This window comes from Prunus mume, linkage group LG1 (genome assembly GCF_029339155.1).
Source record: "Prunus mume cultivar Tortuosa linkage group LG1, ASM2933915v1, whole genome shotgun sequence".
Lineage (NCBI taxonomy): Eukaryota > Viridiplantae > Streptophyta > Magnoliopsida > Rosales > Rosaceae > Prunus > Prunus mume.
Genome location: NC_142698.1, coordinates 20309733 through 20546268, shown reverse-complemented (window position 1 = coordinate 20546268; position 236536 = coordinate 20309733). Strand labels below are relative to the sequence as shown.

The window sequence follows — 236536 nt, the reverse complement described above, 5'->3', positions numbered from 1 at the left end:
TTTTTATTTTTTATTTTTTATTTTTGCTTTAAAAAATAAACTACTGACTTGAAGACTTGGTCGTCTTCTACTTGTAGGCTTGTACTGATATTTAGAAAGAAAAATAATAATAATAAAAAGCTTGTAGAAATAACAAATCCAAAAAGAAAAAGAAAAAACCTTAAAGTTGTTGAAGTAGTAGCAGCATTACAAGAGGATGATTAGCATATAGCATTTCACTTTCACCCACCACCGTCCTCCTAGAGCCTAGAGGTTAATTATGTTAACAAAATACAAAGGGAGGGAGGGAGGGAGGGAGGGCATCTTTCTCTTTCTCTGTACAAAAGTGGATATTACAAGAGGATGAATTGGCAATGCCATACTCTCTAGTCTCTACATACGATGCCCTATTGCCTTGCGCTTTTTGTTTGTTTAAACTTAAAGACTAGAGGGACGGCAGGCCATGGGCACAAACGGCAAGCAAGCAAGTTTTGTAGCTTGTGCCTCAATTTAGTATATAATTTAAGTGAAGAAAGAGAAAAGCATAATAGTAGTTGTAGCCTCCATCTACCGCACCGCTATAATCTATTAATGAAAACAAGAATATAACGCATATAAAAATAATGTAATAAGGGTGTCAAGTAAAACAAGCATCACCAGCCTTCAAATCTTAACAATAATAATAGGAGTCAAATTTAATGGCATTTGATTTGGATTGGAGGAAGGAGGAGAAGAGTAAAAGAATATTGAATTTAATACGTGGACATGGCCAAAAGATTTGTGACTTTCTAGTTAGACTTGGAACGGTGGGGTGGCGGGCCGTTCGGATCCTCCTCAACTGTTCACTGTTTGTTTGTTTGTTTGTTGCAACTTGACTCGTACCGCTAATTCTATTTACTATTTACACCCTTCCATAACGTCTTCAATATTCATGAAGTAATTATTTCTCTCATAAACTCTAAGTATAAAAAGGGAAGCAATAAAATAAAATGGGTAATTCAGCCAAAAACTCTGTTGGTTGGTTCTGATGAGTCCTGACCTCTTCAACTTCTTCAACCGCGGATTCCAAGTGGAGCGCCCTGCCACGCTCCATTGTTATGCGATGGTTGCGAGCTGCAATCCCAAACTATACATCTTCTCTATTACAATTTACATGCACCATAATACATACCTACATATTCGCATTAAAGTAGCTTGCATGTTTCTTGAATTCAAGTTCCATCCTTCGTATCATACATTAGAATAATTTAGAATATTATTTTTTTCTTTTGAAAAAACAAACAAACAAACCAAAAAAAAACAGGGTTAGAATACCTAGCAGATTGAAAATCCTCTTCGTTTCGGTTGCAGAAATAAAAGCATTTCCAAAACCAATTTACATTGCACATCCAAGTCCAAAAGTCCAAACGCATTTGCATTACTATTATTTTCCACATCCGATATTTATAGCTTTTCCTTTTCGAGGCCACTGGAGGAAGCAACGCGAGCGAGCACACAGACTATAACTTTATGACACCACACAACTCTCACATATAAAAACACGCATAAACTCTGGATTGCTCACCTAATCACCATATATATTTATAAACATTCAATGCAGCATCGTAATCTCATCACCAACCCCTGTTTTCTGGTTTCAACATTTGCAATTCCACCATGTGCTCATCAAGAATTCAAACACCGGGTTTCAAGTTTCATAAATAAACCAAACAAAACCAAAGTCCAAAAGAATTCAAACACACACAGAGCACGAAAATCTCTTCCATTTAAATTATATTTGCAGTGATTGGAATCGTACACTTAACTGAACTACTACTGCAATTCAACATCTGCCGCACTCCCGGTAAGCTAGTCTCACCGGAATCTTTTATGTATAAAAAAAATGGCTCCAACTACTATCTTCATTCTTATAACTTGTTGCCACTCATCCAGGTTGACCCTGTTCACTCCTCTTCACCACATCCTAGTTATTCTCGATCAACTCTAGTACCCGTAGCCTGTCACAGTTGGAGCAAATAGTTGGACAATTGCATTTTGAGCCAGAGAAAAGCTGAGAACAGGCAGCAACAGAGAATTTGGGCTATTTTAGATGAACTACAAACCTGAATTGTCCATGGGGTTGCCAGCAGGCACTGCTGCTTCTGGCTCTTTAATCTCAACAACTACACAGTCTGACATTAAGAAAGTTTTTGCAACAGATGATGCGTGTTCTAGGCAACATCTCACCACCTGAACATTGAAAAACAAAATTCAAAAATCAGTTCAAATCACTGCAAATCTAGCTGCAATACATGAAGTAGAGCCTCAGTTTCCAGGCACACACAAATCCAATACAGCTACACGCTAGAGTACCCCATGCATCAAGTAAAATTATCTAGAAACAACCTATCAGGCATCTGGAACCACCTATGAAGATAGCACTAACTCCCAACCTACCACTTCCAGTTAAATTACTTGAGAATTCAGCTAAACCAACAAAACTAAGTCTTTCACTAGCACTCAGGATCAGTTACACAGTTCATTCATCACCATTCAAATAGCCAAGAGCATAAACGCTGCCAAATCCGTATACGCGATGTACATGACAGCTCCAGAACAGAAACTCACCTTGGTTGGATCAATAATTCCAGCAGCCATTAAATCTTCATAGTTTCCGGTAGCAGCATTGTATCCGTACTTAGGATTGTCACTGGAAAGCACCTGAAAAAGGAGATTTCAACTTATTAAACATACATAGAAATCAGATAGTAACATAGTACATAAAGCTAAACGAAAGAATACCTTCTCACTGACAACACTTCCATTTACACCAGCATTCTTGGCAATTAACTTCAGGGGGTAACTAAGAGCTCTTTTAACTATATCTGCTCCAACCTGTAATTCACCATATGGTTTGAACCTTGAGCAGACCAAATAAATCTAAAGAGAAAAAAAAAATTCTATCCTGCATATCCAATAATCAATTCAATTTCTGCCATTGTCAGAATCTTCTGTTGACCAAACTCAAAAGATTGAGGGAGTTCAATAAGCAACAGATAAGTTACCTTTTCTTCATCATTATCAAGAGTATCCTTGATTGCATCAACCTTTGATGCCAACCTCAGAAGGGTGCATCCACCTCCAACAACAATACCTTCCTCAACGGCTGCCTGGACAATTACAAAATTTTAAATTTCTGCTGGTTTCTTTAATGTGCAAAAGACCAGATGTAACAAAACTTAACAGGGATATAATTTACAAAGATTTAGTGTTGTGAATTATTTTACCTTTGTTGCATTCAGAGCATCTTCGACTCTCAGTTTCTTTTCTTTCAGCTCTGTCTCAGTTTGTGCTCCAACCTTCGAATATTCAAGAAAAAGTTAATACAAATGAATTCCCATTGCTACTACATTGTAATCCAAATTATGTACAAGTATTTAGAAACCAACCTGAATTACAGCAACACCACCAGAGAGTTTTGCAATCCTTTCATTAAGTTTTTCTCTTTCATAGTCCTGCTCTGCCGCCTGCATATATAGTTTAACTTATTAAGGCTATTAGACTATGATAACAAAGAATTACAAACAACTTCTGTAAGCAATCGTGGATGAGAAGGTGAGAAAGAGGGCTTCACCTCAATAAGGTTCTTAATTTGGGCAACTCGCTTGTTAACTGCTTCCTGGGTACTTCCATCACCAACAATCGTGGAGGTATCCTTTGTAAGCACCACTTTCGAAGCATGGCCAAGGACCTCCTTTCCAACATTTTCTAATGTGAGCCCTACCTCCTCTCTGATGACGGTTCCTATATGCAAATTAACAGCATCTCAATATCACATTACAATCCGAAAACAAGAACAGAGACTCATATGTTATACCACCCTCCCATTCAAACAGGAAAGAAAAACTATACTATCAGCACAGCACAAGACACCTTGGGCAAGATGAAACAAAAATGAATGATAGATGTAAAAATACCTCCAGTCAGAATAGCAATATCGTCAAGGTACTGGCTCTTGCGCTCACCGAACCCGGGAGCTTTAAGGGCAGCAATCTTTAGAGCTCCCCTAAGCTTGTTTACAACAAGAGTTGCAAGAGCTTCTTGTTCAATGTCTTCTGCAATGATTATAACTGGGTATCCTCCTCTTATAGCTTCCTCCAAAATGTTAATGAGGTCCCTTGCATTTGTTATTTTTTTATCAACAAGAAGCAACTGCACAAATAACATGTTCAAAAGTTACTTCCATCGTCCAGTAAAAAGAAGGGAAAAAAAAACTTGTGATAGCAATTGAACACATTACCTTGCAGTTCTCATATTCAACAGCCATTTTCTCACTGTCAGTGACGAAATAAGGTGAGATATAACCACGATCGAATTGCATTCCTTCTACAACATAGAGGCTGTTCTCAGCACTTTTTCCCTCTTCAAGGGTCACCACACCCTTCCTACCCACCTTGCTCAAAGCTTCAGCAATCATGTTTCCTACTTCATAGTTGTTTCCTGCACTAACAGCTGCCACATCTGCCAGCTCACTGTCTTCAACCTGCAATGAGTTGTAAATTGATCTTGTTCTGGAGAAACTTAAGGAATATGAAGCAATGAAAAGAAGCGACAAAACCATGACGATACCACCACAAAGTAAATGATTGAGAAACAATCAACTTGGAGATCACAATTCACACTACCTCTTTGGACATTGACTTAAGCTCGTGTACCAGAGCTTTGGTGGTCTTCTCAATGCCACGTGTGATTAAAACGGGGTTAGCCCCAGCTGCAACCACCTGAACAATTGAACTCGGTTAACAGAAGTGGCCTTGAGGCTTGACAGAATCGCTCTTAACAGAATGAAATTAGAGAGATCATGGTACAAACCTTGACACCTTCAGCAATAAGACCTTGTGCAAGAACAACAGATGTTGTTGTCCCGTCACCAGCTAGGTCATTAGTCTTGGCTGCCGCCTGTCTCACTAGCTTAGCTCCAATGTTCTCAACAGGGTCCTCCAACTCAACCTTTAAAGGCAGAAACGAACAAAGTGAATAATCCAAAATTGCAATGCCTAAATGACCCATGAAAACTGGGATAAACTCAAAATTGCAATATCATATAAAGTGAAAAGGCATCATTTCAATTTTTTATTTAAGGGGAAAGGACAGCATTTAGCTCATAAGCTTCGCCAAACTCAAAACATACTGCTATAATCTCAGAGTAAATGCAAAAGGAAAAGGAAAAAAAAAAAAGCGTTGATGCTCAAGATGTAAAACAATTTTAAGCTCATACGCTAAGAACTATACTACAGAGCAAAGCAAAAATGAGAACAGTCGTTAGCTTTAAACTAGTTCTATCAGAAAATGTGACTGTAAACAAAGAAAGGGCTCACATACCTCTTTTGCGACAGTCACACCATCATTAACAATTTTGGGGGAGCCATACTTGCTCTCTAGAACGACATTCCTACCCTTTGGACCAAGTGTAACCCCAACAAGGTCGGCAAGCTTGTTGACACCAGTCTGTAGAACAAACAGAATGAATGTTAGAACGTATACATAAGACGCACCAATGCATTAAAACAAAATAGCATCCTTCCTGTTCAGAAGACTCACTTGTAGTTTCTTAATGGCTGAACCATCCTTGTTGAAATGCAACTCCTTGGCCATGGCAGAGATCCTAGGAGATTGTGTCCTCCTTAGAACTACATTGTGCCTCCTAGAGAATGAGAATGGAGAAATGGAAGCGCGAGATGACAAGTTGTCGAATTTCCTATCAATCACACGGCTACTAGGAGCAGCCAAGGAGCCAACTGAAGTCATGGCTGCAAAAGTGGATGCCATCTACCCCTGTAAAAATTGAGAACATCAGAAATTGTATAACTCAATAGTTGTTGACCGTGTAGAAATTGATAACATCAAAAAGTAAAAGATAAAGACCAAACAACAGTATATAAAATATGAGATGAAATTGATTGCTAGTAAGCTATAGACAAAAGGCAGCTAGACAAATTTCTCGTAGCATATCTAATTAAACGCAAATGGGGTCCTCTTTTTTCTTTCATTTCATTTAATTTTAACTGTATTATCAAGATGAATTCATTAAAACGAGGAAACACAACGCAGAGAACAAACACAAGCTGCAAAAATAAATTGAAAAAGTCAAGATTAAACACACAATCCTAAGCTTCAGTTGGCCGGAAGCTTCAGCCCAGAGGGGTATGGCAAGCCACCTCTCAAAAGCGCCATAACGAGAGGATAAAGACTTGCGTAGTTATATCAGCAAAATAGGCAACAGAGCTTAGAGAGAGAGAGAGATTGAAGAGGACTTACCTTACAACCAAACAGTAGAGTGGATGAAGAGTGGGTAGATTTAGGTTGAGAAGAAGCAGCAGCTCTGGTTTGGGTTTAGTGGGGTTTTTGGATAAGAAACGCCGAAGGAGAGAGACGAGAGAGTGAGGGTGTGAAATGCAACTTTATACGGTTATAGTATGTTGGCGACTGATGGATGGATGGATAGATGGAGTTAGGTTTACCTCTAGGGATTCATAAGAATAGAGTTGATACCCACTCCACTGCCCGCCCTTGAGCTCTTGAAGCTTCCAGACTCAAACTCAATCTGGACCGTTGGACCCTTTCCTTTGTCCTACTTCCGAACACTCCAGAACCTTTTTTCCTTTTTTCTCATAGGCATTTTCTCTCCTACGATTTCCGAATTACTTGGGAATTGGGATTGGGCTCAAATCATTGCACATTTGCAATTTAGAGTTGGGCACTGGCCCATTTGGGTTTGGTTTTCTTTGGTTGGGAAATTGATAGGGTTGTTTTGATGTCTTTCCAACTTCTTCGGGCTCGTATTTAGAATGATGATAGATTACGCCGGATGTCGGCCCGATTTGGTTGGTGGGCTCCTTCTAACCCATAGACTTTGGTTGTAACAAAAAAAATCAACATCAATTTACAAGAAAGAGAATGAGCACGGTTCTTAAAGGTTTTTAACTTGACTTTAGAAGCAACGAGTGTTAATAAAGAACAGACTTACCTATTTTAACCCCCAACACACCTTTAACATTCCAAAGTTGTTAAAGAGGCTGTTGGAAATGTTTTTATTATTTATCACAAATGAAGAAGTGAGACGGGGCTCAATCACCATCCAGGAAGGGCTGGAAGGAAATCTAACAGCCAAGCCCATTCATCAAATGCTCTTTCTGTGGACTTGTCGTCTGTATTGAAGATGATAGACATAAATATCTTCTCTAAAGACTGATCTGATTCTATGCATCCAATGAGAATCAGAATAATTAATGACATTACTAGCCTTGTAGATCAAACTCCATACATGTCTGAAAAGGAGAGAAGTACCAATCACAGTATATATCATCAACAAGAGAATATTGCCTTTATATTGATATTTACGCCAAGTTACAATTACAATAATCCAGTTACAAGTTATCATCACAAAACCATGTTTAACCAATGATTAAAAAGGAAAGAAAGAAATACAAGAAAAAGGAAGCTGTATCTCTTCTCAGATACACACAAAAGAAGCTATTAATGCAACAACAACAAAAAACTCTCTTTCTAAACAAACCAAAGACACATTACAGTGAATCTTCTTTCGTTTTAGTTTCAGCATTCGGAAACTGGCTAACCTCTATTATAGTTTTTTCAGCAGAAACTTCCTCAGGGACCTGCAGAGGTTCCAAAGAGTCTACAATGTCTCGCATTAGAGGCCTTGCTTTTGGGTTTCGGTTCAAGCAATGATAAACTAGCATGGCTGCCTTATGAACTCCTTTAATAGGATAATCTCCTTCTAGTCTCGGATCAATGATGTTGAGCAATTTCTTCTTCTCTTTGAGCATGGGGAGAGCCCAATCAGTAAGGTTTTGTTCCCGGGCTGGTCGTGACTTGTCTAAAGATTTTCTTCCAGTCAGCAGTTCGAGAAGAACAACACCAAAGCTATAAACATCACTTCTGGGAGTTAGATGGCCTGCACACAGAGATAGATAGTAAACTATGTCAGTCCAAAAGTCACTTAAAGAGAATATGAGGCCATCAAATGATCTTTAGTTCCCAACACGAGTTCAAATGCCATGTTTAACAGTGAAACACTGACGTTGGATGTTATGGGGAACAAAATGGAATGATTTTGTCTCTATCTGGTTCGCAAAGACCTTCCGAATGCCAAAAGAAAAAAAGTGCCTTAATTTGTGATAGGACTTACCTGTCAAGATATACTCAGGTGCGGCATATCCATATGTCCCCATTATGCGTGTAGAAACATGAGATTTGTCTCCCACAGGTCCATCTTTCGCAAGGCCAAAGTCAGAGAGCTTTGCATTGTAGTCCTGTTTTGCATATGCAAAGAAAGTGCAACTGTAAGAATTAGCAAGCGAATTGCAATTACTCAGAAGAGCAATGATACCTACGCTGCAGTAATTCAAATTAGCTCATCCCACCAATCCACGATAATTTTTCTGACCACTCGAATAATAATAAAACTCATACAATTGCAACTGATATAGTAATTGGTATTTGGTACTCTAGGACATGATCATTGTGAACTTAAGTAGTAGCTGAGTGTAAAAAAGAGTTGAATCTGACATCGTTCTCAGCTGGAGATTGTTCTCCATCCATGACTAGCTAACCCTTGGTAATTTTGTTCTTCATGCATTTTTTCATATGATCATATAATAGCATTACCATCTAAACCATCAAATTTCACAAGCCTCATAGTACTGAACATTCTCAAATTATCAATATAAGTTCAATTAATTTTGTTTTCTTTCAAAGAAAAGGTGAAGTATACCAACCAGATCCAACAGAATATTAGATGTCTTAAAATCACGATAGATGACAGGTTTCTCAGCTTCATGGAGAAAGGCAAGTCCTTTAGCTGCACCAAATGCAATCTTCATCCGTATGGACCAAGGCATAGGAAGCAGCACTCCTGATAAAAGGCAAACATGCATGTGAGATAGTCTTAAGTTAATAATAGGCCCACAAAATTCACCAATTAATGTTTAACAGCTTCACTTTTAACAGATTTCACAATATATAAGGTTTGTCTTAAAACAGGTCCCTTTCCTTTATTTCTTTTACTTTTCATTTTCATATTTTGATCGTCTCATAACAACTTAAATCACTCAATCTTTGGCATAACAATTGGAAATTGGACGAAGTCCTGTAATTCCCGTTTGGGATAGGTCATCTTTTTTAGGGGCCATTTCTAGCTGAAAGCAACTTTCACGGATCATAGTGAGATACCAATAAATTGTGGCACCTTATGTATTGTCATTCCAGAATTTATCTTTCCATTTTATGGTCATTCTTTCTTTTAATTGCCTTTGCATCCTATGACAAAAAGAATTAATGTCCTAAGATGTTCATTCCACACCCTGCAGTGTCATCAGGCAAATAATGATATCATCCAGCAGCTTGGGTAGAATTATGTGCAAAGGTTCATCGAGAGAAGACAGACGCAAGGAGAATAAATAAAATGAAAAAGGCATTTTCTTAAATCTTTGTGCCTGGTCAATCATATTGCTGTTCCATTGTTATTTTTTGTCATCCCATTCAATTTTCCCTTCAGGTGAAAAGAAAAAAATCTATCTTTTGTCCCTAATTCTCTCTGCATTTACATATAAATCAGATAACTCTTTTTAGGGATATAAAATGCTTGGTTACTTACTTGAAAATAAATTGTTTTCCACACTTCCCCGATCCATATACTCATATATCAGCACCCGCTGTTCATCCTCGCAGCAATATCCAATGAGTTTTACCAAATTTGGATGAGAAAGCTGCCCCAAAAATATGACTTCTGCCTAGAAATGCACAAACCGCTTAATGAAACTGATGTTTGTATCTTTCATTTGATATTCTTAATGGGCTAAAAGATAGAACACAAAGCTTACCAGCCATTCTCTGTGTCCTTGATAACTGTTATCACCGTCATGAACTTTAACAGCTACAGCAAGGGGGGAAATCCCCTCTCTTAAATCCTCAGTGATGAACCCTTTATACACACTTCCAAATCCTCCACCACCCAACATGCGATCTTGCCTAAAATTTCCAGTGATTATCTTTAGCTCACTGAATGTGAATGCAATCAAAGGATTTGCAGCTGAATCACGGCGTAGGATCTCAACCTCTTCAGGATTCGATGGTAACTTACTATCATCTTCCCTAGGATTCACTGAGGGGCTCTGGTCTTTTGGGGACTCTGAAAAGAAAGTTAAGAGTATAACATCACACATCCAACCATCCAATCCAACAAGCAGCAAAAGTCAAAGCTTTTTTTCCCGGATGAACTTGAAAATGCATCATACATAAAGAACTAAGTAAAAGAACAAGAACAAAAATTCTTTGCAGATTCGAGTGAGCACTTTCAGCTTTTTGAAGGTAACATGAAATTCTTTTTACATACCAAAATCAATTCTCTACAGCAATAAAGGTAGAAAATTCCATTACAGTCATGAAGAGATTACAAAATACTGATACATAATATTTGATAGCAACAAAATGTGAAATATTTAATCTGCTATGCAAGTTAGTAACTCTAGTCACAATTTATACAAGAGAGAAAAGAAAATCTTTGAGAGTCGTCATATGGACCGGGAAGAAGCTTAAAGATTACTAATTTCATAAAGTAAAGAGCATATAACTAAAAGTATAAGGAAAGGGAAAATTTTAATTTCGAGCCAAAAAGAATATACTTTCAGAAACTCATTAGAGTGAACTTCTACTATCAAGATAAGAATCAAGGCATGAGGAGTATTCACTTCCAACAAGAAAGGTAAATCTATTACCTTTTTAAGCGGCCATAGAGAAAAAGTGAAAGGGTATATTCTGTTCATTTGTTTTTTCCTCTAAACATATAGGATTACAAAACAAATCCAACAAAAACATGTTGCCTACATAAATAACAGCAAAAACTAATGAAAAATACAGAAGCACAGAGTTTTGTATTTTGACCAGTCGATATATCTCAGTCCGAAAAGGTAAAAGGATCTTTTTGCATATCGCTATGTAAATACTCTTAAAATGAAACTTTTCGTAAGATAGTCAAAATCAATTTGATTAATGACTTATGTATTGAGTTTCTTGTACGAGGAAGAACAGCACACAAATCCACAAATTATACATGAGGATCCAAAGCAGAGAGAAACAGAGCATGATTATTTGAACTAAGGTTCTACTCCAATCTCTCACTAATCTAATGAGAAAAGCAACAGAAGCATACTGACAAACCCATTTAGAGAAACATACAGAAAGAAAGAAAGAAAAAAAGATGTATGAGGACCAACCTGACTTTGCATTGGAAGAGACTCTGTAAACTGAAGGCTCCCACCTGAACCAACAGTTACCCATTATAGCAAAACCAGAAACAGCCGAAGTCCAGTTCCTCACCAGCCACCCATCACCATAACTAAGGTTAAGTCAGGCTTTCAGAGGATGAATTAGACCCAAATGAAAAGCAAAAGAAGAAAAGAAAATTCCAAAAACAAAGATACAGGAGTAAGAGAATGGGTAATTGTTTTCTTGTGACTTTGTGTGGATGGTACAATTGTTGATGAATGAGAGAAAGAGTAAGAGAGAATTCTCGATGGTAATGATGGGGTGAGGGGTTGAGGTGGGTGCTGGTTCTTGGCCATGGCAGAAATGGGCCCACATAGTCGGAGGGTTTTATTTTTGTTTTGATTCAAAAATATATATGGTGCTTTCTTCTCAGTGCGCAATGCGCATATATAAGGTGGATTTCAATTCCCACCAATCTTTTTCCATCATTCTCCAATACATTTTCTCTTTCTTCTCTTTTCCTTTAAGCCCATATGCCTTCTTTTTCGGCCCCTTGTTCACACCCTTCTTTGGTATCACACTAGCAGGAAGGCTGCTAGTCAGTTGCTTGCTACTATAACTTACCTAACATTCATTCTTATTAAAATTCTAATGAGTTATTTATCTGAACATATATTAATATATAGACCAACCCACTTTTGAAGTATATAGTGGATAATCAGCTTCTCCCATGAGCATAAATAAACTATATTTTGTTATATAAATATATCTTCCACTCATTTCATTTGGCTTTTAACCATAACTTGCTCAAACAAGTACTAATAGACTTCAAGAAAAACCGCGAACTATCATGGGAAAAAGATTTTTAGGTCAAAAGATAAGTACATAGTGGTTTGCTTCTTTGCAAAATAAAAGAAGAAGAAATATTCATATAAAAAATCATCTAGTCTGATATCTTTTTACCTTGCTATTCATGGCAAATTATTCCTTTCTCCTCATTATCAGGAAAAAAGATAAAACAAAATGATTTCTTTGTCCTCTAATCTTGGCTCACAAGACTGACCAAAATAAATTCTTCACTGACACCATTTGAGATATAAAGACAAGATGTGCATTTATATCTCAATCTATATCTATTCCTTTTGGTGATAATCTATTGCTCTGTTTTGTCTTCCTCTTATAGAAGACGTAGGAATTATGAGAGGTGTGTAACACTGTCACCAAATTTTATGCACATTCTCTAAAAAGATGTCACTTTTAAATCAATTTATCTTCAGAATATAAAAGGGTAATAGTTTCATGACAGTTTCGTATCAAAGTTTGAAAGCAATTTATCATAAGCTTGACTTTTGTATCACAGTTTGTTTGTTTTAGGTAGACAGTAGAGCATTGAATCTGGAGTTGATGGAAGGAATTTTATGTCTCTGCAGTGCAGCACTGTGCAGGTACATGTAAGTACAAAAAGGCTGCTGTAAATAAAGGCGTGTTGTCGAAGTTGCATGTTTACTTTCAAGTCACTGGTCCTGCTGCTGAGCAACACAACAGCTTTCAACCGTATACTTTTCTTGCTGAAAGATTTGGTTTTCTGGTGGATTCTTCTCTTTTAAAATTTCCCAAGTTAATTAGCCAGCTAGTACAATACATGTTAGGCTGGCTGATATTGATGCACGCCTAAACTACATCGCTTTGCAACTTTTGTGTGTGTGTGACATGACAGTGAGAAAGCTTGATATTTAACTCTTCTTCTGAGGATGGTTCTTCTTCAGTAGCTTGTACTAGTTTGCCAAGGAGAGAAGTCAAAGTGAAAAGGAAGGTGTTAGTCAAAGGTGGGGTCCAATCCAACCTCATCCTCATGCTCTACAATATAAAATCTATAGGATCTTATATATCTCATATACGGTGCATATAATATTGCCCCTTCTTGTTCTGTTTTGGAGTCTGGAGGAGATGAAGATGGTGACCACAGATTGACATGGATGGAAGAAAGCAAGCTAACCACCGCTTTCTCCCGCATGCTCATGCTCTACATCTACCAACACGTGCAGTCAATGTCAATGTCTTTATCTATTCATAATAATGTGTTTATATATCTAATAATCATAATCTAATTAACATATATCCATTAATTATAATGAACTCAGAGAATGATAGCTGTAAATTTAGATTTACTATCTTGCTTCTAAACCAAAATTACAATTACAAAGAACTTTTCACTAATACTGTGACTATTTCAAAATCAATCATTGCACACTACTTCCATCTATCTGCTCCTGTTGCCTAATTGAATGCTTTGATTACAAATTGGTCCCGTCTCTGCAAAACACAACAGCTTGCTAATTTGTTTAGTTTGGATGGTTATCAAGCTTGAGCTGGGGTAAATGAGTCATTTTCTGATATTTTAGATCATCATCATTAATTTTCAGGATTGTTTGTTCAATCCTTAAAAGCCATGCAGCTAATTAAAGCACACCAGCCTCTTTGTGCTAGCAAGCTATACCAGACGTCCAGAGCTGGTTGGGAACTTCAACTCCTTAGTTTTGTTTTGCAGGATTTAAAACTCAAAAGACTCATCTGCACTTGCCTTTGATTAATTCTATACCTGCCTGAGTTCAGACAAACACAGAGGTTGGAGTCTGGAGAGACTTCAAAGTTGTGTTTATACAATGAAAATGTATAAAAGAACTGCTAGGTTAAGTGGCTCTAGAGAGAACATCTCAAACCTAACCTTGATAGAACTCTACATATCAACTTCTCTCTATCTGGAAAGAAGATGATATCTCTTTTCCATTATTGAATCACTTTCATGCTTATCTACAAGCTTATTTGCACTGTGAGCCACATTCATATATATGCTTCTGTACAAAACGATGAATAACCAAAATTTCTTTCTATTTTTGCTTTGGAACACAAAAGCATATTTACATGTGAAAATGTGAAATGCTAATTTTGCAGCAATGTCTTCTTCAGTTTTTTTTTTCTATCACATCAAACATTATAGTTCTGGAAGGTGAACTGATCTTAATTAACCATAGAATTTAAGCAACTTTTTATTGCCACAAGAAACATATTTATGTAGCACTTGAAATTCCTGCTAATCAAAGCAAACTAGATGTATGCTTTATATCAATCATATTATGACGCCATGAAGATGCAATAATAGGTTGCTAAGGATGAGGATGCCTATCAATAAAGCAAGTTCTTAACATTTATATGGAAGCAGACTTAATGATGTGAACTTGGAAGGTTAAATCGTGCTTCGAAAGTCTTATTTTCTTGATTATAAACCTTCGATCACGCAAGAGAATTAGAACCGATTCACGCAATGTGTTAGGAAAACATTTTCAATTGCAATGATTTTGATTAACCATAACTTTGCTTCTTCTAGTCAGATTAGTATATCTCCATTGAATAATGTCAGATCATTGTATAGATCGCATGCATGCTCTATGAAGTTTGATCCTCTAGATATAGATGTATATCCTAGGGCATTATAATAGTATGAATACTATGTTTGTCTATACAGATTTCCATTAGAAAATATGGAAAAGAGTGAATTACAACAAACCCCTAAGTTAGTCTACTTAAAGAGAAGCGTATCTTGGGGCAACACTAGCAATCAATATGCAAGTCTATAAGGTTTGATTGATCCATACTCATACACTCTATGCACCTTTAAAAGCTAGAAAGCTGGATAAATGAGTAATCTACAGGGGCTACAGACAGTAGCATAGAAAGACAAGAACCCGAAAAATAAGGGTTGCAACCTTCAAAAAGAAGTTAAACACAAAAGCAATATGGTATTAATCTTGGTGGTGTCTAGTCCTGTAAAACTATTTTCTTATCAGCTATACTATAACTCTAGATTTTAATTTTCTGTCAGGGATTTCTAATTCAGATTTATTTTTTTCGACAAGTTGGAAAAAAGAAAATTATATTATGCAGTGATAGTTAGCTAGGAAGAGAATATAGCTAGAGCTTATGTACGCTTTCTTTTCTCGAGGATTGTTGAAAGTAAAGTAATGCTGCAGTTATCATATTTTTACTAATTTGTTACAAGGAAAAGGAGACTGCATGAAAAAATATTTATAGCTAGTATGATGAAGGGCACATGCATTTTGCTGAACAGCATTCATGGTAACTATGATGGAGGTTTGCAATCCCTCCTAAGGTGTTGATAGGTACAGTACTACGTATAGATGCATGTGAAAATACATTGGGGCCAGAGGTAGAGACTCAGAGAGAGAGAGAGAGAGAGTAGAAAGGGGCATATGCCCTCATCTTAATTTGGAAAATATGATATATAGATAGCTTGGAAGAGAAAAAATCATCATGGTTCATGGATGAGGAGATGTCAGTGTTCTTGCAGCTTTAAAAGCCTTGGAACGCACGCTCTATAAGCATTGTTTGGAAGGCCACTATTTAATCCCCAACCAGCCATGTGATTCTTCCACAGGAGACAATGGCTACTAATTCTCAGTGTTTTTGGGGCCTATACCTTGCACTTTCACTTTATTTTATTCACTCAAGTTCCACACCTCATGTAACTTTTCTTCACAAAATTGTTTCACCACTTTTTCTTGTCACCTTTCTCATAATTATAACCCTCTTTACTCTAATTTCCTTGGTTTATGCAGGTGTATATAGTTTATTTGGGGAACAGCCATAATGTTCATGATCCTCATCTCGCTTCCAAACATCATCTTCAACTCCTTTCCAAAGTTTTTGCAAGGTTCTCTCTCTCTCTCTCTCTCTCTCTCTCTCTCTCTCTCTCTCTCTTATATATACATCACTTAGCTAGGTCTTATATATTTTTCTCTGTGCATTCAATTATCTTTAGTGAAGAAGATGTTCGGCAATCCATGCTTTATAGCTACAAGCACAGTTTCTCAGGGTTTTCAGCAAAGCTCAATTCATCTCAAGCAACCACCTTGGCTAGTAAGCTAATGATTAACTTTTTCTTTTTCTCTGCTTTTTATGCTGTTTTGTTAAAGAAATTAGTGGTTAAGAAACATGAATTAATATTGTAAGATGAAAAATACTGCAGAGATGGAAGAAGTGATATCAGTTTTTAGAAGCAAGACACTGAGGTTGCACACAACAAGAAGTTGGGACTTCTTGGGACTTACCTTAAGCAGCAGTAGCAGTACTAGTGCTGCAGGGACTCCATTGCAACTAGCCTATGGTGAAGACATTATTGTTGGGATATTTGACACAGGTCTTTTAATTTCATTACTAGATATGACTCCACATGTCGTATATCTTTGACAACCTAGCTAGCTATTTTGTGTATTATATATGTGTTTTGGGTGATCTATTTAGGTATATGGCCCGAATCAGATAGCTTCCGAGAAGAGCCCCGGATGAGGCCTATCCCCTCAACTTGGAAGGGAAGGTGTGTTAAAGGAGAAATGTTTGAGCCAGCAAAAGCATGCAACAGGAAGCTAATTGGTGCTCGTTACTACCTCAGAGGTTTTGAAGAAGAATACGGGCCACTAAACACGAGTGGCAATCCAGAATATCGATCAGCTAGAGATTTTCTAGGTCATGGGACACACACAGCCTCAACAGCAGTGGGTTCAATAGTGAAAAACAATGCAAGTTTCTTTGGTTTGGCGCAGGGAACTGCCAGGGGAGGAGCACCAAGGGCTCGTCTAGCAGTGTACAAAGTTTGTTGGGGAAGGAATTATGATGGGAAGTGCTCTGAAGCAGACATCCTTGCAGGTTTTGATGATGCTTTGTATGATAGAGTTCATGTAATCTCCGCATCGTTTGGATCAAAACCGCCATTGTTACCTCTATTTGTATCAGAAGCTGCAATTGGTTCATTCCATGCAATGCAATTAGGTGTTACTGTGGTGTTCTCTGCAGGTAATGAAGGGCCAGATCCATCACAGGTCACAAATGTTGCTCCATGGGGAATTTGTGTAGCTGCTTCCTCTGTTGATAGAATGTTTCCAACCCGGATAACCTTGGATAATAAGCTCTATGTCATGGTAATTCATGCATGCATTTTAATTAATTATTAGCTCTAAGTCTCTTCCAAATTGACTAATTATTATTTTTATATGTGTTTCTCTAATTGGACATCACAACATGTTAATTATGCCCCAATAATTAAGAAGTGAAAGTTTTTGTACGGCAATATATGGTTGAGAGTTTTGTGGTGATAGAATAATTAGCAGTGGGTCACAAACATAATCATTTCCTTACCAAACCTCTGATCTGAGTGGTAGTTAATATTTTGACAAGGCTGACAGAGCTTGTATAAATTTGTATATTTCTTAAAATCATTCAGTAGATTCCATTTGTACAGGGAGAAAGCTTTATCATCACACCTATTAAGGGAAAATTGGCAGATGCGACCACATATTTTGTTAATGGGTAACTCTCTCTCTCTCTCTCTCTCTCTCTCTCTCTCTCTCTCTCAACGTTTATATATTTCTTAGTTGAGTTGAGAGTGACAGAGTTTTGTACTTATAGTAAACAAAAAAAGTGCAGGGTTTGCAGGCCAGAAAATTGGATACAATCAAAATTTGCTGTGGGGAGAGTAATTCTGTGCTTCTCTAGCATTGGACCCTATGAAATTGATGAGGCAGAAGCAGCTGCCAAGAAAGCTAATGCATCAGCTTTGATCTTTGTGGAAGCTATGACAAGGCAGGTTGCTGTGGACATCATCCCCTCAGTCCATGTCAACCTTGAGCAGGGGACTAAAATCAAGCACTATCTTGCTCAATCTCCCACGTAAGTTGTTTACGGCGAAATCATACTTACTTATATCCTAATTATATTCCTTGTAAACTTAATGAACCCTAATACTGTGATTCTGTGAAATACACACCACCACACAGGAAACCTGTTGTGCAGATAGAATCAAGTAAAACTGTTATTGGCAAGTCACCAGCCCCTAGAGTTGCATACTTCTCTTCAAGAGGCCCAAGCTCAATCACACCTGATATTCTCAAGGTATTTTATGTTCAATAACCGATATATACGTACATATGTACAATATTTTCATGATCCCTTCCATCCATCTCCATGTCATATTATGAACAGCCAGACATAAGTGCTCCAGGGGTAAATATATTGGCAGCATGGCCTCCTCAAACATCTCCCACTTTGACGCTTGACGATAAGCGTTCTGTTAGCTGGAATTTTCAGTCAGGAACATCAATGTCATGCCCTCATGTCTCAGGGTCGTTGCCCTTATCAAATCTGCACATCCAACTTGGTCTCCTGCAGCCATTCGATCTGCTATCGTCACCACAGGTAAGTACTTATTAGTTGTTATCACCACTATAATCAAGGTAAAATTAAATTTACTTTAATATACGTGGTACATGTTTGAAATTAACTTGTCACATGCAGCATACACAAGGGACACATCCTTTGACAGCATTGTAGCAGATGGATCTATGAAAGCCTCTGATCCCTTAGACTCTGGCGCTGGCCACATTGACCCCATCAAAGCAATGGATCCAGGGCTCGTTTACGACATGAAAACCAGCGATTACATTCTGTTCCTCTGCAATATTGGCTACACTGAAGACCAAATCAGCCAGATTGTTCTTTGCCCTTCAGGAACTGACATAAGCTGTCCACAAGTACTCCAATCAAATGTCAACTTAAATTACCCTTCCATCACATTTTCTAATCTCCAATCTACTGTGACAATCAAACGAAATGTGCGTAATGTTGGGAAAAACAAGAATGTCATTTATTTTTGTACCATTTCTGAGCCTGATGGAGTTGAGGTGGTGATATGGCCTAGAGTTTTAATCTTCTCATGGTTCAAAGTGGAAAGCACATATTATGTGACCCTCAAACCAAAGAAGGAGTCTCAAGGGAGATATGATTTTGGAGAAATAGTGTGGTCTGATGGCCTCCACAAGGTCAGGAGCCCCTTGGTTGTATCTATCAATACCCCTTGGACTCCTTGTATTCCATCACCCAGAAAATCACAAAACGCAATAACCACCTAATGTGACACACAAAAAACAAATGTGCATTACACTCCTGTGTTTTTTTACTGACATATGTTCTTTCATTCTGTTGACTTTATAAAAAAAAAATCAAAGTGATAAATAAAACTTTATGCCATGTCTTTGTCGAAAATCACAAAACGCAGTCTCCTATAAAGGTTACATGAGCCATTTACATTAATGCCCTGCCAAAATCAAGTTAACACTGAGGAATTCAACACACAACATTTTTTTCTTTTTAAACCTAGAAAGAAACTAATCAGACTAATGATCAGTAACGCTAAATTTTCATATTATAAGTTCAAATCTTTCAACAACAGTCTTAGGTATCGTGTTTACCTGTGTTTGTAATATCAACATAATCTCTTGGCACTAAGGGCTCGTTTGAAATTATTTTTTTAGGAATCTTAGATTCTAAACGTTTCTAGCAAAATCGCTTTTATTATAAAGATGTTGAATTTTCATAAGAAATCTAATTGCTTACTGGAAAAACATTTAGGAGTGCTTCATGAAGAAACACATAGCAAGTGCTTCTCTAGAAAGCACTTCTAAACTTTTTTAGCAAATGATATTAGAAACGTTTTTGGTTACCATAAAATGGTTTAGCTATTCCATAAATCTTATCAACCTATTAAGCAATCGAAAGTGGGACTAACACATACTTGTGCAACCAACACGCAAAAGGAATTAGCATCACATTAATGATCTAAAAGTGTGTCATAATGTATAAAAGGTGATTATGATGCCCCCATATTCGAATAACTAGGGGTGTGTTTGGGACTACTTATCTAGCAAAAATACTTCTAAATTTTTGTGCTGAACATAATCAAAAATGCTTTTAGCTCTTTCAGAAACACTCCCAAATGTACTTGAAATAATATTTAATTTATGTTACTTAGACTAAAATTCACTTTCGTCTCTTTAGTTCCAATAAATAAATTAAAATTCACTACAAATTTATATGTTTGTGGTACTAATTGACATAAATGATCAAAAGGTAAACAAATTTAGTCTTCACTGCGATTTGATTTCACAAAAATTTAATTGACATTCATGTTCTTTCATTCTCTGTATTTTCTAAAAAAAAAAAATTAAAAAGTGTTATTGATGTTTATATTCTATGATGGTGTTTGGGCTCTGAGTCTCCTTAAGGTTTGACCTAATATGCCATTAATTTGGGACCATTGGGTATTTGGTTGATTGTTGTCAAGTTTTACCTTAACGCTGAGGAATTCAAGCTATGTGACGAAGATTATAACATTTTTTCTTTTTAAACTTAGAAGACGGAGCTAACTAGGGTGGTACTAATGATCAGTAAGGTATAAGTTCAAATCTTACATGACCAGTTGTTGAATATAAAATATATATAGGTATCTCGTTTATCCTAATATAATTTAATCTCTTTTAAGCACTAGGCCTCGTTTGAAATTATTTTTTTAGGAATACTTAATTCATAAACGTTTCTAGCAAAATCGCCATAGACTAATGCTTACTGGAAAAACATTTAGGAGTGTTTATGAAAAAACTAGCAAGTACTTACTATTTAAACTTTTTTAGAAACGATATTAGAAGCGTTTTTGGTTGCCACTATTCCATAAATCTTATCAACCTATTAAGCAATCAAAGTGGGACTAACACAACTTTGCAACCAACACGCAAAAGGAATTAGGGTGTGTTTATAAATAGGTTTTGAGTGTGTGTCAAAAGTGCTTTTAGCTCTTTGATGGCTTGAAATAATTTTGATTTATGTTACTTAGTGTGTAAATTAAAATTTGCTATTTATAGTGGTTGACATAAATGGGTAGTCACTGCGGTTTTTAATTATTCTTCCATGGTATTTTCTCATATTCTGACCTAATACAAATTTTGAGGGTGATTAAAATTAGTGATATTACATGACCCCTATTTTAATTTCACAACTCATAATATAGAGTACAAGAATGGGCGTTAGTATCTACTTCAGTAAAAATCACAGTGGTTATTTATTCTTTCATTGATGCAAATTACAATCCTTGGAAAATTCGGTTGTTTACAGTGAAAGCCCCAAAATGCCCACAAACACGAAAAGTCATCCCCAAGTAAAAAGCATAGAGCCCAAAGCACTGTTACCACATGCCCGGGTGGGATGGGGACATCGATGTCCTTTTGTAATTAGGGTTTCCAAACTCCTCATAATGGGTACAACCAGCAATGTAAAAGGAGTGTCACCGGGCCAATCAGAATTCACATTGACCGAAAAGACCAAAAAGAATATCCTTAAGCCCATTTAGTTTCCGCCACGTGGAATTATGGCCCAATAGGAGAGGCTCGATGAGCTCACAAAGTGACCCGCAGGTGATTAAATGAGAGTATTGAAGAAGAGCCGTGGTGCTATTTGAATCACCGCTTTTGGATGAACAAAACCCTCTCTTTCCAAAACCCAAACCCTTGGCGGCTGTGAGACCCGTTGTTCCCTCTTCTCCCACTCGGTCTATCTCTCTCTTTTAGCCTCAGGATTTCTCTCTCCGTTGGCTAAAACCCCAATTACCTTTCTCTGAGATTTAGGGTGTTTTAGTAATACTTCGGATAAGTAGAAGATCTAGCTATCAATTCACGGCCATGGCCACCGTTGCTCCTCCTGCGGATCGTATCCTTATAATTTTAACCATCTGGGTATTCTTTGTTTTTGGTTTTCCTTATTAAGATCTGTTCTTCTTTGATTTGTTTTGGATCAAACTGGATCTTCTCTGTCTTTGTTGTTATTGGTTTATGCTTAACATGTAGATCGCAGTAAGCCTCTTTTATGATGTTTGCTTAGCTCTTTGTTTGTGACGCTTTCTTTTGGTGTTAAGGTGTTTTAGGCTTGATTTGTGGTCCGCGTCTGGAAATTCATGGTTCTGTGTGTAGAAATAGAAGTCCCTGTTATTTTAAAAATTCGTATGCCTGGACTTTGACAATTTCTTTTTGGTTTGTTTCATGAGTATAGTTTGTTTAGGCCTGGTTGAATTGACAGTTTCATATTAGACGATTTTCATGAATTGGTTATAACTTGTGTTGGAGTGATTTCATTAATGGAGTTTTTACCCTCATGTCAAATTCAAACTATGCTCACTGGATTCACGTGTTGTTTTTGTTTGTTGATTGTATATGTCTATTACAAAAGTATGTATTTCCTTCACCGTTTGCTTTCTTTAGAAGCAGCAGATTTGCTACAGAAGTTGTCATTAGATTCTCAAACCAAGACCCTGGAAATTCCTGAGCCAACCAAGAAGGTACCATACATTTCGAACTGCTAATTTTCTGGGAATCAAAGAAAATATGGTTATTTGCTGAATTTAAGTGGAACTTGAAAAAGCATTCTCAAACTGCATACTGAAACATTCAATTATTTAATCTGATATGTGATTCTAAGGTTAGTTGCTTTCTCAATGCAGCCTTCTGTTAATCAATATGGGTCTATTGATTCTGGAAATGCTGCGAATGGTCAGATCCAATCAGAGCGCTCCGTGACTCCATTGTTACCTGATTTCATGGATCCATCTCTATGCTATCTCCCGAATGCTTATCCGTCTGCCTATTACTATGGAGGTAAATTGACGTAGAACCCTCAACTGGAGATTGGTTTAGTGGTGGATTGTTAAATTCCCCGTGAAATTTTATGTATATGATATGGATGGTTCTGTGAATTTCTTATAGGCTATGATGGGACTGGCAACGAGTGGGATGACTACTCGAGATATGTAAATCCTGAGGGAGTTGAGATGACTTCTGTAAGTTTTTTTTTTCTTCTTTCACTTTTTGGGTAATAATTCATGATTTGGTTTTATTTTGTGTCTCACATGACTAAATCTCATTGTTTTAACTTTATGTTAAATCTGCTTGTTTGTTTTAGGGAGTTTATGGGGATAATGGGTCTCTTTTATACCACCATGGGTATGGGTATGCACCATATGGTCCATATTCACCGGCAGGTTCCCCAGTTCCAACTATGGGAAATGATGGTCAGTTATATGGGCCTCAGCACTACCAATATCCTCCCTATTTCCAGCCTCTGACTCCAACCAGTGGACCATATACCCCCAGCCCTGCTGCCCCGCAAAGTGAGGTATCCACCTCTGTAGCTGCTGACCATAAGCCTCTGCCTGTGGAAACAGCTAATGGGATTTCTAACGGCATTGCAAATGGTGGAAGTGTGAAAGGAAATAATGTTTCAGCTCCCTTATCAACATATCAAAACTCATCTTTCAACTCCAATGGTTCATATGGAAGGGGTGCTATGCCAGGACGTGTTCCTACTCCTGGATACCAGGACCCGAGATATGGGTTTGACGGGTTACGTTCTCCCCTTCCGTGGTTGGATGCCCCACTTTTTTCGGATGGGCAGCCTAGACCTGTTACAAGTACAACAATTACTTCTTCAATCTCAAATGGCAATAACATTCCATCTGCAAGGAATCAGAATTACCGTCCAAATTCTCACTTCATGGTATGTTTATTTTTTCCTGATTTGTTTTTGTAAATTTCAATGTGTGGAAGTTTACATGTAGACGGTCACCTCATATGGAGACTGCCCTATTTCCGGCCACCAGTGGATATGTGGAAATGTCAACTGTGTTGTATGACATGATTGTTCAATTATGGCCTTGTCCATATATCAAACCTCTAACCTTTTGGTGTGAAAACATCTAAGGCAGGGGAGAATCAGTGGGCTCAACCTGTAGGTTGGGCCTATCCTTGTTTTATACAATTGGAATCTTGTTATTGGTTGGAAGACTTGACTTGGATTTCCTTTAACTGGTGATTTTGATATTTAATTTAAATGTTTCAACTGCGAATGTTATTTTAGATATGTCCACCCTCATGAATTTTATTTCATTGATTTCACAGGGTTTGCACCACCCAAGGCCATTGTCTGGAATGGGTACAGCTCAAGGGTTTATAAATAGGATGTACCCCAACAAACTTTATGGTCAGTATGGAAACACAGTTAGATCTGGTATGGGCTTTGGATCTCATGGTTATGATTCACGAACCAGTGGACGCACATGGCTGGCTGTTGACAGCAAGTACAAACCCAGGGGAAGAAATGGCGGATACTATGGATATGGTAATGAGAATATGGATGGTTTGAATGAACTCAACAGGGGACCTCGGGCAAAGAGCTCCAAGAATCAAAAAGGTTTTGTGCCTAATGCATTAGCGATCAAGGGGCAGGTGCCAACAAATCTTAATAATGATGAGGAAAAGGATAAAACAAGTGTCCCAGACCGAGAACAATACAATAAAGCTGATTTTCCCGAGGATTATATTGATGCCAAATTCTTCATCATTAAGTCATACAGTGAGGATGATGTTCATAAGAGCATTAAGTATAATGTTTGGGCCAGCACGCCAAATGGCAACAAGAAGCTTCATGCTGCATACCAGGAGGCTCAGGAGAAATCTGGTGGCTGTCCTGTATTTCTTTTATTCTCGGTGAGTCTTTTGTTTCTAGGCATTGAGAGGGTTATAGTTCAAAAGTACTTTTGGATGTGTTGTAATTTTTTTGTTTTCCTTGCAGGTCAATACCAGTGGACAATTTGTAGGCCTTGCAGAGATGTTGGGACCTGTTGATTTTAACAAGAATCTAGAGTACTGGCAGCAAGACAAGTGGAATGGCTGTTTCCCTGTCAAGTGGCATATTGTTAAAGATGTTCCCAACAGTTTGTTGAAGCACATTACTCTTGAGAATAATGAGAACAAACCTGTGACCAACAGCAGGGACACTCAGGAGGTAATTTTACATCCTACAGATTTTTTGCCTTGATCTTCTTTGTTCTTCCCCTTTGAATATTAATCTTATGGGTTTGTGTAGGTCAAATTGGAGCCGGGCCTTAAAATGATTAAAATTTTCAAGGAACATTTAAGCAAAACATGCATCTTGGATGACTTTGGGTTTTATGAGTCTCGCCAGAAGACAATTCAGGAGAAGAAGGCTAAGCAACAGCAGTTTCAGAAACAGGTCAAGACTCTGCCTTTTCTATCGATCTGAAACAGTTTTAAAGTTGTTAATCTATTTTCTATATATTGTGACAAATGTTTAACAGTTCTAAATACCTGACATTTGTCCTTATTTTTGAAAATACCAAAGCAGGTATGGGAAGGAAAAGCCATTGATGAGAAGAAAGAGGTAGCAAATGGGCAACTGAAAACTCAAAATTCATCAGAGGTTCCCTCTGATTTGACCAAAGAATCTATTCCAGCAGTGCATGCAATTGAAGAGGCGAAACTTGCAGAAAATGGATTGATTGCAGCTGGAGATGCCCCAAAGGGTGCTAAGCCAGTTGTGTCAGAGAAGAGGGTTGTAGCTAATGGGGTTGCGAACGGTTGCTAGCCTTTGCCTTGCATAATGGCGGTCCAGGTTGCATTGGAAGTTTGTTGCTGTGGATGAATATATGAGAGCTACTAGAAACTACTTGCCAATTGTGCCTACTTCTTGGACCGCCGCTCTGATGACTGTTGACTTGCTTTGCTAGAGAATAGTCAATAATTCGTTGAGTGGCAAGTCAAATCTCTAGAATTTCATGTATCTTGAGGCAGGCTAGGGTTCTGAGTAATCTATGTTCCGCCCCAACCACCCCCTCCACAGTTTTCTTTTGGGTCTATTTACAGCTGTTCTGCAGAAGCTCCTAACAGGTTTTGGTTGCCTAGGATTTTGGGTTTAGGGTTTCTCTTTCAGTGGTGCTTAATATCAGATATGTTTTTTTTTTTGGGTTTTAATTTTCTTTACCATTGCCTTTTACTTGTTTTGTTATTTCCCGTCTTGTAAATCTAGATCACATCTCCATTGCGGAGCAGGTTTGCTTTTGTATTTGTATGTGAGCTAGAAGCAAGGTGGGAAAATATTGCAATATAGTCAGTTTAAGAATTTACTTTTTCCATTTTTATTGTCTGTTGTTGGTTGTGCTTATAAAATTATGTTTTGTTTAGACTTTAGTGGTAAAAAACAAAGGAGATGCCTTGTTATAAACGTTCCTTTTCTTTTGGCTGAATCCTTTTTTTTATATAAAGTTAATATCTTGTTTTTCTTTTCCAAGCCATTTAATCTAACCCTAGACTAGACAAACAACTGGTCGAAAAGTGCAGCGGCTGCTGCTATAATGCTACTTGTCCTTTTGGTCATTGTCCATTAAAGTAGGGCGTAAATTAATGGACCAGTATGGCTGGCCAAGTTGGCTGTTTCCTTGGCCATACCTCGTGTGAGCTCTGCTGTACAAAGGATGCCAATAGCATTGGCAAGAAAGAAGCCTATAAAATACTAGGGTTGACTGGGACGCCCATAAAGTAATTAATTCAGTTTGGTAGCAATTCATTATACAACTCTCTCTCTCTCTCTCTCTCTCTCCCTCCCTCTCCTACACCCTAGTCTTACCATAATACAAAACCTCTTATGGTCAATTGTAAGTTGCATGATATTTAGGAGCAATGTTTACCAATATTTGTCTACTACCATTAATGGGTTCTAATAAAAAACATGTGAAATAAATCCATTGCATTACGTTTCTAATTGTTCATTCGACAAAAAAAAAAAAAAAAATTTAATTAATTACATTACTTATATGGAATGTGTATCAAAATTAATTTGATTCTTTTACTTTCTGCTGAGTATTACAAATTGTGCGACTTCGATGTCAAAATCTGTATAACTTGAGAAACACTGCCCGAGTTGTTGGCGGTAGCTGAATTTTATCATGACCATGCCCCATAGCATGGAACATGGAAACGCAATGTGAATATATATATATATATATATATATATATAGTCTCCTATCGAGGATCCCTCAAAATAATTTTATTTGAGGGATGCCCATTAGGGTACCCTACAATTTTTTTCCCAATGACCCAAACCATCCATTTTTTAGGTCTAAATTCATAGATCATCCTTATAAAAAAATTAGACAAATCGAAAACCGTTTTGACATCCAATTGTGTCTTACAAAATCAATAAACACGATGCTTGAGTAGTCAGTTTAGCTAACCATATATACATCATTTTTCAGATTCTTCTTTGAGAACCGTCCTAGCAAACAATGTTGAAAATATATAAGCATGAAGCCACCTACTCAACATTTGGTAAACTATGAGAAAATCACTTATTGTTAAAAATTGTTATGAGAGAAAGTTATAAGGGAAAATAGTTAATGATGTGCTTTCATTTTTTGATTATACATGGATCAGTTTCCAAGAGGAGCTAAGTTTAATGATTATGCTGGAATCATTTTCTGGTTATGTAGGAATCAGTATCAACAATACTTTTAACAAAAAGTTTATCAAATACCAAACTACTTTCTCTCACAGCAAATCTGACAACGATTATTTTCACAGCACAGCAATGTTAAATTGGCCCTAAGTATTTAAGTTAATGATTAGTTACATATGTTTAATCTCGATCGTTGGATTGCATCTAAAACACTACTAACATATTTAATGAATGCAATTCAACGGCCAAATAAGAATTTGAACGTGACTCAACACATGTAGCACTAGTAGTAGTAATGCATGTAGCATTATTGTATTATTATCTATATATATAAAGTAAAAGGTAGATAATAGTAAAACATTCAAAATAACAGAAAATGTCATTAGTTAATGTAAACATTAAGAATTTAATTATTAATTAAATAAGAATAATATAATAAATTTATATTTTTTTATATTTAAAAAATTAAAATTAAAAGAAAAATCAAATAATTGATCTTATTTTATGGAAGACAACTATTTATTATCTTTTTTAATTCTAAAATAAATTTAAATTTCTTTTAAAAAAATCTTCTGCATGCATAAAGCGCGTGCGGATATGCTAGTTATAAAATAATAAGAAAGGATACCAAATCTGAACAATGACATGATGATGGTTAAATGACAAATCAAGAGATAAGATCAACACTTTCTCTCTCTCTTTAGAGGAAACTAGTAGGATTGGCATTACATCAAGTGTAAGTACATATGCTCACTTCTCATATCTGAGAGAGAGGGAGAGAGAGTTCTCTGTTTGTTTGTTATTTTTTGAGTGATTGTTTAAAACTCGAAACGAAATGGGCCTGAGGAGGTTTGGAAGATTGGTCAAATGGGTTGGTGGTAATGGTAGGAGGCCATTTTCAACCTCCTCCTCCTCCTCTTGTGATGAAATGATGGTTCAGCAAATTGCGAGTGGGAAATCATTGAACCTCTACTCTGCCATCAACCAAGCGCTCCACATCGCCTTGGAAACTGATCCACGGTACCGCATATCATAATCATATGCCTTTCTTCCATTCATCTTTCTATTTCTTTATTTATTGTTTTTCACTTTCTGGGAACACTCGCATCATATTTTCTTCAAAAGTTTTAATTTTTCCGTTCTACTTCATAGTTTAGAGCGAATATATGCAGTGTTCTGTTTGTTTCCCGAATAGGGTTTGTTTTGCACTCAACTATTGGTGCCATTTAGTCAGTCAAGGCTATTCTTTTTGCTTTTCTTCTTCCTTCTTCTCAGATGATGATTTCGTCTCTCTATCACCTGTAACAATTATACAATTCACAAGGGAAATACACACACACACACACACATACATATATATTTCTGTAGGCAAGACAGATACTATAACAAGAGTTGTAAAACTGTCAGTGAACTTTGCTTACGTGTCTTGCATTGTTCTAAATCTTTGCACTGTAAAATTCACAGCTGTAAAGTAGAGAAAAAAGAAAAAACGCATTTAGCTTACCTTTATGCTTTAATTTGACTGAGTGCCTCACAATTTCACAAACCCTCTTACACAAACCTCCGGCAGAATGAGCTTTGTGAAATTGTGACTAAGAAATTAACTGAGATAATGAGTCATTGTTTATGTTGGTCTTTTGTTGCTACAGAACAAACTATTCAACTCAGTTAATTGTAATGGTTCTTAAATTGGCTTGAATACAGCTTTTCTCTTTTTCAGTACCAAATATTTAATTCAAACTCAGAACAAGTTCTAGTGTTTTGCTAATGCCATTTAAAAGTAACTCATTCTAGTGAGTTAGTTTGTAATCACGTACGTGCATGCTAGATTTTGACACGCTAGTGTTATTGTATCTGAAGCTAATGTTGGACCCTGCAATATGTATGACTTGATTTGTAGTAAGATCTAACGACGATGTGCTTTTACTAAAGTGATTTACCAGTTACCGTGGTATGCTTATGTTCCTATGGATTAACCAAATAATTCTTTTCATTTTCACACAGTGCTTATGTATTTGGAGAAGATGTGAGCTTTGGTGGGGTCTTTCGTTGCACAACAGGCTTAGCTGATCGATTTGGTAAACAAAGGGTTTTTAATACCCCTCTCTGTGAACAGGTATCTTTCTGTCACAGCCTGGCTACTGCTTTCATTGGAATAAACATACACCTCTAAGTCATAAGAGAAACTTAGAAATCCTTACCATTTGTAATGAAATAAGCTAAAAAGCACATTTGATAACCCCCATTGTTACTTGTCTTTATACTCAGGGCATTGTGGGATTTGGCATTGGTCTAGCTGCTATGGTAAGTTTGAGGATTTAAGTCTTATGCATGAGCTTTAAAATCATACTCAGTTCAATTTATATTTTTATCTAATAGCCATGAGCCTCACTACATTTGGTTTCATCTTACATGATAGGGTAATCGAGCTGTAGCAGAAATCCAGTTCGCAGATTATATTTTTCCTGCTTTTGATCAGGCATGCATCCCTTCCAGTGCTGAGTTCTGTCATAGCTTCACGAATGATAATTAATTGGATAACTCTTAACTTTGTAGATTGTCAATGAAGCTGCGAAGTTCAGATACCGAAGTGGAAATCAATTTAATTGTGGAGGTGAAACTTCACTTCTTTTTTCAATTATGTGGGAAGCATACTTTTCTTCTTCCCCCCAACCCAACATATTATTGTGCATGATGAGGTTTCTTTCCAGTAGAGTGCAGCTGATGTTTTTAATTACTCCCTAGGTTTAACAATACGATCCCCCTATGGAGCTGTGGGCCATGGTGGACATTATCATTCACAATCTCCTGAAGCTTTCTTCTGTCATGCCCCTGGTATCAAAGTATGTCTTCTTGCTTTCAAATGTTTTGGGGCCTGGGGGTTAAACTTTCCGTTGCAAACTTGAAAGCAAAAAATTGAAACCCATCTTTCAGATATCCTACTACATGAATCATTCGTGTCCGGCATTTCCTCCAATATTGGTTTAAATAGTCGCATTACAAGGAGACGACTGGAACAAAAACTTCAAAATGGTCTCAATCAAGTCAGAAATGTGATATCATTCATCAAGTTGGAAAGTTCTATCACACTCTTGAAAGTTTGTTCTGCTTAGCGGCTTGTAACTTGAGATAGTAGCTGCATACATCCATTTTTGGAAGTGATTTTCCGTGTTTAGTCTCACAATAGTCAGTGCTGTGAGGTTCTCTAGAGGAAATAGGATTATCGTTCTCACTTTTTTTCTAGCTGCCCGGGAAAGGCCAGTTAGATAATCTAAAGAGTACTAACTTTTTATATAGGTGGTCATCCCTCGAAGCCCACGGCAAGCAAAAGGCTTATTGCTTTCCTGCATACGCGATCCAAACCCTGTTGTGTTTTTTGAACCAAAGGTAGTTTAGTTTTAGTTTTTGAATAAATTAATTTATCCATTAGCAAAAATTGTATTTGACAAGAAATTTTGATTTGGGATTGTACAAAAACCCTGGTTTTCAGTGGCTATACAGATTATCAGTAGAAGAGGTTCCTGAGCATGATTACATGTTGCCTTTATCAGAGGCAGAGGTACACTAGCTTCATTGTAGTCCAAGTTTTGAATGTTTAATAAAAGAATGATGATTGCAGTCATGGTTTTAATATAATCAAAGGAACTTCATACTTGAAAATTGGAACTGCGGTACTCAGATAATTCGAGAGGGCAACGATATAACACTTGTTGGTTGGGGAGCTCAGTTATCTATAATGGAACAGGCCTGTAAGGATTCTGAAAAAGTAAGTTTTCCTCACTGCTAGAAAATAGTATTCCACTTCTGCTCTGTAAAATCACTATATTTGATTTGGTATGGTCCATTTTATGTGGGAATGGTTCATATAATGGTACAAGAGTAGACGACAGTGTAAATGCCATTTGACTAGTGAAAATTTTCAGGACGGAATTTCTTGTGAACTGATAGACCTGCGAACTCTTTTACCTTGGGATAAGGACACAGTGGAGGCCTCTGTCAGAAAGACTGGAAGGCTTCTTGTAAGTATGATATGTGTATACAGAACACACTTCCTGAAAATCGGTTGGTGCACTCTTAGTGATGAATCCAATGTCCTTTTTTCAGATTAGTCATGAAGCTCCAGTTACTGGAGGATTTGGTGCTGAAATATCTGCTTCAATTGTCGAACGTTGCTTCCTAAGGGCAAGCACCAGTCTTCGCCGCTCTTTTCTATTTAGATATTTCAGTGGTTTGCTCTTAAGCTCTTAGAGGATAACTTGATCTTTTGAACTTTTGTGTAGTTGGAAGCACCTGTTGCGAGAGTGTGTGGTCTGGATACCCCATTTCCTCTTGTATTTGAGCCCTTCTATATGCCCAACAAGAACAAGGTTAGTTATCTACAATCTTTGCTACTACGATGTTTTCTTTTGATACCGGCCAACTCTGCTTATACTGGTTTTTGTTTTCTTCGTTGAATGCAGATATTGGATGCAATCAAATCAACTGTAAATTACTAGTGTAAAAGCAAGTCTGCTTCTATCTTCTCTCTCTAGTTTGCTTTCCTAGTGTAGGTGCCATCTGCCTCCATTATCACCTTGCACCCGTATGATGGAGTATGGAAATAATGTATTACGATGTCTTCACTCCTTCACTCAATCCATTCCGATATTTAAAAGAAACCAGCAATAATATATTTTTCATCGTTAAAAAGCTATAATGATTCCTCAATAACGTACTTGCTTTCCCAAACCCTTTAATTACCAGTCCTTATGATCAATCAGTGAAGTGAACACATTATTAATGTGAAAATTACATAGAAAATAAAAAAAGTTCCTTTCAGGCTTGGCTCTGCGAATAGAGATGCTGACTCTGACAACGTTGATGGCAGCAAATAGCGGCCGGATATTGGAGCCTCCGAAAACAAGCAGCATCATCCTCGCAGAGGAAGCTGATGGTTGTTTTTCACCAAAGATTGTAGACTATTACACGGTCCACCAAAGATTGTATGAATCTCTATTGGCCTGCCTGTGGACCAATTTACAATCATAACTTTCAACCCTCACACTTATTAATGGTCTTGAAATTGTCAATATAGTCATTGGTTCTAATCAAGCAAATCCCAATCCCTTGTGGACAGTTTTTTCAAAAACAAAAACGATAGAGACATTGTTTCATTGCTTCCAATTGTGTTAAAACGTACATTTTTACTTTGTATTTTGTTCAAGACCATGTGTTACTCTGATATTAGTAAACAAAACAAAGAAAGCAGAATTACACGCGTCTCTTATGTAACCCAAAAATAAGTCTTAAATATAATCATCCACCAGTCAAGCCATGCCCAATCCCCTTATTTACAATTCAATCCAGGCCCAACTGTCCTAGTGCCAAGTATTCCGCCCCACGGATACAACTGCTGTGTGCTTCCCACAAATAATCTGAAAAGTCAATTTTAAGATAAATTGACATGAGTTGTAATAATCAGGCCAGAAAAGTTCAAAATGAATCGCTAACCGTATAAAACGATGCCTATAAAACATGATTGGTGTTTGTACCAGAACTTTAATTGGAAAAAAATAACTTAACACAAGGCAATGAAATATCTTAACATAATTAAACAGTTTAGTGCCATACCATTGCTGATTTTTCCTGAATTCTGTAAGAACTGGGTAAATGTTCTCAAAGGCTTCATATGTCTCACCTCTTACCTGAAGCATTGAAATGGTAATGCTCTTCAGATGATGTTCCAAGATAATATCATATAAAACCGAAAAAAAATTGAAAATTCAAAAGAATCGTCGCTAATTATCACCTTCGCCCCTGTAAGAACTATTTTTCCAGACACAAAAATCAGAAGCACAATCTTCGGTTGTTTCATCCGATAAATCAAGCCAGGGAACAGTTCTGGTTCATACTGACCCCACAACAATTGAAAACAATCAGTATAACTGATTTTGTGGAATTCTTCTGGATAAACAGCACATACACTTTTCCCAGACAAAATATGAATATTTAAGATGCATGTCTCTATACAATGAGAGAAATGCATAGACAGAAGTAAACTCTAAAGATAACGCTTTCGTAAATGGAGTTTTTAGCCTGTTGCCAGCACAAAACACTCCCTGCAACCTTGGACGATAAACAGGGAAAAACTTTGTCCAAAGGCATTCAGTTTTTACATGATTACAAAAACAGAGAGAGGTGCAGCCAGAAAACTCACACTTGAGAAGGCACCATGGGAATACGCCAGGCCTTCAAGTCTTATGGGAAATTTCACGTCACAAGAACCAACTATATTTTGGATTTTGAAATCCTGTTTGCACCACAAAATTGAAACTGGATTTAAGTAAATAAAGTGACAGCATGTAGCAGAGAGCATGCATGTGAGAGAGAGAGAGAGAGAGAGAGAGAGTACCTTGAACTGAGCTGGAAAACCGAGTTTCTGGATGATTCGAGCATACTGAAGAACAAAGAGGTTCATGTAAGATTGTATAAATATTATGTTTCCATGACATCGCTACTAACATGGTCATGATGCCAGCATATTTCAAATATATTAAAGGGCTATTTGCATGTGTTAAGAGCTGTATAGCTTAAACAGAAACACCAATATGGCAATGTTCTGGACAAAATTTCAAACAGATGCCAGAAAAATGGATATGGGACAAACTGTCCCTACATAAAACACACACGCTGAATGTGGATAGTAATAAAAATACCTTTCGTGCTGCCAATTTTGATTGTTGTTCACTCTTAGCTCCTGTACAAACCTATACGACACAGTGCCGGCATTCACATTAGCATGGATTACCAATTAGATAGAAAGAGTGAGACACACCATAACAAGACATTTAAAAAAACCCATCTATCCATCATGTGAAATGAAGCACTTGATGCAGAATCGATGAAAAGGGAACGGAACAAGATGTTTGGTTTTAAACTGAGACTTACCATCTTACCAGATGCAAATATCAATGCAGTCGTCTTCGGTTCTCTTATTCTCATAATCACAGCTGCAAAACGCTGCAAGGGTACACCACAATTAATTTGCAATCTAACAGGTAATTTAGAACAAGAAAATTCTCTTTAGTGTATATGGATATTATAGCAACTCTAGCATCTAAACTTATAAAATCCCAACTAGTGAAGCTCCATACTAACAGGCAAAGATGCTCTACCAAGGAGCTACAAAAATACCCGAACTTTATTGTACTTGACAAACAAAGGCACATGCCTTGGGGTTGTATTCAGCGTTACGAGCTTGCAGTGCAATGGCCTTGAGATCCAATTTGCAGTCTAAATTTACTGTGGAGACAATATTCCTGAGAGAACAGACAACACCTTTATTGTTTTCCAGGTAACGCATAAAATAATTAAGCCAAAAACACAGTCAACTTATTAAATGCATGAAGCAATTTGAGCAAACCGCTCATAGTTACACGAAATAAATAATCAGAGAGAGCTTGACCCAAAAATTTGGCATACAGCACACATAATCATGTAATTTAAATTCAACGGTTCCATGGATGAACATTTATATTGGCACATAAGCACAACAAACAATCTAACGCGAGATGAACACACAACAAGTGTAGAGACAGAAAAAGGAGGAAACACAAAAGACTGGTTTGTTGGAGAAACAAGGAAAAAGTGTAACCGTAGTAAAGACAACGTTACGAGGGATGCATTCACACGCAGCATAGACGCAAACTAGAGAGCATGTTAATTCCAAGTACAGAATTAGAGAAAATTACAATCACTTTTCGTGGGTAGCACAAAGTCCTCAACTTTTCACGGATAAACTCTATAAATCATAAAACATTGGTAACTACAAGAAAGGGCATTAAAAGAAATACTAGTTTTGAATGGTTATGAAAATCGAATCATATCTTAACTAGGCATGACAACCCATAACATGAATTAGAAAGCAGGTTGTGAACAAGGAATTGGGACTCACTGGAGAGTAGGGACAATTCCAGAAGGGTGCTTCTTGAGATCTACTGGTTGGCTTCCTTCTAACCCTTGTTCTGCCATTCCCTTGTTCTATTTTTTGTATTGAGTGAGACCTTGCGCTTCCACTGTATATAAACCATAACACAATTACACACAATCACATCAACGAATTTGACATATCCTACATACTCACATCTCATATGTCATTTTAAATAAGGGGTAAACTAAACATAATTTCTTTTTTCACATATAAATAATAATAATAATAATCTATCAATTTTTTCGTTTCAAGAAGACAAAGGAGAAGATCGAACAAAAATACGCACACAACAAATGAAAACACGCAAAAAAGAGGAGTTGTGATTCTTGTGAAAGGGTAAATCTTTCATGTTTGAGAAAATCAGATCAACCTTATTTAGGGATGATTGTTTAATTATCATTAGTAATATAAAATGGGTTTAAATAGTTACGATCTTCCAGATTTATTTGAGGAGAAGATAAAGCATGAAAGATCAAATCAGGAACGAGGGTTGTGTTGTTTACAAGTTTCAAGTTTGAAAAGAAATCGGACCTTTTGGGTAGCACAGATCTGCGGTGATTTCAGGGGAAATCGATCGAGCGAGAAAGGGTGGTGTTGGGTTAAGAGAAGCGGGAAGATTTTAAATTGAGGTGTGTTTTTATATAAGAAATTTGTATTGTGAAGCTTAAAAGGATGAGGAGAGAATGAGGAGGAGGGGATTTTTAGAGAGGAAGAGAGAGAGCTTGTGTCGGTGTGGGTAGGAAGGATCTGGGAGCTTATGAGGCCAGGTTGCGTTCGGATATCTTCTTACCCTCGTTTTCTATATATACTTCCCCGTAATAACCCTCGCCCCTCCGCTTAATTCCACCAGCCTAAAGGGTCATTATTGGAATCTTAGCTGGCGTTGCTTCGTTGACGAGCTACTTTCATCAAGGCCCTATAATAGGCTGCCACGTTTCAGATCCCTTTCAATCAAGCACCTCACTCTCACAATTCACATTGCATTGCACATTGCAAATTTCTATAATAAAGTTACTATTCAAATGAATCATATGGGTAATATGAAAGTCCACATTTATAATACATATATGACATCCTCACTATAGAATGACCTTAGCTTGATCTGTACCAAGGCCATGAATTGTAACTCATCAATCTGGCCTAAGCACCAAGGCCATGATGAGTTTAGGCTTTAGCCCAATCACATGAGAGTTCAATTTTTCTGTTACCAAATCCCTTGTGCCCTCATGTTTCCTCCTTAATTTTATGACATCTAGGACACAACTTCACAATAATTTAACTCTGTTAACTCTCTTCAAGCTTCAGCCTTTTTTTGAAAAAAATAATTAAAGTACATATTTGACTGATAATGTTGAAGTAAAAAAATAAAATCCTCGCACTCACCTTTGAACTTCAACAACCACCCAGCACACGACCACCACCTAACCCCAGTGGCGTCAACCTCTTATCCTCCACAACCCAATCCCAATTTTCCTGATTCACATCGCATCCAGGTAACCAAACATTCACAAGTAAAAAAAACATATAATCATACACAGATAACAAATCCAACCCTATTTTTCCGATTCAATTTTGACTTTCATGACCAGAAAAGATAACACATTGAATGGAAATCCAAAACCCAAAATGTCAAAGAAAAAACAAAGAAAGAGAAGAAACCTAGAGAGAACAAAATGAACCCAAATTCCCAATCCCATCAAGTGATGCTGACATGCATGTCCCTCATCAGACGAGGAGACTGACGATATCGTTTGGGGTGAAGAATGAGGAGAAGGAGGAGGAAGAAGGGTAGTGAGGACAATGATTGCTGAGATTGACTGAGCGAGAGGCGAAGAGCATGAGGGGTTGGTCGTGGGCCTCTTTTGGGTTCATTTCGTGGTCATCGGAGGTGGAGAGGTTGATGCTGGGGTTGGGTTGTGGAGGATAAGGGGTTGCCGCCGCTGGGGTCGTGTGCTGTTATTTTATTTCTTTACTTCATGTATTTTAGCCATAATCTTTACATGTATTTTAATATAGCAACAAACACCACGGTCAAACATGTATTTTAATATATTTTAATTATTTTTTTAAGAAAGGGCTGAAGCTTGAAGAGAGTTAACATAGTTAAATTATTGTTAAGTTGTGTGCCACACGTCACAATAATAAGGAGGAAATAGAGAGACACAAGGGATTTGGTAACAAGAAAATTGGACTCATCACATGACCAACTTATGTTAGTCCTAAAACTCACATATTTGCTAAATAATGTCATATTTTATCCAATTAGAGTTTTACATTTAGGGTCCATCAATGACAGCACACGCATAGCCTCGTTGAGAAAAATATGAAAGCTTTACTTTGTGTCATGAATGGATATGTTGTAAGTATAAGTTGATTAGGTGACCAATTTTGAGAAAGATTTGACAAAATGCGATGAGATAACTAAACTTAGGACTAGTTTAACATTGATGCGCTGTGAAAATAATCATTGTTAGATTTGTTGAGAGAAATCAACTGTGAAAGAAAGCAGTTTGACATTTGATAATAATCATTTTCTTAGTGTTTGGTAACTTTTTATGTAAAAGTGATGTGAGTTATGTATAATGACTAAAAAATGTATTATGTTCAAATGACTTTTATATTCAAGTATTTGGTAAAAAGAAAAGTATTTTCATTTTCACTTAAATATGTTTCTTAACCATTGCATCTAATAATTATTTTAAACATAAAATAAATTAAGTAACATGTTTAAATTGTTAAATCATTTCTATCAAGAATAAATAGTGCATAAAATTTCATCTCTTATCAATAATGTTAGACATATAAGGCTTCATAAACTCAATACATATATAATGTCTCATTTGTCCTTACAAAATACTAATGCTTGGACCTGATGGTAACAAACAGAAGTCAACTAATTTGCTAGTTATCCTAAAAAACCATTAATTAAAATCCATTAGCTGACCAACACAATCTGAGATTCAAAGTTTGGCCTCTTGGTTTGAGCCTGACCAATTATAACCTTCCTCTGCACACATGAACATATTGATTAGAAAGAAGACAACATATTGCATTGGTTATGTACTTCAGAAATTCACAAACATTATTTTTGGTACTACTTTCAATGAACAGTTGACAAATTTTGTGTATGATCCATCATCTCTAAGTTCAATCCATCATGACACTAATCTAGCCAACTCCTACAAGCAAAAGCCTTGGAATTTCTAGTAAAGATCACAAATCCTCCTTTAACATGCCAATCATTCAAATTCAAATACATGGTTACCAGACACTCATAGAGAGGCGCATTACAGTACTTGTATGCTTTTAGCCGGAATCTTTACATCACAAAATTGGAACTGAAAAATGTGGACAGAAATCTAGCAAGATCAACTAAATACTATACTTGGTAAAAGAATTTCTTATCAAGATCACAAATCATGATGCCATGCCAATCATCCATATTTGAATGCATTGTATTGAAAATTGAAACTAGACCAAAATCTAGCAAGCTCAACTATAGGAGTCAAAAAGGGAAGGTGAGATGAGAATACTTGCTCATACCTAAACTGTTATTACTATTGTTACAGCTGTGCTAAACAAAGAAGCAACTACTATAACATATTCTCAGTAACCAAAAACTTAATTGTTTGCTTTCTCAATAAACAAACACCAAATACAAGCACCAAATTAATCGAAATCCAATCCCTTGTATAGGCTAAGTAAGAATAACACAATGTAAAGAAACAAATAGCTACACAGAACTCCAAATGCTACACAACGCAAATGTTTGAATTCCTAATTGAAAAGTGTTTGGGAGTGTTTATGGAATAGTTAAAAGCGCTTTTTGACAACCAAAAACGTTTCTAACAACGTTTGGTAGAAAAATTTAGTCTTTATAATAAAACCACTTTTGATAGAAGCACTTATAAGTAGAAGTGTTTCTTAGAGAAACAGTCCCAAACGGGCCCTAAGTTGCTATAGATAAAATTTGAGACGGTGATCTTAGAGTTTCTTTATAATTTTTTATTATTTTATTATTTGGTTTAGTATGAATATATAACCCTCTTTTAATTCACGACACCGCTAACAAACACCACAGTGCATATAATCAAGCCGATATCATGCAGTTCTACCACCGACAGTCCACAGTACTAGTAATACACAAACTTCATTATCGTTTAGATTTACAAAAACTCAATATTGGACAAATTTGTAAAAGATTATTTTACGGAGGATATCTTTATTAGTTTCTGTTCTGCTTGGGACATTATTTTTCATGCTGAGCTTTTCAGCATGCCCTCAGCATAGGTCTCTATGCCATTTGCAATTCTACTCCTGTCCAGCCCTACCTGTATCGCACGTCGTATGTTCATTGTTGGGAGCATATCAGTCACACATACATTACCTGACCTCGAATCAGTCTCTTGATAAATTGATTGCCAATTAGGATCGGGATAAGAAATAACAAAAGTGAAAACAACTCCTTACACGCATCATCTCTCTCAATCGTATCCTAACCCCGTTGTCACAAAAAATGAAAACTAAAAACTAAAATTGAAATGGTTATCAAACTGAACTACAAATTTATGAAAAGAGACGTTCGAGAATATTGAAAGCAACAAAAAGGTAGGCCTCAGAGATCTTGGTGGATAAGAATCATCAGATGGGATCATCGAGGATCCCATCAAGAGTAGCAAATATTGATCTACATCAGCGGCCCAAAACTATTCAATCTCCAAGATTTAGTCTTGAAGATATTCGGAAGAAGTAATAATAATGAGATGTTAAAAGTAAAAACAAGAAAATTTTGGAGGACGCGAGAGGGAGGTAAGGATGTAGTCAGAAGTAGCTGGTTTAATATCATACAATAATGTTATCATTGGGAATCCGTCCGATTTTTTTCATCATCCAACATCACACCTCCCTCGCTGCACCCAGAAAATAAATCTAAATTTGAAGAAAAAAATAAAAATAAATGTATCAACCTTGTCACCGATAATATCCTATATGGAAAAAAGGAAAATCGGAGCTAAAGGTTGAATACATACATATATATATATATGATAAAATACGAATGTAGGGGATTCACTATAGCCTAAGGATAGATTCCTTGATCCACAAAGATCAAACAATTGCAATTTTAGGCCTCAGATCCATACATAGATGATATATAGACAGAATCACTAGGGTTTGGGGAAGAAGAAGACTCTAGCACCGAAACAACAAGAGTATGATGAGGTTCGGTGAAGACGACGAATCCAGCACCGAAGCAACAAGAAGCATAAGGTTCGGTTTGCGAGTTGAGTTGTATGAGGGAAAGAGCTTTCGTGCTCCTTTTATAGGGCCAATTACAACTGAAACCCTAGACGCCAGAGGCACAGGCTTGAACTCAAGTGAGAAGCCCAAGCCCATCCTAGCCCATATATGCAAATCTTTGGGCCTCCAATTGCTCCAAATTTTAACCCTTTTTTTTCTGGTCCAAACTTTTTTTTTCCCTTATTCTTCGAGATTTCGAGATATAGCCGCTCGAGTCCTCTCAACATCCCTCGAGTAATGCTCAGATTCTTTGGAGAGTTTCTCTCACACACTACTAAGGTATCATGTGGGTTCAAACCTGAGAACACTAAGTCTGCAAATTAAGATCATTTTTCAAATGAGGGTGCCAAATGTTATTAACATTTCTATAATTTCGGCTGTTTTCAAAATTTCCGAATACCATAGTCTTCAAGCCTGGATGAGACCATTTAAATTTCACTCGTCACTCGTATTGTTCTTCATGCAATGCAATGCATGGAATATGAATTATGAGCCTACTGCCTATCAGGAAGACTGGAAGATACATCAACTTCTTTCAGGAACGTGAGTGAGCTTCAAATACTTATTTAGTGGGTACCTTCATCAATTTCCTTCCTCCGTTAATAATTAATTTATTGCAAAGCCAACCTTTTATATAAAAGTCTCCAATCTGTGAGACTGACTAAATGATCATTTCGGTTCTCTTCTTCGGAATACTGTAACTAAGTTGAAACGATAAACATAGCTACTTAGCCATTACTTGAAGGTGTGCAAGATCGATTCAGCAACAAAGAAAAGGGAAAGAGCACAAGATCAAAAGCTTTAAAAACATAGATACTGTTACTTGAGTGAACAATTTAACTTACTACTCATGACATTATCTGAATATCAACATTTATCATGTACATAATAATTCTTAAATTTTCAGCTATTACAACACTGGTTGGCTGCCTCCATGGCCTCCATTTCTCATTGTAGATTAGATTCCACTTCAATGGAAACAGAAAAGTAATTTCCTCCATTGTTTTCCAAAACCTACAAAGTTACTAAAGCATTACTCCCAAATTGAGACTGTTCAGCCTACCAAACAACCATCAGAATTTCCAATTACAAAACAACAAAACTTCCAAACAAGATCACTTCATACATCATGTGACCACTTTCTGTTTATACCCCAAGGCCGTTGTTAAACCACCAGTTTCTTCAATACCTTTCACGAATGTTCTAAGACAACCATTGATAACACGGGGTGCAGATCCATCACAGAACCGTTTAGCAAGATCTACAGCCTTCACAATCAGCCATGTTTAATTAAATGAAGCACATTTGGCAAGGGAATAATACAGTTAGATTTTCCTTTTTTCTTTTTTGTTAAGAATAAAACAAATATACCTACAAGTTATGAAAGTATAGAAGATTGTACCTCGTTAATGACAATCGGGTGTCGTGTTTCTAGCACTGTTATTTCTGACATTGCCAAGTGAAGGATGCAAAGTTCCAAGATTCTGCCTGCTGGCTCATCCTGAACGTTAGGGATAGATATGGTGTAAAATTTTTGTAAGCAGTGGTACAATGGGAAGTAAATATCAAGAAATCTGTAACATTATATTTTTTGAATTAAACTGAACTAGATTTGTCCCAGGAAAAAAAATTGAACTCGATTTGATGCCTCATTTAGGAAATGAGCAATTTATGAACCAGCTGCAATTTTTCCAATGTTGTATTGTTATGCTAGCAACTTCTAAAGCAGTATATATGATAAGTAAATCCTAATGGAAGCTTTAAGCCAAACAGCCCTAACATGAGCGGAGAATACAACTCACTTGATTGAAACACAATAGCTTCATAGAGATGCAAGGACAATGCAGAATGGTTAATATAGAAAATAAGCCAGCTATGCTGATATTTACCTTTAAGTTCAGAGTTAGTATGTTTTTCATACACACTTTGAGCCGATTAAGAACAAGTGTAAACATTAATTATGGAAGTGAACCCCAAGCAAGCAGGTGACAAAGAAAAAAGACCCATCAAGGTTAAAGCAAATAAAAAACTGGACAGTCAATGCACAACCATACCCAATGTACCACAACAAGCACAAATATGTATCTGACCTTCCAATTTGGAGGGGCAACCTTGTCAATGACAAGCACATGACTGTCCCATTTATCCATGACTGCAACCAGAAGTTTCCTAGTAAATCTGTAACAAAAAGAAAGACATAGTTAGTTGCTCTCTAACCCCTATCACCCTCAACACACACGTATATGCAATAATGGGAAGGAAAACTGAAAATGACATGCTCCACCACTTGCTACATAACAGTTACAGTTACACACTGAAATTTAGATCAATACAGTTAGAAGGTTTACCGCAAAATCAGTTTGCTGTATACCAATTTTGGAGGAGCAGCAAGAACTTCTGCTTCTGAGAAGAAAAAAGTAAACAGACTTTATTCCTCTGGAAATAATAGTGGCATGGAAAACTAAGCAGCAAAAAAAAAACCATCAACTAAATTTTGGTAAAGCTACAACACAGGAGAAGTTCCTTAGAGCATGGAAGGAACACAAGTTGAAGGAAGTTAGAGCTCATGAGACCTAACAACTTTGTGAAGTAAGTTATGGAACTATTCATCACAAGTTCTTGAAAATGCATATAGATTTCAGGTAAGTAACCCCCTCCATGCAAAAGGAAAGAAGAGAAAAACTATTTGAATGAAAAAATTAGCATTATCACATATTGCCTCCCATTATAAATCATCCCAAGTCCAGTTGTATAACATATAAGCTATTGTTCAAATTTTAGCCTGAGTTGCAAATTGCTGTTATTTGATCAGATGAAAGGAAAAAGGTATATTTCATTGTAAGAAAATGATGTGAGTGAACTGATCATCAAATCACATAAAGATTTTTTTACAAGCTACTACGAGAAAAGAAACTCCAAAATGTATACTTTTGATAGGGTCTCTAAGTTTTTTGTAACAAGCTATATGGAACTTGAGAGTAAAGCATATGCAATTTACTTCTCTCAAGTCGCCATCAACTTATTTCAAAATAGTTTCTAGCACAGAGATGAAGTATTAGCAAAGGACCATGTGATATTTGAAAAACGAAAAAGAGATAAAAATATAATTAGAGAGCATGTGAAGTCTAAATTGTCAGATGTCTACCAATTGCAGATTCCTTTTCATCATTCCGCAGAAGCTCATCTGCTTCTTCGACAGTTTCAACTGTGACAGGGGGTCCTCCGAAGCTCATTGGATTATATTCAAGCAACGAAGCCCTGTCGAATTCATACCCAGGTTCTGGAAATATAAATTGTGTGATAAGTGATTCACAACATAAGCATATATTCACAACATAAGCATATTCGAGTGATGGAAGGATTCATCCAGAAAAGATTACAAGCAACAACAAGAGAGATGGACAAAGCAAAATTCCATAAGGCAGGGAGAGGTACCTCGACGGACATTCATTCGCTTTTCGAATAACCGTACTGGGTCAGAACCTTCTAAACAAGCAGCATAAACAATCGACCTGCGTTGAAGTAAACTGGGTTAATCATGGTTAAGGCTGGAAATGAAACAATAATTCTCATAATTACTATTTCTGTAAGCATTTTCCTCACCTTCGCCTTCACCGTGTCCCCAAGAAACAAACACGGTCCCAGTTTACAGTAAATGAAGAATATGAATAAGTAATACAATAGGATAAGACTTACAGAGCGAGCTCTCTGGCGGCTCTGGGGCTGCAAAATCTGCCACTCTTATCAATCTTGGGCAACATCTCTCTTGAATCACTGTTGGGCTTTTCCAGAGCTTCGTCGAGAGTGAAGGTCGAAGTGCGGAGAGAGGTTCGAGGGGAGGATAGCGATACTGTGGCCAACAATGGTCTTTGGATTAAACCCAGAAGATGGGATTTTCCGAAGAGCAAAGAAGAAGACGAAGAAGAGGAGAGAGTGAAACTTAATGAGAAAGATAGATGGGGCTTTAAAGTGGGAGAAGAGCAGCAGCTGTGACTGAGAAGCGAGCTTCCCTCCATTGTTCAGCCCCGGAGATTCAGATAATGCGTCTGTCTCTGGCTATGTATGTAATTATGTATATTTCCAGTCAGCGATTTTTGTGGGGTTTTAGGGATATATGTGGCGCATGCCCTGGCCAAAAAAATAAAGAAAAAGAAAAAAAAGTCAGAAACTTCTTCTGTGGGTTTTAAAAATAACAAAATATTGTGTTTTAGATCATTTTGTGAGTTTTCTTTTATAGAATATTACGTGATACATATCGATACTACTTACTTAGAGGAGAAAATAAATAATATCATCCATAGATATTATAACGTGTATAAAATGTATTACGTGACTATACTACTATAGTATTCTATAATTTGTAACTTAAACCAAAGAAGAATTCTTGCTAAGTAGAGATGGTAATTTTTTCCCAACAAGTCATTCATTGGACTTCATCCATAATGAGTCGGCCGAGTTTATAAGAGTTAGTGTATGCATTTATAAAAAAAATTGATAGTTCATGTATGAATTTGACTCTAAATATTATTAGATTAATAATTAATTTATAAATTTAATCGCCACATATATGACTTTGATTGGGCTCAAAACATGTTGCCTAATATAATTGCATTACGATGTTCCTATAGTTTTTGTTTTTATGGAAGATGTTCCTATGGTTTGCAAGTAAGAAACAATAGCAACCATTAGAGAAACGTCATGACCTTAGGTCCCGTTTGGTAGGGTTAGGTCGAATTGGACTGGTTAAGTAATTACAAGAGTATCTCATTCAACTTTTAGGCATGCATAAATGGGTTATATTGACCTAACTTTTTTTATCCCTTAAATTACTTATTAAAAAAAGCTTATAATTCAAGTAATTAAGAGTAATTATGCACATACTTGAAGTCGTGTACTCAAATTTTTATCTTCCAATATTATTAAAACCAACTAGCTCTTATGATAACGGTACTTCTCTTGGCAACATCAAAATCGCCCAACTACACAAACCCCATTGATAAAAGAAGACATAGTCGCAGTTAAATTTTCGAGTTGTCACAGTAGCAGTTCATATCAACTCATGGTAAAACTCCCGTTAACTTCTGGTAAAAGAAAAGTAAAAGAAAGGGGTTAAAAAAGAAAAAGAAAAAAAGGTAACTCCCGTTAACTTGGTGCTGGTTCAATGGAAAGTCTATCATATTCGTGAAGCCGGCGTCGTTTTACAGCTCGAAACGCCATACGACGAGTACTCGTCGAAGTCCTCTGCCTAAGCCCATTTATTTCTCTCCCCTCTCTATTTCTGGTCTCGTTTGTCTGAGGACTGAGAAAGAAACGCAATTACAGCTAATAGTCCGAATCATCGATTAATAACAACAAAGTGAAGACGAAGGTAAAGATGCGCTTCATTGCCGTGGTGCTGTGCGTTTTGTGTCTACTCTCAGAATCAATTGTTAGATCAGCATCTTCTTCTCCCAAGAACCAATTTCTCGGAATTTCTCCCGAAGGTCCACCAAGTGCTGCAATCTCTTTCTCATTATTATGATTTCATATATTTTTTTTAATACATATATACAGATATTTTAAGTCTCTAAAAATATAAAAAATAGTAGTAATCTGAGTGCGGTGGGTACTGACTGTTGGGTTTTGTTTGAATGCCCAGATGAGAAATACTACAAATCATCGGAGGTGATAAAATGCAAAGATGGATCCAAGAAATTCAGCAGAGCTCAGCTCAACGATGACTTCTGCGATTGCCCTGATGGCACTGACGAGCCTGGTCCTCATTCCTTCTTTCTCAATTTATTTATATTAGTTTCTCTAATATCACATTTTTCTTGAGCTGCTTGCCCCTGTGTATTTGTAATCTAAATTAGTAACCACACCATAATTTCTACCAGTTGCCGTTTGCAATTGCATATTGTTTCGTTCACTTGTTTGCTTTTAGATTTGGTTGTTCTTTCATTACATTCTCTTAGCAAAATGGGCCTCTCTAAATGTATATATCATTTCATAGTAATGGATTTGCCTTTAGCTCTTGCTATATTTTGGCGTGATTTTTATATGTCTGGTTCATTAGATATTTCCTGATATATGGTTTCGTTGATGGTTAAACTTGGATTTGATTTACTTGTTGATATATACAACATTTTCTTGTTGACGAAAATGCATATTGTTTTTTTATGGATTGTAGGTACATCTGCATGCCCAGGTGGAAAATTCTATTGTCGGAATGTGGGACACACACCTCTCCTGGTATTTTCATCTAGAGTGAATGATGGAATTTGTGGTAAGTTTTCTGACAGTACAAATAGCATTAGAAGTTATATGTTATGTGTACCATCACAGACTTGCTGCACTTTTGTGTTTTATTTTGATTTTCGTTTTTGCAAGGCTAGTGGGCAACATTAAAAATATTTAATGGGAGGCTGTTAATTCTTGCAATGCTGTTTCTAAATTAATGGGAAAGAGATGTGTATAGAAAAAGCATCATTATCACGATTGAAACTTAAGAAAACCAGTTCTCAATTCCTTAATAACTGAACCATATAACTCTTTTTACCTGGCTGATTGATTTCATCTCTTACGCATCTTTACCTGTCTGCAATCTGGAGACTGCTGTGATGGGAGTGATGAGTATGATGGTAAAGTAAAGTGCCCAAATACATGTTGGGAGGCTGGGAAAGTGGCCAGAGATAAGCTGAAAAAGAAGATTGCTACTTACCACGAGGGGGTTGCTGTACGGAAGCAGGAAGTTGAACAAGCCAGAGTAGCTATGGCCAAAGACGAGGCAGAACTATCAAAGTTGCAAAATGAAGAAAAAATACTGAAAAGGCTTGTTGAACAGCTGAAAGGTATAGTTCTGTCATGTCATGTCTTATTTTTACGACATCATCATCATCATCCCCAGGTTTTTAGGCTTGCAGGTTATTTATTTGTGGTTTTATTTAGTCAAAACTCGCTGTGTTGTACTTATAAAATCAATAGGTATATTATGTATATTTTAAAGACTATATTTTCTATTAAGGGAATTTAAGAATTTGATAATTTACCAGAAAGTGACACCACATCTTATGTAACAGTTTGTTTTTGTTTCACCCCTCTCACCCTCTCTATGCATTTTCTAGGTAGTTGACCACCTGTCCATGCCGAATTGATAAACATAGATAATTTAACATCTCTATGATTATCTGGTAATATAATGGTTAAATGTCTTAAAAGTTCTTTTGTCTCACCTATTGTGTAGAGCGTAAAGAACAAATAGAGAAGGCAGAAGAGAAGGAACGGTTACAGAAGGAAAAAGAAGAGCAGGAGAGAAAAGAAGCCGAAGAGAAAGCTAACCCGGAGAAAACCAAAGTTGAAGAGGAAGTTAAGCACGACAGAAGTGAGGTTGTGGAGAACTCTGACGGTGAACATAAACCTATAGAAAGTACATATGAAGATAAAATTGGGATTTTGGAGGATTCTCATTCATATCAGGTTAGGTTAATTACTCACATGGGCTGCTTTGTTCTATACTTTAAGTGCTATTTGGAGAACTTTGAAAATATATATGTAGACTGTAGATATCTCACACTTAAGGTATATATTCTTCCTTCAGCTGCATTGAAAACGTCTTTCTGCTGATTGAAGTTGTGACTTATCTGTCACGTACATGATTTTTTTTCACATAGGAGACTCTTCCTGCATGCAACTGAAATCAAGACTGATTATGACATTATAAAATAAGTTCTGTCACTTGAAATTACTCTTTGACCATAATCACTATTTACTGGTAGTGTAGATAGTTTATTTTCTTCTAGTTCTCACATTGACAGTGTTGTCATAGGATACAGCAGAGAACCATGATGACTTAGCTGCCAAAGATGATCATATTGATACTCCTGAACATAAAGGACCTTTGGTTGAGGGTGTAGAACAGGTAAACCAAGTCTTTGAACTAGTTTTCTTTAACAAAAATCTGTTGAATTGGAGCTTTCAGTTCTTACATTACATGTTAGATTAAGGGTTTATTTCAAAATTATCTCAATGCAGCATGCAGTAAAGCAGAAGGAAGAGTCTGTTGCTATATCTGAAACTGACTCTGATTCTGGGAGCAAGGTGCCTCCTGATGAGGTATTGAATTATGGTTGCACAATATTTGATTGATTTATTAATTGATTGGCGGCTGAAAGGTATCCTTCACCAAAATATTTTAATATGAACATCATTTCATATATTAAGTTCAAAACTGAAAAAAAAAAAAAGGATCTACCATGGGGACGTGTATGGTACTACATCAAGGTTTAGACTGCTGATGGTATGGCACACATTGTGGAAATTCCATGGTGTGAAGAGTGTAGTATCAATGCCAAAATAAGTAGAATTTTCCTTCTTGCATCTGCCACCAAATAGCCGTCTCCTGTTGTAGTTAACATTTTTCTATATGTAGGAGAAATGAAGTCAACTAGAAATAGTCGTATGACAGATTTCAGTTGTTGATAACTTTTTATTCATGAAAAGAATATAATAATGAACTTCAAGGCTTATATGTTTTGCTTATGAAGAGCTGTTGATAATATATACACTTTGTTAGGTGAGACCATGATTGAACTTTGATTATAGGTATCGAATACAGTAGTGTGTTAACATAAAAAGCATTAAATTTGTCTGATATTATTTTTTAGGGTTTTCACTTGGAATATTCAATCTTGACTAGCCAAAATTTTCCAAGTGTTCTGACAGTTTCTAGCTGGTATCTTTTACTAGGAGCTAATGGGTCTTGTATCTGCAGGGCAAGGATGCATCAGAAAAGACTGAGTCATTATCAAGGGAAGAGTTAGGCCGCCTAGTTGCTTCTCGTTGGACTGGGGAAGATGCCTCAAAGGAAGGAGGGGACGTTGGTAATGCAAAAGATAATGATCATGAAGATCATGAAGAGGCGCCAAAGGACACCCATGAGGGGGAGTATGATGGCTATGCTTCAGAAACTGATGATGACAACCAACGATATGATGATGAAGATGTAGATGTAGAGGCAGATGATGATTTTGGAGAGGTGGATCATGGCGATTCTGATTCTTCATACAAATATGAGTCAGACACTGATTCAGACTTGTCAGGTATGCAGCGGCTCAGATGACTTGTGTTCATTAATTTGCAACTCAAACTTTTTAGATGGACTATTATGCTCCTTATAATTTTATTGCATGACCGTACTTTAGATGTAACAACCTCAACATCTTGGTTGGAGAAGATACAAAAAACTGTGCTGAACCTCCTACAGGCTGTTAATGTATTTCAGACTCCAGTGAACCGATCAGGTAGTAGGTCAAAATTTTGGACGTTACTTAGGTGCTTGATCATGTATAAGAACATATGAATGTCTCATCACATTGTATTTATCTGTTCTTCAGAAGCTGCTAGTGTACGGAAGGAGTATGATGAATCCAGTGCCAAGTTGTCTAAAATACATTCAAGAATATCAAGTTTGACACAAAAGCTAAAACATGATTTTGGTTAGTGTGTCTTGAGCTGCATCTATATATATGCTGGGTCAATAATTTTTAATGGCATAGTTGGTTAGTTTCTGGGCCTCCATAAGCTGAACTCAAATTTGATATTACAGGGCCAAATAAGGAGTTCTATTCATTCTATGATCGTTGTTTTGAAAGCAAGCAGAATAAGTTACGGACTTTTGTCTTATTTTAATAGCTTTAAAATGTCATAATAATACAGTTTTGATTTTTAAGGAAATTTCATGTTTGATCTGACCTTTGGGCACCCAAAATTCTTTGTTCAGGTATGTTTACAAAGTATGCCCATATAAACAAGCTTCCCAGGTGGAGGGCCACTCCACAACTCGTTTAGGGTACGAGGCTACTTTCCCCCCTATATATTGATAGCTTCCCATATATCTTTTACAATAAAAAGGGGAAAATATGGGAACAAACAGGTGTCATTTTGGGTGGACAAAAATGAAGATCAAGTTATGCATCTATCATGTTCTTAGCCTTAGGCATTTGCTCAAGTTGTCAAAAGTTTGGTTTGGTTCGGTTCAGAATTAGACTATGTCTTGTATTCATGTTTCACTAATGATAGAATTATGAAACAACCGGAGACCGTATATTTACTCTTTCTAGGCGTGGAGCAGCTATTTTATTCTTCTTCCACCTAAGAGATCCTTGTCAGAGGTCAAGCACTACATCTTAGCTGTTGATAAGCCAATTTGAAATTCGTTTCTAGTTTGTTGTCCTTGAATTCAATTCAAAAGAAGGCAAGTCATTTTGGAAGTGGTTGGATCATTAGATTTTGAATCCAATTACTTGAGCATGTCTGGCTGCGTGCATATGTACCCCCATATGTAGCAGCAGCTTGCTGTAGATACTGGTGCAAGCATTATAGATTCAGTTATGTTCTGGCAATCTGTTAGGAAATATCAAGCATACGACATGAATGATGTCGCCATCTGAGTTACCTCTGTGTGCTTTTGTGTGTGTGCTGTTGCATATGTTTCTTTCATTTCGATTAGCTTACATACTACCTTTTTGTTTTTATGTAATATTGGGGAAAATAGGAGCTGGGAAAAATTTGAGGACTCATATAAAGTCATGGTCTTTGCAAATGGTGATAAGTGCTGGAATGGGCCCGATAGAAGTTTGAAGGTAGTTATCATCATGCTTTTACATATTATTCTCCGATTGTTGTTATTTAATGAAACTCGTATCTCCTGAATTGTTTGTTTTCAGTTGAAGTTATTTTTTGGAGTGGGTTTTAACATTTAAAATCTCAATGGAGAACTTAAAATGTGATTATTGAACGGGTATATTGTAAGACAATGGTGGGTCATGGGTTTGCTAGACACCACAAATGACTAGTTTAAATATCCATTAAAATTGGAATTGAAGATTAGAAAAGCATAACAGAAGTTTTGGTTTGATTTTCATTTTGACATGCGTTCTTACACATCTTGTTTAATATGCAGGTCAGACTTAAGTGTGGATTGAAAAATGAGGTTGCTGATGTTGATGAACCAAGCCGTTGCGAGTAAGAATTGCTCTCTCTCTCTCTCTCTCACACACACACACACACACTATCGCGGCGCGCAAAGGGCTTTTTGTTTATCATGGTAGATATGTAGTAGTGGTATTACCTGGATCTAACTTTCAGTTTCCTATGACAGGTATGTAGCATTGTTATCTACTCCAGCCCTTTGCTTGGAGGAAAAACTTAAGGTATTGTTGTATTGTTCCTTCAAGAATTATCTTTTTCTTATTTTTTTTGGTGGGGGGGAAGGTTTGCTGCTGTTCTCTTGCGTTGAATTATCTAATGGGATAAAATGTGACAGGAACTGCAACACAAATTAGAGTTGTTGAACAAAGAACAACCGCAAGGCCACGATGAACTTTAAATTGTGGTGATGGGTTTACACAGCAAGGTGCAGCTGGCTGGAGTGATCTTATGTTATGTTTATCTTAAATGATAAATGGATGCTGCACGTTGCCTTTCAGAGAGGTGGTTTGAAGGATATCAAGCAAGTTTTCGAGTGGGGGCGTCATCCCATCCCCTGAAATGGAAGAGTCCTTTGTTTTCTGGATGGAGGAGAGCCCTTAAAATGCAAAATGTGACTTGGCAAAAACTGATATTGAAATGAATGATATGATCCTCTCTCCTCTTCCGTCTGATACATTTTTTGAAATGAGCTTAGAGTAGTAATTCGAAATATGATAATATAAGATACAAAGTAGTCGTCTCTGAATTTCCCGCACTATCTGAATATTTTTACCGAGTCCCTCCCAGGGATTTTATTTACAGCTGGATATGATAAAACTGTGGATGATAATGTTGTAGTTGTTGTTGACGATAAAAAAAGGTATTGGGGTGGGGGGATTGTGTTGGTAATCTCTAACATAAAGGGTCCCTGTTGTTTTGTGGTGTTTCCTCTTGCCTGAGCAAACAAGTGTTTTAACTCTTCGTTTTACTATGTGCTGGTTAACTTAGGGGAGAGAGAGAGAGAGAGAGAGGGGCAATTGGTTTTGGTTGGTATGTGGTATTGAAAAGTGCGATACCACGGCGCATCCAAAAAAGGAAAATTTCTTGCCCTTCTGGTTTCTGCCCATCGAACGGACTGAAATGAGACGAACCAAACCAATGCATGATGAGAAAAAGGTTGCAGGCAGTGACCCACCCACCGGTCAGTCAAAGTCAGAGATAGCTCAAAGGACACGTGTAAAGCGTGAGTAAACCGTTCCCACTTGTATTGTTATTGTAGTGCAGGTACATACAATACAGGCAGCACAAACAAATGGTTTCTCTCGCTTTCTCAGCTTCGAACAAGCCAAGGCCCCACCACAGAGCCCGCTGCTGTTGCTGCCTGCCTGCCTGCATACCTACCTACCTTTTGCTATGCCAAATTGCCAGTGAACATGAAATTAAAAAAGAGTATAAAAACGTGGAGTTTTTTTGTTGTCTGAAAAAGAAGAGATCGTGGAGTTGGTTGCGTTGCGTCCAATTATAAACCCTAAAAATAATAAGCATGACAATAATATCAATGGCTGTGACGCCATTGTGGACTTGGCATGAGTAGGACTCAAGGCTTTGGCGCCTAGTTTTCTCGTTTTACCTTAGTCGTCTCTCTCAGTCGGTCCTCATCCTTCCTCTTTTTTTTTTTCTTTTCCCCAAAGGTCCTCTTCCTTCTTTAGAGGGAGGAATTGTTGCTAATTTGCGCCCGCCTACTTAGAAAGAAGGAATTGTCTTGTTTTACCTAAAGTATTTTTTTCACTCAATGCGTAATTTGAACCCGCCTACTTAAAAAGAAGGAAGAAAAGAAAGAAAGAAAAAAAGTTAATGAAATAGAATTTGATTCCAAATATAAAAAAAACTTGTTATTTTAATTTGTGAGGAGCTTGGCTGATAAAATAAGCTACCTTGTTGCCCAAGAAGCAAGGGAATATGCTTATGCTGCTTGCTTGCTTCTATTGTTCTGTTTTGTTTTGTTTTGTTTATAAAAAGGAAACAAAATATTAAAAGAGAAGAAAGAAGAAAGAGAGAAAAACAGAGTGGCATCGGCGAACACGCTTCTCGCTCTTCTATTTTACAATTTTCTCTCATATAATCTCACAGACCACGGATCACACACAGGAGTCTCCACACACAGACCATAGATCGCAAAACCTATTAGCCTATAGCCCACCTTTTTTATTTTTTATTTTATTTTTCTATTATTTTTCTTTCTTTTTTCATTGAGATTGAGATTGATATTGAGATTGAGATTGAGTTGGCTCTTTCATTGACAAAACACACAACTCTCAAACTCTCCCCCAACTCTCCTCCAAATCGTCAACTCTCAAACTCTCAAAAAAGAAGAGGAAGAAGAAGATTCCAAGGCGGAAATACAAGGAGAATAGGAAAATGGATCAGAGGCCCAAGACGAAGATCGTGTGCACGCTAGGACCTGCATCGCGTTCGGTGCCCATGGTCGAGAAGCTGCTCAGGGCCGGAATGAACGTTGCGCGCTTCAACTTCTCCCATGGCTCCCACGAATACCATCAGGAGACCCTCAACAATCTCAGGGCCGCCATGGAATCCACCGGTATTCTATGCGCCGTCATGCTCGACACCAAGGTCTATTCTCTCTCTACCCCTCCCCATTCATTTCTTCCTCCCGATCCCATCTGATCCGAATTTCTCGGATTCACTCACAAGTCATGCATTGCCTTCTTTAATTCTCTGTTTCTTTCTTTGTTTTCTTTTCTTGTGTTTGCTTGCTTGTTTGTTTCCTCATGTTTGGGTTTAGGGTTCACACACAAGAGCCCTATTAAATTTGTGTTTGATTTTGTTTTTTCCATTTCTTTTTTTTTAATAAAAAAATTTCCTACTGGGTGTACGATTTTGATTCGCTAAATGCTAATGGCTTAATATTAATCCTACCCATTTCTAAATTGATGGAAAACATTGTGAACCAAACCTGATTGGTTGATTGATTGATTGATTGATTGTTTGTTTGTTTGTTTCCCACATTTACTGCCACACAGGGTCCAGAGATTCGAACCGGATTTCTCAAGGATGCCAAACCAGTCCAGCTCAAACAGGGCCAAGAGATCACCATATCCACTGACTATACCATCAAGGGTGATGAAACTACCATTTGCATGAGCTACAAGAAGTTGGCTGAGGATGTCAAGCCAGGGAGCATGATACTCTGCGCTGATGGCACTATTTCATTTTTGGTTTTATCTTGTGACAAGCAAAAGGGTTTGGTTCAATGCCGCTGTGAGAACTCTGCTGTTCTCGGTGAGAGAAAGAACGTTAATCTTCCAGGGGTCGTAGTGGATCTCCCGACCTTAACAGAGAAGGACAAAGAAGATATTCTTAAGTGGGGAGTTCCAAATAAGATTGACATGATTGCTCTGTCTTTTGTTCGGAAAGGTTCCGACCTTGTGGAGGTTAGGAAGCTCCTTGGAAAGCATTCTAAGAATATCCTTCTCATGTCAAAGGTATGCTTATTTTCATGAACCATAAATTGACTCATTTTGGATTCTGCTTCTTTTTTTCTGCTTTCGACTTCAGACAGAATTGTTGGTGCCATTTGGTTAGCAAAATATTATGCATCGATTCATTTGAGAGTAAAAGCATGTATGGAAAGAGGGTTACTGATCATGTGGCATTATTCGGATAGTATTTGAGACATTCACTAAAACTATGTGACTCTTTGCAATGTATCTATTTTCTTATCCATTAACAGGTGAGTTTCGATTACTTCTTTGGTTCTTACTTCAAAATTTGATTTGGTAGGTTGAGAATCAGGAAGGGGTGGCGAACTTTGATGACATCCTTGCAAATTCAGATGCATTCATGGTGGCACGAGGTGATCTTGGAATGGAAATTCCAATTGAAAAGATCTTCCTTGCCCAGAAAGTGATGATCTATAAGTGCAACATCCAAGGAAAACCCGTTGTCACGGCAACACAGATGTTGGAGTCAATGATCAAATCTCCACGTCCAACTAGGGCTGAAGCTACTGATGTTGCCAATGCGGTTCTAGATGGCACAGATTGTGTGATGTTAAGTGGTGAGACTGCTGCAGGAGCTTATCCTGAACTTGCAGTTCGGACTATGGCAAAAATATGTGTAGAAGCAGAAAGTACCCTTCATTATGGAGATGTCTTCAAAAGGATTATGGATCATTCTCCCGTGCCCATGAGCCCATTAGAGAGCCTGGCTTCTTCTGCCGTTAAAACAGCCAACTCGTCCAAAGCAGCTCTTATTTTGGTCCTAACCAGAGGAGGAAGTACCGCAAAACTGGTGGCTAAGTACAGACCAGGCATGCCTATACTATCTGTTGTTGTCCCTGAGATCAAGACCGATTGCTTTGACTGGTCATGCAGTGATGAAGCTCCAGCAAGGCATAGTCTAATTTTCCGTGGCTTGGTTCCAGTTTTAAGTGCAGGATCTTCCAGGGCCTCTCATGCAGAGACGACTGACGAAGCACTGGACTTTGCCATTCAACATGCTAAGACGAAGGGGCTCTGCAAGAATGGAGATGCTGTTGTGGCTCTGCACCGTGATGGAACTGCATCTGTGATCAAGATCTTGACTGTGAAGTGATGATCATCCCGATAACTTTTTGCTGCCCTTTTTGGCGTTCTCAGAATTAGCCAATGACAATGCTTATGATTTTGCCTCATTTAATATGTTTTTGGATGCAAAAACATCTACCTACTGCCATCCATCTTTGTGATGAGCTGGCTTTGATAGCTACATAATTGCTGAGTGCGATATGGAACTTTATGCAATACTAATAGGATTATTTGCTATATTCTCTTTAAGGGAATACATTTTCCTACTTTGCTGAATTTCGTGTTCATTATTCTTGATTGATGTGCTTTTTCATCGTAATATAATCCTGTTTGGAATTGCTGCATATGCCAGAGCTTGATTCTGTTTCTGTAATCTGCAGGGAACCAAATGCGTGGAACTGGTAAATTCATTACCACATGAAACTTGGAATGTTCTTTAATTCACAGCATTCATGCCACTTGAATTTGTGCAACAAAATGTATAGTTTGAATATGCTCCATCCCATGATCCAACATAAAACAATTCAATCAAACAAAATATATTCTTGAGTGCATACAATTCAGTTCACACGGCTGGCTTTCTTTCGCGTATAATTGTCGGGGATATAATAATAATCAAGGGTTATCTTCCTGAATCACTTCTCAAGTAAGAGGATCCCGAGATAATTTTTTTTAAATTTGTTAAATTTCGTCAAATTTCAAAATTGGCATGTTGCAGTTTGTTACTCATGCAATGAGAAATGAGCAATAGGAGGACTAGCAGCTACACCTTCAAAGTCTTGTCTATAATCATCAATTCATTTGTCAATTCAAACAAGCCAAAAGTCCAAGGATGCTGAAACTTTCAAATTAAGCAGCTAGCGTGCTAGAGGAAAGCAATACATGAGCAAGAGCAAGTAAATATAGCAACAGTAGAAGTTCTTATAGGTGTGTAGGAGGCCAAAACATCTACAAAACAAAAGACCACCCCTCTTTTTAAACACATAAACGCACAATTTGAACTTCCCAGATTCACATTCAAGTAAGATACTATGTACACAAGCAGACCATTGAAGCAACATAATGGACAAGAACTTGATATAGCCACTCAACTCAACTAATGGAAAATATACTCAATTCTCATCTGTTTGAGAAGCGCTTCCACTTCCAGTTGCATTTGCTGCTGAGGAAGAATTACCCCCACTGCCACTAGATTGAGATCCTGAGTTAGAAAACAGACCATTGAAAGGCCATGGAATTGAAAACCTTCTTCCGCTTCCGTTTCTCCCATCCCCATCTCCCTCCACCCCACCACCATCACCACCTATGTTTTCACTCTCCCTTTGGTCACTGCTGTTCCGAGAATTATCAGAATCGCGTTTGGATTCATCAGCAGGCAACTGAAACCTGCATACTGGACAGGAACTATGAAGCTCCAGCCATGGCAGAATACACCCGCTATGAAATTTATGCTTACATGGCATCTCTTTTGCTTCTACACCAGCCTCAAAATCATCCAAGCACACTGAACACTGCAGATTCTCCTTGATTGTCACAGTGGGCAGAGCTTCCACTGCCTCCTTTTGCGCTGGCGGAGTCCCATATCTGTTAGGATCATTCTCTGCCAAATGTTGCAGCAATAAATCTAAACCAGGCCCAATAAAATAATCGCCTAATGAACCCATAGGGGTGTGATTGTTGTTTTGGCCATGATTCGAATCGTAAGAACCCTGAACAATGATGGTTTGACTGAAAGGATTGATCAGAATTACTCGTTCCCTTTCCCTTTCCCTTTCTCTCTCTCTATCCCTATCCCTATCCCTATCACTCTCAGAATTCTCAGACTCAGATGCCGAGCCAGCCCGAATGCCTTGAAGCAGCTGTAGAATAGTAGCCGAGTTTCTCCTCCTCCTTCGGATGATTGATTCAAGTTCCCTGTCCAATTCAGTGTCTCCGCCATGGCGGGCCTCGCCATCATCATTATCATCATCCTCATCCTCATCAAAGTCTAGTCGTCTTAATCTTCGGCGTCGATGGGGATTGTTCATCATTCCCAGCAAGATTGGTGCCCAGAGGGAGAGGGCTCGATCTGATCCAAAATCAGAGTCAGCTTCATGATTGTCCCTCGTGTTGCTATTCATTTCTTCAATAAATCCGCTTTGGCAAATTGGGCATTTCATTTCTACTTCCATGATGGGATCCACCATTTGAGAACACGCGTGACACCAATACCTTACTTCCTCCATTTCTCTTTTTCTCTTCGGTCACTGTCACAAGACCATAGCAAAAAGATCAAGATTTTAGCATGACTTCCCAGATCTAAGCCATCCAACAATTTAAATATTGTTCTTCAAAACCCAAAGAAATTCCATGAGACTATTTAAAATATAAATACTCCAAACCAGAACAGAAAAAATATATATATATCAAATTTTGACAGGAACTTGAAGAGCACCTCCGATCAACCAAAGAAACAAATAATTTTGAAAATAAAGATGGTGAAACTTCTTCTAATCCAGAAGACGCACAACAAGAACAACAAAAGAAAAAGGGAAGACCGTGAATTATTTTGATTCTTACCACAAACCAACAAAATCGGAGAGCAGACGACCAGAGAGGAACAAGAGCACCAGCAAGTCAGAGCTTGGGATATCAAATCGCGTAAGGAAATGAGGATTTTTATGAAGAAAGAAGAGGTGTAGGTGAAAAGATTTAAAGCCAAATGTAAAATTGGTAAGTAAAGAAGAGAAGGATCTGGAAGCATCGCTCTCATTCTTATTCAAGTCCTGGTGTTATTTCGGGACCAGGCTCGGATAATTAATATTAGAGATCAGAATTCAGAATTGAAGAAGAAGAAGTACATCTTTGACACGCAAACTAAACAAACCTAATTAATTAGTTATTTACCCCATGATCTATGCATACATACAGATACAGCAAGTCAAATGAAGAAGAGGAAGAAGAACATGAATTCAGAAAGAAATAGCAGAATTGTAAACTGTGTACCCAAGCAACAGCAAGCAGTCAGTTTTTTGTGAATTTCTTTCTTTTCTGTTTGCTCTGACGCTGCAAAAGAGAAAACTGAGGGAAAGAAGAAGATTCCACCCACCCCTTTCCTCCCCCTCTCTCTCTCTCTCTCTCTCTCTCTATCCCATTCCCTTTGCAAGTTGCTACTTTCTTTCTTTTTCTTTTATTTTCTTGTAATTACAATTACTGGTCCACCGTTTATTTTCTTCTTCTTTGGTTTTTTTGTTTGTTTTGTGCCTTTGAATTGGATGTGTGTAATTTACTTACTTTTTTTCCTTACTAAACGCGTTATGTATTATGCGCTGCTGGCAGTCTCTCATTCATTCTTTTTCAAAACCAAATGTTGCTCTCAGGCCAATCATTCTATTCGGTTCTTATTTTCTTTTTTCCTTTTTCTATATTAAGAACCCTTCATATCCAATTTTAGTCGATTTCTAATTTCTTTTCTACAAAAGTTAAATACTAGTGATTTTTTGTTGGACAAAAACATTGTGATTATTTAACAACTTCCCCATTGTTTTTGGTTAAAATTGTCATTTTCACAACTATTGATACCCATCCCCCCCCCCAAAAAAAAAAGACTTAAGTTTTTATATATTTTAAAAGTAATATACTGTTATGTATTTCTATATATATACTATTTCAAATACTTTACGTTTTGATATGTGCACGTGTGTTGCATGGCGGATCTATTAAGCACAATGAGATGCTTTAAATTGCCCATTTGCTCAGTTTGTGGTAGTGCACTGTGTCAGATTACCTTATTTCCATTTTCAGCATTTAAGTAAATGTTTTTGTCCTTTTACTTTCATTTATTTTTATATTACTCCATTTACTTAAGTTTATAATGTAAATAAGAAAGTAATTTGGATTCAAATAAAAATACTAGAAAATCAAATTCCCACCAAATCAAAATATGAAAAATTGGTTTTAGTGCAAAATACGATTTAGGCTAAAAATGATGGCTCATTAAGTCAATATATACTTTATACTAAAATCTCATAAAATCAAGTTTTCTTATTTGATGTGTAAGGAATAAAAGCCGCCAAAAATTATCTTGAGAAAATGATTATTTCGAAAAACCATTTTTTATACTTAGTCAATATTTTTACATAAACCATTTTTTCATATATGATATGAATGTATAAAGGGACCTAAGGTTTTTTTTAGTTTGTGAAATTTTGATTTTTTCTTTCTATTTTAATGGGGGAAAAAGCTTTAAAGATATTTGCTAAATCGCTACTCTTTGTCTATCTCTTACAATTTTTCTTGCTTAAAATGTATTTGTCTATCCCTTTGTCGAGGACAATTATGATTGCAACCAATAAGCAATATAATTTTTGACATATGTGATATATATATATATATATACTATTTTTCATATGTATTATGAGTTCAAATTTTTGATTCTTTATAATTTGTAAGAGACCCCAACACACATGAAATCCTGGTTTCGCCACTGCTGATAGACAAATCAATACCCTTTTCCACTCCATCTTTATCATATAGATAAGTAAATATATGCATTAATTATAAAAAGTAATTTTGTTAATACAAGTATACTCTTTTTTTTTTGGGGTAATACGGGTATACTTAGAAAACAAGTTGTGTTGTATGAAGTTTCTTCGACCCAAAAAAAAGGTTGTATGAAGTTTCTAAGGTTTCACATGTAATTACATAATACCTAATTTTTAGGAGCAATAGCAACGACATTAATCTTTGAACACCAACTGATGTGATAAATTCTATTTATGAACTTTTTTTTTCTTTTCAGCATAAGCGATATTTTAAATTAGTATTTCTCATACACACACAACTATGATGCCTTACTCTCCGTTTGGATGAGTAAATTGGACTCAAAATTTAGTTAAAAGTCGTGAATTTAAGAGAAGAAATTGACAATTATCTTGTTTGGCAACTTAAGCGCGGAATTTATTAAATGATGCGCGAAAAAAGTTGTGAAAATTGAGGCATCAAATTTATGAGTTTAATTTCCATCAAAATAGGCGTTATTTCGCAATTTCCACACTGTCATTTACAAAATTCGACACATAAATTCAAATACTGAAATTTTAAATTACTAAAAATTGAAATGATAGAAATCTAAATTCCGTTATTTTAAAATTCGATATAATTTTCAATTCCTTCATCCAAATAGATGGTTAGAGATTCAAACTTGCAACCTTTAGTATGCAAACCAAAACCATTTTTCACTGAATTAAGAGCCATTAGCTCATTGGTATCCAAAGATTAATGCTTTAAAAATAGTGGGAAGGTTGACATTGACAATAATTCATATGGCCGACACGTCATTTCATAAACAATTAAAGCTTGCGGCTCATGGCCCCATTGACGTTTCAATTGAAAGCTTAGTTACACTTAACCAGTCTTATTAACCCAAGGGTGTACTATTTTATTCTAATATTTCTGTACCTCATGTTTATGTATTGCTGTTTACAATGTTAAAATACATAACAAATTTGAATCCGCATCTCCTATGGTCTCAAGTTGTTGATGGGTTTAATTAATATCAAAGATGATTTAATGTAGCATAGCAAGTAGCGAAGGGAATCTAAGGTGAAGGTCTCTTTCTCCGTTGATCAATATCCTGCTGGCTGCTGTCTGTGCTGCTGCATCTCGATTACTCCCTCGATGATTTGTTTTTTCCTTTTCATTCAGTCGGATCTCTTTCCTTTCGTCGTTTTTTCACGGATCCTCCTTTTCTTCCAAAAAAAAAAAAAAAAAAAGGGGACCAATCCTCTTCTTTGGTAGATCCCTCTTGTTCATGTTTAGTCTCTTTCGTTTTGGAAGCTGTTTTTGTTTACATCTGTTGCTTCCTTACTTTCCTCTAACCCAGTGAAAAATAACCTTGACTTGCAGGTCAGTGGTCTCAAATTCGAATCCACATGAAACCTTGGTAGTGTACACATTGAACACCAGCTTTTTTCTTAGCAACAACTAACAAGTCCACCAAAAACTCATCCTATCATTCAATCCTATTCCTATCCCTAGACTAACAACACACTCAAATTACATGGTCGTTTAAAAAAATTTAAATAATAAAACTGATCAGACGGCCTTTACCTACTCTTCAGTCCGCATGTTTCTTATTTACGCTGTCCATGGTTCTCATGGTGAACGTGAGAAGAATTATACGTTTAGGCATACGATTATCCAAAAATAAAGAGTCGTATATCTACCATACACCTGCTTAAGAAAACAAAATTTTGCAATTAAATAGTTAACAATAACATAGTAAGGGAGTGTCTTCATCTGCAAGGTATATTTGATCAGAAGATATCATAGTAAGGAGTGTCTAATCCCATAAAAAACAAAGCTCCATCGAAAGGGTCAAGCAATGCTATGCTATTAAGGGGGAACAAACGAGAGGCAATTGCCTCGGTTCCTTAACGACGATGCTATTGTCGACTTAACTAACACCCAGCCCGCACAATTCGAGGCAATTGCATTTCTGACTGTGTGCTGCACAGTGCAGCGAGCATGCTAATGCGCATAGTTCATCCACATGGACCACTGGTCTTGGATCTTGATCCAAGCTTTTGGCATACCAAACCACAGGGACCATCCATGTGGTTCTCCTTTTAATACTTTGATAGGTAGCTTCCATCCGGGCAAAAAAAATCCAAGAATATGTGATCCGACTGTACAAGGCTCTCTCCAAAAACACAATCTGCCCGCAGTGACTACATCATATGAAATATCCTCTAAACAACTAGGGGAGTGGTTCCCAAAAGAAAAGACAGATGGCACACCAAAAATTAAACGGAATTAGGCTGGTCTGCTGCCTTCTCCTCCTGCAAGGACTCAAATCTAGTTAGAAGCGGCAAAAATGACAATTCAAATGGATGAAATAATACTTATCAGAGATCTATATAAGAAAAACTCGTATAAAACTCAAGCAGGAAAAAGTCCCAATCCCTAAATGAACAGTCTAATATATTGTCCCGAAATGCATAGAACTATCTGATGACAATCTTCCCTGTCAATGACTAATACTTAAATGGCATAGGTAGCAAACTGTAGTGGCTGAAAAAAATGCACGAGTCAATCACATTTTGGATGTAATAAGAAAGCAGCACAAGAGAAATAACTCCTGATAAGGGGGCCATTCCAAGCTGGATGGCTAAAATCATTTTACACAACAATTCTAATGCTTGCACATAATCAGAGCACAAATACAGTTAGATAACAACCGCAAATCATCATCCCATCAAATTATGGGAAGAGAAGTGCACAAATGTATTATCCAAAGTCCAACTGAGAACTCCATGTCAGTTCAAATCCAAGAAAATGGCCTCAAAGTGCCACCCAACCAAAAACTCGATGTAGATAAGCATGTGAATGAAATATTTGGCCAGTTGGCATTGCTGGGAGATAACACAGAAGGGTGAGGAAGAAACAATGCTATCTACTGAATCCAAAATATTAACCCCATGAAAGAATAGTGGGGAACACAACCCGCATCATCAGACACATTATGTTTCTAAATTTCATAAAAATGATCAAAAACATATTTCATGGATACTTACATCTACAAACTGAAAAGATCTGACTACAGATGGTTTCACCTTAGAAGCTTCAGCAGCAGAAGTAGATCCATTGCCACTGTAACATTTTCCCTAAAAACAAATAACAGTGGTTTCAATTTGGTAACAGTTGAGAAACAGTCATTACTACCTTCTAATACACAAGAGCAATATTACGAAAATCTGAAGAAACAAAAGATATCAGATGTTTCCAAACTTCAAACACCAACACATATCTCAGTGGTTCAAATCATAGCAAAATGTAAATCTGCAAATTAGATGTTGCACATAGTACACCATATATTCCAATTCAATTTTTTCCCCTGGTGGAATACTGTTAAAACCATCATGCAGAGAACCAGAACACGATTACGAACACATCACTTTTAATTTTTCTTTTAATTTGTTTTTATTATCACATGACTTCATAAACACTTCAACCTAAGGCCCTGAGCATACTCATCCCCTCGAGTGTTGACCCCCAAAGAACTTTTTAGAAAATGAAATCCTTTACACTTTTCTAATGACCTTTCTATGTATCCTTTTCCCAAAAGGAAAAAGCACAAGTAGAAACTGTGACAATGGGAGAAAAACAATTCTCACATCCCAAACAAGGGTCCCAATGAAAATTCCTTACGTGTACTAACCAATATATGTCTACAACAAACACTTTTGTTGATCACATGGTTCATTCATTGGCCAGAAAAGGAAGGAAAAGTATTTGCAGAGCTCGTGCCTTTGATTCCTTGGAGACTTCAATATTCTCAAGTCTGCATCTAGGTGATTGCTCAACATCATCGATGAAGTCAGATCAAAGTGGATGAGTGTAACAAACTGCATAGATCCCCTCTCCTTCAATCGCCACAAAACATATCCACAAAAGGCCCCATCTAATGGATGCCATAATGACTCAATGATCGAAACCAATTTTAGCAAAAACTTTGGGGCTAGAATGGCAAGAACATCAACATTCTCTACTGTTGCCTGGCCTACCATCCAACGATGATCCAAGTCCAAGTAAATCCTACAGGATTCCTCTGATGTAAAGGGCCTTTTCAAGTCCAAAGAACAAGGTTGACCACACCCACTTAGAACAGTTGAAGTCAAACCTTTTAGCTCCCACTCCTAGAATGCAAATGTTACCAGAGCAGCAAACTTGTCCAGAGTGGACATCTGTCCAGAACAGACATATCACGTCTTTTTCAAGGAAGCCTAATTAGAATTACATCCTTAACCAAGTTGGATACAAAGAATTGAGAATAGCGTCATTGTTCATGGTATCCAACCCCCCTGTCCTTTATAAAGATTCTTGCCTCAAAGAGGACTTTGATGGTCTCATAGGGAATGGTACATACATTGCATCACTAGAATTCTACGTATTCCTGCTACCTTTCTCCTCGAACATTTTCGAATCTATATATTTTCTAGTTGTCTGTGGAAGGCATCATGCTGGTGAGACCCCTAATCTTCAATAGATACTTTCCTGTTGTCTTGTGGGGATATATTCACAGAATCTTGTCTGCGGTGAATTTTGACAACCACAAGTGGGGCACTGTCTACATTCCTTCATTATGCTCTTTCTCCCTCATGTCTCTCCTTCACTGATATTATGATAATCAAAATTTAGGGTTTTAAAATTGTAGACTCTATCTTCTCGTTTCTTGTATAAAAGACTAAAAGAATTGTGGACTCGTTAACTTTTTCTATCTATAGACAGTAGCGTTTAGAATAGATTAAAAAAACAAATAAATATTGGTAGTGGAAAACTTCAGTTAGATTTGCAGCGGCATTGACTTCTAACCCAAGTTTCCAAGAATCCAAAGTAAATTAAAATGAAGTTTTAGAGCAATATGTAAACGGAAAGAGGTGATGACATATTTCATTGATGTCTTTCTTTGAACAAGTAAACTTTAAGGAATCATGGATTGTATGAGATTCTAAACAAATATACAGGGCGAAGGTATACAACTTTGTTTCTTTAGGAAAAAAAAATTACAAAAGTCGAAAAACAAGATGCTCCATGGTAAGTTTGTTAACGTATTATTGGATAAACTTGAGGGTAATAGGCGAACAAAGAAAATGAGGCGATGACATAGAGTGTATATACAAGAGAAAAGCAAAGAGAAATGAAAGGTTGAGTAGGTATGTAATGTAAGAGGATGCAATGCGAGTGACAGATAAGTGGGTAGAAAGATAGATAGAGAGAGAGGACAAACCTGACCATCTTCAAAGAGTGATGAGTAATAAGCTGGATCATAAATAGAGCCTCCTAAAGCATCACTAGAATCTGAAGTTTGTCGAGGTACAACAGGAGTAGTTGGACTCAAGAAACTATTTCTCAAATCAAAATCGGCTTCTCTAGGAAGTGCACTAGTTTCTACGTAGGAAAGGCCCAACCTGTATATCTGAATCCACAAGAAGGAGGAGGATAATCTCACAGAAAAGCCAACAATTTGCATGGCGAGAGTGAGTTTCACTGAGAAGATGTACCAAATTGTATAACTCCCAGGAGAAAGGTTCCTGCACAACAAGTGCACAGACAAGAAGAATCAAACATACACATTACATACTTCACCAAAAAGGAAACATACTTGCTATGATATTACAGATAAAGACTCATATAGAGATGGGAAATGAATGTGATAAATACATGGTTTGGTTTGAAAGATAAATTGGAAGGAAACAAGATTTACCATATTTCGTGGGAAAAGAAAATGAACCAAAAGACATCGAGGAAGACGGTGCAGACGAGAAGGACGGCATATGTACGGCCAAGGCTCTGACTGCTGCTCTCGATTGCTACCAGAGCGAACAATGCAATCGCCAGATTTATCAGCAACACCCCGTTGTACAGTGCTCCCAGCGATCCCACCAATGCGCACCCAACCTATGCATATTGAACAATCAGTGATTGATATTGATTGAAACCCTTGTTTTTGTGGTTTCGATGAATTTGAAAGACACGAAACGTACCTGAATGTAGAGGAGGATGACGGCCAATGATTGAAGCCTGTCGTAATCACGAAGCCATGGCTGTATTCGATCACGCAATGATTCACAAAGCATTATAGACTCCTACCCCCTACCCCGTACCCCCTCCCCTGCCCCACCCTCCGCCTCTCTCGCTAATCTTCTTCTTCTTCTTATTTCACTGCTCGTTGTTGTTGCCTTTTCTCCAAACCCACCTATTATATGGCAATGAAAAATTCAAATGAGCATTACGTGAATTTAAGGTCTATTTTCCCTAATGCCTCTTGAGGCCAACTCATTCTTCCAAAGGTTCTTGATTCTTCCTCCTTTCTTTCTTCTTCTTGTTAAACCAACTCTTCCTTTTCTCAGTTTCTTTTCTGTTTCTCCCCCTTTCTCTTTTTTCTTTTTCTCTTCCTTTTTTTTCCCTCTTGGCAAATTGGCTGCTAGTACAACTCATGGTAATTACCAATTGACAAGTAATGTTGAGTCATTTGACCATTAGGTAGGTGCATCATCATCATGTGCATGACCAAATTAGCAGTGATGGGGGATGAGCTGAACCCTGGCTACTATGCAACTTAGCAACTAGGCTACTATTATATGCCATTTAAAAATTTGGAAAACTCTCGTTCTTTTTTCCCTAGCACATTAAAGACTTTTTATCATTTTTTAAGATCTATAAATATAGTTACTTGAGAAGACGTGGGTTAGATTAGTTGGAGAGGACAGTGAGTTCGGCTTTCGGTCTTCTTGTACCTATGTTTGAATCACAATTTCTATAGATGATATTAATTTAGAGTAATTTAAATTATCACTTATATTAATATGTATATATATAGTTAATTTTATTCAATATGTTAAATTATTATTCAATTTAATAAGTTTAATTCCAACACACCAAACAACGATCCAAATTCTCATTCATTTTAATTAAAATAATCCAGCCCAATCTAGTCGCACTCACCAAACATTAAAGCTCTCCTCGAGCAATGCTGAAACCCCTCATAAAATATTGGTGGAAGAATAAATTAAGCTCCTAACTAAGCTAAGAAGATAAAATTCATTATGTTATAAAAAAAACAGTTGGGCCTAAAAGTCTTTAGCATGTCCACAATTTTGCTACTTTTCGAAATGGGCTCCTTGATGAGTGAGAATGAAAGCCCAAACTGATACATATATTGTTGGCGAAAAAAGGCCAAGAGGCGCAAAGCAAGCAAATAATTGATCTGAGAAAAAAAATTTAGAAAAGAAAGAAAGAAGGAAAATGGCGGAGACGACGCCGTCGCCGTCATCGTCATCGTCAACGTGGGAACAAGGGGAACAGGTGAATGTGAATAGTAGTAATATGAGTTTAGGAAAGGGTGATGATGATGAAAAGAATGGGCAAGAGGCAGCAGCATCAGCTTCTTCAGTGGCAATGGCAGCATCGATGGCGGAGGATCTGCAGCGTACGGTCATGCAATCCACGGACTCTGCCATTCGTTCAGCTCGCTCTCTCCAACACCACTTGCCCCAATATGTCGAAAAAGCCGTCTCCGACTACAGGACCTACGAAAATGCTTTCTTCACCAAGATCAAAGGTAGGCTCAAAATTCTTTCATTTCTTAATTAGTTAATGGTACAGATTTATTTTTATATCATAGCGAAAATGGCTGGCCAATCACTAATTAGTAATCAGTAAACAATCATTAATTGAATTGAAAATACACAAATTGATCAATCATGAGCTTGTGTGTGTGTGAATTTTCTATTTTGTAATTGAACTGAATTGAACTACATGCTGTGAATACAGAAGGGTTGATGAGTGCAAGAGAGCACCCAGCCTCAACTCTTGGAATTGGTCTTACTGCTGCCTTCCTTCTTTTGCCAGGTCTTCCTTTTACTTTGCTTCAATACTCACTCTTTTATTTATTTGTTTGTTTGTTTTCTTCTTACACATGATTTCACCAACCTATGCATAGCCCATAACACAGAACACATGCATCGTTCGCACTTTCATTTTTATGCCTGTACACACACACATATATATATTCTAAAAATATTAGGCTCTTGGTTGCAGGACCAAGAAGGTTCTTCATCCGCCAGACATTTAGTCGACTTCAGAGTGAGGAGGTATGTATATGTACCCTCCCTCACACCTGAAACTCAAAACCTTTACCTCTAGTTTCTTTTTCTTCTGATATTAATTACAACTAATGTATGTGCAGGCACAATTTGTTAGAGCTGAGAAGAATGTAAAGGAGCTAAATCTTTCAGTTGATTTGATGAAGAAGGAGAGCAAGAAACTTCTTGAAAGGGCACTTCTTGCTGAAAAGGATATGAAATATGGCCAGACTGATCTCATGTACCCACCCTCTCATCCAACTGCTCTTGTATTGATTACCGTATATTTTCATTACCTGTCTGTCTGTGTCTTGATTCCTCCAAGTAATTTATGCAGGGATGTGGGAAGTCAAATTCAATCTCTATCTAAATCTGTTCACAAGGTTGAATCCCAAGCTGCAGGTTTGAGCTCATGAATGCTCTCCCCTTTTCATTTTATTATAAAGTTAATTGGAGAGGCTTTAACTTGGTCTTGGGAGTTTTAATGTTTGACTTGGGTCTTGGTTCTCAATGTCATGCACTTTTGATGAACTTGGATTCAGAAAACGTTTATTGAATATCAGACTGGAATTATGTCCCCATTTTGTATTACATTTTTGTGTAGATTTAATGGATGGGCTGCGAGAAATTCCTAATAGGGAGGCCTTGAAGCTTAGAGCAGAGGCAAGTTCAAACAAAACACCACCTTCATTCATACTTTTTGTTTTAATTCCTTGTGCATTTGTTTGAATATGTTGTTTACATCATGGTAAAACTGTCTCTTTCTCTATCTCTCTCTCTCTCTGCCCCTCATGTTTATATTAGGTTGCTTCAATGGCATCAGTTTTGAAAAGGCAGAGGTCTGTGCTGGACAAACGGATAATGAAGATCTCGGAACTAGGACTTCCAGTGTAACAGCTAGGAGAGATTGAAGGGCGATTGAGCCAGGAATTTTGCTATCTGACATAGGGTGGTGCTTTACACACCCCCTTTTTCTTTTTGTTGATTCTCAATTGGCATGCAACCATTAGTTCTGCTTTATAAGCATGCAACCAGTAGTTCTGTTTTGTAATAAAATAACTCCAGGAGTGGCAATCAATTTTCACTTCTATTCATTTGTGAATATCTTATCTGACTTCCCTTTGTTATCGTTAATGATTTTGTTTTAATTGCCGAGAGAGACAGAAGTTGGAGATGTAAGAGGAAAAAAATCGATATGGGAGAAATAAGAACTTGTTTTGCAATATAAAAGCTATGAAAGGTTTTAAGTGATTATTCAGTTTAATTAATCATCGTATGACAGTTGGAAATAATTAAAGATTCTACTCTATGTAGCATGGGTATGACGGGCTATAATTCAATTGACGAAGAGTATCAATCTTACAAGGCTTATTATTACAAAACGTCCTTTAGGTTTACGAAATTATCAGATTGCATTCTTAATGTTTTTTTGTGTCACTTATGGTCTTCAAAGTTAGTATGTGCAATCACAAATGGTTCATGCCATTAGATTATGTCAAAAACTATGTTAGTTTGCTGACGTGCATACATATATATCACAAAACATTCCTGAGGTTTACACACTTATCACAAATGGTCTTTTTGAATTTTTTTTTATTTTTTGATTTAAAATTCATAAAATTTTGGTTTTCTTTTTAAAATTATTTATAAATGAACAAACCATTTCTAGAAGGATTTTAATCTTAAGGACCATTTATGAACCCTAAACTTTTAGTTTTTTTCATTTTTAAATTTTATGAATTTTAAATTATTTTTAAAAAACTTCATTAGTTTATTGATGTGACATATATATGGAGCCCACAACTACAATAATATAGTGTCACATGTATTTAAAATTTAATATATATTTTAAAATAATTATAATTCATAAAATTTTAAAAAGAAAACAAATTTTATGAATTTTAAATTTAAAAAATTAAAAAATTTCGTAAGAACCATTTGTGATAGGTGTGTGAACCTCAAGGATGTTTTGTGATATACATATATGCCACGTCAAGAACCGAGTTTTTGACGAATCTAACAGAATGACCATTTGTGATCATGCATACTAACCTTGAGGACCACAAATGATAAAAAAATAATTAAGGATGCAATCTGACAGTTTCGTAAACCTTAGGGATGTTTTGTGATAATAAGCCATCTTACAAAGGAAAATAATGTTGAGCACCGTACTGCCATCGCATAACCATAGATGCCATGTAATGTTGAACATTAGAAATAAAAGCAGTGGATGCATTCCGCCCGCTTAAATTGCCCAAGCATCCACTTACAATTGGTATCGTTGCAATAGAGTATGACAAGGAAATACGAACCACACAACGGGAAGCTGGCGTAACCCATAACCCAAAACAAGTTTCTCAATTAAAGTTCATATGATTTTCAACATGTAGCCCTTCATCAAGTTCAATTTTTATCAACAAAATACATCAGTCTCAGATTTTGTCCAGACTTTCTAATGGTTACTTCCTCATCTGTGTGAACAACTCCAGAGGCTTTCCAGTTCCTCCTGCACTACCAAAACCAGAGAAACCACCAGATCCTTGTTGACCACCGAATGCCGCAAATCCAGCACCTGAGCATATTTATCCATGACACAAGTCAGCTCAACAGCTTTCTAAAAGATAAGGATTTTACATCAGCATCAATGAAAAAAGAAAAGAAAAAAGATTACCAGCCGCAGGAAGTCCACCACTAGAAGCAGCTCCTGTAAAACCACTACCAGCTGAAGCTGCACCAACAAAACCCCCTCCACCTGAACCTGCACCAGCAAACCCACCACCACCTGAACCTGCAAACCCACCACCACCACCGGCAAACCCACCACCACCTGAAGCCAAACTGGCAAACCCGCCACCCGCAGAAGCAGCACCAGCAAACCCTCCAGTAGCAGCACTTGAGAAGCCACCAGTGGGATTAGTTCCCGCAATGCCACCACCAAAACCACCGGGTGATCCAAAACTGGTTCCTGGTAGACTAGTACCAAGCTGTCTCGACTGTCCAAAAGTACCAAGAACTGACCCTAATGCTTGCTGCCCTGGTCCAACCTGTACTGGCTGGCCAAACTTACTCGGACTGGGAGCTTGGGCAGTAGTACCAGTGCCAAAGCCACCAGCAAACCCACCGGAATTTGCTGGCTGAGATGATTGAGAAGGCTGTAGAGATTGGATGTTAAAAGATGCAGGCCGAAACAGCTCTCCACTAGCTCCACTAGGGACAGTCATGGAGAAAGGAGAAGTCACATTTGTTCCTGCATTGCCAAATGATCCACCAAATGGATTAGGTTTAGGAGCTGTTGGGTTAGGGGCAGAGCCAAGCCCAAACCCACCAAGGCTTCCCAAACTAAGTTCAGTTGTGCTGCTTGTGTCTGGAGCCTCCTCATCCATGTCATCCTCCTGTGCATTTTGTACATCAAACCCATCAGTCCTTCCACCAGTAACACTCCCTGAAGTTGGGAGTGTTGGGAATGGAGAATGTCCGGCAGACGGCTGTTCTTGCTGAGCATTCATTCTCACATTATTTGTAGGACCTGCAGTATTGTTTGAACTGGCCGGGCTCCCAGATGCCAGTCCTGTTGAAGTTTCAATTGTGAGGGGAGATGATACTGAAGGTTTAAGCTTCAAATTAGTTTCAATTGTGGAAGGCCCACATTCCTGAGGTGGCAATATAGTATTAGCATTCTTGTCTGTTTTTAAAGAAGGTTGGATCTCTGTTTTAGAAGATTCTGATGTTGAATTTGTCACAGGTGATGGGGAAGATGAGGACACCAGTTGTTTTGAAGCATCAAAAGAGAAAAAACTAGGAGAAGAAACAATTGGAGAGGGAAAAGACAATGACGATGTTGATACAGGCTTACTCACATCTGCAGTAGTGTTAGAACTATCCAAAGATCTGTTTGAAGGCATCATGACTGATGGTGAAATTGATAACGGAGATAGAGGTGCTGATGATGAACTAAATACTGGAGATGAGGGTGTCAAAACTGACATTGAGAATGTGGGAGAAGGTAAAATTTTACCAGGCTGGCTTTTGCTTGTTGCAGCATCAGGCTGGTCAACCTTTCCAGGCTGGCTAGTGGCCACAGGAACAGCAAACGAGGAAGACAATGAAAAATTCAGTTTTTTCCCAGCTTCAATAGATGGAACTGTTGCGGTCAAAGGCCTATCCTTCACACTCTCTTGTTTTGGAAGCGTACCTTTGGCAAATGAATTTAGCATATCATTTGGTTTCTTCAGCAATGATGGTGTCTGTGTAGGAACCAAAGAAACGGATGGTTTCTGACTAGCGTCTGATTGCATGACAGACTTTTCTTTCACTGAATCTGACTCGGACTTCTCAATATATGGAATGCCATTGCCAAATTTTTCTGCTGTCATATTAGGTTCCCTTGCAAAACTTTGCCAACCTGCAGGCAACAATTGGGATGCTGATGACATTTTGTGTTCTTGCATTATAGGAGACGTCAGCCCAGTAGGTTGTAATGGTCCCTGAAGTTCCTTAGCCCGAACAAATGGAGTTTCTGAGCTCTGAAAAGGCTGCTTCAGATGCGTACCCTGAATGCCTGCTAAAAATATGTTCGCATGCAAGAGCAACAATCAGTGGGTGTATTCTAATAACAACAAAATCAGAGAACTTTCTGGTTCTGGCTCACCTCTGTTTTCAGATGGATGCAAGAAGGTTGCAGGGCTTATGTGATCCCTTGGGCCAGTAATGGCTGATCCCTCCAGCAGGCGAGGGCTAAAGTGTTGCTTATCAATGGGAAAGGATGATCTACTTGTGCTTTCCTTGCCACTTTCTTGCAAAAGCAACCTTTTCACAGTTGCTTTTGTAGGCTCATAATCTTCCCAGCTCTTGATCATGACCAAAAAAAGAATGCACACATGAGTCTTGCAAATTTTGTTGATAAGACAAACATTTATCCAAAAAAGAAAAGTAGGTTACAAGAACAATGGACATCAAGCCCATCCAAATGACCTACGAGCATCAAACGAAAACATCACATTCAAGTCAAATTCTTCCAAATCATTGTATATGCTAAAAATCTAGATCAACATTATTCAGCATCATTTGATCCGAGACAACAAATCTGAAAACTCTAAGAGTTCTATGTCCCTCAAATTCCTTTAAAAAAAACTTTTAATGAGGAACCCTAAGCCCTAAACCACAAATTTCAACTGATTGGAGAAATAAGAATAACCCTGGGATATGTATTTCTAAGGGGATGGAAATGAACATTTCTCTCAAATCTGAGAATCTCACCCATCAAATCAAACCTCTCTATACGACCCTTGCAAAGTTTGAATTATCACCAGTCAGTAAAGCAATTACTTTTAAGAAACATTGAATCAAATAATTCACAAGCATATAACATATTATATTACAGGACCTGGGGTAGGTAGGAGGGGGGGAAGAGTGAGAGAGCCTGGCAGGACTCTTACATATGTGTGTGTGTGTGTGTATACATATACATCTATGTAAATATATGTACGTCTGTAAGACAACCCTGATATGTCCAATTACTATGGTAGATTTAGCACAAATTTGACAAACATTAGGCTAACCACACAAGGAGTTGGGCCTGGATCGAGCATTGATCACAATTGATACAAAATTACAAGCAGAAAGTTGCTTATTTCTATTCAGGAAACACGCAGAAATCCACGGAATCATTACCCTGTCCAGTGAGTCTCTCCTCCTCCTTGCAGTTTCTGGTTCGTAATTCTTTATGGCATTCACATTTCTCCTGGGCTGATCTTTAGAAGCAGCAGAACCCAAAGAAAATGATAATATCTCATTCGGCGTACCACCAACTTTTGTAGCACCTAGGGAAGGGGAACTGAAAGAGGCATCATATGGAACCCCTATTGTTTCAAACAACTCTTTTTTTACGTTCTGTTTTTTTACGGAAGGTGACTCTATCTTCAGTGCTGCCATTTGTTTCGAGAGGCACTCAGAAAGATGATCAGCAGCAGCTAATTGAGACGTCATTGTGCTATATAAACTATGCAAGGATTGAATGTGTCTGCAGAGAGATACCTCAGTAAAGTTATAATTACAGAATACGAAATTTTTAGAAAGCTAAAACAAAACCACCTTATCTCTATACTCAGGCTATTAGTATCTCAATTGCGAGTTGGAACAGGTCTGGGTGCTCTATCCCGGTGAGAAATAATTATATAAGCATACAATGTACAAACATATCGTAAATAAAAGTCATTAATGCTGAATTGGCATGGAGATGTTGCATTAAATTAGGTGTGAAAACAAGCTCAGCCGCTTGCTTAAAGCTCAGTGCTTGCAGGGTTGATTGCTTATGTAAAGATATCTATATTTTTCAGTCACAATAATACATCCTTGAATATACATTTTAAAGTGAAGCTTTCATAATTTCCGGCTTGGGCAGAGGTCAAGTTTGGGAGTTCAAAGTAAAGGAGCTGAGCTTTCAAGGTTAAGCTATGCTAGAGTTTTGGCAAGATTTCAATTAGAAACCAAGCAAGTCAAGCCTGCACACTCCAAAGTGCCCTCAATTTAGCCTGTTTGTACCCTTAGCATTGGTGGTACTTAAAAGCTACAAATGCGATAGACAACAACTATTATTTGTATGGTCATGATTGGAAGTTAAAAACTGTGGCATAAAAACTACACTTGGCGTGTCTAGTGAAGGCAAGTAGAACAGTGGTGATGAGGTGGTTTCTTCGCAAAGAAGGAACATTGATGTCAATCTTATTAGATCCTCTATGCGGTGGAAGGATTAGCTGCTTACAGAGCTGGCTGTATGTTTGGGAAGCAGTGTTGGATGGAATTCTTGAGGCACGGAAACATAAACATACATTACAGGTTGGTGCCTCAAATCTGACAATGGAGAGTCTCTACTTCACTGTTAAGTGGCAGGGAACTGTGCAAGCGCGAGTGGTTCTTTGTTTACTGTCTGACAGGACTGAATCAGTACACATTGGAATAGCTCATTGTGGATTCTGATGCCTTTGTGAGTCATGTGGTGTTTATGGAGGAAGAAAATGCTATTGGAGATGTGGAAATTCCATGACTAAGCTGAAGTCTACCTTTAAACCTTCATGAGTTCTATAAACAGGTGAATGTAAAAGTTATTCAATTAAGGTCCTTCTAGTTTTCTTTGATTTTAGGTTTTTCTTTTGAGGTGTTCAGCTTGTAGCCTTCCTGTGAATTCAGATTGTGCCTTTAATTTAGTCAGTTCATCTTACTTACATTAAAAAGAAGGCATTAGAAAATAGCAGAACTCTTTCAATCTCTTATGTTTACATATGCCAATAAAGTAAATTTAATCTACCTTGAAGGCCCAAATTGACTCTGCAAAGCTCTTCGACCCGCATGAGCTCCAGCATTTTCACCAAATTTATTAAGTTCAAGGCCATTAAAATGCCTTTCCAATTGAATTAATTGGTCAGTCAAATCCTGAAAGAGAAAGTAATACGTAAGAGTGATTAAACATTAGGCTGCAAAAATCAAATGATGAATTACCTGATTCATTTTTAAAATATGTCGCCGCTTCAGCTCAAGTTCTGAACTCAACTTCTGACAATTCCAGAAGTCCCAATATCGGCTATCAGAAGCTTGCTTCACAATGCCCTCCATGTATATTTTCCTTGCCAATACTGACCAATAGAACAATCAATTGCCCAATTCAAGAACAATCTATATTTTCCTACATGTATAAATTGGAAGCATTCGACTCATGACATGAAAAATCCGCATATTAAAAATACCTTGTACAGTTATGTCAAGAAGATGTTCAATTTCTTGAAGTCGTTCATCCATAATGCTCTGCAAAGTACAAATAGAACTGAGATTCAAACAATAATAACATGACGTAAGAAACTCGAGAATGGAAAAGTCAAGTGGTACTGCCAAATGACAAGCATCCAATTTAAGATCTCTGGTTGCAATGCAGGATTTTATTTTACTACCAAATGCTGCAAAATTTTGGCAATGAACAGTAAATCATAAGCATATTTTTAATTCACTAAAATTTAGGCCAGGACATACAGGGTAGAAGAAATAGGGACGAAAAAACTTCAAACGACAGACAAGGTTTATTTGTTCTGGATGATGGTTTGCAAAGGTCTACATTATTTAAAGCCAGGAACAACCTAGACGGAAATAGATGTTATAGAAGTGCTCTCTTTTTTAGGGAAAAAATCAGAACAAAGAATTGAGAGATTTTTAATTAGTATAGAAGAAGTCAGCAATGCTAATTTCTCATAATTTGCACAAGATGGACAGGTTTTTGTTTCACAAATACAGAATATATAATAAGTACTTAGAGATCCTTTAATTGGTGAAGGATTGGCACGATTGCACAGTTGGCACTGCTTTATCATCTTTCTGATGTGACCCTAAGCCCTCTAATATGTCTAAGTGTTGTTTGCAGGGCCCGAAAATTGAAAAATCACAGACTAGTCTCTCATCCATTGCCAGTCTACGTTTTCCCTTTTAATTTTTTGTCCCCGAGGTTTTAAGTTTGGATTCTTATCTTCGGGTTCGTGAGCTTTAGTCTCTTGATGTATAGGAGTTCTTCAAAGATCGAACATAATCTAGGATCGTTCTCCGTTTGCTATGGTTTGGAATTGGTCAAGAAAATTCAAGCTTATAATGGAATTGCATCAGAGGCTTTACTAGTTGATAACAGAGTTTAAGTTTTGGTTAAAATGGGCATGGTGAGTTACTACACAAAGTGCAAGTAGAAGAGCCTGTATAATAACTGGAAGGGCAGTTTTTTTAGCTCACTGTCACTTATAGAAGAAGCTTACAGAAGCATCACTTCAGTGATGGTTATTTTCGGATTATTTGAAAGGAGATGAACAGAAGATCTTTTGAGGGTGTGTTTTTGGCCACGTATGGTAAAGGGTTTGCTTTTCGGCATCATCATGGTTCTCAGTTTCTTCAGAATTTAAGGATAGTTCTTTTCATGCAATATTATGCAGCTGTGATTTAGTTTTATACAGGTGTAAATGATGTATCCCTTGTTGTATCCAATTGGAATAATGCTGTTTCTGATGATATACCTGGTTTTAAGCCCAGAGGATATGTTGTCCACTGTGCTGTACACTTTTTTTTCTTTTTTCTTTTTTCATTCAATGACATTTTGTTTCCTATCAAAGAAAAAGAAAAGAAGAAGACACAGAAACAGGCAGAGTTCTAGGACTTCAATTTGTTTGGGCCAGTATGCTTTGAATCTCATTGTTGCATTTGTATATCATTTCAATTTATTGTCTCTAATGAGGGGGAGCTTAATTTGTGGGCTAGCATCTCTTGAATTCACTTCACCCTACAGCATTTAACTAGAAGGATTTTCATTGCCAAAATTGCAGCTTCTTTCTTAGACGAACTATAATTTAAATGGAGGCAAATGTTCTACTTGGTCATTCTCACCTCTATTTTAAGCTTTCCTAGCTGATTTCTCTTATGGTATCCTACCACAGAATGACAAGACTGTAGACTTGGCTTATATAGAGGTGGGAATGCTACACAATTAAATGCTACAGTCAGCACAGCCTCTCAAAATACTTTCTGAATACGAAATAACAAAGAAAACTTATGAAAGTGATTTGACAAAAAAACTCCAGAAATTAAGTACAAAACATCACCTTCCACTTTCTGCATCTGTCAGATAGAGTCCCTATGCCTCTCTCCAATTCTTCAACGGACCCTATCTGATTAACAGTGCAGGCATCCCTGAAACCACCTGGTTCTTCAATAGATTGTAGAAGCATATCCAACTCCTTGGTCATCTCTTTGATCTGGATGAAAAAAGAGAAAGACTAAGAGCTCTGAAAATGATCAAATTCAGCCTCCAGAACATTCCACAAGCAGCCAATAGCGAAGTAAAACAAACGATTGTGCGTGTGTGTGTATAAATATAAAGTCTAATAACCAAAACAAAGATGCAGTAACCTACACAGATTACATTTATACAGGAAATGCATAAGTTAATAGAAAAAAAACAATGATACAAAAGGAAAAGAATTTACAAACACATAACAAGCAGAGTAACAATTAATAGAAAACACCTGCCAAATGATGATGAATACCAGTGAAGGGGCATTATTAGCTTAGACAAGGACGCCCAAAAGAACACAAGAAATCTAATCCTGTACCAAGAAAAAGGGAAACTCCCTATCATAAAAAATTCTATTTTCCTAACCGACCGCACATTATATGCAACACAAACCAAAGAAAAGGGAGCATTACAAACAATAGGGTAAAACGTCTGAACGGTGCAAGCAGTTGAATTTGATATTAAAATATGTTAGCACATAAGCAATAACAATGGATAAGACCACCTAGAGTTTAGCATAAAATTTCTATAGTAAAGTGTGCATAACGGAAAAATTTAAGTTCCAACATTGCTTTGTTTATTCTCCACATTTAGATAATTTGTTAAGTTTCAGAGACGTTAACGAATTGAAATAAATAAGAGAGCTGGGATGTGTTTGAAAAGGAGGGCCATAGACAAGTACATTACATTTCCAAATTGTTTTGATAAATTTGGTTCAGAGTTCAGCCTCCTCGACGGGGCTAGATCACTGTAACTTTCCTTGGATGGATAAATGTTGTGGTTGGGAGACTTTCTGACAGAAAAACTTTCCTGTGATGACATTAGGGAGCTAGAAATGGAAGGCAGTGATACTATATTTCCAGCCGCAGCTGATGGCCTTTGTCCCCCATTCTCCGTCAGCCTATCAGAAAAGTTGACTGAAGTTGATGAACCAGAAATATTCTTGAAATGAAGCGGTTTTCCAGAAGGTTTCCCATAAGCATCTATAGGAGCAACAATTTGACTAGCATTTCCAGATCTGCTGCCTTCAATAAAATTTGAAGGCATAAGTAGAGATTTCACATCAGCGTCCTTTGATGATATGACATTTCCACTTGACCAGGACTGAGATGAAACACCCTCTAAACCTGTTGACTCCAATTTTCCTGGAGATCCCTCCACTGTCTCAAAACTTTTATGTGTATCCTTTAAAGTGGATTTTACAGCAGTTCCAACTCCAGCAATTTTTTGAGTTTCTGTTTTGATTAAGTCCCTGAACGCATGACCAGGCACCCCTTGGAGAGAAGCATTAGTAGATGCTGGCCTTATATTTCTGTTTTCCAGTCCCGGAAACTGTAATTGGTTCCCATTTTTGTCCGGGTAGCGCTTTGGGACAATAACTTCTTGTTGCCCATCAGCTTCAAATGATTGAGAATTTGTCAGTGGCTCCACTTTCTTGTTACTGTTGGTACTTTCTTTATTAATTGTTTGATTAGTAACAAACTCAGACGTCAAAGTCTCATTTACATCAAGAGACTTTATGCCATCTTTTATATGAAAATCAAGGCCTACATTTCTGTCAAGTTCTTTTCTGTTCTCAATACCCAATGGAGCATCCATAGAAACCTTTTCAAGTTGTTCCTTCCCCAGCCAGGAAGAAGGTTTAGATGACTTACCTTCTACCGGTACCAATGCAGTGGAATCCTCTTCCTCCTCTTCCTTGTCAGAAAGAGCAGAAACAATAGCAGGTGAAACTGTAATTCCACTGACACTGCAGAAAATTTCAAATCAATTGTTAATACAAATAGCTATATAGTAGGTTCTAGAAACTAGAATCCTCAGGCTGTGCAGAACCACTAAAGGCCAACTTAAAGAGCTAGTGAGCAATAAAGAACCATGTGACACTTGTACATGATTGTAGAATTAGGAAAACACGAAACTACCTGGCAACATGGAACATGATTAGTTTTCCCTCAAGCGTGAGACACATAAGAATGCAATATGGTGAGAGTTCTCTCTGTTCCTCTCCAAGTCGGACACTAATTTTCTCACTTCTTGAAATTTTATCTACGCAGAGCCCCAGTATCAAATTTTCATCATCATTTTCTGAAACAAGGGGCACAAGCAAGCACAAATTAACTTAACCATAACCAAAAAACTAAAACATGTGAAATAATGTAAATGAATGAACTGGTGATGCATGTGACACCATTATAGGGTCGAAAATGGAGTGATATGAGCCATATTTATTTATTACCAGATCTAGAATGAAAACTAATTATGATGTCACAAGGGTAATCACTAACATTTCTTCACAATCATGCAAATTTCAGCTATTTAAACATTACTGTTAGCCTAAACATTAAGTGAATTACAATTTTGAGAACCTTGAAGCTCAATCCTTGGTAGCAAACTATCTCGAGAATATCAACAACTACAACTTCATTCTTCTCATTTCCAAGCGACCAGCTAAGATACACAATATGTTGATCCACGTTCTTCCTGTTAGCAGTAATTGCAAGTTCACTGTAATAATTACCAAAGAAATAAGTTAGCTATCAGCATTCTATCAAATATAAATTTTGTACATATAAGAAAGATGGAAAAGACAACGCATAAGAAGTTAAAGAACCACATTCATTAGAACATATGCAACATGAATATGAATTGCAACAAAAAAGGGAGATATTAGCAAATTATTAACAGACCCATTAGCTGCAAAGAACTACTCAAAAAAATTAAATACACACAAGAACGGGGGATATCAAATAAAAATGCCTACCATTGCTCCAAATAGCTCAATAACAAATATGGGCCACTAGCAGAAGGCAGAATGTCATCAATGAGTTCCGAAAACAAATCATAGAAAGGTATCAGAACTGGCTTGCAAGAACCCTACAAGATACGTCTCACAAAGTTAGGCCATACTTTTTTATATAGAAGAAATTACAATATACTTTAAGGAAATTAATGTGAAGATCAAATTGCTTCTTATTTATTATGCATTCACATACTCCCCTCATAATTTAAGTTACTTATATGTGAATCTAACCTTCTGATTCTAATACACCCACATTTCAGAGCACTATTAAAATGAAAAGCCACTTATTATATTTAACACTCAAGATTCAGATCATAATCTATCAATTCCTACCGCTCATCCATGGATATACGCAACCTTCTGTAGGTCATTACACAAAAAAGTCATATGACGTTTGAAAATTATTAATAATTCTGCAGACCAAATTCAACTTGAAATCCAAACTTCAATAAGCGCATTTTCACTTTATAAGAGTGAACCAGTATTAGACATAATTAAGTTATCATACTGTGATACAAACATACAGAGGTAACACATCTCATTTAGATGTGATGGCACTACTTAGAGTCAACAAAAAGGGAGGGGCGATATCCATTAAAAGTAATAAACAGGAATAGATAGAAAATCCTTTGAGTTAAAAAGACAAATTTTTTTAAAAAAAATTACTTACATCAGCAAACTTGCCATCTTTTATTTTTATCACTTGGACAAGGTAACTTTCTTCATTTCCATCTGCAGTAAGTTGAAAGCATCCTAGAATGATGCTATCATGACGAACCCACCTGATAGAGTCCACTGATGATTCAGGAAACACTTTAGTTTCAGAGGTTGATAATGGTTAATCTTTTTTGTATAATAATGGCCTTGCTTCAATAAAAAAGACATCAAAATCATGTCCACGTATAAAACATTACAAAGAACTAGGACAATGCAGATCGGAACATTACAAAGAACTAGGACATCAAAGTCATTAATTCCTAATACAGATCGGAACATTACAAAGAAAAACAAAATATGGAAATGTAACCATACAACGTAACATACCTTTTATACTGCAGTTCGCATTGGAATCTTCAGTCCAAGACTTGAACGAAATTAACATTGACAACCTCTCCTTGAAGTTAGATGATAGAATGCTAAGAATATCCCTTCTTGCCACAGCAATTAGTTTTCCTTTTAAACTCCATCCAACTATGATAAAACACAAGTCAAAATAAGCATTAGTTGCACATATGTAAAAGAATATAATTGATAATTTCTTATTCTTTGGAATTCCATTTTAATACTGTATTCATAACAAACTTTATGTAACTGAAATAAAGAGCAGTAGTACATGGCTTATCCTTCAAGTATATGCAGTCATGGTGAATTCAAATAACTAAAATGAGCAATTTTCAACATGCAACAAATTCACCTCTCTTATGCAAAAATATAAGATCCACCTACTTGATGCGCCCATGGTTACAATTTTGCTCTACCACTTAGGAAGTGCAAGCTTCAAGTTCAAATGAAGAGATCGGACAATTCATTTCAACCAAATTTGATACTAAAGACAATTCTTTAAGAATGATTTCCTGATGGAGAGTGGACACAACTCCAACTACTGTATTTCTTCTTATATTTTCTTTTTTCCTTACATTTCAAAACTTTTTTCTACTCGATAATACTTCAATGCATGGGGGCATCCCATGTTGCTCAAGGCACACAATCTCGTTTAGTTTTAGTTTTAAGTAAATCTAATTGATTAGTATGCTTACTTGAAATAACTAAACTATGCCTTCCCTGTGTGAAGACCAAGTCACCTCTTCTTTGGTGTGCAAGAGAGTTGAAATTTTGATTTCCTAATTTATAGGCTTTGAATTCCAAAGACAATTAGGGTCTCTTCTTGTGATGGTGAAATATCTCAGGTTGTCACAATTTCACAGATTCAATTCTTCGGAACAACCACTTTTTTCTTTCTTGATTTGGTCAAGAAAACAGCCACTTAATGCAACAATAATAAAAGATTAGGAGCATTTTTTTATCTGCCTACTAAATTCAACTTTAGTGGTAGGAGATGGCCCTTTTAAATAAGAGAAACTGATAAAGTCTAATGCCTGCGCAGCTGCTTCTATCATTTCCATATGTCACAAATTTTCTGTTCCAGTCATATTGCCCGCAAGTTGTAAGTTTTTGTGATAACTCAAATGGGAAAGATTGTTGTTTGCGTGCGTGTGCACATATTTGATAAAGCACACAATGTGTGTGCAGCTGTGTGTGCATGTAAACTGTAAAGTATGAGCGCTTGAACACAAATGCTGTAATGCTCCTTAATGCAGTAAATTTACAATGAACTCTGGAGTAAGTAGGCAAGTTTACAATGAACTCTGGAGTAAGTAGGCAAGATGAACCTGCTCATCATATGCATATGGACACAAGTGCCATAAAAAAGATGTGCCTCAAAGATTGCATAAGAGAAGTGGGGAAAAAAATTACCAGCATCAACATTGTCCATCACATCTTTCATAGGGCCACCAACTGTTCCATGATATAGCTTCCCAAGATTCGAAAGAACCACATAAAAGTTTTCAGGTTTCCTCGTCCACTGCATATCCTTGATAGAGCTGGATTCATTGAGCGAACAAGAGAAAGATGGTTTTAGACCCTGCATAATGACAGAAGAAAACAAACAAGGAATAAACAAAAACTGTATTTTGCAGTAAAGCAAATGTTCTAGAAATTGTAAAAGTCCCCACGGGTTAGGTGAAACAAACAGAAGATGCAACATTGAGGGGTTCATTAGAAATACACTTGCAGGTGGAAAACTCTAAGGGAGTTCATCTCTATAACAAGGACGATCAGAGGCATGAAGTGTTAAACAGCCATGCACTCTTTCCTAAAATTCAAATTACGCATGCCCAAGTTGAAGTAAATGGTGATGCTAAATGATGGAGAAAAGGCAATAGAGTTTATAGAGTTGAGATGAGCGTCAAAATGTCACAATCCACCGAGACAAACCAAGAACACAATAGAGGTAAACAGAGAATGATGAAGTGAAACCAAGCAAACGCACCTTATCGAGAAGGGAATCAACCGAGAAGAAGTGAATGTTCGCATCAGCAGTAGCGGCAAGAGTAGAACTATCGGTAGAGAGTTCGAGAATGTTGAGGTTGGGAAGGGGAACATCCACAACACTTAGCTCCTGTATAGAAGAAGAGCTTCCCCTTTCCTTAATCTCAGCAGCTGAAGCCATAACATCTTTGGTCCTCGCAACGCAAAATCCTAAGAAACAACAACAACATCAAAATTTGTTTGTTTGTTTGGTGCAAATCAGAAAGTAATCAATTCGATGTTAGAAACCGAGAAGCTGACCAGAGGAATGAGCAACAAACACGAGGCCGTGTTTCTCGGAGACGGCAAGGGGCCGGGAGGGACTGCCTTGGGGATCGAAACAGGATTCATCACGCTGAATTGGGACGGGTTCGCCGATCCTTTCGAAAATGTAGTCGTTCGACCCCACACGCTCTCCTTCAATTTCTTCTTCTACTTTAATCATTTTCGCATCATCAGACATTTTTTTTCCCTTCTTCTTGGTCGAAACCCTAACACCAACAGTAACTCTGATGAGTATGGGCGGGAACGCTGACTGACCGACCAACGTGATGTTCGTGTATAATTAATGAGTAACGCAATAATAACCTTGTACTGATCATCAACCGCTTTCTACTTAATTTTTCGCAGGGCTCTTCTATTCATTTAAATTCGAACCCCAAAATGCTGACTACACCCGCTCTCATTTCTTTTCACAAATTCCCACATCGTTGCTACAGTCACCAAATTTATCAGTGAAAGCAATGGATTTGTTGCTTAGAAGTGATTAAAAATAATTACTTATGCACTCTAAATTTTGTATTCAATTCTCTTTATCATCATCTTGTATACAAAACATTTACTTAAATATCTGCCCAGTTTTGAACATCGTTTATTTTAACAAGCAAGAATTTTACAGGTGTACGAACATTTTTATTTATTTATACCAAACTTTTGTTTTTGGTGAATATTTATATCAAACTTAAGAAGGGGAAGTGAGGTTTTTTCATGGGCAATGAAGTTGTGAAATGAAGCTGTGCTGGTTCTAAAATAATAATTAATGTCAATATATCCATGTGTTAGGATTGTTTTTGTAGAAAACTCTTCTCAAAATGTGATTTTTCTCTGAGTGCTTATGCTAGAAGAACCTCAAAATTTTTAATAAAATCAAAGTGCTTTATGCAGAAACATATGTTAGGGCTCGTTTGGAATAGCGAAAAGCGCTTCTAAATGGGTGAAAGCGCTTTTATCTTTTAAAAATGGTGTTTGTCAAAAATTGCAAAAGCGCTTTGGGTGAGATCCAAAAGCACTTGGAGTGGTTTTAAAAGCACTTGAGAGGTGCTTCTTCTTAAAAGTAGAGACAAAAACACGGAAGACTTTCCTTTAATGAAACTTTTAAAATGCCGAAAATACCCATATTTAATTTTTTTAAATGCCAAAATACCCTTTCTTTCTCTTTTTTTTTTCTCTCCTATTAAAATCAAAACTCTACCCGCGAAAAGACCAATATATGTCAAGACCTAGCAGACGTCAAAACACCTTCCATCATGTGAATTTTTTTTTTCCTATGTTTAATATTTTGGGATTCTTTAAATTTTTTTTTAAGTACTTGATGCTCATATTTTATATTATATATTTAACCCCATTTTTAATATAGTTTGGTTAATATTTTGGAAGAATTTTGATACTTTGAATTATATTTCCAATATAGGACTTTCGACTCCCTCTGGAGCAAAACATAATCAAATGGACGAATTTTGGAGTAATTCCAGTTGGAGGACGTTCGTGAGTCACTTGGCTTGATCGTATCAAAATTTAAGACTTTTCTACCAAGCGGTTATTTTCTGGCGATAAAATAAAGGAGCAGTGCGCGGTGCTGGAATAATGACGATTTGAGCTTTTATTGTGTTTTGGAGCCCAAGATGACCTCAGATGGGTTCGTGGCCTTCTGGAGAAGTGTTCGGAACGTTTTTATCTTTAAAACGAGCTATCTTGGGCCAGATTTGGAGGAGATTTGAGACCAAAACGTGGCTGGGCAGATTTGGGCAGATTCTCCTAATCCAATTTGGATTTTATATCCTAGTATTATCTTATTTTAACCTAGTTTCCTTGTGGGGATTGGGCAGCTAGGTTTTAGGGGGTATTTAAGCTCCTTTTCACAGCAATTTAGGGAGGCCCTTTTGACTTCTCTTTTGGCTTTTGAACGCGACTTTTGCTAGGATTTTGGAAGAACTTATACTTCAAGGTGTTTTCGATCTTTATTATTTTAATGAAGAACTTGATTATTTTTATTGTCAACATGCGTAACTAACTCTCTTTTGCTAGGGTGAGGCCACGAGCCTTAGCAAGAATATGTAGTTTCTGTCCAATTTGCTTATGATTATATGCATGCAGGTTTTCGAATTATTCATCACTGGGTTAAACTATCTAAGTGTCTTGATGCTTGATCACCATTAGGATGTTTAGAAAAGTAATTTGATGCAGTTTTGGTCGGAGGTCGGTCCCTGAAATTGACGAAGGCTTCTTGTGATTAATATGTGCAAGTTCACTTAGGATGAATACCACGTCTTAAGGGTTGCATGGTTTTTCAAAAGGTTTCATAGAACTTAATGAGTCATGTATGTTTAGATTTGATCTGAATACCACAGACGGATTGCATGTGTGATATACGCTCTATGTTGGGGGTCCAAGTAGGCATATATTAGGAATACCTAACCTTCGAAATATGCATGTATAGGTCATAAGTAATTGGGGGAACTATATAGAATTGTTAAGGTGACGGCGGATCCCTAGTGCTTTCTTAATTTGATTTCTAAAAACACAACTGTTTCTCTTGCTCTTAGCTTTAATTTTGCATATTGCCTTATTTTTATTAGTTAAATTCCTTTTAATTTAAGGTCTTCAAATCAAACATCTCAACTTTCTCTTTTGCAATAATTAATTAGAATTTGGTTGATACGAGTTATTTAATAATCCCTGCGGAGAACGACCTTGCGAGAATCATTTATACTACAATAACCTTGTCATTCTTGCAAGTTTTGTAGGAGTTTTAACCCTGTTTGCGCAGGTACTAAAAAGCCTATCAGTACTTTTAAAAGTGCTTTTACTGTGTCAACCAAACACTCAACAAGAGCGATGGAGCGAGCTTGATCCTCTAACTGCTGGAAACATCAAGCCTAAGCACCTTCCCCTCCATCACATTCTTCTTGATCCTAAAGAACCAACTTAGGCAGAGCGAGCAAGCCTCTCCTCCAATTGCTAGAAACATCAAGCCTAAGCACCATCTTTTCCATCTTGTTCTCTCTCACACACACACACACATTCTCAGAAAGCCCTATTTCAGATATGAAACACCCATCCTCTCAAGGCAAGTTGAAATCATGGTCATCACTTTATTGGTGAGAAACCCAAAGCACGAGTAACCCCATTCTCATCACCCAAAATCTCAACCTTTAATTCTTTCCTTCTGCCCTTTTTTTCTTCTCTTAGAACACCATGCCAAGCCCTAAACATCACCCAAGAATTTCTTCAAGTCACCATCCTAAGATTCAAGCATCAGAATTAACTTTCTCTGTTTCAAGAAATCATTTCAAGCTGGTGGAAGCAATTTTAAAGTTGCCAGAAGATATAGTCTAGCTACGATTCCAAGCTTTTCCCTTTCCAACTCTCTATCTCTCTCTCTCTCTCTCTCTCTCTCTCTCTCTCTCTCTCTCAGTAAACTTATGGGCTCTTAGCTCCCATGCCACAAACCTCTCATGCCAAGCCTAGTTGTATCTTGATTCACCAACACAAGCTTTCATACCAAGCATGTACAACAACAATGCACCATTTCCAACTCTTTTTAGAGCCGTCGGAAGCCCATCCAAACAACAAGCAGCTGTCGAAACACATAATCCACTATGTTTTAAGCAAAGCCCTTTCAACGTCTGCTCAACTCTATCGTCGAGCAATGTCCTTACAGCAGTTGTTGTATCTTTCTCATCAAAACTTGCAATGTACTGAGGAGCCATTGAAGAATATCAAAGCACTCCCTAAGGCTTCAACTCTTTCGGGGTATTTTAGGGCCTGGTGCTGCAAACTCATACATGGATGAAAAAGAGCTTAGTCTACAAGCCCATTGCAACTCTCAACAAAAAGACCCCTACAATGTGCTCATTCACTGTGAATCTCACTCCGCCCTTCTTTCTGCAACCAACCCTGCACTGCATATATATTGCATTGCATATAATTTATTAATATTTATACCGAAGGCAAAGTAAAGAAAAGAAGAAAGCTAACTAATATATATTGTAGGGAGCTACGTGTTGGAAAATAAGCTGAGAAAGGTCAAAATTGTGCAATGGAGTATTTAACCAGCCTCCTCCGGCGACATTATTACAAAGAGCCAAGTTTTGGTGGGAACAAGTTGGTTGCAGTTACTACAATGGACTCGTGTATTATGTACACTTTTGATAAAAGTAGTTTAGAACATTATCCATTACTATTAGGCCATTACCCGAGTCTCTATTGTCCTATTCGATGTTTTTATTTTGCTAGATTTATTACCCATATAAAGAATTTAGCATTTTCAGAGAAAACACAATTTTACCCCTATATTAAATTAATAGAGAAAATGTTGACTTTTTGATTGAGAAAAAGTTTGAAAATTTCACTTGTACCGTTGCGTAGAGTGCGACGAAACGAGTTCGTAGACATGTAGTAGGCTCGAATCGAAGTTATAACGAAGAAATTACGATCCAATATGTTGAGGGGCAAAATGGTAATTTGCCATGTCAGATTTTAAAACCTCTGTCTCCTCCCCTACGCGCACAGACCTCTCTCCTCTCCCTCTCACTCTCGGCCCGATCCCTTCTTTCTCTTCGAACCACCACATCCGGCCATGGCAGGGCACGGGACCGGTGCCAAAAGGATCGGCCCGACCCTCCGTTGAACCCAACCCTACCACAACGCCAGCCGTTGCCTGGTTTGTCGGAAAAAGCTTGAGAACGATCGGTTTTTCATGAAATTTCGCCATGCTTGATCTCTCTCCTCCAGTCACCATTTCCAGCAAGCAAGGTATGAAATCTCATTTTCTTTTCAAGCTCTAGCTGATGGTTGGATAGGATTTGATAAATTTCTAGTGTTGATAGTTCGATTTTGGATTCAAAATTTGGCCGGATTTCAGGTTGAGGTTCCGGCCACTTCAGGCCATTTTTCGGGGTATGTCTAAGAACAAAAGTGGCTCCAATGGATGTCCTGAACCTAGGGTAGGAAGCTTGGTCCTTGATTTTGAGATTTCCCGGTGAGTTACTTTATGTCCTAAAATGATCTCCTACTTGTCATGAGCGCGTAGGTGTGCTCGAATTCCATTTTGGATACCGTTTGAGCGTCGAACGGATTTTGCCTATTATGCAATTTCCGGGTTTCATATGTTCGGATCATTGGATCGAACTCGAATTCATGTATGTTGATCTAGGTAATTTCAGGATCGTATAGGGTTTGTCATATCATAAAATGGAGTTCCGGATACTCTGGAAATGCCAACCCTATGGCTAGGTTTACAATAATTGTCTGATTGTGTGATCGTGGATAATCTAACCGTCCGATCGTGATCAAACTCTCGAGACATGTGTCCTAGGCATGTTAGAACATCTAGGAAATCTCGAATCGAAATTTTGAGGTTGTGGACCCTACGAGGTCCTGTGTTGACTTTTTTGAGACTTTATCGCTTTTAAGTCCCGAGGTACTTTTAGACTGCTCTAAACCTTGGGAAAAGCTACTATGATCATAGAAATGATTGTAAAGTTGGTGCACGTACTTCTAGGAACCCAAGGCCAGGGTTTCGATGTTTGGGAAAAATGCTTAAGTGGAGCTGAGGAAACCCCTAAGAGTATGAGCATTTATTTATCTGTTTATTTATCACTTGTATATACATTCATATGGGTAATTGTGTTGTAAGATTATAAATACAATATTGGAATGGTATGTTAATAAGAGATCGATATGGTTAACAAACTGGCTAAGTATTTAATACATATATTCAGTAGTTGAAAAGGATGAATCATAGCCCTTGGCTTTTATCATATTGTGGTATATAGGGTTCAGAGCAGTCTAATGAAAGTTGATATGAATGACGAGTTTTGGTTTTCAAACCCACCACGAAGGTACCCCCTAGTTGCTTTGAAACAGTTTATCCTTTATTAACAGTGCCCCACGAGTTTGGAGACACCTGAACCGTGTGGTGAGATGAAAGGCGGCTTGAATTGAAGTGGTATCTCCAAGACCTGCGAGGATTGCGGCTCGGATTGAAGTGGTATCTTCGAGGCCTGCGAGGATTGCGGCTCTGATGGACTTGGTGTCTCCGAGGCCTGCGAGGAATGCGACTCGGTTAACTTTGTGTTTCCGAGGCCTGCGAGGATGGAATTGACGGTAATAATGGAATTGATGGATTAGGGCGCCTAGGTGGAGAGAATTTAGATTTTAAGATGCTTTTAAACTAAATTGAGGATTTTATACAGTTACCATTATTTTCTTAAGCGTCAAATTTGTTTTACAATATAGATATATATTTATTTATGAACCTTACATGAGTTTCAATACAAGGATACAAGGGTCTTCAGAGCTTATAAATCTTTAACTTATCTTATTTTATTTTGTTTGATCGTATTTTATTATGTTTATTTATCTTTATCTTTTATTATTCTATATAGTATTAAATAACTTAAGTTTTTCTAGCATATTTTGCCCCACGAGTCATAGAGATATCCAGATCATGTGGAGCGAGGATTACAGGGCAGGACATGTTACCAATGGTGTCACAAGGAATTGATAGTTGTGTTTTCCAAGAGTGATTTCTTGAATCTAAATGCTTTATTCCTTCATTTAATTATATATTGTCGTGTGAGTAATGCCATAAAGCTTGGAACAGAAAGCTGAGATGAAAGATGAGAACAATGTGTGGCTTGATCCCTTACTAAGGGTACATAGGCAACCTAGGGTTCTAGGTGCAGCCATGAGGTCAAGTAATTAAAGGTAGTCCAGTTAAGTTATTATAAAATCTAGCATTGTTCTGGGAATGTTTTAAGAAATTGAATTTAATGTTGTTAGTAGAATGATTTATTCGTTTCATTGAGACCTGAGGCCATAATGTTGTGATGCTTGATTTCTTGGATATAAATTGATTTATGCTGAACGCTTGGGTTGTATGAATGTTTATTGACAAGTGAAAACTTCGGGAAATGTTCAATTTACAGGGGAGATTTTGCCGAATTTTCAGCAGAAGTCAAACTTGAGATAATTGTATTTTGATTGGAAGGGCAATTAGGTTATTTGTGCCCGACAACTGCCAAGTGTTGGACACGCACAGGGTTCGGCTCGGATTCCAAAGTGAAAGTTGGGTCAGTCCTGTCGGTATTCTATATGTATGTATGTATTTTTCAATAATACATTAATTTTCTGTACACGTCTTCGGTTCTGTGATTTAAATTAAACCCGATTAGTTAATTAATTAATTATTTATTTGAATTATTTTTAAAATTCAAATATCATATAATGTTTTTGTTTGATTGAGTTTGTCCTTATCTGATACTTGTTGGAATAGGTATTATCCACTTTATTTAATCACAAGCCTTAGGTCTGTACAATTACATCAAATTCGTAGAGAACATTCATATCATCATTCCTGTAAAGCCACATAGATAAACACACAAATTTCACCAGAAATCAAAGCCCTAGTGCTATGACTTTGATTTAGATAGTTGTATCTTAGTGGAGTAAACACCTGCAGAACTACAAGCATTAAATAAGGCTGAAATTCTGTTTCAAGGACATTGCAATTCTGCAAATTATTAGAATAATATTAATTGTTGTTCCTCCAACAAGTTTCACTCAAGAGAACAAGTTAGATCAAAGGCAAACATTCCCACAAAAAAAGTATAAACTAATGCAACTAGGAGGGTACTTTTTTTCAATAAAAGGTATTGCAATTCTGCAAATTATTAGAATAATATTAATTGTTGTTCCTCCAACAAGTTTCACTCGAGAGAACAAGTTAGATCAAAGACAAACATTCTCACAAAAAAAGTATAAACTAATGCAACTAGGAGGGTACTTTTTTTCAATAAAAGGTATTAGCCGCGTGGCTAGACTATGGTATTCTTTAAATTAAAAAAAATAGTATCGCCACGCATCTACATTGGTTTTGACACTGTGGGTTCCCACCCCCTTCTTTCTCTCCCATAGCCGTTCGGCTATACTCCTAGGTATTTTTCAAAGCGTATAGCCGCACGGCTATACCTGGGTAATTTGTTTTTAAAATAGTACAGCCGCACGGCTAGACTTGTTTTCACACCTAGGAGGTCCCTTTTTCTTCTTAATTTATAAATAGTGTAGCCGATCGGCCATAAACTCGTGTATTTTCCAAAATAGTATAGCCTCTCGGCTATACGGGGGTGATTTGTTTTTAAAAATAGTACAGGCGCATGGCTTTACGCTATATATGTAGAGGTCCTTTTTTTTTCCAAAAAATATTTTTCCCCGATTTTCTAATAACGTCGCTAACCTATTGATACCTCCAAATTGGTGTGTATTCTTCAACACTACTCAGAGCAGCTGTGTTTATTCCATATCCCCCCTGGCTATAAAGATTCCCATAACCACAAGCACCACCTGGATAATGCATCACCACCCCCAATTTGGCTGGTAGATTGATCAAGTAGGGAGGGAAGATTACATGGACAGGCTAATGAAAGGTGTACGTACTGAAACGAAAACCAAAACCAGCACGGTCAACAATCACTATGCACTAGTGAAGTACGAGATGTAATACAGATACAGTAGTATAGCTTGACTTGGTACTGATAAAGGATAATCAAGGAAAAAAAAGATGGAATGCATGCATTGTTTATTTATATGCAGAGATGACAGATCCGGAGCGGAGGTAGGTATGGGATGGGATGGGATTGGAGAAGATTAAAGAATTATGTAAATGGCCAGATTATAGAACATAGTTAGAAAGATGGACATAACAGTATACATTATTAGCAACAATCAGATGCCCAATTTGACCTTACTGATTGATGAACCATTTCTGTACCCCATTATTTGATAAATTTTCACTTTTTCTCTGTATAATCTGATTTACTTTTAGGTTGGCATTTGGATGATGAAAAGCTGTCCTATGACCTTTGAAGTTTTATCCTAAATTAGTTAACATGGTAACAGAGCAAAATGTACCCACATTAGCATGCTCTTCTTGCGACACTATTTCCATCATGTTTTACGCAATGCTTTATTCAGCGGGATCATATAGGCAGCTCCTTTTCCACTTACACATGCTGTGCTGGTTGTGTTTATATGAAAATACTCTATATTTATTTAGGTCTACATCAGGCTTAGAGGATATATATACATCTGTCATCGGCATTGAGGTTCTCGCTAGCTGCACCAAGTGAGAAAAATGTGTTTGTGATAAACTAGTCAATCCTTTGTGATGATGTCCAGTACTGATCATTATTATTAGTCTTCCTTGTCATCGGCATTGAGTCTGTTCTCTACGGAGAGCCTGTACCTGCTGCTCTCACCTGATCATTATTATTAGTCTTCATACCACGATCATTTGATTTATGGTTTCTTTCAAAAGAAAATTCATTGGTTTGGTTACAACTTATAACCACAAATATTCATAGTTATTGTTATAGTCATCACTCATCCTCGTATCAAACTTGAATTGATTATGCTGCCACTTCCATTGTTATTCTTAGGAACGTTACAGACAACACATCTTATGGACGGACTATCAGTCGTGAATTCAGCTTACAAAATTCGAAACAGAGGAGATTATTAATCTTGAAGATCATGGTTGGGAGGGTTTGTTGTGCAATGTGACAATTGCAGCACCATGATATATAATACAGACACTAATCCTATTGCTTTGCCAAAAATAATAACCTGCACTAGAAGTAGCAGTAGTTTTGGAAGCTGTTGACGAATTATAATGTAAACCACTGGCACTGCTGCTTTCTTATTAATAATAAATAGATCTGTGAGTGAGAGATCACAGTGCATGCATATAGTACCATTGGCATGCATATATATATATATATCCATATAATTAATTATTAGTAACAAGTCTTGTCTGCATTTCATCATGTCTCTCCTGAGCTCTCTTCCTGATCATGAGATTTTGTCTCTTCATGTTCATGACGTCGATGATACCCAGCTTTTGATCTTTACCATTACCACCACCAATATGATGTAGAGGTACTGGCAATGGCATGGCCTCTAGCCCCATCAACTTGGCTACCACTCCTGGTTTGCACCACACCACGCTCTCCCCTGCTAAAGTGGCTGGCAAAGGCAATCTACTAGTCTTATTATAACTACTACTACTTGTATCATTATCATCATCCTCATATAATGCTACTTTCCCTGATAGACGACCACGACAGTCTCTCCTAGGCCTGCTGCAACATACGTCTGATTTTCTTCCACCACCTGCACCAGCAACTAAGCTGTTTCTGAAGGAGGAGCGGTACATGGCATCCTTGCCATCAAGAGAGAAGCGAGGGTACTGATTTAATGCATTCCTTGCAGACCTTAAGATATCAGAATTGTTAACGCAAGACATTCTACCCTTGTAGTACTTGTTCTTGTTGTAGTCTTTCAGCTTTGAATACTTTGATCTTGCTGCTATCTCCTCCTCCAAATCTAACCGCAATATCATCTCCTCCAACGTCGGCTGCGGGCTTTTCTGATGATGATCGTGAATATGATCATGATCTGAATTATTAATATAATTAGAAGAAGCAATATTATCAATATTGTGATTAATATTTTGCTGCAAATAATAATCATAATTAGTGGGAGAGCGAACAACAGGAACTGCTGGATTAATAATATTATTGGTGGAGGAGGTATCAGCTGCAGTAGAAGTAGTATGATGATGATGAGCGGCAGCAGCAGCAGGGCCAGCGGTGCAGCTGGTCATCTTGTGATGTTGGTTGAGGGTAGAGGTTGAGCCATCGTCGTTGCAAAAATTTCTCAACCCTTTCTTCATCTTGGCTCCCAGAGAGTTCTTGATCAGAAACAAGGACAGCTGGTCTCTCATTGATCAGACAGAATATATCAGATCGATCGGCTAAGCTGCTCCTTACTAACTATATATATATATAGCAACTAAATCATCTAGCCTAGCCTAGCCTTCAAATAATATATAATTTTTAGCTAGCGAGTGCAGCAGGGGATCCGATTCTGATTTCTGAAGAAGATGAGGTGCTGGATCGAGATAGAAATCAATATGTTATATACAAGTTAACGTGAAAATTGTGGGAGCGGTGGGGTGGGATTTTACTTATGCTATATTTTTGAACCAACCAGCGCCTCTAGATACTAGATAGAGATAGCCTTAATAGCATTCACATGACAAAAGCGAGAGGCTTCACAAGTTTTGCCCTTCCTCCTGAGCTGGTCTCTGCAAACTCATAATCTCTTTACTTTACATCAATCAATCAATCCAATAGCAATCTGTCTGTCTATACGTACGTCTCATAAATTCATATACATACATATATATATATATATATATATATATATATAGACATAGTAATTAACGATAATAAATATAGTGAGTATCATGTATGGTAGCATGGTTCACGAATTTTTTTAATAAAAATTATAATGCTATTGGGCCGCATGACCCAAGTAGCATGCATGCATACATCAAATTCAAATGCATGCTGGAGTTGAACAGATTAAAAGCTCCACCCTTTTATGCTCAATTGCTGATGGAAATCTTGTGCACAATGTATCATTTATCTTTTTTGGTCAAAGTAATAATATTGCAAACAAAAATTCAAAAATTTAAAATAATTATAAAAAAAAAGAAGAAGAAGGAAAAAGGACAATTTAATGGGCCTGGTGGTTGCAAAGCAGGCGGGATTTCACCCATAGAAAGAAAGAAAAAGCAAAGCAGGCCGGATTGGGCCCAAACTTATGAACAACGAGCCGTGTCCGTGGGCCTGGTTTGACATCCGAAGTGCTCCTTCCCCAATCTCCCCGTATCCATGGAGACGACGGCAATAACTTAATTGATTTTGCAGATTTTGATTTCTATAATTTCCGATAAAACCATCAAAATTCTCAGCCTCAGCCTCAGCCTCAGCCTCAGCCCTCAGGTGATCGATCTATGTTTTGTTAATGTTATTTTCTTCGTTTGGATTTGCATTTCGTGTTTTTGAATTGTACTTATAAATGAGATTTGTTGTATTAATTCTTAAATCGATCTCTGCTTCAGTTTGTGTATGTATGTATCAAAGGTAGATTCGAATGCGATGTAAACAAATATGACATGATTTGATCCGTGATTTGCTCAATCTGATCCATATGTGCAGGACCAAAGATGAAGGCAGCTCTGCCTTTGCTACTATGTTTGGTGGCTTTGCTTGTTGCGCCTCAGATTCTCTCGGGGTTTCCCTTGCCTTCCACTTCCACAGTGCCAGCTTTCCTCTGGTCACCTCATTACCATCAGTATGTACTACTTCAGCTTACTACTTTATAAATCAAGTCAAGCTTCAGAGTCTTAGGCTGCTCTGTTTTTTTGCCCAAACTTCTGAAAATACTTTAACACAACCAGTTGCTGCCTTTCTTTTACAAGTATATACGTCGCTTTTATTTATATTTGGAGGGCGAAAAAAAAGAAAAGAGAATTTGACATACACTAATGCTCGCCTTTCTATCAAATGAATTTCCGTTCAATTTGAAATAACGAGTAGTTCTTGCTAAATCATTCTTTTTTGTTCCTCTATTTTTCTCTAAATTGTGGAGTGGCTTCCGGTTGAGATTGACTAGTAAAAGCAAGATGTGTGGGTGGATCAACTCATAAGTTGCCACTAAAATGAGGATCTACTCAGGAAAACACTTGACATTTCTTGGTTAATGGAGGGATGCTGCACTACATTCTGCAGTTGTAGCTTCCCTATTAACTAAAACTCCCCTTTCTTCTATCCAACTTATTGTTGGATTTAGCTAATAGGTGTGATGCAATATGGTTAATTCAATGATATATGTGCTCCTATTCTTTTTGCCTCCAATATTGAGAACTTTTGACATTTTATATTCTTTTTTCTATTAAGAAGTATCAAAGACAGTGATACTTTATCAAATTGAACATGTTTTCAGTTGTTAACGCAAGTATCAACTGAAATAATTGTGTTAACAAGCATCAAGCAGGATCTGTAATAATTACTCTGGAGTTTTGGTTATTTTGTAAAGTTACATCATGTTTTCAGTTGTATTCTCGACATTTCATCTATTTTGTTAGTTCTTTAAGAAACATCTTGTAGTCGGACTGCAATCATAATGTGTGCTAACCTAGTCTTTAAGGTTCAGTTTCAAGCTGGGAGAATTGAATTTCACTCCTAGAAAATTTCAGCAACTTATCACTTTCAGTTTCTTCCTCAGAGAACTGGTGACCCTAAGGGGCTTAAATTGTCTAGGTTCTTTGAGGAGGCAAAAGATGACCTGGGAGAGGAGAGTGAGGTGTTCAGGATACTCTTCGAGGGAAGCATTTTATATATTTTTAATTTAGCTCTTGAGAAAAAAAAAAGTAGATTAAAAACTGATTTACCATCAAACTCTTGGATACAGTCAAACCATGTTGTCTTTTCTGCATGTGGTATCTCTTTTGATGGTGATATACTGTCCACTTTGTGATTTTGTCAAAATGATAGGGGCATTGGTAGCATGCATCGTGTACGTGATTTTTAATTTCATTAAAAAAATTCTTTGGCCCATATTATAGTGCCCTTTGTTCTTCTTTGTGTACTGATTACATGCTTTCATACAACAGAGTGAAGGCAGCCATAAATTATCAGACTATCTCTCCAAAGGATTTAGCTAAGTCTGTTCTTTCAGAAGGTGGCTGGTCGAACGTACTGGTATTTTGTTTTCCTTTTTTACAGTGATAGTTTACTGCAGTTAGTTTTTTTGCTTTTTATACTTGTTTCATATGAACTTCTAAAAGAGAGAAGTTGTCTCTTTGGTTTTATATTTGTTTTGCATTCTTAAGTTTTTAGCACTATTGATATTGTCATCTAAGTTGAATGTATGTATTTGTTTTCAACTTCATAGTGCTCTGGAAACAAATTTCATCAGCATTTGGAGCTGGCTCTTGTCTTCGTTGGTAGAGAGGTAAGAATTTTGATGTATTCTTTTCGTTGTGTAACTTCCCTATACATGTTCCCAATCCATTAAAATCTACTTCATATTTGAAAATCCTTTGCAGTGACGAGAATGAAATACAATGCTGAGCAATTTGTTCTTGTTTGCTTACATGTCTAGCTACTTTATGGGACTTAATTGTGACTGCTTTTCTAGAATCAAAACAGTTGCTTGCTTTGCATAAAGTACAAGACCAAGGAAATAATATGAAATTGGTATTTTAACTTCCTAGACATTTTTAAATGATTATAAGCATCACACTCTCTGAGAACCGATTAGATCTTTCAGAGTCATAATTGATACAGCTTTCACTTTTTGGGTGAGGTTTTTTATTTACAAAGCAATACAGTGAAAACCTTTTGCTGTTGTGTCTATATCTAGTGCTACTAAATTAATACCTTTGTTTTCTTAGTTACAATCTTCAGATATTCCTGCAAACAAACATGCAGATCCAGCCCTTGTGGACTTGCTCAAAGTAAGTATAGAGTTTGCCTAATTGCATCTGACTTTTGGTTGAAAATTATGATGAAACTTTCTGCTTTAATAGCTAACATTCCATGGTTTTGAACAGGGTTCTTTCACAGGATCCAATTTCTCAATGGCCTTCCCATATGTTGCTGCACCAGAGGAGGATGCTATGGAAAATTCTTTGGTGTCAGGGATTTCGGAGACTTGTGGGCAGGATTTTGGATTCAGTAACGTTGCTTTCTTGGAGTCGTGCTCTATTGAGGGTGAAAATTTTCAAAAGCTTGCAAACCTGCAATCGTTCCATGTAAATGAATTTGACAATTATGTGTTATACTATATACTTTTTAGGTCTATGAAAAAGATCTGATATCTTATTTCCTCAATAACATTTTGCAGGATTATCTTGGTTCAAGGACGGAGAAGAGATCCAATGGAGAAGTAGATTTGGTTGTGTTCTGCCATAAAGGATCTGGTTCTTCCAAAGAACTTGACCAAACACATACGGAGGGTATGTTAAGTTGAAACTGTTAATATGTAATAATGCATATAAATCATGGAAGTTCTTTGGTTGTGTACACAAGTCACACTGGTCTAGGACACTGTCATGCAAATATTTCAATTGTGCAGGTAAAATTTTTTCCGAGCTTATTAGTTCCATGGATCAGTCTGGGGCAAAATATGGAGTTCTATATGTTTCAGATCCCAGTAAGTCAATCCAATATCCTTCTTATCGAGAAGTGCAAAGGTTTCTTGCTGAAAGTGCTTCAGGAAATGCATCAGCCAATTCAACAGCCTGTGATGAAGTTTGTCAGATCAAATCATCTCTTCTAGAGGGACTTCTAGTTGTAAGTGTCCTTCTTCCACATTTTTCATGTTTTCTATTCTATGGTTAAGTGTTTGTAGCTTCTACAATATTACATACATTCTAGTTTCTTTTTTTCGTCAACATTTCTTTTGAAGATTTGCTTAAATACAATGTTGTAACAACTTTACTTAGTTATACACGGAGGATGACTTATTCAGATCTTTTTTTGTTAAGTACTTCTCGAACATATGTTATTGTACCTTTCTTCTTCTCTTGCACAAATTTTTACTCTGCTCCACGTGGTTCATTGATTTTGTGGCATGAGTTACTAATGCATTTCAAACTGACCCATCTGACTGCTTCTTATCAATGAGCTTGTGGAGACATATATATATATATATCTCTCTCTCTCTCTCTCTCTCTCTCTCTCTCTCTCTCTCTTCATTTCTTCCCCCCTTTTGATTGTTTAAGGAAGAACTGTGGAACCGTTCCTAATGCTTAGTGACATTTACATGTCCATACGGCCAAGAGTGACACATATTGGGTGGTCAGTGAATATTTTAAACTTACGAACTGAAGGATTGAGTCATAGAAATAAGCCAAAACTTGCCATGAAATCCCAACTGTTCCTGATTTGTTGGAGCCATAACAGTCTGTTCCAAGATTTCTTGGGTGATGGTAAGAGCAAAGTAACAATTCTTCATGATTGCTTCTTCCAAAATCAGGCACATGGTAAGTGCAACAAAGCAGCAGCAGCAGGTAGTAATGGCTAGTGTTGCTGCTGTTGCCACAGCTGCATGATTGCTTCTTCCTATCTCTCTACGGTCCACATTGTACTCTGATATTTCTCAGACAAAATGACTTATTTTGCCACTCCATGCATATATATATAATATACAGGGAGCTTCAGTTGAGGGATCCCTCAAATAAGCTTATTTGAGGGACACCCTTGTAGGGCCCACTTTGTATTGTATTTTACTAATTTAAATTGTCTATTTTGTAGATATTCATTCAAAGATCATCTCAACAAAAAATTACTTGAATCTGAAATCATTTGACCACTCAATTGAAATATTGAAATTGTAGTACTTTCTTGAAGCACCGTGTTCATTGATTTTTTAGGACACAATTGGATGTCGAAACGGTTTCCGATTTGTCTAATTTTTTGCAAAGATGATCTATGGGTGTAGACTTAAAAAATAGATAGTTTGGATCGTTGAAAAAAAAATCGTAGGGGACCCTAAATGGTGCCCCTCAATAGAAGGGGACTATATATATATATATATATATATATATATATATATATATGGGCGCTCTGGTAACTAGTACTTGTCATCGGGAAGTCGGAATGTCCATTCCACAATTATTCTTTTTATTATTTTCCTCTTCTTTGGTCCATAGATGCCTCACACTCACGCATGCATGTTCAGATATATTGATGTGTGCATTTGTAATGACAAGTATGCAATTCAACAGCCTCCTGTTCTTTACAGATATGCAAATAATATGACTGAGATGCAGAGTCCTGACGTTGTTTCTTCTTGCAATGATGTTTCAGGGAATCGTTTTGCTTATAATCTTAATATCAGGCATTTGTTGTATGATGGGCATCGACACTCCAACAAGATTTGAGGCACCCCAAGAGTCTTGACTTGTATGTGCAAGAAGATAACACCTATCTGTTGTGGTGCTGGGGCTGGGTATTGGGTCTTAGGTATCACTCAAAGTAGTTGCTTGTTATTATATGTAGTGGCAGTGGGTTGTTACCTTGTAATATTTGTTTTTTTGTTTTTTTTTTCTCTCTTTTTGAAAACCTTGTAATATTTGTTCACTTGCTCAAGAGCGTTATATTATGTTGGCAATAATGATTTAGGGTTATCGTTAAATGTGTACCCTCCTGATAATGATTTTGACCCCGGTCGGTTGTCTATGGCTGTGTAATTTTTTAAAGTACAGAAAATTTTATCCCGTGCAAGGGCCAATTACTCATTCCTTGTCGACATGGAATAATTCCTTTTAAGTGATTGATGCACGGGTTCCCCTACTAGTACTACCCCTTGTAATGAAATTCGATTAGATTATTTACTTATCAGATTCTCTCATCTTTGGACTCTGGGCAGGGCAGATCCATGGTAATAGTAAACCTGTAATTACAGGTTAAGTTAATTAAAACTTGATATCCCACCAACGTAGTTACGCAGGGAGTTTCCTGCTAGTTGCTATTATTGAAAGGCCAATTATATAAGAGCTACTTCCGGGATCTGGTGCTTTTTGATAATGGGTTATTTTGTGTTCCTACTTCCTACCAATTCCCTAGTATATATATACAGGGAGTTTCAGTTGAGAGATCTCTCAAATATGCTTATTTGAGGGACATCTTTGTAGGGCCTTAAGATTACGGATTACTTAAGATTAAAATGTAGTAAGATTATTAACTTATCTTGTGATTCTTGTACTTCATTAAACCACTAATTAAGTGACTTGATATATATGAATTATATAGAAAATTTACATATACATGTTGATGCATCGACCGATGGGTATCTTGTTAAGCCAAATGAGCCAATTACATAGAGAACATACTATATATATATATATATATATATATATATATATATATATATGCATGCATTAATTACTTCCCGCTGAACCAGTGAATATGGCACCTTCTGCATATGCAAGTGGCTTTCTTTTTATTATTAAAACAGCTTCAATCTATCATTTGCAAATTGTAAGTAGTACTATCTAGCTAGTCTGTCTGAAAAAATGTATATGTAGGAGGAAAGAGAAAGGGAAAGGGAAAAGGGAAAGGGAGGGAAGGCGAAGGAACCTTATATCTTTCCCTTTTATTAACCAAAGTCATCCTTTTATATATCATTCTCTCCTCCCCGTTTCTCTTTTCTCCCCTATTAATTCCACCATCCGCCATACATATGAGCTTCTTTGAGTACATAATGGATCCATGATCCATCCGTTCTTCTTCCATTGCCTTGCGTGTAGGGTTTAAAAGGTATTGTGCATCCAAGGATGAATTGCCAACTCCTTGTATTGAGGGATTCCTCAAATAATTTTATTTGAGAGACACCCTTTAGGGTCCTCTACAAACGATCCTGTTGAGGTCCAATCAATTCACGGTTGGGCACGAATAAATTCCCGGTCTAGTACGACCCATAACTTGGGAAGAAACCCAATTTGGGTACCCAGGAGTTTATCATATACGTTTACACACGTGCCACGCCAAGTAAATAAACAACACGCCACGCTACAAGTTTAAGTGGACCCAAGCCACGCGAGTGCCTGGGGCTTCTGAGCGAGTTGTGGTATGAATGGTTACTGAGCTTTCATGAGGCCCATTGATGAGCCGAGAAATGGAAGTTTTGGGCTGTTTGGGAGCCCCGAAACTCAAGTCCATTTCTTGAGCCCAAATATGTGGGTAAGCGTAAAGGAGATAAAATAGCTCATTACCTTAGAAAAGATAGCTCATCACTTTGGGAAGTTGGCATATCCCTTTAGTGAACTAGCCCATTACCTTAAAGAATGGCCCAAGTGACTAACAAAATATCTGAAAGTCTCCAGCACATGGCTGGAGACAAAATCATGACAAAAGCCAAAAGCCACTCATATCTGTAGGCTGCTGGAATCTCCAACACATGGCCAAACGCAAGCCATCAGAAAAACCAAGGGATACTTGAGCAAAACACCCTTCAAACCAGTGCACACACACATTTCTTTCCCCCCATCAGATCTAGCCATAGAAGAAGGGAGAAAAGAGGAAGAAAGATGGTTGAAAATAGGAGTCTCCCACTGAAACAGCTGCGGGAAAGGGTCTTGAGCACCCAAAAATCTCTGATTTTGTGCAAATGGGCAGAGTGCATTTCACCAAAATATGATGATTGAAGAGATGAGAGGATAAAAGAATGGAAAGAATTGGCCAAATCAGATAGAAACTATTAGGGTTTCTTGGAAAATAATAACTTCCAGCACCTATAAAAAGAGGCATTTCCTACCCATCATCACAACCCACATATGGAGAGCAAGCTTTATCTCTCACCTCTGAAACTCTGCAATTTCGTGCTCAGTTCATCTTCCTCCTCCTTAGTTTTCCCTCTTGGCAGGCTGTTCTAACACTTGACAAAGTCTTTGTCAAGTTGCCAGAAAAACACCCATTGCCTTCATCTATCTCCCCATCTCTCTCTTCAACGAATCCTCTTAGAATCCCTTCCCCGATACCTTAAAAACTCTGTTTCTCATAAGAAATCACAACCATTTCTCTCTCTCATGCTAAACTCATGAATGCTCAGCTCCCATGCCACAAGCTTTTCATGCCAAGTCGAAAATTTATCTGTAAGCTGTTGTTATTTTTGTTGGTGAAAGTAACCAAGGTGTTTCCTAAGGCATCTCTGTCCTTTCAAAGCATTCTTAGGGCTGGATCTTCGAACTCAGGCTCAATGGGCAATTTCATCCATTTTGCTATTTACGGCAGCTGAGGCCCATAGTAGCTGCAGAAACGAAAAGCCCATACAGATCCAAACCACCTATTTTTTAAATCTACATTCATAAATCATCCTTACCAAAAATTAGACAAGTCGAAAACCGTTTCGACATCCAATTGTGTCCTACAAAATAAATGAATATGGTGCTTCAAGAAAGTACTAAAATTTCAATAACTCAATTGAGTGGTTAAAATGATATCGGATTGAAGTGATTTTTTTGTAAAGATGATCTTTGAATGATTATCTAAAAAATAGATGGTTTGGATTAGTGAAATACAATGCGGAGTAAAGCCCACCATACATTATATTTCATTCATCTAAACTGTTTACTTTGTGGATATTCATTCGAAAATCATCTCTGCAAAAAATCACTGGAATCCGATATCATTTGACTACTCAATTAAACTATTAAAATTTTAATACTTTCTTGAAGTACCGTGTTCTTTGATTTTGTAGGACACAATTAGATATCTAAACAGTTTTCGATTTGTCTAATTTTTTGTAAGGATGATCTATGAATAAAGACCTAAAAAATAGATTGTTTGGATTATTGAAAAAAAAAAAAACTTGTAGGGTGCCTTAAAGGGCGTCCATCAAATAAAATTATTTGACGGATCCCTCAATAGAAAGGGACTATATATATATATATATATATATATATATATATCCTCGCTTGGGATGATTTGTTGATATAAACAAAAGGAGTGAGGAATCAAACTTAGGACCTCGAGTACAGAAAAATATATTTTTAACCACTTGAAGTACAAACCCTTTATACTTAGGATGATGAGACCATGATAATATATCTCTCATATATATATGTGTGTGTGTGTGCGCGCGTGTGCGCACGTTAGTTCTAGCTAGCAAGGCTAGCATTGATTCACAAAGACAGAGAGGTGACCGGACTAGTTAGTTGAGTGGTGCGGTTGGCAAGTTGTCTTTGGCTACATGTTTCTTTCTGCTCCTCATGCCAGGCCTTTGGTGATATCAAAAATTCACATTAATTCATTAACCCATAGCTTAATTGCCTTCAAGTTAAAGAGGTACGTACCTACTGCATTCATAACAAATATATTATAAAAAGTATCTAAAGAATATCTTGTAGAAATAGAATGGTAGATGAGTAAGTGAATTGAGGTTTTAACAAAGAAATTTTTAACTCGGAAATCACTGTAGATAGAAAACATATTATAATTTTGAGAAATAGCTCAAAATGCCATACTTTTTATATAAAAAAATTCTTTTGAAAATACCACTCATCCCTTAAAATTTTAAAACTACCACCTATAAATACATCTTTATTGTCCACTGATTGCATATATATCACATTTTCAAAATTTTGTTCTCTCTCTGCTCGCTCAGCTCTCTCTCTCTCTCTCTCTCTCTCTCTCTCTCTCTCTCTCTCTCTCTCTCTAGCGCGGCTCTCTGTCTCTCTCTTTACTCTAGCGCAGATCTCTGTGTCTCTCTTTGCTCTCTCTCGCAGCTCTGTCTCGCTCTGCATTCAATCACGAACCCTTCCCTCGACCCCATATTTTAGGTATGTCTTCTGAATAGCTGCTTGCAACCTTAAAACTCTACTGGATCGCCTACCTCGAATGGGTAGTGTTGATGGTTATTTTCTTAATATATGTTGGATTTTGTGAAATTGGTTTTATTTTGATTGCTTGAGTTTCTATTAAATTGGTTTTGGCTGTAATTGCTTTGGGTTAGGTTTTTTGAATCTTCATACTCATCCATCTGGGTTTTTACCAATTGCATTTAGATTGCTCTGGATATGTGAATCTTGAAACTTTGGATTTTCCATTTGATGTAGTGGATTTGTATAGTGTGATTGTGATGAATCCTTATTCATTGCTGTGTTAGTGTTGTAATGCTGTTGTGTTCATGTTATTTTGCTGTGGTATTGCCGTTATATTGCTGTTAGATTGCCATTGTATTGTCGTTTTGTATTGCCTGGTTATTGTGGCTGTATTGTGTTAATGAAATAATTTTAATTTTTGTCATGGTTAGAAATGGAGACAATTGTTATTTTGGTTTGCTACAATGAAAAATGGGTAACCTCAAAGAAGATGTGCAAATACAAAGGGGGTGACTCAAAATGCTTAATAGTTCCACGGACCATCACATTTGCTGAACGGTTGGATCATGTGAATCAGATTGGTAATACAAACAGTAGGGAAGACAATGTTTGCTTAAAGTTCTCATTTTTGGTGGCCTTGAATGAGTGGAAGCACATAAAGATTGAGGACAATGATGATGTCAAATTTTTTATGAAGCGATCTGAAAGTGTAGCCTTGGTTTTCCCTTCGCGGGATAGTATTGGTTCGGTGGCGATTTATTTTGCATGTCTAAAATGTAGTCTAAAATGGATGTTGTTCGACTTAATCAATATGTAATTCTTGTATTTATAATTAACACAAATCAATCTCATAATCATCCCATTATTAACTAGTAATGGGTCAAGATAAGTAAATCAAATGAAACAAAATAAGAAACCCAAAATAAACACAAACAACAATTTCTAGCATATTTTTATCGCCACTATATAACTACTGTATTGCCATTTTATTGCGTTTTTGGCAGAAACGAATTATGCATTTCCTTTGTTTTTCAGTTTTGCCATATGTCCATTTTTTGACCTTTAAGTTTTCTACCCATTATGCAAATTTTGTGTTCCATTTATGATTGGATTGAGCACAGAAAAATGAAGAAAACTACATTGACCAAATGTCAAAAATGGATACAAAAAAGAGTATAAGTCAGTGGAAACGAACTTATCGTTTCAAACAAGTAAAATGTTATACCTCCATAAAGAGTAATTATGTTTATATATCGAGCAGTACGAAATAGTTGAACTTCACAATCTAAAGAATAAGTATGCTAACGACGATTGTAACTCGAAAACAAAACCAAAAAATGGAAATAGTTTATGTGCCATGTAAGGTAATTAGCCACCGCCATCGACTGTACAATATTACATTTCACCATGTACGACATGGCTGAAGACCCTGTAAATTATTTCACCTTGCTACACAAAATACCCAAACCAAATGGCTCTGTCGAAATGGATGGATGGCCATATAAAGCACCTCCAGCACAGCTTCAATGTCTGCATCTTCATATAAAGGATTTCCTAACATAATTAAGAAGCACAGTGAATTTCCAAGTGATAAGTGAAAACTGAACTCAATTCACTGACATTATCATATTTACCTCATATATATGCCTCCCCCCTTAATGCCTTAATCGCAAACTTGAGTCGGTAATATGTGATCTTTGAAGGGTGCCTAATGTAGAGACTATAAATGAACACCTACAATTTCCTTTTTTTGGATGAAACAAAACAACAAACAAACACAGAATCCAATTGCATAAATCGCTAAAACCATTAAAACCACAATGGAACAGGAATAAAACCATAATAAACTAGCAATAAAATAGCACTACGATGCTAATATAATACCACTAACATGACAATCCAACATCAATAAAATAGGAATACGATACCAACAACAACAACAAAACAATAGCAGTTTCAAACAAAGAACAAAGAACATACTCCTTCACTGTTTCAAACAAGGAATCATCACAATCAGACAATTTAAGAGAAACCCTTAAACCCTAAACCAATTTCATAGAAATCATACACCCTAAACCAACTTCAAAGAAACCCCTAAATCTAAAGAAAATGATGATAAACCGTACCTTTTGGATGTGAACGGTGAAGTTAAGCTTCAATGAATAGACACCACTGAGGGAGGAAGACCAATGTGTTAGAGAGAGAGAGAGAGAGAGATTGAGAAAGACCGAAGAGAGGGTGAGAGCTGAGCGAAGATAGACTGAGAGTTGAGCGATAGAGAGACAGAGCGAAGAGAGATTGAGAGTTGAGTGATAGAGAGAGATGGAGCTAAGAGAGGTGAGAGAGAACAAAAATTCTGAAAAAATAATACAAATTTATAAATAAACCCAATCCTAGACATGTATTTATAAAAAAACCCAAACACTATTTAAACATAGAAACACACCCAAAATCAACCCCAAAGTCAACAATTGTATATTTTTTGGGTGTGTTTATAAATGAGTTTTGAGTGTGTGTAATGATGGGTTTTGGGTGTGTTTATAAAGTGTTTTGGGTATTGGGTTTTTTTATAATTTCAGCTCTTATTTTGGGTGTTTTAGTGAAACTCCCAAAAAATAATGTGTGCAATCAGTGAACAATAAAAATGTATTTATAAGTGAGAGTTTAAAATTTTAGGAGATAGGTGGTATTTTCAGAAAAAATTATAAAAAATGTGGCATTTTGAGCTATTTCCTTATAATTTTCTTCTTTTGGTTTAAAGGAGGGCTGAAGCCCAACAAGACAAACTTTACGCAGAAATCATTATGGGCCTAGACACCCGCCCCAACAAAACACCACACACAAATCTTCAAACAAGACCTGGCCCACAGCAACTGGTTGATCCCGCATAAACAGATCATTCATCCATGACACATTTTGGATTCTTTAGAACCAACCAACCACCGAATATTGGCCTCAAGGTTGAAAGACAAAACAACGAAATAACAATACGCGCGTGTTGTATAGTTGAAGGAACTGCTTATTGCACATGATCGTTTGTCTGTCTGATGCTCCACAACAATTAAGACATAGCGGTTGACAGGTTTGAATTCCCACAACATCATAGTTGTGTGTGTGAGTCTTCTTTAGTTTAGACTATCACTTGTACTATAAAAATCAAAATCAAAATCATTAAGCAGTTTTACCGGGCTTAATTATTAAAGTAAGTAAATCATTAATATATTTTTTTCTCGTTTGTTTGTTTTGCAAAGGAAGTTTCTTTGGTGTATTCGCTTTGTTTGTTTGATTGGTCTATGTTGGCGTAGTTTGCAAAAATGAAACACCTGATCAACCACTAGGGAATAAGATGGGATGGGACCAAATGAAAGATTATTAGACGATAGTGAGTGATGAATGTGGGATTGGGAAGGTCATGGTTGGTTGGTACTCGATATGTTGGCCTGGTGGTGAGAGTGAGATCAAAATCAAATGGCAAGAGAGAGGCAAGTTATTAATGACAGCTGAGCTGAGCTGAGCTAGCCCCCCCAACATTTCTCACCCCAACCATCCTCAGCTTCAAGCAAGAGATGAGTGAAAACGCATCATCCTGAAAATTTGAAATGGGACCCTCACCAACTACCAGCCTCTCTCTCTCTCTCTATCTCTTATCTTATGTAAGGGGAGGAGGGGAAACTATTTGATTTTGTCAAGAAGCAAAATTCCAACAATGGTTTACCTGTACCAGCATAACATATGAAAGAAATGCACTGCATTATTTTTTGATGAGCTTTCAGTCTTATTCGCAGCAGAGACTAAATTTCTTTCTTCAGCATTCAACAGCTTGTGAGATTTCTTCTCCCTCCCTCCCCTGTCGTTCTTTATTTCTTTGCTTGCCTAGTTATGTATGATTCTATTAATATAGTGTTTGAAATGGGCATTGGCATGTATTAATTGAAAGGTTTTGACTGGATAAAATATAAGTTGGGGGCTGCAATGGAGGAATATTTGACCTTGTCTTGGTCTCTTTTTCTTTTGGCCAGTTTCAGTTACATTGTCTTGGTCAAGAATGGCTTCAGCAGACATTCACTTTTAAGTTTTAACTAACAGGAGTTTTCAAGTGCTATAAGCTTCCAGATTCATGCTACTATTCTCTCCGTGGTTTGTTTAACTTGTTCATAATTTCTCTGTTCTCTCTTTCAGGCTCGGATATCCTCCTTCATCTTTCTTTTTTTCCTATAGATTTCTGAAGAAAACTCACATAACAAAGAAGAAATAGGATTCTCAGTATACCTATAGATTTCTGCAGCTTTATTATCATATACTCTTCATCAGTATAGTGGACAACCGAAACATCATTTTGCAGTTCATAGAGAGGTACTGGTCAGAAAAGAAAAGAAAAACAAAGACTACCCTAGTAAATGAAAATATAGTTTCCATTTTTTGTTTGCGAAAAGAAATTGAAAGTTTTGCTTGTTAATCCACATATCCACTACTAGTGCTATCATGCATTAAAGAAACACTCATGCTGTGCGGCCTGTGCCTGTGCCTGTGCCCCTCTCCAGTCTCATGCAACAGATAATCTTTATCATCTAAAGTTGAACTTATTTATTTGTTTATTTACCCTACAGAGTTGGGTTGCAGGACAAAGACATTCAGGGAAAAACATGGCATCAAGAAACCCTGTCCACAGCCTTCCTGAAAAGATTCATTCCTTACTAGGATTGAAGTCACATCTGACTTCCAGCTGGGTTAAATCTGTTTGTGATATAATAAGAAACCAACCTTCTCAAGGACAATCCACTGAGACTCACTTAACCATTACAAATTTTGAGATAAACAGTTGTTCAGAGAACCGTGATGATGATGATGATTTAAGCAATGCTGCCTCAAATATTAGAGGTAAATGTAAATCCCTTGGCAATGGCATATCTATCTGCTGCACTGCATATATTTTATTTTCTTACAATGTCCATCTGAATATGATCATTCTATTCATCAAACACCTATACCTTCTCAATTCTCTCTGTGTCTGTCTACAGATGAACTTGCTATCTTGACTGCCCACATTAATGAATTGAACAAACAGAGAAGGCAGGTTCTAAATGAATTTCTGGACCTGAAAGGTTAGTCATTGTTAACTTAAGTATCGTATTTTAAGGGAGATTTCAAGTCTGATGTGTTACCAAGCGTCCTTACCATCCTATTACAAAACTATGAAGTGTTCTTACTATCCTGTCAAAGAAAGTGTTTTTACTAAACTCCAAATAAGACCAAAACTTGTGAAGAGTTTATCGAATAAAAATCTGTGCTTCCCCAAAAAAATACTTCCAGATTCTTAGATGCGCATATATGCTGTATTTGACCCAAAACAATTTAAATTGCAGAATTGTGCTAACCATATATTGTCATTGCAGGTAACATTCGTGTGCTTTGTCGTATAAGACCCATCACAATAGGGGAGAACTTTGGCCGTTTCAGGCCTGTCGTTGCATTAGATTCGAGTAATGTTCATCTAAGACTTACTGATAATAAGAGTAAAAGTTACAGTTTCGACATGGTTTTCCACCCAGGCTCATCACAAGGTGCTTGAGTACATCAAAACTTTCTGGTTGTACGTTTGGCCTTTGAGGCTTGTTGCAACTCCAGGCCAGAAAGAAAAAAAAAAGGGCCAGTTGCAACTCTTCATGTGCTAACTTACAGAGAGCCATAATTGTTGTGATTGAAAATTTGATTATTGAAAAATTTCAGATGAAGTCTTTTCAGAAGTTGAGCCAGTCATCAAATCTGCACTTGATGGCTACAATGCATGCATATTTGCATATGGACAGACGGGCACAGGGAAAACCTTCACCATGGTGAGGAATAAGGACTGTCTTATGAAATTTTATAGGCATTCTATACATGCAAGTAAAATCTTGACATAGCCAATAAAGAAATCCATGTCATGCAAGTGAAAAAAAAAACTTAACTGGAAAGTTCAGTAGCCCAAAAGTCTCAGTTGCGTGCCTTGATCTGCCTGACATAATTTCAGTATTAAAGTGTTCTTATCTAAATTGTGTAGGAAGGAACTCCAGATTTTCCCGGAGTGGTGCCCCGTGCAATCGAAGCACTGTTTAAGCAAGCAGTGGATAGTAACCATGTGTTTCTATTCAGTTTCAGTATGCTTGAGATTTACATGGGAAATCTCAAAGACCTGCTCATTCCTCAACCAACAAAGGCAATGGATCCACTGCCACCATGGTAAAATTACATGCTGAATGTTTTAAGGCTCATGAGCTACGCAACTCACCATAAATATACTCAATTTGAGCAATAACAGATATTAACTTGATATACATTCTTGGCCCAGTCCAGAATAGCTTAAGCCTTTTGAGGTCTCAGTGGTTGTTTAATATTTCTGTTTTATTGAGAAAATAAAAAATTCTATTAATACTAACAAAAAGGAGTCCACTTAAATGTACACGAAATGAAAATGAGAATGGATAGGACTATCAAACAAAAAATATAACAATTTGGATACCAGGACCCCCTACACTCCTAGCTATAATGGCCTGCAGCCTTTCAATCCATAAGAATAGCAGAGAGACGAGTCTCTTAGATTACGTAGAAACAGAAGTCCATAAGATGACCAGAATCTGATCTTTTTCCTAGGCTCCTCCTCCGTTTAGTCCACTAAAACCTTCAAAGTTGTTCCATGTAACCCAATAGCAGAGAGAGGGTTAACACATTGCATCCCAGAAAACCTTGGCTTTCTTTCCACCAGTGGTTGTCTAATAGAAATCATAGCTCTGGTTGTAGGAGGCCTTGAGTTCGAAACCTCCAATCTCCATTCCCCCACTTCTCCACTGATTTGCAAGGTACATGATCGGGCTGCACCTCTACACTTCTCTCTATCTGCATTTATCTACCTCTGCAAGCCTACATGTGAAGGAAGCTAGCTTAACATATACATTGTTGGTCCATTCCCTAAAGCGCTTAAGCTTTTGGTGTCTTGTGGTTGCCTAACAGGATTAAAAAAAAAAAAACATGGGCGGTGAAGATGATTAATTGAAAAATGAAGGCCAACTTGCTACAGGTTTTATTTTGTGTCCACATCAACTTTGATAATTTATCTTTCCTGAAAAATTCTTTATGGGCTTTTTAGCCAGTTACAAATTTGATGAAGTTCAATGAACTTAATTTCACTTCTTTGTTCATTATATTGGAGGGTTGAGGAATTATATACCTGACTTATAGTATGCCTGAAAATATGACTGCATATGATAATTAGTTCCAAGGCTTTGTACTGACCACTACTAGGAGTGTTTTTCTTTTTTTTTCAAATGTTTTTTTCCCTGCACAGAGCATCAGACAAATAAAGAGCTTCATTCCTTGTCTATTTTTGCGTGTAGTTGCATTTCATTGTCACCTTGCATCTCTATCAGTTGTGTTTGTTATATAGCTCACCCCAAAAGATTATTTAAGTATTGAAAATAAATGCGGATGCTTAACAGATTTTAATGGTGTAACCAGATACTAGAATCATTTTCTAATGTAGTAGTAACACATGTAGTAGCTTTCTAGGATTGTTAATAGCAGGGTATACAAACCCGCAATTAACCCTTAAAAAATGCCAGCTACTTAACCATTGTTTTCATAATCAAGCAAGACGTTCACGCATCTGAATGAACATATCATGTCTTTGCAAATGCCTTCGGGAATCATTTGTTTTGAACTAAAGTGGTGAATGGATGCTTGAAGTAGAGTATGTCTTTTTCATGTCTTATCAGTTGAAGAAATTCAAAGTGATATTGGGAAAAATTTCCAAAGCAGCACTAACAGTAAGTTATTGCTAATTCCCACGAAGAGGAGGAAATGATGGAAGTGAATTCGCTCAATTAATCCTCTCATGGTCTCCTTAATTACATGAAAATTGTTGGCTTATTGCATCCCTTTACTTTCGTAAGTTCTATTTGTTAGTTGTGTTAAGCATTGCCTTATGAAGTAATCCTACTTTTACTTGAACAGCCTCTCGATCCAAACAGATCCAAAGGGTGGGATTGAAATTGAAAACCTTGTGGCTATTCAAGTGAGTGACTTCAACCAAGCTTTGAAACTATATAGACTAGGGTGCCGGTTCAGGTCAACTGCATCAACAAATTGTAACGTTACTTCCAGCAGATCACACTGGTAACTACTTGCCCTAATAGGAAACTGGCTGTCTCAGATATGTCTTCAGCTTTGGTTACTGGTTTTGGAAACAATACTATTATGTTCAGAGACTTTCTATTTCTGCTGTGGTAGCTTGATTCGCATATCAGTCACATGTAGTGGAGCGCCTGAGAGGCGACGAGAAACAAATAAAGTTTGGTTTATTGACCTGGGGGGAAGTGAGCGTCTGCTGAAGACAAAGGCATGGGGAAGAAGACTAGAAGAAGGAAAAGCCATTAACTTGTCACTTTCTTCTCTTGGAGATGTCATCAATGCCCTTCAGACTAGAAAGGGCCATGTACCTTACAGGTAAGAAACACAATGAATCATTATGCATTGATCCCTACTACTCGGGATAAGCAGCATACATCTCCCTTTTTGTTATTTTGTTATTAAAGCCATATCGTTAAAACTTGAATGAGAAATTAACTCTCCCATAGCCTATTTTAGTGACGGCAAGAAAATCCCACTTGATCAAATTAAATAATCAACGAAACCAGCATGCTTTTCAGTTAATATATTATGCTTTGGTACTTGGTATGAGTAAGATACTAACAAGATTTCGACTCTACACGCTTGTTAGTGTGTAATGAGTTATAAGCAATAAGACCTCACCAGTTATGATTCACTTTTATTATATAGATGGCTAATTACATAATAAGTTTTTCTTTTTTCACTAATGACAGGAATAGCAAGCTGACGCAGGTTCTTAAAGATTCCCTTGGTAATACTTTACCTCACTGGATCTACAGTATCATTCTTAATTGTAATGACTACCAAGTGACAAGAACATGCCCTACTCCAAATTTCTATGATAAACGAGGTTCTTTTGTTTTTACCTATCAAGGTCTGCCACTAAAAAGGTTTCTTGGAGTAAACTATATGCATGCAGCATCAACTAGTTATGTTATATGCCTGCTCTGGAGATGGCAAAACTTATTTTTTAAAATACCCACCTTTTTTTTAATGGCTGTTTCACATGTACTTCAATTTTTATTTTTATCACCGTGGTCTAAATATCTTTTCTTCCCTTGATTTTATACTTTTAGGAAAGGACTCAAAAACTCTAATGCTTGTCCACATCAGTCCTAAAGAAGAAGATCTCTGTGAGACAGTGTGTTCTTTGAATTTTGCAACAAGGGTGAGAAGCGTTCATCTAGGGAATACAGATTCAACTGTAAGTAAATGTGATGATCTGTTTTTTTATATTAAATCTGACAAAGTACAAATTCCTTTTGCCTTTTTATTTTGGCTTAGTGACAGTACAGATTAAAATTACCACTATGAATTACACATAAAGATAGTCTCCAAAGTTGACCAAAAAAAAAAAGTCTCTAAATAACTTTGACAAAGACGCCCTAAAAGAAGCCAAGAATCTAATCCTATCCCAAAGTAGATCCACTTCCTCTTCCTTCTTGTCAACATACCGATTGTTTCTGTCTACCCAAACAATGCACAAAGAGCAAAAATAGCAGACCATCAAAGAAAATGGCCCCTTTTTGTTAGCCTCTAAATTGCAGTACCTCTCCACCAACAAGAAATAACAACCCCAACACACATCCCTTCAAACACATCAAACAACCAGTGTGCAGCAGTCCCTCCTCCTTTTAATACAAAACACACCAATGTGGAGTGGAGACAAACATGCGTAAGGCCTTCTTCTCCAGATCATATCACAAGTATTTAGCTTCCATGGACCACTAAACCAGGTAAACTTTGCACCTTAATGGTCACACCAGCCTTCTAAAATTATATGGCTCAGCCGTTCCTAACAATTGAACACCATACAGAGTTTTCTCAAGTGAGAATCTCCACAACCATTTGCCTAGTAATGCCTGATTTCCTTTTAACAAATTTCCAATAGCTAACCCACCTTTTCCCCAGTTCCTGCACAAGATCCCAATTGATTAAATGATAATTTCCTCCTCACCACAGCTTTCCCATAAGAAGTCTCATTAATTTCTCTAAAATCCTAGCTACCCCCCCTGAGAATATGAAGATAGACAAAAAATAATAATGCTACCCTTCCCTCTCCTCCAGCCATCTAACATTTTCCACACTTTTTCTGTCACCAGATTTAGAAAAAAGATAATGCAGAAGGGTTGCTCCCAAAGATAATGCCTAAATAAGTCAGAGGTCACTCACACATCGCACAACCGAACTCTTTAGTAAGGACTCTAACTTCTCTCCCCTACATCAAAATGCACCATCATGCCTTACAATCCTGAAGCTACCCAAACAGTTCAATAATTTTAACCAGCCTCTTTCAGTGAAATTGGAGCATGATACTTGATTGATGTCGACTACATTACATAAGCTAGAGAAAAACATTTGAACTAGAAAAGGAAAAGAAGGCACATTAATACTAATAAGAACAAGTCTAGACACATGACAAAGTGCACGATGTTAGTCTAATGAGTATGTTATAGTGAAAAAGAAGAAAGCTTAATCATTACTCACTTTATCGTCTTTAACAAAACTATTGCAAGTCTTGAAGCCGTTTATGCAGGAATCATACACATATCATAGAAGGGCGGAAAAGTTGTGTAAAAATTAAAATCATAACTAAGAATATTGGTGCAAGAAAGTAGATTCATTTGATAATGAGTAATCATAAAATCAGTTTGCTGTATTACCTGGTTAGCTTGCTGCATGAATCCAAGTGCCTCATAGGAACCTCAGCTTATGCAAAAAGCTGATTTTGTTTCTATTATAAATTGTGAACTCCGGTGCCTTAATAATGACTGGAAGAAATTGAAATCAGGAAGAGAGGCAGAAGGAAGTTGCAATGATCAATCTGCAACAAAAGATGAAAATGATTGAAGTTGAGCGCCAGGATGTTAGAATGAGTATCAAGAAGTTAAATGAGGAATTGGAGAAATTAACAGGGACAACCCAATCTTCCAGTGAGAAACTGGATGCTGAAAATTTATTTAACAACTTGCCCCAAGCTAATCTTGAAATAAAAAGGAGCAAGACTAGAAATATTGCAGCAGCTCCCTCTTCGCAGGTACCAAGGTTTATGAGACCTACTATTTGCAGCAGAAGAAAATCTGGACCCGAACACCTAACTTTTGAAGAGAAAGTGAGATTCCCTGCAAGAAGGAGAAGACCAATGAACCATCATGCTAAATCTGTAAATTTCCCTGTAAAGGGTACTTCAGAAAACAACTCAGAATGTAGTATTTCCAGAAATAGCTGTTTAGTGGCTTTGAAGATGAAACGTAGTGCAGATGTAGAAACAGAATACAGTCAGGATCTATCAGAATGTGACATTAAAGAGGTTGTATTCCCAGAACAGGAAGCATCACCAAAATGCTCCAATCATCACAGAGATCGTAGCGAGGAATGTGAAAATAGACATAAAAGTAATGCTTGTTCTGCAGAATATTATGTTGATAAGTGGCTACTCCTAAATAAGAATGCACCTGCTACCAGGAGTCATTTTCACAGGAACAAACGGATTCCAGCTATTCCTACCCCAGAGAAGAAACATATATGTAATGGACAAAAAGAAAGAGACCATTTGCAGGATGAGGAAGTTCAAAACTGCAAGAATGCAATAGAACAGATTGTCAACCACAACAAATTGAAGAAGCATGGTGATGTGGAGGGATCTCAAAGGTCCATGCAAGAAGTGGTTATTACCACACCTCCCACAAATTTGAAGGATTTTGACAATATTGACTCAACATGTAACTCTGATTCTCCATCAGACGAATTTGTTGAAGATATAATAACACATACAAAAGACAAATTAGATGGCGTGCCAATGGAGACACACATATGCAACACCATTTATCCACCTGATATTTGGTACAGCAGTTTGCATTCGAATGAAGATGATAATGGGGTCAACACTTTATCCCCAAAGCAGGTACCATTTTGTGAAACAGAATCCTCAGACAGTTTCTTGTCAAACAATAGCAATTGGTGCCAAATTTCTACCTCTAATTTAGCTTATAGCATTTTGGACTCGAGAGAAGATTCTGGAATCTCAATTTCAAGAATAGAACTAAATTCAGGCTGTCAACAAGTGCCTACCACAATACGTGGGGAAGAATGTGAAAAGGAAGATCTGAACACGTTATTTCAGAGCTCTGCAGAAGGAATAAGACATGGCCTACACAAAATGAGATCTCAAAGAGCTTTATTTATGGAATATGTAACTCCAAAGGAAGCAATCAAGCCACAGCAACTGATAAAGTCACAAGAAAATGATATGAACTCAGGTAAGAAAGATAATTATGTAAATACATGTTCAATCTTTTTGAGCAATACTTTCATCCAGAAGCCTTTTCCTTTGCAAAAACACCTAATCTCCTAATGATTATGTTCTGTTCCATGGTTTCACAAGTTTCTCTTCCTCTATTTTTGTCAGGAATACGCCATCTTCTTCAACAGAAAATTCAGATTCTATGGGCCAGTGCTCTTCTAGGGTTAGGATTTCAGAACTTGGGACTAGAGCAGGAATTCTTCCTCGGTTTAATACTTTGAAGCAGCTTCAGTAGGTGACTATAAATTTAAAGTCTTAGTAAATTAATCTTCTCATGATTCTGTCCATTTGCTAGGTAACAAAATACAATGAAATAAAGCGACATTCATATAAAAATGTGCATCGAAAAATCATATCACAATGTTTACAAGTTCAATATCTTAATTGCTTTTATGAAGCTCTTTCAGTTTCAAGTTCACAAAGCAAATCTGATTTGTACACGAAATTGAGATAACTGACAAAGACACTATATAAACCACTCTTGTGACTCTCCTTATGCAATTTCTACTTCTGAGAAGCTAATGAAGTGTCTCGTTAACCACGGAGATTCATAGAACATATAAGCTCTATATTTGGCTTCCTTGTATATCATTCTTTTAATAGGTTTAGATGATGACAGGAGCTTGCTAGGTTGGTGTTGGCATTTTGTTAAGTATCTTTCTTTCTTTGACACACCAAATCATGTATGTTGTGCCTGAAGAACAATTTGTAGGATATCATGAGGGTGAAGAGCAAGAATAGTCATGTTTTTATAATCTCTCAGCAGCTCAAAAGGACAGAAGACGTTACTTTGGAAAGAAAATACCTGCTTGTTGATGAAACCCTGGTAGAGATACGGTGATGCCAAGGAGATTTCAGATCTGGTTAAACTGGACGTTGGAAGAATTGGATTATCAAATCCTGGCTAATGGCTATTCAGCAAATTCAAGCAGCTCCCCAAAATCTTGTTGCAGATGTCCAGCCAGTTTCAACTGCCTGAAAATCTTATACAGGACTTCATATATCCTAGTGCATTCAAAGTGGGATTTGTCTCCTGCAATGAATTCATGAACTCTGTTATTCACTTCTATGGAACTCCTTCCTGGAGTCTTCTTCACACCTGTGTCCCTCATAACTTTCCTTAGCATGCCCGATTCATTCCACCTACCCAGAGAACCATATACATTAGACAAAAGTGCATAATTTCCACTATTATGGGGCTCTAGCATTATTAGATGTTGCAAAGCATGTTGTCCAAGCTCCGCATCCCCATGAATATTAGAAGCGGCAAGAAGAGAACCCCATATAGCTGCGTTTGCTTCAAATGGCATCTGTCTAACCAATTCGTGTGCCTCTTGAAGATAACCAGCACGCGCGAGTAGATCTATCATGCAGCCATAGTGCACAATTTTGGGTTTAATCCTATACTTGGAAACCATGATGCTAAAATACCAAAAGCCTATCTCAACCAATCGACCGTGGCTACAAGCAGAAAGGATGGCAATGAAAGTGATATCGTTAGGCTTGATTTTAACCCTTTCCATTTGAGCAAACATTTCAAGGGCTTCTCTTCCGAGACCATGCAAAGCCAGTCCAGCAATCATGGTCGTCCAAGTTACGACAGTTTTACATTTAGTATTTTCAAAAACTTGAAGGGCTTTTGTTATGTTGCCTGACTTGGCATACATGTCAATAAGTGCGTTATTGAGAGAAACCAGCTTACGAAATTCATGCTTCTCAATATAGTTATGGATCCACTCCCCCAAATGGAGAGCCCCTAAATGGGCACATGCAGAGAGTGCGGCTAACATGGATATCTCATCAGGCTGAACATTCTCAAGCTGCATTCTCCGGAAGACTGTGATGGCCTCGTGGGGGCAGTTCACCTGAGCATATCCGGCAATCAGGGCAGTCCAAGAAATGACATTCCTAATCCTAGGGGGCATAAGTTCGAACAAATGGCGGGCATTGTCGACATCACCTGCCTTGGCATATCCTGCAATCATTGCGTTCCAGAGGGCGACATCCCTAAAGGCAAAGGCAAACGCAGCAGCTCCGTCAAACAGTGTGCGGGCGTCGGAAACACATCCACAAGAGGAATACATATGAATGAGGGCAGTGAGGACGCTTGCATCCATGTCAAAGCCAATTCCTATGATATGACAGTGAATCTGTGCGCCCACCAGTCGTTGAACTTGAGGTGGAGCCAAGCGAACGACGGCCTTGAGCACAAAAGGGAAGGAGTAGGTGTCAGGGCGCAAGGCGGCGAGTTGGATTCTGTTGTAAAGAGAGATGGCGTGGGAGGGAGAGGGAGAGAGAGCCTTGGCCTTGATGATGGTGTTATAGAGATAAATGCTTGGCTGGCCATGGGTGCGGGTGAAGACGGAATAGGCGTAATCTGAGAAGCCAAGAGAAGAGCAGGCCTGGATGAATCGGGGAAGGGTTCGGTTGTCCTGATGAAGGCCTCCGGCTACCATAAATCCATGAGCTTGCTCTATGTGTTTGAGGTTGGAGCACTGTCTCAGCCTCAGCCTCAGCAAGGACACCACCTCCGCCGAAATGGGATGAAATGGGAGCTCTCCTCCGCTCCTCATGATCTCATTCATACTAATTTCAATCAATGTGATGATGGATGGATTGAAATTATTGCAATGTAATTTCAAATCTGTGACAACTAAACACTGAGGGGGTATTCAATTGAGATTTTAAAAGATTATTTAAGGATTAAAAAAATTCAATGGATTTAATGACTTATATGATTTTATTGATAATTTTGTATAATCAAGATTTTTAACTTTTGGATTTTAAAGATTATATCATAGGGAAATAACTCAAAATGCTACTAATTTTATAATTTTTTGTGAAAATACCATCATTCCCCAAAAATTTTAAAACTACCACCTATAAATACATCTTTATTGTCGACTGATTGCACTCATATCACATTTTCAGAACTTTGGTTCTCTCTCAGCTTGCTCAGCCCCCTTTTCTCTTTCTGTCTCTCTCTCTCTCTCTGTCTTCACTTTGCTCTAGTGCAGATATGTCTTTCTTTTTGCTCTAGCGCAGATCTCTGTCTCTCTCCTTGCTCTCTCTCTAGCGTAGCTCTCTCACATCCCTGTCTTGCTCTCTGTTCTGAATCACGAACCCCTCCCTCATCCAGTGGCGGATCCACCAGGGTCAGACGACCCATGGCAGATCTGAATTTTAGTGGTAGGATCTGGTTTTTTCCCTTGGTAGCCATGGAAGCGACCCTATGGAGAAGAAGAAGCTTCATGGGCTAGCTGGGGTTTTGTTTTATATTTATTTTAAATTGCTTGGCAAAACTACGTCGTTTTGGCCAAGGCAAATTTTTTAAATGACCTAGCCAAAACGACGTCGTTTTGGGCTAGGACTTTAAAAAAAAAAAAAAAAAAAAAAGGAGTTGAACCCTCTAAACAGCACAAACCCCAAAATTCACCACCAAAATCCCAATTTTCATATTTCTCCTCAACAACAACCCTAACCCCAATCTCCCCAAGACCTCCACCACCTCCTCCCTTGCCACCGCCGCCAAGGGTGCTAGCTGCCGTTCACTACCAGCCGTCCCCACCGCCGCCACTATTTTTGTGAAAGTTTACAATTCAATTCAAGTAATTTTTATACCTTGTAATATTGTTTTTGACATTAATTATGAGTGAAAGTACTATTGTTTCATTTTCAATATTTTTTTCATCGTAAAAAAATATTGGGTAGTTTACACTATGACCCCATGAGTGGCAATTCCTGCATCCGCCACTGCCTCGACCCCATATTTTAGGTATGTCTTATGAATAGCTGCTTGCAACTTTGAAGCTCTACTGGATCGCTAACCTCGAATAGGTAGTGTTGATGGTTATTTTCTTAATATCTGTTGGATTATGTGAAATTGGTTTTATTTTGATTGCTTGGGTTTCTGTTAAATTGGTTTTGGCTGTAATTGTTTTGGGTTAGGTTTTTTGAATTTTCATGCTCATCCATCTGGGTTTTTACCAATTGCATTTAGATTGCTCTGGATATATGAATCCTGAAACTTTGGATTTTCCATTTGATGTAGTGGATTTATATAGTGTGATTGTGATGAATCCTTGTTCACTGCTGTGTTAGTGTTGTATTATTGTTGTGTTCCTGTTATTTTATTGTGGTATTACTGTTATATTGTCGTTATATTGTATTATATTGATGTTATATTGTCATTGTATTGCCTGATTATTGTGATTGTATTGTGTTAATGAAATAAATTTTTTCATGTCAGAAATGAAGACAATTGTTATTTTGGTTTGCTACAATGGAAAATGGGTAACCTTAAAGAAGATGTGCAAATACGAAGGGGGTGACTCAAAATGCTTAATAGTTCCACGAACCATCACATTTGCTGAACTGTTGGATTGTGTGCATCAGATTAGTAATACAAGCAGCAGGAAAGATAAGGTTTGCTTAAAGTTCTCAGTTTTGGTGGCCTCGAATGAGTGGAAGCACATAAAGATTGAGGACGATTATGATGTCAAATTTTTTATGAAGCAATCTAAAAGTGTAGCCTTGGTTTTCCCTTTGCGAGATAGTATTGTTAAGGTTCGGTGGTGATTTATTTTGCATGTCTAAAATGCAGTCTGAAATGGATGTTGTTCGGCTTAATCTTCATATATGTAATTCTTGTATTAATAATTGATACAAATTAATCTCGTAATCATCCTATTATTAACTAGTAATGAGTCAAGATAAGTAAATGAAATGAAACAAAACAAGAAACCCAAAATAAACACAAACAACAATTTCTAGCACCCTTTTATCGCCACTATATCGCTACTGTATCAGCAAGGTATTGCCATTTTATTGCTTTTTAGATAGAAACGAATTATGCACTTCCTCTGTTTTTCAGTTTTGCCATATGTCCATTTTTTGACCTTTAAGTTTTCTACCAATTATGCAAATTTTGTGTTCTATATATGATTGGATTGAGCACAGAAAAATGAAGAAAACTACATGGACCAAATGTCAAAAATGGATACAAAAAAAAGTATAAGTCAGTGGAAACGAACACGTCGTTTCAAATAAGTTAATTGTTATACCTCCATAAAGAGCAAGTATGTTTATATATCGAACAGTACGAAATAGTTGAACTTCACAATCTAAAGAATAAGTATGCTAACCACGATTGCAACTCGAAAACAAAACCCAAAAATGTAAACAGTTTATGTGCCATATAAGGCAATTAGCCATTACCACGACTGTACAATATTACATTTCACCATGTACAACATGGCCAAAAACCCTAAATTATTTCACCTTACTACATAGAATATCTAAACCAAATAGCTCTATCAAAATGGATGGATGACCATATAAAGCACCTCCAGCACAGCTTCGATCTCTGCATCTTCATATAGAGGATTTCCTGAAATAATTAAGGAACACAGTGAATTCCCAAGTGATAAGTGAAAACTGAACTCAATTCACTGACATTATCATATTTACCTCATATATATGCCTCCCTCCTTAAAGTCTCAATCGCAAGCTTGAGTAGGTAATATGTGATCTTCGAAGGGTGTCTAATGTAGAGACTATAAATGAACACCTACAATTTCCCTTCTTTGGATGAAACAGAACAACAAACAAACACAGAATCCAATTGCATAAATCACCAAAACCATTAAAACCACAATGGAACGGGAATAAAACCATAATAAAATAGCAATAAAACATCAATACGATACCAATAACAACAGCAGTTTCAAACAAAGAACAAAGAACACACTCATTCACTGTTTCAAACAAGGAATCATCACAATCAAACAATTTCAGAGAAACCCATAAACCCTAAACCAAATTCAGAGAAACCCTTAAACTAATTTCATAGAAACTCATAAACCCTATACCAATTTCAGAGAAACCCCTATACCAATTTCAGAGAAACTCCTAAACCAATTTCAAGGAAACCCCTAAACCCTAAACCAATTTCATAGAAACCATACACCCTAAACCAACTTCAAAGAAACCCAAAGAAAATGATGATGAACTGTACCTTTTGGATGTGAACAGTGGAGTTAAGCTTCGATGAGCAGACATCGCTGAGGGAAGAAGACCACTGCATCAAAGAGAGAGAGAGACACAGATCTGCGCTAGAGCAAAGAGAGAGAGAGACAGACAGACATAGAGAGAAAAGGGGACTGAGCAAGCTGAGAGAGAACCAAATTTTTGAAAATGTGATATGGGTGCAATTAATGGACAATAAAGATGTATTTATAGGTGATAGTTTTAAATTTTTTAGGGAGGGGTGGTATTTTCACAAAAATTATAAAATTGGTGGTATTTTGAGCTATTTCCCTATATCATAAGATTTTATAAGATTTGAAAGGGCCACATATATTTATATCATAGGATTTATGTCTGGGTCTGACTAAATAGGGCTATAGCCCAAACCAAAATTTGAAACTTTTCTAAATACCAAGCCCAACAAATATAGTGAACCCAGAACAGGGGAGACTGCTGGTTTTACCATCTTAATTGGCTGTTGCACATTTGGTAACTCAGTCAAATAGTGTAAAAGGAACTTGCTTGGTTTTTTAAAATTTGTGTTACCCTATGGACTGTTACTGTTATGAGATATCATGTGGTTCTATGCAAGTGGAGTTTCTGCCCTATGTTTTTTTTTTTTTTGTGTGGTAGTATTTTCTCTTCTATCCCCTACCACATTCTTTTTCGAAGTATGGTATTGTTTGGAGTTAATCCTCAATTAATAAGTTGGAAGCTATATGCCATTTCTTATCTTTGCTGGGAATCAAATGAAAGTAGAGGGCCTAAGAGCTACTCCACCGCAGCACCAAAACCGGGTGAAAGGCCCCTCGAGTTGGCACAAAAGAGCTCGGTAGCGGGAGAATCGGCCGGCAATGTTGGTCCCACCAGCCGGGCAGGCCAAGGGCAACTTCCACAGGCTTGACTGAGTCTTGACGTCACGATAAATCAAATTTTTTTACCTTTGGCGCGTGTAATTCATGCGCCAACGGTAAAAAATTTGATTTCGCGCGTTGACGTCGACCACAGAATCCAATAGTAAAGTGCCACGTGTCGCAAGGGACGCTCCGATTGTTTTTCAAATCACTATCCTCTTTTTGGCAAAAAATTGAAATTTTTTGAAAAATTCTGAATTTTTTTTTTAAATACCAAAAAAATTTGTATTTTTTTCCTATAAATACCTAACCATTTTATTTACTTTCCACACCAAATCTTCATACAATTCTTCTCCATTCAATATTTTTTACTCTCCACTCACATTATTCACTTTCCACACCAATTCTCCATACAAACTCTTCTCCTTTCAATATTTTTTACTCTCCACTCACATTTTTCACTTTCCATACCAATTCTCCATACAAACTCTTCTCCTTCCAATATTTTTTACTCTCCACTCACATTTTTCTATTACTTTCCATTTGTATAAAAAAAACAAATGACATCTTCTGTCGAAGTTTAAGGCTCGTGGGCAACTCAGGAAGATATTGCGTTGTGTCAATCTTGGGTGAACGTTAGTCATGACCCTATCACGGGCAATGAGATGAAGTTCCATCATATGTGGAGCAAAATTCATGGAGAATTTTGTCAAAGATCGGGTTCCATTCGGACCGAAATGGCCTTATCCAGTATGTTTGTTGTCTATAATTTCTCTACAGTTGCAACCAGTGAACTGACTCTTTTGCCCGAGATGAGGTTGGCTAAGGTGAGAGCGACAAGTACCATCCACGTGTCAGCAGGGAGTGAATTTCTCAGTCATGAATTTTCTTAAAAGTGAGGGCAAGAACTTCTACTATCAAGTCTCTCTATTTTGTTGAAGGAATTAGAGGTCTTTCATTTGAATTTTCTTACAAGTGAGGGCAGGGAGCCAATGACCTTGCTGGCGAAGCTAGAGGGGAGTTTGGATTATCCATGTAAGCTTTAACAAAGAAGAACCCATTTGAGTTTGGGACTTTGGACCTGTTGGGTCTCGTGGTGTCGCCATAAATTTGACTGAGGTATAGAAGAGAAGGTGAAGTGGGTTTACAGGTAGAGTTGCAGAGATGGCTTGTGGCGGTGAAGCTATGGGTGTTGAAGTTGGCTTTGAGAGAAGGCAAAGTGGATGATCACAAAAAACAATCTCACGTGAAAAAAAAAAAAAAAAGTCTCATGGGTTAGGGTGGGATTTAAGATAAGATTTGATATTTATACATCTCACTAAAAAGTCTCACATAATTTCGCATTTAAAAAATCCTTCGAAATGACCAAGTTTTTGAATACCATAAGACTTTTTGTTACTTGTTTAAAGTATTGATTGAATACCACAAGATTTTGACACTCTCTTTAAAAAATCCTATAAGTCTTAATGGAATACCACAAGACTTGTTTAGATTATTTAAAAATCTTAATTGAATACCATAAGACTTATCTATCCCAAAATAGTCTTTTAAAATCTCAATTGAATACACCCCCTAGTTTGCAAAAGTATTTCTCAAACTGAAGTGGGAATAGAAAGTGAAAGGCTGAAGAAGCAATAAATAAATAACATGATGGGAAAATACAATAGCGTTAAAAGGGTTTAGGCTTAATTGTAGCAATAATTACTGAATTTTTGCTTGATTCACAAATTTTTTTGTCCTCATGCAAAATCATTTAGGACGAGGGAAGGTTACCTCATCCAAAGCCAGGGTATGCGAAGGTCACTTTGAGGACTTATAAAGAGGGTCATAGCGTCTTTTTTAGTTTTTACAAATTACACATTAAGAGGGATTGTCGACGACGCGACTCGAACCTAGGCTCGAATAGCGAAAAGAACGATCCAATTCACAATCTGGTTCTTCAATTCAACTTGGAAAAATCACTTTTGTTAGCAGCATTGTAAAATTTAGAGAGCTTCACTAATATACCCAAAATTTAGGCTGAAATTATAAAATAAAGAAAAACCCACATGAAATGCACTTTAGAAACACACCCAAAACTCATTTGCTATATAAGAAATTGGTTGAAGTTCCTATAAATTACGTGATTGCCATTGATCAACTTAAAAAAAGCCCAACACAAAAAACTTAAAAAACACCCAAAAGAAGCCCAGCCCAATTTTATAAAAAAACCTAAACAATTCATTACAAACAAAATGTCTTGAAAACCGTAGCTTCACTAATGCGTCATGTTGATTAATGACTGTAATGTTTTACACCTTTACTGTCATGTTGATTAATGGCTGTAATGTTCCAGTCTAGGGTAATAACATTGCTAGTTTACTGTCATGTTGATTAATGGTTGTGTTCCAGTCTATGGTAATAACACTGCTAGTTTCCTATGACATTCTATTTCAAATGCATGTCTACTCTTGTAATGTTCCAGTCTATGGTAATAACACTACTAGTTTCCTACGACATCATATTTCTAATGCATGTCTACTCATGTAATGTTACAATTTAGGGTAATAATACTGCTAGTTTCCTATGACATCATATTTCTAATGCATGTCTATCTCTGTAATGTTCCAGTCTAAGATAATAACATTGCTAGTTTACTGTCATATTGATTAATGATTGTAATGTTCCAATCTAGGGTAATAACACTCCTAGTTTACTGTCATATTGATTAATGGCTGTAATGTTCTAGTCTAGGGTAATAACATTGCTAGTTTCCTGTGACATCTTATTTCTAATACATGGCTACCCTCTGTAATCTTCCAGTCTAAGGTAATAACACACTACTAGTTTCCCATGACATCCTATTTTTAATCCATGTCTACCTCTATAATGTTCTAGTATAGGGTAATAACACTGTTAGTTTCCTATGACATCTTATTTCTAATGTATGTCTACCCATGTAATGTTCCAGTCTAAGGTAATAACATTGCTATTTTACTATCATGTTGATTAATGGTTGTAATGTTCCAGTCTAGGGTAATAACACTGCTAGTTTCCTATGACATCCTATATCTAATGCATGTCTACCCCTGTAATGTTTCAGTTTAGGATAATAACACTGTTAGTTTACTATCATATTGATTAATGCTTGTCATGTTGCTATTTCTAATACATGTCCATCAAAGAAAAGATGAACAAAGAACAAACCAGACCAACTGAAAACAAGTTGAGCCCAGATTGTTAATACTATTATGTCATAGAAGTACATTGTTAACACTTTGTCATAGAAGTATATTGTTAAACAAAAATGAGATCCATAAGTGAAATAGTAACAAAAGATAAATCGATCATCAAAGCTTAAAATACATTCCAAAAATCAATTAAAATCCGAAGATAAATACATAATTGAAGCAAAAGATAAAAAATCTCATGTCCAAACCAAATGATGACGACAACAATGACGACGACGTGGCAAAAGAGGAGTAGAGTTAAGAGCATCTTATCGAGGTTTGTTCGAGGTTTTGAACAATCTGAAAAAAGAAGAAGAATAGAAGCACGATTTTATAACAAGAAATCAAAGGTAAAATATTGAAAATTGTAGATCAGAGATGAAGAATATAGTTGAACCTGAGATTGAGCTTCAATGGAAGCTCCTCTTGCTCCAACATCGAGAAAGCACCAATAAGAATGGTTTTTTGGAAAATTTGATTTGATTTTTTGGCAGATCTGATCATTCTCTCTCAAATCCATAGTACAAGGGCAATATAGGTATTTTACACACACAAATAAACTAAAAAATAGCTATTAAATTGAAAAAATTGACAGCTGTTGATTTGTGAGTGTGTTTATAGTTTTTAAATGGTAAGATTGGGTATATAACTAAATTTGTATAAAACTTAAGGCAAAATAATAAAAATAAAAATAAAAGAGTAAATTACTATACACACCCCCCCCGGGCGAATTAGGACCCTAATCGAACTTAACCTTTTGAATTAAAAAGTCAACTAATTTAGCACCCAAATTAAATGGCCAATTTTAGACCTGTCGTTAGATTATAAAGGATTTCATCTAAAGTTTTGTTAATATTCGTAGGTGAGACTCACGTGAAACATAATTGGAGGGCAACATAGTCTTGAACCTATTTTCCCTCCCAATCCTCATCTTCCCTAATCGAATGGAGCGAAAATGGAAACACAACAGCCCTATTTCACACAATCGAAGCACCACAAACAATCCAAAAGACAAATCCAACCCATGTGGGTATACAAGAGCTTGAGTTTTGACGAGGATAAAACGGGAGAAGAGAGAGAATGAGAAACAATACTTGGGTTGGCAGTCGTATTTGGTTTTGGGTTCAGCCTTTGATACCTTTTCCTTTCTCTTCGTTACTTCACAAGACATTGATGCTTGGTTTTGGAATATTACCAACATATTCACACATGAAAATGGTTAATTGTTTTATTAGTCCCTGAACTTTGATCCAATTTTCATTTGAGTACCTCAATTTCCAAAATGGTTCCCATGGTCCTTTAACTTTAGTTTCGTTTGAAAATTCATAGTCAATTTTATTAAATTTTTTTGTTAAATGCAGAGGCAAAATGGTATTTTTATATTAAAATAAAAAATCATATTTTTAAAATAACAATAAAAACAATCAAATAAAAAACCAATAATTTTTTTTTCAAGTTTTTGGGGAGTAGAAATCGAGATAGAGGGGGAGAGAGAGAGTTTAATTTTAATTTTGTATTCATACTTTAATCAATTTTGATACAAAAATACCATTTTATCTCTGCATAAATTAACAAAATTGAGGGTAGGACCATTTGTTCTAACGAAGTTAAAGGGACTATTTTGGAAATTGAATGATACAAATCGGGTCTAAATTCAGGACTAATAAAACAATTAACCCCACATTAAAATTCATTGCCCCACCATCACCACTTTGTTCCGTCACAGTCGATTCCTCCAACAACTGAATCAACTTGGGTAAAAAGGGTTTAATGGTTTAAACAACGTGAATGTTCAGGGTTCTGGTCCCATTGCTCTGTGGCTTGAGACCCTTGACATTAGAGCTGATGTTGCCAAGGTGGTGCTTACCGGAGCTGTCTCTAAGGGAGAGAATACAAGTGGCGTTTTCTCTGACCCGGAGCAGCCTGTGGGTAAGGTTAGGACCCTTTTGGCTTTCTCTGGTTCTTCACTAGCCCTGTTATCAAGAAGGCTGTGGCTTTCTTTGATCGTGAAGTTGACCCAAGATCAATCTCTTGGTCTTTTTTTGTTTGGTTTAATCAAGTGGTGTGACCCTTTATCAGGAGGAAATGTTGTGGGAAATGGGTGGCTGGTTTGAGGAGGACCGAATTGTCCTCTATTTTTGTTACATATACGCTTCACATGATATTATTAACGAAATTGTGAATTAAATGTGAAAAAATATAATGACACGGATGTAATTGACTATATTTTTTTGTTCAGGGACTAAATTAGCTGATTTTTTAATTTAAAGGGTTAATTTCTACAAGGGTCATATTTCAGGGTAAAACGGCTGAAAATCCAAAGTAAAAGGAGCTGAATATTTAATTATATACTAGAAATTAGAAAATACCGGATGGGAAATTGGGAATGAATCAAGAGTGGAAACTGGAGGCTGAGCCGAGTGAGTGAGTGGGTCAATTTCCCCCTCACATGACATCCCTGCCCAACCCCAAGGCCCAAAACCCTAGTATTGCATAAGTAGTAGTACACGCTGACAATTGAGAAGCAAGCAATTTAGCAGCAGCATCCTCCCTGATAAAGTGAGATCTGAGTAGTAGGTGACAAGTTACCGAAGCCAACCAGAGTAGAGGTCCAAAGGTTCCAGTAGTGGAGTGGCAACCTTGGGGGCTGGGCTCTTTTGTTATATTTTTTAGGAAGGGAAATACTTATAAGATTTGGAGATGGAAGGGAATTCGGGTGGCGTAGGAGGAGGAGGAGCAGTAGCAGTAGCAGGAGTAGGAGCAGGAGGAGCAACGACAGTAGGAGGTGGAGCTGGAGGCGGAGGTAATGACGTGGAGCTTCTGTGTAAGACGCTGCAGGTTGAGCACAAGCTCTTCTACTTCGATCTCAAAGAGAACCCTCGCGGCCGCTATCTCAAAATTTCCGAGAAGACGTCAGCCACCAGGTCCACCATCATCGTTCCCTTCTCCGGTATCTCCTGGTTCCTCGATCTCTTCAATTACTATGTCAATTCGGACGATCAGGATGTGTTCAGCAAGGAATTGCAGCTAGACACCAAGGTAAGTAGCAGCAAACTTTTCATTCCACCCCTAAGATTGCTTCCACCACCCGCCTCATGTTTTCCTTCTTTCCTTTCTTTGCTTAATTATCTCCTCAGGTCTTCTACTTTGACATTGGCGAGAACCGCAGGGGCCGTTTCTTGAAGGTTCTTTCTTTCTTTTTTCCTTTTTCAAATATCTTTTATCCTCTCTCTTTTCAGTGTTTTACTTGCTCACTTACACTTACATCTGCTGCGGTTCATTTTCAATGCTAATGACATTTTGACTAGACACATCAGTTTAGCTTTGCATCTGGGTTGCCTCCTCTTCTTTATCAATAATCTTTCGCTTCAGATTTTCTAATTTTCTTTTTTCCTAAATATATTTTCGTATGTAAACAATTGCTTCTGTGTGTACGTGATTTTCCCCCTTAAAAATACTCTATGCTTCCCTTGCATTCTGGATTACTTGGTATTGATAAGTAGATCCTTCATCCTTATTTTGAAGAAATCTTCCCCTGTACTGACTAGGGTATGGGATTTGATATTTTTCGATATATATGGTGTACGAAAAGGTATTAGTCAATGACTATTTGATTTCATAGTAAATCGTTGTAGAACCCTCTTTTCTTCAAACTGTGTGCAAGATCAAGAGTTTGATTGTGTAAAGAGGCCCCTGAAATGCCTCAGAAGTTGGATTAGTATGCCCTAAACCCTTTAACGAAAAATTATGGACTTTTATCTCTGCTTCCCTGCCCCCCCATATAAAAAGATGCATAAGTATTTGTTTCACCGCTCTCATGGTACCGAGAATCACTCTTCTAGTTTAATGCTGCTTTGGAAATTTTATTTTTTCCTAAATGTTGTTTATTCATAAGATTTTATAGTGCATATTCTCTGAAATGTCATATAGAAGTAGTTTGCCCTCTACTACTTTTTAGCTATTTAATTCAAGGTTTGAATGGTGGATTATGTAGTTAGTGAATGTAATGGTCCTTTAGATTGTTCTGATAGTTTTTGGAAGCAAAGAGTTCAAAGTTATTGGAGACAATAGTAAAGATGGAGAATGGTTCATGGTATTATACTTGGTGCATTCTGGCGTTTTTGGCTCTCTTTATATGTGGAGTATAGTTGGCTAGCCATAAAAGGTCTTAATTACATGGTGATGCCACATGCAAACATTTTATGTGTGTTGTCTATGTTTTCCTGAGTGTAGTTAATTGTTTTTTGTATCACGTCACTTCTTGTACATTCTTTGTTTCTGTCTCATTATTATTATCTTTTTACAGAACTTTCCTTTATTTTTTCTGTTGAGGAATATAAATTAAGTTTGGGGTTTTTAGTTACTTGCCTCTGACACCACTGGCAATGCCATTAGTTTCTATTATTATTATTATTATTATTATTATTTCATATGATGATATAGAGTATCATGTTCAAGTTTGAAAATTTCAAATGTAGGTTTATTGGTAGTTTGGTCCACAGTCGGTAGAAATACAGGTCGAGCTTGCATAAACAATGGAAATTTTGGATGGAGCTTTAGGAAATCTCTAGTTCCATACTCAACTGTTTTGTGTGCAAAAAGAAAAATACTTAATTAATTTAAATACAAACATTAACCAATGTTTAGCTTAAATTTCATTACAATTTCAGCCCATTTGAATAACTTAAAATAGAACTTAAAAAACCAAGATTTGAAAACCAAAAAAAAAAAAAAACTAGGTAACTAGAATGAGTAATTCCTAATCCTTCTAGCATTTTCGTTTGTCCAGTCTCTCTTTTGGTATTTTTCATATCATGGCAAGCCATTTAACTTTTTCGGCAAAAGGTGGATTGAAAAATTCAGCATTCACATTTTCCCAAAGACATGTGAATCCAATTCTTCGTGAAATAAACATTCTCCGCTTTCATTTTTATTTCTCTATCTTCGCGTTTGCAACAAAGAAAGGGGGAACTTGAGGGAACCCTACAAGTGCTTTGCCTGCAATTGATTGTTGGCGTGACTTGTGAGTTCATGTCCGGTAGAGATGAAGCCAAAACCTGTAAACCCAGCTATATTTCAGTGATATACATCCCTTCATACCATTGGAGATATTTTCTAGAAAATCCTGCTTTTTCTTGGAGTTGTCACTGAAGTCAATGTGGTTTTGATATGTTGCCGAAACTTCAGAATTTCAGCAACACCCTAGGAAGAGATCCAATTTATTTCCATATCAGTACTCTAATTCCATCATTCTTTCAGACCAACATCCAGTTTTTTGCATTTCTGCTGAAATCTGATTAAGACTATGGTAAACTATGTTTGTCCTTGACACAACTGTCTAAAAACTATTAGCATAAAGTTTTTTATCTTCCACTTTTAGTAGCTCACGTCCACTTTTGGACTGGATGATAATATCATGTGTCTGATGCATCGAAACTTGTGAAATTTGGCTTCGAGCAGCTTGTGAACGACTTGAATATTTTGTGGCCTTGATATAACGTGGAGCCCTGCGCTACTTGTTAAGTAGTATTTGCATTGCATTGTTACTCTACTTCCTTGTACATTGGATGAAAATCTAATAATTAATAGGAAAGATACCATTTACTTATATACTCCAACTAGTTATCATTCTAGTTTGATTTCTATTTTTTTTTTTCCAACGACTTGGAGCATAGTATATTTCTATTTCCTGTTAAGGTACTTGGCATCAAATGTTTAAGAATTTTTGTGTATATATGCACCTTTATATGGAGGGATATCTAATAAGGTCCTGAACTAAAATCCTGTTTGTCAACCGTTATATTAGATGCGGATGGAACCCACAAGGCATCTCAGTCATCCATGTATGATTTTTAGTTGAAAAACATACCATTTTGTAAGGTATTTGAAAATAACTCTATATATAATTTCATTATGCATATATACGTTTTTTTGGTCAAAATTATGCATATATACTCAAGCATGCATTTTATAGTGTCTTCTTTTTATCATTTTTTACCCTGAATTTAGCATGGTGTCATTGAAGGACAATTATAACATGTATTCTTTTGATTTATGTTTGAAAACCTTAATAAATTCAAGTTGCATGGTTTTTTTTGTTTTTTTTTTATTTTACAAATTTATAATGATTCATTTCTTCTAAAGAAGGATTTGGTTAAGTTGTCCAGTTTGAGTTGTTTGAACGCGATCTGAATCTAGTGCTGATTGTTGTATTTATTGCATCAATACTTTAAAATGTTCATATTTGCAGCCAGATGCTTTAAGATGTGGAATCCTAAATAATTTAATGGATTCTTACCTATTAACCTTTTTGTTTATGGAAGCAAGATGATTCCCAAGATCTAAGATACATACTACATTGAAGTGGCAAGTGGAACCAACTAGATGTCAAATGTTAAACTCTTGTGTGGAACTGCTAAGAAAACAATAAGGCCACATCACACAAACCAATTCACATTCTAAATCAATTGATCTTGGGTGCTGCTGACTCTTGAGTGTTTTTTGTTTTTATAAAAAATTAATTGTTTAAGGCCTTTGCTTCTTTATTTTGTGCCTGGGAGAAGAAACCCCACAAGCATGGATTTCCTTGTGTACAGGCACAGCAGATCTGTTGCTGAACTCACGCCCCAAACATGTCCATGTGGGAGTTTGCCATGTCAGGCCTAAACATGCGTACTAAAGAGAGATTTCTCTGCACCAAATTTCTTAGCTCAATGATCCTTCCATTGCAATACACTGAAAAATTTGTTCCTTATCCAGCTGCCAACTTCTTTCTCCATGATTTAAGACCTCAAATTTTTCCACTTACATTACATGCATTTTACCAACTTCTCATGTTTTCCCATTGTTGAAGTGGAATATTAGTAATGGAGGTGCACTCACCTGAGTGCCTAAAACTCTGCATCAATGTTACAGCATTTATTCTTAGTTCTTAACTTTGCAGCCACTGCTCAATGTTTAGGCACTCTCGGGCGCCTATTCTTAGGCGTCAGTATACCGTAATTATTAAATAATAATGGTTCTAGGTTTAACTCCATAATCAGGGCATGCAACTCTGGTTTTGGTTCCCTGCCCTGACTTTTTAGTTGTAGGAACTTGAAATATGGCAAAGAGCCAACATTGAGGTGTCAAACCTTTCCATTGAAGTGAGCTCTTGGAGAAGATGGACCTTTTATGGCTTAGGGTAACTTTTATCCATCGAGCTATGACGTTATGAAGCTATCTTTATTGCATGGATTGTTTATTATTGTCTTTGCATGAATTCTAACCAGTCTGAGGAGAAGACAATTCCAGGGCTAGACTGCAGTTTTTTGTTCTCCAATTTTTTCTGCTCTAATAAATTTTTTTGGTGCAGGTATCCGAAGCTTCTGTTAGTAGAAATCGCAGTACTATCATTGTTCCTGCAGGAAGCGCCCGGGATGAAGGGTGGGCAGCATTTAGAAACATTTTGGCAGAGATCAATGAAGCATCTAGACTTTTTATACTGCCCAATCAGGTGTTCTTGTTTTTCATGCATAAACTTTCTATTTCTGGGTAATATAATTTTCTCTAGTATCTCACACGTCCTGTTAATTTCCACCTGGTTGTCTCCATGCCAAAGCAGCAAAGTTCTGAAACCTCAGAGCGTCTTGTTGGGCTTTCAGATGATGTAGGCGCTGGCTTCATATCTGGCCACAGTAGTCAAACTGCTCCAACTTCTGAACTGAATGTTGACAGATCTGCAGAGTTGCCTGCACAGGATGAAATTGGTAACATGGGGGTATCTAAAGTGATCAGAGCTGATCAAAAAAGGTTCTTCTTTGATCTTGGGAGTAATAACAGGGGCCATTTCCTAAGAATATCAGAGGTATGCTTCAAAAAATAAAAAGAAATTATTTCATTGAGACCCTAGGCGGATTTTCTTGTTCATTTTACTTTTAATTTAAGGTTTCTGACAGTAAATGAAGTCTTAATATCTTTAGAATTCCGTTAAAATTGCAGGTTGCAGGTTCTGATCGCTCCTCCATAATTCTCCCGCTGTCAGGGCTCAAGCAGTTCCATGAAATAGTAGGTCACTTTGTGGAGATAACCAAAGACCGAATTGAAGGAATGACAGGTGCAAATGTTCGGACTGTGGATTCCCCCCAGAGGTAAATGGTTCCCTGGGGTTTGGTGATTAAACAAATAATACCAGTATATCAAGATTGCGTTAGAGGTACAAGTAGGTGTTTGATTAGGGGTGGGATTCTCCTCACAGTTGTGTTCTGTTATTTTCTTCTCTACCTCTATTCTCTCATTCAAGTCTGAAATAATCCGTTTTCTGATTGCTCAACTTAGAATTCGGAGAGGATTGCCATGCTTAATTTAAACAGGCAATAACAGAAAAAAAACAGACCAGATACTTGTTGTAACTTGAGTTTGATAGTGTATCAACCTTCCAACTTAATAATGACCATTCCAGCTGTGCTTTGTTTTGTTCAGTAGCACAAATGTATCTACTTTATTTCTAGTTTCATAGCTTGTGATGCAGGTTTTCAATTGTCTTAAGTGTAACCTTGGGGTTGGTGATGTTAGCCTTGAAGCTAAATCATGATGAGGGAAAAAACTTGGTTTTGAGAGATATGCTACTCACTGCTGCTGGCAGATTGTAGAGATGATTAGCTTTTGCAGCGAGTGATGGCAGCTGTTACTTGAAAATTGTTTAGCTTGAGCAGCAAGTGTTAGCCATTCTTGTAATATCATATTCACACTGCTAGTGCTATCCTGCAAGTCCATACTGCTACGTATGTTTGTATTTTTCTTTTCCTTTTTTGTCATTTGCGGGTAAATTTTCTCCGGCCCTGGTACCTTTACGTCTTCTGATCATAGCCTTCAATCTTGTCGTTACGTGGATAACCCGGAGTCAAGTTGACATCAAGAAGGTTAATTGAATTTATAGACACTGGGTAATAGTTCTCTCATTTCTTCCATCAGTATCATCTTGCGAAAAATATAATTGATTGCAACTTTTTATACACCACAAAATGGATGGGAGTTGGAGCCTGAATTTCATCGTTGAGTATGACCTGTCATAGCTACATTTTCCCCTTCATTTCTTGAAAACTTAAAATGTCGATTCCCATGTTTCCCAAGTAAAATGAAACATTTGACCTAAAAGCCGCTTCTCCTTGAAGGGATCCTCATGTTTACTCTCTCTGCTAATCCTAAAGGCGATTTCTCACGTTCCCTATTGGAAGGTGTGTAGAGCTCTTGCTCTTTTGCTTGCATAACCTCCTTCCACTCTCTTGGTGTTGGTCCTTTGGGGCTTCAGGTTGTGATTTCCCTAATCTTGCTATGATTGGTTGTTGGGTTCTTTGTTCTGGTTTGTTGAAGCTGATGCTTGGGTGGATGTCCTTATGTTGGCGTGGTTCAGTGTTTGGGGGAATTTTGGTCCTGGCGGCAGATCTGTGAGTCTTTTGTATGCAGCTGTGTTGTTTTGTGTGGCGGCGGTGTCTCCCCTCATTTTTGGGCACGGGGGTGTGAACTGAGCTTTATGCCTGATTTTGGGCTTTGATTGTATTCGAGGTACGCCTGTGGAATATGTGTGTTGTTTTGTTGGGCTAATTGTTTGTTATTTTTGTTTTTATGCTGGGTTTGCGAACTTTGTAGTTCTATCGTGCCATTGACATGTGTGTTGTTTGCTTGCCTTTTTGGCTTTTAATGGAATCTGATTTTGACTAAAATAAATTAAAACGAACATGCTTACACATCGAGACAAAATTATGCTTTTCTTGTAGTTTGAGTTAGATCTGACAAAATCACGTACAACATACACATGAAAGATTAAGTGCTCAGGACACTCAATACAGTCCAAGTTCATTACAGTGATTGAATAATTTTGCCAAGTCTTGGGTTAATCACGCAAATTCTACATATAACTTCTTGATGAGGTTACTTTCCGTTCATTCACATAGGTTATCTACTTAGGTAAATGAACCTCACATTTGATATAAGCAATTGGGGAGGGGGAACTAAACATAGATTTCGGACACAATGATAAATGCTCTTATCCACTTAAATATGCACATTATTTCCTTAAATAAGAGACACTTTATTTGTTCTCAATCTATAATGCAGTCCCTTCATCCAATCTAATTCATTTGTAAGGAGCACAAATGGCATTTGTCTTTTTATTTTTTATTTATTTTTTGGTAACAAGGAGGGCTAAGGCCCAACACAAACACTAAACAGCAAAAACAGAAACCCTACACAAATCATTAAACAAACAGGAGGAGAGAGAGTCCCAAATATGGTGATGCAAAGTCTCAGAGATCCCAATAGAAGCAAGCAGTTTGTCTTTTTATTTGATTATACTTCTTAGTGGTTTTCGATTAGTTGACGCTCGCTCGCTTGCATAATCATTCCTAAAGTATTATTCTTGAGTTTCTACACTGTAGCTCCATACACAAAACTTTTTAGCAATAATATCATGAATCAACAAAATCAATAAAACTTGATCATCTGTTTGGTATTTGCGGAGGGTCAGAGGAGGCCGTTTACATTAGTAGTGGTTGCCATACTACAAGAACATCAAGGACAATATCGATCATTACTATCGTCGGGAGAGAGAGAGAGAGAGAGGTGGTCCTAAATCACTTAAGATGTAAAGATTCGTCACCGTCTATCTGGGTGAGTGTAAGTAAGCATCACAAACAAAATTGGGTTCATCTGCGCATGCATGGACACCACACCATCTTCTCTGATAGGACTGATATGTTGATCTAGCTGTTTGTTAGTGTTGAAGAATATAAGTCTCACATCGGAAACTTGACTAAATAAAATATAATATATAATGAATGGTTCCACTACTAATATTATCTAGGCCTTTTGTGATAAAACCTCACACTTACTTGGCTTTGTAGGTGGTTAAGTTGAGGATAATATCGGTGTTGTTAGTAGTGGACCGCTGGCCAATCTCTCTGAATTTAACATGGTATCAAAGCGGGTTGATTGATTGAGCCTGAATTGGGCCTTTACCTTTACCCAATATGTGGTGTTCACATGTTGGGCTTGAATGTTACCCATACTCCTTACCCAATACGTGGTGTTCACGTGTTGGGCTTGAATGATTGACTCCAATGTGGACTTGGCTCCATGTGTAGCTCACACTATGTAGTGGTCCCACGTGAGGGCATGTTGAAGAATATAAGTCTCACATCGGAAACTTGACTAAATAAAATACAATATATAATGAATGATTCCACTACTAATATTACTTAGGCCTTTTGTGATAAAACCTCACACTTACTTGGCTTTGTAGGTGGTTAAGTTGAGGACAATATCGGTGTTGTTAGTAGTGGACCCATCTCTCTGAATTTAACAGTTAGGAATGAAAATGTGGGTTTAAACTTGAAATTTCCCTTCAGCCAAAAAAAAACCTTCAAATTTCCCTAGGAAGGGGAATGTTTTGAGATAGACCCCGGACCTCAAACTCAAAGTGATCTGTCTCTCAGAGTGACCAAAATTAAAAAAAATTTAAAAAGAAAGATAGACCCCTACCAAACTACTTTTTCAAAGAAAAGGCGTTAGTACGTACTGCACTGCACTGGACTGATGAAAAAAAAAACGCTAGCTCTCATGGAGTCTAGCCCGGCCCGTTAGGCCCGCAGGTAAGTCCTGATTAGCACATTAATTTTGGTGCACTCACTCAGATGTTTTTCTTGAACACATCACCAAACATTTACATATTTATTTATACCATCCTTTAAAAAAAATAGATACTTATTATTTTTTTAAATTATTTCTTAAAACGTATTACGATAATACATCAGTTGTGTGACATCTCAAATTTAGACTAAAATGCCCAGAGAAGAAAGACCAATGGGCTTTCTCAAGCCCGATGGGTTGGGCTTGGGTGAAATCCATCGTGAGTGTGTACTTGTAGTAACCATATACATATGGCTACATATATAGGTTTTTCATGTTCACCTAACAATTTCGGTACATTTGAGTAGTGGATCTTATTTTTAATTTGATATGTAATGCATGACAATATATGAAAAGGGAATATTACATACTCTTTGGTTCTTTAATTTTATATTTGTTTATTATTTGATTAAGAATAAATATATATAAATATATTAGAATTGAAAATTTATTGCATTTTGGAAAGGGTTGATACACATGCATGATCATCAGCCAGACCATTCCTCTTTGTTGTACAGTACACTAGTACGAACTCTTATTTATACATAGTACGTAGATTATGAGATCAGAGTTTAGGCGCCGGCGCTGTATGGAGGGGGCTTAGGCAAATCCTTGACAACGCCGCAGACGAGGGTGTTGTCTGGCAGGTTGTACTCGTCCCTGAGGGAGCGTGCTGGAGAGAGAACACTCACATAGAACTGTTGTCCAAGGTAGCGCCTCTCGGATTGTTCTGACCTCACATTCCACATTCCAGCATTGTCGAAGGTCAACATGATGGCAGCCCAGGATTTGGGGAACACCTGGATGGTATGTCTGCTCACACCGTCCAAAAGGTTGTAGTTGTTTCTCTTTTCTGGGGTCCACCTCCCGGGCTCAATGCTGCATGCATGCGGTGCAAATAGTCATTCATTAGTTATTGAACTAATAATAATAATTTATAAAAAAAATCCCATATCTAAATTACTTACGCGACCGCAAAGAAGGAGTATCCATCCAAATTCCACGACTGAATGCTCTTCTCGTGGTTCTCAAAGATGATCTCCACGAAGTTACGGAAGGTCTGGTTGACAACGTTGGGTGCCAAGGTGACCTTGTCTTCAACTGTGGCGGGGGGCTCATCCTGGATGGTGTCGTACTTGAAGACCTTGTCGGCAACTCCATAGTACTCAGCCAGCTTGAGTGGGGTTTCGGGGTCCACGTGGGAGACTCCGTTGATAGCATAGCGGAGCTTGCCATCGACCTTGGTGGCGGAGTTAACGATCTTCATGGTGCGGGTGATGTTGATCTTGCCGTAGTGGTAAGAGCCCTGAGGGTTAGGCCTGGCAGCACTGGCAGTGAGGTTCCAGCGGAAAGAACGGAACTGGTTGAGAGACCAGGCCCATCCTACAGGAGCCTCGGGGAGCTCGGGGGACGCTGGGCCATTACCATTTTCGTAGCGCATGATGCCTTTGCCGGTCAACACCTTCTTGGTGAATCGGGTGGAGGCCACCATGTAGTAGTCCTTGGGGTCTTTGTCGGCAGTCACAAGCACCGAGAAGCATTGTCCCAAGTGCAAATCAAGCGACTCGTAGGTGTTCTGCATGGTGTGGGAGCCCTCCATCTCAACAAGCTTCATTGGGTGGCCTTGGATCCTGAAGTTGAGGGAGTTCTTGAGCCCCACGTTGCAGATCCTGTACTTGTAGGTCTTGCCTGGCTTCATGGTGAAGAGGGGCTCGTCTTTGCCGTCTCCCTTCGCTGATTTGCCGTTGATGATGACACCGTCAGGCCTTCCCATGGAGCGACCGCTGTCCAAGTGTTTCTTGAGAGCGGTATGGCCTTTTGCGTACCAGTCACCAATGAGGACAGTATAGTCATCCTCTGGATCAGCATAAGGAACGGGGATCAGCAGACGACTGTTGATGCGGAGGCCACCGAAGCCACCGGATGCTCTGTGCATGGCAGTGATGGGATAGTAAAAGTAGCTCCCAATCTGGTCCTTGACCTGGAAGCGGTAGGTGTAGTTCTGACCAGGGGGGATGGGACACATAGTTCCAAGGGTTCCATCTTGCCATGAGTTCTTCCTCTGCTGGACACCGCTCCTGCATGAATTAATTCAATTTTTATTGAAGATGTGGTCAGCAAAGTAGTCAATAAATAAATGTGATACAAATAATTTTATTAATTAAATTGGAATATGTAAATCAATGAACGCGTAAGTACATATACGTACCATGTGAAAAGGAGTGGTTCATCAAGGTTATTGAAGACGTTGAGCACGATGTTATTGTTGCTGGTGGAGTTGATGTTGGGTCCCGGAAACTGGTCATTGATGAGAATTCCTTGTTGGGGGACTCCGAGGGGAGAGATGGTTCCGTAGGTGACATTCCATGTGAAGTACAGGTAAGGGTCTTCACCCCGGACCACCGATATTAAACCAGCCGAGAGGCAGAGCAACAGCATATACATCACGGAACTCATCTCTCTTATTTCACCACTATTCAACCCTTTCCTCAAGCAATTATTATTTCTGTCCCTTATATTTATTCGAAGAAGAAGATACTTGGGTCTTCTTCTACGATCTTCATCCTTCCCAACCCTTCCCTTTTATACACCTCTTTCACAATTTCTCAACCATTCAAACTTTCCGGGATCGTCTCTCAGCTCACCCTTCTTTCTTGTCCCTTACTTTGCGCCTGCCCTTTCATTTTCTTTTCCTCCCCTTTAGACTCTCTCTCTCAAACGCATGCACCAACAACCAAGACTACGTCAGGAAATTCCACATGAAATATTATCATGTGCGAAAATAACAAATGGAGCCATCTTTAATTTAGTATGTCTTTACTAAAGATAAAGAATGTTTGCTATTTCTGTTTGGCTGTATTTGCTATTTCAGTTTCTTCTCAAGTTCAAAAATCAAAATTATCAGAAAAGTACCAAATATGAGCAACGCTGCTTTTATGTAACATTTGGTCGTAATTATCTTTACGGAGAAAAATAAATTTTCATCTCATACGTACGTGTTGGATAATTACTGGGAGATTTTCATCTCCATGTTGATAAAATAGATAAAATATATTGATGTAACAAATTAAGTCTTAGAAAATAAGTAAATATAAAAAGGATGTCGGCAAGAATACTCATTAAAGAGAATATTAGGCAAACTTATACAATATTAATGTTACAATTGCGATACAACTTTTTTGTCGTCAACTTATACAATATTGGTTATAACAAACTAACTTTTCCTTATCTAATGGTAAATATTGTTGATCCCATCCTTGGGGCTTTCTATTTGATTGTATTGAAAGGCCCAATGAATTGGGATTTCCCTATTGGGTCAGGTCATTTCGGGGCAAGCGGATCATTTATGATGAAGAGGATGGGCTTCAAGAGAATTATTCGGAGTTCTTGCAGAGTGGAACCATGCAGTACCTGACACGAGATAGATCCTTGCTCAAGAAAAACTAGCTTATTTGCACACGCTTCCACGCCTGTGAGATTTTTTTTTTTAAAAAAAAAAAAAATTATTTTAGAATTAAAAAATATAATGGATAGTTATGTTCCATATAAATAGGATCCATTATTTGATTTTTTTTTTGTTATTTTAAATTTTTTAATATGAAAAAGTGTGAGATCACGAGCCTTTGTATTTAGTGTTCATGCATTTATCTGCATTTCGCAATATATGAACCATTTTAATAATTTAATCGTTTAAAATATCACACGTTAGCAAATCTTGAAAAATCTAATAACAAAAAAACTTTAATTCAATCTAAAATATTTATAAAAAAAAATTACAAAACCAGAAAGCCGACTCCCCCTCCCAACCCCTACCCACTCCCACGCCACCCTAACCACCATACTTCTGTCAAAACACTTGTTTCTTCCGATGTCCCAGTCGATGGGGATGAGATTTGGTGTGTGGAAAACAACTCCCCTTTTCCTTTTCCCCTTAGAACAACTCTACCCATTTGCCCATTGCCATGGCAGGGGGGAGCTAGGGCAGCCACTATTCACATGAATAGTGGTTGCCCTTGCAAATAGTATTGTGTGTTTCCACCCATTGCTTTGGCAAAGGGAAATTACTATTCATTTTTTTGTTTTTTTCACAAATTTATTTACCTAAACAATTCATTTGGATAATATTTTCGGATAAGATTTTTGGGTTCGTACATGTCAATATTTATTATAAAATTCATATCTCAATCGGATAAAATTTTGGTATTTATAGAAAAAAAAAATTGATTATTTATAGAAAAAATTTTGATTTTTGTTCATTTTTTTATTGCACAAAAATTGGTTGTTGTTGGATTGGAGAAAAAAAATCTGATCGGAGAGCCCAGAGTGCGACACGTGGACTTTAGCGATCAGAGCGATGACGCCAAGACCAAAACGAGGGTGGAGCTTGGGCCAACCTTGCCTCAGGCCACCAGTTGTCGGGTCCCACCTTGCACCCGCCCTGGGCTCCTTGCTAGAAACAGGTTTTGGTTTTTCTCCCCAGCCTTGGGCTCAGCTCCTTGCTGGAGTTGCTCTTACCACAACAAGCCCCACCAAATACAGCTAAACCACAACGACCCCCAAAGCTATCTTCTTCTAGTTAAGGGACGTAATCCACCAATCAATTGATGGCTCTGACTTAGGGAGAAGAAGGGCCCACTATAATGGGAAGGAAGATTGGAGCAGCCTAATCTGAGCTCCTTTTGCCAAAGAAGTTATTGGCCCCTTCCCCTATGGTGGTGGAAAGGGAGTGATTTTTTAGTTTTATATATTTAATTTTGTAACAATAAAATAATTGTTAATTTAAAAACAATTTTTTTATGAAAAAAAAAAGAAGCTTATGTTTCATGTCTTAAACGGTTGGATAATTTTAATGGTTCAGATATTTTGAAATGTAGATGCTAAATGCAGAAGCTCGGAATCCGATTATATGATGCTAAGTGACAGACATTTGTTTGTTTTGGTCGAATTCATGACAGTCTAAATAGTAAATTTACCACGACTCTAGGTCTCTATATAGTAGGGAGTAAATAGTAAATTTACCACGTGTCTATATGGCTCTATATAGCTAATAGGGGTGGGCACTCAAACCGGCGAATCAGAAATCCGAGCCGAACGGCACCGAACCAAACCCTAAAACTAAGTTGACCAAAAGTCAACAATCGGTCAAAAACCGAACCAGACCAGTTCGAACTAGTTTTGGATTTGGTTCTATGTTTTCACAAACCGAACCAAACTGAACCAATCAAATTAAAAAATATATACTTTCAATAGATATTTATATTTAATGCTATATTTTTAATTTAACAAAAAAAAAGAAAATATTAATCCAAGTTCAATTTCAAAATATCTCTCTTTTCTAACTTTAATATTTATTTTTATATGAAATTGAATAATTTGTTAATTTTCAAGTAATAATAATAATATTTCAGTTGAGAATTGTATTAAAAAATAATTTTTATACTCCGGTTCAAAATCGAACCGGACCGAAACTAGTTCAACCCAAACCAGACAGTTTTTGAATTTTTTTTATTAAAATCGAATCGAACCAAACTAGATGAATAGTATCAGATCGATTCTAATTTGAGGCACAAATCGGTCCAACCCGAACCGTACCCACCCTTGATAGCTAAAGAGTAAAGGAAAAGATGAGACTTTGTAATATATATATTTGGCTTTTTATCACAAAACATCCCTGACGTTTACGAAACTATCATATTGCATCCTTAAAGTTTTTTGTATGACTCATGGTCCCTAACGTTAATATGGATACTCTTAAATAGTCATTCTATCAAAAAACTGTTAAATCTAGGAATATAATAATCATCAAATCAATCCAAAATTATAATATATATATATATATTTTATTTCCTTCCATTCTCTCTTTCTATCTTCTTCTTACAGTCTTTCTTTTATTCTTCTTCTTTCTCTCATTCCTTATCTCTTCTCTGGGTATCTTCACATGGGACTATTTGATGTATATAGATGCGGTTTGACCATTATTTTTTTCTTTGTTTTCCTTCTTTTAATGCAATTTTCTTTTTGATTTGTTTTTTTTTTTTTATGCTAGAGGAGATAAACGGCTGTATGTTGTGAGGCATGATCCTAGAGACATAAACACTTCCATTATTCGACCCTGCCCTGGGAGGCAACCTACCACCCACACCTCCATTGCAGGAGCTAAGCTAGAAACCACCTTTTCTTTTCTTTCCTTTTTCCTTTTATAAAACAAGGCCATTACCTGTTTTACAATCCGTTTATTATTGGAACCCCACAAAAAAAAAAAAAAAAAGGCCATCAACCACTCTCAGATTTTAAACTACTGGTGGAGATAAAGAAGAAGAATAAAAGGAAGAAGAAGAAAAAAAGAGAGAGAGAAAGAAGAAGAAGAAAGAAAGAGAGAAGGGAAGGAGATTAAAAAAAAATATATTTTATAATTTTGGATTGATATGACGATTATATCCTTGAATGTAACAGTTTTTTTGACAGATGAACTATTTAAGAGCACCCATATTAACGCTAGGGACCATGAGTGATACAAAAAAACTTTAAGGATGCAATATGATAGTTTCGCAAATGTAACGTTTTGTATATGTTTGATAACAGTAATAGTTAGCTAAGAGTTTGTTAGTGTTGGCACGTGTGGCTCACATGTCACAGCTGTAATTAGTTAGTTTGTTAAGCATTAGTTATAGGACTTCTGATATAAAAGAAACTATATCTCTCTGTAATTAAATACACGATTAAAAAGATTAAACAGAAAGCAAATTCTCTCTTCTTCCCTGAGTTCTTCTTCAATATTCATCTTCTTCCTTCAGTCTCAATTCTTCTTTCTTATACTGTTATCATGGTATCAGAGCAAGGCTTCACGTGTTGGGCCCAACGGCCACACGTGCTCCCACGTCACCTAATATGTGTTGTCCACGTGTTAGGCTTGAAAGTTCGCCACATGTGCGGGGGCGTGTTGAGAGTGTTTGTCCCACATTGAAATGTTAAGGGACCTAGCCTGGGTTTATAAGGAGTTGGGCTACTCCCCTCATTGCCAATTGGTTTTGGGGTGGAACCTCAACTTCCTTCATGGTATGAAATCTGTTGATGGCTTTCGGTTTTATGTGATCTTTGTTGATGAGTGTACTAGCTATATGTGGTTGTATCCACTTTATAATAAATCAGAAGTTTATGCTACTTTTCTCCGGTTTCATGCCATGATTGTTACTCAGTTTGCTGCTTCAGTCAAGTGTTTGCAAAGTGATGGGGGAGGGGAGTTTACTAGTAGGTTGTTCACTGATTATTTGGCTTCTAAGGGCATTGAACATCAATTATCCTGTCCATACACTCCTCAGCAAAATGGTTTAGCTGAGAGGAAGAATAGACATCTTATTGAAACCTCTATTACTCTTTTGACTGCTGCTCATCTTCCATGTCAGTTTTGGTTTCATGCCGTTGCTCATGCTGCGTATTTGATTAATAGGATGCCTAGTAAAAGTTTGGATCTTCAGTCTCCCTATTATAGACTTTTTGGCTTGGTTCCTGATATCACACATGTTAAGGTGTTTGGCACTGCAATTTATCCATATTTGAGACCTTATACTGAGCATAAGCTTCAATCTCGCACAGCTCAATGTGTTTTTCTTGGATATGCACCAGGTTATAAAGGTGTCATTTGTTATAATCCTTTCACAGGCAAATTGGTGATATCTAGGCATGTTATCCATGATGAAACTTGTCATCCTTTTAAGAGGCTTCCGGCATCTATTTCTCCGGTATTATCCATGCCCTCACAGTCTGCTTCTATCCGGGTTCCACTTCTCGTTCCCGTGACAACTTCTGCTACTCCTACTTCTGTAGAAGGTGCTGATAATTTGGCATATGATCCTGCAGCCTCTGATCCGGCAGACACTAGTCCTTCCATTTCTCATGCGGTATCTCCTTCAGATTCTATAGCATCTGTTTTAAATGCTCATCAATTACAAGTCCTTGTGCCTGTCATTTCTGCATCTGATGTTAATTCTTCTTTTGTCTCTGATATATCTGCTCTTTCTGTTCCATCTGGTAATACACATCCTATGCAAACTCGGGCTAAGAATGGAATTAGCAAACTGAAACCTTTTTCAGATTGTCAATGTTACCATACTACCATTCCTGTTATTGCTGCAGATGATGAACCTTCGTCTTATCGCATAGCTGCTCAATCTCCTGCTTGGGTTAAAGCAATGCATGAAGAACTTGAAGCATTACAAATGCAGGGAACTTGGTCTCTAGTGCCATGTCCTTCCCGGAAAAATATAGTTGGAAGTAAATGGATCTACAAAATCAAGCGCAATGCCGATGGTTCAATTGCAAGGTATAAAGCTCGTTTAGTGGCACAAGGATTCAGCCAACAACAAGGTCTGGATTTTGGTGAAACTTTCAGCCCAGTTGTCAGACATACAACTGTGAGACTGATACTTAGTTTGGCAGCCATGAATAAGTGGAGTTTGCGCCAGTTAGATGTTAAGAACGCTTTTTTACATGGTGATCTGGAAGAGGAAGTTTACATGCGGCAGCCTCCAGGTTTTGAAGATTCCCAGCATCCAGAGTTTGTGTGTAGGTTGGCCAAGTCCCTCTATGGCCTTAAACAGGCACCAAGGGCTTGGAATGCCAAGTTTACAGGTTATCTTCCAGCCTTAGGCTTTAAGTCCTCCCATTCTGACCCAAGTCTGTTTGTCAAGCATGAAGGTTCTGATATTGTGATTTTACTACTGTATGTAGATGATATTATTTTGACTGGTTCAAGTCCTCAGTTGGTTCAAACAGTTATTGATGATTTAGGAGCTGTATTTGACATGAAAGACATGGGCAGACTTGCATATTTTTTAGGTCTTCAGGTGTCTTATGATTCCACAGGAGGTATCTTTGTTCATCAGACCAAGTATGCTCAGGAGTTGTTAAATAAAGCAGGGATGACCAATTGTAAAGCTTGTCCAACTCCCTGCAAGCCACATAATCAGGTATTAAGAACAGAGGGGCAGCCATTAACTGATCCAACCTTGTATCGGAGTCTTGTAGGTGCCTTACAGTATTTGACATTCACAAGGCCAGACTTGTCATATTCATCAATACTGTTTGTCAGTATATGACTACACCTACAGAAGCACATTTTGATTTGGTCAAACGTATATTAAGGTATATTCAAGGTACCATACAAGTATGGCATTCACTTCACTACGCCCTTGGCATCTGCAGGCCTACAAAGTGATGCAGATCGGGCTGGAGACTTGAATACACGCAGTCTACCACAGGATTTGCGATATTTCTTGGAAATAATCCTATTTCTTGGCAATCTAAAAGCAGGGATCTGTGTCTAGAAGTTCTGAAGTAGAGTCAGGGCATTGGCCAATACAGCTGCAGATTTAGCTTGGATTCGACAGGTCTTGTTGGATTTGAAAGTATGCTTACCTGAGCCTCCTACAATTTCATGTGATAATTTGTCTGCTTTGGCTCTTAGTTCTAATCCTATATATCACTCACGCATCAAGCACCTCGACATTGATTTCCATTTCGTGCGCAAAAGGGTGCAAAGGAATGATCTTACTGTCCAGTATATTCCTACTCAAGAACAACTAGCTGATGTCTTTACTAAAGGACTACATAGTCCAATTTTCTTGAGTCATTGTGCAAACATGAGGTTGGGCAACCTAGAGCTGGGTTTGAGGGGGAATGATAACAGTAATAGTTAGCTAAGAGTTTGTTAGTGTTGGCACGTGTGGCTCACATGTCACAGCTGTAATTAGTTAGTTTGTTAAGCATTAGTTATAGGACTTCTGATATAAAAGAAACTATATCTCTCTGTAATTAAATACACGATTAAAAAGATTAAACATAAAGCAAATTCTCTCTTCTTCCCTGAGTTCTTCTTAAATATTCATCTTCTTCCTTCAGTCTCAATTCTTCTTTCTTATACTGTTATCACACCAACATAGTGCAATTGATCACGAATATGCTTCAAACGAAGAAGGAATCGGTCAATCGAGTCACCACCCTTCTGCGCTGTCTGCATTTCAGTCTTCATTGGTTGATACGTGCTCGAGAAACTGAAGCATAGCGATCCGTAAGATTAAGGATGCAATATGATAGTTTCGCAAATGTAACGTTTTGTATATGTTGAGGAAAATAAAAAATAGGCAAAATGAATTGGGAAAATGTAATTAAGAAAGAGATTATAATGTATAAATAAAATGGAAGTACAAAACTGTAATGGCATATTCGTTTCTCCTTTCTTTTTTTTTTTTTTCTGACAGGAAAATGTAATGGCATAATTCTAGAGGGTGGATGCATACATAATGAGGCAATCTTTTATGCTGTACCAAACACTTCTTATTCTTTACCATTCTTTTAACACTCTTCGCTTAAATTGGCTGCGAAGAAATACAAAAAATCTTAATGATGATCTCGCTCTCTCACACTCACACACGTACAATTTTTCGGATCGTCGCTGTCCCTTTCTACTCTGTATCTGTCACACAGTGTGAAGCGGCATGGCATGACGGTGAAATATGTTACATGCTGTATGGTGCGGGCTTGGGCATGTCCTTAACGATGCCACAGACAAGGGCACTGTCTGGCATGTTGTACTCGTTTCTGAGGGAGCGTGCAATATTTTCAACGCCCACGTAAAATTGTTGTCCTAGGTAGCGCCTCTCCAGTTGTTCAGACCTTACGTTCCACATTCCAGCGTTGTCGAATGTCAACATGATGGCAGCCCAGGATTTGGGGAACACTTGGACAGTGTACCTGCTCACAGCGTCAAGGAGATTGTAGTTGCTTCTCTTTTCTGGGGTCCACGTGCCGGGCTCCGAGCTGTAGAGGGAGGATGATTAATTTCCTTTAATTAGCTTAATTAGATAGATATGTATAATAAATATATGAACTTACGCAACGGAAAAAAAGGAGTATCCATCCAAATGCCATGTCTGAAGGCTCTTCTCCGGGTTCTCAAAGATGATCTCAACGAAATCTCTTATGGTTATGTTGACAACATTGGGTTCCATGGTGATCTTGTCTGCCGCTGTGGCTGGGGGAGTATCCTTCATGGTATCGAACTTAAAGACTTTGTCGTAAACTTTATAGTAGTCAGCCAGCTTGAGGGGAGTTTCAGGGTCCACGTGGGAGATTCCGTTGATGGCATAGCGAAGCTTGCCGTCCACCTTGCTAGCGGAGTTGACGAGCTTGATGGTGCGGGTGATGTTAATCTTACCATAGTGGTAGGAGCCCTGAGGGTTAGGCCTGGCAGCACTGGCAGTGAGGTTCCAGCGGAAGGAGCGGAACTGGTTAAGAGACCATGCCCATCCTACGGGGGCTTTGGGGAGTTCAGGCGAAGCAGGGCCCTTTCCATTTTCGTAGCGGATGATGCCTTTGCCGGTGAGCACGCTCTTAGTGAATCGGGTGGAAGCCACCATGTAGTAGTCCTTGGGGTCCTTGTCGGCAGTCACAAGCACGGAGAAACATTGCCCGAGATGCACATCCATGGAGTCGTAGGTGTTTTGTACGGTGTGGGAGCCCTCCAATTCAACAAGCTTCATGGAGTGTCCTTGGATCCTGAAGTTGAGGGTGTTCTTGAGCCCCACGTTGCAGATCCTGTACTTGTAGGTCTTGCCGGGCTTCATGACGAAGAGGGGCTCGTCTTTCCCATCTCCCTTTGAAGATTTGCCGTTGATGAGGACCCCGTCTGGCCTGGCCAAGGAACGACCGCCGTCCAATAATTTCTTTAGTTGGGTGTGGCTTTTGGTGAACCAATCACCGATGAGGACAGTGTACTCATCCTCTGGATCGGCATAAGGCACTGGAATGAGCAGGCGACTGTTCACTCGGAGGCCACCGAAGGCACCGGCTGCCTTATGCATGGCAGTTGTGGGATAGTACATGTAGGTCCCGATCTGGTCTTTCACTTGGAATTGGTAGGTGTAGTTCGTACCAGGGGGAATGGGGCACATGGTTCCAAGGGTTCCATCATGCCATGAATTTTTCCTCTGCTGGAGACCGTGCCTGCAATAATTAATCTCAATTAATTAAATAAAAACTTATTAATTAATTATAGGATATATGTGAATGGAATTAGCTAGGTACGCACCATGTCACAAGGAATGGCTCGTCAAGGTTGTTGAAGACGTTGAGCACGATGTTGTTGTTGGTGGTGGAGTTGATGTTGGGTCCAGGAAATTGGCCATTTATGAGAATGACTTGCTGGGGAACTCCCAGAGGGGAGAGGGTTCCATAGGTGACATTCCATGTGAAAAAAAGGTAAGGGTTCCCACAATGGACAACCGAAATTGTCCCAACTGAGAGGCATAGCAGCAACATAAGCATCATCCCAGACATCGTTACCTCTCTATCTGTGTCAATCTTTCTCTCTCTCTAGTTCGAATTCTCACACAATAAGTAAAGTCAATCTATGTATCACTTAATTTGAAGACGATGCTTGTCTTCTTTAATTTGGTGTACCTAGTATCTCCGCCACCCTACGCTTATATACATGTCATTGACAATTTCTTGACCATTCAAATCCCCCGCTATTGTCTGCAAGCTTACCCTTCTATCTTGCCCCTTGCATTGCTCTCATCCTCTCTTCTTCTTTTTTTCTCTCTTCCACATCCCTACAGACCCTCTCTCCCTATGACCGTGTCTTGCCCTTTTTCATAATAATTATGAGTCCGGATACTCTCATCCCTGTCTTGAAAATCATTTTCATCCACCAATCAATTGATGGCTCTGTCTTACGGAGAAGAAGGGCCCACTATGAATGAATGGATAGGAAGATTGGAGCAGCCTAATCTGAGCTCCTTTTGCCAAAGTTGTAACCCCTTCCCCCTATGGTGGTGGAAAGGGCGTGATTTTTTAGTTTTATTTATTTAATTTTTTAATAATAAAATAATTGTTAATTAAAAAACAATTTTCTGATGAAAAAAAAAGCTTATGTGTCATGTCCTAAACGGTTGGATAATTTTCATGGTTCAGATATTCTGAAATGCGTATGCCAAATGCAGAGGATTGAAATCCGATTATATGATGCTAAGTGACAGACATTTGTTTGTTTTGGTCGAATTCATGACAGACTAAATAGTAAATTTACTATGACCCTAGGACTCTAAATAGTAGGGAGTAAATACTAAATTTACCATGCGTCTATAGAGCTCTATAAAGCTAAAGAGTAAAGAAAAGATATGAGACTTTGTAATTACATGATATATATATATATTATATGTATACATATAATGAGGAAAATCATAAATGGGCAAAATGAACTGGGAAAATGTAATTAAGAAAGAGATTATAACATATAAATAAAATGGAAGTACAAAAATGTAATGGTATATTTGTTTGTCTTTTTTTTTTGTCTTTTTTTTTTTATTTGATAGGAAAATGTAATGGCATAATTCTTGAGGGTTGATGCACACATAATGAGACAATCTTTTATGTTGTGCCAAACCCTTCTTATTCTTTACCATTCTTCTAACTCTCTTTGCTTAAATTGGCTGTGAAGAAATACAAAAAATCTTAATAATGATTGATGAGTAGATTTTATATTATATATTTAACCCTGTTCTTAGTATATTTTGGAAGAATTTTGATACTTTAAATTATATTTTCAATATAGGACTTTCGACTTCTTCTGAAGCAAAACGTGGTCAAATGGATGAATTTTGGGGTAATTCTAAGTTGGAGGACGTTCATGAGTCAGTTGGCTTGACAATATCAAAATATCATATTCGGCCACCAAGCGGTGATTTCCTAGCGTATAAATAAAGGAGCGATGTGCAGTGCTGGAATAGTGACGTTTTGGGCTTGAATTGCATTTTTGGAGCCCAAGGTGATGTTGGATGGGTTTATCCTAAAACAACCTACCTTGAGCCGGATTTGGAGGTGATTTGACGCTAAAACGTGGATGGACAGTTTCTGTGCAGTTTATCCTAACTCAATTAGGATTTTATGTTTTAATATATTTTATTATTAGTCAGATTCCTAGTAGCAATAAGAGACTTGGTTCTTAGGGATTGGGCGGCTAGCTTTAAGGGCGATATTTAAGGTTTTAGTTGGCCCTAGTTTTGAGGACGCTTTCTTGGATGCAATTGTGGGAGACAAAGAGTAATTGTTAAGGTTCTTGAATATTTTCTACCTTAAGGTGTTTTCATTCTTATTCATTCTAATGATATTTTTTTTTAATTTAAATTATGAGCATGCGTAACTAATTCAAATTGCTAGGGCAACGCCATAAGCCTTAACATGAATATGTAACTGTATTAATTTTTTATGAATGGATGCATGCTTACTTTGAATTATTAATCACCGCGATTAAAACTATTTTTTTATTTTAATGATTGATTACCATTAGGATATGTAGACAAGTAATTTGATGCAATTTATGTTGGAAAATCACCCTGAAATTGAGGAGGGCTTCTTGTGATTAGTAGTTGTAAGTTTACTTAAGGCAAACATCACGCTCTTAAGGGTTGCATGGTTTTTCAAAGAGTTTTCACAAAGCTTAATGAGTCTTGCATGTTTATATTTGATCTGAACATCACATACAGATTGCATGTTAGATATATGTTTTCTCTTGAACATCACAAGGAAATATGCATTAGGAAAACCTAAACTTCAAAGCATATCTTTGGAAATTCAGAAGTAATTGATAGAATTGCATAGGATTGTGACGGTGATGGCTAAACCCTAGTTTTCTCTAAATTGTTATTTTTTTAGAAACATTTTTCTTCTTTGCTGTTATTATTTCTCAACTTTCAGATTTCTTTTATTGTTAATTTAACCTTTTCAAAGTCATAATTTTAAAATCTTTGATAAAATCTATTTTAATTATTAATTAAGAGTTAATGTAATTACAAATTAGTCAAACAATCTTTGGGGACAACGACCTTGCATGGACATTTATACTACAATTATCTTGTATTCTTGCAAGTATTTTATGTGATTTTAACCCTATTTGCACAGGTACAAAAAATCCTATCAATGATCTCTCTCTCTCTCTCTCTCTCTCTCTCTCTCTCTCTCTCTTACACACACACACACACACTCTCACACGCGTACAGTTTTGCGGATCGTCGCTGTCCCTTTATACTCTGTATCTGTCACACAGTGTGACGCGGCACGACATGGCGGGGAAATAGGTTACATGCTGAATGGTGCGGGCTTGGGCATGTCCTTAACGATGCCACAGACAAGGGCATTGTCTGGCATGTTATACTCGTTTCTGAGGGAGCGTGCAATATTTTCAACGCCCACGTAAAACTGTTGTCCTAGGTAGCGCCTCTCCGGTTGTTCAGACCTTACGTTCCACATTCCGGCGTTGTCGAATGTCAACATGATGGCAGCCCAGGATTTGGGGAACACTTGGACAGTGTACCTGCTCACAGCGTCAAGGAGATTGTAGTTGCTTCTCTTTTCTGGGGTCCACGTGCCGGGCTCCGAGCTGTAGAGGGAGGATGATTAATTTCCTTTAATTAGCTTAATTAGATAGGTATAATAAATATATGAACTTACCCGACGGAAAAAAAGGAGTATCCATCCAAATGCCATGTCTGAAGGCTCTTCTCCGGGTTCTCAAAGATGATCTCAACGAAATCTCTTATGGTTATGTTAACAACGTTGGGTTCCATGGTGATCTTGTCTGCCGCTGTGGCTGGGGGAGTATCCTTCATGGTATTGAACTTAAAGACTTTGTCGTAAACTTTATAGTAGTCAGCCAGCTTGAGGGGAGTTTCAGGGTCCACGTGGGAGATTCCGTTGATGGCATAGCGAAGCTTGCCGTCCACCTTGCTAGCGGAGTTGACGAGCTTGATGGTGCGGGTGATGTTAATCTTACCATAGTGGTAGGAGCCCTGAGGATTAGGCCTGGCAGCACTGGCAGTGAGGTTCCAGCGGAAGGAGCGGAACTGGTTAAGAGACCATGCCCATCCTACGGGGGCCTTAGGGAGTTCAGGCGAAGCAGGGCCCTTTCCATTTTCGTAGCGGATGATGCCTTTGCCGGTGAGCACGCTATTAGTGAATCGGGTGGAAGCCACCATGTAGTAGTCCTTGGGGTCCTTGTCGGCAGTCACAAGCACGGAGAAACATTGCCCGAGATGCACATCCATGGAGTCGTAGGTGTTTTGGACGGTGTGGGAGCCCTCCAATTCAACAAGCTTCATGGAGTGTCCTTGGATCCTGAAGTTGAGGGTGTTCTTGAGCCCCACGTTGCAGATCCTGTACTTGTAGGTCTTGCCGGGCTTCATGACGAAGAGGGGCTCGTCTTTCCCATCTCCCTTTGAAGATTTGCCGTTGATGAGGACCCCGTCTGGCCTGGCCAAGGAACGACCGCCGTCCAATAATTTCTTTAGTTGGGTGTGGCTTTTGGTGAACCAATCACCGATGAGGACAGTGTACTCATCCTCTGGATCGGCATAAGGCACTGGAATGAGCAGGCGACTGTTCACTCGGAGGCCACCGAAGGCACCGGCTGCCTTATGCATGGCAGTTGTGGGATAGTACATGTAGGTCCCGATCTGGTCTTTCACTTGGAATTGGTAGGTGTAGTTCGTACCAGGGGGAATGGGGCACATGGTTCCAAGGGTTCCATCATGCCATGAATTTTTCCTCTGCTGGAGACCGTGCCTGCAATAATTAATCTCAATTAATTAAATAAAAACTTATTAATTAATTATAGGATATATGTGAATGGAATTAGCTAGGTACGCACCATGTCACAAGGAATGGCTCGTCAAGGTTGTTGAAGACGTTGAGCACGATGTTGTTGTTGGTGGTGGAGTTGATGTTGGGTCCAGGAAATTGGCCATTTATGAGAATGACTTGCTGGGGAACTCCCAGAGGGGAGAGGGTTCCATAGGTGACATTCCATGTGAAAAAAAGGTAAGGGTTCCCACAATGGACAACCGAAATTGTCCCAACTGAGAGGCATAGCAGCAGCATAAGCATCATCCTAGACATCGTTACCTCTCTATTTGTGTCGATCTTGCTCTCTTTCTCTTTCTAGTCCGAATTCTGACAAAATAAGTAAAGTCAATCTATGTATCACTTAATTTGAAGACGATGCTTGTCTTCTTTAATTTGGTGTACCTAGTATCTCCGCCACCCTACTCTTATATACATGTTATTGACAATTTCTTGACCATTCAAATCCCCCGCTATTGTCTGCAAGCTTACCCTTCTATCTTGCCCCTTGCATTGCTCCCATCCTCTCTTTTTATTTTCTCCTCCACATCCCTACAGACCCCCTCTGCCTATGACCGTGAACTGCCCTTTTTTCATAATAATTATGAGTCCGGATAATCTCATCCCTGCCTTGAAAATCATTTTCATCCACCAATCAATTGATGGCTCTGACTTCGGGGGAAGAAGGGCCCACTATGAATAAATGGGAAGGAAGATTGGAGCAGCCTAATCTGAGCCCCTTTTGCCAAAGAAGTTATAACCTTTCCCCCTATGGTGGTGGAAAGGGTGTGAGTTTTTAGTTTTATTTATTTAATTTTTTAACAATAAAATAATTGTTAATTAAAAAACAATTTTATGATGAAAAAAAAAATTCTTATGTGTCATGTCTTAAATAGTTGAATAATTTTAATGGTTTAGATATTTTGAACTGCGTATGCTAAATGCAGAGGCTCGGAATCCGATTATATAATGCTAAGTTACAGACATTTGTTTGTTTTGGTCGAATTCATGACAGACTAAATAGTAAATTTTCCATGACCCTAGGTCTCTATATAGTAGGGAGTAAATAGTAAATCTACCATGTGTCTATAGGGCTCTAATAAGCTAAAGAGTAAAGAAAAGATATGAGACTTTGTAATTACATTATATATATTGTTGACGCAGAAAAATGGTTCTGCACTTTCCCGCGTAACTTAGTGATTTCGTTATCTTCGGTATGCTATGGCCTCGGTAGTAAGTTATATCTGTAAGATAGCAAACGTTCGGTAAGTCCTAGGTACCGGTGTGATACCGGCCGAAGGCTCTTCGATGCTTAAGTAAGTACGGATTTAGTAAGTTTGAACTACAGATCAATAGGCAGTATGCCATTAGTTCTGATTGATTACCTCCAAGCTGGGATGGTTGTCCTCTTTTATAGGCCTTGGGAGGTGTGCATTTTGTTTAGAGTTTCGATGTGGGACTGTGGACATTGATTGTGAGACTGCCACGTGTCCCAGATGCCAAGGTTGCCCTAATAGAGCGATCGGTAAATAAGATGCCGAAGGCTCCCATAGCTCCAGCTTGGTCCACGTGTCAAATGTTTATTGGCCGCTCATTTTGGTATAAACAGGAGTCCTCCAAGTCCTCTTGCGAGAATTCTCGGAAGGGGATTTGAAGTTGCCCTCCGAAGGGAACGCTGCCTCTACCGCTCGGAAGACCCATTTAATGGAAGGGCTCAACTCGAGCCTTCGCTCGCCCGCTCGTGGTCGACGCGTTTGGGTAGTCGTAAGGTCGCGCCGAGGAGACAGCGGCGGGACGTCGAGCGCTCGACTTTCGCGCGCCGCCGGGCCCCATATGATGAGCGACACGTGGCGGAAGCAATGATGGCGCCGCGCGATTACACGCACCGCTTGGTTTCGAGGTGTACCTGCGAACCTCGCCCTATAAATAGGAGTGACCGGAGGAGACTCACTTTGCACTTAGTGAAAAGCAAGAGCTCTGCAGAGGCAATTTTCGACGATAGCTTCCGGTATTCAAAGCGATTTCCGACGCTCGCTAACGGCAACCAGCGATTGCCGACTACAAACGGTAGGAAGGGCGATTTGTGTCCAGACGATCCAAGCACGCTTTGCGCCATTTTTCGTGGTTAAACTAAGGTACCGCTCGGCACCTCCTTTCTTTCTTTGCATACCTTAAGGGTTACGTCCTTCCTTGGTTTGAACTAGACTGACCATAGGGTTCCGTTCGGTAGTCTAGTCGCCATAGGTAGTGATGTAGGGATCGGTAGGATAGCATCCGGTATGAGCCTTAGTTTTCTTTCTTCCCTGTTTTTGTAGATGTCCGATAGCGAGTCATTCTCCTAGCGTGAGCCCAACGCGTTCGATGAGGAGTCATCGGACGGTCTCTTTGACTCCGATGTTGAAGAGGCAGGGCCTGATGCCGAGGATGGAAGTGATACCGATGTCGAAATACTCGGCGAAGGGCCCAGCTCGCCTCGACACATGGCATCGGAAATGGGCTAATGACCGCCCGGTGCCGTTGTTCATTATCTATAGCGACGGCCGCCATGTGGTCTAGGGCGCTCGGGACGCGAGCGCCGGCCGCCACCGAGGCCTCAACTGGTCGCGGAGAGCCAGCCACCGAGCCATCTCCCGGTACCGAGGGTTTCGTAGTCTACCCCAAGAATCCTAGGGTGCCGATGGCTGTCTGGCAAGGAGCTAGTCCTCGGCGAGAATACCCGGAGCCTAACAGATCACCGAGAGGAGATTGCGAGGTTTCGGCCGAGTACCTTATCCCGCATTCGGTAGGCATGAGGATCCCTGTGTCCCACCGAATCTCTGCAATCCAAAGATGGCGAAGTCGCCTTCTTCACGAACGCATTTCTACAAGGGGTGAGGCTCCCTCCGCAGCCCGCCGCTCAGAGGATCCTCGCGCAGATAGGCTATGCTCTCGGCTAGTTCAATCCCAACTTCGGGTGGCGCTAATGGGTGTGATCACCGCAGACTACCGTGGACCTCCCGAAGGATGTAGTCCCCTATTCCTTGGTTAGGCACTTTAGATACGGCGTTGTGTAGCCTCGCTTGCAGAACATCGTTGATGACCGTATCTTGCCGATCGGTAACGGAGTTTCCGGCTTGGGATTTATCGGTAGGAAGGTTTCCGCTTGCCAGAAAGCATAGATTGGGGACATCCATGTGCCTTCAGATCGAACGGTACACGCCAACACCGCCGGTCTGCGGATCATGGGGCCGGGTTCAAGCTAATCGCTTGAAGGCTACCGAGCGTGGCCATTTTGTCAATGCCATACCAACCTCCCGAAGTCGTGGAGGAAACGGCGGTGCTTTTGTCCGTGAGGGAGTCGCTCGACACCCGTCCGTTTCCACATTCCCACCACGCTCCAAATCGCGGTAGGCCATCCTACCGCTCGGTAGGACTCCTTGATTCCTTTGTATGTAAACCAAGCACCGAGCGCTACTCAATCGGAGATCCGCAGATCGAGAGGGTGAGGTCAAGGTCCCGCCGTGGAGAGGGTCTATCCGTTTCTCTTCACCGCCAACCTCATCAAAGCTCACTCGTCACCCGCCGAGAGTAAGCATACTTGACCATTTCGATAGTTTATGGCGTAAATGAGAAATCTGACCGGTTCCGTCTTGCAGTGACCGAAGAGAGGAAGACTGCCGAGGCAAAGAGGATGAACGAGTCCTCAAAGAGGCGCCTTATGCTCGGCATGCAAGGGAAGAAAAGGGGCGGCAGGGAACGGCCCCGCCGCCGCCGGGAGGGTGGACCCGACGACCTAACCCTCAACGAGCGCCGCCGCCGATGAACGCTGAATCGGCGCATGCCAGCGGCCGCCGCTGGTCCGTCTCCCACCGAGGTATGCTGCCGAGGGCACCTCCTCTAAAGCTGCCGGCAAAGGCCGGTCACGGTGAGACCTTGATGCCGACCCGCTCCAAACGCGGGGACAAGTCGAGCCCGCTCGCCATCTTCTCGCCAAGGACGACGAGGCGCCCGTCACCTTGCTGCCTTCAAGATCCAGTTTGTGAACCATGATCCTCGGTTCACAAATGGAGCTGTCAGAGATCGAGGACCTCTCAAGAAGCTCCTTCGGGAGGAGGTGGCCGCCTTTCGCCTTCAAGCTTCGTAAGTGCCTACCATTTTTAGCAATTTCTTGCCGTCCGCTTTCCTTTTGTCTAACGTTTTCCTTTGCTTAGGCCTCAATGGATATGTGGCTGTGCGCTGCGAGCCATTAATGCCGCCAAAAGGCAAAGAAAGCATATGAAGACGGCAGAGCGAAGGTTGCCGGCCGCAAAGCCATCCAAGCCTGTGCGAACTTGGCGGCGATACGCAGCGCCAACGGCAGTAAAAGGTTATCAAGCCAAGCTCGGTGAGATGTCGGCAGCGTTGGAATCGGGCGCAGTTATCGCAAAGGAGGCTTGGGAATCGGGAGGCGATCCAAGTGGCCTTTGAGTACTCCGAGCGAGTCGTGGCTTCCAAGATCGAGGCTGCTGTCTAGAAGGCAATAGGGTGGTACCGTCGGTCGAAGTTTTTACTTTGCTTGACAAGGAAGTAGGCCTGGAGATGGCGGACTTGCTCTACCGCTTCAAACGGTACAACCCCGGTGAAGAAGCTCAACCTCAACTTCATTGCCGATCCTTCCCCTTCCCAAGGCATAACCAAGAAATGGTTGAGGAGTACGAGGAGAGGACGCCATGAGGAGGTCCTAGTCGATCCCGGAGGGGTATCGCAAGGCGATGGGGATGCCGGCCGGCGAAGCCGCCGACAGAAAGTTTCAGACGCTCTGCAATGATACTCAAAGGTATAGTCCTATCTCGAACGGCAGAGCGACAATCTTCTCCGAAGCTTCTTCTCCAGTCCCGCTCTTCTCTTATGTAACTTAATGCCGAGGGCATTTTTAATGTAACTTTGATGTAATCTTGATGTCGTGGGCATTTCTTAATGTAACCTTGATGTACTCTTGATGTCGTGAGCATCTTCTTAATCGAAAGTTTCATCATTTTTTTTTATATTTTATTTTCGAACTTTGAGGGCCCAAGTTAATTCAAGTTGATTTGCAATCGGTAAGACACTTAGGAAAATCCCTTCAAAAATGCGGAGGGCTAGATAGAAGTTAGAGAACAACGGTCGTACTTGCCGAAGGCTAAGCGACGGCTAAGAATGCCGAAGGCTAATCAAAGCCCAAACTTGATTTTCAGAGCTAAAGTTGTCCTTTAGTCGGTAGGCTAATGTCAAGTTGCGTAGTTTTAATGCGACCGAGGGTCTCTACCGTACCCTTTTAAAAAACGAAAAGAGCTTAAAGGGTACAACAAAGGTTCTGAATATATGGGCCGAATGCCCTTTTCATTGATAAACTGCCGAAGGCAAAGATACAATATGGAGTGCGTTTTACAATTTAAAAACCCGCCGTAGGCTAGGGAACGCTACACTGCCGAAGGCCGTGAATACAAAGAAGCCGAGGGCTTTTGGGACTCTATTGCAATCCTACCGTAGGCTAGGCGACTTCATTTAAAATAATATTTCAAATGCTCCACATTCCAAGGGTGACCGAGGGTCTTTCCGTTGGAGTCCCTGAGTCGATAAGTCCCCAATCGCTGGATACCGATGATTTCGTATGGTCCCTCCCAGGATGGTCCGAGGGTTCCTTGAGGATTCTTGGTTGCCGCGAGACTTTCGCATGACCCGCCTCCGATTCTCGAAAGAGCGGATCGACCCGAGTCATAGTACCGAGAGACGCGTTGTTTGTAAGCCTCGTTCCTAAGGTTGGCTTGTGCTCGGCGTTCTTCGCTCGTAAGAAGGCTTTCCGATTTCCACCGGGATTGCCTCTTCGAGCCGAAGCCATGGAGAACGGTGTTTCACCGCTGCCGCTCGGTAGGATGTCCGGATGGCCCATAAAGCCTCGGGAGTTTTTCCGCCAGCCCTTGGCTTTATCGAGCTGCCGCTTCAATAGCTTCTTGACAATTTTATTCATTGCCTCGACCGCCGCTCGATTGGGGGTGAGCCGTGAAGCAAAGAACAAAGTTGATCTTGAGTCGGACGCAGAACTCCCAAGACTTCCGAATCGAATCGCCTACCGCTATCCGTGACGATGGCGTAGGGATTCCGAATCGACAACAAATGTTCGCCCGCATTTAAATTGTCAATTCTGGCTGCCGTTATCGTTGCTAAGGCTTTGGCTTCTACCCATTTGGTGAAGTAGTCCATCGCAACCACAACATATTTGACCTGACCTTTGCCTTCCAAGCATCGGACCAATTAAATCTAACCCCCATTGGGCGAATGGCCATGGGCTTACAATCGGTGAAAGTGGTTCGGCAGGGACATGAGGGACACCGCCGAACTGTTGGCATTTGTCACACTTCTTGACTAACATGTTCGCATCGGGATCCCGAATGATCACCGCAGACTACCATTGTGGACCTCCCGAAGGATGTAGTCCCCATGTTCCTTGGTTAGGCACTTTAGATACGGCGTTGTGTAGCCTCGCTTGTACAGAACATCGTTGATGACCGTGTATCTTGCCGATCGGTAACGGAGTTTCGGCTTGAGATTTATCGGTAGGAAGGTTTCCGCTTGCCAGAAAGCATAGATTGGGACATCCATGTGCCTTCGTGATCGAACGGTACACGCCAACACCGCCGAAGTCTGCGGATCATGGGGTCGGGTTCAAGCTAATCGCTTGAAGGCTACCGAGCGTGGCCATTTTGTCAATGCCATACCAACCTCCCAGTCGTGGAGGAAACGGCGGTGCTTTGTCCGGTGATCGAGTCGCCTCGACACCCTCGTCCGCTTCACATTCCTACCACGTTCCAAATCGCCGGTAGGCCATCCTACCGCTCGGTAGGACTCCTTGATTCCTTTGTACTGTAAATCAAGCAGCCAGCGCTACTCAATCGGAGATCCGCAGATCGAGAGGGTGAGGCCAAGGTCCTCGCCGGAGAGGGTCTATCCAAGTTTTCTTCACCGCCAACCTCATCAAAGCTCATGCCACACCGCCGAGAGTAAGCATACTTGACCATTTCGATAGTTTATGCTTTGGCTGGCGTAAATGAGAGTTGAATCGAGGGCATACTCAATTTTGCCACCGTCCGAAGTGGTTAACACCAAGCCGACACCATAACCTTTGGTTTGCCGAGCCATCCACGCAGTAATCCGAGAGGAACGGAAGTGTCGGGCGCCGGCGTCCGCCTTCTCGCGCGCAGTGAGGATAGCGCCGGAAAAGGCGATTCGATAAGCGCATGTGTGAGCTCGATATGAAGTCGGCGACGGCGACCTTTTCTCGCAGCATTGGCTTGAACTGTATGTCAAACTCCCCAACTCGATTGCCCATTTGACCAATCGCCCGACGCTCGGCTTTGGAGTACCGCCGGGCTGGTTTGTTAGAACAGCGATCTCGGCGCTCGAAGTATGGGCGAAGCCTTCGTGCCGAGACGAGGCCATCGCTAATCGCTTCCGAGGGTGGGTACCAAGCTCGCGCTTGGAGTGCCTTGCCGACATAGAAAATTGGTAGCTCGCTTCTCCGCCTCCGATAGTACCGAGCTAACGGCAGTGTTTGATACGAAGGTATAGGAGTAGCACTTCTCCGGGAGCGGTTTTGATAACAGCGATGTCCGCTTATGTAGTTTTTCAAGTTTTGAAATGCCTGGTCGATTCGGGAGTCCACGCGATGTGATGTTAGCCCCCTTTCAAAGCTTTGAAGAACGGCACGCACTTGTCGGTGGCCTTAGAGATGAAGCGTGTCGCGGCGACACGTCCGTAAGGCTTTGAATGTCCTTCTGTGTCTTCGGCGTTTCCATGTCTATTATGGCTTTGATTTTCTCAGGATTAGCCTCGATTCCCCTTTGGTTGATCATGAATCCGAGAAATTTACCGGAAGAGACACCGAAGCGCACTTTGTTGGGTTCAGCCTTATTCGTAGTCATTCAAGATACCGAACATGAGGGCCAAGTTTTCCAGATGCCCCCTGCGTTCGGGTTTTTACCAATATGTCGTCGACATACACCTCGGCGATGCCGCCGATGTGCTTGGCAAAAATCCGCTGACGAGCTGTTGATAAGTTGCTCCCGCGCTTTTGGCCGAAGGGCATGACGTTGTAACAAGATAAATCGCGGTCGGTGATGAATGCCGTATGCTCTCTATTAGCGGTGGTCCATAAAGATCCGTTGTATCCTCGAGTAGGCGCTCATGAAGCTCAAGAACTCGTGTCCGGGTAGCGTCGACGAGCCGGGTCGATTCTCGGCAAGGAGAAATCGCCCTCGGACAAGCCTTGTTCAGTCGGTATAATCGACACATCCACCATCCTCCTTGGCCTTCCAACCATGACTGAGTTGGCAAGCGCATGTGGCACGAAGCTTCCGATAAAGCCGATGGCTTTGAGCTTGTCAACTCGCACGACGCTCGCATCGCCGGCAAGATCATATGAGCGGCGCTTCGTCGACCGGTTTGTGGGCGGTGAAGATGCCGAGCTTGTGGTGATGACATCGTGTGATATGCCGGGCATATCGCCATAAGACCAGTGAAGACCTCCGCCGCTGTCGTAGAAGTCGGCGAACCGCCTTCGAGTTCGTGATCTAGGCCGGTGCCGATTTTACCCATTGATCGGGAAAATCTCGCTCAGACCACGGTTTGAGCTTTTGGCAGTGCTACCGGCGGGCGTTTCTCCCGGGTCACACGAGCCCGCTACCGCTCGTAGTTCTTGCACGGCCATGGCTTCCATTGGCGGTTTACAAGTTATCGACTTAAGGGCCGTGGCATAGCACGCCCTGCGCTGAGCCGTCACCCGAATGACCCGCATCGTGCGTGTAGGGAATTTTATCAAGAACATGTGGGGATAAGTGGGCTTTGATCCCGTGAGTGCCGTGTTCCCTATGATTACGTTATACGCCGCTGGGGAGTCGACAATGAGGAATCGTCGTAGGTCATTGTTTTCGGGCGGCCGGCGATGGGCCGATCGATACTACCAATCGTTGGACCGCATCCCGTAAAATCGAGGAGGGGCGTAATTTGCCGATTGACCATGCCGCCGGCAATTCCTGTGCCTTTGAACGATCGGCAAAATTACGCTCACCGAACTCCCGGTGTCGATTAGCACCACCTACATCGTAGTTCGCGATCTCGCCCAATGATAATTGGGTCATCGTGGGGTAAATGATCTCTTCCTCCTCTTCTTCGCCGAATGTGATGGGCTCCCACCCCACCTTCGACCTTACAGACCGATCGCCCTCTATACCAAGACTGGGGTAGTGAGCGCACGCACATACCGCTTCACCGAACGGTTAGAAGGGCCCGCCAGAGTGGGGCCTCCGCGATGGTGCCGATCATGTTGATCCGCCGATTCGCATTCGGTCGGGCCTGTGGTGGCCTCGTGATGTAATGGTCTAGCTTTCCTTCCCGAATCAGCGCCAACGATCTTCCTTAGACCGATGCGCCTTCGTGTTGTGGTCTCGCCGTGGCATCGGCAGAATTTGCCGATGTCCCGATTGTCCCGCCGATTGGGCTTTGGTCGTCGGCTTCGGATTTGGTCATGCTCGCTCATCGAACTCTCGTATGTTGTGTTCAGCAGGTGAAGACTTCCGGCACGATCACGATTCGGTAGTGGTGCACGGTGGTCGTTACGACCATATTTCCCGCGCCCATTCTTCGAGTTTCCGTGGACGCACCGCCATGGTCGCCCTTCCGCTTGTTCCTACCAAGAGTCATTGGTTCGCCCGGATAACTCTTGGTCGTTGATTCCTCCTTCCGAGCCGAAGGCCCGGGTTTGGAGTTGAAATATTCGCCTTCGCATAAACTACCGCCGCTTCATCAACTCGCCATCGTGCGCCGCCATTACTATGCACGAGGTATCGGAAATGAGAGGACCGAAGGCCACTCTTGAAGGCGCCGTAGGCTGCCCTATCGTCCGCTTCGGACACCTCGAGTACTCGTGACTAAAGCGTGCGCGACTCCGTAGAGGTTCGCCTTCCCTTTGCCGAATTGTGTACGCATCATCCGCAGAGTACAAGCATTCCGTTTGGATCATAAAGTGGTTGAGGAAAATCTGCTTCGTCGAGGAGTCTGATCCTCGCTCGAGACAAGAGAACCGCCATTGAGCGCCTCGGTAAGGGATGATGGAAACAAGCATTGCCCTCGTCGCCGAGGCCCTTGCATCCAACCGCCGATTGGAAGGAGTGAAGGTGCGCCAAAGGGTCCTCCACACCGTATAAATGGTATACGCAACGGCTGCACCTCCTGTCTGCTCGACTTCTTGATGCGCTCGGTGAATGGTCATGGCCGCTTTCCCAATCGAGTGACACGGGACCGGGTTTTGGTCGCCCTCCATCTTCGGATCCTCTAGAAAAGTAGACGGATAAGCGGGTCTCGCTTGGGACCTCCTGAATCAAGTCTTGGAAGTTCTCCTCGGACTTGGTGGTTTTGCCTTCGAATACTCCGGGAGTTTCCGAACAGAGTTTGATTCGGTGCCCTTGGTGGGGACGTACTCATCGTCGGATTCCATTCTCGAATCCAAACCATGGACCTTCCGAAAAGGCGATTTATCTCCTAGGACCTTCATCCGCGAGTCTCGCAGGCGGGCATTAATCAGGATTGGGGACCTATGCCGTTCGGCATCCTTCTTGTCGTTGATCCGATGACGACAATCGGTGTACACCTTCTTCGGCACGTGAGGCTGGTCCTGTGGAGCCTGGGACCGCCAATTGTTTGGAAGGCGCGGGTGTTGCCCTTGCCCCTTCTTTCTTCCTCTGCCGACCGAGGGTCCGCAGACTGGGAAGATTCGGCGCCCAACGCCTGTGTTTCCGCCGTTAAGCAGCCACCGTGTTTCATCTACTTTGGACGAGAGGAGATTGTTATGTTCTTGGAGCTTAGCCATTTCCCTCCGAAGGGAGGTCATTTGAGCTAGAAGCTCCACTTCAACCGTGGTCCAAGCACTAGAGGATTACCAAGGGTGCTAGTGCAGCTGGGCTTGCTCCACTTGGCATACCGTACGGTAATCCATCCTCCGATAGGAACTGTGGTCCCTGAAGTGGTTCCCATTACGCTTTTAGGAATTGTAGGTTGATTATTATCGCTTCCCTGACGGCGCTAAATCGTGACGAGAAAATGGTTCTCGCACTTTCCCGCGAACTTAGTGATTTTGTTACCTTCGGTATGCTATGGCCTCGGTAGTAAGTTATACCTGTAAGATAGCAAACACTCGGTAAGTCCTAGGTACCGGTGTGATACCGGCCGAAGGCTCTCCGATGCTTAAGTAAGTACGGATTTAGTAAGTTTGAACTACAGATCAATAGGAAGTATGCCGTTAGTTCTGATTGATTACCTCCAAGCTGGGATGGTTGTCCTCTTTTATAGGCCTTGGGAGGTGTGCATTTTGTTTAGAGTTTCGATGTGGGACTGTGGACATTGATTGTGAGACTGCCACGTGTCCCAGATGCCAAGATTGCCCTAATAGAGCGATCGGTAGATAAGATGCCGAAGCTAGATGCCGAAGGCTCCCATAGCTCTAGCTTGGTCCACGTGTCAAATGTTTATTGGCTGCTCATTTTGGTATAAACATATATATTATATGTATATATATGATTAGGAAAATCATATATGGGCAAAATGAACTGGGAAAATGTAATTAAGAAAGAGATTATAACATATAAATAAAATGGAAGTACAAAAATGTAATGGCATATTTGTTTCTCTTTTTTTTATATTTTTTTTATTTGATAGGAAAATGTAATGGCATAATTCTTGAGGGTTGATGCACTCATAATGAGGCAATCTTTTATGTTGTGCCAAACCCTTCTTAGTCTTTACCATTCTTCTAACTCTCTTTGCTTAAATTGGCTATGAAGAAATACAAAAAATCTTAAGAATGATTGATGAGTAGATTTTATATTATATATTTAATACTGTTCTTAGTATATTTTGGAAGAATTTTGATACTTTAAATTGTATTTTCAATATAGGACTTTCGACTTCTTCTGAAGCAAAGCGTGGTCAAATGGATGAATTTTGGGATAATTCTAGTTTGAGGACGTTCATAAGTTAGTTGGCTTGACAATATCAAAATATCATATTCGGCCACCAAGCGGTGATTTCCTGGCTTATAAATAAAGGAGCGATGTGCAATACTTGAATAGTGACGTTTTGGGCTTGAATTGCGTTTTTGGAGCCCAAGATGACGTCGGTTTGTGGCCTTCTGGAGATGTGTTCAGAACGTTCTTATCTTTAAAACAACCTACCTTGGGCCGGATTTGGAGAAGATTTGAGGCTAAAACGTGGATGGACAGTTTCTGTGCAGTTTATCCTAACTTACTTAGGATTTTATGTTTTAATATATTTTATTATCACTCAACTTCCTAGTAGAAATAAGAGACTTGGTTCTTAAGGATTGGGCGGCTAGCTTTTAGGGCGATATTTAAGGTTTTAGTCGGCCCTAGTTTTGAGGACGCTTTCTTGGATGCAATTTTGGGAGACAAAGAGTAATTGTTAAGGTTCTTGAAGATTTTCTACCTTACGGTGTTTTCATTCTTATTCATTCTAATGATAATTTTTTTTATTTTAATTATGAGCATGCGTAACTAATTCAAATTGCTAGGGCGAGGCCATAAGCCTTAACATGAATATGTAACTGTATTAATTTTCTTATGAATGGATGCATGCTTAGTTTGAATTATTAATCACCACGATTAAAACTATCTTTTTATTTTAATGACTGATCACCATTAGGATATGTAGACAAATAATTTGATGCAATTTCTGTTGGAACATCACCCTGAAATTGAGGAGGGCTTCTTGTGATTAGTAGTTGTAAGTTCACTTAAGGTGAACATCACGCTCTTAAGAGTTGCATGATTTTTCAAAAGGTTTTCATACAAAGCTTAATGAGTCTTGCATGTCTATATTTGATCTGAACATCACATACGGATTACATGTCAGATATATGTTTTCGCTTGAACATAGGAAAATATGCATTAGGAAAACCTAACCTTCAAAGCATATCTGTGGAAATTCAGAAGTAATTGATAGAATTGCATAGGATTGTGATGGTGATGGCCAAACCCTAGTTTTCTTTAAATTGTTTTTTAAAAAAACATTTTTCTTCTTTGCTGTTATTGTTTCTCAACTTTCAGATTTCTTTTATTGTTAATTTAAGCTTTTCAAAGTCATAATTTTCAAATATTTGATAAAATCTATTTTAATTATTAATTAAGAGTTAGTGTAATTACAAATTAGTCAAACAATCTTTGGGGACAACGACCTTGCATGGGAATTTATACTACAATTATCTTGTATTCTTCCAAGTATTTTCAGTGATTTTAACTGTATTTGCGCAGGTACAAAAAATCCTATCAATGATCTCTCTCTCTCTCTCTCTCTCTCTCTCACACACACACACACACACTCACTTACAAGCGTACAGTTTTTTGGATCGTCGCTGTCCCTTTCTACTCTGTATCTGTCACACAGTGTGAAGCGGCACGACATGGCGATGAAATATGTTACATGCTGAATGGTGCGGGCTTGGGCATGTCCTTAACGATGCCACAGACAAGTGCATTGTCTGGCATGTTATACTCGTTTCTGAGGGAGCGTGCAATATTTTCAACGCCCACGTAAAACTGTTGTCCTAGGTAGCGCCTCTCCGGTTGTTCAGACCTTACGTTCCACATTCCGGCGCTGTCGAATGTCAACATGATGGCAGCCCAGGATTTGGGGAACACTTGGACAGTGTACCTGCTCACAGCGTCAAGGAGATTGTAGTTGCTTCTCTTTTCTGGGGTCCACGTGCCGGGCTCCGAGCTGTAGAGGGAGGATGATTAATTTCCTTTAATTAGCTTAATTAGATTGATATGTATAATAAATAGATGAACTTACGCGACGGAAAAAAAGGAGTATCCATCCAAATGCCATGTCTGAAGGCTGTTCTCCGGGTTCTCAAAGATGATCTCAACGAAATCTCTTATGGTTATGTTGACAACATTGGGTTCCATGGTGATCTTGTCTGCCGCTGTGGCTGGGGGAGTATCCTTCATGGTATCGAACTTAAAGACTTTGTCGTAAACTTTATAGTAGTCAGCCAGCTTGAGGGGAGTTTCAGGGTCCACGTGGGAGATTCCGTTGATGGCATAGCGAAGCTTGCCGTCCACCTTGCTAGCGGAGTTGACGAGCTTGATGGTGCGGGTGATGTTAATCTTACCATAGTGGTAGGAGCCCTGAGGGTTAGGCCTGGCAGCACTGGCAGTGAGGTTCCAGCGGAAGGAGCGGAACTGGTTAAGAGACCATGCCCATCCTACGGGGGCTTTGGGGAGTTCAGGCGAAGCAGGGCCCTTTCCATTTTCGTAGCGGATGATGCCTTTGCCGGTGAGCACGCTCTTAGTGAATCGGGTGGAAGCCACCATGTAGTAGTCCTTGGGGTCCTTGTCGGCAGTCACAAGCACGGAGAAACATTGCCCGAGATGCACATCCATGGAGTCGTAGGTGTTTTGGACGGTGTGGGAGCCCTCCAATTCAACAAGCTTCATGGAGTGTCCTTGGATCCTGAAGTTGAGGGTGTTCTTGAGCCCCACGTTGCAGATCCTGTACTTGTAGGTCTTGCCGGGCTTCATGACGAAGAGGGGCTCGTCTTTCCCATCTCCCTTTGAAGATTTGCCGTTGATGAGGACCCCGTCTGGCCTGGCCATGGAACGACCGCCGTCCAATAATTTCTTTAGTTGGGTGTGGCTTTTGGTGAACCAATCACCGATGAGGACAGTGTACTCATCCTCTGGATCGGCATAAGGCACTGGAATGAGCAGGCGACTGTTCACTCGGAGGCCACCGAAGGCACCGGCTGCCTTATGCATGGCAGTTGTGGGATAGTACATGTAGGTCCCGATCTGGTCTTTCACTTGGAATTGGTAGGTGTAGTTCGTACCAGGGGGAATGGGGCACATGGTTCCAAGGGTTCCATCTTGCCATGAATTTTTCCTCTGCTGGAGACCGTGCCTGCAATAATTAATCTCAATTAATTAAATAAAAACTTATTAATTAATTATAGGATATATGTGAATGGAATTAGCTAGGTACGCACCATGTCACAAGGAATGGCTCGTCAAGGTTGTTGAAGACGTTGAGCACGATGTTGTTGTTGGTGGTGGAGTTGATGTTGGGTCCAGGAAATTGGCCATTTATGAGAATGACTTGCTGGGGAACTCCCAGAGGGGAGAGGGTTCCATAGGTGACATTCCATGTGAAAAAAAGGTAAGGGTTCCCACAATGGACAACCGAAATTGTCCCAACTGAGAGGCATAGCAGCAACATAAGCATCATCCCAGACATCGTTACCTCTCTATCTGTGTCAATCTTTCTCTCTCTCTAGTTCGAATTCTCACACAATACGTAAAGTCGATCTATGTATCATTTAATTTGAAGAGGATGCTTGTCTTCTTTAATTTGTTGTACCTTGTATCTCCCCCACCCTACTCTTATATAAATGCCATTGACAATTTCTCGACCATTCAAATCCCCCGCTATTGTCTGCCCTTCTATCTTTCCCCTTGAAATGTGCCCTTCCTTCATTTTTTTTTCTCTCTTCCACATCGCTACAGACCCTCTCTCCCTAAGACCTTGCCACTTGATAATTGGTTTTCTTTTTTATTTTTATTTTATTTTTAGAATTAAGAAAAAATAATATGGGTAGTTATGTTCCATCAAAGTAGGACTATTATCTGATTTTTTTTTAATTTTAATTTTTTTAGTTTTAAAAAATGTGAATTTACCATATTATCCTCATTTAATTAATAATTTTAATTCTTAATGTTTGAATTAACCAAGAGTATTTTCTGGTATTTTGAATGTTTCACCATTGTTTGCCTTGTGCTATATATATATATATATTATTTTTTTCATGACATTATTATGAGAGAGAAACAATGCTTTAATAATATTTTTCTTGACCCCTTCAATAATATTATGAGAGAAAAATGTTAGCAACATTCTCTCTCACCTAACAATGTCATTAATGAATGAGACGAATTTGCTGTTATTTTTCAAGTTTATTCTTTCATTTTTCTTTATGTGGCATAAAATATTAATAAAATCTTTGAAAATAAAAAACCCTGAACACAACCACAACCCAACCACACTTTCAGAACTGCCATTAAGGGCCCATTCTTAGGGCTAGTTTTCCGTTGTTGTGCTTTAAAAAAAAAAACTATTTCTGTTGTGTTGCGATAATAATTAGCTGTAAAAAAAAAGCAGCTAGGCGTTTGGTAAATTGTATTTCAAAAACTGTTGTGAGTAGTCAAAGTGTTTGTTAAATTTTTATCAGAAATGCTTTTAGTGTGTATAATGACCAAAAAGGACATGATGATTAAACTGTTTGTTTTTTTCTTTTTCTACTTTAAAAACAAGAAACCGAACTTCACTACATAATTTTGTTTCTTTTTTTAATTTACACTTTTTTATCAAAAAATTTAATCAACAATTAGTATACATATTTTACCATAAATTGTAAATTACTATTGTAAGAGCAACTCCACCCATTTGCCTTTAACCATGGAAAGAAGGGAGCTAGGGCAGTCACTATTCACGTGAATAGTAGTTGCCCTTGCAAATAGTATTTTGTGTTTCCACCCGTTGCCATGACAAAGGGCAATTACTTTTCATTTTTTTCACAAATTTTTTTACCTCAATAATTAATTTGGATAATATTTTTGGATAAGATTTCCGGGTTCCTACGTGTCAAGACTATTCATAATAGGATAAAATTTCCGGATAAGATTTTTGGGTTCAAATTTCGGATGAATTTCAAAATTCAAATTTCAGATAAATTTTTGGTTCAAATTTCAGATGAATTTCAAAATTCAAAATTCAGATAAATTTAGGTTCAAATTTCGGATGAATTTCAAAATTCAAAATTCAGATAAATTTGGGTTCAAATTTCAGATAAGATTTTCATCTAATCAAATCAAGCCACGTGGCATCTCTATCTTGCCAAAATTTTCTAGAAAACCATAGGCTCAACTCATACCTCTCACACAACATCTTTCTATATTTTTATTTCTCAGAATTCATACTTCATTCATTCTTAATGGAGGATTTTGGGAGATGCTTTGAGAGGCAAGAGCGAGAAACAAATGATAGAAACCGTAGAGTAGATGAAATCAATGAGTTGCAGAGAGAAGTCGATGAACAAGTTGTCATAGCAGTGGCTTTGCAAGATGAAGAGAACCAAGGTCGCTGCCGTGGTTCATAAGTCGGCCGCCGCCAGAATGTGGACAAATATAGGCATTCTCAAGGTAAGAATCCTTTGGAATATTATTTTATCTCAACTTCTTTGTACTATGATGTTGATTTTTGAAGGCGATTTAGAATGCAACCCCATTTGTTCAATAAAATCATGCATGATATTTGCAATTATGATGCGTACTTTGTTCAAAAGTTTGATGTTGTTGGGGTTTTGGGACTTTTTCCGGAGCAAAATTTTACAGCTGTTATACAAATGTTGGCGTATGGAGCATCTGCTGATCAGGTGGATGAGATTGCCCGGATGGGGAAGTCCATTACGTTGGAGGCTTTGGTAAGATTTTGTAATGCAGTTGAAACTCAGACACTAGGGACTACCTGCGTAGACCTACTCAAGGACCTCCAACGGCTTCTACAAAAGCCGAAGCTCGAGGATTTCTAGGAATGATTGGTAGCATCGACTGCATGCACTGGCAATGGAAGAATTACTCAACTGCCTTGAAAGGTGATTACGGAAATAGAAAAGGCCAAAAAAGTATCATCCTTGAAGCCGTTGTTGGCTTTGACACATGGGTTTGGCATGCCTTCTTTGGAGTTTCCGGATCCCAAAATGACCGCAACGTGCTGGGTCAATTCCCGATCTTCAACGATATTTTGAGAGGCCAAGGCCCCAATATCACCTATCAAGTCAACAATACAGTCTACCAGACGGGGTATTATCTATTTGACGACATTTACTCGAGGTGGACCACATTTGTCAAATGCATTCCGAATCCCCGATCCCAGAAGCAAAAATTATTTGCTACTTATCAAGAAGGATACAGGAAAGATGTCGAAAGGTGGTTTGGCATCCTTCAAGCTTGGTGGTTGATTATTCGAGATGCGGCCCCATATGTTTGATGAAGAGATCCTCAGAAGTATTATGATGACTTGCATCATCCTCCATAATATGATTGTGGAGAATGAGTACGATTATGATGCTTTATAGGTCTACGAATCGGATCCATTGAACACAATCTTGACACGGATTTATGAAAGGCCCATGGGGCCAAGTGGAAAACCGTTTTAGCCGGAACCGTTGGTGAGAGATGGTCGTTTCATGACCCGGATGATAGATCGATATATATAGATGCAATCTTCATATATTTATGAAAGGCGTCAAGTTGACTTGATGGAGCATCTATGGGCGATGAAAGGCAATGAAGATGAATGATGGAGCATAGATGCTTTGGTTATGTTTTATTTAGTTATGGTTTGGTTGTGGTTTGTTATTATTATTGTGCCTTGTTTGTAGTTTTTTTTTAATTTTAATTATGTTTTGTTTGATGTATGGAATATGTTGAATAAAAATGTATTTTATTGAATGCTTTGTTTATTAAATAAAGAAATTCAATACAAGTCATTAAGAATTACTACTACTAAAATAAAATACATGAATTACAACAACTTTAATAGAAAACATGAAAAATACAAATACATAAATGCCAACTGATTTAATGGTTTTCATCGTTTAACCAATCTGTGTTGCTAGGCCCATCATCTTGGAAAAGTTTTCTTCTCATAACATCCCTTCATTCTAGCTTCGAAAATTCTTTTGTTTCAGGAGACATATGGCTTGTATCCATCGCCATGGTTTCCCGATCCATCTTGTACATATCTTTTTTGCGCAAATACTCCCTTTCTCATGCATACTCACATTTCAATTCTTATGGCGTTCTGCCTTGCAATTTCCTCCAAAAATTTTGAATTATTATTGCTCGAATTACCCGCTTTCTTTGCCTTCACAGCCTTTCGGCCAATAGGCCTCAGCTCCTTTTCGATGGGTGAGTCTTGACTCATAGGGGAATCGACAGATGAATCTCATGTCATTGAATCACGGAGTGGCGTCTCGTTTAACACAACAGCGGGACCTGTGGGAATAATTCTGAAGCGTTTGCAATATTTCACCACCTCCTAACATTCATGATGATTGAAAATTTTTTTGCCCTGCCCAGTTGCACCAAACCACATCTGTGCTTGAATCATCTATTTTTTTTAAAAAAAAATGGAAAGCAAGAAATATTTAAAATATATTGGATATGCAAGTAACAAAAAAAAAAGGAAATGCAATTAACCTTACAAATAAATTGGAAGTGCAAGAAATATTAAGAACAATTTGAAATGCAAGAAATATTAATAAAATATTGAAAATGACGAGGTGGGGAAGCTGGGGATTGGATTTTTTGTGGTTGGAGTGGGGAGGAAGAAGAATTGATATGCACAGAGAGAGGTAGAAGAACCCCACCCGACCCCAATATCGCCACACCTAACCCCTTCGTCCACGCTAGCCCTACACGATGAATCCCACCTAACCCAACCACCACCCTTATTCATGTTTTCTTCTATGCATTTGTGGAGTGAGGAAGAAGAAGAGAGAAGAATATAAGTTTTCTTAGATCCTAAATCTAGGGTTTTTCAATCAAATTCAAATTCTTTTGTAGCTCGTTTATGTTTATGTTAAATCATAAGTGTGCGATGATGAGACTTATTGTGGACTAGAGTTTATGATTTGGGTTCTTTTCCCAAAAGTCTGATGTATTCAAAAAAAGGAAGAAGAAGAATTGATCTGCGTGAGAAGAAGGAAGAAGAAGAGAGTGCATAATGAGAGGGATAAGGGTTGTCATTTTGGAAAAGTTATAAGGGCGTTATGGGAAAAACGAAAATTTCATTAGAAGGACCGGTTGTTTTAAAAAAAAGTAGCATCTCAAAGTTAGGTCCAAGCAGCTTTGAGAAACTGATGTGGATGACCTTAGTTTTTAAAATAAGCTGGCTTTCTTTGGTTTACCAAATACTTTCACTTGCAAAACTTATTTTTAAAGCTGCTTATTTTTTAGGGTAAACTACAGTAAACCCCCCAACCTATAAGGTTATTTACGAGTTGTTCACCCTGTTTCGTGAGTACTCCTGAGATGGAAGGGCAAAGTTTCTCACTGCCTTGAAAACCATTGACTGGTCAACATGTCAGCTTTTTTTGGTGTATGAGCGTGTCACTGCTAGCAATGAAGATTCAAGCAAATTCATTCTAGAATAGATAACTTGCGCCCCAAGTTACCGATTTCTGTAAACAAACGACATGAATTTGGGTGAGGAATATCTCCCAAGTAAGTTCTTTTCTTGCCACAGACTGGTAAGGAACTTTAACAATTTATCTCAAGATAAAGAGGTTGTTCGCCAAAATGGTTGATGGAATTTGTCGCCTTAGGCGTAATCGCCTTTTACAAAACTATAAAATAAATCTGCCTTTTACAAAACTATAAAAATAAATACCCACGCTAGAAAGATAAAAAGACATTGTAATTCCATTTCTGCTCGACAGGAGGATCGACCGGACTGGAAATATCTGGCCGGATGAATCACAACAACTTCAATCGCTAAGTTTCAGCTACAAATCGATACCAAAGTTCAAATTTGGCAGAGCTTTAATACACTTCAAGCTTTGGGAGGCTTTTGAGCAGCAAAACCGCAGCTTCTTCAATTTGAATGGGCGTATGGTCGTTTTGAGGATTTAGTGAGTTAGAGACTGCACTGTGAGATTTGTTGAGGTTTTCATGTTTGGGAAAACTCAAACTCTGCTTGTTTTGGGTTTGTTGAACCAAATTTGTAACGAGAGAGATCTCGTTTTGAATAGTTAAGTATGAACTTTGGGAAATCTGATCTAAAGCTGGTTTTTCTTGGAGTCCAAGTGAGCTTTTGGTTGATTTTTGAGTTGTTTGTTTTAGGGGTGGTTGCGGTTCGGAACCGCGAATTTTTACTCAAACCGCAAACCGACCGACTATTTGCGGTTTGGTGATTTTGAAACCACAAACCGACCGCGTTTTGCGGTTTATCAGATATGTAAACCGCAAAATGCGGTCGGTTACCACGAATTAGCGGTTTAAAACTGTGAGTTCTCAAGCATTCACAAAAATATTAATTCACAACCTAAATAAATAAATACACAACCTCAATTTATCAAACATATATAAATTCACAATCTCATCAACTTCTCAAGCATTCACAACCTAACAAAATTAAAGTTACAATTCTAAGCATTTCAATTAAAGTTACCTCCACAACCACCACCACCGCCACCACCACCTCATCCACCTCCACCTCAACCACCACCACCACCACAACTACCACCTCCTCCAAAACCTCCACATTCACCACCACCTCCATAACCAACACCACCACCACCACCACAACTACCACCTCCTCCAAAACCTCCACATCCACCACCACCTCCATAACCAACACCACCACCACCACTACTACCACAACCACCACCACTACAACAACCACCAACTCCACCTTCATCACCACATGATTAGTACATAACACTTTTAACATCATGTCTATTTTAGTCGTTATTCATAGTTACAAAAATTTTATATTAAAATTTACCAAACGGTTTTACATTGCTTTTTGCACTAACAACGCTTTAAAATTATTGTTTACCAAAGATAGAGCTGTTTTACTTTACAATTAATTATTTTCAAAGCACAACAGAAGCAACTTTTTTGAAAGTGACAAGAATCCCAAGCTGGGCCTTAATGGGAGTGTGAAGAAGGCGATAAAGAAGAGCAACCATAGCCGGTGTGGGCTTCCTCCATTTGTGTTTGGTTTGTGGATTGATGGAGGGAGGGGGTTGGGGAGATGGAGGAGGATGAACTTTGTGTTTGTGTTGGTGGGAGGTGGTTGAAAGGAGTTGGGATGGGGATAAAGGTTTTTTAATTTTAGTTTTTGAATACTGTAATCTTATTTCTTACTAGCCTCTCCAGACGCGCTTTGAGAGACATTTTTAAAATTTTTTTTTTTAGAATTAAAAAAGATAATGGGTAGTTGTGTTCCATAAAAATAGGATTTATTATCTGATTTTTCTTTTAATTTTAATTTTTTTAATGTTTGCATTAACCAAATGTATTTTATGATATTTCAATGTTTCACAATTCTCTCATTTGCTATATAGTTCTTATTTTTAAAAATTGAATTTTCAAATATTTTATTATAATTTTATGCCAGAATAAGAAAATAAAAAAATACATTTGAAAAATAAAAGTAGCTGGTCTCGATCATTAATGGCATTGTTTTAATTACAAGGAAAATGACACGTGGTATTACCAAAAGGGAGAATGTTATGCTCTCACTTTCTCCCTCCTCACCAGAGATTTAACCACTTCTAGATTGAAGATTTCCGACCTCCGAATTAAAAGCTTACGTGGTCGCCAGCCACCGTAGGGTCTCCGGTGAGGACGAAGGAAGTGAGAGAATGGGGGAGAGAGAGAGAGAGAGCGGGATGGACTGGGGAGCGACCGTGACGGCGCTGGCGATGGAGAATGGAGGGGATGTTGGGTGGTGGAGGAGAAGTGGGATGGGTCCCGGGGAGTTTTTATTTTTCACTTTTTGAACGGTAAAAGGTAAATTTTATGTATAGTCAATTTTTGGCTCCAAATACTGAAATAGGCCCAATCCAATTAATCAAACAGCTCCCTTGTTATATTAATGCAGATTTTCTTGATAGATTTATAGGCGTTTTGGCTAAATACAAACTCAAATCCGTAACGAGAGAACTGCAGAAACCTGGGAGCACTAAAATCCCGTCCCCCGTCATCCTTCGCCCGCCGTGAGGGTCGGTTGTGAATCACCAGGTTTGTGTTTCGTTGTTGCAATACTTTCTTTTAATTTATATTCATTTTTTTGTCCTTCTTATGTGATGGATTCTTAGATTCTCTACATATACTTTCTATTTCTTTCAACTTTTGCGCCGTGCATGTCCCTGAAAACTCTGCGTCAGCGTCGTCTACTTTTATTCTTAGAATTGGGAAAAGTAAAAAGGTGCAATGACATTAAATTTCACTCCTTGGTCTATTGGTTGAAAGAGGGTCTTTAACTAATAAATTTACTTATGCGTACATAGATTTTGGTTTATGATCCTACTGGTGCTGTCGATGCTTCCACTCCAAGTTGCTTTATCAATCTTGTTTTGTATACATTTGGCGGGTTGATGCATCACTATGGTAGCACCGTGCTCATTCGTCAAATTTTAACTTTTTTAGTAATTCTCTTAGTCAGCTGGCCTAGTATGTTTACTCCTCATTTGGTTACAACTCTAGACTATTTTACAATTTGATACAAAATTTTCAGAATGGAGTAATCTTTCTAGTTTCTTACTACTTTGGGGTGATTTCACGGGTAGTCTTACAACTTTCTATTTTCCAGTTCCAGAAGTGCGCACGCCAACTTCAGATAGTTTTTTGAAAGGTTAGTAGAATTCAGTTACCATTGCTTCAATCTCCATCATCTTGCTGTTCTGTTTCACCTACTGGAATCCCATCTATAGTTTTAAGCTTTATTGAGGAAGTGGATGTGGGTTAATTTGATGAGAAATAAATGGTGAAAAAAATCTGTAGATTTGACACTTGCTTTAGAATTATGATGGAGGCTGTGTTGGGAAGCTGAACTGAGCTGGGTAAATCTAGCGAAATGCACGGCTCTTTTCTGGGAAAAGCAAAAGGCTTTTGGTGTGGGATTAAGGCAGCAGTTTTATGCAGTTGCAGTGTGTTGGTTGATTTGGTCGCAGAGAAACAAAAAGGACTTCTGAAAACCGTAGTGGGGAGGGGAGTGCAGAGTTTGGGGGACAAAGTCAGATTTCTGATGTGACTATTCACATCGGTTTCTTCTAACTTTCGGGATATACCATTTTCTTTTATTTTTCCAGATTTGAGAGCTGTTGCTTGTTAGGAGTCTAAGTGTTTTTATTCACTTTTTGCTATTTTTGGGACAGAGGACTGTTTTACTTTCGTTGATGTATTGAAGTGCACATCTTGCTCACTATCATTGTACTCTATTGTGACAGGAATAAAATATTTTCTCATAAAAAATAGGTCTTTAGATTCTTTTTCTCTATACACACATACACACACATACCACACTGCCTATATAATTGGTCTTCACTGGGTTATATTGTGTTATAGGTTTTTTGACATTCTCTTTTTAACAATCTCCAAAATCAACAAATGCTGACACCATTCAAATAAGTGAAATAAAAGACGGTGATGTGAGTTATAAGCCTTGACAATCTGGGAGAAATCTGCTGTGCTCTGCTCATTATCCTAAGCACTTGCTTCATTTTAATTTTTGTTCATTTCATTATGATGCTTTGATGTCCATATCTTGTGTGGTGGTTCTGACAGAGAATGGAAAGAACAGAGACTATAGATAATTTCAAAGTTGGATCTCTGCCGACTTTAATTTACATTCCTGACTTCATTACGGATAATGAACAAACCATGCTTCTAAATAAGGTAGAAATCCATATTTGTCTTACATATTCCATCCTTCTTTCCCAATGCTTTATTTTTTTATGAAATTTCTCAGTATGCTGGCTTCATTGCTTTATAGATATATGAAGCCCCTGTATCGAAGTGGAAATCTTTAAAGAATAGGAGGCTACAAAACTGGGGTATGTTTGTGTTTATCTGGGTTTATGTATATTGGTTTTCTATATGGTGTTTATATTTCACTTGCATATAATACCTAGAAGATATGGAGGGAACTCCATCATATTGACTTTGATTAGTTTTTCCTGTCTTTGAGTGACAGGCGGTACTGTCCATGAAAAGGGTCTTCTACCACAGGATTGTAAGTGGGAAATAATTTATTTTATCACATGTGGAGAATATTTGCATTTCACAAATTGATGTGTCATTGGGTGTTTGGTGAGAACCCACTAGAAGCAATTTTTCTAGGGGTGGTTTTCCGGGTATGGCTTTGATGCACTTTTTGAGTGATACCAATGTAACATTCAAGGACTTACTGAGAAATAGCATGGCTTTGCGTTTAATGGCAAGGACCCATTGGGTGTTTGGTGCCAACGTATTTGCAGCCATCGCCACGGGCACTGCCTTGCTTCAGATTATTCCTAGCCATCACTTGTCATCATACGCTGCCTATGCTTCTGCATTCGGTATTTCAAGTCCTATTGGTGTGGCCATTGAAATCATAATAGATAGGAGAACCGAAGGTGCTGTGCCAGATTTGATATCCGCTATTTCAGTGGGTCTAGCATGTGGAATGTCCATCTTTGTAGCAGTAAACCTTCTATTAGTGAAGCAGATAAATAGTGGAGAAAGAGAGAGGGCAAGAGGGTGACTGAGAGAAGAAAAAAGAGGAAGAAGAGAAAGAAGAGAGAAAATGACAATTTTAATGGAGACTTAGGCGCTGCATTACTATACAGCGTATTCTGGGTATGACATTGTAAAGATATTTTTCGGTCGCAAAGTCCCACAGCCCAAATAGTCCATGTGGTATCTGTGCAATTCAACAACTCATGAAGTTATTGCCTCCACAGCCAAAAAAAATTATATTGCCTCTACAAGTCATAAGTCAGCATTAAATTTGTAGAACTTCCATAGGATGTGGAGACTTGTTTAGTGTTCACCTTGATTTGTGAAGATAATTTTAGTGGCAAATTTGTTGGCCTCTTCTTGTAGGAAGTGCGAAACTAATGATATAGAGGTCTTTAGAAATTTCAATGTGATTAAGCAATTGTTCATAGTATATTGCCAGTTCATCATTGTTTGTGAATTATTTGTCTGAAACAATAATCTCTCTCTCTCTCTCTCTCTCTCTCTCTTGCAGTGCCCTCATGGCTAACCAAGATTACATACAAGATATATGAAGAATCAGGGCTTTTTCCATTGCCAATTAATCATGTCCTTATCAATGAATACCTTCCTAACCAAGGCATTATGGTTCGCCCGAAACTCAAGGCTTTTATTGGTCATTGCTTACTTTTTACATGTGCATACTTTTGTCCTTGTTTTAGTTCAGTTTTCTCCGTGTCCTTGAAATAACTTAGTTCTTACAGTTACAAGTCCCTTAAATTTTATTTCAAAGTTTTGAAAATTAAAAAGAGAGGGATTACAACTTTTTCATGGATTTGAACCCATAAAATGAACAAGTAATACATTTCAAGTCCATTGCTGACAAGAAAACGTGTACCGGCCACTGCTTTGACAACCCACAGGTAAGTTTCCAGTCACTTCAAAATTGCGTATTAGTGGTAAAAAATGTGCAGATTTGAATTAAGGAAGGCTACGTATGTGGTTTTTGATTGGATCTTTGAAAGATGAGGCTCTGAACAAGACATCAAAGTGCCTTTGAGTTTCTCCGAATGTCTGGATTTATGGATTTGAACCATTAAAAATGTATTTTTTTGTCTCATAATTCATGGAGATATCTGTCCATAGCATTTGTGCTGCAATGAGGCTGGTGTCTGGTTGGGATGGAGGAATGAGTGGATCAGGCAGAGAACTTTGTTTCCTAATCTCAAAATATACAACACATTGGAAAATCCTGTTCATGTCTGACTTTGGTTACAGAAATCTCAACCAAAAATATAATCAAGATATTTAACAATTTTATGGACTTTAAAGTGGAGCAAGATACAGGGACCAAAATATATTATTTTGAACTTTCTTTTACTTTTGATTTATTCTTATTGTGTGACTTGAACTTTGCCATGCATTTGCTTGGTGATGGCTTGTCTTTTGATTACTTATTGCTTTTCAGTTGTCCACTAACGGAGTTTTCCAATGAATTAATGTTTTTGGTGTTATGTTGGATTATTCCGTTGGAAATTTGAGCCTGCTATACTTTCCTACATTATTTAGCTGCAAGGTGGATGCGTGTGTTCTTATTACAACATTTCTTCTTTTCTTTTGGCCTGAGCCTCTTCTTGCAATAATTGTGTATCATACAGGCACACCAGGATGGGCCTGCTTATTATCCAGTTGTAGCAATCTTGTCCCTCAGGTCACCTGTTGTTATGGACTTTACTCCCCATTCAAGACTGACATTGTGTAGAAGCATATGCACAAATGATGTTGAGGATACAAATTCTGATAGGGGAGTTACTAAGATTGATACAGATAAGTCAATGGATGTACACCATCCTTTTCCTGTCATATTAATGCCGCGCAGCTTGATGATCTTCAAAGATAAAGCATACTCGGGTTTGTATCTTTTTGTTAAAGTAACAGCTCGATCTCTAGCTATTACTTCTTTATTCTAACAGCAAATCTGGGCATGTCCTACTTGTGATTTTCAGATTACTTGCATGCTATCAAAGACGGTGAGGTACAATGTTATGATGGGGTAAGATTAAATTTTCCCCCCTCTTTTGGTAAGAAACAAAAATGTTGTTAAAATTGAGGAACAGTTCAAAGTAATGAAAGCACCAGCAGTCATACCTATGTAGAAGAGCAATGATAAAGAAAACAATACAACACATTGAGGAAAGAAGAAAGTCAGTCTAAAACACCCTTCTCCAAACCCTAAGGTTTTTAGGACTTCCAGAAATTCCTGCAAAAATAGATGAAACTGAACCCCATAATGAATCAAAATACATCATTCTTATCCAATAGATCTTTAGTTGTACTAAGTGTCTTTGAAAGGTTAGTTGTGCGTAATGAGCCAATAGAATTTGCCTATCAACTCGGTGCCAACATAAGTTACATAGATTGGCCATTTTCCAACTGTTTTTTGTTATCTTTTTTTGTTCAGGCTGTAAATGAAGTAGAAGCTCTACATGGGCAAGTTATGGATCATGCTTCGTCACAATTGGATGGAGCTGTTGATGTAATGAAAACTGGGGACCTCAAGAGTATTCATAGAACTACCCCTAGAATTTCATTGACATGTCGATTAGTTCCGAAAGTTTATAAAAATGTGTTCAGGTTTTAGTCTCTGGCAAGTCTAATCTATCTGGAAGCTTTTCACCTTTAAGAGCTTCAGACGATGACCTAGTTTGATGCGGGTGGTATTCACAGAGATGTGAGATGTATTATGGATGATTTAACAAACTTTGCCATACTACATAAAAATAGAGCGAATTCATTTCTTTCACCAATGATCAATTTATATTTTATATTGCTTTTATTTTTTGTCAAAAATATTTTATATTGATTTGATTCTAGCTGTGAGGCATGAGCCCGTTTAACATTTTCTTTTTGGTCTGGACAAAAAAAAAAGTAGTAACTTTTAGACACACCGGTTTGTAAATTTATATCTCCAGCTTAGTTTTTTTTTGGATTAACTACACTTTAGTTTCTGGAGGTTTAGTGTCAATATCGAAATGAGCCCCAATGTTTCATTTTAATCAATTTCGTACTCAACATTTCGAAATATTACAAATTTACACCAGCCGTTACATTGACCGTCAAAGTCAGATGTTAACTGCTGACGTGGTAGTTGTGGAACCCACCTCATAACCAAGTAGTAGTTAGAAAGAGACGGAATAAAGGGCAATTTTGAAAAAAAAAAAAAAAAAAAAAACTCTTTAAAAATATTATTAAATTAGATTTTTTTTATTATAAGAAAAATCCCTACTTCCTCTCTCTCGCTCTCTCTCTCCTCCTATCTCCCTCCCTCTCTCTGCCCAGAACTTGAAAACCCAACTCCCATCTTCGACCCATCTGCGACCACCTCCCCACCCAACCGCCATTGAAGCCATACAAACCCCACCCACATATCCCCCTCCCGACTCACTATCTCATTCTCTCCCCTTCTCCTCCTGTTGTCCCAAAAGGATGGACTGGCTAGATGATGCCTCTCTGCAGAGCAATGAGAGTGTTGGAGACAAAATCGATAAGATTAGAGTTAACAGTTTTATTATTGATTTTTTAGTTAATCATCTGTTAATAAGTCCTATCCTTTAGGGACTAGTTGTTTGTGTTTTTAACAAATTCCTATTAGTCTGTTACCACGTTTTAGGGTGTTGCAAACGTGGGCTGTTATTTTGATTTTATCTCTTTGTAAAAGGCTTTATAAGCCTGCAGTTTGTTATCAATGAATAAGAACTTTTCATTCAAGGTTGTGTGCTATAGTTTCTTTTGAGTGTTCTCAACAATTGGTATCAGAGCCCCATCATAGGGGGCCTGATTGTGAGTGTGTGTGGAAAGAAACCGCAGTTTTCTTTCAAAGTAAGGGAGTCAAGTAGAATGGCGGAGAGCAATAACAGTGGTTTTGTGCAGCCGGCCATTCCCAAATTTGACGGACATTACGATCATTGGGCGATGTTGATGGAGAACTTTCTTCGTTCCAAGGAATATTGGGATCTCGTAGAGAATGGGATTTCGATGGTGGTGACACAATCTGTCTCTCCAGGTGGAAACAGCAGTGAAGCACAACGCAAATTGGTCGAGGGGCAGAAGTTGAAGGACTTAAAGGTAAAGAATTACCTTTTTCAAGCTATAGATCGGAATATCATGGAGACTATACTCGACAGAGACACATCAAAGAGTATTTGGGACTCCATGAAACAGAAATACCAAGGCTCTACCAAGGTAAAAAGGGCCCAGTTGCAAGCACTTCGGAGGGACTTTGAGACTCTCCACATGAAGGAGGGGGAGACTGTTGATAATTTCTTTGCTCGTACTCTCACTATAGCCAACAAAATGAAGTCTCATGGTGAGACAATGAGCCAAACCATCATCAATGAGAAAGTTTTGAGGTCCATGACTTCAAAATTTGATTATGTGGTTTGCTCCATTGAAGAGTCCAATGATTTGAACACACTGACCATTGACGAGCTACAGAGCAGTCTGCTAGTCCATGAACAAAGAATGAATGGTCATCGAGGAGAGGAGCAGGCTCTCAAGGTCACTCATGAAGACAACACTAGTAGAGGAAGAGGTCAAGGGACATTCAGAAGAAGAGGAAGAGGTCGTGGCAGACAACCGTTCAACAAGGCCACTATCGAGTGCTTTAAGTGTCACAAATTAGGACACTTTCAGTACGAGTGTCCCAGTTGGGAGAAGGGAGCCAACTATGCAGAACTAGATGAAGGAGAAGAGCTGCTATTAATGTCCTATGTAGAGCTTAACCATGCTAAGAGAGAAGAGATCTGGTTCCTCGATTCAGGATGCAGTAATCATATGAGTGGGAATAAAGAATGGTTCTCGGATTTGGATGTTCAATTCAGGCAAACTGTGAAACTAGGCAACAACTCAAGGATGGCGGTTATGGGAAAAGGAAACGTTTGAATGCAAGTGAATGGAATCACTCAGGTAATTTCTGAGGTCTATTACATTCCTGAGTTGAAAAATAACCTGTTAAGTATGGGGCAGCTTCAAGAAAAAGGTGTGGCAATTTTGATTCAACATGGGGAGTGCAAAGTGTTTCATCCTAGTAAGGGTCTAATCATTCAGTCCGAGATGAGCGCGAACAGGATGTTTGTTGTGCTCGCAGCAATGATGCCTAAAGCTACTACCTGTTTTCAAGTTGTGATAGAAGATGATAGTTATTTATGGCATTGTAGATTCGGACACTTAAGCTTCAAAGGGTTGAGAACTCTTCAATACAAACAGATGGTTAGTGGTTTGCCTTCTCTTATAACTCTTGCAAAGTTATGCACAACGTGTTTGGTTGGAAAGCAGCATAGGGAATCCATTCCAAAAAGAAGTCTATGGAGGGCATCACAAAAGCTGGAGTTAGTACATGCCGATATATGTGGCCCTATAAAGCCTGTATCAAACAGCAACAAGAGGTATTTCTTAAGTTTTATCGATGACTTTAGTCGTAAAACTTGGATTTATTTTTTGCATGAAAAATCAGAGGCTTTTACCATGTTTAAAAGTTATAAGGCTTGTGTTGAAAAGGAATCAGGTGCCTACCTTAAATGTTTGAGGACTGACAGAGGTGGTGAGTTCACCTCAAATGAGTTTGGGGAATTTTGTAAGGCAAATGGCATAACCAGGCAATTAACCACAGCCTATACTCCTCAGCAAAACGGAGTTGCTGAGAGAAAGAATAGGACTATGATGAATTTGGTGCGTTGTATGCTCACTGAGAAGCAGTTCCAAAGGCTTTCTGGCCAGAAGCTGTGAGATGGTGTATGCATGTCCTCAACAGTGCCCTACTTTAGCTGTGCAAAATAGAACTCCAGAGGAAACATGGAGTGGTATGAAGCCTACAGTAGAGTATTTCAGAGTTTTTGGGTGCTTGGCTCATGTGCACGTACCAGACCAGAAAAGAATCAAGTTGGATGACAAAAGCATTCAGTGTGTTTTATTGGGAGTTAGCGATGAGTCGAAAGCTTATAGATTGTTTGATCCGGTCTCTAAGAAGATAATTGTTAATAGGGACGTTGTTTTTGAGGAGAACAAGGGCTGGAATTGGGACATGAGCAGGGAAGAAATGGCTTTGGATATGTTAGAGTGGGGTGATAGTGAAGAAGAAAATGATGAAGCTGAGAATGAAGGGGAACTTGGAGTAGAAGTTAATGAGAATGAAAAAGCTGGCTCAAATGAACAAATGAAGTTGGTTCAAGTGGTTCAAGTGGCACCAGCTCACCTTCCAGCACCAGCTCACCTTCTAGTAAGTCACATGATGGGAATTCCTCGGGTCCAGTTGAAGGGAGGGCAAGACGAGTTCCATTTTGGATGCAAGATTATGAAACTGGAAAGGGTTTGTCAGAAGAAGAAGATGTGAGTGCCATGATGATTCTCACAGAAGCTGATCCCATTACTTTCGAGGAAGCCGTGAAGAGCAAGAAATGGAGAGACGCCATGAATGCAGAGATTGAGGCTATTGAACGTAATAAAACATGGGATCTGACTATCCTACCTGCAGGAGTAAAGACCATTGGAGTTAAATGGGTTTTTAAAACAAAACTCAATGAAAGTGGTGAGATAGACAAGTGCAAGGCTACACTTGTGGCAAAGGGATATGCACAACAATATGGGATTGATTACACAGAAGTTTATGCTCCAGTAGAAAGACTAGATACCATACGTTTGGTAATTGCCCTAGCAGCTCAACAAGGTTGGAGTATTTTTCAGCTTGATGTGAAGAGTGCATTTCTGCATGGTGAGCTTAGTGAGGAAGTGTTTGTCTAACAGCCTCAGGGATATGAGAAGAAGGGCGAGGAACACAAGGTTTATAAGCTGAAAAAGGCACTATATGGCCTCAAACAAGCTCCACGAGCTTGGTACAGCAAAATTGAGGCCTATTTTGCTAAAGAAGGCTTTGAAAAATGTTATTGTGAACACACGCTATTCACAAAGTCGAAGGAAGGAGGTAAGCTCTTAATTGTCAGTCTTTATGTTGATGATTTAATCTTTATTGGGAATGACATGAGCATGTGTGAAGAGTTTAAGAAGTCGATGATGTTAGAATTTGACATGTCTGACCTGGGAAAGAGGAGATATTTTCTGGGGGTTGAAGTACTACAAAATTCTGATGGGATTTATGTGAGTCAAAGAAAGTATGCTTATGAAGTTTTAGAAAGTTTTGGCATGAACAACAGCAACTTGGTGAAGAACTTCATAGTTCCAGGTTGCAAATTGTCAAAGGACGAGAAGGGAGCTAAGGTTGATGCATGTGTGTTTAAACAGGTGGTTGACAATTTTATGTACTTAACTGCAACCAGACTTGATTTGATGTATGGTGTGAGCCTTATCAGAGTTCATGTCGTGTCCTGAGCAACACTGGTTGGCGAAAAGATTGCTTAGATATTTGAAGGGAACGAGTGCAGGGATTTTCTACAAGAAAGGAGCGTAAGCAACTCACGACCTATTCGGATAGTGATTTTGCTGGAGATGTAGATGATCGCAAGAGCACTTCGGGAGTGTATTCATGTTTAGTTCTGGAGCAGTGTCATGGTCATCCAAAAACACTGTGGTTAGCTTATCCACCACAAGCAGAGTACATCGTTGCTGCCTCATGCGCTTGTCAGTGTGTTTGGTTAAGAAGAGTTTTAGAGAAGCTTGGTTATGTACATAAGAAATGCACTACAATTTTGTGTGATAACAGTTCAACTATAAAACTCTCCAAGAATCCTGTTCTTCACGGCAGAAGCAAGCACATTGACATCAGGTTTCATTTCCTTCGTGACCTGGTAAAAGATAGTGTGATTGATTTGAGTCATTGTAATACTCAAGACCAGGTAGCTGACATTATGACGGCCGCTCGGTTGGAGGTGTTTTGAAGCTTCGTAGTTTCTTTGGCGTGTGTGAAGTTCCTAATATAAACTGAATGCATTCTGCATACAGTTTAAGGGAGGGAATGATAAGACTGTTAGAGTTAACAGTTTTATTATTCAGATTTTTTAGTTAATCAGTCTGTTAATAAGTCCTATCCTTTAGGGACTAGTTGTTTGTGTTTTTAACAAATTCCTATTAGTCTGTTACCACGTTTTAGGGTGTTGCAAACGTGGGCTGTTATTTTGATTTTATCTCTTTGTAAAAGGCTTTATAAGCCTGCAGTTTGTTATCAATGAATAAGAACTTTTCATTCAAGGTTGTGTGCTATAGTTTCTTCTGAGTGTTCTCAACAAAATCCACTTCCACTTTGGTTGGGCACCATGGGTCTTCGAAAACAGAATCTACTTGCACTTCAGTAGTTGAAGCCCATGATTTAAGACCCGAGGATCAAACTCGCACGAAAGTTCCATCCACAGAACCTGCATCACAAACTCCTCCATCCATAATGGATTTGGGAAGCTCCGGCCATCTACCCAAAGTGATACACCACCAGCAAGCATCCAAAGCACCTCATATTCTGACATGTCAGCTAACACAACAGCCACAGTAACGGTAGTAAAAAACCCTGCAAGCAATGTCCTGGATAGTTTGATTCGTCGTTGGGATTTTAACTTCTTTAGAAACAACCACAGTCGATAAGATGACTGTTCTTTCCTTCTATTTTTTGCTTCTCTCTTTAGATAATATGATGTATTGGCTTGTAACTAAAGTGTCAGGGTTCATGTTTTGTAAAATGCTCGACTGGAAAAGCAAAAAAACAAAAACAAAAACAAAAAACAAAAAAACAAAAACAAAAAAGGAAAAGAATAAAACCAGTGCTGTGAAGTTGTATTTTTAGTTGTAACAAAAAAGAAAGATGGTTTTTTGGTTGCAGATTCTCTACATTAAAGTGTTCACAACACAGATGAATATATTTTCTGTTGGTGTTATTGATGTCGGAAATGATCTTTCAGTATCATCCTATCACATTCCTATGTTTATCTGGTGGTCAAGGAGATGAATTAGATTCCAAATTTCTCTCTCCCTGGATTCTTTCTATCAGACATTCAGTTCAAATGCTCTTGGAAATGTCCAGATTTCTCTTACCCAATGTTTTTGTTCCGACTTACAGTTTTAATTTTCTAACTCAGGCATTGGAGGCACCCGCTCCATCTCCGGCGTCCTCGGCGGCGACGACATCGTTTCCGAAGCCCCATTTCTCGATCCCCTCTGAAACCATTTATGACTCATCTTCATCATCATTTTCATGGTCCTCTTCCTCGTCATCCTCTTCAGCAATGGCTAACCCAACTCTCTGCCCCCCAATTTTTTGAGCCTCAGCGCTCATCGCCGGCAAGCTGGTGGCCCTCTTGATAGGACTCGAAGTGAAAGTGGGTAGAGGCGGCGGAGGCGGTGGAAGGTTGAGTTTTTGAGCTCTTGGGTCTGTTGAGTTTTCAAGCTCTTGGGTCTGTTGGAGGATTTCGAGCTCTTGGGTCTGTTGGGTTTTCAAGTTCTGAGCAGAGAGAGGGAGGGAGATAGGAGGAGAGAGAGAAAGTAGGGAAATTTTTTTTGTTTTTTTTTGTTTTTAAAAATCTAATTTAATAATATTTTTAAAGAGTTTTTTTTTTCCGAAATTGCCCTTCATTTCGTCTTTTTCTAACTACTGTTTGGTTATAAGGTGGGTCCCACGACTACCACGTCAATGATTAGTTTGACAACGAACGATTGGTGTAGAATTGGTAATATTTGAAATGTTGGATACTGAAATGATTAAAATGAAACCTTAGGGCCCATTTCGACATCGACACTAAACCTCCAGGGACTAAAGTGTAGTTAATCTTTTTTTTTTTTGAACACAATCTCCAGCTTAGTTATATATATATATATATATCAATATTTTATTTCATCTAGTAATTTCCAAAATAGCATATTTACCCCAGAAACTAAAAATGCTCCAAAATAGCATATATATGTAGGCTTGGAATGATCCATTATCAAATTAATAAAAAGATATTTATTATTTGAAATTCGTTTAATCAGTCATTTGAAAGGAAAGGGTGCATAAAATTAACCAAAAAAAAAAGGGTGTATAAAAAGTTGGGTGTAGATATAGATAATATAATAGTAAGTTGATTCTAAATAAAGACAATGATGTAAAAATTTTATTTTTGAGTATGAGCAATATTAGGAAGGAAAATTTCTCATACACACAATACTTAGTGTCATGGAAGTTTGAATTTAAAATTACTACTTTGCAAGTTGAAATCATTTTTTATTGAGCTCCATTGGCAATGACGTCAAAACTTTGTTTGGGTTGGGTGTTCGAACAAAAAAAAAGAACTTTGATTGGGTGTCTAGAAAAGAACACTGTCTTCGGTTTCGGTTATGCCTAATCTCATCCCATCGGGGCTCCGTGTAATTCAAACTCAATTTTTATTTTTTCTTGGGTCTGAAAGCTTATTCTCAATTACAACCGAAATCCCAATGCAGGCCGACCCAATTGTTGAGTGGTCTCAAATATAAAGCCCAAAACAAAACTGAATTATCTTAGAATTGAAGAAAATGAAAAAGTAGAAAAGAGGAAATTCATAGCATCTCTCCAAGCCAACAGGAAAAAAAAAAAAATTTCATAGCAGTCGCCGTAAACGCGGTTGGGAAAGATACGAAGGAACCGAGGAAGAAAGGAAGGAGAGACACTACGTTGCCGGATATTGCACTTATTCAGGTAAGTCGTCTCGCCGGTGCCTTCACCATCTTTTCTGCTGATTACTCGCTCGATCTAACGCTTCCCCAATTGCCCTCTTGGCTTGCTTTAATTTTCAATTTTATCTGAAATCTTTTCGATTTCGTTCCAATTTTTCCAGAATACATTTGACTCCTTAGGTGTCTGAAGGAAATAGTTCGTGTATATTACTAGTATTCTTCTACGTCTCGTACATGCTGTGGAGGGAGCACGAAATTGTATTTGTTTGATGACTTGTTCTGTATGGTGTCATTTGACTAATACCAGTACTTAGATTATTGGCGCCGTGTAAAGAAGAGGTGGGATGATCTATTATGGCGCAACAGTCCTCTCGTCTCCATCGCCTTCTCACTCTCTTGGACAGTATCCTTCCACCTTTTTCTTTTGCTTATCTTTTGGAATTATTGTTGAATGCATTTAGTTTATTTACCACTTGCATCAGCTAACCCCGCCCCCTACCCTCCTCCTTTTTGGTTCCTCTGTAATTTATTTATCCATTGTCTCAATTTCCAAATGATTGTTTGAATTGGGTTTTTCTTTAACCCAACCCTAATAGCTGGTTCGACCCAAGCAACAAGATTGACAGCTGCTCGGCAGATAGGGGATATTGCCAAGTCGCATCCTCAGGACTTGAGCTCTCTGTTAAAAAAGGTATTACTGATTTCCACAATTGTTTCCTTGCAATCACATTATGCTTATTCTGAGACACTATCATCCTGCATCTCCGTTGCCTTGAAAATGAAATCAATGTGCCTTTTTAGTCTGTTAATTTCAAATTCGTACGCATCTTATGAAGAATGTGAGGTTTATTTCGAAGTCAGCATTGTAATGACTTAAATATGTCTATTTGTTTGAAAACTGGGGGTTTTTTTTTTTTTGGTTAGAGAGCAAACTAGAGCTTCACTCGTTCTGTTAAGCCTGGCAGACAGTGGATAAGGTCTGATATATGTTAATGAGAAGATTCATAAATCCAGGAAAGAATATTGTAAATGTTGCTAAGAGCTACCATCCACTCAAATAAATTTTCAAGATAATCTGTTGTGTGTAATTTCAAATACTGCCAAATGTTTGGTTGTTTCTTTCACAAAAGAATTGCTATTCTTCTGATGATCACATCTGCCCTTCCAGCAGCAAACCGTAAAACCAACAAATTTATTGAGCATTACACACTGAATATTTAAGACCAAAGCTTTCTTGCAATTCGACAATTTAACACCAGTTTCTTTAATAACATTTTCCTTTCTTAGTATGGTAGTTTATGGTAATGGTCTCTCTCAAAGCCGCTGGCCCCACAAAGAAAACTACTTTCAGTTAGCTCTCCAGATTCCAAGCAAACTTTTTATCACTGGACTTGAACAAGAGCCTTATAATAAGAAATGAACCGCAATAATATACATGTATTAAAAGACAATTTTTGTAACCCAAAACGATGCTGAAACTGCACATGACCCCCATAGCCAATGTCAAATATCAGAGGACCTTAAACCTGTCCAAACCATTTTGAATTCCTTTACAATAACACTTCACCTCTTCATGTATGGCTCTCACATGCTCTTAAGGGTTACAAAATGCATGAAACAATCAACGAACCGGGTTAATCAACTTTGAATTGAGAGGAATACTAATAAATTCTGAATGATTTTTGAATGCAAGCATGGAAGCAGGTGCAAGCCAATCAGCAAGTCAACAGTGTACATTATAAGAGATAATAGATATGATCATGCAGCACCCAAAAAGAGGGAAGTTTCAAAATCACAATTGAGAGTTAATGCCTAGTATTTCTTGGTTCCCTTAAGGAAATCCACAGACCTTGAATAAAGTCCCAGTGTAACTGTGTAGCTCATGGTTGGTGCTTTCAAATGGATGTTTAGGCTCACTGTGTTCAGGTTTATGAAGGTGCAATAGAGTAAAGCTTATAATTTGTAGTGGTGGGAATTTGGAATTAAATGTTCTGAGTATGAAGAAGGAGAAGAAAGGGAGTTAGAGAAATATGGACTCACTCCGACAACAGTTTCTTGGAATCACACCAAGAGCTCTCACGAATCACTCGAGGTTTTTTATATAAAAAAGATCAGGAATTTAAGGGCCAATTCAGTACAATTTTTCAAAAATGTTTTCATAAAATATTTTCAAAAAGTGAAAACAAAAAAATGAGTTTGTATTTTTAAAATGGGAGAATCTGTTTGGCAAACAACTCATTTTTCGTTCGCCACCCTCATTTTCTCACCTTATCTCCTTCTCTGGTTCCCTCTCGGATTCATTGAACCTCTCTCTCTTTCTCTTTGTCTCTCCTTCTCTAACTCTCTCTGGTTGCCTTTCGTATTCATCGACCTCCCTTTTGTTCCTTGTTGGATTTGCTGATCTCCCTATGATTCCACCGGTCGATGGTCAGTGGTGGTTTGATGGGCAGATTGGTTTGGTTGGGTTTGACGGTGGTGGTTTGATTTGCTGTGGGTAGTGTTGATGGTGGCTTCGATTGGGTGGTGGTGCTTTGATTTGGTACAGGTGGTGTTGATGGTGGGGTTGATTGGGTTCAATTGGGTGGTGATGCAATTGGTTGGTGGCTGGTGGCTGGTCTGTAGTGGTGGTTGTAGTTCGATTGGCTTGTAGTGGTAGTTGTAGTTTGATTGGCGTGTAGTGGTTGTTAGGTGGTGTTTGACGATGGTGGTTATGCTCTATCTTTTGAATCCATATTCTCTTGAAAACATTTTGATGTTTTCAGAATTATAACTAAAAGTTTGAATCCGTTTTTGGAAAGCATTTTCTGCATTTTCTCAACCTCACCACTGATTGCAAATCCCAAGTGTTTTCTAAGAATGAAAATTGAAATCGGCCTGGGAAAATGTCACCGAACATGCCCTAATCTTCCACATTATACAACTTAGAAATCCTAAAGGACCAAAAATGGAATGACCCATATTTATCAACCTCAAAATTCTAAGTCTGATCTCCATCAAATGCTCATTTCGTTTTTGATAAACACCCATGCTAATCGTAGCTTTATTTTAACCCTAATAACATTACCCCACAACATTGTTGACAAAAGTTGACTAACAATTTGTTCGTGTGGCCCCATTTCTCCACACGTTGACTAACATTCCCCCAGAACTTATTTGGCGGCATAAGTTAACCTCAATCACATTATCCGTATGCCATGTCAAATCCCATTAACAAATTGTTTCTGTTTTTGTTTTTAATAGAACTCCAAGTTACTAAGTAAAACTGGAATATGAGGGTGAAGCCTGCTATCTACGCATTTACCAATTAAACTTGTTTCTTAGTTTTTTTTTTTGTTGGTTCTTCCGGGTTTAGGCTGGTTAATTGTACTACTTGGAGGTTTAGAAGTTCTTTTGTTTTGTTTTGTTTTGTTTTGTTTTTACTTTTGTTGTGGTCTTGGTGGGCTGCTGGCTCACTGTGGTTGTAATGGTTGTTCTTATTTCTTTTCGTTATAAAGTCACCTTGTTTTTATTTTTATAGAATAGAAGTTTTCTGCCTTTCTGTAAAAAGCATTCCCATAAATTCCGGGAAATTAGTAAGGCATCTTGTTTGATCACTTACCTCTGTACAGGTTTTTCTTCGTAATAAAATTTGTGTTTCTTCTCAAAAGAAAGAATATGTAAGAAGGCATTTCACATAAACTGTTGTATCTTTTTCTCCTTTTCAATTTGGCTTTTGCCGATAGATACTCTTGCTGCCACTAGAATTATGGTTTGTTTGTTTCTTGTGCTAAGTTTTATGTCAGTTTCTGTCTCTTAGCTATTCCTTTTTGTACTTGTTAATCTATCTTTTTTTGTGTGTAGAAAAGTATGTCTTTAACTTTAGTTCGTTCTGAGATCAGGTTTCCCAATATCTTCGTAGCAAAAACTGGGATACGAGGGTTGCTGCCGCTCATGCAGTTGGGGCTATTGCTGAGAATGTTAAGCATACCTCTTTGATTGAACTCTTTACTAGTGTTGAATCAAAGATGTCTGATGCTGGGATATCTGGTGCTGTTGAAGATATGGTTGCTTTCCCGATTTTTGATTCTAACGTTGCTGGAACGTCATTTAGAAGGTGGGTATTATTGTAATTAATTTTAGATTTCCTATTGGGGTGGCTCTTGATTTGAGCTTTTGAATAGATGAGGCTTCTCGGAGGCATGGTTGTTTATCTAATTTAAAAATTTCAAAACTACTACAGCTTTGATCTCAACAAGGTTTTGGAGTTTGGTGCTCTGTTGGCATCTGGGGGACAGGTAATACAGTGTCTATTTTATTTTCGTTGACATAATTGCACTGACGTGAAGAAGGTGATTGTATATTTTTTGGGCTACCTCTTTGGTTTTTGATATTTAAGTTCGACTTTGTGATCTTGATTTTACTTTCTGTTAATATTTGTTGATATCCATGAAAGGAGAATATTGGGAGCATCAATCTAGTAGGATCTGTTAATGAACAAGTCTAGTAATTGTTAACTATTTATTTATGTATTTGTGCTACATCAAGAAAAATAATGAAACTATTAAGATAGTAGTTTTTAAAATACAGAGGTGATTAGAAGAGAGGGGGCCAAGAAATATTAAAAAAATTACTATGGATTTAACAAGAGAAATAGTGCTCTCCAGTTTTTGTTTTTACATTCGTTTAATCTTTTGTATTGATTATTCACATTTAAATTTCTGAAAGGATCTATGCTGCTGTTGCCTTTTTTTTGTTTATGTTTTGTTTTTAGGTGGTCTTTCACTTTGTGAAATGAAAAAGATAATGGTCTGCCCACTTAATTAACTGATACTAATAAGGCTGAACATTTTAATAATTGTGAATCCCATCACTTTCTTTTATTTATAAATAATATTTGTGTTTCTTATAAAAAAAATAAAAAAGAATGTGGATACCCCGTTTGGAATGGCAGATGTTAAGTTTCAGTATTATTTGAGCTATAGTTGTTTGTGCCAAAGGATTGCCTAATTTGGTTAATTGCTTTTGTGGCGCAGTAAATTATTCTTGTTTTGTCTGATAAAAGAAATATTCATGTTTTGAGTGTTAATTTTCTTCTTTATAATTGATGCATTCATTTTTGGATTCAGGAGTATGATCTTGCAAATGATCATATGAAGAACCCAAGGGAAAAATTGGCTCGACAGAAACAAACACTACGACGTCGTTTAGGTTAGTAATCTTTTACTTTCATACTTCTATTATATCTGGTTCAAAAAAGAAAGAAAAAATGTGTCCCCCTTAGGTCAGTGCCTTTGTACCCTGTTCTGTAATTGGTGGCAGTCTCTAAGCATACATGCAACATGTGGTTGTTGGAGAGAGGGCAAAGATTATTATTGAAATTCAATCTACTGATACTAGTAATCTGATTGGTTGTCTGAACCAGTTTATTCTGTAGTGATTGAATGTGAAAACCAAAATCTAGACACTGTCCAACTGAGAAATCTGTTCTTCAAAAGCCTTTAAATTTCCAATTTTGAGAATAAATTTGACTATCATTTGATTGGACACACTTGTCTGATCTGGTATTTTGTATTCCTGATGCAACTTATATTTAGTGAAAAATTAGACGTGTTGTGCGGGAACAATTTGGATAGAGTTGAGATTTCTTGATAGTTGCTTCTCTTTGGTCCTCCCTGTCTAAAAATTTCAAGAACATTTCTTTAAGCGTAATTGTTCTTGATTTGGAGGGCAGGGGAAGGGAGTTTGAAATGAGTGCTTACTGGGTTATGGCATATGGATTGTTGTTTTAGGTGTCTGATGGACTGCTAGTCCATGTTTATAGTATTTCTTTTTGTTTATTTTGATAAATTGTGTGTTACTTATCGGATTGGATTCGGTTTTGGCCTTCCTTGTGGGCATCTACTTCATCAGAGTTTAGGGAGTTTACCCATTATTTTATCTATTTGGATTGGAAAGCAGCAGTATCGTAGAGATATTTATTTCAAGTGTAATGTGGTAGAGAGGTGTCTTTGTTTAAGTTTCTGGTTGCACGTTTGGTGGATTTCTTGTTCACCGATTGTACACGTGGTTTAAAAAAAAAAATAGAATTGTTGTTTGTTATAAAAAAAAGGGTGTGGTGTTTTACAAAGTAGAGAGGTGTTACAAAATTCAATGTTTTTAAATAAGGAGCACATTTTATTAATTGTTAAATTATACAAGTGGGTTGAACGAGATGTCCATCAATATTCACAAGATACACTAATTTGGAGATAAACAAGCATTGGGTCTTTTTGTCTTTTAAAGCATATTGAATTTGAAAGAGTACAAGACCGCGGACAAGATGTCCATCCAAAGATACATTGCTAGCCTACTCTATCTCAATTGAAATCCCCAAAAAATATTAGACTGAAAAACAGCTAGCGTACGGCAGCCTTCCACTCTAATAGAATAGTAGAAAAAGAAATATCCCTATTTACTCATACAGGTGCCTACAGTGAAGCCAAAAATCTGATATGCTAGATCACTATTTTACTAATCCATGCCATGCTGGAGCAAGGGTGGAAGAGCGTATTGAAATACCGAATTATGTAGTTAGTGTGTGTATTTTTTTATATATTCGGTATGTAGTTAGTGAGTACATTTTACTGTTGATTGCTGTCCTAAATTGCATTTCGATTGCCAGGTTTTAATAGAAATCTCACGGTGTCTTCTTTTACAGGTCTGGATATATGTGAGCAGTTCATGGATGTGAATGATATGATAAAAGATGAAGACCTTATTTTGCACAGCTCGCATGGGAATGGAATTAATCCAAGAGTTTATACATCACATAATATCCATCAGTTGGTTGCGAATATGGTACCTAGTGTATTATCAAAAAGACCAAGTCCAAGGGAACTGAATCTTTTAAAACGAAAAGCAAAAATCAATTCAAAAGACCAGTCAAAGGGTTGGTCTGAGGATGGGGATATGGAGGTGTCATGTGCTCAAAATATAACACTGAAGGGCTCATGTCCTGACTCATTTGGGACTAATAAGGTACTAGATTGCCAATTGATCAATATTTTTGGTGCTAGCTGATTCAAATGTTGTATGTCAAATTCGTAAGCTATTGCATATGGAGGCATCTCACTTGGTAGTAATAAAATGTTTTGAAGCTTCTGATGTAATCTTTGTTATCGTATTGTTCTGCTCAGTGGTATTTATTTTGTAGGAGAGTATTAAAAAATGTTCCTGGGGGGAAGCTTTTAGTGTAGGGCAATTGAGGGACAAGCGGTTATTGTTGGATAAATTTTGCATGTGATTTTGATGATAAGGTTGCTCTTTCTGAAGCTCAGGCTTGTTCTTAAAATAGAAAGAAATATTTCAAATTTATGGTAGTTGGTATATGTTTTAATTTGAGTAAAAAAAATTGAAAGTTCTAATCCAGAGTTAATTATGAAAGTGGAATCCAGTCTTGACTGAAAGAACTTAATGTGAAAACAATCATAAATTACTTTTAAAATGAACATCAAGTAATAAAACATCAACTCTTAATGTGAAAACATATACCAACTCTTGATTAGAACTTAATTTTTTGCGGTTTTAATTTTTTTATTTTCTCAAGTAATAAATTACATTAATGTGAAATACGTGAAAAGAAACCATTGTTTGCGGGATTTTTTTTTTTTTTGGGGGGGGAGGGGATTTTTTCTTAATAAAAATATAAGTAATATGAATTTGAAGTAAGCTTGAATTATCATTTTATTTTTTTGATTTAGAACTAAACCTTACTTGTTTAGGGGAGATAGGATCATGCCGGGGATGGTTATAGGGTCAAAGAAAAGAAGGAAAGATAACCAAATTTTTAATTGTTTTACTATAGATAAATAATTTAAATGACACACTTATATACTATAGATAAATAATTTCGGTTCATATCTTAAAATGTTTTAACTTGTGGATGTTCATGCTACTACTAGCAGGATATTGGTACACTGGTTTGGGATTTGATACTAAACTACCATATACATCTAAGGGTTGATAATGATAGGGATTTATTCAGTTATACATTTGCTATTGTTATAGAGGTTTCACATCTTGTAATATTCTAAATTTCCTAATCATTGTTGTTCAGTTGCAGAATTACTTTGGTTATTTTCTTTTCCTTTGTCCTCCTCCTGCGTTGGGTGTAAGTTTCTGCATTGTAATGTTGATTAATTTGGCAGGAATTTGTGGATTTCGATCATGATGAAGATAACTTTGAACACGATGGAGATGGGCGGTGGCCTTTTCATAGTTTTGTTGAGCAACTAATCCTAGATATGTTCGATCCAGGTTGGCTTCTGTTATTTTTATTCTTCCTGTTAAGGGTGGGCAGTGTAACCTTTAAGTGGGTGTGCTATTTCTTTTATACATACTTTTTTTGATATGCTATTATCATTGCTTCAATTGAAACTATGTCTTACAGTTTTGTTTTTATTTTATTTTATCCAAGTTTGGGAGGTACGCCATGGTAGTGTGATGGCTTTGAGAGAAATTTTAACGCATCAAGGTGCTTCTGCTGGAGTATTTATGCCTGACTTGAACCTGGACAGTGCAATGTTCAGAGAGTTAGAAAACAAATACAAATCATATACAATGAAGAGAGAGAGAGATATTGATTTGAATATGCAAGTTCCAATTGATGAATCTGGACCGAAACTGAAAAAGCCGAAGTTTGAAGATGTTTCATCACCGTTTATAGATACAGTGGTCTCTGCCAGCAAGGATGGGGATTTTGATATTAGTATGCAGACAGAAGATGACGGGTGTAAGTCGCCTTCTGGGCAGGTTAATGGTCAACTTCATGTGACCTCTCTTAAGGTTGATCCCAAGTGTTTTCTCAATGCTATGCCGCATCCACATGAGCAACCAGCCGAGACAACTGAGCTAAAGGGTCACTCAGACAATAAGGGATCCTTTCAGAAAATGGATGTGCTGAAAAGCCTCACTGAAAATAGTGATATGTTGAACTTGGTTAAACTGGCTAGGCATTCATGGCTTAAAAATTGCGAATTTCTTCAAGATTGTGCAATTCGTTTCTTGTGTGTATTGTCGCTAGACCGGTATGGTTTTTATCAAGCATGCCTTTTTCCTTTGAAAATTAACTTGGGCATAATTCATATGTTTAATTCTAAATCATGTGGCTGTTAGCATGAAGATCTATGTATTATTGCATAATAACATAAATTACTTGCGATTATGTATAATTGCAGTTTTGGAGATTATGTCTCTGATCAGGTAGTTGCCCCAGTACGTGAAACCTGTGCACAAGCATTGGGTGTTGTGTTCAAATACATGCATCCCACATTAGTTCATGAAACATTGAATATCTTGCTGAAGATGCAGGTAAATGTTCTCTAATGCCATTGCCATGCTTTTAGGCCTGTATACTTGTTGTTCTTGGTTATTATTATCGATGTTGTAGTTTCTATGCTTCTGATATTCCTATTTGTTCAGTGTAGACCAGAATGGGAGATTCGTCATGGAAGCCTATTGGGTATTAAGTATCTGGTTGCCGTGCGGCGGGTAAGCATTTGTTTCTCTTTGTAGTATTTTGAGATAATTCGGGTTCTGCTAGAATATCAAGCGTTTTTTGGACATCATATTGAAAAAGAATGCATGTTTTGGTTGATCCTTCAACCTGAGCTATTCTTTCTTTTCCTCATATTCGTAGTTTTTGTGGCGGTTCTGTGAACTTCTGGTATTTAAAAGTTGAGGTATCAAGTGATACTTGGATGCTTGGACATTTCTTTTCTTCAAACTTGTTGATGCTTGTCATTAGTAGGAATATAGTTTTTGTACTTTCATGTACTTCTGAAATGTAGACAAGTTTCATGTTTCAGGCTGGACATGGCTGCAGTAGAAAGACCCAAATAATCTGTATCATCATACCACCCCATATATTTTAGGTTTAAGGTATTCGGTGGTGGAAAAAAGGCTGAACTAATATTGTGTTGGGTGGTTCCAAGGATCTGTAACTCTTTTCTGTCCGAGTTCTTTCTCGGTAGGAGAGCTAAGAAGAGAGCTGCTTCCCTTTGGAACGATTCTATCTTGGCGGTAATTTGGGTGGTTTTTGAGGAAAGATAGAATTCAAGGAACTTGAAGGGTAGATTTCTGGCTTCTCTTTGGGCTTCCTTCTCAAGGACTTTAAGGGCATGTTTGGCATGCCTCACTGGATTGGACTGTGTTAAATAGTCCTTGAAACCTATGTTTGGTAAGGGAGGGGATTAACTTAAATGAGATTGTATAGTCCAGAGGGGAAAAAAACATCGGACTCGCTTGCCTAGTATAGCGAGCCCGAAACGTGGTTCTCAAAATAGCGATGGTGCTATTTTGAACATGTGAGTCTGACTGGATACCACCACCACTATCAAACACACGAGCTTGACCACCACCACCACGAGTCCACGACCGTCAGACCACCACCATCAAACCCATAACCAGCCACCACAGACCCAATCGAACCATCATCACCACCCAATCAGTCATTCAAAACATCATCACCACCAATAACCAGCCACCACATACTCAGTTCAACAACCATCACCACCCAATTGAACCATCACAACCATTAATTAGTGGATCCAGAGAGAGGGGGGTGGGTGTTTGCAGCCACCACATACCTAGAAGTGGATCTGGCTCTCTTAAAAGTTGGGTGCAGCATGAAGAGAGTGAAAAGAAGGAAGTAAGAAGAAAAGAGAAAGGAAAGAATAGGAAGAAAGAAAGAAAAGAGAAGAAACGGCCTGGAAAGGAAGAAAGGTAAAAGAAAAAAAAAAGAGGGGGAGGCTTGGGAAGGAAGAAGAAAGGAGGAAGAAAGAAAAAAAAAGAAGAAACGGGCCAAGAAGGAAAGGAAGAAGAAAAGTCAATAGAGAGAAGAGGAAGGAAGAAAGGGAGAAAAAAAAAAAAGAAAAAAAAAAGAAGAGATAAGAGAGTTCGAAGTGCGTGGTTCAATTATTTGTTTGACCGGAGATAAGATAATAAACCACCACATAGTCACTTATTTGTTTTCTTTTTATTTATTTTTAGGTCAAAAAAGCCTTAATTAAAATTAAATATTAGAATTTTATTAATTTTTTATTAATTAAAATTAAATATTAAAATAATTATTTTTTGTTCAACACAACACCAAACATAGGTCTTCATTATTTTTACCCAGTTTCTTAGTCTGACGTAGCACCAAACGTAGGTCAATACTTAATCAAGCTTAGTCCAATCCGAACTAATCCAAGATAGTCCAAGGATTTAGTCCAGTCCATGACAATCTGCCGTACCCTTTTAGTTTAACCCGTTTGGACTTGTCAGCCATTTTAGACCAAATAATCTGTTCCTTCATGGGAGTTTGGGTGTTTTTAGGGTTGTATCTTTAGGTCTTTGATTCCGATTGACTCCTTGTTCATTTTGTTTTTTACTTCTCTATTTTCTCTTCAAATTTTTTTTTTTTAAATATTGAAAAAAATACTAATATTTTGACCAGTAATCCACCTGGAGTAGATGAAACAAGAACAATAATTCAACAAGCTACATCTAGTTTAACACTACAAAATTATTCAAGACACCACAGCTTTCCAATCTAAATTTAAAGCAGGATAGATAGAAGCCAAAAGTGCTGCCCAATACTTGACCGTCTCCTACACCTCCTCCACTTCCATCTCCCTAGTACCAAGATCTGCTTGTTTCTTTATGAGAAAATAGCCCAAATAGTACCCATCACCATGCAACCCCATTTTATTCTAGCCTGTTTTTCACCATCCAAACCTTGATTTGATTAAATAAAGGCGTATTTATTGCAGTGCCCCTTGAAACTATGGTCGTCTCACTTTGCCCCTGAAAGTCCAAGTGACCCACTTTACCTCTTTGGCCCAAGCTTGCCATTCCATCTTGCCCCTTACTGTTAAGTCCATCCAAAAGTCTGTTAAAGTTGATGACATGGCAGGGGTATTTTAGTCATTTAGTACACATGAGTTATTTCCCACCAATCTGGGTGATGTGGCAAAGTGGACCCCACCTCCAGCATCCAAACCTCTGATTATACACACAATTTCCCTCAATCATCCAATTAGAGGACGACCAAGACCCAGAAATCACCCCCTTCACATGTCTCTGCTGCTGCTGCACACTTCTCTTGCTCCTCCTCCTCCTCCTCCTCCTCCTACTCTTTTCCTTCTCTGTTGACCTTGGATTTGGACTTGGAGATTAATAATACTCCACAACTTCCATATCAAGCTTCAAACTTTCTGGTTCTTCAGATTTGGGGCACAATGGAACAGACATTTCAGCCTCTTGTGGTGGGTCCTGCTGATTTTGAAAATTGGTGACTCCAGAGCTTTGTATTTTGCGACTGCGGCTTTGTTGCCTGGGAGAGTTGGATCTTCTTGGTTTTTTCAGTCAAAAGGATTCTTCATTAAGCCCAACAAAAGGGGACAAAAGGAGCTGTATAGAGCCAAGATCGAAAGATCTCAAAAGAAATAAATACTGAGAAAGTAAACACAAACGAAATACCAGTTAGTGCACAAAATGTTTTCCAGCCACAACGATTAGAACCCATTTGGTGGACAAGGGATTCCATCAGATACCAACAATTATCCTTTGCCTGCCAAGCCCCATCTTGGATCTAGGTAGGTTTTTTTTGTTTGTTAATGTTTTTAAATTTTGTATTGTACAGTTGTTTTTATTTGTATTTTTGGTCCATACTGGAGGTGGGGTCCACTTTGCCACATCACCTAGGTGGGTAAATAACCCACATATACGAAATAACTAAAATACCCACGCCACATTAACAGACTTTTGGATGGAGTTAATGGTAGGGGGCAAAGTGGAACAACAAACTTGGGTCAAGGGGGTAAAGTGGGTCACTTGGACTTTCAGGGCAAAGTGAGATTTGACCATAGTTTCAGAGTGCGCTGCTGTGAATAAGCCTTAAATAAATAACACCATGATCTTTTTTATGCCCCCATTGGTGTATTTTGTGCAAGAGTGAAGGGGAGACTCTGGATTATGTCTTCTTATCGTGCCGGTTTAGCTGTAAATGGCATTCTTTATTTATAGAGATTAATGCTAGTTGGGTGGCACTGGCACTAAAAGACTGCTTTTCTTTGCTGGGTGAGAAATTTAAAGTATTGGGTGGTGGAAAGAAGGCTAAAGTATTATGGGGCTGTATGGTGATGACTATTATTTGGGTTATTTGGTTGGAAAGAAACCAAAGGATTTTTAAAGATGTTAGGGGGATGGAAGTGGAGGTGATGCGGGAGAAGGTCAAGTATTGGGCGGCACTTTGGGCATCTGTTTCTCCTGATTTTAGGAACACTTTTATTTCTGACATTGTTTTAGACTGGAAGGCTGTAGTGTCTTGAATTGTTTTGGTTTGTTAAACTAGTTGTAACATGAGTTATTGTTTTCTCTGATATATTCATGGTGGATTGCTTATCTACGGTGCTGTGCAGCTTCTTTTGTGTAATAAAATTTCATAGTTTCGTGTTTTTTTTTGAAAAGGAAACAGAATTTTATTACAAAAAGACAATAAAAAAACAAGGTGGCCAAGATGGCCACAAAAGAAGTCTAAACAGCGAAATAGAAGTTAGACCAAGAAAACGAAAAACTTATAGCAAAAGAACAAAACTTAAAACAAACTTTGACTGGAAAGCTAGCGGATGGCTGCATTCCAATCCAGCCAAATGCTCCTAAAGGACATATCTATAAAGTATGTAGAAGTGAGGAGCACAATCCAACTTTCTCTCATAGCTTCTCCGTTTTGCGACAAGGTCCTAAAAATCAATCTATTTAGTTCCAGCCAAACCACCCAGATGACCGCCAGTACGATACAACCCCATAAAACCTTGGCTTTCTTCCCATTTCCTTGAAGATGAAAGAAAAGAGCAAGATAAGAAAATGATCCACGCTCTCTCCCAAATTCTTGAACAAGATGGATACTTTATGTATAATTGCATAGTTGCTTTCAAAATTGGAGTACTAATTAGATGAGTGCCCATTTTGATAAATGAAGATCTCCTATGAGGTCCAATGATGAGGACCAACCATCTACATCCATACAATAGTCATACCAAGTCATGTACCCAGGTTTAATTTGGTTTGTATTTGACATAACTAGAGATTTTTTTTTTGGTTTGAATTTGCATTTTCTTCCATCTATTACTTTAAAAAATCATGAAATTTTTTGGATTTCTTTTGCTGACATCAGGAAATGTCGGTACTGATGTAAAATATTGGGGAAATATCGTTGACATGGGGGAAGAAATGGGTTTACCCCCCAGTATCGGTGTCAACACTTTGAAAATCCTACATATTGGTCGATATATCGGTGTATGGGCTGATATTTTCGTCCTTGATTGTAGGAGGATCATTAATGGACATATGACAGCTAACGAGCTATGCATGTCTTACACTACTTGTGAACAATCTTCCTCTTTTTGTTTTGCTGGTTGCTTCTTGCATGACTACGATTTTTGTCAGTTACATTTTATTGTTTCCATGTTTCTTTTCATGGCACCAGGAGATGCTTCCTAACTTGCTTGACCGGATTCTGCCTGCATGTAAAGCTGGCCTGGAGGACCCCGATGATGATGTTCGAGCAGTAGCTGCAGATGCCTTAATACCTACAGCAGCTGCTATTGTTGCTTTAAATGGTCAAACTTTGCATTCTATAGTGATGCTGCTTTGGGATATATTACTTGATTTGGATGATTTAAGTCCATCCACTAGCAGGTATTTTTATTTGCTAGCTGATATGTAAGACTCGTTACTTGATGTCAGTCTCTTTTGCCATCGATATCAGCATCAGTCTTTTTAAGGTAATGAGTGCAATAAGCTAATATATGTGTTACACAGAGAAAGAAACAAGAAAAAAAATAACTGTACTGTCACTTCAGCAAACAGGGGGATTATTTTCAAATTATTTGAGGATCCTATAACCTAAATACATATGTTGTCGAATTAGTTGTTCAGCTATTTTACATGGTGTTGCTGCATTGTTGCACATATTAATATTATGCATTGTGTCATTCACGAGTAGCAGATACACGTCTGAACGAAATGCTTGCATCCGTGCCATTTAATTTGATTTTAAGTTTGGTATGCCAAATAGGTACATATTTTTCACTTGGTTGCTAATTTGTGGGACATGGAAGAGGAAGTGGATTTACTGTGATATAGGATTAGGTTCTTAGCTTCTGGGAGGGTTGATACTTGTGATATGGTTTAGAGGAGAAGACCTTCTGTTTGCTTCTTCCTGTGTCATGCTATTGCAGAGATGGAGCAGAGTGTGAACCATTCATTCCTGCAATGCGCGATTGCTCTCTCTCTGATTACAGCTGTTCAGGGAGGCCAATGTGTTTTGGGTTATCCCAGCTGAGTGTGTGGGTTTATTTGGCAAGAGGCATAAGGTTCTTGATTGAAGGAAGAATGGCATGGTTCTGGAAGATGCTCAGTGATGGCTATTTTTTGGGTAATTTTGGGGTAGGGGAATACATTTGACAATGAAGGGTGAGGAGATTCATAATTTGTGGGAGAGGGTTCGCTTTTGGGCATGTCTTTGGGCTTCAATCTCTTCTTGGTTTAAGGATATTTCTTTCTCTACAATTTTTGCAAATTGGAATGCAGCTGTTTATTATTGTTTTTTGTTTCTTTCTGGTTCTCTGTTGTCTTTTGAGGTTGTTATGTGGACATCTTGCCCATTGTGTTGTAGTTTTCCTATCTTCTTAATGCATTTTTGTTTCCTAATAAAAAAGAAATTAGGTTCTTAGATTCTCCTTCGATATCTTGGTGAAGTCGCTTTAGAGATATTGTTTTTTTTTTTTTTTTTGAATAGAAACATTGTATTGATAATCAAGAGGAAAAATCCTCGATCAAAACAAACAAGACCTAAAAAAGAGAGTGTCTGACCTACTAAGATTTAAAATAATTCTGTAATTAAAAAACACAAAAAACACAAAAATTTCAGTAAAATCATCTTAAGACTGCCATCATGTCTCTCATGATGGTAGAGTAGTGATAGTCCTTGAACTGGCCCTAAACCCTAAACCCTAAACCCTAAACCCTAAACCCTAAACCCTAAACCCTAAGGATTCCAGCTCTCTTCCCCTTCCCGAAACCCTCAAATTGATACTAAGGAGTTCAAAACACCCTTTAGGAATCACCCACTCCGCTCCAAGAGCATCCAACATCCTCCACCATAATTTTAGAGAATACGAACAATGAATGAACAGGTGATCAATGTTTTCTGCATTCTCTTTGCAAAGAACACACCAAGAAGGGGATAAGCACATCTTTGGTTGCCTCCTTTGAATGCTATTGCAAGTATTAATCTTGCCATTTGCTGCCAGCCACACGAAAAATTGAATTTTAGGAGGTGTCTTTGCCTTCCAGATTGAGATGGAAGGGGGGAAGACATCCCTGGTGGTAGAGAGAAGAAAAGACCTAAAAGACTTGCAGGAAAAAGAACCCTGCTCCTCAATCTCCCATGATCTCCGATCCAATCTAGAACTATTTAATCTCACCTTCCCCAATATATCCAAAAGTATTACCACTTCTGCTATTTAGTCTGTCCTTTCTTGTTTGTATATGCATCAAAGTCTGTAGATAAATCATGGATGTTTCTTTTTGCAGTGTAATGAATCTGTTGGCTGAAATATATTCCCAGGAAGAGATGATTCCTAAGATTTTTGAGGCATTGACTTTGAAAGAGAACATTGAGTTTGATTTAAATGAACTGGGTAGCATTGATGATACTGGAGAAGGCATAAGTTTGCAGGATAATCCTTTTATGTTATCAACATTGGCGCCTCGTTTGTGGCCCTTTATGAGGCATAGTATCACATCTGTCCGTTATTCAGCTATCCTCACTTTGGTAAGCTACTCTTGGCTCTGTTTGTCGTGTTTGTACAATTGCCTTTTGTGAACACAATGATTTTTGTTTCCTATACAAAAGTAAAAATGAAGGATGAATCTAGGTTATCATTTAGATCAGCAAATCAAAAAGCCTGGAATGGAAAATCTGCTAATCCTGTGTTGGTTGCCAGCGAAGTTATGAAAGCATGCTTATGAGGCAATGCATAAACCAAGCCAGTTTCACCCACCACTCTTTAGAAAGGGTACCCCTATTGGCCTTGCAAGTGTTAACACTATTAAAGAAACCAGATTTCCTGGTGTCCGCACCATATTGTGACCGTTAGTTGTTGTTCACTGGACAACAACACAGCCATTACAAATAATGTGAAGCTGATTTGATCTAGCTGATTGCAAGGATTAAAATATCGGCCGTGTAGATAATATCGGGCCTCCAATTTACGGATATTTCGGGGGATATATCGTTATTGTTTTAGGTATCAGGAAAAAATCAACAAAAATGACAGATATAGGCATTGAAACACATAATTTTTGTGTAAAACTTTCAGAGATGTTATGTACATTATCAATGAATGTATTGAACAAATAAAACTCAAAATTTACTAATAATAAGATATATATATGATGAAATATAAGTGGTATGTAATGCGCATTAATGAAAAGTTTGAAAATAAAATGTTAATTAGAATGAATAAACCATGCATAAATCCATAGTTTGTTTAAACATTGTAATACAATTTAGATAAGTGTCCATCTACATAAATGAAGAGCTCCAATGAGGTTCAAACAATGAGGAACAACCATCTAGATTCATACAATACTCATACCAAGTCATGTAACCCGAGCAGTTTATAAGTCATGTTTGAACATGGTGCACATAGGTCTCTCTTGAGCTCCCTATTGTCCTCCCATATATGAGATAGTTAGGATTAACCAACTAGTAGGTCCATAATTGTTTTTATCATCTTGAGCTCCATAACTAGTTCCACTATAATTAGACATGACATAAACATAGACATCATAAGATTCATTTGAGTTAGTACTGGGTCTAGTTCCTATGTTCATAGATCCAAAACTGATCGCCATGTCCTCTTCGGATGGATTGGAGGTATGTGGGCAGTGGACTGTGCATAGATTCATCATATTAATAAATTATAAGGTTTTGGGCAAGGATTAACTATTTTTGGGTTTCAATTTGCTTCAATTGCCTTCAAAACTTCTGAATTTTTTTTGGGTTCTGTTATGGGTATCGGGAAATATCGGCAAAATATCGGGGATATATTGTCGATACAGGGGAAGATATGGCCTTACCCCCCAGTATCGATGTCGATGGTTGAAAATACCGATATATCGGCAGATATATCGGTGTATCGGCCGATATTTCAATCCTTGGCTGATTGGATGCATTAACCATAATGTGACTCACTTGAGTTTCAGACTGATATCCAAGTCATGAACATGGTTAACATTAACATCAATAGGAATACCAGTTGCATTCCAGTTGTCCCGCCACAAGAATGTGTTTTCACCATTACCACCTATTTTTTGTTATATGTTGATTTTACTGTGTTAAAGACAGTAATTATTTTATGTGCACTAATTTGCGGGTGACTTTTATAAAATGGGCAATTGATCATGGTTCAGATGTACATAAGTATGCTTATAGATATATTCATGCGCGTGTGTGGGGGTAAGTATGTGTTTGCACTTGCGTGTATAAGTATATGTTTGTTTTTCTGTGTTTGTAATATGTATACTAACAGTTAACTCTCTCTAATATTTTCATTTGCAGGAGCGACTACTTGAAGCAGGATACAAAAGGAGCATCTCCGAGCAATCAAGTACTTCATTTTGGCCTTCTTTTATTTTGGGCGATACCCTTCGGATTGTTTTCCAGAATTTGCTGCTTGAATCAAATGATGAAATTTTGAAACGTTCAGAGAGAGTTTGGAGGCTCCTTATTCAGGTTATTTATTTAGTGATATTTAAGAGCTTTCATTTTTTGCTTTTTTGTTCTTTATTTATCTGCTTCTTGTTATGTTTTTCTGTTTCCAAAGGTTCAAAGGATAAGAAAATGTGATTTTCTCTCACATAGTGTCTGTGTTTCACTCACATATATGTTATAGAGACACCTTATGTTTCCATCTTTGCTCTTGTGTCCTTACATATTGATGTATCTCTGTCACTAGCATCATTTTAACAGGTTTAATTACTAAGACTGAAAGCATTTACCCCCTTTATACAGATTTATTCTTATTAACACTGTTAATTTTAGTTAGGATACTTCTGTGTCATTATCTTTTAGTTTCTCTGTATTGTTTCGTCCTCCCCCTGTACAGATCTATTCTTATTATTTTTAATTTTTTTCTTCAATAAATAAAAATTTCACGAACTAAACTATGAATGTAAATTCATAATAACTATCCATGGGTTGACCAGACATTCAGAAAGGTCGTAAGAACCATCAATGTTTTGAATTTTGTGTTGGCCAAAGATATGGATTCTCATCGAATGTATTTAAATGTGTTCCTAAGTTCTTTGGAAGTCTGAGAAGCTGAAATTCAGTGGTAGAAGTTCAAAGTGTAATGAGTGCATCTTATTCTTTTGGTCTTTTAAAATTAGAGATAGATATGCAACCTCTTCTTATCAGTAAATCATTACTTCTGGGAGGATTTTCAACCAACCTGATTTTAAAGCTTGCTTGAGTAATATATCAACGAGATTCCTCAATGTTATGCTAAGAATAGCTGGGATTTCCAGAAGAAGATCCCAAAGAAAAAAGCACAAATGGATCTTGTAGGATTCCCAAGAGATTTTTCGATTTCTTCCCGAAGTAGATGCTTATTCTTCTGCTGCTCGCGTTCCTTTAGTAGCTGGGAATCTAGGGATAATTATTATTGTTATAGCTTCCTGGTAAGCCTATAGAATGTTAATAATGGTGCAACTTATTTCAATCTGATCATAATTCCTGAACTGTGCAGTAATCTTATATTCTTTAAAACTTGTTGCTAATATCGTAGAATTCAAATTAATAATTTTTTTTGAGACACTATGGCTTCGGGGTCGACCTGGTAAGAAAAACGAAAACCTTGAAAAATTGGTATCTTACACCATAATAAAATACAACTACATGCCTCTGATATTTGTTAAAAAAGGTGATGGATAAGTTCTTGTACCTACTTCAGTCTTAGCTTATTTCTCTTGAGCCCTAGCTCTTGCTTGGCGTTTCTTGCTTTTGGGCACTTAAAAAATCACTTTATTCTCATGCTTTTGATAGCATTTGACTGATGCTTATTTGTCAAATATTATGCCTGGTCTCACTCTTTCTCTCTCTCTCTCTCTCTCTCTCTCTCTCTCTCTCTCTCTTCTTTGATTATACCAGTGTCCAGTAGGGGACTTGGAAATTGCTGCAAGGTCTTATATGTCCTCTTGGATAGAACTTGCAACTACTTCGTATGGGTCAGCATTAGATTGTACAAAAATGTTTTGGCCTGTTGCTCTCCCTCGAAAGAGTCATTTTAAAGCAGCTGCTAAAATGAGAGCTGTGAAGCTAGAAAATGAGTCTTGTAGAAACATTGGGTTGGAGTCTGCAAAGGCGTCAATTCCAGAGGAAAAATCTGGAGATGCTTCAACCAATACTGTTCAGATAGTTGTTGGTGCAGATGTCGAGTTGTCTGTAACTCATACCCGAGTGGTTACAGCAGCAGCATTGGGAGTTTTTGCTTCCAGATTGCAAGAAGGCTCAATGCAGTATGCAATTGATCCACTTACTAATGCCCTTACCTCTTTATCTGGTGTCCAGCGGCAGGTACCATTTGATTTTAACTGCAACTTTCCACCATCCTCCCCTTCTCTCTTGGTAAAGTTTAACTTAAATCTAACCAGTCTTCATATTCTATCAGGTAGCAGCTATGGTTCTTATTTCTTGGTTCAAAGAGATTAAAAGTGTGGGTATGTTTGAAAATGCTGGGGTTATGCCAGGTTTTCCACACCATCTGAAAAACGGGATGTTGGATTTGTTAGCATGCTCTGATCCTGCCTTCCCTACAAAAGATTCACTTCTTCCTTATGCCGAGCTTTCAAGAACTTATTGTAAGATGCGTTGTGAGGCTAGTCAGTTGTTAAAAGCTATTCAATCGTCTGGTATGTTTCAGAGTTTTTTGTCTACTAGTAAAATTAACTTGGAAAGCTTGAGCGTGGACAGTGCAATTAATTTTGCATCGAAACTTCCAATGTTATGTAATGATGTTGCGGGGAATGATTCTGTGGAAAGGCACATTGTTGATGGCATAGAGTCAGCAAAACAACAACTTCTGACAACTTCAGGATATTTAAAATGTGTTCAGGTATGTCTGGGATAATTGAAGATTGTTTGATGTGCTGTTTTAAGTGCTTGATATGCTATGCAATACAAAAATATTAATCTGTATTTATAGAGAATTCTTGGAACAGTATTTGACCTATTTTCATCTTTATTGAAGGTTTTGTTTTTAGATTTTCCCGAATTCTTAAATTATATTTTAGATGTCACATTTTGTTCACTGTTACTTTATGGAACAATTTGCAGAGCAATCTGCATGTTACTGTTTCTTCCCTTGTTGCTGCTTCGGTTGTTTGGATGTCAGAGCTTCCTGCACGACTAAATCCCATTATTTTGCCTTTGATGGCTGCCATCAAAAGAGAACAGGTAATCTCCTAGATATAATGCTTTCTAAATTATTAAGATGCTCATTTAATCTAATATATCTTAAATTCCTTTGGAAGGAGGAAATACTGCAAGAGAAGGCAGCTGAGGCACTTGCAGAGCTAATTTCTCATTGTATATCACGTAGGCCTAGCCCAAATGATAAGTTAATTAAGAATATATGTAATTTGACATGCTTGGATCCTAGTGAAACACCCCAAGCTACAGTCATCTGTTCCATAGATATTATTGATGATCAAGATCTTCTCTCCTTTGGGAGAAATTCTGGTAAGCAGAAATCAAAGGTTCATGTGCTGGCTGGTAGTGAAGATCGGTCAAAGGTTGAGGGCTTTATTAGCAGACGAGGATCTGAACTCGCGTTGAGGCATCTCTGTGAGAAGTTTGGTGCTTCATTATTTGATAAGCTTCCTAAACTGTGGGATTGCCTCACTGAAGTTCTTAAGCCTAGTAGTATTGAGTCCCTTAGTCCTGCAGATGAAAAGAAAATTACACAAGCTATGGAATCTGTGAAAGATCCCCAGATCCTGATAAACAATATCCAGGTTCGTATCAGCCTTGATTTTGTTGGTTGTTGTACTTGATATTAAATATTGTGACACTGCATTCTGTACTCATATTTTTGCGTACGATAGTGTCTTGGTATCATTATTTATCTAAAGGTGGTATGCATATGCAAATTCACTGTACTATGTACAAAATTATTTTGAGAACTTTTCGCTCTCTTGTAACTTCAGTGATGGGATATGAGATCATTAATACAGTATCAGGAGTCCGTGGCCAGTCAGGTTGTAGAATTATGGAAAAATAATTGCAACAAGTCTCTCTGGTGAGTATATTTGGGCTTATGGGTGATCTTGAAAAGAAAAGCAGTCATGAAGTGAGATGTCCTGGATCTGTGAACTGGAAACTGAAAGCTCTAACAATTCTTACTTGTTGGATATAGTCTAAAACAATAGAAGGTAGTGTGGGTATTTCTTATAGCTTGTTTTGGGAATGCTAGGATCTAAGGGACTAAGTTGTGGTTTCAATTTGGTTTTGAAATATGTAATGCAATAGAATAAGATAAGAGAGCTAGAAGAGAAGAATAAGATGAAATCTAAGAAGCACATCCATCGTTACTCAACATGACAAATTGGATAGAGCTGCTCTCAATCCTCAAAATCATGATTTTATCCTCTTGGGGTATACTAACAAGGTTGCTTTTCTGAATTGAACAATATTTGGGAATGATTTGGTCCTCGATCTATGTGTCATAAGTCCTGGTTAAAAATTCTCAACCCAATCTCTTAAATGCTAAGTGATAAGATTCTGTTCATTAAACTGCTTATTTGGCATAAGGTAAAAGGTAAAAAATGGAACTTATCCAATCTTCTTGTCTTTGGACGAAGACCCAAAAAAGGCCCATCTTATCAAAAATATATTTTGTTCATGTTATTTATGTAGCTATCTGGTGCACTCTGTGCGTTAGCTGCTAAAGATTTATTTTGTCCATAACAGTTTTTATGTATCAGTTAAGGACCTTTTTTCTTCGACTTTTTTTTTTTCCTTGTTTGACCTTTCTAGTTTTACTTAAATTTAAATTAGCTCATAGCCACTGCATTGGAATATGAGATTGGAACATATATATATATATATATATATATTTATTACATATGGTAGACCCTCAAAATTTGTGGACCTACTGTTGCGAAACTTTATTTTTGACTCATTGTTTATGTCAAATCCGGTTTGCAGGTAGTACGTTCTATTGCTCCTATGCTAAATGAGGATCTGAAATCAAAACTATTCACCCTTCTTCCATACATCTTTAAGTGTGTTCGCCATTCTCATGTTGCTGTTAGATTGGCTTCTTCTAGATGCATCACTTCAATGGCCAAGTCAATGTCAATGCATGTGATGGGAGCTGTAATTGAAAATGCCATACCCATGTTAGGGGATGCGACATCTGTGAATGCCAGACAAGGTGCAGGCATGCTTATTAGGTTGCTTGTTCAGGGTTTGGGTGTCGAGCTGGTTCCATATGCTCCTTTGTTAGTTGTTCCTCTTCTAAGGTGTATGAGTGATTGTGATCAGTCAGTCAGACAGAGTGTGACTCATAGTTTTGCTGCCCTTGTACCTCTTCTTCCATTGGCACGGGGCCTCCCTCCACCTGTTGGACTAAGTGAAGGTTTCTCTCGAAGTACAGAGGATGCAAAATTTCTGGAGCAACTACTTGACAACTCACATATTGATGATTACAAGCTTTCTACCGAACTGAAAGTGACACTGAGGAGGTAGCTAAAACACTGAACCTGGACTGAACCTGGACTGAAAGTTAAACTTGGCTTTTAATTTTCTTTAAAACAACTACTGCTACAAGTCTAATTTGACATTAGGGTGATCTGAAATATGTTTCTACTTAGTTTATTCATGATGGTAGCTAAATTTAAATCCCTTTTGCGAAAGTGAGAAAAAGTTAAAAATGATTATATATCTTAGTGGTAGAATTAGTTAAGAAACTGTTTACTAAAACAAAAGCTTAATTTATTTAATCTCATTATATGTATATATATCCTACTTCTCTCAACCCTAGGGTTAGGGTTTGTGGTACGCTGGGGGCTGTGTATGCTGGAGAATAGTGTTCTTTTATTTGTTTTGTTGGATGGGAAGTTTGGGGTATGGACTATGGAAGCACCCTATTTTCTTTCTTAGATGTTTATTAATTGCCTCAGTGGCTCATTATGTTGTAAAAGATGTAACAAAGTAGTTTAGATAGTCAGATTTAATTCTATTGGTTATCCAAGTATTTACTTAATCTGGACAAAAAAATGAGTGCATTATCTTATGGGTTGAGATAGTCTCTGTCATTATATTTTTTTCATTCACTTGTTTGTAATATGTTGTTTATTTCCTGGTGACATCCCACCCGTCTAGTATGTATAGTCTGACAACCAAGATTGTCAGTTTTCTGAATCAACATTCCGGTTCTGAACTTTTTTTGTTGGTTATAAGCATAAACAGAAACATATAAATTAGTTTTCCTTTTTACTTAATCAACACTCTGGTTCTTAACTGTCGTTGTTGGCTATAGGTATCAACAGGAAGGTATAAATTGGCTGGCCTTTTTAAAACGTTTCAAGCTTCATGGAATTTTATGTGATGATATGGGGCTTGGTAAGACACTTCAAGCATCAGCTATTGTGGCTTCTGATATAGTTGAGCATCACACTTTAAATGACAGCGATCTCTCACCATCTTTAATTATTTGTCCGTCAACACTTGTTGGACACTGGGCCTATGAGATAGAGAAGTACATTGATGTTTCGGTGATATCCACTCTCCAATATGTTGGTTCTGCTCAAGAGCGCTTTTTTCTTCGAGAACATTTTGAAAAGCATAATGTGATAGTAACATCATATGATGTGGTCCGCAAAGATATTGATCATCTTGGAAAGCTTCTCTGGAACTATTGTATCTTAGACGAAGGACACATAATCAAGAATGCGAAGTCAAAAATAACAATTTCAGTGAAGCAACTGAAAGCCCAGCATCGTTTGATATTGAGTGGAACACCAATCCAGGTTGGTGACTCACAGGTGTATGAAATTACCTCAAAACTTGGCAATTGTCCATTTTTCCTGAAAGTGACCTACCTTTTGTTGCAGAATAACATCATGGATTTGTGGTCCCTTTTTGATTTCCTAATGCCCGGGTTTCTTGGAACAGATAGGCAGGTGTGTTCATCTTATTCGGTTAAATTCTATTCATTTTGTCCTGTTTCTTGGATCTATATATCTGGTCAAGAATATCTTGCAGAGAACAATATCTTATAGAAGAAAACATAGAAAACAAATTGTGAAAATACAGGGGCCTTTTGGTTTCAGGCTAGAGGCACAATCGAAATGGGACCCTGCATGCATTTTCGTATAGGTACCCCCATAAATTCTTTGAGGATGTCTAAAAGATTAGATTTGTTCTTGTTGCTTCATAGTTTAGTAAAATCCCGCTAGAAGATATTAGGGAATAGTATATTTTGGAAATGTATTTTCAGGAGGAGGGGATTTATTGAACTTTTTAAAATTTGCCTGCTCGTAGCTGAACCAGCATTTGGATAATTTTCTGGATGTTTAAGTTGAATTGCTTTCTGTCATACAAGATTATTGGGCATTGGGTGATGGATTTAGTCCAAAAAATTGGATTGTTTTGGCCTGAGTGGTGATCCTTATTCAGGGTTACGTGAAAATTATTATATTTGGTCTAGGGTAACATAGTATTGAACCTAAGTTTGGGACCTTTTGGAAGCTAAAAATTGGAAGCCTAGTTCCCCAACCGACTCCCCTTTATGCCAGCCCTGAGTACTGTATAAATCTCAAGTCATGATCATGCAGCCAAATTATGCAGTGCCAAATGACTTTGCAAATAACCATTGCATTTATTCCTCTGTTGCTTATTGTTGATTTTTCTATGTGAATTAGTGAAGATCGTGTGCATGCATGGTTTACATTGCTCTTTTTTACCGTATGTGCTAAGCATCCCATAAATGTGATGGATGTAATGTCTGTTTTGAACACAATTTTGACATGTTAGATGAAAAAAAAAAGGCACTTCAGGTCTCTTTTCATGCACTTGATTGAATTGATATGCCTCAACTAACTAAATTTAGTGGCTTTGATGATGGAGGTGGTCATTATTGTTATTGTTGATATATCTTAAATCATAATTTACTGATTGTGATGATGATTAAAATGTTACATCGAAGAAATATTTATGACTAAATTGTTAGTATTTTGAAAATGCTGAACAAGTCTGTGTGTCTACACTCTACACGCTGTAGCCCTGAGTTTTATGTATATGTTAGATTTGTGGTTATTTTCCCTGACTTGCATTGCATCACAAGTCCATAACCTGATAAGACTAAATTTTGGTTTGAACTATGTAGAGATGGTCCAGAATATAGTGAACAAGCCAAGACCTTTTTATCAAATCTATTTGGATGCAAAAAGAGAGTTTAAAATGAAATTTCCAAATGTTATCCAAAACTGAAGATCACAAGAGATGATACCAATTGAAAGAAGAGAAAGTATTCATAATCAACTAATCTTTGGAAAATTTCCATTGTCAGTCGTATGAATTAAGTAGTTTAATTTATTTTTATTTCTCCTTGACTTGCTAATCTATTTACGATGTGAGATGTATGTAAATTTTGTATGTAATACTGTTGTACACTTTTCTCCTTCTTGACTGTCAATTTGGTGTTAAATAAATTGTTGATTTCATGACTTTGGACAGTTCCAAGCCACTTATGGAAAACCACTGCTGGCAGCCAGAGATCCTAAGTGCTCTGCCAAGGATGCTGAAGCAGGAGCACTTGCTATGGAAGCATTGCACAAGCAGGTGGATGAATAGTTTCTTTATACCATCCTCATTTCTTTATCTTGAAAAGAAATTGTGCTATTTGGTGTGTGCTTCGACACAGGAGAGTATGGAATGGAAAATACCTTATTTGCTATATAAAAAAATTACCCAATATGAGGTGGAAAAATGGCTTGGTTTCTTTGACAGTGGAGGGTAGTCTTCTGGAACAAGAGTATGCGGTTCACCATACCAACCACCTTAATTTATCTACTTATCCTTCAAAATGGTCAATGGTAGCCTAATGGCCATCGACTGACCCTCTTGCCACCCACCATGCTTATAATTGGCCAACCCTTTGTCAGTGGTTAGATGATCCCCTTGATAGCTGACCATGCCATATCACTGGAAACTGTTTCCCAAATTTAATGATGAAGTCAAACAATTATAAGAACATATGATTTTTTTAATTTTTTTTAATTGTGCTTTCCAAGTACCGGAACTTTTGAAAAGGGCAAACTATTGTTCTCTGACATTCTTTTCTGGTGAAGTATGCATAGTGTGGTATTTACTCTTTGCATAAGTAACAAGAGTTTTGGCCGAGATGGTTGTGTTCTTCTAACTAAAGCGTCTTCTATCAAATAGGTCATGCCTTTCCTCCTCCGTCGAACAAAAGATGAAGTCTTGTCTGATCTTCCTGAGAAAATTATTCAGGACAGGTTCTGTGACCTGAGCCCTGTACAATTAAAATTGTATGAACAGTTTTCTGGTTCACATGTGAGACAAGAGATCTCAAGTATGGTAAAACTAAACGAGTCAGCAGATACAGGAGGACGCAGTGATTCACCCAGAGCGTCTTCTCATGTGTTTCAGGTAATTTTGTTATTTATTCTTGTATGTGATTCAATTTTTTAATTTTTTTATCAGTCAGTCCCAATCATATAATATATGTTATCTGGTCTTGCAGGCACTTCAGTACTTGCTTAAACTCTGTAGTCATCCATTGCTTGTTCTTGGGGAAAAAGTTCCAGATTCCATTGCATGCCTTTTGTCAGAGCTATTACCTGGAGTCTCTGACACAATTTCGGAATTGCATAAGCCATACCACTCTCCCAAACTAGTTGCACTTCAGGAGATCCTTGAGGAATGTGGAATAGGTGTCGATGCCTCTAGTTCTGAGGGTTCCATAAGCGTGGGGCAGCACAGAGTCTTGATTTTTGCTCAACATAAAGTAATGCTCATTTATATTTGACTAATTCTCTTTTATGTTTAGCCCTAATTTATGGCCTATAATGTACAATGGCATCTCATGCAGGCATTTCTGGACTTAATTGAAAGAGACTTGTTTCATAGTCATATGAAGAGGTTGGTCTCCTAAACCTATATTATACAGAGGTTGCAAATAGGTTGCTATGTTAGTGTCACACCCACCTTTGTTATTTTCTCTATAGATTAGTTCTGTTGACATTATTAAGACTGTTTTGCAGTGGAAATGTATTCTAGTGTTAGGTTTAGGTGACAATGTTGACCCACAATTTTGTTGATCAGTAACATTATTAAATAACTTCAACTATTTCTAATGGAAATCTGGTTATTTGTTTTGATGTGTGATATGAAAATTTGCAAATTAATACTCCAGAAATTAATGGCCAAGTACACATGACAAACAAGTAATTAGGTATTGTGGGCATAAAAGAATCATCCTCTAGTTTAGTGAACTTGTGCAATTGTCTTCAGATAGGAATTGATACAGTTTCTTACAATTCACACAATGTTTTTTTCAACATTAACCGGTCTAATTTTCTTACATGTTGCTTGAAAGCAGTGTAACCTACTTGCGGCTGGATGGGTCAGTTGAACCTGAAAAACGTTTTGATATTGTTAAGGCTTTCAATTCGGATCCTACAATCGATGTTCTGCTGCTCACAACCCATGGTTGGAATTCTCTCTTTTTGCATGTGAAGTAGATTGACTATTAGGGTGATATTAAAACTTAAATCACTTTTTGCAGTTGGTGGGCTGGGCTTGAACTTGACATCTGCAGATACTCTCATTTTCGTGGAGCACGACTGGAACCCAATGCGGGATCATCAGGTGACCATCTTATGCTGTCTTTATCCTCTAAGGAGTACAAATTTTCCTCTCTTGAAATTGGATACACATGCCATCTGTCACATTTAAGTCTAGTGTTGAGGAATAAATCTGAGATGATTTGCAGGAAGCTCCCTAGTTGCTCATTATTGTTTTGAGTTTCTGTTAAGATGCTGCAACCTCTGCTTTAGAGGTCACTGTAAAGTAAAAATTGAGCATCTTACTGTTGTTTACTTGCAGGCAATGGATAGAGCACACAGATTAGGTCAGAAAAAGGTTGTCAATGTCCATCGTCTGATTATGCGTGGTACCCTCGAAGAGAAAGTTATGAGCTTGCAAAAGTTTAAGCTTTCAGTAGCTAATGCAGTCATTAATGCCGAAAATGCTAGTATGAAAACAATGAATACAGACCAATTGCTTGATCTATTCGCAACTGCAGAAACATCTAAAATGGTATTGCTGGCTGGTCCTATCTTCTGCCTGTTTATGCCAATGTTGATCTCTTTTCCTTATATGGACAAATATCTTTCTTTGTTTCTCTTCATCTTTAATCAAATTTTTATTTATTTATTCTTCCAGTTTGTTTTTCTTTCTTTGTTTCATTTTTGGTTTGGATGTCAATGACAAGTTATAAATATTTATTTATTTTCAAGGGAACTGTGTCTAAGCATCCAGATGGAAAATTTGATGGAGATATGAAGTTACCGGGCACGGGAAAGGGGCTAAAAGCAATTCTTGGTGGGCTGGAGGAGCTGTGGGATCAATCACAATATACCGAAGAATACAATCTCAGCCAGTTCTTGGCAAAGCTTGATGGCTGATGCCCAGCTTTCCACTCTGTACAGTGTATATTTCTGAAGCAAGTTGGGACCCAAATTTTGACATTATAGCTCTACCGACCCCTTCCCCTTTGGTTGGTTCTCCCATATCCTTTGTATTTTCAGGAGCTTTGGGGCAAGAGTTGATTGAGTGGTTCCAGGAGTGAGCCTGGCGTCAGGGTTAATGGTTATTGGTGTCAAAAGACCAAATTTTTTTTTGGAGGGAAAGAGAATTGTATATGCCGGATATTGTAAATACAATCAGCTTTATTTAAGTTGGCCATTATCTGAAGTATTTTGCATTGATATTATCCACCTTATGTTCGCTGAAAATGGCCCGGTATATAAAGCAATAATGCTAGCCAGTACAGCCATTGGGGAGACCACCTTAACATGACATTTAACGTGTGGAACAAACAATTCCAGAAATTGAGATCTTATTCAATCAGACGCTACCAAAGTTCGCTCCGATGGAAAGAGAGATGCAGAAAAAATAATTAGGGTTTTATGGTTTGTGTTTTCAGGGTTTTGGGTGTTTGCAGGGGTTTTTGATGTTTTAGGGTTTCATTCTTTTCGGGGTTTCTTTGTGGTGGTCATATTTCTTCACAATTTTTAAAATTCCAAATTCGCCATCTATTTTAGTCCAACAAGAAGGGCATTTAGTAATCAACTTGGTTTCTATTTCAATTCATGTGAATTTAGTAAACAATTTATAAGGAATTAGTAGTATCACTCCTATTCTAATCCCATATGGTTTAGAAAACAACTTCAATAAGAATATGGAATCTAACTTTTCTCAATTCAACTAATCCTCAATTCAATTCATACTAATCCGATTACGGATTAGTAAACATTCCATTTGTGTGTGGATTGAATTAAGGTTTCAAACCTTTTTGTGTGTCATGATCCTATTTAGCCGCCTTTTCTATGAAAGCACTTGTTTTTAAGGTTTCAGTCCTATTTCTCTGTTTCAAGGTTAAGGGTTTCATTACTATTTTATTGTTATGGTTTAGGGAGGTTGTTTTGTTTGAAAAGGTTTTTAACCCTATTGAAACCCTTTATATATATGAAAACACGTAGGATCAAATTAAGGTTTCAGTCATATTTTTGCGTCCTGGTCCTATGTAGTCCCATCTATATGAAAACACTTGTTTAGGATCGAAATAAGGATTCAGTCTTATTTATGTGTTCTGGTTATATTTTGTTCCCCTCTATACGCAAACATTTGTTTAGCCCTCATCTATATGAAAACACTTTTCACCTCCACCTCTACCACTACCACCACCACCTCCACCTCCACCACTTCCACCACCACCACAACCACCAAATCCACCTCCGCCTTCACCACCCACCACCCCCTCCACCCACCACCTCCACCCACCACCTCCACCTATACCACCACCACCACCACCACCACATAGCACAACAATTTCAACATCATGTCTATTTTAGTCATTATTGACAATTACAATAGTTTTATATTAAAATTTACCAACAACATCATGTCCATTTTAATCATCATCCACAGTTACCCTAAACCCTTATATTAAAATTTACCAAACGTTTTGAAACTGCTTTTTATACTAACAACACTTTAAAAATAGGGAGTTTCACTAAAACACCCAAAATGGAGGTTGAAATTATAAAAAAACCCAACACTCAAAACACTTTATAAACACACCCAAAACCCGTCATTACACACACTCAAAACCCATTTATAAACACACCCAAAAAGTTGACTTTGGGGTTGATTTTGGGTGTGTTTCTATATTTAAATAGTGCTTGAGTTTTTTTATAAATACATGTCTAGGATTGAGTTTATTTATAAATTTGTATTAAAAATATTGTTTACCAAACATAAAATTGCTTTACTTTACAACCCATTATTTTCAAAGCACATCATAAGCAGCTTTTAAAAAAAATGATAGCAATCCCAAATTGACCCTTACCTGTAAGATATTGGCTTTTCACTCTATTTACCGGTAAGATTTGCGTAGTTTCGAAGGTCAAACCCTCGGTCACCCTTGGAACACCCATCATTTGAAATACTACTACAAGTGAAGCGTTGCAACTTTTGATCCTCTCACAGTATCGATAGATGTTATCGAACCAGTTCAGTTTTTTTCTTTTATGTTCTTGCAGATATTGTGTGTCCCCTTGAATCCTAAATCTATAATTTGAATTCTCATATTTTAAAAAACAAAATTGACCACTCATAGGCTTTGCCTCAGCAACCCTGACTCACGGTACAGACTGGTATTGTTGAACCTGTTCAGTTTGTTTCATTTATGTTATTGCAGATCTTTTGTGTCCCTGTAAGACATAGCGTTGTAAAATATATAGGCTTTTCCATCTAAAACTTACTGGTAAGATATTGCGTTTTAAAAAAAATAGTATTTTCCGTCATTAAATTACCACTAAGATATTGTGTTATAAGATATATAGGAATTTTACTCTATCACTCACCGGTAAGTTATTGCGTTTTCAGATATATAGGATTTTTTACTCTATAACATACTAGTATGATATTGAGTTTACAGAAAAATAGGCTTTTCACTCATTAAATTACATTTAAAATATTGCATTATCAGATATATATGCTTTTCACTCATTAACTTAGGGGTAATATATTGCGTTTTTAGAAAAATAGGCTATTCACTCAATAAATTACGGGTAAGAAATTGCGTTCTCAGATATATATGCACTTCACACTATAACTTACTGGTAAGATATGATGTTTTCAGAAAAAATAGGCTTTTCACTCATTAAATTACCTGTAAGATATTTTGTTATAAGATATATATATACATATATATATATATATATATGCACATCACACGATAACTTACTGATAAGATATGGTGTTTTCAGAAAAATAGACTTTTCAATCATTAAATTACTAGTAAGATATTGCATTATCAGATATATATATATATATATATATATATATAGGCACATCACACGATAACTTACCGGTAAGATATGGTGTTTTCAAAAAAATAGGCTTTTCAGTCATAAATTATCGGTAAGATATTGCGTTCTCAGATATATATATAGGCACTTCACACTATAACTTACCGGTAAGATATGATATTTGTTAGAAAAATAGGCTTTTCACTCACTAAATTACCGATAAGATATTACATTATCAGATATACAGGCACTTCACACTATTACTTACCGGTAAGATATGATGTTTTCAGAAAAATAGGCTTTTCACTCATTAAATTACCGGTAAGATATTGCTTTCTCATATATATATGCTTTCACTCATTAACTTAGTGGGGGTAAGATATTGTGTTTTCATAAAAATAGGCTATTCACTCAATAAATTACGGGTAAGATATTACATTCTCAGATATGTAGGCACTTCACACTACAACTTATTGGTAAGATATGGTGTTTTCAGAAAAAACAGGCTTTTTACTCAATAAATTATGGGTAAGATATTGCGTTCTCAGATATATAGGCACTTCACACTATAACTTATTGGTAAGATATGGTGTTTTCAGAGAAATAGGCTTTTTTTTTTTTTTGATAGGGGAGAAATAGGCTTTTCACTTAATAAATTACGGGTAAGATATTGCGTTTTCAGATATATAGGCACTTTACATTATAACTTACCGGTAAGATATTCAGAAAAAATAGGCTTTTCACTCATTAAATTACCGGTAATATATTGCATTCTCAGATATATATGCTTTTCACTCATTAACTTATTGGTAAGATATGGTGTTTTTAGAAAAATGGACTTTTCACTCAATAAATTACGGGTAAGATATTGTGTTCTCAGATATATAGGCACTTTACACTATAACTTACCGGTAAGATATGATGTTTTTAGAAAAATAGGATTTTCACTCGTTAAATTACCGGTAAGATGTTGCGTTATCAGATATATATGATTTTCACTCATTAACTAATTGGTAAGATATGGTGTTTTCAGAAAAATAGGCTTTTCACTCAATAAATTACGGGTAAGATATTGTGTTCTCAAATATATATGCACTTTACACTATAACTTACCGGTAAGATATAATGTTTTTAGAAAAATAGGCTTTTAAATCATTAAATTACCAGTAAGATATTGTGTTATCAGATATATATGCTTTTCACTGATTAACTTATTGGTAAGATATGGTGTTTTTAGAAAAATAGGCTTTTCACTTAAGAAATTACTGGTAAGATATTGCGTTCATAGATATATAGGCACTTTACACTATAACTTAGCGGTAAGATATGATGTTTTCAAAAAAATAGGCTTTTCACTCAATAAATTACAGGTAAGATATTGTGTTCTCAAATATATAGGCAGTTTACACTATTACTTATCGGTAAGATATCATGTTTTCCAAAAAATAGGCTTTTTACTCATTAAATTACTGGTAAGATATTACGTTATCAGATATATAGGCACTTTGCACTATAACTTACTGGTAAGATATGATCTTTTCAGGAAAATAGTCTTTTCACTCTAACTACGGGTAAGATATTGTGTCTCTATGTTATATTGACAATTTACACTATAATTTACCGGTAAGATATGGTGTTTTACGAAAAATAGGCTTTTCACTCAATATATTATGGGTAAGATATTGCGTTCTCAGATATATAGGCACTTTACACTATAACTTATTGGTAAGATATGGTGTTTTTAGAAAAATAGACTTTTCAATCAATAACTTAGGGGTAAGATGTTGCATTCTTAGATATATTGGCACTTCACTTTGTAACTTACTTGTAAGATACTGTGTTTTTAGAAAAATAGGTTTTTCACTCATTAAATTACCGGTAAGATATTGAGTTCTCAGATATATATGCTTTTCACTCGTTAACTTTGGTGTAAGATATTGCGTTTTCAAAAAAATATTTTATTCACTCAATAAATTACGGGCAAGATATTGCGTTATCAGATATATATGCACTTCACACTATAACTTACAGGGAAGATATGGTGTTTTCAGAAAAAAAAAATAGGCTTTTCACTTAATAAATTATGGGTAAGATATTGCGTTCTTAGATATATAGATATGGAGTTTTCAAAAAAAATAGGCTTTTCACTTAATAAATTACGAGTAAGATATTGTGTTGTCAGATATATAGGCACTTTGGGGACACAAAAGATCTGCTAGAACGTAAATGAAAAAAACTGTACTTGTTCAACCATACCAATTTGTATCGTGAGCTAAGGTTGGTTGAGGCAAAGGCTACGAGTGGTCCATTTGGTGGGAAAAAGTTTGAGAATTCCAATTAGGGTTTGAGGATTCAAAAGGACATAAAAGATTTGCTAAAACATAAATGAAACAAACTGAATCGATTCAATAATACCAATCTGTAACGTGAGCTAGGATTGGCTAAGGCAAAGGCTATGAGTGGGAAAAAAAAATGAGAATTCAAATTAGAGATTGAGCGATACCAGTTTGTACTGTGAGATAGGGTTCGCTGAAGAAAAGGCTAAAAGTGGCCAATTTGATTGGAAAAAGTATGAGAATTCAAGTTAGAGATTGAGCATTGGAATGGACACAAAAGATCTATTAAAACATGAATAGAAAAAACTAAACCGTTTCAACAATACCTGTCCGCACCGTAAGCTAGGGTTGGCTGAAGAAAAGGATAGAAGTGGCCAATTTGATTGGAAAAAGCATGAGAATTCATGTCAGAGATGGAGGATTCAAATGGACACAAAAGATCTGCTAAAACATGAATCTAAAAAATTGAACCGATTCAACAATACCTGTTTGTACTGTGAGCTAGGGTTGGCTGAAGAAAAGGCTACAAGTGGCCAATTTCATTGGAAAAAGTACGAGAATTCAAATTAGAGATTGAGGATTCGAATGGTGACAAAATATCTTATAAAACATAAGTGTAAAAAATTGAATCGATTCAACAAAACCTGTCCATACCGTGAGCTAGGGTTGGTTGAAGAAAAGGCAAGAAGTGGCCAATTTGATTGGAAAAAGGATGAGAATTCAAGTCAGAGATTAAGGATTCGAATGGACACAAAAGATCCGCTAAAACATTAGTAAAAAAAACTGAACCGATTCAACAACACCTATTATACCGTGAGATAGGGTTGGATGAAAAAAAAAGGCTAGAAATGGCCAATTTGATTGGAAAAAGCATGACAATTCAAGTTAGAGATTGAGGATTCAAATGGACACAAAAGATCTGCTAAAACATGAGTAAAAAAAACTGAACTGATTCAAAAACACTTGTCTATACCGTGAAGTAGAGATTGAAGCTTCAAAGGGACACAAAATATCTGCAACAACATAAACCAAAAAATCTGAATCGATTCAAAAATATCAGTCTAAACCGTGATCTAGGGTTGACTGTGGCATCGGCTAGGAGTGTCCAATTTAATTAGAAAATATTTGAGAATTCAAATTAGAGATTGATGATTCAAATGGACACAAAATATTTACTAAAACTTGAATGAAAAAAATAGAACCGATTCAAAACACGTCCGTACCGTGGGCTGGGGTTGGCTAAAGAAAAGGCTAGGAGTGTCCAATTTGATTGAAAAAAGTATGAGAATTCAAATTAGAGATTGAGGCTTCAAAGGGACACAAAACATCTGGAACAACACAAATCAAAAAATCTGAATTGATTCAAAAATATCAGTCTAAACCGTGAGCTAGGGTTGACTGTGGCATCGGCTAGGAGTGTCCAATTTAATTGGAAAACGTTTGAGAATTCAAATTAGAGATTGATGATTCGAATGGACACAAAGTATTTGCTAAAACATAAATGAAAAAAACTGAACCGATTCAACCACACATGTCTATACCGTGAGCTAGGGTTGGCTGAAGAAAAGGCTAGGAGTGTCCAATTTGACTGAAAAAAGTATGAGAATTCAAATTAGAGATTAAGGCTTTGAAGGGATAGAAAACATCTGAAACAACGTAAATCAAAAAATCTGAATCGATTCAAAAATATCAGTCTAAACGGAGAGCTAGGATTGACTATGGAATTGGCTAGGAGTGTCCAATTTGATTGGAAAATGTTTCAGAATTCACATTAGAGATTGAGGATTCGAATGGACACAAAAGATCTACTAAAACATGAATGAAAAAAACTGAACTGATTCAACAATACATGTAGTATCGTGAGCGAGGGTTGGCTGAAGAAAAGGCTAGGAGTGTCTAATCTGATTGGAAAAAGTATGAGAATTCAAATTAGAGATTGAGGCTTCGAAAGGACACAAAACATCTGCAACAACATAAAGCAAAAAATCTAAATCGATTAAAAAATATCAGTCTAAACCGTGATCTAGGATTGACTGTGGCATCGGCTAGGAGTGTCCAATTTGATTAAAAAATGTTTGAGAATTCAAATTAGAGATTGATGATTTGAATGGACCCAAAATATTTACTAAAACTTGAATGACAAAAACTGAACCGATTCAAAAACACATGTCTGTACCGTGAGCTAGGGTTGGGTGAAGAAAAGGCTAGGAGTGTCCAATTTGATTGAAAAAAGTATGAGAATTCAAATTAGAGATTGAGGCTTCGAATGGACACAAAACATCTGAAACAACAGAAATAAAGAATCTGAATTGATTCAAAAAATTAGTCTAAACCGTGAGCTAGGGTTGACTGTGGCATCGGCTAGGAGTGTCCAATTTGATTGGAAAACGTTTGAGAATTACAACTAGAGATTGATGATTCGAATGGACACAAAATATTTGCTAAAACATGAATGAAAGAAACTAAACCGATTCAACAACACATGTCTGTATCGTGAGCTAGGGTTGGCTGAAGAAGAGGCTAGGAGTGTCCAATTTGATTGGAAATCGTTTGGGAATTCAAATTAGAGATTGATGATTCGAATGGACACAAAATATTTGCTAAAACATGAATGAAAGAAACTGAACCGATTCAACAACACATGTCTGTATCGTGAGCTTGGGTTGGCTGAAGAAGAGGCTAGGAGTGTCCAATTTGATTGGAAAACGTTTGAGAATTCAAAGTAGAGATTGATAATTCGAATGGACACAAAGTATATGCTAAAACATAAACGAAAAAAACTGAATCGATTCAATAACACATGTCTGTACCGTGAGCTAGGGTTGGTGAAGAAAAGGCTAGGAGTGTCCAATTCGACTGAAAAAGGTATGATAATTCAAATTAGAGCTTAAGGCTTTGAAGGAAAGAAAACATATGAAACAACGTAAGTCAAAAAATCTGATTCGATTCAAAAATATCTATCTAAACCGTGAGCCAGGGTTGACTGTGGCATCGGCTAGGAGTGTCGAATTTGATTGGAAAAAGTTTGAGAATTCAAATTAGAGATTGATGATTCGAATGGACACAAAATATTTGCTAAAACATGAATGAAAGAAACTGAACAGATTTTACAACACATGTCTGTATCGGGAGCTAGGGTTGGCTGATGAAGAGGCTAGGAGTGTCCAATTTGATTGAAAAACGTCTGAGAATTCAAATTAGAGATTGATGATTCGAATGGACGCAAAGTATATGCTAAAACATAAATGAAAAAAACTGAACCAATTCAACAACACATGTCTGTACCGTGAGCTAGGGTTGGCTAAAGAAAAGGCTAGGGGTGTCCAATTTGATTGAAAATGTATGAGAATTCAAATTAGAGATTAAGGCATTGAAGGGACAGAAAACATCTGAAACAACGTAAATTAAAAAATCTGAATTGATTCAAAAATATCAGTTGAAATCGTGAGTGGGGTTGACTGTGGCATCGGCTAGCAGTGTCCAATTTGATTGGAAATCGTTTGGGAATTCAAATTAGAGATTGATGATTCGAATGGACACAAAATATTTGCTAAAACATGAATGAAAGAAAATGAACCGATTCAACAACATATGTCTATATCGTGAGCTAGGGTTGGCTGAAGAAGAGGCTAGGAGTGTCCAATTTGATTGGAAAATGTTTGAGAATTCAAATTAGAGATTGATGATTCGAATGGACACAAAGTATTTACTAAAACTTGAATAAAAAAAACTAAAATCGATTAAAAAACACATGTTTTTACCGTGGGCTAGAGTTGGCTGAAGAAAAGGCTAGGAGTGTCCAATTTGATTGAAAAAAGTATAAGAATTCAAATTAGAGATTGAGGCTTCGAACTAAACATCTGAAACAACGAAAAAAATCTGAATCGATTCAAACATATCAGTTTAAACCGTGAGCTATAGGGTTCACTGTGGCATCGGCTAGGAGTGTCCAATTTGATAGGAAATCGTTTGGGAATTCAAATTAGAGATTGATGATTCGAATGGACACAAAATATTTGCTAAAACATGAATGAAAGAAACTGAACCGATTCAACAACACATGTCTGTTGAGCTAAGGTTGGCTGAAGAAGAGGCTAGGAGTGTCAATTTGATAGGAAAATGTTTGAGAATTCAAATTAGAGATTGATGATTCGAATGGACACAAAGTATTTACTAAAACTTGAATAAAAAAAACTAAAATCGATTAAAAAACACATGTTTTTAGGCTAGAGTTTGAAGAAAAGGCTAGGAGTGTCCAATTTGATTGAAAAAGTATAAGAATTCAAACAACGTAAAAAAATCTGAATCGATTCAAACATATCAGTTTAAACCGTGAGCTATAGGGTTCACTGTGGCATCGGCTAGGAGTGTCCAATTTGATTGGAAATCGTTTGGGAATTCAAATTAGAGATTGATGATTCGAATGGACACAAAATATTTGCTAAAACATGAATGAAAGAAACTGAACCGATTCAACAACACATGTCTGTATCGTGAACTAGGGTTGGCTGAAGAAGAGGATAGGAGTGTCCAATTTGATTGGAAAACGTTTGAGAATTCAAAGTAGAGATTGATGATTCGAATGGACACAAAGTATATGCTAAAACATAAATGAAAAAAACTGAACCGATTCAACAACTCATGTCTGTGCCGTGAGCTAGGGTGGGTTGAAGAAAATGCCAGGAATGTCCAATTTGAATGAAAAAAGTATGAGAATTCAAATTAGAGCTTAAGGCTTTGAAGGGACAGAAAACATATGAAACAACGTAATTCAAAAAATCTGAATCGATTCAAAATTATCAATCCAAACCGTGTGCCAGGGTTGACTGTGGCATCGGCTAGGAGTGTCCAATTTGATTGGAAAACGTTTGAGAATTCAAATTAGAGATTGAGGATTCGAATGGACACAAAGTATTTACTAAAACTTGAATAAAAAAAACTAAAACCAATTAAAAAAAACATGTTTTTACCGTGGGCTACAATTGGCTGAAGAAAACGCTAGGAGTGTCCAATTTGATTGAAAACAGTATGAGAATTCAAATTAGAGATTAAGGCTTTGAAGGGACAGAAAACATCTGAAACAACGTAAATCAAAACATCTGAATCGATTCAAAAATATCAGTCTAAACCGTGAGCTAGGGTTGACTTTGGCATCGGCTAGGAGTGTCCAATTTGATGGGAAATCGTTTTGGGAATTCAAATTAGAGATTGATGATTCGAATGGACACAAAATATTTGCTAAAACATGAATGAAAGAAACTGAACCGATTCAACAACACATGTCTGTACCGTGAGCTAGGGTTGGCTGAAGAAGAGGCTAGGAGTGTCGAATTTGATAGGAAAATGTTTGAGAATTCAAATTAGAGATTGATGATTCGAATGGACACAAAGTATTTACTAAAACTTGAATAAAAAAAACTTAAACCGATTAAAAAACACATGTTTTTACCGTGGGCTAGAGTTGGCTGAAGAAAAGGTTAGGAGTGTCCAATTTGATTGAAAATAGTATGAGAATTCAAATTAGAGATTGAGGCTTCGAAGGGACAGAAAACATCCTGAAACAACGTAAATCAAAAAATCTTAATCAATTCAAAAATATCAGTCTAAACCGTGAGCTAGGGTTGACTGTGATATCGGCTAGGAGTGTCCAATTTGATTAGAAAATGTTTGAGAATTCAAATTAGAGATTGATGATTCGAATGGACACAAAATATTTACTAAAACTTGAATCAAAAAAACTGGAATCATTAAAAAACACACGTCCGTACCATGGGCTAGAGTTGGCCGAAGAAAAGTCTAGGAGTGTCCAATTTGATTGAAAAAAGTATGAGAATTCATATTAGGGATTGAGGCTTCAAAGGGACAGAAAACATCTAAAACAATGTAAATCAAAAAATCTGAATCGATTCAAAAATATCAGTCTAAACCGTGAGCTAGGGTTGACTGTGATATCGGCTTGGAGTGTCCAATTTGATTGGAAATCATTTTGGGAATTCAAATTAGAGATTGATGATTCGAATGGACACAAAATATTTGCTAAAACATGAATGAAAGAAACTGAACCGATTCAACAACACATGTCTGTACCGTGAGCTAGGGTTGACTGAAGAAGAGGCTAGGAGCGTCCAATTTGATTGGAAAATGTTTGAGAATTCAAATTAGAGATTGATGATTCGAATGGACACAAAATATTTACTAAAACTTGAATAAAAAAAACTAAAACCGATTTAAAAACACATGTTTTTACCGTGGGCTAGAGTTGGCTGAAGAAAAGGCTAGGAGTGTCCAATTTGATTGAAAATAGTATGAGAATTCAAATTAGAGATTGAGGCTTCGAAGGGACAGAAAACATCTGAAACAACGTAAATCAAAAAATCTGAATCGATTCAAAAATATCAGTCTAAACCGTGAGCTAGGGTTGACTGTGATATCGGCTAAGAGTGTCCAATTTGATTAGAAAATGTTCGAGAATTCAAATTAGAGATTGATGATTCGAATGGACACAAAATATTTACTAAAACTTGAATAAAAAAAACTGAAACGATTCAAAAACACATGTCTGTACCGTGGGCTAGAGTTGGGTGAAGAAAAGGCTAGGAGTGTCCAATTTGATTGAAAACAGTATGACAATTCAAATTAGAGATTAAGGCTTTGAAGGGACAGAAAACATCTGAAACAACGTAAATCAAAAAATCTGAATCGATTCAAAAATATCAGTCTAAACCGTGAGCTAAGGTTGACTGTGGCATCGGCTAGGAGTGTCCAATTTGATTGGAAATTGTTTGGGAATTCAAATGAGAGATTGATGATTTGAATGGAGACAAAATATTTGCTAAAACATGAATGAAAGAAACTGAACCGATTCAACAACACATGTCTGGTGAGCTAGGGTTGGTGAAGAAGAGGCTAGTGTCAATTTGATTAGGAAAATGTTTGAGAATTCAAATTAGAGATTGATGATTCGAATGGACACAAAGTATTTACTAAAACTTGAATAAAAAAAATTGAAACCGATTCAAAAACACATGTTTTTACCGTGGGCTAGAGTTGGTGAAGAAAAGGGTAGGAGTGTCCAATTTGATTGAAAAAAGTATGAGAATTCAAATTAGAGATTGAGGCTTCGAAGGGACAGAAAACATCTAAAACAATGTAAATCAAAAAATCTGAATCGATTCAAAAATATCAGTCTAAACCGTGAGCTAGGGTTGACTGTGATAAGTGTCAATTTGATTGAAATCATTTTGAGAATTCAAATTAGAGATTGATGATTCGAATGGACACAAAATATTTGCTAAAACATGAATGAAAGAAACTGAACCGATTCAACAACACATGCGTGAGCTAGGGTTGTGAAGAAGAGGCTAGGAGCGTCCAATTTGATTGGAAAATGTTTGAGAATTCAAATTAGAGATTGATGATTCGAATGGACACAAAATATTTACTAAAACTTGAATAAAAAAAACTAATACCGATTTAAAAACACATGTTTTTACCGTGGGCTAGAGTTGGCTGAAGAAAAGGCTAGGAGTGTCCAATTTGATTGAAAATAGTATGAGAATTGAAATTAGAGATTGAGGCTTCGAAGGGACAGAAAACATCTGAAACAACGTAAATCAAAAAATCTGAATCGATTCAAAAATATCAGTCTAAACCGTGAGCTAGGGTTGACTGTGATATCGGCTAAGAGTGTCCAATTTGATTAGAAAATGTTCGAGAATTCAAATTAGAGATTGATGATTCGAATGGACACAAAGTATTTACTAAAACTTGAATAAAAAAAACTTAAACCGATTAAAAAACACATGTTTTTACCGTGGGCTAGAGTTGGCTGAAGAAAAGGTTAGGAGTGTCCAATTTGATTGAAAATAGTATGAGAATTCAAATTAGAGATTGAGGCTTCGAAGGGACAGAAAACATCTGAAACAACGTAAATCAAAAAATCTGAATCGATTCAAAAATATCAGTCTAAACCGTGAGCTAGGGTTGACTGTGATATCGGCTAAGAGTGTCCAATTTGATTAGAAAATGTTCGAGAATTCAAATTAGAGATTGATGATTCGAATGGACACAAAGTATTTACTAAAACTTGAATCAAAAAAACTTAAACGATTAAAAAACACATGTTTTTACCGTGGGCTAGAGTTGGCTGAAGAAAAGGTTAGGAGTGTCCAATTTGATTGAAAACGGTATGAGAATTCAAATTAGAGATTGAGGCTTTGAAGGGACAGAAAACATCTGAAACAACGTAAATCAAAAAATCTGAATCGATTCAAAAATATCAGTCTAAACCGTGAGCTAGGGTTGACTGTGATATCGGCTAGGAGTGTCCAATTTGATTGGAAATCGTTTGGAATTCAAATTAGAGATTGATGATTCGAATGGACACAAAATATTTGCTAAAACATGAATGAAAGAAACTGAACCGATTCAACAACACATGTCTGTACCGTGAGCTAGGTTTTGAAAAAGAGGCTAGGAGTCTCCAATTTGATTGGAAAATGTTTGAGAATTCAAATTAGAGATTGATGATTCGAATGGACACAAAGTATTTACTAAAACTTGAATCAAAAAAATTGAAACCGATTCAAAAACAC

General features: G+C 37.9%; 24 protein-coding genes, 2 long non-coding RNA genes and 2 other non-coding genes across 53 annotated transcripts; 12 read left to right on the top strand and 16 right to left on the bottom strand.

Moving 5' to 3' along the window:
- Positions 1-1724: 1724 nt before the first annotated feature.
- Positions 1725-6568, bottom strand: LOC103321762 (ruBisCO large subunit-binding protein subunit beta, chloroplastic). The gene is made up of 15 exons (XM_008223629.2): positions 6277-6568; positions 5560-5793; positions 5341-5466; positions 4831-4968; positions 4644-4739; positions 4259-4501; positions 3936-4170; positions 3593-3762; positions 3408-3485; positions 3246-3317; positions 3024-3128; positions 2761-2853; positions 2587-2679; positions 2082-2208; positions 1725-1976 (listed from the first exon to the last, which is right to left on the bottom strand). The coding sequence occupies exons 2-15, from the start codon at positions 5785-5787 to the stop codon at positions 1963-1965; spliced, it is 1818 nt and encodes a 605-aa protein (XP_008221851.1). The 5' UTR covers positions 5788-5793; positions 6277-6568; the 3' UTR covers positions 1725-1962.
- Positions 6569-7318: 750 nt separating this feature from the next.
- Positions 7319-11744, bottom strand: LOC103321663 (Protein kinase superfamily protein). The gene is made up of 6 exons (XM_008223523.3): positions 11253-11744; positions 9861-10168; positions 9635-9770; positions 8757-8893; positions 8168-8291; positions 7319-7933 (listed from the first exon to the last, which is right to left on the bottom strand). Exons 1-6 carry the CDS (start codon positions 11314-11316, stop codon positions 7545-7547), a joined length of 1158 nt encoding a protein of 385 aa, XP_008221745.1. The 5' UTR covers positions 11317-11744; the 3' UTR covers positions 7319-7544.
- Positions 11745-15654: 3910 nt separating this feature from the next.
- On the top strand, positions 15655-19223 carry UNE17 (Subtilisin-like serine endopeptidase family protein). The gene is given in 12 exon segments (XM_089048462.1): positions 15655-15784; positions 15879-15973; positions 16082-16179; positions 16289-16459; positions 16564-16965; positions 17113-17237; positions 17558-17625; positions 17743-17985; positions 18093-18207; positions 18298-18436; positions 18439-18510; positions 18610-19223. Coding segments are annotated over 12 exon segments (2223 nt in total). The 5' UTR covers positions 15655-15703.
- Positions 19224-21708: 2485 nt separating this feature from the next.
- Positions 21709-26128, top strand: LOC103321408 (YTH domain-containing protein ECT4-like). 2 transcript variants are annotated; one of them, XM_008223302.3, is made up of 9 exons: positions 21709-21849; positions 22401-22474; positions 22637-22790; positions 22899-22972; positions 23095-23688; positions 24090-24677; positions 24763-24975; positions 25057-25203; positions 25336-26128. In XM_008223302.3, the coding sequence occupies exons 1-9, from the start codon at positions 21822-21824 to the stop codon at positions 25573-25575; spliced, it is 2112 nt and encodes a 703-aa protein (XP_008221524.2). In that variant the 5' UTR covers positions 21709-21821; the 3' UTR covers positions 25576-26128. The 2 variants fall into 2 exon arrangements, with proteins under 2 accessions (XP_008221524.2, XP_008221460.2); XM_008223238.3 differs by having other exon boundaries at positions 22398-22474.
- Positions 26129-28085: 1957 nt separating this feature from the next.
- On the top strand, positions 28086-32130 carry LOC103321304 (2-oxoisovalerate dehydrogenase subunit beta 1, mitochondrial). The gene is made up of 13 exons (XM_008223140.3): positions 28086-28461; positions 29446-29557; positions 29710-29745; positions 29861-29920; positions 29998-30055; positions 30187-30284; positions 30739-30828; positions 30932-31000; positions 31121-31207; positions 31365-31460; positions 31546-31623; positions 31722-31808; positions 31902-32130. The coding sequence occupies exons 1-13, from the start codon at positions 28277-28279 to the stop codon at positions 31935-31937; spliced, it is 1092 nt and encodes a 363-aa protein (XP_008221362.2). The 5' UTR covers positions 28086-28276; the 3' UTR covers positions 31938-32130.
- A 574-nt stretch (positions 32131-32704) lies between these two features.
- On the bottom strand, positions 32705-36868 carry LOC103321204 (TATA-box-binding protein). Of its 3 annotated transcripts, none has more exons than XM_089052662.1 (10): positions 36794-36868; positions 35375-35495; positions 34652-34739; positions 34369-34440; positions 34137-34187; positions 33833-33877; positions 33638-33730; positions 33230-33331; positions 33052-33125; positions 32705-32855 (listed from the first exon to the last, which is right to left on the bottom strand). In XM_089052662.1, coding segments are annotated over exons 2-10 (603 nt in total). In that variant the 5' UTR covers positions 35452-35495; positions 36794-36868; the 3' UTR covers positions 32705-32854. The 3 variants fall into 3 exon arrangements, with proteins under 3 accessions (XP_088908788.1, XP_008221250.1, XP_088908793.1); XM_008223028.3 differs by lacking the exon at positions 36794-36868 and adding an exon at positions 35942-36169; XM_089052667.1 differs by lacking the exons at positions 33230-33331; positions 36794-36868 and adding an exon at positions 35942-36172.
- A 3153-nt stretch (positions 36869-40021) lies between these two features.
- Positions 40022-40111, bottom strand: LOC148921259 (small nucleolar RNA SNORD24). The gene has a single exon (XR_016123406.1). It is a non-coding gene; the product is annotated as a small nucleolar RNA SNORD24 (small nucleolar RNA).
- A 115-nt stretch (positions 40112-40226) lies between these two features.
- Positions 40227-40306, bottom strand: LOC148921258 (small nucleolar RNA R12). The gene has a single exon (XR_016123394.1). It is a non-coding gene; the product is annotated as a small nucleolar RNA R12 (small nucleolar RNA).
- A 1225-nt stretch (positions 40307-41531) lies between these two features.
- Positions 41532-44821, bottom strand: LOC103321114 (antitermination NusB domain-containing protein). Its single transcript, XM_008222915.2, has 7 exons — positions 44405-44821; positions 44144-44220; positions 43854-43988; positions 43057-43111; positions 42799-42886; positions 42111-42209; positions 41532-41976 (listed from the first exon to the last, which is right to left on the bottom strand). Exons 1-7 carry the CDS (start codon positions 44722-44724, stop codon positions 41836-41838), a joined length of 915 nt encoding a protein of 304 aa, XP_008221137.1. The 5' UTR covers positions 44725-44821; the 3' UTR covers positions 41532-41835.
- A 1076-nt stretch (positions 44822-45897) lies between these two features.
- Positions 45898-52349, top strand: PSL4 (calmodulin-binding protein). The gene is made up of 16 exons (XM_008222798.2): positions 45898-46191; positions 46347-46463; positions 46878-46973; positions 47299-47538; positions 47931-48163; positions 48513-48605; positions 48719-48799; positions 49458-49785; positions 49888-49986; positions 50080-50181; positions 50292-50349; positions 50466-50534; positions 51240-51327; positions 51648-51709; positions 51846-51897; positions 52011-52349. Exons 1-16 carry the CDS (start codon positions 46083-46085, stop codon positions 52071-52073), a joined length of 1890 nt encoding a protein of 629 aa, XP_008221020.2. The 5' UTR covers positions 45898-46082; the 3' UTR covers positions 52074-52349.
- Positions 52350-53567: 1218 nt separating this feature from the next.
- Positions 53568-56517, top strand: LOC103320916 (Pyruvate kinase family protein). Its single transcript, XM_008222686.3, has 3 exons — positions 53568-54286; positions 54697-55158; positions 55457-56517. The coding sequence occupies exons 1-3, from the start codon at positions 54074-54076 to the stop codon at positions 56267-56269; spliced, it is 1488 nt and encodes a 495-aa protein (XP_008220908.1). The 5' UTR covers positions 53568-54073; the 3' UTR covers positions 56270-56517.
- A 625-nt stretch (positions 56518-57142) lies between these two features.
- Positions 57143-59396, bottom strand: LOC103320759 (E3 ubiquitin-protein ligase SIRP1-like). Of its 2 annotated transcripts, none has more exons than XM_008222591.3 (2): positions 58801-59396; positions 57143-58487 (listed from the first exon to the last, which is right to left on the bottom strand). In XM_008222591.3, the coding sequence occupies exon 2, from the start codon at positions 58464-58466 to the stop codon at positions 57354-57356; it is 1113 nt and encodes a 370-aa protein (XP_008220813.1). In that variant the 5' UTR covers positions 58467-58487; positions 58801-59396; the 3' UTR covers positions 57143-57353. The 2 variants fall into 2 exon arrangements, with proteins under 2 accessions (XP_008220813.1, XP_008220737.1); XM_008222515.3 differs by having other exon boundaries at positions 59227-59384.
- Positions 59397-62458: 3062 nt separating this feature from the next.
- Positions 62459-67122, bottom strand: LOC103320533 (uncharacterized). Of its 2 annotated transcripts, none has more exons than XM_008222262.2 (5): positions 66768-67122; positions 66488-66681; positions 66011-66314; positions 63798-63887; positions 62459-63062 (listed from the first exon to the last, which is right to left on the bottom strand). In XM_008222262.2, the coding sequence occupies exons 1-5, from the start codon at positions 66858-66860 to the stop codon at positions 63027-63029; spliced, it is 717 nt and encodes a 238-aa protein (XP_008220484.1). In that variant the 5' UTR covers positions 66861-67122; the 3' UTR covers positions 62459-63026. The 2 variants fall into 2 exon arrangements, with proteins under 2 accessions (XP_008220484.1, XP_008220556.1); XM_008222334.2 differs by having other exon boundaries at positions 62890-63062; positions 63837-63887.
- An 826-nt stretch (positions 67123-67948) lies between these two features.
- Positions 67949-69961, top strand: LOC103320436 (chromosome-associated kinesin). Its single transcript, XM_008222147.2, has 7 exons — positions 67949-68344; positions 68557-68634; positions 68824-68876; positions 68972-69108; positions 69205-69269; positions 69472-69530; positions 69672-69961. Exons 1-7 carry the CDS (start codon positions 68029-68031, stop codon positions 69759-69761), a joined length of 798 nt encoding a protein of 265 aa, XP_008220369.2. The 5' UTR covers positions 67949-68028; the 3' UTR covers positions 69762-69961.
- A 1117-nt stretch (positions 69962-71078) lies between these two features.
- On the bottom strand, positions 71079-85266 carry LNO1 (Nuclear pore complex protein). The gene is given in 19 exon segments (XM_089052473.1): positions 71079-71439; positions 71539-71649; positions 71695-73428; positions 73516-73714; positions 74538-74886; positions 76171-76295; positions 76362-76495; positions 76607-76664; positions 78488-78640; positions 79366-80428; positions 80601-80763; positions 81045-81080; positions 81083-81183; positions 81440-81552; positions 82149-82273; positions 82523-82669; positions 83954-84122; positions 84531-84739; positions 84830-85266. Coding segments are annotated over 19 exon segments (5304 nt in total). The 5' UTR covers positions 85032-85266; the 3' UTR covers positions 71079-71326.
- Positions 85267-94515: 9249 nt separating this feature from the next.
- On the bottom strand, positions 94516-95845 carry LOC148921257 (uncharacterized). The gene has a single exon (XM_089041391.1). It carries the CDS (start codon positions 95631-95633, stop codon positions 94638-94640), a length of 996 nt encoding a protein of 331 aa, XP_088897517.1. The 5' UTR covers positions 95634-95845; the 3' UTR covers positions 94516-94637.
- Positions 95846-96560: 715 nt separating this feature from the next.
- LOC103320246 (2-C-methyl-D-erythritol 4-phosphate cytidylyltransferase) lies at positions 96561-101902 on the top strand. The gene is made up of 9 exons (XM_008221931.2): positions 96561-96699; positions 96916-97051; positions 98373-98460; positions 98654-98713; positions 99156-99218; positions 99315-99515; positions 99608-99719; positions 99839-100056; positions 101575-101902. Exons 2-9 carry the CDS (start codon positions 96924-96926, stop codon positions 101665-101667), a joined length of 963 nt encoding a protein of 320 aa, XP_008220153.1. The 5' UTR covers positions 96561-96699; positions 96916-96923; the 3' UTR covers positions 101668-101902.
- A 5470-nt stretch (positions 101903-107372) lies between these two features.
- Positions 107373-109273, bottom strand: LOC148921256 (uncharacterized). Its single transcript, XR_016127058.1, has 3 exons — positions 108215-109273; positions 107723-107832; positions 107373-107642 (listed from the first exon to the last, which is right to left on the bottom strand). It is a non-coding gene; the product is annotated as an uncharacterized LOC148921256 (long non-coding RNA).
- A 91-nt stretch (positions 109274-109364) lies between these two features.
- LOC103323967 (P-loop containing nucleoside triphosphate hydrolases superfamily protein) lies at positions 109365-118927 on the top strand. 6 transcript variants are annotated; one of them, XM_089052577.1, is made up of 14 exons: positions 109567-109910; positions 110108-110225; positions 110307-110441; positions 110709-110966; positions 111107-111190; positions 111482-111649; positions 111816-111922; positions 112129-112307; positions 114075-114236; positions 114351-114566; positions 114944-114981; positions 115307-115434; positions 117022-118489; positions 118639-118927. In XM_089052577.1, the coding sequence occupies exons 4-14, from the start codon at positions 110732-110734 to the stop codon at positions 118752-118754; spliced, it is 2901 nt and encodes a 966-aa protein (XP_088908703.1). In that variant the 5' UTR covers positions 109567-109910; positions 110108-110225; positions 110307-110441; positions 110709-110731; the 3' UTR covers positions 118755-118927. The 6 variants fall into 6 exon arrangements, with proteins under 6 accessions (XP_088908690.1, XP_088908703.1, XP_088908694.1 ...); XM_089052568.1 differs by having other exon boundaries at positions 110696-110966; XM_089052573.1 differs by lacking the exon at positions 110108-110225 and having other exon boundaries at positions 110268-110441; positions 110696-110966.
- LOC103320087 (Pentatricopeptide repeat (PPR) superfamily protein) lies at positions 112452-121184 on the bottom strand. Of its 10 annotated transcripts, none has more exons than XM_089052610.1 (4): positions 119339-121183; positions 116894-117352; positions 114427-114559; positions 112452-112985 (listed from the first exon to the last, which is right to left on the bottom strand). In XM_089052610.1, the coding sequence occupies exon 1, from the start codon at positions 121116-121118 to the stop codon at positions 119445-119447; it is 1674 nt and encodes a 557-aa protein (XP_088908736.1). In that variant the 5' UTR covers positions 121119-121183; the 3' UTR covers positions 112452-112985; positions 114427-114559; positions 116894-117352; positions 119339-119444. The 10 variants fall into 10 exon arrangements, with proteins under 10 accessions (XP_088908736.1, XP_088908740.1, XP_088908730.1 ...); XM_089052614.1 differs by lacking the exon at positions 114427-114559 and adding an exon at positions 113293-113401 and having other exon boundaries at positions 112452-113068; XM_089052604.1 differs by lacking the exon at positions 114427-114559 and adding an exon at positions 113293-113401.
- Positions 121185-130996: 9812 nt separating this feature from the next.
- On the top strand, positions 130997-137082 carry LOC103319935 (purin-rich alpha 1). 2 transcript variants are annotated; one of them, XM_008221556.3, is made up of 5 exons: positions 130997-131662; positions 131761-131808; positions 135978-136118; positions 136224-136469; positions 136604-137082. In XM_008221556.3, exons 1-5 carry the CDS (start codon positions 131324-131326, stop codon positions 136754-136756), a joined length of 927 nt encoding a protein of 308 aa, XP_008219778.1. In that variant the 5' UTR covers positions 130997-131323; the 3' UTR covers positions 136757-137082. The 2 variants fall into 2 exon arrangements, with proteins under 2 accessions (XP_008219778.1, XP_008219859.1); XM_008221637.2 differs by having other exon boundaries at positions 131002-131662; positions 136227-136469.
- A 3637-nt stretch (positions 137083-140719) lies between these two features.
- Positions 140720-142836, bottom strand: LOC103319834 (L-ascorbate oxidase homolog). The gene is made up of 3 exons (XM_008221459.2): positions 142497-142836; positions 141256-142365; positions 140720-141166 (listed from the first exon to the last, which is right to left on the bottom strand). The coding sequence occupies exons 1-3, from the start codon at positions 142742-142744 to the stop codon at positions 140860-140862; spliced, it is 1665 nt and encodes a 554-aa protein (XP_008219681.2). The 5' UTR covers positions 142745-142836; the 3' UTR covers positions 140720-140859.
- A 4985-nt stretch (positions 142837-147821) lies between these two features.
- On the top strand, positions 147822-149058 carry LOC148921255 (uncharacterized). The gene is made up of 2 exons (XR_016122835.1): positions 147822-148185; positions 148421-149058. It is a non-coding gene; the product is annotated as an uncharacterized LOC148921255 (long non-coding RNA).
- A 1407-nt stretch (positions 149059-150465) lies between these two features.
- Positions 150466-152746, bottom strand: LOC103319734 (L-ascorbate oxidase homolog). Its single transcript, XM_008221355.3, has 3 exons — positions 152373-152746; positions 151178-152287; positions 150466-151102 (listed from the first exon to the last, which is right to left on the bottom strand). The coding sequence occupies exons 1-3, from the start codon at positions 152618-152620 to the stop codon at positions 150802-150804; spliced, it is 1659 nt and encodes a 552-aa protein (XP_008219577.2). The 5' UTR covers positions 152621-152746; the 3' UTR covers positions 150466-150801.
- A 2341-nt stretch (positions 152747-155087) lies between these two features.
- Positions 155088-157364, bottom strand: LOC103319513 (L-ascorbate oxidase homolog). Its single transcript, XM_008221098.3, has 3 exons — positions 156987-157364; positions 155792-156901; positions 155088-155720 (listed from the first exon to the last, which is right to left on the bottom strand). The coding sequence occupies exons 1-3, from the start codon at positions 157232-157234 to the stop codon at positions 155420-155422; spliced, it is 1659 nt and encodes a 552-aa protein (XP_008219320.2). The 5' UTR covers positions 157235-157364; the 3' UTR covers positions 155088-155419.
- A 12843-nt stretch (positions 157365-170207) lies between these two features.
- On the bottom strand, positions 170208-172397 carry LOC103319616 (L-ascorbate oxidase homolog). The gene is made up of 3 exons (XM_008221207.3): positions 172008-172397; positions 170813-171922; positions 170208-170737 (listed from the first exon to the last, which is right to left on the bottom strand). Exons 1-3 carry the CDS (start codon positions 172253-172255, stop codon positions 170437-170439), a joined length of 1659 nt encoding a protein of 552 aa, XP_008219429.2. The 5' UTR covers positions 172256-172397; the 3' UTR covers positions 170208-170436.
- Positions 172398-179350: 6953 nt separating this feature from the next.
- LOC103319355 (oxidoreductase) lies at positions 179351-185089 on the top strand. Of its 4 annotated transcripts, none has more exons than XM_089052987.1 (10): positions 179351-179598; positions 179690-179829; positions 180326-180442; positions 181375-181485; positions 181583-181643; positions 181784-181822; positions 182822-182934; positions 183945-184197; positions 184293-184339; positions 184748-185089. In XM_089052987.1, exons 4-10 carry the CDS (start codon positions 181378-181380, stop codon positions 184925-184927), a joined length of 801 nt encoding a protein of 266 aa, XP_088909113.1. In that variant the 5' UTR covers positions 179351-179598; positions 179690-179829; positions 180326-180442; positions 181375-181377; the 3' UTR covers positions 184928-185089. The 4 variants fall into 4 exon arrangements, with proteins under 4 accessions (XP_088909113.1, XP_088909118.1, XP_016646835.2 ...); XM_016791348.2 differs by having other exon boundaries at positions 179353-179598; positions 180401-180442; XM_089052992.1 differs by lacking the exon at positions 180326-180442.
- Positions 185090-192771: 7682 nt separating this feature from the next.
- Positions 192772-222985, top strand: RGD3 (ROOT GROWTH DEFECTIVE 3). Of its 3 annotated transcripts, XR_016125978.1 has the most exons (30): positions 192772-192931; positions 193071-193312; positions 193506-193600; positions 196788-197002; positions 197129-197183; positions 198015-198096; positions 199586-199905; positions 201075-201183; positions 201344-201953; positions 202104-202236; positions 202348-202416; positions 207398-207609; positions 209509-209749; positions 211541-211714; positions 213131-213556; positions 213651-214094; positions 214316-214435; positions 214513-214995; positions 216188-216726; positions 217524-218013; positions 218098-218166; positions 218317-218362; positions 219722-219826; positions 220430-220657; positions 220752-221015; positions 221100-221149; positions 221610-221719; positions 221796-221878; positions 222116-222328; positions 222529-222985. XR_016125978.1 is itself a non-coding variant. In XM_008220807.3 (29 exons), exons 2-29 carry the CDS (start codon positions 193264-193266, stop codon positions 222694-222696), a joined length of 6156 nt encoding a protein of 2051 aa, XP_008219029.2. In that variant the 5' UTR covers positions 192777-192931; positions 193071-193263; the 3' UTR covers positions 222697-222985. The 3 variants fall into 3 exon arrangements, 2 of the variants coding, with proteins under 2 accessions (XP_008219029.2, XP_088906116.1); XM_008220807.3 differs by lacking the exon at positions 218317-218362 and having other exon boundaries at positions 192777-192931; XM_089049990.1 differs by lacking the exon at positions 218317-218362 and having other exon boundaries at positions 192777-192931; positions 221607-221719.
- Positions 222986-236536: the final 13551 nt, after the last annotated feature.

What these genes read in the sequence shown, in the direction of transcription:
- LOC103319616 (XM_008221207.3), bottom strand. Translation starts at nt 172,255, where the DNA reads ATGTCTGGGATGATGCTTATGTTGCTGCTATGCCTCTCAGTTGGGACA. An exon ending in GAGCCATTCCTTGTGACATG is followed by an intron (nt 171,923 to 172,007) that starts GTGCGTACCTAG and finishes TAATTATTGCAG; the next exon opens with GCACGGTCTCCAGCAGAGGA. An exon ending in TACTCCTTTTTTTCCGTCGC is followed by an intron (nt 170,738 to 170,812) that starts GTAAGTTCATCT and finishes CTCCCTCTACAG; the next exon opens with CTCGGAGCCCGGCACGTGGA.
- LOC103320533 (XM_008222262.2), bottom strand. Translation starts at nt 66,860, where the DNA reads ATGCTTTGTGAATCATTGCGTGATCGAATACAGCCATGGCTTCGTGAT. An exon ending in TCATCCTCCTCTACATTCAG is followed by an intron (nt 66,682 to 66,767) that starts GTACGTTTCGTG and finishes CAATATGCATAG; the next exon opens with GTTGGGTGCGCATTGGTGGG. An exon ending in GATCTTTTCAGTTTGTAGAT is followed by an intron (nt 63,063 to 63,797) that starts GTAAGTATCCAT and finishes GAGTCCTTGCAG; the next exon opens with GAGGAGAAGGCAGCAGACCA.
- LOC103320246 (XM_008221931.2), top strand. Translation starts at nt 96,924, where the DNA reads ATGAAGGCAGCTCTGCCTTTGCTACTATGTTTGGTGGCTTTGCTTGTT. An exon ending in TGACCAAACACATACGGAGG is followed by an intron (nt 99,720 to 99,838) that starts GTATGTTAAGTT and finishes TCAATTGTGCAG; the next exon opens with GTAAAATTTTTTCCGAGCTT. An exon ending in TTCTAGAGGGACTTCTAGTT is followed by an intron (nt 100,057 to 101,574) that starts GTAAGTGTCCTT and finishes ATGATGTTTCAG; the next exon opens with GGAATCGTTTTGCTTATAAT.
- LOC103320087 (XM_008221745.3), bottom strand. Translation starts at nt 121,118, where the DNA reads ATGAATGAGATCATGAGGAGCGGAGGAGAGCTCCCATTTCATCCCATT.
- LOC103321204 (XM_089052662.1), bottom strand. Translation starts at nt 35,451, where the DNA reads ATGGCAGAACAAGGGTTAGAAGGAAGCCAACCAGTAGATCTCAAGAAG. An exon ending in CAAAATTGGCAGCACGAAAG is followed by an intron (nt 33,878 to 34,136) that starts GTATTTTTATTA and finishes TTTGTTCTTCAG; the next exon opens with TATGCTCGAATCATCCAGAA. An exon ending in CCCATGGTGCCTTCTCAAGT is followed by an intron (nt 33,332 to 33,637) that starts GTGAGTTTTCTG and finishes TTGTGGGGTCAG; the next exon opens with TATGAACCAGAACTGTTCCC.
- LOC103321408 (XM_008223238.3), top strand. Translation starts at nt 21,822, where the DNA reads ATGGCCACCGTTGCTCCTCCTGCGGATC. An exon ending in TTCCTGAGCCAACCAAGAAG is followed by an intron (nt 22,475 to 22,636) that starts GTACCATACATT and finishes TTCTCAATGCAG; the next exon opens with CCTTCTGTTAATCAATATGG. An exon ending in GTCCAAATTCTCACTTCATG is followed by an intron (nt 23,689 to 24,089) that starts GTATGTTTATTT and finishes TTGATTTCACAG; the next exon opens with GGTTTGCACCACCCAAGGCC.
- PSL4 (XM_008222798.2), top strand. Translation starts at nt 46,083, where the DNA reads ATGCGCTTCATTGCCGTGGTGCTGTGCGTTTTGTGTCTACTCTCAGAA. An exon ending in TCTCGGAATTTCTCCCGAAG is followed by an intron (nt 46,192 to 46,346) that starts GTCCACCAAGTG and finishes TTGAATGCCCAG; the next exon opens with ATGAGAAATACTACAAATCA. An exon ending in TGGTTGAGGGTGTAGAACAG is followed by an intron (nt 48,606 to 48,718) that starts GTAAACCAAGTC and finishes ATCTCAATGCAG; the next exon opens with CATGCAGTAAAGCAGAAGGA.
- LOC103319834 (XM_008221459.2), bottom strand. Translation starts at nt 142,744, where the DNA reads ATGAGTTCCGTGATGTATATGCTGTTGCTCTGCCTCTCGGCTGGTTTA. An exon ending in GAACCACTCCTTTTCACATG is followed by an intron (nt 142,366 to 142,496) that starts GTACGTATATGT and finishes TAATTCATGCAG; the next exon opens with GAGCGGTGTCCAGCAGAGGA. An exon ending in TACTCCTTCTTTGCGGTCGC is followed by an intron (nt 141,167 to 141,255) that starts GTAAGTAATTTA and finishes GCATGCATGCAG; the next exon opens with CATTGAGCCCGGGAGGTGGA.
- LOC103319734 (XM_008221355.3), bottom strand. Translation starts at nt 152,620, where the DNA reads ATGTCTGGGATGATGCTTATGTTGCTGCTATGCCTCTCAGTTGGGACA. An exon ending in GAGCCATTCCTTGTGACATG is followed by an intron (nt 152,288 to 152,372) that starts GTGCGTACCTAG and finishes TAATTATTGCAG; the next exon opens with GCACGGTCTCCAGCAGAGGA. An exon ending in TACTCCTTTTTTTCCGTTGC is followed by an intron (nt 151,103 to 151,177) that starts GTAAGTTCATAT and finishes CTCCCTCTACAG; the next exon opens with CTCGGAGCCCGGCACGTGGA.
- LOC103320436 (XM_008222147.2), top strand. Translation starts at nt 68,029, where the DNA reads ATGGCGGAGACGACGCCGTCGCCGTCATCGTCATCGTCAACGTGGGAA. An exon ending in TGCCTTCCTTCTTTTGCCAG is followed by an intron (nt 68,635 to 68,823) that starts GTCTTCCTTTTA and finishes TCTTGGTTGCAG; the next exon opens with GACCAAGAAGGTTCTTCATC. An exon ending in GGTTGAATCCCAAGCTGCAG is followed by an intron (nt 69,270 to 69,471) that starts GTTTGAGCTCAT and finishes ATTTTTGTGTAG; the next exon opens with ATTTAATGGATGGGCTGCGA.
- LOC103321304 (XM_008223140.3), top strand. Translation starts at nt 28,277, where the DNA reads ATGGGCCTGAGGAGGTTTGGAAGATTGGTCAAATGGGTTGGTGGTAAT. An exon ending in AAATCAATTTAATTGTGGAG is followed by an intron (nt 30,056 to 30,186) that starts GTGAAACTTCAC and finishes ATTACTCCCTAG; the next exon opens with GTTTAACAATACGATCCCCC. An exon ending in TGCCTTTATCAGAGGCAGAG is followed by an intron (nt 31,001 to 31,120) that starts GTACACTAGCTT and finishes TGCGGTACTCAG; the next exon opens with ATAATTCGAGAGGGCAACGA.
- LOC103321114 (XM_008222915.2), bottom strand. Translation starts at nt 44,724, where the DNA reads ATGGAGGGAAGCTCGCTTCTCAGTCACAGCTGCTGCTCTTCTCCCACT. An exon ending in TACAGCAAACTGATTTTGCG is followed by an intron (nt 42,887 to 43,056) that starts GTAAACCTTCTA and finishes TTTTTGTTACAG; the next exon opens with ATTTACTAGGAAACTTCTGG. An exon ending in ACCCGATTGTCATTAACGAG is followed by an intron (nt 41,977 to 42,110) that starts GTACAATCTTCT and finishes CTGATTGTGAAG; the next exon opens with GCTGTAGATCTTGCTAAACG.
- LOC103321762 (XM_008223629.2), bottom strand. Translation starts at nt 5,787, where the DNA reads ATGGCATCCACTTTTGCAGCCATGACTTCAGTTGGCTCCTTGGCTGCT. An exon ending in CAGCCATTAAGAAACTACAA is followed by an intron (nt 5,467 to 5,559) that starts GTGAGTCTTCTG and finishes TTTGTTCTACAG; the next exon opens with ACTGGTGTCAACAAGCTTGC. An exon ending in TTGATAATGATGAAGAAAAG is followed by an intron (nt 2,854 to 3,023) that starts GTAACTTATCTG and finishes GGTGAATTACAG; the next exon opens with GTTGGAGCAGATATAGTTAA.
- LOC103319355 (XM_089052992.1), top strand. Translation starts at nt 181,378, where the DNA reads ATGGAAAGAACAGAGACTATAGATAATTTCAAAGTTGGATCTCTGCCG. An exon ending in AAACCATGCTTCTAAATAAG is followed by an intron (nt 181,486 to 181,582) that starts GTAGAAATCCAT and finishes ATTGCTTTATAG; the next exon opens with ATATATGAAGCCCCTGTATC. An exon ending in GGGTCTTCTACCACAGGATT is followed by an intron (nt 181,823 to 182,821) that starts GTAAGTGGGAAA and finishes TCTCTCTTGCAG; the next exon opens with TGCCCTCATGGCTAACCAAG.
- LOC103323967 (XM_089052564.1), top strand. Translation starts at nt 110,732, where the DNA reads ATGGCATCAAGAAACCCTGTCCACAGCCTTCCTGAAAAGATTCATTCC. An exon ending in TGCTGCCTCAAATATTAGAG is followed by an intron (nt 110,967 to 111,106) that starts GTAAATGTAAAT and finishes GTCTGTCTACAG; the next exon opens with ATGAACTTGCTATCTTGACT. An exon ending in ACTTCCAGCAGATCACACTG is followed by an intron (nt 114,237 to 114,350) that starts GTAACTACTTGC and finishes CTGCTGTGGTAG; the next exon opens with CTTGATTCGCATATCAGTCA.
- LOC103320759 (XM_008222591.3), bottom strand. Translation starts at nt 58,466, where the DNA reads ATGGAGGAAGTAAGGTATTGGTGTCACGCGTGTTCTCAAATGGTGGAT.
- RGD3 (XM_089049990.1), top strand. Translation starts at nt 193,264, where the DNA reads ATGGCGCAACAGTCCTCTCGTCTCCATCGCCTTCTCACTCTCTTGGAC. An exon ending in TTAAGTCCATCCACTAGCAG is followed by an intron (nt 207,610 to 209,508) that starts GTATTTTTATTT and finishes TTCTTTTTGCAG; the next exon opens with TGTAATGAATCTGTTGGCTG. An exon ending in CTGAAAGTGACACTGAGGAG is followed by an intron (nt 216,727 to 217,523) that starts GTAGCTAAAACA and finishes TGTTGGCTATAG; the next exon opens with GTATCAACAGGAAGGTATAA.
- LOC103319935 (XM_008221556.3), top strand. Translation starts at nt 131,324, where the DNA reads ATGGAAGGGAATTCGGGTGGCGTAGGAGGAGGAGGAGCAGTAGCAGTA. An exon ending in AATTGCAGCTAGACACCAAG is followed by an intron (nt 131,663 to 131,760) that starts GTAAGTAGCAGC and finishes TTATCTCCTCAG; the next exon opens with GTCTTCTACTTTGACATTGG. An exon ending in ATTTCCTAAGAATATCAGAG is followed by an intron (nt 136,470 to 136,603) that starts GTATGCTTCAAA and finishes TTAAAATTGCAG; the next exon opens with GTTGCAGGTTCTGATCGCTC.
- LOC148921257 (XM_089041391.1), bottom strand. Translation starts at nt 95,633, where the DNA reads ATGAGAGACCAGCTGTCCTTGTTTCTGATCAAGAACTCTCTGGGAGCC.
- LOC103320916 (XM_008222686.3), top strand. Translation starts at nt 54,074, where the DNA reads ATGGATCAGAGGCCCAAGACGAAGATCGTGTGCACGCTAGGACCTGCA. An exon ending in CCGTCATGCTCGACACCAAG is followed by an intron (nt 54,287 to 54,696) that starts GTCTATTCTCTC and finishes ACTGCCACACAG; the next exon opens with GGTCCAGAGATTCGAACCGG. An exon ending in ATATCCTTCTCATGTCAAAG is followed by an intron (nt 55,159 to 55,456) that starts GTATGCTTATTT and finishes TTGATTTGGTAG; the next exon opens with GTTGAGAATCAGGAAGGGGT.
- LOC103319513 (XM_008221098.3), bottom strand. Translation starts at nt 157,234, where the DNA reads ATGTCTAGGATGATGCTTATGCTGCTGCTATGCCTCTCAGTTGGGACA. An exon ending in GAGCCATTCCTTGTGACATG is followed by an intron (nt 156,902 to 156,986) that starts GTGCGTACCTAG and finishes TAATTATTGCAG; the next exon opens with GCACGGTCTCCAGCAGAGGA. An exon ending in TACTCCTTTTTTTCCGTCGG is followed by an intron (nt 155,721 to 155,791) that starts GTAAGTTCATAT and finishes CTCCCTCTACAG; the next exon opens with CTCGGAGCCCGGCACGTGGA.
- LOC103321663 (XM_008223523.3), bottom strand. Translation starts at nt 11,316, where the DNA reads ATGGGTAACTGTTGGTTCAGGTGGGAGCCTTCAGTTTACAGAGTCTCT. An exon ending in AAGGACACAGAGAATGGCTG is followed by an intron (nt 9,771 to 9,860) that starts GTAAGCTTTGTG and finishes GTGCATTTCTAG; the next exon opens with GCAGAAGTCATATTTTTGGG. An exon ending in GGAAAACAATTTATTTTCAA is followed by an intron (nt 8,894 to 9,634) that starts GTAAGTAACCAA and finishes GCCTTTTATCAG; the next exon opens with GAGTGCTGCTTCCTATGCCT.